Genomic DNA, 223,722 nt, shown 5'->3' on the forward strand with positions numbered 1-223,722 from the left:
GTGTGTGTGCGCCCAGCTGTGTTCATCACATTGTCAGGATAGAGCTAGATCCCTGAAACAAAGGGCTGAGAAGATCACAGGGGAGGTTTGGGAAGAGAGAATAAAGTTATCAAGCACCTGATGTTTAATGTACCTTTTGATTTTCGTTAAACTTTTTAAAGATTTTATTTATTTGAGAGAGCACGAGCAGGGAGAGGGGCAGAGGGAGCAGCAGGCTCCCTGCTGAGCGGGCAGCCTGACCCAGGATTTTTTTTTTAATTTTTTTTTTTAAGATTTTATTTATTTATTTGACAGAGAGAGATCACAAGTAGGCAGAGAGGCAGGCAGAGAGAGAGAGGGGAGGAAGCAGGCTCCCTGCGGAGCAGAGCCGGACGCGGGGCTCGATCCCAGGACCCTGGGATCATGACCTGAGCCGAAGGCAGCGGCTTAACCCACTGAGTTACCTAGGTGCCCCTGACCCAGGATTTAATCCGAAGACTCTGAGATTCTGATCTAAGCCAAAGGCAGATGCTTAACCGACTGAGCTGTCAGCCCACACAGCTTTTTGTTTTTCTTTTTAAGATTTTATGTATTTATTTGACAGAGAGAGATCACAGGTAGACAGAGAGGCAGGCAGAGAGAGAGAGAGGAGGAAGCAGGCTCCCCACTGAGCAGAGAGCCCGATTCGAGACTCTATCCCAAGACCCTGAGATCATGACCTGAGCCAAAGGCAGAGGCTTAACCCACTGAGTCACCCAAGCGCCCAGTTCACACAGTTTTTGTTCAACTTTATGCTTTTTTTAAAAAAGATTTTTTTCTTTTTTTTTTATTGGGAGAATTTTTTTTTTAAAAAGATTTTATTTATTTATTTGACAGACAGAGATCACAAGCAGGCAGAGAGGCAGGCAGAGAGAGAGGGGAGGAAGCAGGCTCCCTGCGGAGCAGAGAGCCCGATGCGGGGCTCTATCCCAGGACCCTGGGATCATGACCTGAGCTGAAGGCAGAGGCTTTAACCCACTGAGCCCCCCCAGGCGCCCCAGATTTTATTTTTTTATTTGACAGAGATCACAAGCAGGCAGAGAGGCAGAGAGAGAGAGGGGAGAAAGCAGGCTCCCTGCCGAGAAGAAAGCCTGATGGGGGGCTCGATCCCAGGACCCTGAGATAGTGACCTGAGCAAAGGCAGAGGCTTAACCCACTGAGCGGCTACCCAGGTGCCCCAACTTTATGCTTTTAATAGGTTTCAGTTTCAATCATCAGGACAACTAGAGTAAGACCATTTCATATTTGACAGTCAGAAACCACTCAGTATTTTCTAGAATGGCTTAAAGAAAAAGGATGACACCAAAACTCAGTGAAAATGTCAAAATTAGAATTCGCATATGTCACTGATGGGAGCGTGAAAAGTACATTCACTTTGAAAACTGGCAGTTACAAAAACAAACATTTACCAACGGAAGGGGAGCATTTCCCAGTCCAAAATATGTCTCTTTGCCCTAAGAATTCTTTTAGGCTGTTACTTTAAAGAAGGAAGAAAGGAAAAGCCCTGAAACTGGGTATGTTTACTTTTGTAAAAGATATTTGCCTTAACAAGGGAAAGCTCATTTGTAAGGGTGTCTTACTCTGTGTAGCAGGAAGGAGAATGTGTCATTCTCCAGAAACTCGGATCGGTGGAGAAGGCACGGCTCTAAATCAGGGTAAGAATCGGAGCCTTGGTTCCCGGGCTTTGCCTGTTCACCTCCCCAAATGGTTCTAATTAGGATCACGTGTGGAGTTTCAAAAAAAAAAAAACAGTCATCTCTTGGGGCGCCTGGGTGGCTCAGTGGGTTAAAGCCTCTGCCTTGGGCTCGGGTCATGATCCCAGGGTCCTGGGATTGAGTACCACATCTGGCTCTCTGCTCAGTGGGGAGCCTGCTTCCTCCTCTCTGTGCCTGCCTCTCTGCCTGCTTGTGATGTCTGTCTGTCAAATAAATAAATAAAATCTTTAAAAAAAAAACAACAAAACAATCATCTCTAGTGCCCTCTGCCTCAGATTCTGCCCATTGGTTTGGGTGGAAACAACAGTGTTGTGTTAATTAGCGGCTCCATGTGATTCTCAGTGAGGCCGGGTTAAGCACGAGGGGTCGAGTGGTTAATTAGCGGCTCCAGGTGATTCTCAGTGAGGCCGGGTTAAGCACAAGGGGTCGAGTGGAGAGCGGGCTTTGGCTCAGGAACAGGTGAGAGTCTCTGCTCCGTGAGTCTGGGATGCTCAGGTCCGTGCAGCACTCGAGGTTCTGATGCTAAAGCTGAATTTGTGGGTGCCTGTGGGCTGGGGAGAACCCCAGAAAGCGGAGAAGGAAAAGGCAGGGATTGGTCTCCCAGTAGGAGCTCACGGTTTCTGAATAGCTCCTGACATAAAGCATCGGGAATCTGGGACTTCTTTGCATTTTAAACTCCGGCCTGCAGGCGGTCAGTTTTTAGGTAGGGAGTCTCTGTGGGGGGGCTTTAAAGGTTAAAGATCGTGTTGCAGCTGTGGTTTCTCCACCAATAGCTCCTGAGAAAGAAATCTGGAGAACTTGGTGGCAGAAGGAATGGCTGAGTTTCATGTAAGCCTTGCCTCTAAGGTCGGAGGCTGTGTCATCTTTTTCTCCTAAAATTCTTTGTATTTGGAAATTGCAAATGTTGATTCCTTTATTTCTGCTTTATGTCTTCAGGTATTTTTAAATCTTTTCAGAAATAATACTCACGGTTAGGTCTTTAGAACACTTCTCCCGTATACCCCAGAGCATTCACTGCCTTCTGTCCAAGCTGGCTTGCAATAGGCCGTCAGCAGTTGTCACTTTTTGTTCGTTTTTCTTTTCTGGATTTAAATAATTTATTCAGCATATCTCTTAGAAAACATATGCTGATTTTTAAAAAGAATTTATTTATTTATTTGACAGAGAGATCACAAGCAGGCAGAGAGAGAGAGAGGAGGAAGCAGGCTCCCTGCCGAGCAGAGAGGCCAACGTGGGACTCGATCCTAGGACCCTGCGATCATGACCTGAGCCAAAGGCAGAGGCTTAACCCACTGAGCCACCCAGGCGCCCTGATTTTTTTTTTTTTTAAAGATTTTATTTATATGACAGAGTACAAGCAAGGGCGCGGCAGGCAGAGGGAAAGGCAGGCTCCCCCCAGAGAAGGGGGAGCCTGATGTGGGGCTCAATCCCAGGACCCTAGGACCATGATCTGAGCTGAAGGTAGTTGCTTAACCAACTGACCCACCCAGGCACCCTGATTTTTTTTTTTAAGATTTTATTTTATTTTATTTTGTGTGTGCAATGCTAACTTTATTTTTTTAATTAAATTTATTTATTTTCAGAAAAACAGTATTCATTATTTTTTCATCACACCCATTGCTCCATGCAATCCATGCCCTCTACAATACCCACCACCTGGTACCCCAACCTCCCACCCCTAAGATTTTATTTTTTAAAGAGAGTATGAGCAGAGGGAGGTACAGAGAGAGAAGATTCCTTGCTGAGTGGGGAGCTTTATATGGGCCTCAATCCCAGGACCCTGGGGTCATGACCTGAGCCAAAGGCAGGTAGGTGGTTCACTGACTGAGCCACACAGACGCCCTAGGCTGAAATTTTTACTTATTTATTAACATTTTATTTATTTATTTGACAGAGAATTCACAAGTAGGCAGAGAGAGGGGGACCTCCCGCTGAGCAGAGAGCCCAATGTGGGGCTGGATCGAGAACCCTGAGATCATGACCTGAACCGGAGGCAGAGGCTTAGCCCACTGAGCCGCTCAGGTGCCCCTTTTTATTTATTTATGAAAAGATTCTGTTTATTTGAGACAAACCCGGGTGGGGGGAAGAAGGGAGGAGGGGCAAAGGGAGAGGGAGAAGCAGATCCCTCGATGAGCAGAGAGCCCGAAGTGGGACTCGATCCAGGACCCCGAGATCATGACCTGAGCTGAAGGCAGACACTTAACTAACTGAGCCCATCCAGGCGTCCTAGGCTGAAATTAAAGAAAAAATAATGGAAGCAAACAATTTCATAAATACACATATAGATGTTCAAGTAGTGTCTGTCACATAGCCTATAAATATGGATTCAGAGTCACGTTTACATATTGGCCATCACAGCAAGCATACCATTAACAACAGATGCATGAAGAATCTTCATCTGTTCATGTCAGATGCCCAAGGCAAGGAGGAGGCACAGGGAGGGGAGGACCACCCAGCCCCCTGACCCCCAATCCAAGAGAACTTAGGGACAGTCAAAGCAGGAATCCCCCATGGTAGCTCTGAGCCCACATCTGCTTGGAGATCTTTGGAGGGCTTATCCAAAGATTGCTGGGTGCTGCCCCAGTTTCTAATGCATGGAGACGGGGCTCAAGGATTTCCATTTGTAGTAGGTTCCTGATGTGATGCTACTGGTCCGATGGCCACACTTTGAGAACACCCTAGAGTGCTTGGGGCTGCTTCTTCAATGAAGACCCTCATTCCTGTGTTCCCCAGGCCTTTGTCCCTGCCTGTCCAGAGGAAAAGCCTTTCCAGACCAGCTCTCTCCTGGCTTACTTAAACTTTGGTCCAGACAGTGGGCCTGCGGGACCATGATAGGTCTCCCCTGACTACATCCTGTTTGGGAACAGGCAGAAGAGCCAAAGTGGCAAAATACTCCTTCTGGGCCGGAAAAGGACATGCATGAAGGAAGATAAAAGAATGGCAGTGCCCGGCCCGGTGTCGTACGTAATCCCTGTTCTCAAGCTTTTAACACTGATTGAAAACCCCTAGAGGTTTAAATGCTGGGAATTCACTTCTCAGCCAACGGACCCCTGATGCAGTATTTCCTGAGTTCCTGGGACACCCGAATAGAAACAGCCAGCCAGAGCCCCTGCCTTCCTGGGGAGGCCAAGGGATGGGTTCGCCCGTCAACCCTGCTCCTGGGCTTCTGAGGGAGGAGGCTGCTGCCCGAACCCTGGAGCTGAAGCCTGCGGCAGCCAGAGCTGCCCTGGAGGACGGGGATCCCAGGGAGGCGGGCAGGTTTTTGTCATCCCCCCCACCCCCAACCGGGGAGCTGGGATTGTGCTCTAAGGGCCTGTGGCACCCAGCAGTTCCATCCTTGGGCAGGCCCCATGGGAACCGACATCTTTTTTTTTTTAAGATTTTATTTATTTGACAGACAAAGATCACAAGTAGGCAGAGAGACAGGCAGAGAGAGGAGGAAGCAGGCTTCTGCGGAGCAGAGAGCCCGATGTGGGGCTAGATCCCAGGATCCTGAGATCTTGACCTCAGCCAAAAGCAGAGACTTTAACCCACTGAGCCACCCAGGCGCCCTGGGAACTGGCATCTTCATAACTGACCAGAGATTGGGGGGCTGTGGGGTGTAGGGCAAACAACACTGAATCGGGAGTTGAGCTTTTTTATTGTAGTTTGTACTGTTCCTACCGGGCTGTGCGAGATCGAGTCATTTTCCCACGACACTACCTACCGTGGAAGGGCTCAAGGGGGAGGGAATGGTAGATCTCCAAGGTTGTGGGACTCCAACCTTGAATTACAAAAAATGCAATAAAATCCAGTTCGCAATCAGGAAGAAGAGAGGGGACCCGGCCTGAGGCACTTGAACCTTGAGCTCTGGTCTGGGGGTGCTGGGGTGAGAAAGGGCTTCCTCTTAGCTGTCTGCTTTCCTTCCCACAGAGGCAGCCCCTGGCCCCAGGTGCCCGGACCCCTCTGCCTCCAGGCCTTGACCTCAAGGCCCGCCTCCCCCACTCTCTGAGGCTTTGAGACCAAAGGAACGGGACTGGCCCTGTGAAGGGCAGGCACTGGGGCCCAGAGACTCTCGAAGAGAGGCCCGGAGAGTCCCACGTTAGTGCGGGATGTTTGGGGACCCCCACGCCCTCTCTGTCCTCACGCCTTCCTCCTTTAGATCCTTCCTTCCCCGCCTCACACTTCATCTCTGATACAGGGATTTTGAGTCCTTTGCGCAGAAGGATGCCTGGGACCCTCTCTCCCCGCCCCCCCCCCTTCCATAGAAAAGCATTAAATACAGTTTCAAAATAAAATCCAAAGCTCAAAAAGGCCCTGATCTCGGGGCCTTCCGTTCTCCACAGGAGAATAAATCCGCACGTCCCACTCGAACCGGCCTGGGGGATCGTGGGGCCCCGCTCCGGCCCCACAGGGCCTGGCGCTGCGCGGGGAACAGAAGGGATGGGCCTTGGGGACTGAGACTCGGAGGCACGTCCACCGCGTCCGGAGGGGGACAGGGAGGGGTGGGAATAGAATGTCAACTGCCAGGACCCCAGGGACAGGGACGAGAGAGCAGGAGCGCGCCTGCCTGGGTTGGGGGAAACGGAGGTCTCCGGAGAGGAGCAGGGGAGAAAAGTGCTAATCGCCTTCCACGATCGGGGTCCCGGGAGGCGCCGGAGGCTGGCGCTGCTGCGGGGCCCGGCCTGCAGGCCGCCTTCCCGCCCGGGCCCCCGAGCCCCGCCGCCCCGCCCTCCGCGGGAGCAGTCCCGGCCTCCGAGTGGCCGGAAAACCAATGAGGACCGGGCAGCAGCCGCCCCCAACCCGAGGACCGGGACCCGGTCGGCGCGGCCTTCGCGCCCTCCCCCGGGCCTTGGGGCCCCGGTACCGACGGGTGCACCCCCGCCCCGGCCTGGCAGGCCTCGGTGCACACGCGTGCTGACCTCTCGGGAAACGTGGGGCCCCGCGCGGGGAGGGCCGGGGCTCCGGATCCGCGGGGCCTGCGGGGCGCCAAGCGGCACCGGCGACCCCACTTGGTCCCCATCTCCGCCCGGCCCGCCGGGGGACAGCGGCGGCGGCGGCCGGGCCCCGGGAGGCGAGGTGTCCAGGCCGAGGGCCGGCCAAGCGGAGAACGGAGGGCGGAGCCGCCCCGCCCGCCCCGCCAACCCTCCGCGGCGCCCGGCCCGCCGCCCGCAGCCCTCCCGGCCGCAGCCGCCGCGTCCGGGGCTTCCAGGATGGTCTGGCGCTCCTCGGGCGCGGAGTCCGAGGAGGAGGGATGCACCTGCCCAGTGTGCCGCTGGACCGTGGCGACCCTGAGCGTGGCCCGCGCGCCCGCGCACACCAGGCCTCGCCGCCGGCAGCCCTAGTGCACCAGGTACTCGCCCCCGGCGCGGCGGGGAGTCGGCCGCTGCCCTCGGTGCGGGCGGGGGCGGCGGGGAGGCGAGTCCCGGGCGCTAGGCCTCGCGCGGCGGCCTCCGCGGGCCCAGCGGCTCCGGGGGGAGAGCGGGACGTCGCCCTGGGAGGAACAAAGGACCGCGTGGGAGCCAGTAGTGGGCCCGCCGCCGGGGTCTCGCGCTCCAGCTCCGCAGCTCCTTGCTTTGGCCCCCCTGCCCCATCCTTCCCGGTCTCCCCTTCAGCCTCCCGCTCCCACCGCCCGCTGGAACCCAGGCACTCCCAGTCCCCCGTGTGCCTACCCCACTTTCCCGGACCTGTTTTGTTTTTGTTTTTAATAAGATTTTATTTATTTGAGAGAGAGAGAGAGAGTGCAAGGTAGAGGGAAAGGGGAGAGGGAGAAGCCTACTGCTTGCGGAACAGGGAGCACGATGCTGGGCTGGATCCCGGGGCCGAGATCATGACCCCAGCAGAAGGCAGAGGCTTAACCCACTGAGCCACCCAGGCGCCCCCAACAGTTGTCACTTTGAATTAAAGTCCTGCAAATACACCCAAACCTATCCCCTGTGATAGTTTCACAGGGGAAAGTGTTGAGTCCAAGATTCCTCTTGCTGGTGGGGTCGGTCCTGGGACAACAGAGAAGGAACCTGTTCCCATTTAGGGCCAAACGGGTTGCTTTCTCAAGCTCTGTGTAGACTAGTGTTAAAAATGCACAAATAAACAGGATGAATATGAGAACCAGACGACGTCTGAATGTTCTGGAAAAAAAAAGGGGGACTCTTTCTCTTTACAGTGTATTCTATTTTAAAAATACTGGGTACTACAGGATGTGGAAACTATGCCTGATCGGAGTTTCTGTAAATCAGCAATGTTCTCATAATTCGGTTTGTATTCTGATACAGTTTGGGGGCCGGTGGAACACAGCAGTTATAATAGGCCCTTTGGTGTGCCTTAGTGATGTAGAAAAGAGATTAGGGTTCGAAGCCAATGGCTAAGAAACAATTCTTGACCGATCTTTGGTGCAAAAAGGTGGTTTTATTAAAGCAGGGGGACAGGGCCCTGGGGGTGGAAAGGTCTGTGCTGGGGTCAGGAGGAGTGGCCCATTATCAAGTTGGGAAGGGGTTAGAGATAGCGTAAGTCTCTAAGGAATTTTGGAAGCCCGGTTTCCAGGACCTTGAGGGGACTGGCTGTTGTGAGGAAAAGGTCATTATTGTCTAATAAAACCCAAGTTATGACACTCTTCAGATGTATATCAGTAGGTCATAAGCTTGGGAGGATGATTGCCAACAGTACTAAGTGGGGGGGGGGGGTGCTTAGAGATAAAGGAAGTTTCCAAAGCAACTTTTATATGTTAAAATAGGCGTGCAGGGTCTTGGGGGTTGGGCTAAGATTTAGCCTTTTGCCCTTAGCAAAGTGTCAACATCCTGGCGGTTGAGTTCCTAGAGGAATGTCACTCTGCCTGTTTCGAAGGACTTGTCAGTGGGCTGTAGGTAGTAAGGACATTTAATACCTTTTCTTCTGCCTTTTTCTGTCGCACTTGATTAGGCACTGATATCAATTTGTTTTCTTACAGCTAATGTTAATTTTATCGGCTTGGTGCTCTCTGACCCATTTCTCCCCTATATTGTTCATATTTCCCTCCCTTATCACTTGTAAGGATCTGTGATGGATTTATGGAGCAGTGCGCGGAAACCATCCCATTTAAACTGGAGACTCTCTCCTGAATTTCTTTTTGCTTGTAGTTTCTGTTGAGAGCAAAGACAAAAGAAGTGAAATTTCCTTACTACTTGAGCCAAAATGCAACCTTAACTTGACAAAAGTTAAATACTCTAGAGCCAAAATGCAACCTTAACTTGACAAAAGCCAGACCTCTGGGCTCCTGGAAGTCCTTTTTAGCCTAACATGAAAATCCCTTTTAAATTTCCTTCGCCTCTACCCTCACTAACTTGAAAGTGTACTGGCAGTGGTTCCTCACAATCACACTGCTGCTTGCTTGCTTGATTGCTTTTTTTTTTTTAGATTTTTATTTATTTATTTGACAGAGATCACAAGTAGGCAGAGAGGCAGGTAGAGAGAGAGAGGAGGAAGCAGGCTCCCTGCTGAGCAGAGAGCTGGAAGTGGGGCTCCATCCCGGTACCTTGGGATCAGGACCTGAGCGGGAAGGCAGAGGCTTTAACCCACTGAGCCACCCGGGTGCCCCTCTGGGGCTCTTTCTGCCTACAGGCCCTGTCATCAAACCTTACTGAAAACAGGGCATCATAATGGCTCAGTGGATTAAGTCCGACTCCTGATCTCATGTTAGCTTGTGATCTCAGGGTCCTGAGTTCAAATTTCTCCACTCTCAGCTCCATCCTGGCACAGAGCCTACTGAACAACAAACAGATTTTGCACTGAAACTATCTCAGTAATTGTTTCTGGACTGTAGGTTCCTGGCCCACGTCACATCAGTTTCTGCTGGACCATGAAGTCTCGTACTTTGGTGTACTAGACACAGTAACTTCCGGGACTGGAGGTTCTGTATCAGTCCGAGCTCTATCCCATATGTTTTTATTTTACTCCATGCTCCTGTCACAAACATACTCTTCTGTTTATTTCTTTGTATTTTCGGAAAAAGAAAACAAGAATTGCATAATTAACAAGTTTGATGTCTTAAAATCCTGAAATAATAATAGAGCACAAGTGATGATGGAAACGAAAGATTTCCATGAAATGCGATGCTGTGGGGTCATTGAGCTCAACAGTCAAGAAGGAATTCTTGGGACCCTTAAAGGCTCCAGTTGGTCATTTTACTTAAGTAGCAAGCGGACAGGACCTGTGGGCAGAAAAAGATGCACTGCAGCCTACAGAAAGCTGGTAGCTCCCTGTGACATGTGCAAGGCAGGGGGTGGGGGGTATGTGGGGAGTATCAGATCCTAAATGTTTCTTTGAATTTCTACTTGTAAAAGTAGAAGTTGTTTGCAGGATTTCTCTGGTGCTTATTCAGTTTGATATTAACTATCAGTGAGAGGTACAGGCCATCACAAGACCTTTAAGAACACAGCAGCCACAAGGCGCCTGGGTGGCTCAGTGGGTTAAGCCTCTGCCTTTGGCTCAGGTCATGATCTCAGGGTCCTGGGATGGAGCCCGGCATCGGGCTCTCTACTCAGGGGGGGACCTGCTTCCCCCTCTCTCTGCCTACCTCTCTGGCTACTTTTGATATCTCTCTCTCTCTCTCTATCTCTTTCTCTGTCAAGTAAATAAATAAATAAATCTTAAACAACAGAAAACACAGCAGGCAGCCCTTATTTGGTCCTTACCGGAACTAGGTGGATTCTGGGCCAGTCTTCTGGCTAACGGTGAACTTTTTTCTGCTTCTAGCTCTCATCATAGTAGACTCAGAAATAATAGCTCTTTTATTTATAGAATTCAAGATGTTTGTGTTGATAGTGTGATTTAAAGACAGACGCAGCATTATCCACAAAGAGCTTTGTAAGTGTCATGTCATTGAAAATGTTTCTTAAATTAGTCACCATGACAGTTCTGCACTCTGTCACTTCCAGTGTGTGTATAACTACTTTCGGAATGTATGATGTGTGCACAAATGTGACATGGTAGGTCAGATGTGTGTGGATCTCTTCATGTTTTCATCACTCTTCTCAGGGTTGACACCTGCGGTGAACACTGCTTTAAGTTTCTCCCTGTATGTTGACCTGCTGTCGTTCTAGATCCACTCCGGGTCAGCCAGTGTGAAAACTTGATCCCGTCCATGTTACTGGGTGTTTGACAAAATATTCTCATAATAATAGAAAAATGTGTTTGCTGTCTTAGAGTAATATTATATATTTTCTGTGAATTTATGAAAAACTGTTAGATGTTCTCCAGTAAAGAGAGGAAACGTGCTGAGAAAGGATTGGCTTTGGCTCTCTTGTCATTCCAATAGAACCTGTAATTGTGATAAAACCCATTCAGTTCCCTGTCCTCCAAGAATTCTTGCCTTGGAGTTCTACCTCTTTGTTATTAAAGAATGTTTACTGGGGCCTACAGGCTACTGCTTTTTTTAGAAATGCAGACTCCCGTTTAACCCCAGAACTCCTAAACAGAATCTGCATTTTAACCAGATCTCCAGTGCACTGTTGTGAAATTCTGATTCACTTTTTAATCAGTACTTTTGTAACCCACAAAAACATTCCACCTGGGGCGCCTGGGTGGCTCAGCGGGTTAAAGCCTCTGCCTTCAGCCCAGGTCATGATCCCAGGGTCCTGGGATCGAGCCCCGCATCGGGCTCTCTGCTCAGTGCAGAGCCTGCTTCTCGGTCTCTCTGCCTGCCTCTCTGCCTACTTGTGTTCTCTATTAAATAAATAAATCTTTAAAACAAAAACAAAAACATTCCACCTAAGAAGGAGACACAACTAGGGGCGCCAGGGTGGGTCAGTCGGGTGAGTGTCTGCCTTCAGCCCAGGTCATGATCTCAGGGTCCTGGACTCCATGTTGGGCTCCCTGCTCAGCGGGGACCCTGCTTCTCCCTCTCTCTCTGCCCCTCTCACCCAGCTTGCAGTCTCTTTCTCTCAAATAAATAAATAAGATCTCTAAAAGGAAAAGAAAAAGGCACAGTCTATAATGTATGACATAATACAGTACTAAGTAACTTGTTGGGTCTCTGTTGACACCTTCATTTTACAAATTATCTTGGATAAATACACAATATTTATAATGGTTTTCCGGATCATATGCCATCCTCTTACATCAAACGTAGAGAACACATTAGAGCATATTACTGTGTTAAAAATTCCCTGATGCATAGAGGAGGAAACTCACCTAAGCCAGAAGCAGTTCTGATAACGACACAGAGAAAAGGAGTTCACTCCTTGGGGAATCACAGATGGAAACTACAGCAGGTGGGATTGTTAACGCAGATTTGCAGCACGTAAAGAGATCGGAGTGAGGCACCTGGGTGTCTTAGTGGGTTAAGCCTCTGCCTTGGGCTCAGGTCATGATCTCGGGGTCCTGGGATGGAGCCCCGCATTGGGCTCTCTGCTCAGCGGGGAGCCTGCTTCCTCCTCTCTCTCTGCCTGCCTCTCTGCCTGCTTGTGATGTCTGTCTGTCAAATAAATAAATAAAATCTTAAAAAAAAAGATCAGAGGGAATAACTTCCAAAGCAGACACCCAGAGAAGCAGAAGGAAGGATTTCATATTATTTGGGTTTAGGGCAGATGTTCAGAAAGTGGAGTCTTATCTTGTGTAGAGCTGGGCATTAGGTGGCCCAAGAGCCTCAAGAAAACCTTCTCTACGTTATGTAAATGAGCTTTGTACTCCTCCCTGGGTGGAGATTTCATATTATCATGAGATTAAGGGAACTGTAGATCACTCCTTGGATTACTCTTTGGTCGGTTTGCTTAGGTGTCGTAGGAGGGGAAGGCTTAAGGTCAAAGTGGGCTGACCCAAGGTCTTCCTCAGGGCAGTTAGTAACCGGTGTTGCATAGTTTGTTTCCCTAGAAGGACACTGCCTGGGGGTTTGAATAAAGTAAAAGATAAGGTGGAAAGAAGAGGTTAAGTAAAATGTAGGACAGTCATCACAGGGAACAAGCAGGTAAGCAGGAAAGGTCAAGTGTTGGTCTCGTTGGTGGCACTGACTCCCTCTTTCAACTTAGGGATGGACCATCGTGAACTGTGTTAATGGCCACTTGGTGACTGTGGTATTTATTACAGGGACTGCTGACATTCAGGGATGTGGCCGTAGAATTCTCCCTGGAGGAGTGGGGACGCCTGACCCACGCTCAGCGGCAACTGTACAGGGATGTGATGTTGGAGAACTACGGACACCTCCTCTTCCTGGGTGAGGATGACTCCTTCAGGTTTCCCAAACCCCACTCAGGGTTTTGTTCTTTCCTTTGTTTTCGTTTTGTTTTGTTTTAAGATTTTATTTATTTATTTGACAGAGCGAGCAATGGAGAGAGGGAACATGAGCAGGGAAGGGGGCCGAGGGGAAGCAGACTTCCCACTGACCAGGGAGCCTGATGTGGGACTAGATCCCAGTATTGTGGGATCATGACCTGAACCAAACGGCCAACCGACCGAACCACCAGGGCACCCCCACCTGTGTCTTCTAAAGGGGCTGTTGATCAGTAGCATTTGGGAAGTCATTTTCTAGATGTTACAAATGTCTTTTCTTCTCTACTGAGCACAATACTAGATTGAAAATCTCCAGCAGTGCTCATGTTCATTCCTTTTTTCTAATAATCAGGTCTCATTGTGTCAAAGCCAGACCTGGTCTCCTTTTTGGAGCAAAAGAAGGAACCTTGGAATCTCAAGAGAAAGAAGACGGTAGCCTTCCACCCAGGTAGGTGGGAATGAATGAAGCAGATGACAGAGGTGGGAATGAATGAAGCAGATCCCCCACATGTGGAGGACAGTGACCTTGAAATGTGGTTTGAGTAGCTCACCCTGAATGGAAATAATCTTGAGAAGCCTAGTTATGGTTTTCTCCTTCTCACAAAGAGGTATCTGCTGTCCACCATTATCAAGCTCTCACATTCTCTAGGGATTCTGATTCAGCTCCAGTCATAGTCCATCAGGTCTACAGGGAGGGCCAGGAGACTCCCCTTGGAGCGGGAGGGCCTCCATAATCTGAGAGCTTCTCCATTGCTGTCAGGGCCCTGGGAAGTCCTCCTATTTCCGAGGAACTCTATGTTAAGCCCCTTGTACGTTCTGTTTGCCTCCTGTGAAAAGCATTGTCAGGGTGGTTGCAGGCCTATTGGGGTTTGGGGCAGAAATTCCGGCAACACCGGAGACAGGCATCCCATGTTTTCTGTTTTATGCTTTCCAGTGTGATGGCAGGTTTAATCTTAATTGTACAAAATTGAGACTCAGTAATTTGATCTGCTAACATCGCACCGCCCTAAAATAAAAAAAGTGAATCCCTTATTTCAATTCAGAGGTTAATTTCTGTTCGTATGAACTGAAATTAGAAATTATCACTGTTTTCCATTCCTCAGTGGTGAAATAATGTAGCGTATCTATTTGTATCTTAGAATTCCTACCTTAATTAATGCCACAGGAGAACTAGGACATTTAGACCTCAGAACTCGCATCATACAATAAATTCTCGGTTCTTACCTTATTTCTTAGTAATTGGATTATTTTATAATTTTGTCTTGTATGATAGGAATTTCTTTTGACTTTGTCGTGTTTGTTTTCACTTAATAGTTATATAGGAAATTCATCTCTTGTTTTTAAAGGTTTTTTGTTGTTTTTTGTTTTTTTAAAATTTATTTGACAGAGACAGACACAGCCAGAGAGGGAACACAAGCAGGGAGAGTCGGAGAAGGGGAAGCAGGCTTCCCGCTGAGCAGGGAGCCCAGTGCGGGTCTTGATCCCAGAATCCTGGGATCATGACCCGAGCCGAAGGCAGATGCTTAATGCCTGAGCCACCCAGGCGCTCTTCCTCTCTCAATTTTTAGATCAAAAGTCCTGGTATGACATGGGCATGCTGGGATCCCACGCTGGGATCATGACCCGAGCATGGTTAAGGCAGCTGCGTAACCAACTGAGCCACCTAGGCATCCCTGGGCATGTCCTTTGTAAGAAGTGAGGTAGATAATTAGTAATATCCCTACCCCCGTTGTTTTTTGTTTGTTTTGTTTTGTTTTGGACAGAGAGCGAGCCTGAACACAAGTAGGGGGAGTGGCAGGCAGAGGGAGAAGCAGGCTCCGTGCTGAGAAGGAGCCCGCTGTAAGGCTCAATGTGGGGCTCAATCCTAGGACTCTGGGATCATGATTTGAGCTGAAAGCAGCTGCTTAACTGACTAAGCCACCAGGTGCCTATAAAATCTGATACTAAAAAAAATGAGTAAATGTAATTTTACTTTATGGAAAATTAATCATTAGGTTTTTCTTTTACTTTCCTCAGAATGTGTCTGAATTTTTTTTTTTTTTAAGATTTCATTTATTTAACGGAAAGAGCACACTCCCTGGCACAAACAATGCAGGGGAGCAGCAGGCAGAGGGGGAAGCAGGTTACCCACAGAGCAGGGATCCTTACAAGGGCTCTGTCCCAGGATCCTGGCATTCTGACCTGAGCCAAAGGCAGGTATTAACTGACCTAGCTGCCCTGGTGCCCCACACCTGTGATTTTTGATAAGTTAATTTTAATGTATCACTATGTTCGTCTTGATTTGTCTTGTGTAGAATTTACCGAGCATGAAGTTGTATCTTTTTTCCACATACGTCACTCTTTCCTTCTGGGGTCCCCTTAGTGTACACATGGACCACCTGTTGGTGTCCCATGAGTTCCTTAGACTCCATCCTTTCCCACATATGTCCTTGCTTCTGTCAACATAGAATTTAAAACTGGGGTTTTTACGTGGTCGGATTCTTTTTCTACTTGATCAAGTCGTTGCTGATTCTTAGTGTGCTTTCAAATCCAGTGACGGAACTCTTCAGCCCCCGGTTTTTTGTTCCTTATTGTTACACAAGCTGTCTCTTTGGGTTTGCATTTGGGTCACGTGTAGTTTTCCTGATGCCACTAATTTACCTGTTTTCTCTTCTACCTCCATGGGCAGCTCTATGATGATCATTAGAATTCTTTGTCAGGCAATTCATTGTTTGTTGGCAATTAATAATTCTTACTAATGTAGGGCCGGTTTCGGAGATGTATTTCATTCCTCTGATTGGAACACATATTTCTGTTTCTCTGATGCTGATATTTGGGAATTTAAAAAAATAGACTAGCACTGATATTTGGGAATTTAAAAAAATAGACTGTGGGCCCAGAATTATGGACTTGCTTTCGTTAGGAGTACACAAATAATAGTAATTCTGGGGCCTGTCACGCATGTTCTGAGCCTTTGTCTTGTCTGCATTTTTGTCATTTCCCAGTTTAAGGCAGTGGGCTTACCGCTTCGGAGTGCATGATGCCTTCCTCTCTCTGTCTGTCTGCAGCTCTATCTTGTCTCCAGTGTTTGCACAAAGGCTCACTGTTGGTCTGAACCGCCCCCCACACTGCATCCAGAGGGGCTCTCATTCCCTCTGGGTCCCATGTGGTGCATGACAAAAACAAGTCCCTCAGGCAGCTGGAAAGAATCATGACTATATAGACAACTCATTGTTCTCTCCTGAGGAGAGTTGAGAGTTCTCTCACAGTGTTGCCGTGGAGAGTCAGGGAGAGCGAGCCCTGGTTGTGGGCAAGTGTCGCAAAGTCTCCTTGTCTCTTCGACGTGCCTCTTCTTCCTTCCTACCTGCCGGGGACTGTTGTATTCTCCTAACTGGCTTCTGGAACATTCTAAAAGATAATTTAGTCTATTATTGTCACTTGCTGCCCTAGAATGGGTATTAATTTTGCACATTAGCCTTTTAACATATATGGTATGAGTTCAGTAAGTGAGATAGCTTATTTTAAATCTGTTAGTTGTGTCTTTCCATAACACCTTAAGCTTGTTGGGAAAGAGAAAGATTCATTACATGGAAGGATATGGAAAGATGTGGAAGCACTGGCCCTGAGTATTTGTACTTAACGACTGACTGGGAAGCTGATTAGGTGGGGGCTGAAGGACAGGAAGGATGTCATGATGGACATGACCAAACTGGGCCGATTACCCGTAAGGAGATCTTACTGCCAAAAGTGATCAAGGATATAAAACAATTGGGGGAAGGGGCACCTGGGTGACTCAGTCCTTAAGTGTTTTGTCTGCCTTTAGCTCAGGTCTGGGATTGAGCGCTGTGTCGGACTCCCTGCTCAGCAGGGAGCCTGCTTCTCCCTCTCCCACTCCCCCTGCTTGTGTTCCCTCTCTCTCTGTGTCTCTCTGTGTCAAATGAATAAATAAAATCTTTAAAAATAAATAAATAGGGGCGCCTGGGTGGCTCAGTGGATTAAGCCGCTGCCTTCGGCTCGGGTCATGATCTCGGGGTCCTGGGATCGAGTCCCGCATTGGGCTCTCTGCTCGGCAGGGAGCCTGCTTTCCTCTCTCTCTCTCTCTGCCTGCCTCTCCATCTACTTGTCATTTCTCTGTCAAATAAATAAATAAAATCTTTAAAAAAAATAAAAAATAATAAATAAATAAATAAATAAATAAATAGAAAAAAAATTAGGGGAAAACCCCACCTTAAGTCGGTCATATTGGCAGAACGATGTCTTTGAACCCAAGGACCCAAATCTTTTTTTTTTTTTTTTTAAAGATTTATTTATTTATTTATTTATTTGATAGAGAGCACAATTAGGCAGAGAGGCAGGCAGAGAGAGAGGGGGAAGCAGGTCCCCCGCTGAGCAGAGAGCCTGATGCAGGGCTTGATCCCAGGACCCTGAGATTATGACCTGAGCTGAAGGCAGAGGCTTAAACCACTGAGCCACCCAGGCGCCCCTCTTTTTTTTTTTTTTTTAAAGATTTTGTCTATTGGTCAGTGAGGGAAGGCAGTAAGCAGAGGAAGCTGCAGGCAGAGAGCTGAGCAGGGAGCCCGATGCTGGGCTCCATCCCAGGACTCCGGGATCATGACCTGAGCCGAAGGCAGACGCTTAACCAACTGAGACACCCAGGCGTCCCTCCAAATCCATTTTTTAAACATGCATATTTTCTGACGTTTGTTAATTTTGGAAAGTCACCTAGTCCTTGCTGAAAGTAATCATTCAAACAACTTCAAATATCAAGTTGAATTAATCAAGCCATGAAATATTTCTGAAAGTTAGACATTTAAAAATGAAGATAAAAATTCTAAATGTGATGTCAACCCTCTGTGGTAAATATTTGTTACGTTTCATGGGTGAAAAAGAAATGTGTGTGTTTACATATGTGTGTTCAAGTACACACACAAGCATAGATGATGCTTTCCATGAAATGGATTATTGAAATCAAGTACATTTGAGCGAGATTGGGTACGTTCGGGATGGTATGGCTGTAGATGGAATCATGTACATTTAGATCTTGGAAAACAACCCTCCTAGCAACAGTGATAAACTCCTGTAGTGTGAAAGAGTATTTGGTAAGATTTCTTCTGCGCTTTGCCCGTTGCTTGGTTATCACTGCCGGGATTGTTGTGTTTTCTTTTTTTCAGTTTCATCCTCATGGTTTAGTTCTGCCTCTAGGGAAATTCTAGTGGAATATAATGAAGCAAAGTTTGGTGTTATCAGGAACATTTGGTTTCTTTATGTTTTAATACGTCCGTGGAGATGTTAGGGTTTGGATATTTTTTATTTATTTGATAGAGATCACAAGTAGGCAGAGAGGCAGACAGAGAGAGGAGGAAGCAGGCTCCCTGCTGAGCAGAGAGCCAGATGTGGGGCTTGAGTCCACCGAGTCACCAAGGTGCCCCTTTTATATACATTTGAAGAAAATAATTCAAGGGGTGCCTGGGTGGCTCAGTGGGCTAAAACCTCTGCCTTCAGCTCAGGTCATGATCCCAGGGTCCTGAGATCGAGCCTTGCCACGGGCTCTCTGATCAGCAGGGGCCTGCTTCCCCCTCCTCTTCTGCCTGTCTCTCTGCCTGCTTTTGATCTCTCTCTGTCAAATATATAAACAAAATCTTAAAAAAAAAAAAAGAAAAAAAGAAAAAATTCTACATTTCCCTCTTTTTTCTGTCAACGTTGTATACTCATTGTAAACCATATTGCTTTAGTTAGAGATTAAATTTGCTTTGAAAATCTAGCCCTTCCTACATTGAATTTGACCTTGTCAGTATATGTACTCTATGACACTGGTCTTTTCACATATGTCTATTTCTTTGCTTTTGAGCATTTAAAAAATTTCTATTTTATTTTTATTTATTTTTAAGATTAGCACGTCATTTTTTTTTTTTTTTCTTTTTTCTTTTTAAGACCCCATTTCCTAGCAGCCTCTGTCTACCCCAACACAGGGCTTGAACTCACAGCCCTCTGATCCGGAGCTGCATGTTCCATGACTGAGCCAGACAGGAGCCCCAAATTGAGTATCTTTTTTAAAGTCAAGTCACACCTACAGAACATAAACGAACAGCTCCAGGGTATTTCAAGAGCTGATCACATCTCCATAAGCCATTGAGGTCGAGGAACAATATTACTTGTCCTCTCACTGCCCCCCGCCCCCAGCTCCTCAGGCGCTGTCCCCACAGCTCAGCACTCTTTACAAGTAGGGCAAGAGGTTGCTCTTCTCATTGCATACATCCTGTAAATGTGATCAGGCACTGGGATCCCTGATATTTGGCTTTCTTCCTTCTACCTGTGTGTGTGTCGATTTGCATTCCTGCGCATGACATGCATGGCGCATGAGAACAGATCGAGCCGATTCCCTTGTGTGAATATCGGTTCATTATGTTATTCTGCCACTAGCGGGGGTGGGGGGGACGGTTGGTTCTCAGAGAAGCTCTGTCAAGAATACTTCCGGGCATGTAAAATCTGTAATTTGTCTTATAGTGGAACGTGCACTCCCTTGTGCCAATTTTCACATCCACCAGGAGTGGATGGGATTTCTATCTTATCCACATACTTTCCAAAACGTGGTAATTTATGGGATTTTGACATTGGGCTCCTGTTTATTATATGATGTCACAAAGTCGCGGTTTTTACAGTGTCTAGTGAGTTACTGTGACTATTTTTTCTGTTTCGGTATCTTTTTCTGGCTTTGTGGTTCTATATATACAGTGAGAACGAGTCCTTTGTCTCCTTCTCACTCTACTTCTATTTCTTGGGCTTGTGATACAGGGACGTTTCTGATGTAATCCAGGTTGTCATTTCACCCTTTATGGCTAGTGGTTTTTCTGATTTTTAGAAATTTTCTCAAAAAAACTTTTTTTCTCATATACTAAGACCACATATACTATATATACTATATATACTAAAAATGTAATTATCTTTACAGTATCGATCAGACATGTATTAAAAATCAGTGTTTTCTAGTTTGTGTAGTGACTGAATTTTTCTGTTATTTTTCTTTTTCTCCCCACATGGCTGACAAATTGCAGTATGTTCTGGAAATGTTATATTGTGCTTTCTTGTTACTTGCTTTAACTAGTCATCACTTCACATGGATTAATGCTGCACAGTCTTGGAGTGGACTTCTCCTGTGATTCCTCTCTGTCTTTTCCTATCTCTGGTGATAGCAATCTCTCAGGACCATACATCGGATGTCACTTTTCATGTCAGAATCTTCCATGCGCCTCTGTGCTCTGATAAATGGTCATTCCTGTTTCCCATAACAGCATGGCCTCCAGCGGCTTGGCAGTAGCCATCATTTACTACTTGTAGACCGGAGCTGGAATCTTGGCAAACTGATAGCTGGTTTCCCATTATCTCTTTCCTTACTTCACTGTGGGTAGGCTAAGTTCTACAGACTTTACTGCCTTACGCATGAGTATACTCAAGTCATTGGACATTGTCTCTAAAGGGGTCCCACCCACAGTGACCGCTTGTGGGCGGACAGATTGCTGCGGTGATTTTGGATGAAGGCTTCTCTGCATGTTTACAGAGTGGCCGGGGGTGTGTTGGTTGTGGTGCGTGTGGGTCTTTATCTTCCAGACCGTTAATGTTAGTGCTGCGTTTGGAGGGGACGTTAAAGTAGGAACTTCTAGGTACGTTGACTTTTAAATTTTCTTCTATATGTCACTGCCAAATGAGCAGCAAAAGATCTTGAAGAAAAACCTATTTTGGTTACTGTTGTGGATTTCTTATCAAAACCATACCCTTGCGGTACTCAGCATTGTTGTTTTCCCTGAAATCACAATGTGAGCTCATGATCTGGATCCGTGGTCCCGCGATTTCTGCCCACTCGAGGCACAAAGAGTAGGTCAGGAAGATCTGCATTTCCTCCGGATCCTCATCTACGTTCACAGATGAACGCATCAATTATCTCCGTCATTGTGATCACCTCTGTTTCACTTTACAAAATCCCCTCTATCTTCTATGTCTGCGTTGCTCATTATCCCATTCCCTGCTGATGGGTGGTGAACACTTCTGCCCTAATTCTGTGGGTTTCCCAGTTCTCAGCCTGATTATTGATATGAGCCTTGATTCCACTGTTTTTCCAGGACTCGCTTTGCCTTGGTTAGGCGTACAGAACCCTCCCATCAGAGACATGCAAATTGTGCACTTGCACACAATGTAGGTGCTTCTTCACACACCTCCCTTAGGAAGTTCACCACAGAAAATTAAGGTAGACCTTCCTGGGTACCGGGATTTGTTTACCTGCTTGAACGCAGGAGTCACAGGGGGAGTGCCCAAGTGGATGCCCTACCTCACCCAGTTCTTCCACATTGGATCCTGCCAGTTAGAGCCTTGGAAAACGTTCCTGATGTAAACTGATTTTTAGAATTTTTAAAGCTTTTATTTTTTTAGAGAGAGAGCGCAAGCACGTGGCGTGAGGTGGGACGGGGAGAGGGAGAGAATCTCAAGCAGACTGTGATGAGCACTGAACACGGAGTCTGTTGAGGGACCTGACCCCATGACCCTGACATCATGACGTGCGCCCAAATCAAAAGTCTGACGCCAAACTGACTGAGCCACCCAGGTGACCCAAATTGAATAGATTTTATCCCAGATCCTGTATCAGATTAATGTTCGACAAGATGGTGTACATACGGTGAAATGAGGTGGGATCCAAGCTGGGGTCAAACTGAGTGGTGAATATTGTCAGGAGACAATTCTATGGTTGTTTTTGTTTGTTTGTTTTGTTTTGTTTTTGTTTGTTTGTTTTTAATTCTGTGGTTTTAAGTTGGTTTTAAGTTTCTCCATGTGTTAAGGATAGAAGAAGCATTGAACGTTTTTACTTTTTATTTTTTTGAAAGTTTTTATTCTTAATTGTCTTTCCTCTCATGTACGCATATTAAAAAGCTTTGGAATACAGTGATAATCTCTTGGCCTTGGGTAGAGAACGGATTTGTTCACTGTCGAGGAAACAGAGTTGTCTCCTTCTATGGCAAGGTTCAGGAAGGTACGCTGTCTGCTCCTTCAAGATACTGAGGTTTCTTGTGCCCAGGGTCCCACAGATGAGAGAGAAAACCTGGGGCATGCGCAGCATCTCCCTGAATCAGCTGCGGATGGGCAGCCGAGGAGAGGAATTAGTGTGGTCAGGAAGGTTAAGCTAGCTGACGTGTTGTGAGCCTTAAGATCCCCAGACTTTAATCTGGGATTCCTCTGTCACCACTGGGAAATTCTTACAGGCAAACTTGTTCCATTATACAGTGTGTGAAACATGGAATTTTTCTACCTCATGGAATTATCCGTGGACCTTACTCAGAATGAAGAGTGTACTCATGGGTCTGTTTCTGCTTTTATTTGTTTGCTTATTTGTTTAGTAGACTGAACCTGAAAGCAAAGTCACAGGGTATTTGTCTGTCTTTGGCCAATGTGTCTCAGTTAACCACATAGTCTAGGTCTATCCACGTTGTCATAAATGGCAAGAAACAACCAAAAAAGCAGGAACAGACGCCTTACAAAACCGAACAAATAAACTGCTGCTTACCGGAGTGGGACAGAGAGGGGTGAAGGGCAGACTGGGTGAAGGGTGAAGGGGAGTGGAAGGTATGGGCTTTCGGTTAGGGATGCAGTCACGGGGATAAAGGATGCAGCAGAGGAGACTCTATAAATGGTACTGCAGTGATGTCCTGTGGCGCCCGATAGTAGCTATGCTTGTGATGGGGACACATTTTCGATGCAAATGGATGTCAGGAGCAAGCCAGAGTAGTGAACACCTGTGTGGAAAAAGCTAGACCTTTTTGGTCTTGTATTGTGTTTGTCCTGCTTGGGTACCAGGGTAGTGTGGGGCCCCATGAAATGATTTTGAATGTTTTCCTTCCATTCCGCTCTTCATAAGATTTCGATGAAGATTGTCATTAAATTTTTTTTTTTTTTTAATGTTTGATGGAATTAACCAGTGAAGGTATGTGGTCCTGGGCTTTTCTGTGCTAGGAGCTTTTTTTTTTTTTCCACATTCAACTTTCATTCTTGTTATTGGTCTCAGATCTCCTATTTCTTAGGTTTAAGATTCCTATTTCAATCTTGGTAACTTTATGTATTTTTAGGAATTACCTGTTTTGTTTTGTTTTGTTTTTTTAAGTTACTGGATTTGTTAGAATATAATTGTTTATAGTGGTGTATTAACACACTATAATAATTTCCATAGTTGTCTACTGTGTTTTCTGTTCCATTTCTCATTTTGATTTTTGAGACTTCTCTCCTTTATTCTTAGTTAATGTAGTTAAAATTTCGATTTTTTTTTGGAAATCTGGATATTAATTTTAATGTTATATTATTATTTATTGCAGTCTGTAGTTTATTTCTGATATTTCTTTGTTATTTCCTTCCTCTACTGAATTTCAGCTAAGTTTCTTTTTCTAGTTCCTTGTCTTCTAATGTTAAGGAGAAAAGTGAGCGGGGTGGGGTGCCTGAGTGGCTCAGTCAGTTAAGCATCTGACTTTTGATCTCAACTTAGGTCTTGATCTCTAGGTCTTCGGTTCAGGACTGGGTGAGCTGGATAAGCTCCATGCTAGGTGTGGAACCTACTTTTAAGAAAAAAAAGGGGAGAAAAAAAACTTGAAAAACTAACTTAAGCACTTATAGCATAAAAGAATTAAAAAGGGTGTCAAGTAAGAAAAATTAGTAGAAATAAATAATACTAGTGATGACCAACAAAATAACAACAACAAAAAAAAGGATTCCTTAGGGTTTTTAATAGATCATGCCACCTGTAAGCAGATAAATTTGCATTCTCTTTTCCAGTTTTGATTCCATTTCTGTATTTTTCTTGCCTGTTTGTTCAGACTAGAATATCCATTAGTGTGTTGACTGAAAGTGGTGAATTCCCTCCATTACCTTGTTTCTGGTCATACAAGAGAAGCTTACACTCTACTATTAAATATATTAGATTTCAGCTTTTCATACACAGATGCCTTTGTTAGGGTGAGGTGATTTCCTTCTGTTCCTACTTTATTAAGTATTTTTTTAAAATATTTTATTTATTTACTTGACAGAGAGAGATCACAAGTAGGCAGAGAGGCCAGCAGAGAGAGAGAGAGAGGAAGAAGTAGGCTCCCTGTGGAGCAGAGAGCCCGATGTGGGGCTCAATCCCAGGACCCTGGGATCATGACCTGAGCCGAAGGCAGAGGCTTTAACCCACTAAGCCACCCAGGCGCCCCTTTATTGAGTATTTTTAATAATGAAACATTGTCCAGTATGCTCAAATTCTTACTCTGTGTCAATATGATTGTCAGTTTTGATCTTTGTTAGTGTGCAGTCAAGACACCCTTGAATTCCAGGAAGAATTTCCAGTTACTTATGCTGTAAGATGGGAAAATGTGCTTTTGACTCAGTTTGCTTTATTTTATTGTGGGCTTGGTGTGACTACAGGCAGTAGTTGGCAGCCTTCTCTGCTTATAGTGTCTTCCCTTGTCTTTGATAACCTAGCAATGCTGGCATCACAGATAGTGTTTGGTAATTTCCTTTTTGTTCACTCCCTAAAAATGTACAAAGAGATTTGAAGCACTTTCTCATTAAATCTCTGAATTATCAGGGTGCCTGGGTGGCTCAGTCCTTAAGCATCTGCCTTTGGCTCAGGTCATGATCCCAGGGTCCTGGGATCAAGCCCCATGTTGAACTCCTGCCCAGTGGGGAGCCTGCTTCTCCCTCTCCCACTCCCCCTGCTTCTGTTCCATCTCTTTTTGTCTCTCTGTCAAATAAATAAATAAAATCTTTTTAAAAAAACTCTGAATTTTCCAGTGATTTCATCTGGCACAGGACTTTTCTTTGTCGGGAGTTTTAAAATTCCTTTTTCAATCTGTTTAGTAGTTGTAGATCAGTTTTGACTTTTTAAAGATTTTATTTATTTATTTGATAGAAATCACAAGTAGGCAGAGAGGCGGCGGGGGGGGGGGATAATAATAATACCAATTATTTGTATTTCTATGGTAGCAGTGATACTGTCTACTTTCACTTCTTCACTTCTGATTTTAGTTGGTCGTCTTTCATTCTCTCTCTCTCTTTTTAAAGATTTTATTTATTTATTTGAGAGAGAATACACATGAGCGGGCAGAGGGGCAGAGGGAGAAGCAGACTCCTCTGAGCAGGGAGCCTGGTGTGGGACTCGATCCCAGAACCCTGGGATCATGACCTGAGCTGAAGGCAGATCCTTAACCAACTGAGCCACCCAGGCACCCGGTCTTCTTTCCTTCTTACTTGATTTTGTTAAAGGTCTGTTAATTTTGTTGATCTTTCCTGAAAACCAGCTCTCCCAATTGTTGATATTTTCCCATTTTTGCTATTTCCTATTTTGTCCATTTCTGTGTATGTTTCAATTTCCTCCCTTCTGCAAATTTTGGGCTCATATGGGACTTTTCTTGATTGTTTTTGAAGTGTAGGAAAGTGATGTGTGTTCCAATATGACAAGACTACAGAACTATCTGTTAGGCTATGTGATTGGTACGTTGTGTGTAAGTTCTTACGTCCATGGAGGAACGAAGTCCTCATGATTCCTTCTCCGCCATCTTGCTGATGTCCTGTGACTGATTTTCAGGTTGTATAATAGAAGTTGTCAGCATATTCATCTGAGAGTAGTAGGTGGAATGATTTTACTTTTCTCTTATTTGATATCTTTCAGCCATATCTTCACATGACATCCAGAGCTTCATGCCAAAGCCGAGCATAGAAGCTTCTTTCCAAAAAGTGTCAATGGGTAGACACAAAAATAGTGACATTGAGGATTTACACTTAATGATAGACCGGGACAATGATGGGAAGAGTGAAGGGTATCAAAGATTTCATGAAGGACATACCCAAACTCAGACAACTGCCCATAATAAGAATCTCACTGTCCCAAATGGTGAAGGATATAAAACATTTTGGAAAACCTCCCTTTTTGAGTCCACTGTTTCCAAAAACCAGTGTGGTTCTGCAAGTAAAACCTCAAATCAAATATTTAGACATACATACTTAGGGAAAGACAATTTGGAACATCTGGAAAGTTACTTAGTCCATGCTGAAAATAATTATTTGAACCATTCTGAAAAAAGGATAGGATTGACTGTTCAGTCAAATATTTCTGAAAATCCGAGATTTAAAAATGAAGAAGAAAGTGCAAAGTGGGATCCACTGGAGAGGTCCTTCACCGAGGAGTTGACCCTTCAGGATGACCAGAGCAGTGTCAACAGAGACAGAATTGCTCAATGCACTGAATCTGAGGAGACATTCAAGCAGAGCTCAGATGTTGATAAACATCTGAAGACTTGTGTTCCAGAAAATCATTATGAATGTAATAAAAGTGGGGAAGTCTTTTATCAAAACTATGACATTATTATACATGAGAGTATGAATACAGGAGAGAATCCTTACAGTAAATGTGGGAAAGCTCTTAACCAGTCGTCCAATGTTGGTGATCATCAGAGAATTCATGTGGGAAAACACCCACTTGGATGTAAAAAACCTGGGAACACGTTTAGTCAATCATCAAGACTAAATATACCTAAAAGTTATATTTTTAAGGAATGTGGCAAAGACTTTGACTGGCACTCAACACTACCTCAAGATCAGGGGATGCATACTGGAGAGAAACCGTACAGATGTGAAGAATGTGGTAAAACCTTTAAGGTCTGCTCATCAGTGAATAGACATAAGCGAATCCATACTGGAGAGAAACCTTACAAATGTGAAGAATGCGGCAAGGCCTTTAACCAGCAGTCAAGCCTTAATGAACATCACAGAATTCATAATGGAGAGAAACCTTACAAATGTGAAGAGTGTGGCAAGGCCTTCAGCCAGCGCTCACACCTTATTAGTCATCACAGAATTCATACTGGAGAGAAACCTTACAAATGTAAGGAATGTGGCAAGGCCTTTAACCACCACTCCGGCCTTACTCAGCATCACAGGATTCATACTGGAGAGAAACCGTATAAATGTAAAGAATGTGGCAAGGCCTTTAACCATGACTCAAGCCTTACTCAGCATCACAGAATTCATACTGGAGAGAAACCTTACAAATGTCAAGAATGTGGTAAGGCCTTTAACCAGCGCTCACACCTTATTAGTCATGAGAGGACTCATATTAGAGAGAAACCTTACAAATGTGAAGAATGCAGCAAGGCCTTCAGCCAACACTCACACCTTATTCGACATCACAGAATTCATACTGGAGAGAAACCTTACAGATGTGAGGAATGTGGTAAGACCTTCAATAGGCATTCATCTCTTACTCAGCATCACATAATTCATACTGGAGAGAAACCTTACCAATGTAAAGAATGTGGCAGAGCCTTTAACCAGCACTCAAGCCTTATTCACCATAACAGAATTCATACTGGAGAGAAACCTTTTAAATGTAAAGAATGTGGTAAGGCCTTTAAACATGACTCCACACTTACTCAGCATCACAGAATTCATACTGGAGAGAAACCTTACAAATGTAAAGAATGTGGTAAGGCCTTTATCCAGCACTCACAACTTACTAGTCATCAGAGAATTCATACTGGGGAGAAACCTTACAAGTGTAAAGACTGTGGCAAGGCCTTTAACCACAACTCAAGCCTTACTTACCATCATAGAATTCATACTGGAGAGAAACCTTATAAATGTAAAGAATGTGGCAAAGCATTTAAACAGCACTCAAAACTTACTCGCCATCACAGAATTCATACTGGAGAGAAACCTTATAAATGTAAAGCCTGTGGCAAGGCCTTTAAACAGCACTCACACCTTACTAATCATTACGGAATTCATACTAGAGAGAAACCTTAATAAATGTAAAGCCTGTGGCAAGGCCTTTAAACAGCACTCATACGTTACTAATCATTACGGAATTCATACTAGAGAGAAACCTTAATAAATGTAAAGAATGTGGCAAGGCCTTTAACCAGTGTTCACACCTTACTCAACATCACAGAATTCTCACTGGAGAGAAACCTTACAAGTGTAAAAGAATGTGGCAAGGCCTTTAGTCAGTGTTCAGCCTTACTCATTTAAGCAAAGCTTAAAAATTTTAGGGCAGTGAGAGAGGTTTTTTTTTTTTTCTTCAAACACAAAGTTAAACAACAATGCACTTGACTTGAAGGGAAAATGATCAACATTCATTTCTCTTAGAGTAATTTATCCCTACTTTAAGACCAATTGCCCCACATGGAAAAGCTGTGTACAGACAAATTGCATAGAATTGTCCTTGGTTCTCTAATGGTAAATGAAAAACATTAAAATGACCCAATCAAACAAGGTACGCAAGAATTTTTATATTCTTTTTTATTGTTGTTGTTAAATAGAGCAAAATAACTTTTGGAATATAATGATAAGAGCTGAATGACCATGCCACTAATGGAAAAACAAAGGAGTATTTTCACAGATCCAGTTTTTCCCAAGGCCAACCCATCACCTTTTGATGTTGATTAAACTGAACCATTGGCCATTTTGTTTAAAAGAAAAATGCCATATACTTGTGCACATACACAGCTCCTTCATGTCCAATCAAGGAACAGGGAAGGGGAAAATGAAAGAACAGAGAAAACTGTATGTAGTGGTCAGGATGTGGTGGAACCAAACTATGGTTTTCTGATTGAGACTGTCTTCTCTGTCTGGAGGAGCAGAGTTCTGCAGTGAAGTAGCATGTTGCTTTTTTTAGTTGACACCTCCTGTCTGCTGCTGGAACACATCAGTTGTATCTTTCTCCTCCATTTCCGTCTGTGCCGGTGTGTCTGCTTCCTTGAGTGCGTGCCCATCAAATCGGAATCTGATCTGCCTCTCTGACAAACCCTGTCATTCACAGTTGTTTTCCATGAGATTGCTAACCACAGTCTCGACTTCTTCCTTCGGCTTCTTCTTGGCTATTGGGAGTGCCAGAATCTTCCCAGCTGCTGCTTCTCAGAAGAGATACCAGGTCCCCAGTGAGAGCATACATGTAACACCAGGAGTGGCAGAAGTAGTGACTGTGAGAGGATTTGTAAGTATTGCTCAACCTGTACTCCATATTAGAGAATTCATACTGGAGAGTTACAAAACATAAAGAATGTGACAAGGCCTTTAAGCAATGGCAAACCATAATTCCTGATCAGAAAATGTATTGTGGAGAGCATTTTTATAAATATGATGGATTTGGCAAGACTGTTACAGTCCTTAAGCCTTACTCAGCATCAGAGAGTTCATTTTGAGGAGTAACGTTACAAAAGTAAAGGATGTGGTAAACCGGAACTCCGGACTTACTGAACATTACGGCTATCACACAGGATAGAAACCGTAAAGTGTAGAAGTTGCAGTACCTTTAACTGGAATTCAGTCCTGAATCAATATCCCAAAATGCGCACTAGATTTAAACCCTACAAATGTGTGAATGAGGAAAGACCTTCTTTTTAAATATACACTTTAGAAAACATCAGAGTACAGAAAGGGAACTTCAAAAACATAAGTATTTAGAAATGTATTTAACTGAACATCAAATGTCAGTGTCACAGAAATCAATACGAAGGAGTACATTAATTACTCTGTTTAGACATTACCTCAAAATACTTCTAAGGAATAATACAAAGTTAAACATTTAGATAATGTATATGCTCTTATTCTTCAAAAGATACAAGGGATAGATTTTTGCGTAAGTACAATTTATTTCAGTATGTGTTTTTGTCTTACACTGACCTTATGTGAGACTTGTGACTAGTAAATATCAGTGCATTTCTACTCTCAGATCGCTCTAGAAAATTTATTTCTGCCTAGTGGGTGTGAAATTATGTGGCTGAATGTTGCTGCATCAAAGCTATGAATTGCCCTTCTTCCTTCGGTGGATCTTCTGCATATCTAATTTTCTGTGGAAGACGAACGAAAATACAATACGTGGTATATAAGGAAAACCTAAATGGAGATACTATTCTTGGTTAGAACATTAATGTAAATTACCATGAAATAGGTGTTCAGAACATCATTCTCCATTCATTAAAACTAAAAAAGACTTCCTGGATATGACAAAATCATTTACTAATTGGTCTTTAAGGGACAAGAGATGGCAGTCCAGTAAACTACTGAAGCACCTTCATGATAGCAGTCATTGTATGTTGAGAGTATCAGTTGATGTGGTTGAAATGAGAAAATCAGCAGATACCAGAAACAGAATAACTTCCCTAAAATGACATACAGTTGTACATTCACATTTTTTGAGTTTCGTCAGGCCTGAAAAAAAGTTTTAGTATGAAAATTAAGCGGTTAAAAACTTAAAAATCAACTGTTAAAAGATGGCTACGTTAAGCCTCATGGTAAGCAGAAAGCAAAAACCTGTAATAGATACACAACAGATCGGGAGAAAACAATAACCTAAGAAAATAATAACCTCAGTATAACCTATAGAAAATCATCAGGTCACAAGGTACAGAGGAAATGAATAAGAAAGGGCAAATAATTCTAAGACAGACTGGAAACAATGAAAAGGATAACAAAAGTAACCCCACACCTGTGTCATTGCTCACTTTAAGTATAAAGGGACTAAATTCTCTAACCAAAAGATAGAGACTGGCTGAATGGAAAGAAATAGAAGACCCAAGTATATTTTCCTTCAAGGAGACTCACTTTAGCTTTAAGAATACACTGAAACTGAAAGTGCAGGTGTAAAAAGATGGAAAAAGATATATCAAGCAACAGAAATGAAACAAAATCAGGGTAGCTATGCTTACGTGAGACAAAATAAACTTTAAGCCAAAGACTGTAGTAAGACGCAGCACAGGTCATTATAAAATAAAGGGGTTACATTGTGCAGTGTTTTTAATTATGTGGTATTTTGCGGAATGGCAAAAAGGTTTCCCCCCATTCTGGTTTTGGTAAGCATGAATAGTGTGTTTATATAACTCATAAAATACTTAACCGTTATTAAAAACAACATATTTTCCCATAAATATTGATGGTATTTTTCCGAGTATTTTCGTGGTAGCTTGTGTAATGTTTATGGACATCTGTATCTTATGTGTCCCCTAAATGCCTAGTTGATATTTAAAAATCTATTTCTGTGTTTTGAGGATTGGGGAAAAAAAGAACACTAAATGACAGTTTGAGAAAGATTTGCTTCCAGATTTTGATGTGTGTGGGGAAAAATACTGTTGGGCAATGATAATCTTGGTAATTTACTGTAACTAATAGCCAATAGTTTATTGAAACCACCTTGTTCAAGCTAATAAATCTTTTCCATAGTATTCAGTTTTCTAACCTCTGACTGTTACATAGTGCATATTTTATTTACATGTGATTTGATTTACATTGTTCTCTGCTATTTAAAGTCCCCAAAGAACAAACTTGTCCTTTCAGGAAGGTTATCATAATATCCTTTAATAAGATTCCTGATACTATTTTGGGGCAGCTTTTCTTTGTATACAATGCAAATGGTAGGCATTGCATATGTCACCGTTGAAATACTTCTGATAGTGGATTTAGTTCAAGTTGGGTTCTTCCTGAAATGTACATTTTCATGTAAGAAAACCTTACATTCTACTTGGATTTTTAGACTGCATTATGTGTGACTAAAAGTCTTATACACTATATATGCATTTACCAAATATAAAACACTCATTTCCTGTTGGCAAAAGGTGGCTAACACGTACTTATGAACTGTTTGTAGTAAAGGTGTAGGTTTGTGTATTTATATAGTGTCTACAACAAGAAGACATTTACTTCTGTTTATTGCTTTTTGTGCTTTAGCTATATGGTAATCTTTTGTGCATTGCATGTTGTTATGGTCAAAGATTGGATACATATGAGTCACTTACTTTTAAAAACCAGTTTTGTTGGATAAATATAGTAGTGATCTATAAATATAATCTGTTTTCTCTAAAAAAAATAAAATAAAGGAGTCGATTCAACAAAAAGAATCTTTGGAATACTTATGTACCCAACATCAAAGCACCTAAATATATAAAGCAACTATTAATAGACAAGAACAAAAAGAGACAGCAATATAATAGTAGGGGACATCAATACTGCTCTTTCAATAATGGACAAAAAATAATAAGGAAATATCAGATTTCAATGACATTTAGCAGATCGACTTAAAACATTCCATCCAACAGTAGCAGAATACATAGTCTTCTCATGTGCACAAGGAACATTCTCCAGTATGGATTATATATTGGGCCACAAAAGTCTTGATAAATTTTTTTTTTTTTTAAAGATTTTATTTATTTATTTGACAGAGAGAAATCACAAGTAGATGGAGAGGCAGGCAGAGAGAGAGAGAGAGAGGGAAGCAGGCTCCCTGCTGAGCAGAGAGCCCGATGCGGGACTCGATCCCAGGACCCTGAGATCATGACCTGAGCCGAAGGCAGCGGCTTAACCCACTGAGCCACCCAGGCGCCCGAAGTCTTGATAAATTTGATTGAAATCCTATCAAGCATCTTCTCCAATGACAATGGCATGGAACAGTTACAAGTACAAACCTAGAAAAATTACACCCATGTGAAAAATAAAGAACATGCAGCAGCATTACTCCTAATGGGCAAGACATGGAAATAAGTTGTGTCTATTGTCAGATGAGTAGATAACGAGGTGCATATATAGAATATTTGCTGGCTATAATTAACAATACTATATTGCCTATTTGAAAGTTGCTAAAGAGTAGCTCTTAAAAATTCTTATCACACGTGCAAAGAATTGTAACTGTGAGGTGATGGATGTTAACTAAACTTACTGTGGTAAATGTTTTGCAAGATACATACATATGTCAAATCATTAAATTGTATACTTTAAGCTTATATAATATCATATGTAAGTAATAGCTGATGAAAACTGGAAAGAAGTCAAATAATCAGATTATTGGTTGCTTAGGCATGAGGATAAGACGTTGAGAGTGGTGATAGCTGGAGTATGAAGTTTCTTAGGAGGTGATAAAATGTTCCATAATTGACAGTGGTTTGCTTACCTACATGTGAATTAGTTAAAAAGATACCAGTTGTACACATTCAGTGGGTAAACTATATGGCATGTAAATGATATCCAAATAAAGCTGTTTTAATTTTTAAAAAAGATTTTATTTATTAATTTGACAGAGAAACAGCAGAAGAGAGAACACAAGCAGAGGGGAGAGGGAGAGGGGGAAGCAGGCCTCCCACCAAGCAGGGAGCCCGATGCGGGGCCAAAGGCAGACACTTAACCACTGAGCCACCCAGGTACCCAAAGCTGTTTAAAAAGAACTCAAAATAAGAAATTCCTGTATAAGAAAACCTAATACTAATGACAAATATCAAAGACTACATAAATTCAAGTAATAATTAAACACACACATAGATGCACACCCATAAGATTTCATATGGAATTTGGCATTTCGCTTTCTCCTCTGTTTTAATTTTTGTGATAATACAAAAATAATTTTTCAAAACACATATTCTGGAAATTTTGTCAAATTAGACATACTATATGGTATTATTAGCATTAGTTAACATCAGCAGGCTGATGTTGGGTGAAGAAAATGTGTGGGTACTAAAATCTGAAGTTTCTCCAAAGAATCAATAGAATGGATATGCATGTATCTCTGTATATTTTTTATCCATATTTCATAGATCCACAGATACAGAAATAGATACAGGCTTATCTTATATAGAAATAGATGTCTATCTCTCATATAGAGAGTGGAAGATTTCCTTTAATGAATTTGCTAATGCGATTGTGAGAGCTGCCAGGGCTGAAGTCTGCAAAGAAGGCCATCAGGCTGGTGACGCAGGGAAGTGCTGATGTTGAAGCTTGAGAATCTGAAAACAGTGTGGCAACAGACATAGGTGAGTAGGGAAAAGCACTCTGAAATATAGAGGTAATTAGTACAATCTCTAGAATGGACTGTCTAGTAGGTGGTATGGCCTTATTGGGGTAAACTTTAATATAAACCAAATGGAAAAATGCAAATAAATTCTAAAAATAGTTGAACATCTTATAAAATTAGAATACTGGGACTGTATGACTAGTACATACATTCCACAAAAAGATAGGAAATCAGAATTGTGGTAGGATGTTTTATAATACTGATTAACGGTATCATCAAGGACCGTTATCCACCATGGATGTCACTGAAGGAGTAAGGAGCATTGCTACTTTAGGTCGAGATTCATAGCCCCAAAATGGAGAGTGATACAGTACGTAAGAATAAGGACCAAGGATAAATGGAGAGCACAGAATTTGAGAGCTTTGGGTAACAGAGCCACAAGGGAAGAGAGGACAGGATCCGTGTTAGTTTCTTAGGGCTACTGTACAAATGATCATAACTGGCTTGCTAAAGAACCCAAAAAATTGTCTCAGGGTCCTGGAGGTGCTTAGATGTCTGAAGCCAACCTTCTGGCAGGGCCATACTTTATCTCAACGATTAAGTCTCAAAGCTATCTTTGACCCTCCTTGGCTTACAGATGCATCACTCTGCCCCTGCCTTCTGCTTTACACACCTCTGTGTCTAAATTTCCCTCTTCTCTTGATGCCTGGGTGGTTTAGTCATTAAGCATCTGCCTTTAGCTCAGGTCAAAATCCCAGGGACCAGGGATCGAGTCCCGTTTGGGCTCCCTGCTGAGCGGAGAGCCTGATTCTCCCTCTGCGTGATGCTCTCCTGCTTGTGTGCTTTCTCTGACAAATAAATAAAATCTTTAAAAAAAATTATAAACTTATAAAACATCTAAATAAAGTAAAAATTTCCATTATTGCTCCCAATCAATACTAGTTTGATCTTCGGACTTAACAATTTGGGAGGTTGAGGTGGAGCTTCCTTCTTACAGTTTCAGACTATAACACACATAGACACTAACGTATTTTGTACTTGGTTCATTTACGTAAACATTGTCATGTCAAACTTAACTGTCAGATTGCATTCCTTAATCAGTGCTATAGGAAGCTGGCCTTTTTTTTTTTTTTCTTAAAGATTTTATTTATTTATTTGAGAGAGAGAGCACAAGAGGGGAGAAGGTCTGAGGGAGAAGCAGACTTTCTATGGAGCTGGGAGCCTGATGTGGGACTGGATCCTGGGGCTCCAGGATCATGACCTGAGCTGAAGGCAGTCCCTTAACCAGCTGAGCCACCCAGGCTCCCAGAAGCTGGCCTTTTCACACTAGTAGAGATGAATCCACTGCAACATAAAAAGACATCATATCCCACAAAAATTATAAAGACAACATCCTTGTTGAAATTCACATGTTTATACAATTATAGTTGAAGGTATAGGTCTACTATTATGCCTTTCATGCAGTTTGGATCTTTGTATACATGTGACTTAACTGGTGGCCCTGGGACAGAATGTTGCACCATCATGACTTGCATTCTTACCCTGAATGTACAGTTTCTAAAGTACCTATGAAAAACAAAGCAAAATCCCCATAGTGTCCTAAGTACTATGCTTCCACTGTTAGAGAAATTAAATTGGGAAGCCATAGATGGAAGTGTCTGTAATGCCTCAGTAGTGTCTGAAAGGAAACCACATCTCAATTCACAGTCATTACACTGGAAGGGAAGAAAATGAACCTAAGAGCAAACACTTACAGTCAAATAGCTTCCAAAATGAGGTAACTTCTTAAAGTATATCCAAACACTGTCCTGGCTTCCCTTCCACATCCTCTCATTAAAAACCTCGCCCCTAGGGCACCTGGGTGGCCCAGTCGGTTAGGCACATGCTTTGCAGCAGGTCATGGCCTCAGCGTCCTGGAATCGAGCCCCAAGGGGGCTCGGAGCCTGCTTCTCCTCCTCTGTTTTCCTGCCACTCTGCCTGCTTGTTCCGTCTCTGTCCGGTGAACAAATAAAACCTTAAAAACAAAAACCAAGAACCTCACTCCTAGCTCCTGCAAGTGGAGCATGCCTACACTTTTGAAAACAAACCAGCTGGTGAAATTAACTCTTGGACATCTGAAGGCACATACTTTCATCTTTTTGTTTGTTTGTTTGTTTTATCTATTTATTTTTTAAATTTTTTATTTTTTATAAACATATATTTTTATCCCCAGGGGTACAGGTCTGTGAATCACCAGGTTTACACACTTCACAGCACTCACCAAAGCACATACCCTCCCCATACTTTCATCTTTTAACACCACGTAGTATCACCTCTCATGTTGAGAATGTTCTCAATGGCCCAGACATCTTCCCTGTGTGGTCAGTGGGCGGAAGACTCCGTGTGACACGTTTCCGGGCCCCTTTCCGCCCACTCTCGCACATGCCCGCAGCATCTCAGTGCGACTCTGCCCTCACTTCCTCAGACGTAACCCTTAGTAATGGCTCCCCACAGCGCCTGCGCAGACAGAATTTCCCACCAGTGCTGCACGTGCGCACGGAGCACTTGTACACACCGCCCCTCTCAGAGCCAAACCGTGCAGTCATGTGCTCCTCCCGTCAACAGTCGTGGTCTCCAACAGCACTACATCCGAATCCCATGTCAACCAGGCCCACAAGCCTGAGCTCACAGTCAGGCAAGGTGGGACCAGAGACTGGACAGACCAGTCCTCCTGCTGACCGAAGTTGTTACCACACCCGGAGTTTTGATGCCCTCTCCCTTTCTTCTTGCTAAAATTCACGCATAGGCACAAAGAGAATGCAGGGGAACTATCGCCCTCGTCCCGCAAGGACGACAAGAACCCTGGTTCGGATGCATCTTCTCTCTCTTTATTTCCGCAAGTCTACCCACTTATATACGCTTACATGACCAATCAGCGAGCAGGGTACAGGAGGGAGCGAATCAGGCTGCACACCTAAACGAACAACTTCGCTAGCAACCAATGCTGTTTACTTCCTCTCTGGGCGTTCCGCTTAGTCTCACGAGGCAATCCTAACCTGGCAACTAGCCAGGCGCCATCTTTTAATGGCAGAGGCCGCCCTGGCCAGGGGCCTGCCTCCGACATCTCCCCCTTTTTTCTTTTATGGCAGGGATCGTGCCTGTCTTAGGTTGTCAGTGGCGGGGAATATCCTTACCCGTCATCAGACGGCAGATATCAATGATCTGCGTCCTGTCTTAGGTTGGTATATTTCCCCCACCAATCTTACCCGTTGTTGACTACCGATCCAGCATACTTAGCCACACCTGGGGGGATGTTCCAGCCTCGATGGCTAACAAGGCCTGCACCATGGCTTGCTGTTGCCTAGGTTGCTGTCGCCTCCAAATTTGCAGTTTCCTTACTAGCAGAATCAAGCCCACTACGAGGATTATCATCAGACCAATTACGCTAGCCCATTGTTTCGTAAAGGTTAACACATCTTGCAATGTTTTGATTATCTCTGGGAGGGTTGCAAGCTCAACTCTGGTGTTATTTATCCTTGTTATGCCTAGTAGCAGGTGCTGTTATTTATCCTCGTTATGCCTAGTACCAGGTGCTGAGTATTACACAAATTGCCGGGAAGGATACTATACATCCCAGTCCCAATAGGGCCCCCCATATGTCCACTTGTTCTTGAACCAAATCCACTCTCTGGTTGACTATCCGGATTTCTGCTTGCAGATGTGCATTGACCTGAGTCTATGTTTGAAGGGCCCCCGCCGTTCCTTCTGCAAGGGTGTTCACAGCTTCCGCAGTGGGTATAGTTGCAGCAAGCGAGACTGCTGCTGCCGTGGCAGCTGCTGTAGATATAGCCAATGCTGTCACAACCGCAGCTGTGATATCAAAATCTCTCTTCTTTCTGGATAGCACCACCGGTAACTTGTTCTCTGGAATGGAAACTAGGATAGGAACATGGGTAGGGATACGCATAATCACAGCCAGCTTGAAGGCCCAAACATTCCAGCACTGGGAAAGGTAGCAATTCTTAGTGCAATTCCCCATTATGAACACACAGACAACAGACGCAGACATTAAAGACTCACCGCTAAATTCCGACTCTAAGGCCGCCCCGCTTCTTATTGCGGACTCGCTAAATCCCGGCTCTAAGGCCGCCCCGCTTCTTATTGCGGACTTGTACAAGTTAAACCCCGGCTCAAGGCCGCCCCGCTTCTTATTGCGGACTTGTACAAGTTTAAATCCCGGCTCAAGGCCGCCCCGCTTCTTATTGCGGACTTGTACAAGTTTAAATCCCGGCTCAAGGCCGCCCCGCTTCTTATTGCGGACTTGTACAAGTTTAAATCCCGGCTCAAGGCCGCCCCGCTTCTTATTGCGGACTTGTACAAGTTTAAATCCCGGCTCAAGGCCGCCCCGCTTCTTATTGCGGACTTGTACAAGTTTATCCCGGCTCTAAGGCCGCCCCGCTTCTTATTGCGGACTTGTACAAGTTTAAATCCCGGCTCAAGGCCGCCCCGCTTCTTATTGCGGACTTGTACAAGTTTAAATCCCCCCCCCTTTGTCATGGTTTTACCCCGCATACCTGCGGACTTCTCCCTTGCAAGGTTTTTCTATTTTTACTCCCCGCTTTACCGCGGAATTCCCACTTTTGAACGTGGCTAATGTCCCCGCTTACCTGCGGATCTTTACTCCCCGCTTTCCTGCGGATTACCTTACAAGATTCCTTTATTAGTTCCCGGGTCTCAGCACCATTTATCGCCCTCGTCCCGCAAGGACGACAAGAACCCTGGTTCGGATGCATCTTCTCTCTCTTTATTTCCGCAAGTCTACCCACTTATATACGCTTACATGACCAATCAGCGAGCAGGGTACAGGAGGGAGCGAATCAGGCTGCACACCTAAACGAACAACTTCGCTAGCAACCAATGCTGTTTACTTCCTCTCTGGGCGTTCCGCTTAGTCTCACGAGGCAATCCTAACCTGGCAACTAGCCAGGCGCCATCTTTTAATGGCAGAGGCCGCCCTGGCCAGGGGCCTGCCTCCGACAGGGAACCACTCAAGGACCTGAATAGGGCATCTTCCATAATGAAGAGTACCCCAGAGCAGGTGGGATCAGGGACCGAGCGTGGGTGGCTCAGTTGGTTAAGCGTTGGTCTTCAGCTCAGGTTATGATACCAGGGTGGTGGGATTGAGCCCCCTGTCAGGAGCTTGCTGCTCCCTTTCCCTCTGACTGCTGTACCCCCTGCTTGTGCTCCCTCTCAGTCTCTCTTTTCTCCTTTTCTCTGTGATATATATTAATAAAATCTTAAAAAAAAAAAATTGTCCCTTCAGATTTGGTTACAAATGACCACTCAGACCATGAAATTGTCCTCTTCTGCTCTTCTGCCATTCCCTGATTCCTCCTCAGAACAGCTCAGAGAACAGAGTTCTGGGCTTATCTACTTCTGGGTTGCTTCGGTTGCCATTCACTTTCCTGAGGCACAGTCAGATAAAAGAGAGCAAAGGATTTCCAATTTGGGTAGTCAGTTTACCTTTCTAGAGAAAGCAGTGCTTCTAAGGTAATACCTAGGATCCCTCTTTGCATTCTCGGGATGTCCCTTGATAGTCCACATTTTAAATTTTAATCAAATAGACCCACGTTTAGTGGCTACACTGGAGAATGCAAGCACAGCATATCTGAGGTCCCACATGGACCATCTTACGTTAACACAACTCCTGATGAGTTCCCAGGAAAGAATTTACTGTTCACTGTTCACTGATGGGAGTTTACTGTACTGGTGAGTGTCCTGTCCTCATGAGGTCCCAGAAAAGACCATCATCACCATCCTGAAGGACCACATCCTGTCTTAGCACTTTAAATTTTATAGAAAGGAGGCTAGTGAGTGCTAATGTCTGAGCAAGTCTCTATCTGGAAAACAACGCGTATACATTACCGCAATGTTGACTGAGCACTAATTTTGTGTTCACAGGGAAGTTATGGTGCACCACAGTGGGAACATAATATATATGATGTGATTTCATCCCCATAATATCCTGTGAGCTGGGCACTAGGTGTTCTGTAATAACCATGAACATGTAGGTACTACGCCTCCATAGGTGGCTGTGTGCTCTGTCTTCTGTTTCCCTATTGTATACTATAAGATTGAATGGATGAATAGAAAAATACAGAAAGGGCAGATTAGTAATTCCGAGAGTTCTCATAGTATTTATATTTTCTTAATAGGATAGAAAAATGTTTGAGTTTTTAAGTATGTACCCGTTTTTCTGTACTTTGTAAACTCTCATTAGCAATATATGATTATTTTATTTATTTTTTTAAGATTTTATTTATTGGACAGAGAGATCACAAGTGGGCAGAGAGGCAGGCGGAGAGAGAGGGGGAAACAGGCTCCCTGCCAAGCAGAGAACCTGACACGGCGCTCTATCCCAGGACCCTGAGATCATGATCTGAGCTGAAGGCAGAGGCCTAACCCACTGAGCCACCCAGGCACCCCAGCAGTATATGGTGATTTTAATTCCTTCACACTGGTGTTATTTTTTTCTTTTGACATTTAGCCATTTTAGCAAATAGGCAGAGTCATCTCCCTGTAGTTTCCCTGCTTTCTAGGAGGGGCAGTTAATGACAATGTGATATATATATATATATGCCATGTAATATTACTTATGACATAAAAATATATATCATAGAATATATTATGTACCAGACATAATATATAACATCTATTTTAATATTTGTATTTATTTATCTATCTATCTAGATACTTATATCCAAAATTCAGCCTTTAAAAAAGGACATGCTTCCATTTGGGACAAAGTAGGTGAGCCTCGAGGATGTTATGTGACAAGGAATAATCCACACAAAATGACGAAAACTGTATTATCTCGATTATATCTGGAACCTAATAAAGTCGAGTCATAAAAGTAGAGTGCAGTTGTGATGTTCAGGAGCTGACTCAGGGCAAAATGAGAGATGTTGATCAGATGGTACACAATTTGAGTTATTCAGGATGTGTAAAATCTGGAGACCTTAAGTACAGCATGACAGCTACGATTATGTCCATTATTCCTTACCACAGTATGAGGGACCCCGGGGACTCCCACAGGGCTACCATAAAGGAGATTACTTCTCTGGAGGGAGGAGAGTACCCTGGATGACCAATTCCTCTTTCTCTAAAGTGGTAGGAGACATAGAGTCTCATGCTAGCCTAAACCCTATCTACATGGGACACTGCAGGTTTTAAAAGAGTCCCTGGCAGAGTGTGTCCCCACTGAGAATGACCGGACGCTCCCATAGGGATCCAGGTAGCAGAAAGGTGAGGCTTAGTCTTGGGCCATCAGGTAGAGCATGGGTCTGTGCTGGCGGAGCAGGATCCTCTGATGCAGGTGTGATGTGTCCTCTCCCCGAGCAGGGTTCTCTGGAGTAAGAAACTTCCACTTTAGTTAGCGCAGGTTACAGGTAGCTGTAGTTGTGGTCGTGATCATAGGCATTTCTGTGGGTCTTAACCTTTCACTGTAAATGGATTCTCTGCCCTCCTGAAGTAGCATTAAGGCAGGGCCTAGTGTGGCAAGTTTTCATGGTCATTCTTGTTGCCACTTAGAGATTCTGCACTGACCCTGAGGGGCACCAGGCTCTTGAAGGACCATCAAACTTGTAACCATCCCCCTGTGGAACAGTCTTCACAACCCCACACCCAAGTAAATATTAGGTGATATAATATCTTGTATTGAAAGATACATATTCAAAGATATTTTGAGTGTGTCTGCGTTCTTCAGGATACACTATTTCACTCCTGATAAGTCTCTGAAACTTGTCTATTGGTGCCATTAATAATACATAATTGTATGGATAATTATGTAATAATCATAAAAGTATTCATTCTATAGCTATAATTCTGTATTTATTACTAGAATAGATTATCCAATTCACAATTTACCTACAATGGAACTGGCTTATAATTGTATAGAACACACTGTGAGGCATGAATATATAAATGGCTGGCATAGAGAAAAACAGTACATTTTTTTCATAAGACGAGAAAATTTTGTAATTCCCCAGGACACAGAGAAGGACCTGGATACACAGTGGTCATCACTCAAAAGAATAAAGGGACTGGAAGTTGGGACATATGCATCGATTAAGGCCAATTTCACTTCACTCCACATAATCTAATGAAAAACAGAGAAATTACAATGATGGAAGAGAGTGTATGAAAAGCTGCCAAGTTAATTTGGATCAACTTTTATGTGTTGTGAACTTAGCAAGATCTTTATTAAGGATCTACCTTTAATAATTACCAAGGTGTTTACAATGGAGACACAACTTACCAATGCAGTGAATCTGGGGGAAATGTTATCTGTTGGTCAAGTCCTAGTAAACAGCAGAGAACTCAGTTTCTAGAGAACCAGTACAAATGAAATAAATGTGAGAAAGTCTTTGATCAAAGCTCCAGCCTTATTAAATGTCATTGTTTTCCTTACTGAAGAGAAGACTTACAAATACAAGAATGTGGCAACGTTTTTAAGCACAGTCTTCAAACATGCTCAACAAAGAGTTTTCATACTGAGAAGAAACCTTCCATAAGTAATTAATGTGGCAAAGCCCTAACCAGTACTCAAATTTTTTGAATCAGGGAGTGTATACTGGAGAAAAACCTTAAAAACGTAAAGAGCGTGCAAAGCCTTTTTCCGGAGTTCTAGCCTTCCTGACATCAGAGAACGCATAATGGGTAGAAACCTTATGAATGTAAGTAACATGGCCAGCGCTCAAAACTTCCTTGACATCAGAGAATACATACTGGGAAGAAAAGTTACAAATGTAAAGATTTTGTGGAAGTCTTTATTCCTCAGACTTCCCTTGACAGCAGAGTATACATACTTGGGGGAGAAACCCAACAAATGCAGAGAATATGGCAAAGCCTTGAAACAGAACTACAAACCTATGTAAACCTCTGCGCGTTTATACTGGGAGAAAACCCCCAAATATAAAAAGTGTGGCAAAACCTTTGAATTTCAAGCCTTCCTTAACAGAGGACAATACATGCAGGGGAGAAACCCAACAAATGTAGAGAAGATAACTGAATCATTAACTAGAGCCGTCACTTTACTATACATTAGAGAATATATACTGGAGAGACTAGGTACAAATGTAAAGAATGTGGTAATGTCTTTACCCTGAACTTAACACTCAGCATCAGGGAGTGTGTACCAGATAGAGGCACCTGGGTGCTCAGTCGGTTAAGCATCTGCCTTTGGCTCAGGTCATGATCTCAGGGTCCTGGGATCAAGCCCCGCATTGGGCTCCCTGCTCAGTGGAGAGCCTGCTTCTCCCTCTCCCTCTGCCCCTCCTCCCTGCTCTCACTCTCTTGCCCTATCTCAAATAAATAAATAAAAATCTTCAGAACCCTAGAAATGTAATGAATAGGGGAAATCCTTTGTTTTAAATACACATTTTGGGGGGAAAATAGTTTATAGATCATAAAAACATCAAAGATGTAAAAAATGGCAATTTATGTAATGAGAAAACAATTAAATAAATACCAGAGATTCACAGCAGAATGTACTCTTTTAAGACATTGATCTGGTCTAGATTTTCAGTGGAAACTTGCAGGATTCTACATCTTATGTCATCATTTTAGTTTTTCTTTACACCAAGGGAACTAGGGCAAGTTTGAGACGTTCTGCTCAGTCATCTGAATGTGGCCACCTGTCGGTCATAATTTCTAAGTGGAATCCCAGCAGCTTTTGGTGTGAAACATTTTCTCCACAGTTTTGCATAGGGACTTCTTTTCTAGTATCACAGAATGTCCAGAGGTCTGTCCATTGGCTACTCTGTCCTCTTGAAGGACTTACAGGTCACCATCATTAGTCCTAGGACTCTGGTTGGGAGAAGCATTAAGTTACAGTCCTGTATTCCATTGGCCCCTCCAGAGTCCTGTGCCAGACTCTACATGAGCTGGTCAATATCACTGTTTCTATATATGTATGAGACAAGAAGAACAACAAATACTTCACAAACACTGCTAAGTATTGGATCTGGTTCTGTTCTGCTTTGTGACAAACACAAACTTACCCCATACGGCATTCAGATGTGTCCAGATGTTTCGTGTTTATGACTTACTATGGTTTCCATTCTGTACATGCACAAGCTGACAAGCCAGCACACTGCTAGGAACAATGCACACCTAGATCCTCTGCTCAGATAACACCTCCCCTGGTATCCTTGTCCTAACGGAGCATCTCTGTAGTTTTTATACCTTCTCTGCCATCATTGTGATTTTTTCTCCTTTTCATTAGACTGTGTGGAAGCAATTGAACAACTTGGCCTTAATCAATGTATGTTTCCCAACGGTCAGCCCTTTTATTATTTTCTTGAGTAATATTCACTGTGTTTTCAGGCTCATCTCTGTATCCTAGAGAAATTATAAAACTTCCTCATCTCAGATGAGAAGAAAGTAGTCTGTTTTTCTTGGTCTTTTTCTCCATGTTCATCTTTTATATATTCATGGCTCAGAGAATGTTATGCACGATTACAAGGGATTCACATTTTAGGTAAAATTGTGAATAAGATAATCCATTCCAGTAGTAAATAATAAATTATAGCTATACACTGAAACCTTTTATAATTATCATAGAGGGCACCTGGGTGGCTCAGTCGGTTAAGTATCTGCCTTCTGCTTAGGTCATGATCCCAGGGGCGGAGTCCTGCACTGGGCTCCCCACTCAGCGGGGAGTCTGCTTCACCTCCTGCCCTTCCCCCAACCCCCGCTTATGTGCGTGCTCTCTCTCTCCCACAAATATAAATACATATAATCTTTAAACACACACACACACACACACACACACACACACACACACACACACAAATTATCATAGAAGCAGCTGTACAATTGTGTTGTGTTACTGGTCCCAGCAATAAGGCCAGAGTCTAATCAGTAATGCAACTGTGTCCTATAATCAGAAATACTTGAAATATCTTCGAATTTGTATCCTTCAACATGAAGTATCGTATTTACCTAACATTCATCTGGGTGTGAGGTTCTGAAGATAGTTCCACAAAGATAAGCTGACATGTCAAATGGTCCTTCAGGAAGCTGGGGTGAGGGAAACTGTCTCAGAAGTATGATGCAGCTGATGGCAGGTGAAGCTGCAGGGAAAGCTGGGTTTTAGGCAATGCAGGTTTTAGGCAGTGGAGACTAGGTGGTGAACATTATGTCTCATGTCCTAGGAGATATGTTGAAGTCTTGATAGATGACAATGCTCAAGGAAAACCACTAGTGTATTTAAGTGTTTTCCATTATAATTGAAATAGTGAACTGCAGGGAACAAAAGAAAATACAGGTGGATGTGTCAGCTGATAGACAAAAAGAATTATGGTGGGGAGCAAATAATGAACATTTTGTGTCCAAGTTCAAGTTAAATGGATTTGGTGATGTACTGGGGTTCTCTTGACTGTGTTAAGAGATGCTTTGATGCCAAAGCTTTTCTCTTTTGAAAGGGAACAGGTTACAAGAATAGTCTTTAGCAGTCTCAGTTTTAACAAGCAGTTTTATGGAGGAAATTCACCAAGCTTGGAAAATGAAAATGATGCAGTGGGGACAAGAGGCATGAAGTATTATCTAATAAGAAGTTGTATTACTTTTGAAATATCTAAGGGAGGAACAATGGACATGGTGTTTACAAAAGGGATATTTATTCAACATTAATGTAACTGTAATTATGTTTTAAAGCTATAATTTTAATGCAAGTTTTTATTATGTAATACATTAATCCTTGCAGAGGTGTGGCAGAGAGAATACAGAGTTCTTATAGAGTCTTCACTCTCTTCTCTTGTTACTGTGACATTACTATGGTCCTTTATTTTTTTTTTAAAGGTTTTATTTATTTACTTGACAGAAATCACAAGTAGGCAGAGAGGCAGGTAGAGAGAGAGGAAGGGAAGCAGGCTCCCTGCTAAGCAGAGAGCCAGATGTGGGGCTCAATCCCAGCACCCTCGGATCATGACCTGAGCCGAAGGCAGAGGCTTACTGAGCCACCCAGGCACCCCTACTATGGTCCTTTGGACAAAATTTACAACTAGGAATGGCACACTAACATTATAGATGTTTCAGAATTATTAGTATTTCACCAATTTTAATTATTTTTTACCCACCGTAACAGGATTCTTTTCTACATTCATGCCCATGATTCTTGGTTACCCCACTTTGAAGAGTGAAGAGGTAGACAGAGGGGTGGGCAGCAAAACAAGGTTTATTGAGCAATGACGATGTGACGGGGCAGGGAACCCAAGAGGATTGCCACTGACCTTCTGTTTGGGGCTTCTATAGCTTACTTAGGAGGGCTCATTTAGCCTGATTAACCTTCCCTGAGCCTGTCATCTGTTACCTATCACATGGGAAAGGGTGGAGGGCTCCTTCCAGGGCAGCGTAAAGTCTTTTGAAGGGTGGTTCTCTCGTAGGTGGGGGCCCCTGTCCCTGATTGCTGCCTTCCACCTAGCCTTCATCCTCCGCAAGGATGCGATCTGGAATAGCACTGTGTATGCCTCGTATCTCTGCGATATCCTTTGCTCTGTATCAATTTCATCATTTTTTCCCTAAATTCCACAACTTTGGTAGGTTTGAGAAAGCCTACTCAGATGCTTTTTATCTCTAAAAATGAATTTGTCTGCTATTTTTCTCCTGATTGGAATGTGTTTATAGATACTGTGATGAACACGGAGGTGCAAACTGATAGAAAAAGCGATTGTTTCTATTTAACTTGGTCATTAGAAGAACAGAGATGAAGAGCCATGGTCCCCACCATCCAGAGACTTAGTCTGGAGCAAATGGTATGCAGTGGACACCCCCAAATTTTGACACCCCCAAGTTTTAACTCTTAACAGACAGCTTCTAACTGGAAACCTTACCAATAACATAGTCAATTACATACTGACTCTCTCTATGTATCTATATCTATAGCCATATCAATATCTATATACTCATATACATTTATATCTCTAAGGCTATATCTTTTTTTTATTTTTTTTTAATTTTTTTTTAAAATTTATTTATTTATCAGAGAGAGAGGGAGAGAGAGCGAGCACAGGCGGACAGAATGGCAGGCAGAGGCAGAGGGAGAAGCAGGCTCCCTGCAGAGCAAGGAGCCCGATGTGGGACTCGATCCCAAGACGTCGGGATCATGACCTGAGCCGAAGGCAGCTGCTTAACCAACTGAGCCACCCAGGCGTCCCTCTAAGGCTATATCTTATAATAAAAGTAAACTAGACGGGCACCTGGGTGGCTCAGTCATTAAACATCTGCCTTTGGCTCAGGTTGTGATTCCAGGGTCCTGGGATCTAGCCCCGCATCGGGATCCCTGCTCAGTGGGAAGCCTGCTTCTCCCTTTCCCACTCCTTCTGCTTGTGTTTGCTCTCTCACTGTCTCTCTCTCTCTCTCTGTCAAATAAATAAATAAAATCTTTTTAAAAAAGTAACTTAGAGAAATATTAAGAAAATCATAAGGAAAACACATTCCCAGTGCTCTACTGTATTTATCCAAAAAAATCTCTGTGCAAGTAGCCCCATGCACTTCAGACCCGTGTCTTTCAAGGGTCAACTTCAGTTTCTAATAGTATTATCCCAGAAATCTCTGTTTATGTTAAGTTGCTTATTATATCACATTATAAAATAGGGAATTGGCTTTGTATATAGAAAATAATCATACAAAGTTTCTGGTAGGCAAATTTAGGAAGAGAGAACTGGGAATATCCAATAAGCAAGGAAATCAGAAGCCTCAAGTCCTCTGCCTCTCCAGCACTACCCAAAATTCTCTCCTCTGAAGCTTCTCTAGGTCTGGCCGCACCCTGGGTTCTCCCCTCACTGAACAGATCAGAGCAGGTCAGAGGTTTGGTTCGCTGCTCCTCCCGCACCTTAGGGGTAGGTACTAATGTTTGGCTGACACCCCAAATCAGATATATGGAAGCAAATAATAAGGGAGCAGAAGGCAAGTTAAGGACAAAGCAGAAGCTGATACCCCACAGCCTCTCTGCCGCCACACTCCTGGGTGGGATGTGTGTGACGTTATCCCAGGAAACTCCCAACAGTCTTAACATGAATGTTTTGCTAGAGAGAAAAACAGCCTTAGCTTGACAACAGCAGGGTCTCCAGTATCCTGAGGACCTTCTTTAGCATATGAGAATCTTGCCACCCCTTCTTTTGTCCTTACTTCCCCCAACTCCATTGTGTATAATCAGCCATTCCTTACCACATTTTTCTTCCAATTGGTCCTGTCCCTGTGCTTTAATAAAATCACTTTTTTTTGCACCCAAGACTCCTCAAGAATTCTTTCTTGGCCATCTGCTCTCAATCTCACCTACAGTCGAAGACTACATCACAACAATTGTGTGTTTGATGCCTTATTTTCTATCTTTCTCATTACATTCTGTGCTTCAAAGTGGGTCAGAATGTGCCACTTTGGCATGTGGGTTATTTGGAGTTGACGGCAACCAAGACCCTATGGGCCCAAGAGAAACCTTTGCACCTCCCTTAACTACAGAGAGGAACCTAAACGGGAGGCCCTTTCCCAAACACGGGTTATTACAGGAGATACATTACAGGAGACACATGAGTGGTCCGTCGTGTGGCAGAGCAGACATCTAATTCCCAGCATCAGGAGCAAGAACTCATGTCCTCTTCAAGGGTCCTTCCAGCTGGACTAACTATCAAATTGACATGAGACAGATGCACAAAAGAAAATCAAAGCTAATGGCATATGTACAAGCAATCTGTACAGACATGGAAATTTTAAAGACAAGCAAAATGAGGTGTATATGTGATTCTGAACTGAGGAGAAGGGGGTAGGGACCTGAGATTTCAGACGAAAGGAATGTAGTTCACAGGGCAATAGGACAAGCGGGTGTTTGGTGGACATTTGCCGGATCATCGAGATGAGTCACTCCGAGAAAATTTATTTGTTAATAACCTTTGTTCTGGAAAATACCTTTAATTTAGATTCTTTGATGTGATGAAGTGAGGGACAAACATTTCTCTTGAGACTATAGGATCTCAAGTGCTTTCAGCTCAAAATAATACAACCACCAGAGTGGCACATTCTGGTGAGGGGTGGGGACAACTGTCCAGAATTTCCTCTCCTTAGTACCCTGTCAATTGCATTTCTTCACCTTGAAATCCCACACTCCTGCTCCTACTTTTTCTTGGTTCAGGATGACGTATATACCTCATTTTGCCTGCCTGACTTTGGAATTTGTATGGGTTTGTGGATTCCCCATATGTGTGCTATTCAGTTTTATTCTCTTCTACTATTATTGTATTATTGTTGATGTGTTTCTTTGATTTTGTTATTAATTGGTTTATATAGTTGGCTGCTCCCACGTTGGGGGCATAGATATTTAAAATTGTTAAATCTTCTTGTTGGATAGACCCTTTGAGTATGATATAGTGTCCTTCCTCATCTCTTATTATAGTTTTTGGCTTAAAATCTAATTGATCTGATATAAGGATTGCCACTCCTGCTTTCTTCTGATGTCCATTAGCATGGTAAATTCTTTTCCACCCCCTCACTTTAAATCTGGAGGTGTCTTCGGGCTTAAAATGTGTCTTCTGTTTTTTTTTTTTTTTAAGATTTTATTTATTTATTTGATAGCGAGAGATCACAAGTAGGTGGAGAGGCAGGCAGAGAGAGAGAGAGATGGAAGCAGGCTCCCTGCTGAGCAGAGAGCCCGATGCGGGACTCGATCCCAGGACCCCGAGATCATGACCTGAGCCGAAGGCAGCAGATTAACCCACTGAGCCACCCAGGCGCCCTTATTCTCTTCTGTTAATCTGTCTCATGTCTATCTGATTCTTCGTGCAGGTAGAGCAACCTTGTAGGGAACAGGAATTCTTACTCCCCAGAAAGGGGACAGGGCTTTCTTGTTCCGTGACAGCTTCAAGAGCCAACCCATTTAGTAGCTTGTTTTCTGATCTAGTAGTCACTCAAAGTTTTGTTTGTTTGTTTGTTTGTTTGTTTTTAAAGATTTTATTTATTTGACAGAGAGAAACATAGCAAGAGAGGAAACACAAGCAGGGGAGTGGGAGAGGGAGAAGCAGGCTTCCACGGAGCAGGGAGCCTGATGCGGGACTCAATCCCAGGACCCTGGGATCATGACCTGAGATGAAGGCAGCTGCTTAAGGACTGAGCCCCCCGGGTACCCCCTCAAGTTTTAAAAAGTAAATACATTTATATTGTGAAATGGAAAGAGGACCCAGTAGTGTCTTCAGTTCTCTCCATTTCAGCCTTAGTCTGTATCTGTGAGTGACTCGGGTCTTCTCGCTAGCTTAGCTTTTAGCTCAGGCAGAAGGCCCAGCAGCACAGCATCCCAGGAAGGGGAAGGAAACTACACCCTCAACAGCAGGGCCTGCCCTGAGCCGGCAAGACCCCACATGCCCCACGCCAATACAGTGCTGGGCCTGACCTCTACCACCCGCCTGCATGTTCTGCCTCGCTTTGTCCTTTATTTTCTTTATTAAGACCTGGAAGCGTGGTCAGTGATTCGGAGACCATCTTTGAGACGTCACTCCGCGGCCTTTGCTGTCGCGGCCTCCCTGAAGCAGATTCCTTTCTCGTTTTGCTCCCACTCATCTGTCCGCTGTTGGCCAGGGCACAGGGAGGGGCACATGGGTGTGAGGCTCCTGGGGTCCCAAACAGACCAGGTTTGGCTACTCCTTGTCGACAGAATCCAAGGCAGAAAGACCCATGGTGGGGAGACTAGAGAGGAAGTTAGTTCGGGGAGACCCACACCCACAAGACAGCCCAGGAATGTCCCAAGGACTCTCTCCAAAGTGCTGAAAACACGTCCAGGTTTACAGAAGGAAAATGGGGTGAAAGCGAGGGGGTAGCGGCAGGCAGGCAGCCAGGGTTAAATCTGTCCTTCTCTGGAGGTCAATGGGGGGTGGGGTCTCCCTGGCTCAGGGCAGTCCCAGTTGCTTGAGGGGTCGTTTCAGTTCCCCTCAGGGGATGCTTTGCCCTCACGGTCTTCCTCCTGAGCCAGGAGACAGAAGGAACCCAGCTGCAAAGTCTGAGGCCACAATTGAGGCGGCCAAAGTCGTCTTTCTTGCCTTTGGATTTTGTCAGCGTGAGAGGCAGAATAGGTCTGGGACCCGTGCAGCCAGGTGTCCTTATACCCTCGGGTCCTGGTTACAACATAATTTCCACAGTCAGTGGAATAAAGATATCCTTCGGCTGACATAGTTAAGATCTGTGTGTGGTGGCGGTGTGTGTGTGAAAGGTGAGAACACTTAAGATGGCCTCTTCTAGAAAATCTGAAGTGTCTAATACACTCCTACTAACTTCAGTCAGTACGTTCAACATTCAGTGTTTCTGCATCCTGCATAGTGAGCTTTTTTAGCTTTTGACCAACATCTGATCATTCTCTGCCATCCTCAGCCCCTGGGAACAAACATGCTAATCTTTAATAATTTTGCCTTTTTTTTTTTAAGATTATGCATCTCTGATTCCATACAGTGTCTTTTTTTCTGCGTGTGGTTTATTGAACTTAGCAAAATGTCCTCTAGGATGCTTTTGTTGCTGCAGATGGAAGGATTGCCTTCTTTTTGGAGGCTGATAGATGTACTGAGAATAAATTAGATGAGGTACCTCTCCCAGGAAGAGAGCTAATACCAGAGATGAGCTTTTTAAAAATATTTATTTATTCGAGAGAGAGAACATGAGTGGGGTTAGGGGCAGAGGAAGAGGGAGAAACAGACTCCCTGCTGAGCAGAGAGCCCGATGTGGGTTTTGATCCCAGGACCCTGAGATCATGACCCAAGCCGAAGGCAGATCCCTAAAGGATCTGAGTTACCCAGCTACCCCCCCATACCCCCCCCCCCCCCGCACCCCGGGGATGAACATTGCATAAAGAGCTGCCTGCCTAGGGCACCTGGGTGGCTCAGTGGGTTAAAGCCTCTGCCTTCAGCTCAGGTCATGATACCAGGGTTCTGGGATTGAGCCCCGCATTGGGCTCTCTGCTTAGCAGGGAGCCTGCTTCCCCTTCTTTCTGCCTGCCTCTCTGCCTACTTGTGATCTCTGTCAGATAAATAAATAAAATGTTTAAAAAAAAACAAACAAAAACAACTGACCGGGGAACTTAAATCTTCTTGATGTCACCACTGATAGCACGGTGATTACTTCTCTTTTGAGTATCTCATCTCTGACATTTAAGACAAATGAGATGGTCTGGTTTTATTCGCTTATCTCTGTTTTTGTTTCTTTATTTATTTGTTTTGCTCTTTTTTACATTTCGGAATTTCTCCACATCTGAAATTTCTTTGAGCCTGGTCACATAGCCCCACCTGTTCCTTACTCAATATCTCTGAGGTTCCCATGTTAAGAATTTTTTTTTCTCGGGGTGCCTGGGTGGCTCAGTGGGTTAAAGCCTCTGCCTTCGGCTCAGGTCATGATCCCAGGATCCTGGGATTGAGCCCCGAATGGGGCTCTCCTCTCTGCGGTGAGCCTGCTTCTTCCTCTCTCTCTGCCTGCCTCTCTGCTTACTTGTGGTCTCTGTCAAATAAATAAATAAAATCTTTAAAAAAAAAAAAAGAATTTTTTTTTCCTCTTGTGAACCTGTCTTGTGTTTGCTTAACTATTAGAAGGACAAAGAATTGTGGGCCACCTGGGTGGCTCAGTGGGTTAAGCCTCTGCCTTCGGCTCAGGTCATGATCTCAGGGTCCTGGGATTGAGCCCTGCATCAGGCTCCCTGCTCAGGGGGGAGCCTGCTTCTCCCTTTCTCTCTACCACTCCCCCTGATTATGTTCTCTTTTTCACTTATTTTCTTTCTCAAATAAATAAATCAATAAAATCTTTAAAAAAAAAAAAGCACAAAGAATTGAGAACAGATGAAAAAAAAAATGTTTTTCCTCTCCTATACATTTATTCTATTGGCAAAAAAATGACCTCCATGCTTTAAAGCCAAAACAGAAGTCAAAGGTAGTTTGGGATAAAGAGAAACAGTACCTTTGCTGCTTTGTGAGGCAAAGGAGGGCGCAGAGGACCAGGCTTCCCAAACCAAAAACCCAAACCAGGGCGCCTGGGTGGCTCAGTGGGTTAAGCCACTGCCTTCGGCTCGGGTCATGATCTCGGGGTCCTGGGATCAAGTCCCGCGTGGGGCTCTCTGCTCAGCAGGGGGCCTGCTTCCCTTCATCTCTCTCTGCCTGCCTCTCTGCCTGCTTGTGATCTCTCTCTGTCAAATAAATAAATAAAATCTTAAAAAAAATAAAAAGCCCAAACCAAAAGGAAGGGTCAGGGGGTTTTATAGGGAAATGCAGTGATGTGGGAAACAAAGACAGAAGAAAAATTATAAATTTCTTTTGTATTTACAGCCCATTGGCAAGTCTTTGAGGCAGGCAGAGTTACATTCCCCTAGGAATTCAACTGCCTGGATGTTAACACTCTGCTAAGGGCAGAAGGCAGTCTTAGCCCGACTCCCAGGATCTTTAAGTCTGCTCTACAGATAAAAATTCCTTTGGAAAGTTCTTTATCTCTAGCCCCCACCCCCCACCAAGTAACATTTTGGCAATCATCCCTACTGATTTATATCTGAAGGGCCTCATTGAGAAAGGGACAGGTGGGTCTGGGTAGGGAGTGATCGGGAGGGGCTCCATGATCAGGCTCACAGAAATCCCAGAAATGCTCACGCACAAGGAAACCAGGGATAAGGAAACAAACCAGACCACTCTGCCCTGGGCATTTGGGTTGGGGTCTTTTTATGGCAGTCACACTGTGACCAATGAAAAATAACCAGACCCCAAAGAAGAAGTAAGCCATTAAAGATGTTATCACCAGCCCTTAGTCAAACTGAGGCTTCTCAAGAATGTTAAGGCCACTAGCTCCCGGGTCAGTTCTGAATAAAAGACTGTCGATGGAGGCCCACATTGGCAACCCCATGAGGGTTGCCAGTCTCACTCTGGAGAGTTTTCATTAACCTTGCTTAATAAAACTCTACCACTTTATTCACTCCCCTTTGTCCTCAAGATTTACTCTTTGACTCCCTGAGATAAAAAGCTCACGCTCCTCCTTCAACAGGATCTAGCTGGTTTTGACAAGAATTGTGTCTGTGCTGCCAGCCTTGTCGATCAGCTTTTCAGTGTGCTACCAGATTCCTTAAAAAAAAAAAAAAAAAAAAAAAAAAAGTCTAAGAAGGGAGGAGGGGAGGTTTCCAAACAGGAAAAAAAGTTACTTAGTTTAATATCATGACTCCCAGGGGCGCCTGGGTGGCTCAGTGGGTTAAGCCTCTGCCTTGGGCTTAGGTCCTGATCTCAGGGTCCTGGCATCGAGTTCCGCATCAGGCTCTCTGCTCAGGGGGGAGCTTGCTTCCCCCTCTCTCTCTGCCTGTCTCTCTGCCTACTTGTAATCTTTGTCAAATAAATAAATAATCTTTAAAAAAAAGATAATATATATTTTTAAAAATGCCTCCCAGATGTTTTAAGGCAGCATTTTGATTTTGTTCAGCTTGATGCTTTTTTTAAAATAATTTTTTAAAAAGATTTTATTTATTTATTTAACAGACAGAGATCACAGGTAGGCAGAGAGGCAGGCAGAGAGAGAGGCGGGAGGAAGCAGGCTAATGGTTTCAGTTTCAGTTACCAGGGAAACCGGAGTGAGATAACTTCATATTTACAGTGAGAAACCGCTGAACATTTTCTAGGATAGCTAAACTTAAGTGAAAATATTGAGGAATTAGAATTCCCATTTACTACTGTGGGAAACAAAGACAAAGGAAAAAAACATTGATTTCCTTACTGCCAGCAGGCCACTGAAAAGTCCTTGAAACAGGTACAGTGACCTTCCTCTCAGAGCTCAACTGCCTTGCCTGTTGACTCTTTGCTAAGGACAAAAGACAATCTTAGAATAACATTATCTCGGCCTCCCAAGATCCTGTGAGTCTACATTAACATAAGAAAATTCCTTTGGAAACTTCCTTTATTTCTACCTCCTAAGATACATGTTAGCAATTATCCCCCAAACATATGGCCCACTGGTATACCTCTGAAGTATCTAATGACTGAGGGTTTACTGAACAGTAACAAATGAATATTTCCTAAAAATAGCTAGCCCTTTCAACATCCTGGAACAACATTTGGATGTTCCCAAAATACTTTGCAGGCGTATGCTGTCCTTACTCCCTTTCCAGCTTAAAAGTATATAATCAGTCACCTGTTGCAACCGCAGTGCAGCTCTATCTGCCCATGAGTCCTGTCTCCATACTTTAATAAAACCACCTTTTTGCACCAAAGATATCTCAAGAATTCTTCCTTGGCCAGTGACTCCAAACCACAACATTCTACACCAATGGGAATTTAAAGAGTACATTCAGTTTGGAAAATGATTTGGCAGTGACTGATGAAAATAAGCTTTGCTAACCAAGGGGAGCATTTTATCACCACAAAATAGGTCTCTTTGGCCTAAGGCTTATTTTAACAAAGGAAAAGCTCTGAAACCCTGCAGAAGTTGCCTTTGGTAAAACAGATTTGCATTTGTTAAGGAAAAGCTCCATTTGTGAGGGTGTCTCCCTCTGTTCTTTAGAAAGAGGGAGAAAGTGTCAGTCTCCAGAAACTCTCACCAGTGGACAAGGCACAGATTAAATAGCAGTAACAATCATGGACTTGGTCACTGTGCTTTGCCTGGTCACCTCCCCCAACGCTTCCCAGTAGGACACTGTGTGGAGTTTAAAAAATGATCATACTCAGAGCATCCCACCCAGATTCTGTCAGTTAGTGAGGGTGGAAAAAACAGTGTTGTTTTAGTGAAACACTCCAGGCGATTCTAGGTGAGTCCACCAATAGCAGGAGGACTTCCCCTGAATAGAAGACAGCTGAGCGCAGGCTTTGGCTCCAGCAGAGGTAACATGGCCTCCGCCCAGTGATTCTAGAAGCATCAGGTCCGTGCAGCACACTTCTTTCTTTCTGCTCTCCCACAAGTTGTGTGTGTGTCTGTGGTTGGGAGGCCCCCTGAAAGCAGAGAAGGAAAAACTCAAAGATTAGTTTCCAAGGAGATATTCATTATTTCTGAATAGCTCTTGATACAAAAGGCTAGGAAATTGGACCTTTTCTGCATTTCAAAGTCCTACCTGGAGGCGAGTGGTTTAGAGGTGCGGAGGCTCTTCGGAGGATCTTCGGTGGCTCTTCGGTGACTTTAAAAAGGCATTGTCTCCTGACGCTGCTGTGATTTCTCCTAGAATCTGTTCTGAGGAAGAACGCCAAAGGACCAAGTGAAAAAAGAAATGGCCAGTTCTCAGGTAAGGCTTGCGTCTGAGTTTAGAGGCCCAGTCATCTTTTTCTCCTGAAATTCCTCACACTTAGAAATTGCAAATACTGACTTTTCTAGTTCTGATGTCTCTGCTTTATGTTTACACCTAACTTTTGAAACTTTCCAGAAATGATACTCAAAATTAGGTCTTTAAAAATGCTTCTCACCTATAACCGAGAGCCTTCTAACCCTTCTCTCCAACCTGGCTTCCAGTAGGCCATCAACAGTTGTCACTTTGAGGGGTGCCTGGGTGGCTCAAACATTAAGCATCTTCCTTCAGCTCAGGTCATGATCCCAGGGTCCTGGGATCAGGCCCTACGCCAAGCTCTCCACTGGGCAGGGAGCCTGCTTCTCCCTCTCTCATGTCCCCTGCTAATGTTCCCTCTCTTGCTGTGTCTTTATCTCTGTCAAATAAATAACTAAAAGAAAACAAAAACTGTTGTCTGCCAGTATTGAAAATAATCCCTTGGTGACAGATCCACGGGGAAGGTGTTAAGGATTCCTGTTGTTGATGGGGTCTGGTCCTGGGATATCGGTGGAGGAAAGTGGTCTTATTTAGGTCCCATCTGGAAGCATTACAGCTCTGTACAGACTAGGAGTAAAAAAATGCAGATAAGCAGTGGATATGAGACCCAGAATAATGTGGGACATTCTCTGGAAAAAAAGGGTGGGGGTGAGGTCCATACCCTTTAGCATGTGGAAAACATACTGTATCTAAAATATACTATAGGGACGCCTGGGTGGCTCAGTGGGTTAAGCCTCTGCCTTCAGCTCAGGTCATGATCTCAGGGTCCTGGGATCGATCCCCGCATCCGGCTCTCTGCTTGCCAGGGAGCCTGCTTCCTCCCCTCTCTCTCTGCCTGCCTCTCTGCCTACTTGTGATCTCTCTCTGTGAAATAAATAAATAAAATCTTAAAAAAGTAAAATATACTATATATTCCAGGACAGGGAAAGTATATGTGATCAAAGTGTGCATAAATCCAGTGTATTCCCATAATTTCATTGACATTCTGATTTGCTTCTTAAGGGAATACAAGAATGCGGTACCTACATGGGGTGTCTCTTGAGTCGATGGGGGCTCTTAAATGTTGGGTGATGATCATGTGTGGCCCAGGCTAGGGGAAGCAAGAGAACACACCTGAGGCAGAACAAAGGAGCTAGAAGTTCATTGGATGGATACACAGCAAGGGAGCACGGGGCAAAAACTAGGAGAGAGGCTGTCTGCCAGGAGGTGGTGGGTGGGACCTGTTTTTACAGGGGGAAGATGAGGAGGTATGGAGACAGATGGAATATTCCCTTTTTTGGGATTGGGACCTGGCTCTAAGTAGCCCATTGGTTACTTAGGGCCTATGGCTGTTTGGGGGTGGGTCGCCTGATGGGCCTGTCCCTGTTCAGGCAGGTAGTCACCGGGCCTTTTCCCATTCCAGTGCTCAAGCCTGTTTGCCTAAAAGTGGCCTCAACAAAGAACACACATTTGCAGGGTTCTTGTCTGTCTGGAGCAGAAGAAAGAATCTTGGACACAAAATGGTGAAGGGGAGAACAGAAAGAGAGCCTTCTAGAGTGAGAGGATTCTGGAGTGGGTTGCCACAGAGCACTTTTATGGTGGTTCTTTTATAGAAAAGTGACCAGGGCACCTCAGTCTTCTTGATGTCATCCCCAGTAACACCATGATTACTTTTCCTTTGAATATCTCATCTCTGATGTTTAAAACAAACAAGGTGGTCTGGTTCTGTTCCCTTATCTCTGGTTTCCTTCTGCCTCCTCATTCCTGGGATTTTTGGTGAGCCTGTTCACTTAGCCCATTACCTATCCATCCCCACCCAGCCTGGCCAGTTCCTTACTCAACACTAATAGTCACAGGTCCTTCAGTGTGCCTTAGGCACTCATACCAACTTGTTTCATCACAGCTGATGTTAAGTTCTTTAAATGGCTTGATGCTTTATGCCAGACAGCCCCCCAGTAATACTCATATGTTCCTTCTTAAATTCATGAGGTTCTTTGATGGATTTTCTGAGTGATGTGCAGAAACCAGCATGTTTCAGTTGGAAATTCCTTAGTTTCTCTTTGCTTGTAGTGTCTGATAGGAGAACAAAGCTAAATAAATGTAGAGGAAAATGAAATGTCCTTAAAACGTGCCACCCACTGATAAACATTAGAGACAAGCAAAGTGTGGCTTTCAAGGAATTCACAGGTGCCTTTGTGTAATGCTTTGCTAGAGGCAAAAGCTACCTCAGGTGGACAATAGTCAGACCTCCAGGATCCTGTAGGTTTTATTCAATATATGAAAATCCCTTCGAAATTTCTTTTATCTCTTATCCCCTTAACGGAAAAAAGCATATAAACAATGCCTTCTCAAAATCACAGTGTAGCTCTTTCTGCCAATGGGTCCTGTCCCTGAGGCTTAATAAAAACAGGGTTTTTTTGTTGTTGCTGTTTTTGTTTTTAACCAATAATGCCTTAAGAATCCTTTCTTGACCATTTGCTCACAAGCCACGTCACATGAGTTTGCACTGGGCAGGTGAAGGCTCCCACCTTGCTGTAGTTGGTAGCACGGACTTCTGGGAGTAGAGGATCTGACTCAGTCAGACCTCCCTCTTATGAGTTTTTACTTGATTCCACACTCTTGTCATAGACATACTCTTAAAAAAAATAGATATTGTTTATGTATATTTTAGAGTGAGAGAGATGGCGTGTGTGAGAGAAAGAGGGAGGTTGATCCAGGGTAGAGGCAGAGGGGAAGGAAGAGACTTTCCAGCTGACTCTGTGCTGAGTAGATCCCAGAACCCTGAGACCATGACCATGACCTGAGTTCCAAAGTCAAGAGTAAGATGCTAACCCATTGTACCACCCAGGCACTCTATTTCCTCCTTTGTATTTTCAGAAGAAGAAAACAAGAATCACATAATTAACATGTTTGAGGATCTTAAAATCCTGAAATAGGTCACAGATGATGATTGAAACCAAAGCGTTTGATGAAATACTGTGTAGTGGGATCTTCAAGCACGGGGGTCAAGAGAGAATTCTGGAGATACTCTATGGTACCAGAGAGTAGGTTTATTGCAGTAGCGTAGGGACAGGACCTGTGGGTAGAAGGAGCTGCAGGTCAGCCCCATGAAGCTGGTGGTTATGTGCGCAGTGTTCAAGGGGGAAGGGTAGGTGCACAGAGTATTAGATCACAAGTGTTTGTTCATATTTGTAGGTGTAAAACTACTTTTGTAAGATTTCTCTGATGTTATTGTTCAATTCGATATTAATATTGGTGAGATGTACAGGGAGTCAAGAGACCCTTTAAGAATGTAGCAAGCAGGGGTGCATGGGTGGCTCAGTGGGTTAAGCCTCTGCCTTGGGCTCAGGTCATGATCCTGGAGTTCCCGGATTGAGTCCTGCATCAGGCTCCCTGGTTGGCAGGGAGTCTGCTTCTCCCTCTGACCCTCCTTTTTCTCATGTTCTCTCTCTCTCGTTCTCTTAAATAAAAAATAAAATCTTTAAAAAAAAAGAACATAGCAATTAGTATATTTTTTATTTTTAGCAGAACTAGGAAGCCTGTGGGTCAGCTTTCTGAGTTAAAAGTAAATGTTTTTCTGCTTGTATCCCTCATCATACTACCCATGTAAACAATAGCTGTTTTTTTTTTTAAAGATTTTATTTATTTACTTGAGTAAGAGACAGTGAGAGAGAGCATGAATGAGGAGAAGGTCAGAGAGAGAAGCAGACTCCCCATGGAGCTGGGAGTCCGATGCGGGACTCGATCCCGGGACTCCAGGATCATGACCTGAGCCGAAGGCAGTCGTCCAACCAACTGAGCCACCCAGGCGTCCCAACAATAGCTGTTTTTAAAAAAGATTTTTGGGATTTATTTATTTGACAGAGAGGGAGAGAGATCACAAGCAGGCAGAGAGGCAGTCAGAGAGAGGGAAGCAGGCTCTCTGCTGAGCAGAGAGCCTGATGTGGGGCTCAATCCGAGGACCCTGAGATCATGACCTGAGACGAAGACAGAGGCCCAACCCTCTGAGCCACACAGGTGCCCCAATAATAGCTGTTTTATCTGTATCATTTTCTGTGTTTGTGTTGATACTGGGAATAAAAGACAGAGGCAGCATCATGTGAACACATGTAAGTCTCATGTGAATGAAAATGGTTCTTGAGTTAATCACCGTGAGGTTTTCTGCTCTACCACCTTTTTTTTCTTAAAGATTTTATTTATTTATTTGACAGACAGAGATCACAAGCAAGCAGAGAGGGAGGCTGAGGGAGAGGGGGAAGCAGGCTTCCCGCTGAGCAGAGAGCCCAATGTGGGGCTGAATCCCAGGACCCTGAGATCAGGACCAGAGCCGAAGGCAGAGGCTTAACCCACTGAGCCACCCAGGCGCCCCTAGTCCTTAACCTTCTATTGCGTGGTTTCTGTTTTCACCACAGGAGCCTCTCTCCATGGGGTGTTTTGGCTAAAGTAAAGGGTAAGGGGAAAAGAAGAGGTTAACCCAAATGTAGAATAAAGTTTGGTGGGTACAGTGAGATAAGCAGTGACGGTCAGGTGTTGGGGTCTAGCTGGTGACATTAACTCCTCTTTCAACTTAGGGACCATTGTGAACTCTGTCAATGGCCTCTTGGTGACTGTGGTATTTATTGCAGGGACAGCTGACCTTCAGGGATGTAGCCATAGAATTCTCCAAGGAGGAGTGGGGACGCCTGACCCACACTCAGCGGCAACTGTACAGGGATGTGATGTTGGAGAACTATGGACACCTGCTCTTCTTGGGTGAGAATGACTCCTTCCAGTTTTCCCAGACCACACTCAGGGTTTCATTCTCCTTTGAAGACTGTCTCTTGAATTATTCCTCTTTGCATAACTGGAGATCAGATCACTACACTAAAGAACACAAGTAAATAAGGATTGGTAGGTGTAGACAAAAATCCTCCTGACCTTAGCCTCCCCTTCCTTCAGGTAACAACATTTCTATAGATGAGTGGCTGTTGAATGCCTGATGTGGCATAAAATGGTACCGCCTGCATTTAAACTCCAATTTTCACTCCTTATTATTGTATTGGCAGTACTAGGAAGCACAAGTTAGGATGTGACTCTTTGAAAGTCCTTCATGTTCTACAGGGGCTGCTGGTTAACAGTGTTTGGTAAATCATCTTTTAGAATTCTGCAATGTTCTCTCTTCTCTGCTGATGCAGTGTGGATTGAAAGACTCTCCAGCAATAAGTATATTCGATTTCTCTGTTAAACAGGTCTCACTGTGTCAAAGCCTGATTTGGTCTCCTTTTTGGAGCAAAAGAAGGACCCTTGGGATGTGAAGAGAAAGAAGACAGTGGTCTTTGATCCAGGTAGGTGGGAATGGATGAAGCAGATGACAGAGGTGAAGTCCAAGTCTGAAGGAGGAAGGTAAACCTTCAAATGTGGTTCTGGTAGCTCTGCTTGAATGAAAATCAGGTGAAGAAGCCCCATTTTGTCTCTGTCTTTCCCAGAGGGACATCTGTGAGCCAACATCATCATGCTTTTATTTTCTCTAAGGATTCTGCTTCAGCTCCAGTGATGGTCCATCCTGTCCACAGGGAGGACCAGGAGACTCTCCTTGGACTGGGAGGGTCTCCATAATCTGAGAGCTCTTCATTGCTTTGAGGGTGTTGGGAAAGTCTCCCTTTTTCTGAGGGTCTCTGTGCTAAGTCTCTTCTAAGTCTGTTTTGCTTCGTGTGAGAAAGTGTGCCCGCATTGTGGTGGGCATACTTGGGATTGGTGCAGAAAGACCCGGAACGCTGGAGATACTCCCACATAGTTTCTGGTTTATGCTTTCCAATGTTATGGAGGCTTTAATCTAAACATATAAAATTGAGACTCCATAAATTCATCAGGTAACAAAACACTTCCCTAAAATGAGAGAATATAATCCTTTATTTCACTTAAAACATTCATTCTTCGGGGCAGCTTGGTGGCTCAGTGAGTTAAGCCTCTGTCTTCAGCTCAGGTCATGGTCTCAGGGTCCTGGGATTGAGCCCTACATTGGGCTCTCCTGAAGGAGCCTGCTTCTTCCCCGCTCCCACCCCCCTGTCTGTCTCTCTGCCTACTTGTCATCTCTGTTAAATAAAATCTTAAAAAAAAAAAAGAACATTCACAACTAAGTGAGTTGTTATAATATTGGCATTAATTTCAACATCTATTTATTGTTGAATTTATATTCTCTTTGCATGAGAAACACATTTGGTGACTCAAAAACAATTTGTTTTTAAAGATTTTATTTATTTATTTGACAGACAGAGATCACAAGTAGGCAGAGAGGCAGGCAGAGAGAGAAAGGAAGGGAAGCAGGCTTCCTGCTGAGCAGAGAGCCCGACGTGGGGCTCGATCCCAGGACCCTGAGACCATGACCTGAGCCGAAGGCAGAGGCTCTACCCACTGAGCCACCCAGGCGCCCCTCAAAAGCAATTTTCACAGTTTTTAAAAAAGATTTATTTAATAATTTGACAGATAGAGATCACAAATAGGCAGAGAAGCAGGCAGGGTGGCGGTGGGGAGGGGAGCAGGCTCCCTGCTGAACAGAGAGCCTGATGTGGGGCCTGATCGTAAGACCTTGGGATCATGAAGATCCCGGAGCTGAAGGCAGAGGCTTTAACCCACTGAGCCACCCGGTGCCCCAATTTTTACATTTTTTATACCTCTGTATCTTGTCTAGGTGTTATATTTTGTCCTAACTGTGGTGTTACTCCAGTGATATGCTTTGACACTGTTCTCGTTAACTTTTCTGTCTTCTGTATGTATTTTCATTCCTGTTACCTTAGAGATTCCTTAAAACATCTTAAAGTTACATAGCAAACCATTTTGAACCAAAGTCAGTTTTATAGGAAAGTTTTCTACTTAAAGCTCTCCACCCCTGAACCTACTTTATGTTACTACTATCAGAAATTCTTGTCTTTTATGTTGTGTAGTTAATTAGGTCGATTTATGATTTTTAATGCTTTTGTTTAAGAACTTATATAGCAGAAATACAGGTGACCCGTGGTACCTCATTACAGCAGTACAGGTTTCCAGAATTGTGTAAATATTTATATTAGCAGGAGTTTTATGTTGTCATGTGCTTTCAATTGCTCTTTTGAATCCTTTTATTTCAAGCAGAAAGACTTCCTTTCACCTTTCTTGGGACAGGTCTGCTGGTAAATCAGAGGGTCTTTTGCTTGGCATAGCCTTCATTTGCAGAGTCAGGCACAGCAGTTCTGCCAGGTTGATTGTTCTTGGTGTGGATTGTTTACTCTGCGTGTACTTGAATATATGATCGCACTCCGCTTTTCCTGTAAGTTCTGCTGAAAATTCCAGTTATACTCTCATAGCAGCTCTTTTTTCATAGAAGGTGAGTTATTTTGTCACGCTGTTTTAAAATTCCCTTTTCACCTCAGATTTTTTTTTTTAAGGGTTTTGTTTATTTATTTTCACAGAGAGAGAGAGCACATACAAGCAGGGAAAGTGGCAGGCAAGGGAGAGGAGAAACGGGCTCCCTACTGAGCAGAGAGCCCTCTGTGGGGCTTGATAGCAGGACCCCAGGATCATGACGTGAGCTGAAGGCAGACTCTTTTTTTTTTTTTTAAAGATTTTATTTATTTGTCAGAGAGAGCGAGCGAGAGCGAGCACAGGCAGACAGAGTGGAAGGCAGAGTCAGACAGAGAAGCAGGCTCCCTGCAGAGCAAGGAGCCCGATATGGGACTCGATCCCAGGACGCTGGGATCATGACCTGAGCCGAAGGCAGCTGCTTAACCAACTGAGCCACCCAGGCGTCCCTGAAGGCAGACTCTTAACCAACTAAGCCACCCAGGTGCTCCTCACCTCTGAGTTTTGATAGGTTTGTTTATTTATTTTAATTTTTTATTTGACAGAGAGATCACAAGTAGACTGAGAGGCAGGTGGGGGGTGGGGGGAGGAAGCTGACTCCCTGCTGAGCAGAGATTTGTGGCTCCATCCCAGGACGCTGGGATCATGACCTGAGCTGAAGGCAGAGGCTTAACCCACTGAGCCACCCAGGCGCCCCAGTTTGTCTGATTCTTTCTTCCACTTGAGCAAGTCTGTGGGTGACCCACTGGTGTGTTTTTTACCTTCAGGCATCGTGTTCTTTAGCTCCCTGTTCCTGCTTGGCTGATCGTTACACTTCATCTCTTTGAGTTTACATTTTGGTCATGACCCGTTTTCTGATCTCACTGAGTTTCATATCTGTTTTCTCTTCCTTTCTCCATGCGTGTCTTTATGATGATTAGTTCTTTGTCATGCAAGTAGGAGTTCTTCATTAACGGAGTGTCCGTTTGTGGGACTACTTTTGTTTGATGTGGCAAAGCCTTTGACTACTATTCAAAAATTACCAACATAAGGCAACACATACTGGTGAGAAGGTTGATAAAGGTAAAAAAAAGAAAAAAATGTGGCAAAGCCTTTAGGCAGAATCACAACTTTCTAAGCATCAGAGAGTGCATGATGACAGAAACCCTATAAATGTAAAAAATGTGGCAAAGCTTTTATTTCATAATCCAGACTCTTCAACATGAGATCATACATCCTGTGGAGATACTGTAAAATGTCCAGAATGTAGACAAAGTCTTCACAATGAACTTAATCTTCCTCAGCCTCAGAGGAAGCATATAGGATAGAAATGCCAGAAATGTAATGATGGATGAAAATCCTGTTTTAGTATATACTTCAGAAAAAAGTCTTAGTGAAGGAAAAAAAAACCATAAAAGACGTGAGCAGTTAGTGAACTATGTAATGGAATGACATTTATATAAAATCAGAAAAGTCACAGCAGAAAGCAGTAAGTTAGTCTCATTTTCCAGACATGATTCTAAATTTATTATAGAAAAGAATCCAAAATTCAAAGAGTTAAATCAATAACATTTTAGCTTTGGACAATGCAGACTTTCAGGGTGTCAGCTCTAACACAATTGACAATCTGCTTTTCACTCTTGGGTCTCCAAACATCCAGTCACACCTAGCTTTCCATAGAAAGAGCCCATTGTTGACCAGAACCCTTACCTAAAACAAATGGTCCATATTCCCTGTATTTTATATGGTATTCTTATAGTAAGGTAGGCTTAAGAAGAGTCAATATTAAGGAAATCATAACAGAAAACATTTTTAGACTACTGCACAATAGGTATCAACAAAATCTATGTGTAACTAGACCCAGGCCCTTCAAACCCATGTTACTCTATTGCGAGCTGGATCTGTTAATATGCCTCAAAGGATCAAGGGATGATCATTGTCTGGGGAGGGATAATAGTGTGTCTCTTCCTTTTCTTTTGACCACATTTGAGATTTTTCACATGGAAAATACTATTTTACTCTTAAATCATATCATGCTGTGTCTTTATTGCTTGTATATATGCAGAGTGATTTTATCGTTGCTGCCTCAGAGACACGAGGGGCTCTTGTATAATGGGGAATTTGCTCGTGCCACTTTGCTCAGAAGGTTAAGGAGGCTCTGGTGGATAGTGAATGAGGAAAGTTACATGGAGATGCCGTTTGTGGTTGATGTGTAAGAGTGATATAAATCATGGTGAAGTAAGTGTTCAGGGAGTCATTATTTACATTAAAGTAAAACAGAGAGGTGTGCCTGGGTGGCTTAGCTAATGATCCATCTCTATTTCAACTCAGGTCATGATCTTGGGGTTTGGAAGAGTCCCACGTTGGGCTCAAGCTCAGAGTCTGCTAGGGATTCTCTCTCCCTCTCCTTCTGGCCCTCCCCTGTGGTGCTCTTACATGCTCTTTCTCTAAATAAATGGATAAATAATTTTTTTTAAATGTTTGATTCATTTGTCAGAGAGAGAGAACAAGCAGGGGGAGCAACAGGCAGGAGAAGCAGTCTCCCAGTGGAGCAAGGATCCAGATTTGGGACTTGATCCAGGGTGCTAGGATCATAACCTGAGTTAACTCAGACATTAACCAACTGGGCCACCCAGACATCCCATGATTAGTGTTGTGTTTTTTTAACCATTTGTAAAAATGTTCTCTTATCAATGAAACAAGATGGGATTGGGAGGGAGACAAACCATAAGTGACTCTTAATCTCACAAAACAAACTGAGGGTTGCTGGGGGGAGGGGGTTTGGGAGAAGGGGGTGGGATTATGGACATCGGGGAGGGTATGTGCTTTGGTGAGTGCTGTGAAGTGTGTAAACCTGGTGATTCACAGACCTGTACCGCTGGGGATAAAAAGATATGTTTATAAAAAATAAAAAATTTAAAAAAAAATTAAGGAAAAAAAAATGTTCTCTTATGCCAAAACCACAGTAACACAATCCGTTATGTTTTTCTAATAACATTAATTATCTTACAGTTTTGCTCAGAAATGTATTAAACAACATCTTCTGTGGTTTGAGTAGTGACTGAAATTTTCTATTGTTTAAGACTTTGTTTGTAAGTAATCTCTGTAATCAACATGGAGCGTAACCTTAAAACTGTTGAGTTCAAGAGTCACCTGCACTACCATGTGAACCATCTGGCTGCTCTTTGAATGATCATTCCTGTATTCCCATAGCAGAATGCCTTCTCAGGGCTTGGTGATAGCGGTAATCTACTTGTCATGGACAGTAGCTGGAATCTTGGCAAACTGAGAGCTGTTTTTACCATTATCTCACTGGGCATGGGTTAACTTCTACAGAATTTACTGCCAAACATGAGTTTAGTCAACTCATTGGTCATTGTCTTTAAAGGAGTTCCACCAAGAGTGATGGCTTTTGGGTGAAGAGATTTCTTTCATGATTTTGGATGTAGACTTCTTTAGTATTTTTACAGAGTGGCCAGGAGTGTGTCCATTGTAGTACACTGTGGGTCTCAAGTGTCTTCTAGACTATTAAGATTAGCTGTACGTATGCTGCCTGCAAGGAGCTAAAGTGAAGACTTCCAAGTACACGACCTTTTCATTTTCCAACATATGTCACTCCCAAATGAGCAGCAAAACATGCTGAAGGAAAACCCATTTGGGGAACCATCGTGGATATCAGAAGAAAATTATACATTTGCTCTACTCAGCATTGTTACTATTCCTTGAAATCATGTTGTGAGCTCATGGTCCACCCCAATGGTTCCTCGATTTTCATCCAGTACAGGCACAAGCAGTGGGTTGAGTGTATTCATAAGATCAGCATTTTCCAGATCTTTTTTTTTTTAAAGATTTTATTTCTTTATTTGACAGAGAGAGATCACAAGTAGGCAGAGAGGCAGGCAGAGAGAGAGAGAGAGAGGAGGAAGCAGGCTCCCTGCTGAGCAGAGAGCCCGATGCGGGACTTGATCCCAGGACCCTGAGATCATGACCTGAGCCGAAGGCAGCGGATTAACCCACTGAGCCACCCAGGTGCCCGCATTTTCCAGATCTTCACCTAAGTTCATAGCCACCCAAAGTATTTTTCTCCTTCTGTTTCACTTGACTCAATCTCCTGCATCTTTTATGTCTACATTGCTGCTGATAATATTCTCCATTGACGGTTCCTGGAACACCTCTGCCCTAATTCCTATGTGTTTCCCAATCATTAGCCCTTTTACTGTCATGGGCCATGATTCTATTATATGCAGGGCTTACTCTTCCTCGGTAAGAAACATAAAATCCTCTCATCTTTTCAGATCCATGTTAATTGTATGCTTTTGTGCAATTTCTTCACCCCTCTCTCTTAGACGCTCACTACAGAAATTTAAGGCAGATTCTCACAGGTATTGGGATCTCTTTACCTGTTCAAATGCAAGACCTACGGAGACATTGAGAACATAACTGCTCACACGATTCTTCTGTATTGTATCGTGCAGATCATAGTCTTCAACAGGGTTTCAGTGATGCAGAATGGATAGATTTTCTTTCAGATCCTGTGTCAGATTCAGAAGTGTTTGACGAGGTAGTGTATACATAGGAAAATTAGGCAGGAGTCAAGCCAGGGTCAAACTGAGTGGGAGATTTTGTTGGGAGATGATTCTCTGTGGCTTTATGTTTCTCCATGTTTTGTGGGTGGAGGCGTTGAAAGTTTTTCTTCTTGTCTTTCCATTGATGTTTGTGTATTAAAAAGCTTCGGAATATAGTGGTAGTATCTTGCTCTTGGATAGAGCACAGATTTGTTCACTGTACAGGAAAATAGAGCTCCTTCCATGGCAAAGTTCAGGTAGATAGGCTAGATATTCCTTTAATATATTGGGGTTTCTGGGGTGCCTCAGTGGCTCAGTTGGTTAAAGCCTCTGCCTTCGGCTTATGTCATAAGCCCAGGTCCCTGGGATTGAGCCCCACATCAGGTTCCCTGATCAGTGGAGAGCCTGCATCTCTCTCTCCCTCTGCCTACCACTCTGCCTACTTGTGTTCTCTATCTCTCTGTCAAATAAATAAATAAAAACTTTAAAAAAAGAGAGAGAAGAAAAGAACAAAAACCAGATACAGATATGCCTAAGCATGTGTCACTTAAAGTGCTTTTTTTTTTTTTTTTTTTTTTGACACAGAGAGAGATCACAAGTAGGCAGAGAGGCAGGCTGAGAGGAAGAGGGAAGCAGGCTCTCTTCCGAGCAGAGAGCCTGATGTGGGACTCAATCCCAGGACCCTGAGATCATGACCTGAGCCAAAGGCAGAGGCTTAACCCACTGAGCTACCCAGGCGCCCCACTTAAACTACTTTTTAGAAGTTGCATATAAAGGAAAGCTAACCTACTCTGCACATTAGGGTAATCCTATGTATTCATGGGAGGATATAAACTTAAGAAAGTGAATTTATCTGTAACACAATGGTAGAGAAAGGAGAGGACATGGGAGAGAGGTGAGAGCTCCCAGCAGGAACCCAGCATTCATAAATGAATCCTGGAGTCCTCACAGGCTGAGCAGCCCAGAAGACACATGAAGAGCAGTCATTTCTGTGCGAGCTTCTTTAGTTGTTTCCTGCAGTGTTCTCTCTCTCATGTCTCACCATTAAAGTGTATGTAATAATGGCCACATGGCTCATTAAGGCTTCTCTCCGTAAGTGGATTCTTTGGGGAATGCTGGAAAGCACAGTGGATTTTTATGTCCATGCTCATATTAGGCAGTGTCAGATTTTAGGAGGAAACCTGAGTTAAAAACAGAGCTCCTGTACCATGAACAGTGGGAAATAGTAAGGTAACGGAAAACTTGATAGTTTTGAAGGCGGTGGATTGACTGGAGTCCTGGTTACGAAATCCAGCATTGTAACCAGAAGCAGATTGTACCTGCTTTATTTGTCAAAGAGGGAGCTATTTCCAAGAAGATGTTTGACATGGTGGCAGGAAGAAGGAAAGGAAAAGGTGGCTCAGAAGAGAGGCTGATGAAGTTTACCATAGAGGGGTAGAATTAGCATGATCAGTGAACCAGCCCTGCAAGAAATGTTAAAGCAGAATCTTTATTTAGTACAGATAAGATAGCAAAAGTGATACAGACAAGAGAGCATCAGAGAATATCTCCAGAAACAGTGACAAAACAAGGAATAATATGGCAATAAACACGTTTCTCTCAATAATTACTTTGGAGTGTACAGTATATTTTCTTTCAGTCAAGACACGTAGGGCATCTGAATGGCTTTTTTAAAAAAGACCCATCTATATGCTGCGTACAGAAGTCTCATTTTTGTTTTATTTTTAAGATTCACTTACTTGAGAGAAAGCATAAGCAGAGTGAGGGGCTGAGGGAGAGGGACAAGCAGACTCCATGCTGAGTGGGGAACCCAGTGGAGGGTTCGATCCCAGGATCCAAGATCATGACCTGAGCTGAAGTTAGATGCTAAAGTGACTAAACCACTCAGGCACCCCTGTAAGAGACTAACTTTAAACCTAAAGACACCTGCAGATTGAAAGAGAGGGGCTGAAATGGATGTCAAAAGAAAGCCAGAGTAACAATACTTATATCGGACAAAATATAGACATTTTGGGGGGCGTCTGGGTGGCTGAGTGGGTTGATCCTCTGCCTTCAGCTCAGGTTCTCAGGGTCCTCGGATCAAGCCCTGCATCTCAGCAGGGAGCCTACTTCCCCCTTTCTCTCTGCCTGTGTCTCTGCCTATTTGTGCTCTCTCTGTCAAATAAATGAATAAAATCCTAAAAAAAAAATAGACATTTTTGTTCTTGTATTGTCTTCATCCTGCTTTGGTACCAGGATAATGTTGGCCTCATGGCATGATTTTTACTGTGTTCCCTCCATTCTGCTATTTCTAAGAGTATTTATTTTTTTATTGGTATTGGAATTGATCAATAAAGGCATGTAGACTTGGACTTTTCTGTACTGGGAATATCTTTATTCCAAATTCAACTCTTATTTTTGTATTTGGTCTAAGAGGACTTGCTATTTCTTAGGTTCAAGGTTTGTATTTCAAACTTGGTAACTTCTACATTTGTAGGAATTATCCTTTTTCCCCTAATTTGTCTGAGTTGTTAGTATACAATTGTTCATAGTAGTCTGTTACCACAGTATATATTTCTGTGGTTAAGTGTTGTATAATTTTCTTTTCCATTTCTCATTTTCATTTTTGAGTCATCTCTCCTTTTTTTTCTTAAGTAATGTTAAAGTATTGCCAGTTTCGTTTGTTGTTTGGTAAAACTGGGCTTTGCTTTCAATGTTACTGTTTTTTTCTGGTGTCTTTATTTCTGATTTCACTTTGGTATTTCCTCCTCCTGACTTTCAGCTAAGTTTTTTTTGTTGTTGTTGTTGTTGTTTTCTATTTCCCTGTGGTGTAATGTTAAGAAAAAAAGTTGGGACACCTGAGTGGCTCAGTTGGTTAAGCGGCTGCCTTCGGCTCAGGTCACGATCCTGGCATTCTGGGATCAAGTCCCACATCGGGCTCCTTGCTCAGCAGGGAGCCTGCTTCTCCCTCTGCCTCTGCCTGCAATTCTGTCTGCCTGTGCTCACTCTCCCTCTCTCCAACAAATAAATAAAATCTTAAAAAAAAAAAGTTGAGGGGTACCTGGGTTGCTCAATTAATGAAGCTTCTGCCTTTGGCTCAGGTCATGATCCCAAAAGCAGGCACTTCACTGACTGAGCCACCTGGGCATCCCAATCATGCCATTTAAAAAAACATTATTATTTACTTGAGAGAAAGATTGAGATCTCCCAAATGGGGAGGGGCTGTAGGAGAGAGAAAGAATCTCAGACTCCCCACTAGCATGGAGCCCAATGTGAGCTCCATCCCAGGACCCCAAGATCATGACCTGAGCTGAAATCAAGAGTTAGATGCTTAACCAACTGAACCACCCAGGTGCTCCTAATCATTGCCATTTTTGAAACCCATTCTGTAAATATACAGTCTCAAATTGATACTATTCCGTATGAATTCACACTTGATAATGTTGTAAAATGGTAAATTGTGCTTTTGATTCAATTTATTTGTTTTAAAGATTTTATTTATTTATTTGACAGAAATCACAAGTAGGCAGAGAGGCAGGCGGGAGGCCGGGGGTGGGGCAGAGAAAGGAGGCTCCTTGCTGAGCTGAGAGCCTGATGTGGGGCTCAATCCCAGGACCCTGGGATCATGACCTGAGCTGAAGGCAGAGGCTTTAACCCACTGAGCCAACCAGGCATCTCATGATTCAGATTATTTTATTGTCAACTTTCAAGGAGTCTTCTCACAGGTGGTAGTTTGTAGGCCTTAGATGTAGCATCTCTCCTTTGGGTTTGATAACATGTTAATGCTGGTGTCACAGAGAGTGTTTTCATTTTACTTATAAATGATTGAGGAGATTTGAACTAGTTTCTCGTTATATATTTGTAGGAATTCTGCAGTGAACTCTTATGGCACAGGACTTCTCTTTGTTAGGCATTATTTTAAATGGCTTTTTCAACTTCTCTTTGTTAGACATTATTTTTTTTTTTAAGATTTTATTTATTTATTTGACAGAGAGAGAGAGAGAGAGATCACAAGTAGGCAGAGAGGCAGGCAGAGAGGAAGGGAAGCAGGCTCCCTGCTGAGCAGAGAGCACCATGTGGGGCTTGATCCCAGGACCCTGAGATCAGGCTTAACCTCTGAGCCACTCAGGCACCCCTGTTAGGCATTATTTTAAATGGCTTTTTCAATCTACTGAGTAGTTGTAGATCAGTGAAGAGTTTTAAAAATATTTCTTCATGATGGAGTCCAGGTTGATTATATGGTTTTTGGTATTTACACTCATTTATTGGTATCTATTTCTTGGCATATAATTAGTGTCATTGCCTCATAATTACTTGTATTTCTGTGGTATCAGTTACACTATGTCTGTTTTACTTCTTCCAATTTTAGTTGGTCTTCTCTTTCATTCTTACTTGAATGGTCTGTCAGTTTTGATTTTTTTTTTTTTTTCTGAAAACCAATCCTGTTGTTATTTTCTGATTTTTTGCTAAATCCTATTTGTTAATTTCTGTGTCATGTTTAAATTTCATTTCTTCTACTGGGTGCCAGGATGGCTCAGTCAATTAAGCATTTGACTTTAGCTGAGGTCATGATCTCAGGGTTCTGGGATTCAATGTTGTGTCAGGCTTCCTGCTCGGAGGGAATCACTTGACCCTCTCCTTTTGGCCCTTAACTCACTCATGCTCTCTCTCTCGCTCTCTCTCTAATAAGTCTTTGAAAATATTCCTTCCTTCTGCTGATTTTGGGCTCATATAATGGTACTTTTCATGAGGAGAGGAGAGGAGAGTGATTTGTGTTAGACCCTGACAATACTATAGAATTTTCTATGAAGTTGTGTGGTCAGTATGTTGTGTGCAAGTTTATGTGTCCACGGAGGAACAAAGTCCTGATGCTTCCTTCTCAGCCATCTTGCTGACATTCTCTGATTGATTTTATGGTTGCCATATTAGACATCCTCAGTATATTCATCTGAAAGTAGTAAGTGGAATGACTTTACTTTTCTGTTTTTTTCAATATCTTTCAGCTGTATCTTCACAGGGCACCCTGAGCTTCCTGCCAAAGCCATGCAAAGAAGCTTCATTTCAAGATGTGTCAATGGGCCAAAATAAACATAATGTCCTTGATAAGTTACATTTGATGATAGACTGGGATAATGATCATAAAGGACATATCCAAATTGAGACTACTGCCCATAATGAGAATCTCACTGCCCATAATGGTGAAAGATACAAAATATTTTGTAAAACCTTCCTTTTTAAGTCCATTAGTTCTGCAAAACAGGGTGTTTCTGTAAGCAGCGGCTCCAATCCAATACTCAAACGTACATATTTATGGATGGAGAATGTGGAACATTTGGAAAGTTACCTAGCCTGTGCTGAACATAATGATTTGAACAATTTTGAAAATAGGATTGGATTGACCTTTCATTCAGATATTTCTAAACTTCAGGGATTTCAACATGGAGAAACAACTGCTAAGTGGGATCCATTTGAGAGGTCCTTCACTAAAGACTCAACCCTTCCAAATTCCCAGAGTATTTTCAATGGAGAGGGAATTGCTCAAGGCAGTGAATCTGAGAAAAAAATTCATCAAGGCTCAAATGTTAATAAACACCTGAGGACTCATTTTGCAGAGAACCATTTCAAACATATTAAATGTGGGGAAGTCTTTTATCAAAGATCCAACCTTCTGTCTAACAGTATGCATATAAAAGAGAATCCTTATATATTTAATGAATATGAAAGAGATTTTAACCAGTCCTCCAGTGTTGGTGATCATTCAGTAATTTATGTGGGGAAAAACCCATACAGATATAAGAAGCCCAGGAACATGTTTAGTCAGCCACCAAGAATACATATACATAAGACAGTTTGTACTGGAGAGAAAACTTACAAATGTAAAGAATGTGGCAAGGTCTTTAACCAGCAGTCATACCTTACTCAACATCACAAAACTCATACTGGAGAGAAACCTTATAAATGTAATGAATGTGGCAAGGACTTTATCCAGCAATCAAGCCTAAATCAGCATCACAGAATTCATAATGGGGAGAAACCTTACAAATGTCAAGAATGTGGCAAGGCTTTTAGCCAGCTTTCAAACCTTAGTCAACACCACAGAATCCATACTGGTGAGAGGCCTTACAAATGTCACGAATGTGGCAAGGCCTTCAAGCAGCACTCAGCCCTTGCTCAACATCACAAAATTCACACAGGAGAGAAACCATATAAATGTAAAGAATGTGGCAAAGCCTTTAACCATGACTCAAGCCTCACTCAGCATCACAGAATTCATACTGGAGAGAAACCTTACAAATGTGAAGAATGTGGGAAGGCCTTTAGGCAACACTCACACCTTACTCAGCATCACAGAATTCATACTAGAGAGAAGCCTTATAAATGTAAAGAATGTGGCAAGGCCTTTAGGAGAAAGACACACCTTACTCAACATCAGAGAACTCATACTGGAGAGAAACCTTACCAATGTAAAGAATGTGGCAAGGCCTTTGTCCTCCATTCAGGCCTTACTCAACATCAGAGAATTCATACAGGTGAGAAACCTTACAAATGTAAAGAATGTGGTAAGGCCTTTATCAATCAATCAAGCCATACTCAACATCAAAGAAGTCATACTGGAGACAAACCTCTTAAGTGCAAAGAATGTGGGAAGGCCTTTAAGTGGAACTCAGCCCTTAGTGTACATCACAAACTTCATACTGGAGAGAAACCTTATAAATGTGAAGAATGTGGTAAGGCCTTTATCCTCCATTCAGGCCTTGTTCAGCATCAGAGAATTCATACTGGAGAGAAACCTTACCAATGTAAAGAATGTGGCAAGGCCTTTATCCTCCATTCAGGCCTTACTCAGCATCAGAGAATTCATGCTAATGAGAAACCTTACAAATGTAAAGAATGTGGCAAGGCCTTTATCCATCAGTCATTCCTTACTCAACATCAAAGAATTCATACTGGAGAGAAACCTCTTAAGTGTAAAGAATGCGGGAAGGCCTTTAAGTGGAACTCAGCCCTTAGTGTGCATCAAAGAATTCATACTAGAGAGAAGTCTTAGAAATGTAAAGAATGTGGCCAGGGCTTTATCCAGCAGTCATACCTTACACAACATCACAGTTCCTACTGGAGCAAGTCTTACAAATTTGAAGACTGTGAGAGAGTTTGGAAGGACTGCTAAACCTTAAGCCTATGTCAGAGAATTCCTATTGGAGAGGAGATATATATGTGTAAAGAATGTGGCAAGACCTTTAGGCAATGTTAAACCCTTGTTCCTTATCAGAGAATGTATAGTGGAGGAGATTTTACAAATATAAAATTTGGCAAGCCCTTTCCTAGTGCTCAAGCCTCTCCCAGCATTACAGAATTCATACTAGAGAGAAACCTTATAAGTGTGAAGAATGTGGTAAAGTGGGGCACCTGGGTGTCTCAGTTTTGGATTGCTCAACACTTAAGTCAGCATCCCAGAGTTCATACTGAGGAGAAATAGTAGAAATGGAAAGAACATGACAAACCCCTGGCTGGAAGTCATAACTTGCTCAACATCATTATCATACAGGAGCAAAACTGTAATATGTAAAGACAGTTTTAAGGCCAAGCCTTTAACTAGAATTCAGCCCTTACTCAGTATCCCAAAGTGCAGTCTTGGTTCAAATTGTACAAACACAATGAAGAAAGACTTTCTCCTACACTTCAGAAAACATCAGTTTAGAGAAGAAAAGGAACTTTTAATAGAAAAATGCATAGAAACATTTAATTGAAAATCAGATGTCAATAAATGTCACAGAATTCACAGTATACAGCAGTACACCAGTCACTCTCTTCAGAGATTGCATTAAAAAATACAAATTTAATTAGCTATTGTATGTGCTATTATACTTCAAAAGATACAAGGGGGATTTTTTCATTATAATTTAAATGTTTGTCTTTCCATTGACCCTGTATGAGATTTGTGACTTGCAATTATTCATGTATATCTACTCTTAGAACTCTTCAGAAAATTCATTTATTTCTAGTCAGTGTGTGATACTATGTAGGTGATTGGTGTTGCATCAGGGACATGAGAAGCTCTTCTTTAGGTGGGATTCATGCATATCTAATTTTCCATGGAAGATGAAGGACTGTGTAATGTACAATATATGAGGAAAATATAAATGAATATTCCTCTTGTGGTTATGACGTTGATATAGGTCATCAAGAAGTAGGTGTTCAGAAAATCATTCTCCATTTAATAAAACTAAAAAAAAAAAAAAATTGTGACCATTACCAGTTACATGTTTTACTAATTGGTGTTTTTAATGAAAACAAGATGGCAGTCTTCACAATAGTAATTGTTAGAGAGTATGAGTTGATGGGGTTGAAATGAATAAATCCTGACAGATAGCAGAGAGTAGCTAACTTCTGTAAAATGACATACACTTGTACATCCACATTTTTAGAAAATTACCAGAGTCCTGAAAGCATTTTAGTATGCAAAACTAAGGTTGTAAGAAGCTAAAATAGACTTCTATCGGATGTCTTTACTAAGCCTCATGTAATCACAAAATGAAAACAATGTAGTAGATACACAAGACATAAAGAGAAAATAATCTAAGTATTCCCTTTGTAAAAATCATCAAATCAGGGCGCCTGGGTGGCTCAGTGGGTTAAAGCCTCTGCCTTTAGCTCAGGTCATGATCCCAGGGTCCTGGGATCAAGCCCCGCATCAGGTTCTCTGCTTGGAAGGGAGCCTGCTTCCCTTCCTCTCTCTCCCTGCCTGCCTCTCTGCCTACTTGTGATCTTTGTCTGTCAAATAAATAAATAAATAAAATCTTAAAAAAAAAATCAAATCACAAAATAGCTAGTGAATAAGAAAGCAATGAAAAATTCTAAACAGCCACACTGTAACTCCATACTTGTAGTAATACTTGCTTTAAATATAAAGGGCCTAAATTCTTGAATCCAAAGATACAGATTGCCTGAAAGGAAAGAAATACAAGAGAATCACTTCAGCTTTAAGAACACTCTAACTAAGTGCAGGTGTAGAAAAGAATATTCCATGCAAATGGAATAAAAAAGAAAACAGGTTATCTCTGCTTATATCAGTGAAAATAAACTTTGAGCCAGAGAGTGTAGTAAAACATGGCAAAGCTTATTTGACATAATGGGCTCACTTTGTGCAGTGTTCATAATGATGTGGATTTTGGCAGAATGTCAAAAAAGATTTCCCTCATTGTTTTGGTTTTGGAAGGACAGGAATAGTATGATTATGTAACTTGTGTAACACTCCCCTCTTCCAAAACCAGTACCTTTTCCCATAAATGGTGGTGGTGGTTGTCCAGATAGCTCAATTGTAACTTGTGTAAGTAAGGTTTTATGAGCATTGATATGTTAGGAGTCACCTAAACAAGTAGTTGATTTTCAAAACACTTTTTCTGTGTTTTGAGGATTGGGGGGACAAAAAACCACTGAATAACAATTTGAGGAAACCTACTGCTGTCAGATTCTGATGTGTGTGGAAAAATATGGTTGCATTGAAAATCTTGGCAACTTACTGTAATAAGTAGCCAATAATTTATCAAAACTAACTTGTAGAGGCTAATCTTTTCCACAGTATTCAGTGGTCTAACATCTTGCTATTATATATTGCATATTTTTTTTACGTGTTATGTCATTTACATTGTTAGCTGTTTTGTTGTTGTTGTTGTTGTTGTTAATTTGACAGCACAAGCAAGGGGACTGGCAAGCAGAGGGCGAGGTAGAGGGAGAAACAGGCTCCCTGCAGAGAAGGGAGCCCAACATAGATCTCAATACCAGGACCCTATGATCATGACCTGAGCTAAAGGGAGATGCTTAACTGACTGAGCCACCCAGGTGCCCCTGCTATCTGCTATTTAAAAATCCCAAAATAAATGACTCTAACTTTCAGGCAGGTTACCATAATGCCCTTCAGGAAGATTCCTGTTTTATTTCTGGGCTTTTTTTTTTTTATTATTATTCAGTTGCAAATGATAAGCTTCCTATGGGTCACCTTTGCCTTAGTTGTGATAGTGGATTTAGTCCAAGCTGGGTTTTTGGGGGAAATGCATATCTTCCTGTAAGAAACCCTTATATCCTAGTTGCTTCAACATTTCTAGCATGGCTTACCTATGATTAACAGTTGTATAATTTATATATGCATTTACAAAATATAAAATGTTCACTACTTTAATTTTGGAGAAAGGTAGCTAACACATGTAGGTATGATTTGTTAAATTAAAGCTGTAGGTTTGTGTATTCATGTAGAGTATGTAGTGACAAGATATTTCTCTTTATTGCTTTCTGTTCCTTGAGCAACGAACAGTCTTTTTGTGCATTGGATGATTGTGTTAATTTGTCAAATTTGGATACATAGGAGTCACTTTTAAAAGACTGATTTTGTTTGATCTATAGTAATCTTACATTTTTCAAATGAATGCTTTTCCTTAAAAAAGTAATAAAGGGGTTAATTCAACAAAGAGATACAACTTTTATAATTATTTATGCACATAACATAAAAGCACATAACACGTGAAGCAGCTATTAGCAGACAAGAACAGAGGAAGATTCAGCAGTCCATTAGAAGGGGACTTCGATACTGTGCCTTTAATAATGGGTGGGTTATCCAGACAGAAAATGAGTGAGGGAACATCAGACTTCAATGATAAAGAGGCAGGCAGACTTCCAACACTATGCAACAGCGTTGGAGAACACATTCTTCTCACATGCACATGGAGCATTCTCCAGTATAGAGTATGTCTTAAGAAAGAAGTTTATGATTGAAATGATACCAAGCAGGGCGCCTGGGTGGCTCAGTGGGTTAAGCCACTGCCTTCGGCTCAGGTCATGATCTCAGGGTCCTGGGATCGAGTCCCGCATCGGGCTCTCTGCTCAGCAGGGAGCCTGCTTCCCTCTCTCTCTCTCTCTGCCTGCCTCTCCATCTACTTGTGATTTCTCTCTGTCAAATAAATAAATAAAATCTTTAAAAAAAAAAAAAAAAAAAAAGAAATGATACCAAGCACCTTCCCAACCACTATGGTGTGAAACTAGAAGTCATTCACAAATACAAAATGAGAGAATTCACAAGTATGTGAAAAATAATCACAACTTTATAATAGCCAATAGAATGGAATACCTTGTACATTGTCGGGTGAGTAGATAATGGGAATATTTACAATGTATACTGGATATAATTAACAATACACCTGAAAGTTGCTTAGACAATAGCTCTTAAAAATTCTTATCACATGAAAACTTGTAAGTCTCTGAGGTGATAACTTCTGCAATATATGTAAGCCATAGGGCATGTTAAAATATATATTAATTATATCTCAATGAGACTGAAAAAATATGAAATACGGCAGTTAGTGGTTTCCTAGCTGCAGGCATAAGAGGATAGGGATGGTGATAGAGCATGAATTCTATTTAAGAGGTAGTTCAGTGCAAAATTGACTATGGTTTGCTTGCACTGATGTGAGAATCAGTTAAAAACCTCACTTTGCACATTTGTTGTATAATTTTATTTATTTGAAACTCAGAGAATAAGCAGGGGGAGGGGCTGGCAGAGGGAGAGGTGCTGCGGCCGGAGGGACAAGAGGGAACAGGGTTGAAGACAGGAGAATGAAGAAAGGGAGTGTGGGGAACAGAAGGGACACAGGCGAGGCGAACCTATCAAGCAAGCGCCAAAGTTTGTTTTGCAGAGTTCTGATTTATCCCACACAGTAAGAGAATCGCCTTCTGTACATCTAGTTTCTATTTTGGCCTGAGAGTAGCTGGCCATGCAGAGATACCAGACAGCCTTGACCTTCGTGGTTTGGACACTTAGGCCATAACTCAATATTCTCAAAACACAGGAGCCTTATTAATTGAGGCAGCAGCTGCAATGGCAACAAGCCAAACCTTACAGTGTTCTCATAACAATCCAGGGAAACACGGTGGCACTCTAGCTCGCCACCCGTGAAAGTCCTCGGTTAAAGAGGTTCCCAAGAACTGTTGCTCTATTGGGTTAACCCCTTCTAGGCACAAGGCTCCCAACAGAGAAGGAGAAGTAAACTCCCCAACTAGCAGGGAGCCAGAGGTGGGCCTCAATCCTAGGACTGTGGAATTACGACCTGAGCCATCCAGGCACCCCATCTGGTCCCATTTGTACATTTTAAATGGGTGAATTATACACCATGGAAATTGTGTGCAAATAAAGCTGTTACAAGGAACCCCAAATAAGAAATACCTGCATAAGAAGACTTAGTATTATAACATCTCAGGACTATATAAATTCATCTATTAAACACACATACACTTGTAAGATTTCAACGGGAATTTAGGATCTAACTTTCTTGTGTGTCTTAAGTTTTGTGATGATACAAAAACAATTTTGAAAAGCACATAGGAAAAGAAGTTTTGTCAAAGTACACATACATAATTACTAGTATGATTTATGTTCAACGTTTTGATGTTCGATGAAGAAAATGGAGAGATGTAAAAATCTGTCTCAGCTTCTGTAAAGAATCAATAGAATGGATATCTGTAATTCTGTGTTTTTAATAACTATATTTCTTTAGATCTCTGTTTCTCTATATATCTCTACATATATAGAAGGAAGGAAAGCTTTCTTTATGAATTGCCTAACCTAAGTGTGACAGAAGGCAAGTCTGATGTCAGCAAGGAGGTCCAGCAGGCTAGAAGGCCAGGGAAGAGCTGACGTTGAAGCTGGAGAATCTGAAGACGGTCTGGAGACAGAGTTAGGTCAGTAGGAAAACCACCTTTGGAAGATACAGTTAATTACTATGTTCTCCAGAATAGACTGTCTAGTAACTGGTATGGATTTATTTGCATATGACTTTAATATAAACTATTTAAAATAGAAAAAATACAGATAACTTCTAGAAAGACTTAAACAACATCTTACAATATTTTGACTAAATGTATGAGAGTATACAGCATTTCCAGGCATGCATTTGAAGCATGTGGAAGCATTCCTTCCACAAAAGACAAAATCAGAATTATGGTGGGATGTTACATTTAATAATATAATCAAGAGCATATCTATTTTTCTTACCTATTATAAGTAAAAACTTAGTGTTAACCAACAAGAAAATATTTTAATTATTACATAGGATTAAAAAATATCTCTGCAATTGAACCATCTTTTTCCTTTCTTTTCTACTTATTTATTTGACAGACAAATCAAAAGTAGGCAGAGCAGCAGGCACATAAAGAGGGAAGCAGGCTCCCTCCTGAGCAGAGACCCCCAAATGTGGTGCTCAATGCCAGGATCCTGAGATCAGGACCTGAGCTGAAGTCAGAGTCTTAACTCAAGGAGCCATCCAGGGGACCTGAACCGTATTTTTCTAAGTACAAAAGTTAATTGACAGAATAACTTGAATATTCAATAATGAAAATTGCTCAATTTCACAGCTCGCAAGTAGACTACTAATAAATACGCAGATAGCACTTTTAGCCTCATCAGGATAGATGAAATTGAAATAGTAATAGAGTGTTGGTGAAGCCAGGAGGAAAAACACTGTATAAAATAATGCTATGTAATCCTATAAGTGCAATTTTGGTGAAGATCAGTCCAGTATCTATAAAAGTTTTGAATTCAGGCGCCTGGGTGGCTCAGTGGGTTAAGCTGCTGCCTTCAGCTCAGGTCATGATCTCGGGGTCCTGGGATCGAGTCCCAAATCGGGTTCCTCTGCTCAGCAGGGAGCCTGCTTCCCTCTCTCTCTCTGCCTGCCTCTCTGCCTTTTTGTGATCTCTGCCTGTCAAATAAATAAATAAATAAATAAAATCTTGAAAAAAAAAAAACAACTTTTGAATTCATTTGCCTTTGAAGCAGTAGATACGGCTCACATTCTACTACTCATAGAAATAAAGTAGCCTGGGTGGTTCCGTCAATGAAGCATCTGCCTTCACCTCTGGTCATGATCCCAACCCTGGGATCAGCCTCATGTTTGACTCCCTGCTTAGCAAGGAGCCTGCTTCTCCCTCTCCCTCTGACGCTCCTCCTGCTTGTGTTTTCTCCCAAAAAAGAAAAAAAAATTTTTTAAAGAAATAAATCTGTCTGAAATATAAATCATAACATTCTTTATGCAGAGGAACTTAAAAATGACTTCTATGTGATCAATAAGAAAATACACAGATATCTCAAGGTACGTCCTCAATTCATTTTTACTAGTAATAAAACAACTCAAATTAGATTACATAAACGTTGAGAAAAGCTGGAACCTATAATGGAACAAAATGGCATGCATAGTTTTAGCTCGACATCTGTATGTATATTCTAAAAGACTTAAAATTATACATGTGAGAAAATCTGAGTATATGTTTCTGTAGAAAGGGATTCATATTGCATGTATAATTATAAGGTACATAACTTACCTCTCATTCAGAAGTATTTGAAATATTTGCCCGAAGAGAAATGTTGCATTGGTAGTCACTGTTGGAACCATACTTGAGACTGTCTGATCTCAAAGCCAAAGTTCTAGGTTGCTTCCTAGTGAATTGAAAGCATTTTCCCTCATTTATAATGAATGACCCAGAACAATTACTTGATGTACATCTAGCCTTCAGTTCAATGGATGAAGTATGGATTGTTTACCAAACCTCCAGTATTTAGATTTCTAGATAGCCAAACTATGGAAAGAACCTAGATGTCCATCAACAGATGAATGGATTCTGCTTTTTTTTTTAAAGATTTTATTTATTTATTTATTTGACAGGTAGAGATCACAAATAGGCAGAAAGGCAGGCAGAGAGAGAGAGAGGGAAGCAGGCTCCCCACTGATCAGAGAGCCCGATGTGGGGCTCGATCCCAGGACCCCAAGATCATGACCTGAGCTGAAGGCAGCGGCTTAACCCACTGAGCCACCCAGGCGCCCCGGATTCTGTTTCTTAAAAATGAATTCTTATTCAATCAAGTTTATCATATGATTTTATTTTTGTTTTATTAAATATTTTATTTATTTATTTGACAGAGAGAGAGATCACAAGCAGGCAGAGAGGGGGGAAGCAGGCTCCCCGCTGAGCAGAGAACCCTATGCAGGCATTGATCCCAGGACACTGAGATCATGACCTGAGCCAAAGGCAGAGGCTTAACCCACTGAGCCACCCAGTGCTCCTGTCATACGCTTTTAAAGGCAGTGTCAGTAAGAACTGATACAGGTTATGGAATGATTTATTCAATTCCCTATAACATTTCTTTTTGGTATTCAGAATTCAGCAATGCTCTTGTTCATCCTCTAGTGAGTTTTTCACATTCTGGCAGAGCTAAGTACTCTGCATTTTTCAGAACTTTGCCCTTTACTGGGGTCATTGACCCCATCTGGATTACATTGCATTTTCTTTAATCCCAGGCTAAACTGAGTAGCCTAATATCCTATGCCTACTAAGCACTACAGGCTGTCCCTCCTCTTTGATTTCCAGAACCTGACTTCCAACTCCAAAAGGAATCTTGGGTGTTAAAACTGAAACACCTGTGGGGCGCCTGGTGGCTCAGTGGGTTAAGGCCTCTGCTTTCGGCTCCGGTCATGATCTCAGGGTGTTGGGATTGAGTCCCATATTGGGCTCTCCGCCCAGCAGGGAGCCTGCTTCCTCCTGTCTCTGCCTTCCTCTCTGCCTACTTCTGATCTGTCTCTGTCAAAAAAATAAATTAAATCTTTAAAAAAAAAAAACAAAAAACCTGAAACACCCCCAAAGCTAATCTTCAAAAGAGTTTTTTTTTTTTTAATGATTTTATTTATTTATTTGACAGAGATCACGAGTAAGCAAAGAGGCAGGCAGAGATGGGGGGAGCAGTTTTCCTGCTGAGCAGAGGGCCCGATGTGGGGCTTGATCCCAGGACCCTGAGATCATGACCTGAGCCAAAGGCAGAGGTTTAACCCACTGAGCCACCCAGGTGCCCCTTCAAAAGAGCTTTAGGTCATTCCTTCATGGTGAGAATTGTTCAGGGCATATAAACAGCCTGAAGACAAAGAAGTGAGAACTGACAGAAGATTCTGTGATACAGGGGAGAAATATTCAGAGAGTCAGCCTTCAGTAGAACAAGCAAGTAAGGAAACCAGTCAATGAGAAGAAGCCCACTGTGAAGGACACCTCAGAGGAAGAGAGGTAAAGGGTTTCAAGTTGTAAAAAGAACAGCCTCTGAGTGAAAGTTTCAAAAATAGAAATATTTTTCTCTAACTATGGGTCAGGATGCGTGTAAGGGAGACTTTGAAACGGTCCCTACTCTAACATCCATTTTCTGATATTATCAAAAGACCGTTGATGTGAAAAAGTAAGAGGTATTCAAAAAAAGCTTCGCATCCTGGGTTTCACAGAGCAGCTGTTTGGCTCAAATGCACTTTGTGATATTTTCTCTTCTTTAAAAAAGATTTTAGTACCAAGCGCAAGCTCAGCATGCATTTCCCCCAACTTTCCACCATGCATAAGGCTTCACACATCTCACTGTATCGATAACAGTTTCATTTTACACTGGTGTGAATGGAGAAAAAGGTGGTTTGATAATACCAATAACTTCATTTCTACCCAAAACTGGGTCAAAAGTTGACGTTTCACAGTGGCGGCATCACGTGGATTGTTTCATAATGCGAATGCTCTGGATGTACTGTGATATCTCACATCGCACTTGGACACTGGCACACACACAGATGAGTTTGTCTAAGAAATAAGTCATTCTGTTTTCAGGAGATCCAAGTTGGTCTTGGGGCAGATTCCTTTTCCTATTATACTGCAATAGTTCATCTAACATAATAAAAATCCCAAGTTTTTCTTCATACTTCATACTGACCTGTAGAATATTTATACCTAAGAATATTGTGAAAACAAAGTACAAAAATACAAATTTAAAATGTCAAGGTATAAGAAACAAAATAAGCAGAGATCTAAATTAGTTGGAAACCCAGCCGTCAGGATTTATTCCTGTAGCACAATAGTTAAAGCACTATCTTTGCTACAATACAGCACTCTGCCTATAAGCCGTATGCGCATTTTTCACATATAAATATGTGAAGTTTAAAATTCTAAAACTTTAAAAACTGGCTAAAACTTTTTTTCAGATTTAAAAATTTTTTAAGCTTTTAAAATTGTGTGTCTGTATCATTTTCCTCTACAAATTAAAACTCTGTATGGGCCCATATTACAGAGTCATGAAGATTTTTAAAAAGTAACATGTGAAAAAAAATTAAAAGTAACACATGTACATTGTTCTTTTCAGTGTTTCATGCACATTCCAATTTCAAGGGTATTATGGTTGAACATTGGAAGCGTTTTAAGAAAAGGAAGTATATTTTTATAATTTTCTTTGAGTAGGAACTAGTAAGAAGTGCTACCTATTGACTTTCAGCTGCCATGCTCCGTTGAATGCCTGCCTCATATTTCCATGGATCTCAGGCAACAAAGAGGAATGGCACTCATCTAGAAGCAGTAGGATGGCCTGTAAACACTTGACAATAGGCGTGACATTTTTTTATTACAGGGTATAGTTGGAAACCTGAATAAGTTCTCTCTTCTTCACCATTATACCTTCCTTTTTGCTCCCCTGGGCACAGGTAAGGTCCACAGATCTGATTCTTAAACACCTGACCATAGGCACTCCTTGCTTGTATTTTTCTAAAGGAGTCATGCAGGCAATGGCAGATTTGGCACTGAAAGACATTCTCAATGATTTTCAATACAAACTGTGTTCTAGGTTCGCAGCATGGGCAGGGGTGTGTCTCTTGGCACCACCTACCTCCCAAGTGTTTTTCAGGTGCTCATGCTCAGTCCCTGGAACTCCAGGTGGGCAGAGCTCCAAGTGAAATCTCCCGAGTACATTGAATTCAGTATGTTACTTTATTGGGTGCTATATACACTAATCAATGTGATTTTTCCTATGTATGTGGCTGGCAATTTGAGTAGTAAACACATCATGAAGAAGAAAGATTTGGGGGGGGGGGTGTCTGTGTGGCTCAGTGGGTTAAACCACTGCCTTCGGCTCAGGTCATGATCTCAGGGTCCTGGGATTGAGTCCCGCATTGGGCTCTCTGCTCAGAAGGGAGCCTGCTTCCCTATCTCTCTCTCTCTCTCTGGCTGCCTCTCCATCTACTTGTGATTTCTCTCTGTCAAATTAATAAATAAAATCTTTAAAAAAAAAAAGAAGAAAGATTTTGGACATTCTTCTGCTACATTTCAAGGAGAACTCATGGTGCCACAATTTGCACATGGCTGTTACTCCCTGGTGTTTCACCTTTGGGGCTCATGATCTGGGCCAGTGGTTCACTGCTTTCCATGCTGCCCAGGCAGAAGAAGCAGGGATCCAGCACATTCGTAGAAACTGGGTTTTCTCCAGACACTCCCAGCAGACCACAGTCACCCAGAACATCCTTGTCATGCTGGGCACCTTTGTGTCATTGAACACCCTCCCTTCTGTCTTCAGGGGTGCAGTGCTCTTGTTCCTAACCCCAACTTTTTGATGGGGAACATCTCTGCACTATCTGCTGCATGTTTCCCACCTGTCTGTCCCTTTCTTCTCATGAGCAATGACTCCAGTCTATCTGGGCTCTGTTGTGGCTGGATAAGGAATTCAAGTCCCTTAATATAATTAGAGATGTAAATTCTATGTTTTAACAATGTTAAAATGTTTACATTCATTCATCTTCCACTGAGTCCTAAGCTCTATTATTCAACACAGTACAAGCAAGCAGTGACCAAGACAGACTGAGCTTCGTCCCAATAATTAAAAGTAACATGTAATAGCAATTGTAAAGGAAAAGCCATGTATTTATTGTGGCCTTGTATAAATCAAATGATTAATGTTTACAGTGGAAAAGTTCAGAGTCTATGTGCTAATGAATTGTTAGGTGCTAAAACAAATAGAAGATTATAGACAAATATTAGAGTGTGTAAATTTCAATGTGACAAATGGGAATTTAGGACAGTGTTATCCACAAGGATGCACATATGAGATGGTCATTCAAGAAATGGAAGAAAGGGACGCCTGGGTGGCTCAGTGGGTTAAGCCGCTGCCTTCGGCTCAGGTCATGATCTCAGGGTCCTGGGATCAAGTCCCGCATCGGGCTCTCTGCTCAGCAGGGAGCCTGCTTCCTCCTCTCTCTCTGCCTGCCTCTCTGCCTACTTGTGATCTCTGTCTGTCAAATAAATAAATAAAATCTTTAAAATTAAAAAAAAAAAAAGAAACGGAAGAAAACTATGGACCCATGGAATAATAGGCTGTGGTCCAGCTGGATGGCAAATTCTGTTTGAAGCCGCAGAGAAATGGTCACTTAGAAGCCTTGAACAATGGATCCTGGTGAGATGGTATTCATTTAAAAATGCGAAGTTTTGGAGGAACCTTAGTATATTTAAATTCATGTGAACATGGGCACCTATGAACTTAAATGTGGAGGGCAAAAAAGATGTACTTGCTAGTCTTTTATCCAGTGTACATGAAAAGTTTATATACACACAGTCTTGTTGGATAAAGGCATAATTGGGGAGATCTAGAAAAGGTAATTCTTTTCCTTTATTTAGGAATTATGTCAATTGGCCATATTGGTATTACGACCATAAGTGGTTCACCAGCATGGTCTTCAAAGTGAACAAATTTATAATGAAGTAGTCAGTCAATTTGGAGTAGATGATAAATACACATAAAGGATATTCCTCCTCTCTTCAGAATTATGTTAATACAGCTCTCTCGGTAATCACATTGTAAGCTGATTCAGAATACTAAGCATTCAAGAAAATAGCTCACTTCGACCTACTGATATATGTAATTTTCTAAATATTTATATATATTTATATAAATACTTATATGCATTATATACATTTCATTTATATACATATAAGATGACATAGAATATATACAATGATATATATTAAGAATATATAGGACAAAACAGTGTATATACATGGGATATATACATTTATGATCCTGTTTATTTATTTTTTAATATTTTATTTATTTATTTATCAGAGAGAGAGAGAGAACGCTCAAGCAGGCAGAGGCAGAGAGAAGCAGGCTCCCTGCTGAGCATGGAGCCGAATGTGGGACCCAATCCCAGGAAACCGGGATTATGACTGGAGTGAAAGGCAGCAGCTTAACCGACTGAGCCACCCAGGCATCCCTATGATCCTGTTTAAATGTGAGTTTGGTGGTTTGTGGAAGGGAGAATTTTTTTCTTTAAGATTTATTTATTTATTTATTTACTTGTCAGAGAGAGACACACTGAGAGAGGGAACACAAACAGGGGGAGTGGGAGAGGGAGAAGCAGGCTTCCGGCTGAGCAGGGAGTCCAATATGGGGCTCAATCCCAGGACCCTGGGATCATGACCTGAGCTGAAGGCAGACGCTTAACTGACTGAGCCACCCAGGCGCCCCTGAAGGTGAGAATATTTTTTAAAATATTTTCGCAGTTTTCAATTACCAATTCTAAGTTTCTGTTATGAGGTCATACACATGCAACCAGACTGTTAAGATTGTTCAAAGTGTTTCTCTTTCAACATCACAGGCACCCAATGTGTTCTGTCTTTTGCTTTGTTCCCTATCCTTGAGGCGTAGGAACGCAGTTCCTCTCTCTTTCACCCAACCAAATAGATGATTTTTACTACACAAAACAAATTCATCCTAATGTCCCCCTGGACTCTACAAGAATGGCTTTCTGTAATAGTAACATGTAGGGACAGATAGTGAGAAATTTCAGGCCACATCTAGGGACATGTCTACAACCCTGTCACCCTGAAGAAATTACAGGAGATAAACCCTTCCCCTTTCAACAACCTTAAAGATTAAAGGACTAAAGATTGGTCACTGGTGAAATGATGAGAGATAGAAGCAGAAAAATGTTCGCCTTTAACCTTATGGACAGCCTGCATTGTTCTGAAAAGGATCAAACTTGTGCTGGTTGGTACAGTCTTAAAGGGTCTCCTGACTGCCTGTACATCTCAACCACAGTTAACGCCAAACTGAGCAATAAGCACCAGAGAAATATGGTGGTAGTTTTATGAGTAGAAATTTGAAAAAACATTTATGATGGGTGCACCTGGGTGGCTCAGTGGGTAGAGCATCTGACTTGATTTCTGCTCAGGTCATGATCACAGGATCCTTGGATCCATTACCCCATGCCCCATGTGGCCTGGGCTCAGAATGGAGTCTGGTTGTCCTTCTCCCTGGGCTCCTCCCCAATAGCTTTTTCTCTCTCTAAGAAATAAATAAGATCTTTAAAGAAAAAAAAAATAAAAGATGCATTTGTGATCTAATGCCCCCTACATGACCCCTCTATCTTGAGCACTGAGCCTATAGCCACCAGCTTCATACAGTCAAAATGAAGCTCTTTCTTGGATCCTGTCTCATGCTACTTGAATAAACTTACTATGTTACACCATAAAACATCTCAAGAATTCTTTCCTGATGGCTGTACTCAACAATTCCACTACCATTGTGTTACCAGAAAACCCAAGTGTGGCTGCCAATTGCATGAAAAGCCAATTACACAAGGCATGAGTTTTGACTGAAAAGAAATAAGAGGTTTGTTCAGGAGGCTGGCCATTTGGGAAGAAGGTGGAATCTTTTCCAGAAACCAACTCTAATGTTTCTACCTGGCCCAAAGATTTTTTTTTTAAGATTTTATTTATTTTCCAGAGAGAGAGAGTAAACACAAGCAGGCAGAGAAGCAGGCAGAGAAGCAGGCTCCCTGCAGAGCAAGGAGCGGGACCAGGGATTTGATCCCAGGACCCCGGGATCATGACCAGAACTGAAGGCAGCGGCCCAACCAACTGAACCACCCAGGCATCCCTGGCCCAAAGATTTTTAAAGGAACATTAGGGCAGTTAATCAGTAAAAAGGGAGCAGAGCAATCACTCACACTTTTTGACTGAGTGCCCACTCACTGCTGCTACCTATTAAGGAGGTGTTTGTAGGTGATATACTGGGGCCCCAGGGGGAGCTTGTGCAAGAGAGTTCAGTTCCAAGGCTTGCTTTTCTTTTCTTTTCTTTTTTTTTTTCCAGATTTTATTTATTTATCTGACACAGAGAGAGCTCAGAAATAGGCAGAGAGGCAGGCAGAGTGAGAGGGGGAAGCAAGCTCCCTGCCGAGCAGAGAGCCAGCCCAGTGCGGGGCTGGATCCCAAACCCTGAGATCATGACTTGAGCGGAAGGCAGAGGCTTTACCCCACTGAGCCACCCAGGTGCCCCAGTTCCAAGTCTCTCAAAGGAAAAAATGCATGATCTCTAGATATACAAAAGGAAGATTTGATTAATCAATGACACAGGTAAAGGTCCTTGCTAAACTTTGAGGATGACTAACTTGGGTGGAAGGGCATTGGCATGGCTTTCAAGCAACTTTAAAAAAAAGTTCCTCTAGGGGCGCCTGGGTGGCTCAGTGGGTTAAGCCTCTGCCTTCGGCTCAGGTCATGATCCCAGGGGCCTAGGATCGAGTCCCGCATTGGGCTCTCTGCTCAGCAGGGAGCCTGCTTCTCCTCATCTCTCTCTCTCTGTCTGTCTCTCTGCCTATTTGTGATCTCTCTCTCTGTCAAATAAATAAATAAAATCTTTAAAAAAAAAAAAAAAAGTTCCTCTAGGGGCACCTGGCTCTCTCAGTTGTTAAGTGTCTGCCTTCAGCTCAGGTCATGATCCCAGGGTCCTGAGATCCAGCCCTACATTGGGCTCCCTGCTCAGCGGTAAGCCGGCTTCTCCGTATCCCCCTCCCACTTGCTCTGCTTCTATTCCTTCTCTCTCTGTCTCTGTCAAATAAATAAATAAAATCTTTAAAAGAAAAGAAAAAAGGTCCTCTAGGTTTATTCTGTTACTGCAAATGGAAGGATCTCATTCCTTTGTGAGGTTGATTATATACCATTAATAAATAAGATGGGCGAACTGTGTCAGGAAGAGAGCTAATGCCAGAGAATCACTCTATGCCATCAAGAGTTGCCGGCCTGGTGTGGCAAACCATTGTTTGACTAACAGTTGCTCTCTCCTTTTTCCTGTGCACATATTTTCCCCTTTCTGAAATTCTAAATCCCTTACTCCTTCTTAGGTCACTCTGCCATCGAAGCATCAGTTGCCTATCTTTGAGCCTCCTGTCTCTGAGATGCGCATAATGAAAAAATCACTTCCTTTCTCTCTTATGAATCTGCCTTTTGTCAACTTAAATACTCAACTGGCCAAAGAACTGAAAACCGAGGAAGAAAACAGTTTTCTTCCTCTTGGCATTCTGTCCTCGGAAACTGACCTTGGTGCTCCAGAACTGAAACGGAGAAGAAGAAAGTGAAGAAAGTGTTGGGGATAAAGAGGAACAAGAGCTTTATTGCTTTGCCAGGAAGACAGGCTGCCCTGAGTCAGGGCCTGGGATTTTGGTAGGGAAATCCTACAGGATCTAGCTGGTTTCAGGAAGAAATGTGTTGTGGGGTCAGCTCAGTTCATCACCTATTCAGGGTGGAACCGGGTGCCTGAAACAAAAGGCTAAGAAGGAGGGAGGAGAGGGTTGCAGAAGAGAGGAAAAGGATGCTTAGTTTAATATCAAGCCCTGCTGATGTTTTAAGGTAGTCATTTTGATTTTTGTTCAAGTTCATGTTTTTACAGGGTTTTAGGTAGTCGCCAGGATAACTGAAGGAGACCGCTTCCTGTTTTACCATGAGAAACCACTCAGTATTTTTGAGAATGGGTAAAATAAAGAAAAAGGAGAAAACACCAAGTTTCAGGGAGAATGTTGAGGAATTAGAATTCTTATATGTTGCTAATGGGATTGAAAAATGTACATTCCCTTTGGAAAACTGTGTCACTGGTAGTTACGAAATTAAACATTTATCTACTGAAATCTTCTCACCCCAAAATATGTCTCTCTTAGCATAAGGATCTTTCTAGGCTGGGTATTTTAAAGAAAGAGTGGACAGGATTGCCCAGGTTATGGGCACCTGTCTTCAGCTCAGGTCATGATCCCAGGGTCCTGGTGATGTGGGAAACAGAGGTAGAAGAATAATTATTCAATTTCCTTACCTACTGACAAGCCCTTGAAACAGGCAGAGTGACCCCCACCTTAAGGCTTTGCTCAGGACAAAAGACAATCCTAGCCTGACCAACCCCCTACCCCCAACCAGGATCCTGTAAGTCTACTTGAACAATTCCTTTAGGAAACTTTATCTCTAAACCTCCAAGATCATGTTGACAATCACTCCCAAGCATATGACCCACTGATAAACACCTAAAGGGTCTCACAAGAAGGTTTTTCTTAGAGATAATGAATAACCTTTTTCTCAGACAATAGCTAGTCCCTCAAGGTCCTAGAAACCTTGCTTCCAAAATTCCTTAGAGTCTTCAGCCCTCCCTAATCTCCTCCCAACTTACAAGTACGTAATAGACCACTCCTCACATCCCTGGGGCAGCAGTTCTTCCTGCTTCTGGGTTTTGTCCCCATGGTTTAATAAATCACCATTTTGCTCCATCTTTCTTGGTCAATGGCTCCAGACCTCACCCCACAGAAACTTAGGTATGTTCTAGAACGTCATCCCTGGGATAGAACTCCCCAGTGGGATTCATGCTCAGTGGGGAATCTTCTTCTCTCTCCCTCTGCTACTCCCCTCCTTGTGCTCTCTCTCAAATAAGTAAATAAAATTAAAAAAAAAAAAGGGGGGGGGGGAAGAGCAGACAAAGGAAAGCTCTGAAACCTAGTCTGATTATTTTTGTAAGAGATATTTGTATTTCTAAGGGAAAACTCCATTTGTAAGTCTGTCTCCCTTTGTGTAGCTGAAAGAGGCAGAAAGTATAAATCCCCAGAAACTTGGATCTACGAAGAAGGCATGCATTAAATCAGAATAACAACCACAGCTTTGATTACTGCTTTTTGCCTGGTCACCTTGCCAAATGCTTCCCAATAGGATCCTGTGTGGTGTTTCAAGAAAAGATTATATCCAGTGCCCCTACTGGGATACTTCACCAAGGTCACGTGGTGAAGGTGGAAATAACAGTGTTATGTTAACTAAATGCTCCAGGCGCTTCTAGGTGAAGCCAAGGTTAAGGAAAAGTCTTCCCCTGAATAGAAGACAGCTGAGTGCTGGCTTTGGCTCAAGCTGAGGTAGCCTGGGCTCCGCCCGGTGATTCTAGAAGCATCAGGTCCGTGCCGCACACTCTTCTTTCTTTCTGCTCTAGCAGAAGTTGTGTGGCCCTGGTTGGGGAGGACCCAGGAAAGAGAGAAGGAAAAAGTTAAAAACTGTTCTCCAGGGAGAAATTCCTTGTTTCTGAATAGCTCCTGACACAAAGGACTAGGAAATGGGGCCTTTTCTGCATTACAAAGTCCTACCTGCAGGCGAGCAGTTTACAGGTGAAGAGGCACTCTCTGGTGGTGTCTTTAAAAGCATTTTCTCCTGATGCTGCTGTGGTTTCTCCTAGAATCTCTCCTGAAGACCAACACCAAAGGAGGAAGTGAAGAAGAAATGGCCCTTTCTCAGGTAAGCCTTGTGTCTGACTTCAGAGGTCTTGTCTTCCTTTTCTCCTGAAATTTCTCACATGTAGAAATGGCAAATACCTATTTTTCTAGTTCTGAGGTTTTTGCCTTATGTTTACACCTAATTTTTGAACCTTTTCAGAAATGATACTCAAGATTAGGTCTTTAGACTCCTCCCCTATATGCCAGAGCCTTCTATCCCTTCTCTCCAACCCGGCTTCCAGAGGGCCATGCACAGTTGTCACTTTGAATGAAAGACCTGCCCACCAGTATTGAAAATAATCCCTTGGTGACAGATCCACGGGGCAGGAGTTGAGTTAAGGATTCCTGTTGCTGAAGGGGTCTGGTCCCAGGATATCAGTGAAGGAAAGTGGTCTTTCTTAGGTCTTACTAGGTCCCATCATCAGCTCTGTGTAGACTAGGAATAAGAAAATGCACAGATAAGCACTGGATATGAGCTCCTGAATAACTTGGAACATTCTCTGAAAAAAAGGGGTGGGGTCATACCCTTTAGCATGTGGAAAACATACTGTATCGAAAACATACTAGATATTCCAGGACAGGGAAAGTATATATGATCAAAGTGTGTATAAATCCAGTGTATTCTCATAATTTCATTGACATTCTGATTTGCTGGTTAGGGGCTACAAGAATGTGGTGCCTACATGGGATGGGGTGTCTCTTGATCAGATGGGGGCTCTTAAATGTCGGGTGATGATCAGGTGTGGCCCAGGCTAGGGGAAGCAAGAGAACACACCTGAGGCAGAACAAAGGAGCTAGAAGTTCATTGGATACACAGCAAGGGAGCACGGGGCAAAAACCAGGAGAGAGGCTGTCTGCCAGGAGGTGGTGGGTGGGACCTGTTTTTACAGGGGGAAGATGAGGAGGTATGAAGACAGATGGAATATTCCCTTTTTTGGGACTGGGACCTGGCTCTAAGTAGCCCATTGGTTACTTAGGGCCTATGGCTGTTTGGGGGTGGGTCGCCTGATGGGCCTGTCCCTGTTCAGGCAGGTAGTCACCGGGCCTTTTCCCATTCCAGTGCTCAAGCCTGTTTGCCTAAAAGTGGCCTCAACAAAGAACACACCTTTGCAGGGTTCTTGTCTGTCTGGAGCAGAAGAAAGAATCTTGGACACAAAATGGTGAAGGGATAGTGTATCAAGTGAAGGGGAGAACAGAAGGAGAGCTTTCTAGAGTGAGGGGGTGCTGAATGGGTTACCACAGAGCACTTTTATGGTGGTTCTTTTATAGAAAAGTGACCAGGGCACTTCAATCTTCTTGATGTCATCCCCCATAGCACCAGGATTACTTCTTTGAATATCTCATCTCGATGTTTAAAACAAACAAGGTGTTCTGGTTGTGTTCCCTTACCTCTGCTTCCTTCTGCCTCCTCATTTCTGGGACTTTTGGTGAGCCTGTTTACTTAGCCCATTACTTATCCATCCCTACCCAGTCCCCCCAGTCCCTTACTCAACACCAAAGGTCCTTCAATGTACCTTAGGCATTTATACCAACTTGTTTAATCAGAGCTGATGTTAACTTCTTTAAATGGCTTGATGCTTTCTGCCAGGTAGCAGAATGCTACCAGGTATCCCCTGTAATGATCACATGTTCCTTCTTACTTTCATGAGAGTCTTTGATGGATTTCCTGAGTGATGTGCAGAAACCTTCACATTTCAGCTGGGAATTCCTTAGTTTCTCTTTGTTTGTAGTGTCTGATCAGGAGAACAAAGCTAAATAAATGTAGAGGAAAATGAAATGTCCTTACAACGTGCCACCCACCAATAAATACTAGAGACAAGCAAAGTGTGGCTTTCTTCAAGGAATTCACAGGTGCCTAGTGTAATGCTTTGTTAAGAGGCAAAAGCTACCTCAGGTGGACAATAGTCAGACTTCCAGGATCCTGTAAGTCCTCTTCAACATACGAAAATCCCTTGAGAATTGCTTTTATTTGTGTCCCCTTAACGGAAAAGCATATAATCAATGCCTTCTCAAAATCACACTGCAGCTCTTTTTGCTAATGGCTCCTGTCCCTGAGGTTAATAAAACAGATTTTTTTTTTTTTAACTAATAATGTCTCAATCCTCTCTTGACCATTTGCTCACAAGCCACCTCACATGAGTTCGCACTGGGCAGATGAAGATTCCCACCTTGCTGTAGTTGGTAGCACGGACTTCTGGGAGTAGAGGATCTGACTCAGTCAGACCTCCCTCTTGTGAGTTTTTACTTGATTCCACACTCATGTCATAGACATACTCTTCAAAAAAAAATAGATACTGTTTATGTTTATTTTAGAGTGAGAGAGATGGTGTGTGTGAGAGAAAGAAGGAGGGTTGATCCAGGGTAGAGGCAGAGGGGGAGGGAAAGACTTTCAGCTGACTCTGTGCTGAGACCATGACCATGACTTGAGCCGAAGTCAAGAGGAAGATGCTTAACCCATTGTGCCACCCAGGCACCCTATTTCCTTCTTTGTATTTTCAGAAGAAGAAAACAAGGATCACATAGTTAACATGTTTGAGGATCTTAAAATCCTGAAATAGGTCACAAATGATTGAAAACAAAGTGTTCGATGAAACACTGTGTAGTGGGATCTTTGAGCACGGTGGTCAAGAGAGAATTCTTGAGATGCTGTATTGTACCAGAGAGTATGTTTATTGAAGTAGCCTAGGCATAGGATCTGTGGGCAGAAGCAGCTACAGGTAAGCCGCATGAAGCTGGTGGTTATATGCTCAGTGTTGGGGGGTAGGTAGGTACACAGAGTATTAGATCACAAGTGTTTGTTCGAATTTGTATATGTAAAACTACTTTTGCAAGATTTCTCTGATACTATCATTCAATTTGATATTATTATCGGTGAGATGTACAGGGAGTCAAGAGACCCTTTAAGAATGTAGCCAGCAGGGGCACTGGATGGCTCAGTGGGTTAGAGCCTCTCCCTTCAGCTCTGGTCATGATCCCAGGGTCGTGGGCTCTAGCCCTGCGTTGGGCCCGCTGCTCACCAAGGAGCCTGCTCCCCGTCCCGCACCTGCTTCTCTGCCTACTTGTGATCTCTGCCTGTCAAATAAATAAAATCTTAAAAAAAAAAAAAAAAAGAATGTAGCAAGCTGTATATATTTGATTCTTAGCAGAACTAGGAAGCCTGTGGGTCAGCTTTCTGAGTCAAAGGTAAACGTTTTTCTGCTTGTATCCTCATCATACCAAGCCTCATAAATAATAGCTGTTCTATCTGTATTATTCTATGTGTTTGTGTTGATAGTGGGAATAAAAGACAGAGGCAGCATCATCCGCAATGTGATTTGTAAGTCTCACGTGAATGAAAACAGTTCTTGAATTAATCACCGTGACAGTTTTCTACTCTATGACTTTTAACGTGCATTTAACTACTTCCTAAATGTATAAGTGGTGCATGATGTGTAAAAAGATCGATCTTTTCACGTGGATACCTTTTTGCTGCCATCATTCTTGTCCCATTTGACACCTGCTACGAACATTGATTCAGAATCCTCCTCTGTATATTGACCTGTGTGTCCTTTTCGATGGACTCTCAGACCCATAACCTGGGTTAAGACATGATCCCTTTGCACATTAGGTAAATGAGGTTTATGGTTCTCCATGAGTGGAGATTTTAGTGTTACAATGAGGTAAAGTTTGAACTGTAGGTCAGTCCATGGATTCCACGTTGGTCCCTCTGCCTCAAAGTGGGCCAGCCCAAGCACTTCTCTGTGGGCAGCCATTACTTTGCGTAGTTTCTGTTTTCACCACAGGAGGCTCTGCCTATGGGGTGTTGTGGCTGAAGTAAATAACAAGTTGACTGGATTATCTGTTTTGTGTGTGTTGAGTTTGAGGATTTCTTTATAGATCCAGGATATCATCCCTTTGTCTATATTATCATTTACGAATATCTTCTCCCATTTGGTGGGTTGCCCTTTTTTCGTTGTTGTTGACTGATATTCTTTGCTGTGTAGAGGCTTTTGATCTTGATGAAGTCCCCAAAATTCATTTTTGCTTTTGCTTCCTTTGCCTTTGGAGACATGTCTTGAAAGAAGTTGCTGCAGCCGATGTCGAAGAGGTTACTGCCTATATTCTCCTCTAGGATTCTGATGGGTTCCTGCCTCACGTTGAGGTTTTTTATCCATTTTGAGTTTATCTTTGAGTATGGTATAGGAGAACGGTCGAGTTTCATTCTTCTATACAGAACTGTCCAATTTCCCTAGCACCATTTATTGAAGAGACTTTTTTTTTTTTTTAAAGATTTTATTTATTTGTCAGAGAGAGTGAGCGAGAGCGAGCACAGGCAGACAGAGTGGAAGGCAGAGTCAGACGGAGAAGCAGGCTCCCTGCGGAGCAAGGAGCCCGATATGGGACTCGATCCCAGGACGCTGGGATCATGACCTGGGCCGAAGGCAGCTGCTTAACCACTGAGCCACCCAGGCGTCCCTGAAGAGACTTTTTTTGACTGCATATTTTTTCCTGCTTTGTTGAAGATTACTTGACCATAGGGTTGAGGGTCCATATCTAGTCTCTCTACTCTGTTCCACTGGTGTATGTGAACTGGATAGAGATTCCCAGCTCTATCCTTTTGAGTCCCTGGCCCCCCTTTTCTCCTGCTAAGGCTAAGAAAAGGACCACTAGCCATCCCATTTGACTAAGATAAGATAACAAGTCATTGCTCCTGCTGAGACAGAAGAAAAAGACCAGTTTCCCAGTCCTGTTTGAATAAGAAAAGAAAGAGAAACAGCCCCCAAGGTGATTTAGCACTCTCCTGAGTTGCCTCCACACAGATTATACTTGCACAAGAAAGGGCCATTTGGCCTTGAGAGACTGGGAAAGGGCCCTGGCCTTGAGAGACTGAGAACACACCCCACTACCGTCTCCCATTGCCTGTAACCATAAAAAGTCACTACCCTGTGGGGTGCTCAGTCTTTGGGAAGGATCCCACTGAGCTTGCTGGCATTAATAAAGCTGTGTTCTCCCATCTCTCCATGTGCCGTTTGGGTTTCCCCGGCCACCTCAGATTTTCTGCAACATATGTGTCTGTTTTTATGCCAGTACCATGCTGTCTTCGTGATCACAGCTTTGAAGTAAAGCCTGACATCAGGCAACGTGATGCCCCCAGTTTTGTTTTTCTTATTCAGCATTTCCTTAGCAATCCGGGATCTTATCTGATTCCATATAAATTTTAGGATTTTTTGCTCCAGCTCTTTGCAAAATGCTGGTGGAATTTTGATCGGAATGGCATTGAAAGTACAGATTGCTCTAGGCAGTATAGACATTTTAACAATGTTTATCTTTACGATCCATGAGCATGGTATGGTTTTCCATCTTTTTGTGTCTTCTTCAATTTCTTTCATGAGTGTTCTGTAGTTCCTCGAGTACAGGTCCTTGACCTCTTTGGTTAGGTTTATTCCCAGGTATCTTATGGTTCTTGGTGCTACAGTAAATGGAATTGATTTTCTAATTTCCCTTTCTGTGTTTTCATTGTTAGTGTATAAGAAAGCAACTGATTTCTGTACATCGATTTTGTATCCTGCCACACTACTGAATTGCTGAAGTGAGTTCTAGTAGTCTGGGGGTGGAGTCTTTTGGGTTTTCCATATCAAGTATCATGTCATTTGTGAAGAAAGATAGAGTCTGACTTCTTCATTGCCAATTTGGAATCCCTTTTACTTCTCTTTGTTGTCTGATTGCTGTTGCTAGGACTTCTAATACTATGTTGAACAAGAGTGGTGCGAGTGGGCATCCTTGTGGTTCTGATCTCAAAGTGAAGGCTGTCAGCTTTTTCCCATTGAGGAAGATATTTGCTGTGGGTTTTTTTTTTAAGGTTTTATTTATTTATTTGACAGAGAGAGATCACAAGTAGGCAGAGAGGCAGAGAGAGGGGGGAAAACATGCTCCCTGCTGAGCAGAGAGCCTAATGTGGGGCTCGATCCCAGGACCCTGAGATCATAACCTGAGCTGAAGGCAGAGGCTTAACCCACTGAGCCACCCAGGCACCCCATCATTGTGGGTTTTTCATAGATAGATTTTATGACACTTCTTCAATGAAGACATATAAATGGCTAACAGACACATGAAAAAATGGTCATCATCACTAGCCTTCAGGGAGACTCAAATCAAAACCACATTGAGATACCACCTTACACCAGTTAGAATGCCCAAAATTAACATGACAGTAAACACTAAGTGTTGGAGAGCATGTGGAGAACAGGGAATCCTCTTACACTGTTGGTGGGAATGCAAGTTCCTGCATCCACTTTGGAAAACTGTGTGGCGATTCATTAAGAAATGAAAAATAGGGTGCCTGGATGGCTCAGTGGGTTAAGCCTCTGCCTTCAGCTCAGGTCATGATCAGGGTCCTGGGATCAAGTCCCGCATCGGGCTCTCTGCTCAGCAGAGAGCCTGCTTACCCCCCTCTCTCTGCCTGCCTCTCTGTCTACTTGTGATTTCTCTCTCTGTGTGTCAAATATATAAATAAAATCTTAAAAAAAAAAAAAAGAAAGAAAAAATAGAGCTCCCATATGACCCTGCAATTGCACTACTGGGTATTTACCCCAGAGATAGAGATAGAGTGAAAAGAAGGGCCATCTGTACTCCAACGTTCATAACAGCAATGGCCACAGTCACCAAACTGTGGAAAGAACTAAGATGCCCTTCAGTGGACAAATGGATAAGGAAGATGTGGTCCATATATACTATGGGGTATTATGCGTCCATCAGAAACGATGAATACTCAACTTTTGTGTCAACATGGATGGGAACGGAAGAGGTTTATGCTGAGTAAAACAAGTCAAGCGAGAGTCAGTTATCATATGTTTTCGCTTATTTGTGGAGCATAACAAATAACAGGGAGGACATGGGGAGATAGAGGGGAGAAAGGAGTTGGGGGAAATTAGCAGGGGAGACGAACCATGAGAGACTGGACTCTGAAAAACAATCTGAGGGTTTTGGAGGAGCGAGGGGTGGGAGGTTGAGTGAGCCTGATGTTAGATATTAAGGAGTGCACGTATTGTATGGAGCACTGGGTGTGGTGCATAAAGAATGAATTCTGGAGTACTGAAAAGAAATTAAATAAATAAATAAAAATTTAAAAAAATTTAAAAAAAGGATAAGGTGAAAAGAAAAGGTTAAGTCAAATGTGGGATAAAATTTGGTGGGGATAGTCAGGTAAGTAGTGAAGGACAGGTGTTGGAGTCTAGCTGGAGACACTAACTCTCCCTCTTTGATCTTATGGCCCACTGTGAACTGTATCAGTGGCATTTGGTGACTGTGATATTTATTGCAGGGACAGCTGGCCTTCAGGGATGTGGCCATCGAATTCTCCGAGGAGGAGTGGGGATGCCTGACCCACACTCAGCGGCAACTGTACAGGGACGTGATGTTGGAGAACTATAGACACCTGCTCTTCTTGGGTGAGAATGACTCCTTGCAGATTTCCCAGACCCACACTCAGGGTTTCATTCTCCTTTGAAGACTGTCTCTTGAATTATTCCTCTTTGCATAACTAGAGATCAGATCACTGCATTAAGGAACACAAGTAAGGATTGGTAGGTGTAGTCAAAATCCTGATGATTGCTTTTCAGCTTTAGCCTCCCCTTCCTTCAGGTAACATCATTTCTGTAGATTAGTGGCTGTTGAAAGCCTGGCGTTGCAGAAAATGGTACTGTCTGCATTTAAAATTCAATTTTCACTCCTTATTATTGTCTCAGCAGTACTTAGAAGCGCAAGTTAGGATGTGACTATTTGAAAGTCCTTCATGTTCTGCAGGGGCTGCTGGTCAACAGTGTTTGGCATATCATCTTTTAGAATTCTGCAATGTTCTCTCTTCTCTGCTAAGCGCATTGTGGATTGAAAGACTCTCCAGCAATATGTATATTCGGTTTCTCTATTAAACAGGTCTCATTGTGTCAAAGCCTGATTTGGTCTCCTTTTTGGAGCAAAAGAAGGACCCTTGGGATATGAAGAGAAAGAAGACAGTGGTCTTTAATCCAGGTAGGTGGGATGGATGAAGCAGATGACAGAGGTGAAGTCCAAGTCTGAAGGAGGAAGGTAAACCTTCAAATGTGATACTAGTAGCTCTGCTTGATTGAAAATCAGTTGGAGAAGCCCCGTCTTATGTCTCTGTCTCTCCCAGAGGGACTTCTCTGAGCCAACATCATCATGCTTTAATTTTCTCTAAGGATTCTGCTTCAGCTCCAGTGATGGTCTATCATGTCCACAGGGAGGACCAGGAGACTCTCCTGGGAGTGGTTGGGTCTCCATAATCTGAGAGCTCTTCCATTGCTTTGAGAGTCTTGGGATAATCTCTCTATTTCTGAGTGTCTTTATGCTGAATCTCTTCTACGTTCTACATCGCACATTTGCTTTATGTGAGAACGTGAGCCTGAGTAGTGGTAGGCATACTGGGGATTGGTGTGGAAATCCCCAGAACACTGGAGATAGACACCACCTGGTTTCTGGCTTCTGCTTTCCAATGTTATGGAGGCTTTAATCTTAAACATATAAAACTGAGTCTCAGTCAGTTTATAGGATAACAAAGCATTTCCCTAAGATTAGACAATATAATTATTTCACTTCAAATTCTCTTTGTAGTAAGGAGAAGTTTCCGTTCCATGTGTTCCATTCCCCAGTGGTGAACTAATGTAATGTCTCTATTTATTTGCTAGATTTCCTACACAAAGTAATATTATAGGAGATTCAGAACTTTTAGAACCCATAGCCTGAAATAAAGTCTCAATTCTTAGCTTATTAGTAATTGCATCATTTTATAATTTTGCTTCAAAATAAGAGGTTCCTGTGACTTTGTCATATGTTTTCACTTTCTTATTAGTTGTCTATGAGACTCATCTTTACTTATAAGATCAAAAGTCCTGATATGACATGGGCATGTGGTTTATAAGAAGTGATGTAGATAGTAAATTTCCCACATTGAAAAAAATGTTCTGGGGACGCCTGGGTGGCTCAGTGGGTTAAGCCACTGCCTTCGGCTCAGGTCATGATCTCAGGGTCCTGGGATCGAGTCCCGCATCGGGCTCTCTGCTCAGCAGGGAGCCTGCTTCCTCCTCTCTCTCTGCCTGCCTCTCTGCCTACTTGTGATCTCTCTCTGTCAAAAAAAAAAAAATAAAAAAATAAAAAAAAATGTTCTGTTCATAAATGGAATTTTAGTTCAGGGACAATTAATCATAAGTCTTTTTTTTTAATTTTAAGATTTTATTTATTATTTATTTGACAGACAGAGATCACAAGTAGGCAGAGAGGCAGGCAGAGAGAGAGGAAGGGAAGCAGGCTCCCTGCTGAGCAAAGAGCCCCATGCGGGGCTAGGTCGCAGGGATCCTGGGATCATGACCTGAGCCAAAAGTAGAGGCTTTAGCCCACTGAGCCACCCTTGCGCCCCAATTGTAAGGCTTTTTTTTTTTTTTTTAACTATTTTACTCAGAATGTATCTGGATTTAATCCATTTAATACATTCTTATAAAATGATTGTCTGCATATTTTACAACTTTGATGGCATTTGCTTATTTAGAAAGGGAAGTTACTTGCTTCTCTGCTTTGCTCTAAAAAATTGATTATAACCTTGAATTCTGTGTAAGAAGAGGAGTATATCAGTAGCAGATCACATATTTTGATGGCACTTAAGTCCTTATTCATAATATTTTTCATTACACCTATTCATGATTGATTTTAATGGAGATTCCTTACAGTTTTACTGTGAGTGAACATAATTCAAAATTGAAAATGCCTTTTTCTATGGATATACAGAATTAAAATTATAGTTCTGTAGAAGGTTGCCTTTAAAATCATTCATATATTTTATTCTGTAGATTTTTTTAGTTAAAATTGGGCTTATTTTGGTTTTGCCTATTCCATAATAATGTGTTTCCTTTTGTGTAGGATTTTCCACAAAATTAGTTAGTTGTGTTTTTTTTTTTAATCTATATTTTTTTAATAGGAAGACAGTTTTCAACACTTTTGAACAATGCAAATGTAACTCAAATATGAATCAGGCTTATGCCCTTTCCAAATAATATTATGTTTGTATTTGTCTATGTAAATATTACCCATATATTGTTTGTAACTCATGTTATATATTTCTGGTGGTTATGAATATTCTAGCATATCTAGGTGAGTTGTTACAATACTAGCATTAATTTCTACATCTGTATTGTTGAATTTATATTCTCTTTGTATAAGAAGCACTTTTGGGGTAATCAAAAGTAATTATTACATTTCTTTTAAATATTTTATTTATTTGACAAAGAGAGATGACAAGTAGGCAGAGAGGAAGGCAGAGAGAGAGGAGGAAGCAGGCTCCCTGCCGAGCAGAGAGCCCGATGCAGGGCTTAGTCCCAGGACCCTGGGATCATGACCTGACCCGAAGGCAGAGGCTTAAACCACTGAGCCACCCAGGCACCCCGAAGCCTTTAGTTTTTCATGTCAACCCTCTGCCCCCTTTCACTCTCCTATCTTTATGGGGTCCCCTTAATGTACATATCGGTCCACTTACAGGACTCTTAAGAGTCCCAGACCCTGTCTTTTTTGACATTTCTCTTTGATCTTGATCTTGAAGACAAGTGTCTTTAGATTGTCTGATTCTTTCTTCTGCTTGAGCAAGTCTGTGGGTGACCCACTGGTGTGTTTTTAACTTCCGTCATTGTGTTCTTTAACTTCCTTTTGCTGCTTGGCTGATTGTTATACTTAGTCTCTTTGGGTTTACATTTTGGTCATGACCCGTTTTCTGATCTCATTGAGTTACATAACTGCTTTCTCTTCCTTTCTCCATGTGCATCTTTATGATGGTTAATTCTTTGCCATGCAAGTAAGAGTTCTTTATTAACTGAGGGTTTGTTTGTGGGATTTCTTTTGTTCTCATGAGGGGAACACATTTTTCTATTTCTTTTATCACCTTGTGATCTTCTGTTGACTTTTCATAATTAAAAAAAAAAAAAGCCTCTGGACCCAGGTTTATGGACTTGCTTTGTAGAAAAGAACACAGACAGTAGTAATTAGGGCATCTGTCACACATAATCTGGACATTTGTCATGTCTAAATTTTGTAGTTTCCCAGGTTACCGAAGTGCAGTTTCTTCTTTATAGACCACAATACCTTCCTTTCTCTGTTTCCCTTCAGATTTGTCCATTGTTTGAAGAAATAGTCAACCTTTTGTCTGAGTAGCTACCACACTGCTTCTTCTAATCTTAATTAGTTGGTCTTCTCTTTCAATCTGAACTTGATTTGGTTACAGATCTGTCAGTTTTTAATTTTTTTTTCTTGAAAACTAAATCCTTCTATTGATACTTTCCTATTCTTGCTAAATTCTACTTTCTTCATTTTTGTTTTATGTTGAACTTCCTTTCTTCCAGGGGTGCCAGGATGGCTTGTGTTTAAGCCTTTGACTTCTGTTCAGGTCATGATCTCAGGGTCCTGGGACTCAGTCCTGTTTCAGGCTCCCTGTTCAGCAAGGAATCAACTTGCCTCTCTCCTTTTGACCCTCACCTCACTTATGCTCTCCCTCTCTGTCTCAAATAAGTCTTCAAAAATATTCCTTCCTTCTGCTGATTTTAGGCTTCTAATATGCTACTTTTCCTGATTATTTGATATAGAGGGAGAGTGATTTGTGTTAGACCCTGACAATATTATAGACTTTTCTATGAAGCTGTGTGGTCAGTATGTTGTGTGCAAATTGATGTGTCCACGGAGGAACAAAGTCCTGATGCTTCCTTCTCAGCCATCGTGCTGACATTCTCTGATTGATTTTATGGTTGCTATGTTAGACATCCTTAGTATATTCATCTGAAAGTAGTAAGTGGAATGAGTTGACTTCTGTTTTTCAATATCTTTCAGCTGTATCTTCACAGGGCACCCTGAGCTTCCTGCCAGAGCCATGCAAAAAAGCTTCATTTCAAGATGTATCCATGGGTCGATATAAACATAGCATCCTTGAGAAGTTACACCTAATAATAGACTGGGATAATGATCGTAAAGGATATATCCAAATGGAGACTACTGCCCATAATAGTGAAAGATACAAAATACTTTGTAAAACCTTCCTTTTTAAGTCCATTAGTTCTGCAAGGCAGGGTGTTTCTGTCCGCAGGAGCTCCCCTCAAACACTCAAATGTCCATATTTATCGATGGAGAATGTGGAACATCTGGAAAGTTACCTAGCCTGTGCTGAACATAATGATTTGAACAATTCTGAAAATAGGATTGGATTGACCATTCATTCAAATATTTCTAAACTTCAGAGATTTCAACATACAGAAACAACTGCTAAGTGGGATCCATTTGAGAGGTCCTTCACTAAAGACTCAACCCTTCCAAATTCCCAGAGCATTTTCAATGGAGAGGGAATTGCTCAAGGCAGTGAATCTGAGAAAACAATTCATCAAGGCTCAAATGTTAAGAAACATCTGAGGACTCATTTTGCAGAGAACCATTTCAAACTTAGTAAACGTGGGGAAGTCTTTTCTCAAAGATCCATCCTTTTGTCTAACAGTATGCATATAAGGGATTGGCCGAATGAATGTGAAAGAGATTTTAAGCAGTGCTCCAGTTTTAGTGATCATCCAAAAATTTATATGGGAAAAAACCCATCCAGACATAAGAAGCCTGGGAACACGTTTAGTCAGTCATTAGGGACACATATACACAAGACAATCTGTAGTGGAGAGAAACCTTACAAAAGTAAAGAATACAGCACAGACTTTAAATTGCCATCAACCCTTACTCACCATCACAGAATTCATACTGGAGAGAAACCTTTCCAATGTCAAGAATGTGGGAAGGCCTTTAAGCACAGCTCAAGTCTTACTCACCATCACAGAATTCATAGTGGAGGGAAACCTTACCAATGTCAAGAATGTGGCAAGGCTTTTAACCGCAGCACAAGTTTTATTCAACATCACAGAATTCATACTGGAGAGAAACCTTACCAATGTCAAGAATGTGGGAAGGCCTTTAACCAGTCTTCACACCTTACTCAACATCAGAGAATTCATACAGGAGAGAAACCTTACCAATGTCAAGAATGTGGCAAGGCCTTTAACTACAGCTCAAGTCTTACTCGACATCATAGAATTCATACTGGAGAGAAGCCTTACCAATGTCAAGAATGTGGCAAGGCCTTTAGCAATTCTTCACACCTTACTCAACATAACAGCATTCATACTAGAGAGAAACCTTTCCAATGTCAAGAATGTGGCAAGGCCTTTAACCGGATATCACGCCTTACTGAACATCACAGAATTCATACTGGAGAGAAACCTTACCAATGTGTAGAATGTAGCAAGGCCTTTAACGGGGAATCCAACCTTACTCGACATCACAGAATTCATACTGGTGAGAAACCGTACAAATGTGAAGAATGTGGCAAGGCCTTTAGGCAGCATTCAAAACTTATTCAACATTACAGAATTCATACTGGAGAGAAACCTTACAAATGTGAAGAATGTGGCAAGGCCTTTAGGCAGCAGTCAAACCTTCTTGAGCATTGCAGAATTCATTTTAGAGAGAAACCTTACAAATGTAAAGAGTGTGGGAAGGCCTTTATCCATCAGTCAGGCCTTACTACACATTACAGAGTTCATACTGGAGAGAAACCTTAGAAATATATAGAATGTGGCAAGGCCTTTAACCGGATGTCACACCTTACTGAACATCACAGAATTCATACTGGAGAGAAACCTTATCAATGTGTAGAATGTAGCAAGGCCTTTAAGGGGGAATACAACCTTACTCAGCATAATAGAAATCATACTGGAGAGAAACCTTAGAAATGTGAAGAATGTGGCAAGGCCTTTAGGTGGCAGTCAAACCTTATTGAACATCACACAATGCATTTTAGAGAGAAACCTTACAAATGTAAAGAGTGTGGCAAGGCATTGAAGAAGGAATCCAACCTTATTCAACACCACAGAATTCATACTGAAGAGAAACGTTTTAATTGTGAAGAATGTGGCAAGGCCTTTATGTTCCATTCAGGCCTTACCATCAGAGAATTCATCTGGTAAGAAACATTACAAATGTCAAGTATGTGGCAAGGCCTTTAAGTGGCATGCATCCCTTTGTGTACATCACTTAAGTCATACTGGAGTGAAACCTTAGAAATGTAAAGAATGTGGCCAGGGCTTTATCCAGCAGTCACACCTTACAGAACATCACAGAATTCCTACTGGAACTAGTCCTAACAAATTTGAAGACTGAGAGAATTTGGGAGGACTGCTGAACTCTTAACTCCACATCAGAGAATTCAATTTGGAGAGTGATTATACACATGTAAAGAATGTGGCAAGACCTTTAGGCAATGCTAAACCCTTGTTCCTTATCCAAGAATGTATAGTGGAGCTGATTCTACAAATAGAAAAATACGGCAAACCCTTTCTTAGTGCTCAAGCCTCTCCCAGCATTACAGAATTCATAGTAGAGAGAAATCTTGTATGTGTAAGAAGTATGTGGTAAAGCTTTTGGACTGCTCAACACTTAAGTCAGCATCCCAGAGTTCATACTGTGGAGAAATACTAGAAATGGAAAGAACATGGCAGGCCTCTGGCTGGAAGTCATAACTTGCTCAACATCATTGTTACCATCCAGGAACAAGACTGTAATATGTAAAGACAGTGGCCAAGCCTTTAACTAGAATTCAGTCCTTACTTGGTGTCCCAAGATGCAGTCTTGGGTCAAACTCTACAAACATAATGAATGAGGAAAGACTGTCTCTTACAGTTTAGGAAACATCAGAGAGTTCAGAGAAGAAAAGGAACTTGACAGATAAAAGTCCATAGATATGTATTTAGTTGAACATCAAATGTCAGTAAATGTCATAGAATTTCCAGAACAAAGCAGTACACTAGTCACTCTCTTCTTAGATTATATCAAAAAAGTCTTAATGCAAAATTAGTTAGATAATGTATGTGCTATTATGCTTCAAGAGATAGAAGGGATTTTCACATGAGTATAATTTCAGTGTGTTTGTGGACCCTATATGAGATTTGTGACTTGCAATTATTCATGTGTTTCTACTCTTAGAACTCTTCAGAAAATTCATTTATTCCTAGTGAGTGTGTGAAAGTATGTGGGTCATTGTTATTACATCAGGGATATGAGATGCCCTTCTTCTTTATGTAGGATTCATGCATATCGAATTTTCCATGGAAGATGAAAGACTGTGTAACATACAATATATGAGGAAAATCTAAATGAATATTCCTCCTGTGGTTATAACAGTGATATAGATCGTCATGAAGTAGTTGTTCAGGACATCATTCTCCATTTATTAAAACTAAAAAAATTGTGACCATTACCAATTACATGTTTTACTAATTGGTGTTTTTAATGAAAACAAGATGGCAGTCTTCACAATAGTAATTGTTAGAGAGTATGAGTTGATGGGTTTGAAATGAAGAAATCCTGACAGATATCAGAGAATAGCTAACTTATGTAAAATGACATACACTCATACATCCACATTTTTAGAGAATTACCAGAGTCCTGAAACTGTTTTCATATGAAATACTAAGCTGGTAAGAAGTTAAAATAGAGTACTGTCAGATGTCTTCTCCAAGCCCCACGGTAATGACAAAATCAGAACAATGTAGTAGATACAGAAGACATAAAGAAAAAATCTAAGTATTCCCTTCTTTAAAATCATCAAATCACAATGATAGCTAATGAATAAGAAAGCGATGAATAATTCTAAACAGCCAGACTGTAACTCCATACTTGCACTAATACTTGCTTCAAATATAAAGGGCCTAAATTCTTGAATCCAAAGATACAGATTGCCTGAAAGGAAAGAAATACCAGACCCAACCATATACAGTCTTCAAGAGAATCACTTCAGCTTTAACAACACTGACTGAAAGTCCAAGTGTGGAAAAGAATATGCCCTGCAAATGGAATAGAAAGGAACGCAGGTTAGCTCTGCTTAAATCAGTGAAAATAAACTTTAAGCCAGAGAGTGTAGTAAAACATGGCAAAGCTCATTTAACATAACGGACTGACTTTGTGTAGTATTCATAATGATGTATTTTTTGGCAGAATGTCAAAAAAGACTTCCCCCATTGTTTTGGTTTTGGAAGAACAGGGCAGTTTTTCTTTAGATTCAGTTTCAAATGATAGGCATCCTTAGCCTTAGTTGTGATAGTGGATTTAGTCCAAGGTGGGGGTTTTTTGGAAATGTACATCTTCCCGTAAGAAACCCTTATATTCTAGATGCTTCAACGTTTCTAGCATGGCTTACCTATGACCATGCATTTACTAAATATAAAAGGTTCACTTCTTTAATTGTGGAGAAAGGTAGCTAATACATGTAGTTATTATAAAGTTTTTTTCTGGTGAGATAAACAACAGGCAAAGTGGGTGCAAGGCAAGATTTATTAAAAACACTCTCCGGCGAAGTTTCAGGGCTCAGGAGAAGGGGAGCCAGGTAAGTTGCACCAGGAGGAGGTGGGCACCCTCAAGCAAGGTTCTGCGACTCTGGAAAGCAGAGTGGTGGAAGTCACACTCAAGGTAGGGAGAAGGGACCTTTTTAAGGGGCCTCAAGTGGAGTTCAGGGGTCTTTTGGCAAGTTTCCCTTATTTGGTATTTCGCCTGCTTGTCAGGGTTCCATTGGTCCATGGGAGCCCAGGACTGGAAGGTTTTCAGATTCCTGCTTGGGTCCTTGTTCTCCTGTCCGAGCTCAGGTTTTGTGGTGGGGACTTTCACCATATTAAGTAGCCCTTCCTTTCTGCCAGCCCAGCAGTTATGATTTGTCACATTAAAACTGTAGGTTTGGGGTGCCTGGGTGGCTCAGTGGGTTAAGCCACTGCCTTTGGCTCAGGTCACGATCTCAGGGTCCTGGGATCCAGTCCCGCATCGGGCTCTCTGCTCAGCAGGGAGCCTGCTTCCTCTTCTTTATCTACCTGCCTCTCTGCCTACTTGTGATCTCTCTCTGTCAAATAAATCAATAAAATCTTAAAAAAAAAAAATAAAGCTGTAGGTTTGGTTGGGCGCCTGGGTGGCTCAGTGGGTTAAGCCACTGCCTTTGGCTCAGGTCGTGATCTCAGGGTCCTGGGATCGAGTCCCGCATTGGGCTCTCTGCTCAGCGGGTAGCCTGCTTCCCCCTCTCTCTCTCTGCCTGCCTCTCTGTCTACTTGTGATCTCTGTCTGTCAAATAAATAAATAAAATATTTTAATAAAAAAAAACTAGGTTTGTGTATTCATGTAGAGTCTGTAGTGACAAGACATTTCTCTTTATAAAGTTTTTATTTTTTTAAGATTTTATTTATTTATTTGTCATAGAGAGAGACGTGAGAGCAAGTACAGGCAGACAGAGTGGCAGGCAGAGGCAGAGGGAGAAGCAGGCTCCCTGACGAGCAAGGAGCCCGATGCGGGACTCGATCCCAGGATGCTGGGATCATGACCTGAGCCGAAGGCAGCGGCTCAACAAACTGAGCCACCCAGGCGTCCCAAGACATTTCTCTTTATTTCTTTATGCTCCTTGAGCAAAGAACAGTCTTTTTGTGCATTGCATGGTTGCGTTGATTTGTCAAAATTTGGATACATAGGAATCACTTAACTTTTAAAGACTAATTTTGTTTGATCTAAAGTATTCTAAGGGGGCGCCTGGGTGGCTCAGTGGGTTAAAGTATTCTTTAACATTTTTCAAATGAATGCTTTTCCTTAAAAAGAATAAAGTAAAGGGGTCAATTCAATAAGCAGATACAACTTTTATAATTATTTATGCACTCAACATAAAAGCACATAACACGTGAAGCAGCTATTAGCAGACAAGAACAGAGGAAGATAACAGCAATACATTAGAAGGGGACTTCGATATTGCGCCTTCAATAATGAGTAGATTATCCAGACCAAAAATCAGTAAGGGAACATCAGATCAATGATAAGAGGCAGGCAGACGTCCAACAGTATCCAACAGTGTCTGAGAACACATTCTTCTCACATGCACATGGAGCATTCTCCAGTATAGAGTATGTGTTGGACCACACAACAAGTCTTAATAAGTTTATGATTGAAATGATATCAAGCACCTTTTCCAACCACTATGATGTGAAACTAGAAGTCAATTAGAAGTACAAAATGAGAAAATTCACAAATATGTGAAAAATAATCAGGCAACTTTATAATAGCCAAAAGAATGGAAGTACCTTGAACATCGTCAGGTGAGTAGATAATTGGAATATTTACAATGTATACTGGATAGAATTAAAATACATTTGAAAGTGGCTTAGACAATAGCTCTTAAAAATTCTTAATCACATGAAAATTTGTAAGTCTCTGAGGTAATAACTTTTGCAATATATGTAAACCATAGGGCACATTAAAATATGTATTATATCTCAATGAGACTGAAAAACTATGAAATAAGCCAATTATTAGTTTCCTAGCCACAGGCATAAGAGGATAGGGATGGTGATAGAGTATGAATTCTCTTTAAGAGGTAGTTCAATACAAAATTGACTATGGTGTGCTTGCACCAGTGTGTGAGGTAGTTACAAGGAACCCCAAATAAGACATGCCTATATAAGAAGACTTAGTATTATAATATCTGAAGACTACATAAATTCATTTATTAAACACACACACTTGTAAGTTTTCAACGGAAATTTAGGATTTAACTTTCTTGTGCATCTTAAGTTTTGTGATGATACAAAAGCAATTTTCAAATGCACACAGGAAAGAAGGTCTGTCAACGTACACATACATGAGTTACATTCAATGCTTTGATGTTGGATGAAGAAAATGTAGAGATGTGAAAATCTGTCAGTTTAAGAATCAGTAGAATTACAGAATCTGTAATTCTGTGTTTTTAATATCTATATTTCTTTAGATCTCTGTTTCTCTATATATCTCTACATATATAGAAGGAAGGAAAGCTTTCTTTATGAATTGCCTAACCTAAGTGTGACAGAAGGCAAGTCTGATGTCGGCAAGGAGGTCCAGCAGGCTAGAAGGCCAGGGAAGAGCTGACGTTGAAGCTGGAGAATCTGAAGACGGTCTGGAGACAGAGTTAGGTCAGTAGGAAAAGCACCTTTGGAAGATACAGTTAATTACTATGTTCTCCAGAATAGACTGTCTAGTAACTGGTATGGATTTATTTGCATATCACTTTAATATAAACTATTTAAAATATAAAAAATACAGATAATTTCTAGAAAGAGTTAAACATCATCTTACAATATTTTGACTAAATGTATGAGAGTATACAGCATTTTCAGGCATACATTTGAAGCATGTGGAAGCACGCCTTCCACAAAAGACAAAACTAGAATTATGGTGGATGTTTCATTTAACAATATAATTAAGAGCATATCCATTTTTCTTAGATGTTATAAGTAAAAAATTTGTATTAGCCAATGAGTAAATATTTTAATTATCACATAGGATTAAAAGTCAATATCTCTGCAATTGAACCTTATTTTTCTTTTCTTTTTTTTTAATATTCCATTTATTTATTTGACAAGAATCACAGCTAGGCAGAGCAGCAGGCAGAGGAAGGGGGTGAAGCAGGCTCCCGACTAGGCAGGGAGCCTGATGTGAGGGTCAAACCCAGGATCCTGAGATCAGGACCTGAGCTGAAGGCAGATACTTAACCCCAGGAGCCATTCAGGTACCCTGAACCTTATTTTTCTTTCTTTTCTTTTTTCTAAATCTTTTTTTTTTTTTTTAAGAATTTACTTATTGGGGCACCTGGGTGGCTCAGTTGGTTACGCGACTGCTTTCAGCTCAGGTCATGATCCTAGAGTCCTGGGATCGAGTCCCGCAAGGGGCTCCCAGCTCCATGGGGAGTCTGCTTCTCTCTCTGACCTTCTCCTCGCTCATTCTCTCTCTCACTGTCTCTCTCTCAAATAAATAAATAGAATATTAAAAAAAAGATTTTACTTATTTATTTGACAGACAAAGATTACAAGTAGGCAGAGAGGCAGGCAGAGAGAGAGAAGGACCCAGGCTCCCTGCTGAGCAGAGAACCTGATGTAGGACTGAATCCCAGGACCCTGAGGCCATGACCTGAGCTGAAGGCAGAGGCTTAACCCACTGAGCCACCCAGTGCTCCTGTCATACGCTTTTAAAGGCAGTGTCAGTAAGAACTGATGTCAGGGTATGGAATGATTTATTCAATTCCCTATAACACTTTTTTTTGGTATTCAGAATTCAGCAATGCTCTTGTTCATCCTCTAGTGAGCTTTTCAAATTCTGGCGGAGCTAAGTACTCTGTATTTTTCAGGACTTTGCCCTTTACTGGGGTCATTGACCCCATCTGGATTACATTGCATTATCTTTAATCCCAGTCTAAACCGAGTAGCCCAATATCCTATGCTTACTAAGCGCTACAGGCTGTCCCTCCTCTTTGATATCCAGAACCTGACTGCCAACTCCAAAAGGAATCTTGGTGTCAAAACTGAAACACCCCCAAAGCTAACCTTCTCGATCTTTAGGTCATTCCTTCATGGTGAGAATTGTTCAGGGCATATACACAGCCCTAAGACAAAGAAGTGAGAACTGACACAAGATTCTGTAATACGGGAGAAATATTCAAAGAGTCAGCCTTCAGTAGAACAAGCAAGTAAGGAAACCAGTCAATGAGAAGAAGCCCACTGTGAAGGACACCTCAGAGGAAGAGAGGTAAAGGGTTTCAAGTTGTAAAAAGAACAGCCTCTGAGTGAAAGTTTCAAAAATAGAAATATTTTTCTCTAACTATGGGTCAGGATGCGTGTAAGGGAGACTTTGAAACCATCCCTACTCTACATCCGTTTTCTGATTATCAAGAAACCGTTGATGTAAGGAAGTAAGAGGTATTCAAAAAAGCCTCACATCGTGGGTTTCACAGAGCAGCTATTTGGCTCAAATGCACTTTGTGATATTTTCTCTTCTTCATAAAAAAGATTTTAGTACCAAGCGCAAGCTCAGCATGCATTTCCCCCAACTTTCCACCACGCACAAGACTTCACACATCTCACTGTATCGATAACAGTTTCATTTTACACTGGTGTGAATGGAGAAAAAGGTGGTCTGATAATACCTATAACTTCATTTCTACCCAAAACTGGGTCAAAGGTTGACGTTTCACAGTGGCGGCATCACATGGATTGTTTCATAACGCAAATACTCTGGACGTACTGTGATGTCTCACATCGTGCTTGGACACTGGCACACACAAAGATGAGTTTGTCTAATAAGTCATTCTGTTCTCAGGAAATCCAAGTTGTCCTGGGGTAGATTCCTTTTCCTATTATACTGCAATAGTTCATCTAACATAATAAAAACCCCAAGATTTCTCCATACTTCATACCGACCTGTAGAGTATTTATACCTAAGAATATTGTGAAAACAAAGTAAAAAAATATGAATTTAAAATGTCAAGGTATAAGAGACAAAGCTAAGCAGAGATCTAAATTAGTTGAAAACCCAGCCATCAGGATTTATTCCTGCAGCACAATAGTTAAAGCACTGCCTGCTACAATACAGCACTCTGTCCGTAAGCTGTATGTGCATTTTCACATATAAATATGTGAAGTTTAAAATTCTAAAACTTTATCAATGAAACAAGATGGAATTGGGAGGGAGACAAACCATAAGTGACTCTTAATCTCACAAAACAAACTGAGGGTTGCTGGGGGGAGGGGAGTTGGGAGAAGGGGGTGGGATTATGGACATTGGGGAGGGTATGTGCTGTGGTGACTGCTGTGAAGTTTGTAAACCTGGTGATTCACAGACCTGTACCCCTGGGGATAAAAATATATGTTTATAAAAAATAAAAAATTAAAAAAAATTTCTACATCAAAAGATCATAAGCCTTTTGCAAACTAATCCATCATTCTTCAATAAAGTGCTTATTGTTGTTTTGTTTTAAAAAAAATTCTAAAACTTTAAAAACTGGCTAAATTTTTTTTTCAGATTTAAAATTTTTTTAAGTTTTTAAAATTGTGTGTCTGTATCATTTTCCTCTACAAATTAAAACTCTGTATGGGCCCATATTACAGAGTCATGAAGATTTTTAAAAAGTAACGCATGAAAAAAATAAATTAAAAAAAAAGTAACACATGTACATTGTTCTTTTCAGTGTTTCATGCACATTCCAATTTCAAGGGTATTATGGTTGAACATTGGAAGCCTTTTAAGAAAAGGAAGTATATTTTTGTAATTTTCTTTGAGTAGGAACTAGTAAGAACTGCTACCTATTGACTTTCAGCTGCTATGCTCCATTGAATGCCTGCCTCATATTTCCATGGATCTCAGGCAACAAAGATGAACCACAGTCATCTGGAAGCCAGTAGGATAGCCTGTAAACACTTGACAACAGGCATAACATTTTTTTATTACAGGGTATAGTTGGAAACCTGAAGAAGTTCTTTCTTCTTCATCATTATACCTTCTTTTTCACTCCCTTGAGCACAGGTAAGGTCCACAGATGTGATTCTCAAACACGTGACCATAGGCACTTCTTACTTAACATTTTTCTAAAGGAGTCAGGCAGGCAATGGCAGGCTTGGCACCAAAAGACATTCTCAAAGATTTTTTTTTAAGATTTTTTTTATTTACTTGACAGACAGAGATCACAAGGAGGCAGAGAGAGAGGGGGAAGCAGGCTCTCTGCTGAGCAGAGAGCCTGATGTGGGTCTTGATCTCAGGACCCTGAAATCATGACCCGAGCCAAAGACAGAGGTTTTAACCCACTGAGCCACCCAGGCGTCCCTCAATGATTTTGAATACAAACTGTGTTCTAGCTTCACAGCGTGGGCAGGGGTGTGTCTCTTGGCACCACCTGCCTCCCGAGTGTCTTTCAGGTGATTATGCTCAGTCCCTGGAACTCCAGGTGGGCAGAACTCCAAGTGAAATCTCCTGAGTACATTGAGTTCAGTGTGTTCCTTTATTGGGTGCTATATATACTAATCAATGTGATTTTTCCTATGTGTGTGGCTGGCAATTTGAGTAGTAAACCCATCATGAAGAAGAAGATTTTGGACACTGTTCTGCTACATTTCAAGAAGAACTCACAGTGCCAAGATTTGCACATGGCTGTTACTCCCTGGTGTTTCACCTTTGGGGCTCATGATCTGGGCCAGTGGCTCCCTGCTTTCCATGCTGCCCAGGCAGAAGAAGCAGGGATCCAGCACATTTGTAGAAATTGGGTTTTCCCCAGACCCTCCCAGCAGACCACAGTCACCCAGAACATCCTTGTCATGCTGGGCACCTTTGTGTCATTGAACACCCTTGCCTCTGTCTTCAGGGGTGCAGTGCTCTTGTTCCTAACCCCAACTTTTTGATGGGGAACATCTCTGCACTATCTGCTGCATGTTTCCCACCTGTCTGTCCCTTTCTTCTCATGAGCAATGACTCCAGTCTATCCGGGCTCTGTTGTGGCTGGATAAGGAATTCAAGTCCCTTAATATAATTAGAGATGTAAATTCCATGTTTTAACAATGTTAAAATGTTTACACTCATTCATCTCCCACCATGTCTTAAGCTCTATTATTCAACACAGTACAGGCAAGCAGTGACCAAGACAGACTGAGCTTTGTCCCAATAACTAAAAGTAACCTATAGTAGCATTTGTAAAGGAAAAGCCATGAATTTATCGTGGCCTTGTAGAAATCAAATGATTAATGTTTACATTGGAAAAGTTCAGAGTCTATGTGCTAATGAATTGTTAGGTGCTAAAACAAACAGCAGATTATAGACATATATTAGAGTGTGTAAATTTCAATGTGACAAGTGGGAATTTAGGACAGGGTTATCCACAAGGATGCACATATGAGATGGTCATTCAAGAAACGGAAGAAAACTATGGACCCATGGGATAATAGGCTGTGGTCCAGCTGGATGGCAAATTCTGTTTGAAGCCGCAGAGAAATGGTCACTTAGAAGCCTTGCACAATGGATCCTGGTGAGATGGTATTCATTTGAAAATGCGAAGTTTTGGAGGAACCTTAGTATATTTAAATTCATGTGAACATGGGCACCTATGAACTTAAATGTGGAGGGCAAAAAAGATGTACTTGCTAGTCTTTTATCCAGTGTACATGAAAAGTTTATATACACACAGTCTTGGATAAAGGCATAATTGGGGGGATCTAGAAAAGGTAATTCTTTTCCTTTATTTAGGGATTGTATCAATTGACCATATTGGTATTATGACTTTTAGTGGTTCACCAGCCTAGTCTTCAGTGTGAACAAGTTTATAATGAAGTAGTCAGTCAATTTGGAGTAGATGATAAATACATCATTGTCATTTCATTTTAATTCTTCCATCACTGAATCTATCAAGTTCTTTGATTGCTTTTTTCTGCTTATGAATTAGGCACAACTTCGTGGTCTGAAGATTAAGGATATTCCTCCTCTCTTCAGAATTATGTTAATACCACTCTCTGTAATCACATTGTAAGCTGATTCAGGATATTAAGCATTCAAGAAAATAGCTCACTTCGACCTACTGATCTATGTCATTTTCTAAATATTTACATATATTTATAAATATTTATATAAATTATATACATTTCATTTATATATGTATAAGATGACATAGAATATATATAATGATATATATAATAAAGACAAAATTGTGTATATATATATGGGATACATAATAATACATTTATGATCCTGTTTATTTTTGGAAAAAATATTTTATTTACTTATTTATTTGTCAGAGAGTGAGAGAGAGCGAGCACAAGCAGGCAGAGTCAGAGAGAGAAGCAGGCTCCCCACTGAGCAAGGAGCCCAATGTGGGACTGGATCCCAGGACACCGGGATCATGACCTGAGCAGAAGGCAGCAGCTTAACCAAATGAGCCACCCTGACGTCCCTATGATCCTGTTTAAATGTGAGTTTGGTGGTTGGTGGAAGTGAGATTTTTTTTTTAAGATTTATTTATTTATTTATTTATTTCACAGAGAGAGAGAGAGCGAGAGAGCGAGAAAGAGAACACAAGCAGGGGGAGTGGGAGAGGGAGAAGCAGGCTTCCCACTGAGCAGGGAGCCCAATGCAGGGCTCAATCCCAGGACCCTGGGATCATGACCTGAGCCAAAGGCAGACACTTAACTGACTGCCACCCAGGCACCCCTGTAGGTGAGAATATTTTTTAAAATAGTTTTCTCAGTTTCCAATTACCAATTGTAAGTTTCTGTTATGAGGTCATACACTTGCAACCAGTGTTAATACTGTTAAAAGTGTTTCTTTTTCAACATCCCTGGAGAGCAAAAACGCTGTTATATGAGAGACAGAAGAACATGCTCAAGTCTGACCCATGAGGGATGGGCACCAAGCTTGAGGATTTCACTGGATTTTATGTTTCCCTGAGAAATTCTGGAAATGTAATTTCAGCTCCTCCTTAATCTTCAGACCACGAAGTTGTGCCTAATTCATAAGCAGAAAAAAGCAATCAAAGAACTTGATAGATTCAGTGATGGAAGAATTAAAATGAAATGACAATAATTTCATTTTTTTTCCTTAAGATTTTATTTATGTATTTGTCAGAGAGAGAGAGAGTTAGCACCAGCTAAGGGAGAGGAAGAAGGAGGGGAGAAGTAGACTCCCTGCTGAGCAGGGATCCTGGTGTGGGACTCCATCCCAGGACCCTGGTACCCTGAGGTGAGCCAAAGGCAGATGCTTAACTGAGCCACCCAGCCCTTCTAATAGTAATTTCTATTAAGTTAATTTGCATGAGTGAAAATCAGTTTGCAAAGTAAAGATTAACGACACTTGGCAGGAAAATAGAATCTCACAATATTGATCCCAGGATTAATAACAATTCTAAAGAGAACAAAATCCATGAAGACCACAAATGTTTTAAGAGAGCTTCTTACAACAAAGAGACCAGGAAAAGAACGTTTAATAAGCAGATTGCACTATTTAAAAAAATATCAGTGATGTCATTTCTAATTGAAGAGCACTGAGCACTGAATGGTTACCATGGTTCTTACTTTTTCAATTTTGTAATAAGCATTCATTTCCTAATTATTGAACAAGTATGAAAACTGACACAATCCTTTGATATTTCAAGGAAATCAATCCACAACTGACCCATCTCCTTCCCTATGCAACCGCAATCACCAGGGGATGGGTTAGAGCCATAACTGGGGGCAATGCACATTCTATACATACAGTTACCACGTCTACACACTCAGACATTCAAATACATGATCACATATACTCACACACAGTCCCTTCCCTACTCACACATTGAGTCCCACGTTCACAGGTACCCGTGCAGAAGCAGAGACAACACTTACAGATTCCTCCAGCAGCACACACTCATAATGAAACAGCCTTCCTTATCTCTATGACATAAGCTCATAGAGACACTCTGGGGCTCATAAATCTCATTTATTCACATGAGAGAGTGTATCTCCAGGAAGTGTTTGCATATGGAAAAACGGGGTCAAGGATGGTACTCTGGATGCCTGAAAACCAAGGCTCTTTCCACTCTGTATACTCCTTCCAACTCAGAAAAGCTCCACAGGGACCATATTCACAACATGTGCCATGGAAAGAATAAGGAGCAGTACCACTTAAGGTCAAGGTGTGTGGCAGGAAGACAAGGAGTGATACAGTGGGATAAAAATGAGGGGCATGGGAATAAATGGAGTGCACAGAGTCTGGGGGCTTAGGGTAACAGAGCCACAGGAGAAGGGAAGACAGGACCTGTGTTAGATTTCTAGGGCTGCTGTAACAAATTAGCACAACTGAGTGGCTAAACAACTCCAAAAATTCTGTCTCACATCTGAGAGCTCTTAGGTTCTTGGAGTCAAGCTGTTGGCAGAGCCACACTTCATCTCAAGAATTGAGTCTTTCCTCTTTCTAACTCCTGGGGACTGCCAGCTATCCTTGATCTTCCTCGGTAGTAGATGCACCTCTGTCTTTTTCTTGATCATCTCACAGTGTTCTGTGTGTGCCTAACCTTCCCTCTTCTCATTAGGACAGCAGTCATTGAATTCAGGTTTACCTGAACCCATATGAACTCATTTTAGCTTTACGTCTGCAAACATCCTATTGCCCAACAGGATTACAATTACAGTACTGGGGATTAAGATGAGCATATTTATCTAAGGCACAGGATGTAACCCACAACAGGGCAGAAAGGCACTGGGGACTTAAATGTCATGGAGGGGTTAAAGTGCACTACAAGTTTTAAGGTTTGGGGAGTAGTATGCAGGGATATTTAGGATATGAGGCATATGTGTGTTGTGGGAATAAGAGGGTGAAGGAAATCTTGGGAAAGAAGAGAATAATAGGTGATGAATTGATTGGCAAAAGGGAGTTAAAAAGCAAGGTTGGGTAAAAGGCATGCCAACCTTATTGCCTAGGAAGGGTTAAAGAGCATAGCGGTGGAAGAGGGATAGTTGCTGGTGAATGGAGGCCTGAGGTGTTCGTGCTCTAACCAGAGATGAGTGCCGGGAAAAAGGCTGATGCCTAGGGAACATAATGGACAGAGGTATTTAATGTGGGTGGAGGGGATCTTCACAGCTGTGAGAGCAGTGGGCATCAGTAGGCTCAAGGGTCCATGGGAAAGTCAGGAGTGTAGGGTTGGGTATAATGGGTGTGGGGTCATGAGGAAACTGAGGAATCCTGAGAAAGGAGGGCTGAGATATTGAGGGCAGTAGACATAAAAGGCACAATAACTGGTCTGAAGTTGTTAAAATGATGTTGTGGCGGGAGGGCGATAAATGATAAAGGAGGAGGAGGAAACAATGGAGGATTCAGGGACAATGGAGGGGAGTTTGGACTGTGGGTTCTAGAATGAGGTGAAGAAGGGTTTATTGGTTTCTAGGTCTAAAATGCACAAGATGAATGAGGAAGAGCATGAGAAAGCCTAGAAGGGTCATTTGGAGGGACAGTGCTAGGGTTCCTGGATATCTGCAGGTCATGAGAGATTCAGGCCCCCATGGGGGTTAGAGGTAGAGGGTGGAGAGGGGTGGAGCAGGTGTGATGGAATTCCAGGAGTTCTATTGGAGGTCACTAATTCCTTCTCCTCCTCATTAATTCCCTGATTTGCATTTGATTCACAATTGTCAACGGTTTCTAATTTCAGCCCATGAGGCAATAACCTTACGTTTATAAAACACTCGGGAAGCTTTTCGATGGAATATACAGTAAAGGACCACAGGTAAAATTGTGAGTCAACCATGAGAGTCAATATTTTCTCTCTTCTTTGGGGATACTGTGGACAAGGGGTGACATTGGAGAAGGCATGTGTCAACAGGAGGAGATGAATGTTATCAACAAGAAATAACCCTGGAGGTAGAGTCCCTGCTAGAGGCTGCATAGAAAGTCCAGTCCCTCATAAAATCTTGATTTTGACCTTGTTGGATCCTAAACAGAAAACCCAGCCAAGCCCACTGCAATTCAGACCTTCAAGTGGCCAAAACATCTTGCCCACATTGCAAGTGGACTCAGTGTTACATGTGTCCCTGTCCTGCTCTGCCCATTTTTGCACATGTGCATGACACAGCAGTGTGACTCTATTCTCAGGTTCCCCATCCTTCACCCTTGGTAATGACTCCTCACTGCTCCTGGGCAGAGAAGTTTCCACCAAATGCTGCCCATGCACACAAAGGACTTGTGACACACACAGCTCCTCTCAAGGCCAAACCTGCAGTCAAGTGTTCCTCCCTTCACCTGCTCGGGTCTCAGAGGACCCACCTCCAGTATCATCTCAACCAAGCCAGGACATCTGAGTTCACAGTTCAGGCAAGCTGGGGCCTGAGTCTATGGACAGACCAGTCTGTCAGCTGACCAACATTGTTATTACACCCAGAGTTTTTGATAGCCTCTCTGGTTTCTGCCTCTCCTGGTATCAACACATCACACAGGCACAGATAGGGAACGAGCTGAACCCTTCAAGGTCCTGAGTCAGGCACCTGCCATAATTCAGAGGACCCCAGAGCAGGTGGGGATCAGGGGCTGGACATCCACCATCACTCTGTGCAATGTGAATGCATAAGGCGCCCATCATTCCCACCTCTCCAGTGGACCTTTGTCACCCCTCGATTTCTGTTTCCTATTTTAGGCCCTAATATTGTAAACACAGAGCTCAGTTGCCCAAGAATTTCCATTGGGAATAGTCCCTCTGGCTAAAGGTGACTGCCAGCGCCTAACAGAGATTTATCAGTTCAGATTCTGTGGAAAATGACCTCAGACCACAAAACTGCTCTCCATGGCTCCACTGCCAATCCCTGCTCCTTCCTTCTCAGAACAGCTCTGAGAATAGAGTTTATGGTGGGTACCTCTCCTGAGGGGCCCGAGCTGGCATTCCCACTGTCCTGAGGTTCAGACTCTGATAAAAGAGAATACAATACTTACAATTTGGTGGTCAGTTTTGCCTTTCTAGTTAAAACAATACTTCCAAGATGACACTTACCATCCCACCTTCCATTCCTGGGATGTCCAGTCATAGTCTATACATTAAAACTAAGTACACGAATGCAAATGATTGATGCATCCAATTTCCCTCAGAGCCTCTAATCCACTCTTTCTCTCTCCCAGTCTGCTCTCTCTATATGTGCCATCACGTCCAACTTTACTTTTAAGATTACTGATAGTGTATAAGAAAGAAGGAAATTCTACTCCCAGGGTGATATGCCAGCATCCAAATCCTCCTGGAAATAAATGAGTATAAGGAACCCAATTCCCAGGGCTTTAGAAAGATTAATTTATATAATGTCTGTAAGAGTCCCAGCCCAGTGTCCTGGGCCCAGTGCATCCTGTAGTCACACACCCAGACATCATATACCTGGAGCATATAGTAGCTGCTCAATAAACATTCTTTTTATGCATGAGCACATACTATTTATCGCAAACAGCCTTCCTCACACACCACTGCCTTACTGAGTCCCAGTAAGGAGATCAGTAGAAATTATCTTTATTGGAGGTGCTAGTAATCTTCACTGGGAATAGCAGTATTTGTGTTGACACAGGATGGTGGGGTATAGGGATTCAGGTGTACTCTGCTTTTTCTAGCTCAGTGCTACAGGAGATGCAGTCTGTGAACAGTCACTTCCATGGTTGTTAAAAATACAAATTAGGGATGCTTGAGTAGCTCATTTGGTTAACTGTCTGACTTCGGGACAGGCCATGATATCAGAGTCCTGGGCTCAAGACCATGTGTGGCTCCATGCTCTGTGGGGAGTCTGCTTTTCCCACTCCCTCTGCCCCTCCCCAACTGGTGTACACACATGCATGCATGTGCTCTCTCTCAAATAAATTAAATAAAATCTTTTTAAAAAAGGTTTCTTTTGTTTTAAAAGATTTTTATTTATTTATTTGATAGAGCATGAGAGCACAGGCAGGCAGAGTAGGAGAGGGAGATGCAGCTCCCCACTGAACAGGGAGTCCTATGTGGGGCTCAATCTCAGGACCCTGGGACCATGACCTGAGCCAAAGTCAATTGCTTAACCAATTGAAGTACCCAGGTATCCCTTTCTTAGAGATTTTGTTTATTTATTTGAGACAGAGTGAGCAAGTGAGAGTTAGAACATGAGTAAATAAAATCTTCAAAAAAAACCTAAAGAAAAAAAAATTAATGTGTTTCATCCAGACCTAGTGATTCAGGAAATATGAGTATGGAGCCACCGAATCAGTTTCTAATGGAAATCCCAACTGATTTGTACATACATGAAGCTCTGGCAAACACTGTTTAGAAAAGGGCTGGCATTTGAGAAACATGCATTGATTAAGGCTGAGTTGTTTACTTCCCCCACATAGTCTAATGAAAAAGAGAAGAATAACAATGATGGCAGAGAGGGTATAAAAAGTTACAAAGGTGCCCCCAAGGACAAGCATGCTTGGGGTTGTAGCTGTTATCTCAGAGACGATCTATGTGTGATATTGTTTCTGTGAAAGTGTTGGCCCCTCAGCTTTTGCATGCACAGAATGGCAACCTTAATGAGTCCTACACACAAAGCATCTGTGGTACATCTGAATTCTGTGCAGAGTAAATCTAGTGTTCTTCACAGAGTATATCAGAACAAGATCCAAAGACTACAATGTTTGTGAAATATTTGTTGTTGTTCTTGTCTCATACACACAGAGGACCTGTGATATTTACCAGTTCATGTAGAATCTGGCACAGGATACTGGAGGGGCCAGTGCAATATGGGACAGTAGCTTAATACTTCTCCCACCTGGAGTCCTAGGACTGATGATAATGGACTAGAAGCCACTCTAGAAGCCACAGTTGCCTGTGGAAACATTGTGATCCTGGTTGCCCTCACATCAGAGGTCTGTTGAAATCTCAAAGAAGCTATATTTAGACAAGCTATAAGGTAGAGTATAGGTCAGCGAATTAGATGTATGTTACAATAGCTATAGTCTAAGAAAGTCTGTATTTGGAAAATAATGTGCATACAACATTAATGCAATATTTCTTAAGCTTTTACTGGGTACATACACGTGGGATCCATGGTGTTGTGTTAGGAACATGTCAGTGAGTTAATCCTCACTAACCCTCTGATGTGGTACTTTGAGGATGTGGTACTAAGTGTCTCCTATTTTCTCTGAGAACATAGATGCTGAGCCCTGTCTTTCTGTTTCTTTTTCTTCCTTAACACTGATTGTATAAAATAGGAGCTAAATATTGGTTGAAGGTTATACAAAAGCATGAACTGGACCGTAAGAGAACGTTCTCTCTGTTGACTAAAAATCAAATTGGGGGCGCCTGGGTGGCTCAGTGGTTTGGGCTGCTGCCTTCAGCTCGGGTCATGATCTCCGGGTCCTGGGATCGAGCCCCGCATCGGGCTCCCTGCTCCGCAGGAAGCCTGGTTCCCTCTCTCTCTCTCTCTGCCTGCCTCTCTGCCTACTTGTGATCTCTGTCTTTCAAATAAATAAATAAAATCTTTAAAAAAAATAAATAAAAATAAAAATCAAATTGACATGAGATAAACCGAAAAATCAAAATTAAACCATACATATGGAGACTCCACACAGACAGAAAAGTTGCAAAGACTGGCAAAGTAAGGTATATATGTCTTTGAGGAAAAGAGAAGAATGAGGAAAAAGAACAAGGTAGAAGTCTGGGAACTCCAAGGGAAGAAATGCAATTCACAGGAAGAAGAAAAAGAGAAATACTTGATAAGTAATATTCTCTGGGCCACTCAGAAACAATAGGCTATAGAGAACTTTCCTCAAACAAGCCTAATTAGTTTCCTCCCTGTTTCTCAAACCTGGTTGTATCATAATGTAGTTACCTATGGTGATAGCTGTCATCCTAGGGTAGGTTCTCTCTCTAAATTCTTTTTAGGTAGTGAGGTGGGTGGAAAAGAGTTTTGCTGCATCTGCTGGATTTTGATTGGTTTTTAAGTCAAAAAAGTCTTTCTGCCAAAGTGACCCATCATGGAGCAGCCTGGGCTTGCCCCACACAGAATGGAGGATATTCAGTTTATTGAAATAAGCCCCATAGAGGAAAAAAAAAAAAAAAATAGAAAAGAAAAGGTATGAAGTCACATGGAATTTAAAGAAAAAAAATAGGTTACCATCATCAAAGTAAAGATTAGAATGTTTGCTGCCATCGACTGAAAGTGAAGGAAATGTTGAGATGTTGGTCAAATGGTGACTGAGTTAGCAGTCAATGGAGCCCTGACTAAAATGGAGTCAGGAGGTGTCAGCAGGGGGACTCTCAAGCCTTATCATTCCTAGTCAATGGAAAGGGAAGGTTTTGACTTTACCCCAGTGTGACCTTGGAAGTAGACCATAGTCTATTATTTCAGCCAGAGGAAGAGTGTATATTCCCTTCATTTCAACATCAAAAGAACCATTCCATTAAGATATGGGGCTGAATCCATGGGTGGAGTACCTTGGAAGTACAGATTGAGCCATTGGCACCAAAACAGATTTAGGTAATCTTTGTGGGGATCTTCTCTGAAGTGTGCACAAGAGGAATGTCTAAGGTGCTACGGGAGATGGTCATTCATAAGAGCAGTGGTTGAGGTGCCATTTGAGAAATTGTATTAACTTGTGACTCTGCTGGGTCTGGTTTAGGGGATGTGCCAGTGAGAAGGTCTTGTGTCCCCTGCAAACCAACTAAGTACACAAAATGGATGCCAAGTAGCACCATCATGGAGGAATTTACCTACATCATGAATAATACCCTTGATATAATCTGTAATATGTCCACCTTGATGTCCCAAGAGTTCCAAGGAGGAGAAAATGATGTGACAGATAAATTGTGGGAAATATAACTATACATCATGTAAAGTCTGATGCCACAAAGAAAACAGATTACTAGTTGTATCATGTCAGTGTGTTACCAAATGGTGGTAGATACTGTCTGTTATCTACAATCTTAAATAAGGTGAGGTAGTTAATTATTGGTGGCCAGATAATACCTCATTCATTACATATAGCATTAACATACTAAAAAGCATTATATTCTATTCATTTAAATATATTCCAATCACACATAGATTAAGATAAGCATTTCAAATTCACTGTGGGATCGTTGTTCAAAATACAGATTGTAAGCATTCAAGAAGCATTCTTGTTCTGATCTAATGATGTAGGTGTACTAATTTCCACAAATTTCAGGCCTGCAATAATTACCAAGAAATGTCAATGTACCCTTCTATGCCCTTGAGGAAAGAGTTAGCTAACCACTCCTGATATCTGGGAAGTTTTCTTTATTTGAACCACATGAACTAATACTCTCTACTTATGGCTGTTGGTATTAGAAAGATGCATCACTATTTTCATGGATTGCCCCACTTTTCTTTTCTTTCTTTCTTTTTTTTTTGATTTTTTAAGATTTTATTTAAATTCCACTCAGTTAACACACAATGTTTCTTAGTTTCGAGTGTATAATATAAGGATTCAGCAACTCCATACATCACCCAGTGCTCATCAGGAAAGATCCACTCCTTAATTACCCTCCCTATTTATGCCTTCCCCCAACTCATCTTCCCTTTGGCAACCCTCAGGTTGTTCTCTCTGGTTCAGTCTCTGTTTCTTGATTTGTCTCTCTTTCTCCCTCCATGGTCATTTATTCACTTATTGACTGATTAAATTCCTGGTGTAGATGTGGATTATGGTCACCCTAAAGTGTCTTCTCAGTGCTCTTCTCATTTTTTATTATAATAACAACTGTAATGTGTTCTCTCTCTCTTTTTTAAAGATTTTATTTATTTGTTGGAGAGCATGAGAGAGAGAGAGAGGGACTGAGAGGGGAGAGGGTCAGAGGGGAGAGAGAGAGAGAGGGACTGAGAGGGGAGAGGGTCAGAGGGGAGAGAGAGAGAGAGGGACTGAGAGGGGAGAGGGTCAGAGGGAGAAGCAGACTCCCTACTGAGCAGAGAGCCCAATGTGGGACTCCATCCTGGGACTCCAGGATCATGACCCAAGCTGAAGGCAGTCGTTTAACCAACTGAGCCCCCCAGGCACTGTCTTTTGCTTTGTACCCTCCTATCCTTGAGGCACAGGCAAACAGTTCCAGTCTCTTTCACCCAACTAAACAGATGATGCTTACTACACAAAACAAATTCATCCCAATGTCCCCTCTGGACTCGACAAGAATGGCCTTCTGTAATAGTAACATGTAGGGACAGATAGTGACAAATTTTGGCCCAGATCTAGAGACATGTCTATAACCCTGTCACCCTGAAGAAATTATAGAAAATGAGCCCTCACCTTTCAACAACCTTAAAGATTAAAGGACTAAAAATTGGTCATTGGTGAAATGATGAGAGATAGAAGCAGAAAAATGTTCACCTTTAACCTTATGGATAGCCTGAATAGTTTTGATAAGGATCAAACCTGTGGTGGTTGGTACAATCTTAAAGGGTCTCATGACTGCCTGTACATCTCAACCACAGTTAATGCCAAACTGAGCGATAAGCACCAGAGAAATATGGTAGTAGTTTTATGAGTAGAAATTTGAAAAAACATTTATGATGGGTGCACCTGGGTGGCTCAGTGGGTGGAGCATCTGACTTGATTTCTGCTCAGGTCATGATCACAGGGTCCTTGGATCCATTACCCCATGCCCCATGTGGCCTGGGCTCAGAATGGAGTCTGGTTGTCCTTCTCCCTGTGCTCCTCCCCAATAGCTTTCTCTCTCTCTCTCTCTCTCTCTCTCCCTGAGAAATAAATAAGATCTTTATAGAAAAAAAAAATGCATTTGTGATCTAATCTTCCCTACATGACCCCTCTGTCTTGAGCACTGAGCATATAGCCACCAGCTTCAAACAGCCAAAATGAAGCTCTTTTGCCTTTGGGTCCTATCTCATGCTACTTGAATAAACTTACTACGTTGCACCATAAAACATCTCAAGAATTCTTTCCTGATGGCTGTACTCAACAATTCCACTACTATTTTGTTACCAGAAAACCCAAGTGTGGCTGCCAATTGCATGAAAAGCCAATAACACGAGGCATGAGTTTTGACTGAAAAGGAATATGAGGTTTGTTCAGGAGGCTGGCCATTTGGGAAGAAGGTGGATTCTTTTCCAGAAACCAACTCTAATGTTTCTACCTGGCCCAAAGATTTTTTTTATTTTTTATTTTAAAGATTTTATTTATTTATTTGACAGAGAGAGATCACAAGTAGGCAGAGAGGCAGAGAGAGAGAGAGGAGGAAGCAGGCTCCCCGCTGAGGAGAGAGCCCGATGTAGGACTCAATTCCAGGACCCTGAGATCAAGACCTGAGCTGAAGGCAGCGGCCCAACCCACTGAACCACCCAGGCGCCCTGGCCCAAAGATTTTTTTTAAACGATTTTATTTATTTGCCAGAGAGAGAGAGAGAGAGAGAGTACACACAAGCGGGCAGAGAGACAGGCAGAGGCAGCCAGAGAAGCAGGCTCCCCGCGGAGCAAGGAGCCCGGTGTGGAACTCGATCCCAGGACTCCGGGATCATGACCGGAGCAGAGGGCAAAGGCCCAACCAACTGAATCACCCAGGCGTCCCTGGCCCAAAGATTTTTAAAGAAACATTAGGGCAGTTAATCAGTAAAAAGGGAGCAGAGCAATCGGTAACACTTTTTGACTGAGTGCAGACTCACTGCTGCTACCTATTAAGGAGGTGTTTGTAGGTGATATAATGGGGCCCCAGGCAGAGCTTGTGCAAGAGAGTTCAATTCCAAGGCTTTCTAAGGAAAAAATGCATGATATATAGATATACAAAAGTAAGACTTGATTAATCAATGACACAGGTAAAGGTCCTTGCTAAACTTTGAGGATGACTAACTTGGGTGGAAGGGCATTGGCATGGCTTTCAAGCAACTTTAAGAAAGGTCCTCTAGGGGGCGCCAGGGTGGCTCAGTCGTTAAGCCTCTGCATTCTGTTCAGGTCAAGATCCGAGGGTCCTGAGATCCAGCCTTACATCGGGCTCCCTGCTCAGCAGTAAGCCAGCTCCTCCCTCTCCCCCTCACACTCCCTCTGCTTGTATTCCTTCTCTCTCTGTCCCTGTCAAATAAATGAATAAAATCTTAAAAAAAAAAAAAAAGAAGAAAAGAAAAGAAAGCAAGACAGGCTACCCTGGGTCAGGGCCTTCAAAACTGCAAGTGCGCCCAGAGGAAGGGGTGGCATTTTGGTAGGGAAATACCTACAGGATCTAGCCTATTTCAGGAAGAAATGTGTTACTAGGGTCAGCTTAGTCCATCACCTGTTCAGGGTGGAACCGGGTGCTTGAAACAAAAGGCTAAGAAGGAGGGAGGAGAGGGTTGCAGGAGAGTGGAAAAGGATGCTTAGTTTAATATCAAGCCCTGCTGATGTTTTAAGGTAGTCATTTTGATTTTTGTTCAAGTTCATGTTTTTACAGGGTTTCCGGTAGTCACCAGGATAACTGAAGGAGACCGCTTCCTGTTTTACCATGAGAAACCACTCAGTATTTTTGAGAATGGGTAAAATAAAGACAAAGGAGAAAACACCAAATTTCAGGGAGGATGTTGAGGAATTAGAATTCTTATATGTTGCTAATGGGATTGAAAAATGTACATTTCCTTTGGAAAACTGTGTCGCCAGTAGTTACAAAAATAAACATTTACCTACTGAAGGAGCACATCTTCTCACCCCAAAATATGTCTCTCTTAGCATAAGGATCTTTCTAGGCTGGGTATTTTAAAGAAAGAGTGGACAGGATTGCCCAGGTTATGGGCACCTGTCTTCAGCTCAGGTCATGATCCCAGGGTCCTGGTGATGTGGGAAACAGAGGCAGAAGAATAATTATTCAATTTCCTTACCTACTGACAAGCCCTTGAAACAGGCAGAGGGACCCCGCACCTTGAGGCTTTGCTCAGGGCAAAGGACAATCCTAGCCTGACCAACCCCCTACCCCCAACCAGGATCCTGTAAGTCTACTTGAACAATTCCTTTAGGAAACTTTATCTCTAAACCTCCAAGATAGTGTCCACAATCATTCCTAAGCACATGACCCACTGATAAACAACTAAAGGGTCTCAGGAGAAGGTTTCTATTACTGGTAATGAATGAACTACCTTGCTAGTCCCTCAAGGTCCTAGAAACCTTGCTTCCAAAATTCCTTAGAGTTTTCAGCCCTCCCTAATCTCCTCCCCAACTTAGAAGTATATAATAGACCACTCCTCACATTTCTGGGACAGGTCTGCCCACAGGTCCTGTCCCCCTGCTTTAATAAACCACCATTTTGCACCATCTTTCTTGGTCATTGGCTCTTGACCTCACCCCACCAAACCTCAGCTATGTTCTAGAACTTCATCCCTGGGACAGAACTCCCCAGTGGGATTCATGCCCAGTGGGGAATCTTCTTCTCCCTCTGCTACTCCCCCTCCTTGTGCTCTCTCTCAAAAAAGTACATAAGATCTTAAAAAGGGTGGGGGTGGGGACAGTAGATAAGGAAAAGCTGAAACCTAGTCTGATTATTTTTGTAAGAGATATTTATATTTCTAAGGGAAAACTCCATTTATAAGTCTGTCTGTCTCTCCCTTTGAGTAGCTGAAAGAGGCAGAAAGTACAAATCTCCATAAACTCGGATCTATGGGGAAGACATGCATTAAATCAGAATAACAACTACAGCCTTGATTACTGCTTCTTGCATGGTCACCTTGCCAAAGGCTTCCCAATAGGATCCTGTGTGGTGTTTCAAGAAAAGATTATATCCAGTACCCCTACTTGGATACTTCACCAAGGTCACTTGGTGAAGGTGGAAATAACAGTGTTATGTTAATTAAATGCTCCAGGAGATCCTAGGTGAAGCCAGGGTTAAGGGAAAGTCTTCCCCTGAATAGAAGACAGCTGAGTGCTGGCGTTAGCTCAAGCAGATGTAGCATGGGCTCTGCCCGGTGATTCTAGAAGCATCAGGTCCGTGCCGCACACTCTTCTTTCTTTCTGCTCTAGCAGAAGTTGTGTGACCCTGGTTAGGGAAGGACCCAGGAAAGAGAGAAGGAAAAAGTTAAAAACTGTTCTCCAGGGAGAAATTCCTTGTTTCTGAATAGCTCCTGGCACAAAGGACTAGGAAATGGGGCCTTTTCTGCATTACAAAGTCCTACCTGCAGGCGAGCAGTTTACAGGTGAAGAGTCACTCTCTGGTGGTGTCTTTAAAAACATTTTCTCCTGATGCTGCTGTGGTTTCTCCTAGAATCTTTCCTGAAGACCAACACCAAAGGAGGAAGTGAAGAAGAAATGGCCCTTTCTCAGGTAAGCCTTGTGTCTGACTTCAGAGGTCTTGTCTTCCTTTTCTCCTGAAATTTCTCACATGTAGAAATGGCAAATACCTATTTTTCTAGTTCTGAGGTTTTTGCCTTATGTTTACACCTAATTTTTGAACCTTTTCAGAAATGATACTCAAGATTAGGTCTTTAGACTCCTCCCCTATATGCCAGAGCCTTCTATCCCTTCTCTCCAACCCGGGTTCCAGAGGGCCATGCACAGTTGTCACTTTGAATGAAAGACCTGCCCACCAGTATTGAAAATAATCCCTTGGTGACAGATCCACGGGGCAGGAGTTGAGTTAAGGATTCCTGTTGCTGAAGGGGTCTGGTCCCAGGATATCAGTGAAGGAAAGTGGTCTTTCTTAGGTCTTACTAGGTCCCATCATCAGCTCTGTGTAGACTAGGAATAAGAAAATGCACAGATAAGCACTGGATATGAGCCCCTGAATAACTTGGAACATTCTCTGAAAAAAAGGGGTGGGGTCATACCCTTTAGCATGTGGAAAACATACTGTATCGAAAACATACTAGATATTCCAGGACAGGGAAAGTATATATGATCAAAGTGTGTATAAATCCAGTGTATTCTCATAATTTCATTGACATTCTGATTTGCTGGTTAGGGGCTACAAGAATGTGGTGCCTACATGGGATGGGGTGTCTCTTGATCAGATGAGGGCTCTTAAATGTCAGGTGATGATCAGGTGTGGCCCAGGCTAGGGGAAGCAAGAGAACACACCTGAGGCAGAACAAAGGAGCTAGAAGTTCATTGGATACACAGCAAGGGAGCATGGGGCAAAAACTAGGAGAGAGGCTGTCTGCCAGGAGGTGGTGGGTGGGACCTGTTTTTACAGGGGGAAGATGAGGAGGTATGGAGACAGATGGAATATTCCCTTTTTTGGGACTGGGACCTGGCTCTAAGCAGCCCATTGGTTACTTAGGGCCTATGGCTGTTTGGGGGTGGGTCGCCTGATGGGCCTGTCCCTGTTCAGGCAGGTAGTCACCGGGCCTTTTCCCATTCCAGTGCTCAAGCCTGTTTGCCTAAAAGTGGCCTCAACAAAGAACACACCTTTTCAGGGTTCTTGTATGTCTGGAGCAGAAGAAAGAATCTTGGACACAAAATGGTGAAGGGATAGTGTATCAAGTGAAGGGGAGAACAGAAGGAGAGCCTTCTAGAGTGAGGGGGTGCTGAATGGGTTACCACAGAGCACTTTTATGGTTGATCTTTTCTATAAAAGTTGTTCTTTTATAGAAAAATTGAAGGGCACTTCAATCTTCTTGATGTCACCCCCCATAGCACCAAAATTACTTCTGCTTTGAATATCTCATCTCTGATGTTTAAAATAAACAAGGTGTTCTGGTTGTGTTCCCTTAGCTCTGCTTCCTTGTGCCTCCTCATTTCTGGGACTTTTGGTGAGCCTGTTCACTTAGCCCATTGCCTATCCATCCCCACCCAGCCCTGCCAGTCCCTTACTCAACACCAGTAGTCACAGGTCCTTCAGTGTGCCTTAGGCACTCATACCAACTTGCTTCATCACAGCTGATGTTAACTTCTTTTAATGGTTTGATGCTTTTTGCCAGACAGCCCCCCTCTAATGCTCATTTGTTCCTTAAATTCTTGAGGGTCTTTGATGGATTTCCTCAGTGATGTGCAGAAACCATCATGTTTCAGCTGGAAATTCCTTAGTTTGTCTTTGCTGGTATAAGGTTTTATAAGGGATAAACATGACACCAGGCGAAGTGGGTGCAAGGCAAGGCTTATTAAAGGCATTCTCTGGTGAAGTTTCAGGGCTCAGGAGAAGGGGAGCCAAGAAAGTTGCACTGGGAGGAGGTGGTCACCCTCGGGTGAGGTTCCGAGACTCTGGAAAGCAGAGTGGGGGAAGTCGCACTTGGAGGGAGTTGGCGGGGGTCTTTTATCTGTTTCCTGCATAGGTGTCAGGTTACCTATGGAGAGGTGACCTGGACATACATACTTTTGGAGGGAGAGTCAAGGGTGAAGGAAAGGGGTGGGGGGGGGCTGTAAGATGGCAGCATCCGGTGGCGGTCATTTCCATTGTTTCTCCTGCAGTCCTGGATCCTCTGGAGCCGCCGGTCATTTCTGTTGTTCCTCCTGCACTCCCGGAGCCTGCCGACCCAACAGCTGGTAGTGTCTGATCAGGAGAACCCCAAAGCAAAAGAAATGTAGAGGAAAATGAAATGTCCTTACAAAGTGCAACCCACTGATAAATACTAGAGACATGCAAAGTGTGACTTTCTTCAATGATTCACAGGTGCCTTAGAGTAATGCTTTGCTAGAGGCAAAAGCTACCTCAGGTGGACAGTAGTCAGACCTCGAGGATCCTGTAAGTCCTCTTCAACATATGGAAATCCCTTCAAAATGTCTTTTATCTCTATCCCCATGATGGAAAAGCATATAATCAATGGCTTCTCAAAATCACACTGCAGCTCTTTCTGCTAATGGCTCCTGTCCCTGAGGTTTAATAAAAACAGATTTTTTTTTTAAACCAATAATGCCTCAAGAATCCTCTCTTAACCATTTGCTCACAAGGCACCTCACATGAGTTTGCACTGGGCAGATGAAGATTCCCACTTTGCTGTAGTTGGTAGCACGGACTTCTGGGAGTAGAGGATCTGACTCAGTCAGAGCTCCCCTTTGTGAGTTTTTACTTTACTCCACACTCCTGTCATAGACATACTCCTCAAAAAAAAAAAAAAAAAAAGATACTGTTTCTGTTTATTTTGGAGTGAGAGAGATGGTGTGTGTGAGAGAAAGAAGGTCGGTTGATCCAGGGTAGAAGCGGCGGGGGGAGGGGGGGGGAGACTTTCCAGCTGACTCTGTGCTGAGTAGATCCCAGGACTCTAAGACCATGACCATGACCTGAGCTGAAGTCAAGTGGAAGATGCTTAACCCATTGTGCCACCCAGGCACCCTATTTCCTCCTTTGTATTTTCAGAAGAAGAAAACAAGAATCATATAATTAACATGTTTGAGGATCTTAAAATCCTGAAATAGGTCACAGATGATTGATACCAAAGCGTTCGATGAATTACTGTGTAGTGGGATCTTCGAGCACGGCGGCCAAGAGAGAATTCTTGAGACGCTGTATGGTATCAGAGAGTAGGTTTATTGAAGTAGCGTGGGGACAGGACCTCTGGGCAGAAGGAGCTGCAGGTCGGCTGCCTGAAGCTGGTGGTTATATGCTCAGTGTTCAAGGGGGGAGGGTAGGTGCACAGAGTATTAGATCACAAATATTTGTTTGAATTTCTTTTTTTTTAATTTAATTTTTTATTTTTTATAAACATATATTTTTATCCCCAGGGGTACAGGTCTGTGAATCACCAGGTTTACACACTTCACAGCACTCACCAAAGCACATACCCTCCCCAATGTCCATAATCCCACCCCCTTCTCCCAAACCCCCTATTTGTTTGAATTTCTACGTGTAAAACTACTTTTGCAAGATTTCTTCGATGTTATTGTTCATTCGATGTTAATGAATGTATGTACAGGGAGTCAAGACATACATACATACATACAATGAATGTATGTATGTTAATGAATGAGATGTACCGGGAGTCAAGAGACCCTTTAAGAATGTAGGAAGCAGATCCTTTTGTAGTTCATAAGCATGATGATTGGGTGTTCACGCTCTTGTGTGACATGTGCCACCCTCGAGCCATGTTACGACCTTGGCACATTACCCATCTGATGTGGAAAAAAAAAAAGAATGTAGCAGGCAGGGGTGCCTGGGTGGCACCAGTGGTTTTAACCAGTGCGCTAAAGCCTCTGCCTTCAGCTCAGGTCATGATCCCAGGGTCCTGGGCTCTCGCCCTGCATTGGGCTCTCTGCTCAGCAGGGAGCCTGCTCCCCGCCCCCCCCACCTGCCTCCCTACCTACTTGTGATCTCTGTGAAATAAATAAAATCTTTGAAAAAAAAATGTAGCCAGCCGTATATATTTGACTCTTAGCAGGATCAAATCAAAGCCTGTGCGTCAGACTTCTGAGTCAAAGGTAAATGTTTTTCTGCTTATATTCCTCATCGTACTAGCCTCATAAATAATAGCTGTTTTATCTGTAACATTCTATGTGTTTATGTTGATAGTGGGAATGAAAGAGGCAGCTTCAAATCACAATGTGATTTGTAAGTCTCATGTGGATGAAAACAGTTCTTGAATTAATCACCGTGACAATTTTCTACTCTATGACTTTTAATGCATATATAACTACTTCCTAAATGTATAGGTGGTGCGTGATGTGTGAAAAGATAGTTCATTTTCGCGTGGATACTTTTTTGCTGCCATCATTCTTGTCCTTTTTGACACCTGCTATGAACATTGGTTTCGAATCCTCCTCTCTATATATTGACATGCGTGTCCTTTTCAATAGACTTTCAGACCCATAACCTGGGTTAAGACCTGATCCTTTTGCGCATTAGCTAAATGAGGTTTGTGGTTCTCCATGGGTGGAGTTTTCAGGATTAGAATGAGGTAAAGTTTGAACTGTAGATCAGTCCATGGATTCCACGTTGGTCCCTCTGCCTCAAAGTGGGCCAGCCCAAGCACTTCTCTGTGGGCAGCCATTACCTTTTATTGTGTAGTTTCTTTTTCACCACAGGAGGCTCTGCCCATGGGGTGTTATGGCTTCAGGATAAGATGACATGATTATCTGTTTTGTGTGTGTTGGGTTTGAGGAGTTCTTTATAAATCCTGGATATCATCCCTTCGTCTGTATTGTCATTTGTGAATATCTTCTCCCATTCTGTGGGTTGCCTCTTTGTTTTGTTGACTGATTTCCTTTGTTGTGTAGAGGCTTTTGATCTTGATGAAGTCCCCCAAATTCATTTTTGCTTTTGCTTCCTTTGCTTTTGGAGACATGTCTTGAAAGAAGTTGCTGCAGCCGATGTTGAAGAGGTTACTGCCTATATTCTCCTCTAGGATTCTGATGGGTTCCTGCCTCACGTTGAGGTATTTTATCCATTTCGAGTTTATCTTTGTGTATGGCATAAGAGAATGGTCTAGTTTCATTCCTCTATACAGAGCTGTGCAGTTTTCCCAGCACCATTTATTGAAGAGACTGTCTTTTTTCGACTTCATATTTTTTCCTGCTTTGTTGAAGATTACTTGACCATAGAGTTGAGGGTCCATATCTGGTCTCTCCACTCTGTTCCACTGGTGTCTGTGAGGCAGATAGAGACTCCTGGCTCCAGCCCCTTTTGGTCCCTGGCTCCCTTTTGCTCCTGCTAAGGCCAAGAAAAGGACCAGTAGCCATCCGGTTTGACTAAGGTAAGATAAGAAGTCATTGCTCCTGCTGAGACTGAAGAAAAAGACCAGATGCCCAGTCCTGTTTGAGTAAGAAAAGAAAGAGAAACAGCCCCCAAGATGATTTAGGACTCTCCTGAGATGCCTCCACACATATTATACTTCCACAGGAAAGGGCCATTTGGCCTGGAGAGATGGGAAAGAGCCCTGGCCTTCAGAGAGGGAGAAAACACCCTGCACCATCCCCCATTGCCTGTAACCATAAAAACTCACTCCTAACCCTGTCAGGTGCTCAGTCTTTGGGAATGAGCCCACTGAGCCCTCTGGCATTAATAAAGCTGTGTTCTCCCATCTCTCTGTGTGCCGTTTGGGTTTCCCCGGCCACCTCAGATTTTCCACAACATATGTGTCTGTTTTTATGCCAGTACCATGCTGTCTTGGTGATCACAGCTTTGTAGTAAAGCTGGTCATCAGACAATGTGATGCCCCTAGTTTTGTTTTTCTTTTCCAGCATTTCCTTAGCAATTCGGGGTCTCTTCTGAATCCATATAAATTTTAGGATTGTTTGCTCCAGCTCTTTGCAAAATACTGGTGGAATTTTAATCAGAATGGCATTGAAAGTACAGATTGCTCTAGGCAGTATAAACATTTTAACAATTTTTATTCTTCTGATCCACGAGCATGGAATCGTCTTCCATCTTTTAGTGTCTTCTTCAATTTCTTCCATGAGTGTTCTGTAGTTCCTCAAGTACAGATCCTTGACCTCTTTGGTTAAGTTTATTCCCAGTATCTTATGGTTCTTCATGCCACAGTAAATGAATAGATTCTCTAGTTTCCCTTTCTGTATTTTCATTGTTAGTGTATAAGAAAGCAACTGATTTCTATACATCAATTTTGTATCCTGCCACACTACTGAATTGCTGAATGAGTTCTAGTAGTCTGGGGGTGGAGTCTTTTGGGTTTTCCCTATCAAGTATCCTGTCATTTGTGAAGAGAGAGAGAGTTTGACTTCTTCATTGCCAATTTGAATACCTTTTCTTTCTCTTTGTTGTCTGATTGCTGTTGCTAGGACTTCTAATATCATGTTGAACAAGACTGTTTAGAGTGGGCATCCTTGTGGTGTTCCTGATCTCAAAGTGAAGGCTGTCAGCTTTTTCCCATTGAGGAAGATATTCACTGTGGTTTTTTTTTTTTTTAAGATGTTATTTATTTATTTGACAGAGAGAGATCACAAGTAGGCAGAGAGGCAGAGAGAGAAGGGGAAAACAGGCTCCCCGCTGAGCAGAGAGCCCAGTGTGGGGCTCGATCCCAGGACCCTGAGATCATGACCTGAGCCAAAGCAGAGGCTTAACCAACAGTGAGCCACCCAGGCACCCCATTGCTGTGGGTTTTTCATGGATTGATTTTATAACACTTTACCAATGAAGACGTATAAATGGCTAACAGACACGTGAAAAAATGGTCATCATCACTAGCCATCAAGGAGATTCAAATCCAAACCACACTGAGATACCACCTTACACCAGTGAGAATGGCCAAAATTAAGATGACTGTAAACACCAAGTGTTGGAGAGGATGTGGAGAAAGGGGAACGCTCTTAGACTGTTGGTGGGAATGCAAGTTCGTGCACCCACTTTGGAAAACAGTGTGGCAATTCCTTAAGAAATTAAAAATAGAGCTCCCGAATGACCCTGCAATTGCACTACTGGGTATTTACCCCAACGATACAGATGTAGTAATAAGAAGGGCCATCTGTACTCCAAAGTTCTTAACAGCAATGGCCACAGTCACCAAACTGTGGAAAGAGCCGGGATGCCCTTCAGAGGACAAATGGATAAGGAAGATGTGGTCCATATATACTATGGAGTATTATGCCTCCATCAGAAAAGATGAATACCCAACTTTTGTATCAACATGGACAGGACTGGAGGAGATTATGCCGAGTAAGATAACTCAAGCAGAGAGAGTCAGTCATCATATGGTTTTGCTTATTTGTGGAGCATAAGAAATAACATGGAAGACATGGGGAGATGGAGCAGAGAAAGGAGTTTGGGGAAATTGGAGGGGGAATGAACTGTTAGAGACTGTGGACTCTGAAAAACAATCTGAGGGTTTTGGAGGAGGGGGGGAGGTTGGGTATGCCTGGTGGTGGGTATTAAGGAGTGCACATATTGTATAGAGCACTGTGTGTGGTGCATAAAGAATTAATTCTGGAACACTGAAAAGAAATTAAAAAAATAAAAATTAAAAAAAATATTCTTAAAAGGATAAAGTGAAAAAAAAAGGTTAAATCAAACGTGGGATAAAGTTTGGTGGGTACAGTCAGGTAAGCAGTGAAGGTCAGGTAGGTGTTGGGGTCTAGCTGGACACTAACTCTCCCTCTTTGATCTTAGGGACCATCGTGAACTGTGTCAGTGGCATTTAGTGACCATGGTATTTATTGCAGGGACAGCTCACATTCAGGGATGTGGCCATCGAATTATCCGAGGAGGAGTGGGGACGCCTGACCCACACTCAGCGGCAACTGTACAGGGATGTGATGTTGGAGAACTATGGACACCTGCTCTTCTTCGTGAGAATGACTCCTTCCAGTTTTCCCAGACCACACTCAGGGTTTCATTCTCCTTTGAAGACTGACTCTTGAATGATTCCTCTTTGCATAACTGGAGATCAGATCACTGCACTAAGGAACACAAGTAAGTATTGGTAGGTGTAGACAAAAATCCTGACAATTGCTTTTCAGCTTTGGCCTCCCCTTCCTTCAGGTAACAACATTTCTATAGATGAGCGGCTGTTGAAAGCCTGATGTGGCATAAAATGGTACCGCCTGCTTTTAAACTCCAATTTTCACTCCTTATTATTGTATTGGCAGTACTAGGAAGCACAAGTTAGGATGTGACTCTTTGAAAGTCCTTCATGTTCTACAGGGGCTACTGGTCAACAGTGTTTGGGAAATCATCTGTTAGAATTCTGCAATGTTCTCTCTTCTCTACTGAGTGCAGTATGGATTGAAAGCCTTTCCAGCAATATTTATAATCGGTTTCTCTTCTAAACAGGTCTCATTGTGTCAAAGCCTGATTTGGTCTCCTTTTTGGAGCAAAAGAAGGACCCTTGGGATGTGACAAGAAAGAAGACAGTGGTCTTTGATCCAGGTAGGTGGGAATGGATGAAGCAGATGACAGAGGTGAAGTCCAAGTTTGAAGGAGGAAGGTAAACCTTCAAATGTGGTTCCAGTAGCTCTGCTTGAATGAAAATCAGTTGGAGAAGCCCTGTCTTGTCTTTGTCTCTCCCAGAGGGACATCTGTGAGCCAACATCATCATGCTTTTATTTTCTCTAAGGATTCTGCTTCAGCTCCAGTGATGGTCCATCATGTCCACAGGGAGGACAAGGAGGCTCTCCTGGGACTGGGAGGGTCTCCATAATCTGAGAGCTCTTCATTGCTTTGAGGGTCTTGGGAAAGTCTCCCTATTTCTGAGAGTCTCTATGCTAAGTCTTTTCTAATTTCTGTTTTGCTTCGTGTGAGAAACTGTGCCTGCATTGTGGTGGGCATACTGGGAATTGTTGCGGAAATCCCCAGAACAATGGAGATGACACCACCTGGTTTCTGGTTTATACTTTCCAATGTTATGGAGGCTTTAATCTTAAACATATAAAACCAAGACTCAGTCTGTTCATCAGGTAACAAAGCATTTCCCTAAAATGAGAAAATGTAATTCTTTATTTCACTCCAAACATTCACTTATCTTTGTACAAAGGAGAAGTTTCCCTTCCATGTGTTCCATTCCTCAGTGGTGAACTAATGTAATGTGTCTATTTGTTTGCTAGATTTCCTACATAAATTAATATTATAGGGGATTCAAAACTTTTAGAACCCACTGCCTAAAGTCTCGATTCTTAGCTTATTAGTGCCTCATTTTATAATTTTTTCCATAATATGAGGTTCCTGTGACTTTGTCATATGTCTTCACATTCTTATTAGTTGTCTATGAGACTCATCTCTACTTATTAGATCAAAAGTCCTGATATGACATGGGCATGTGGTTTATAAGAAGTGGTGTAGATAGTAAATTTCCCACATTGAAAAAAATGTTCTGTTCATAAATGGAATTTTACTGCAGGGTAAATTAATCATAAGCCTTTTTTTTTTTTTAAACTATTTTACTCAGAATGGATCTGGATTTAATCCCTAGCATTTTTATAAAATTATTGTCAGCATATTTACAACTTTGGTGGTGTTTGCTTACTTAGAAATGGACTTTTTTTGCTTTTCTGCTCCATTGTAAGGAATGGATTATACCATTGAATTATGTGTAAGAAGAGGAGTATATCAGTAACAGTTTACTCTTTTTAATGTCACTTACGTGCTTATTCATAATATTTTTATTACACCTCTTCATGAGTGATTTTAATGAAGATTCCTTATGGCTTTAGTGTGAGTGAATGCATGCCAAAATTGAAAATGCCTTTTTTTTTATGGAAAACAGAATTGAAATTATAGTTCTATAGAAGGTTTCCTTTAAAATCACTCATATATTTTTTCTGTAGAATTTTTTTAGTTAAAATTGGGCTTATTTTGGTTTTGCATATTCCATAATAATGTGCTTTCTTTTGTATGAGACTTTCTAAACATTAGTTAGTTGTGGTTTTTGTTTTTTTATTTTTTAATATATATTTTTTTAATAGGAAGACAGTTTTCAACACTTTTGAACAATGCGAATGTAACTCAGATTTGAATCAGTCTTATGCCCTTTCCAAATAACACTATGTGTGTATTTGTCTACATTGTTTGTAATTCATCTGGTATATTTCTGGTGGTTGTGAATGTTCTAGCATATCTAGGTGAGTTGTTATACTACTAGTGTTCATTTCAAAGTCTATATTTTTGAATTTATATTCTTTGCAGGAGAAGCACTTTCAGTGAATCAAAAGTAATTCTTAACATTTTTTATACCTCTGTATCTTGTCTAGGTATTATATTTTAGATTAAATGTGGTTTTACACTTGTGATACGCTTTCACAGCATGCTAATAAACTTTTCCTTCTTTGGTATGTATTTTCATTCTGGTTACCTTAGAGGTTCCTTAAAACCTCTTAGAGGTATAAACAAACCGTTTTAAATGGATATTGTCAATTTTGTAGGAATGTTTTCTACTTAATCCTCTCCACCCCTGAACCTACTTTATGTTACCACTATCAGAAATTCTGTCTCTTATGTTGTGCAGTTAACTAGGTTGATTTATGATTTTTATGCTTTTGTTTAAGAACTTCTGTAGCAGAAATACAAGTGACCCGTGCTACCTCATTACAGCACTACAGGTTTCTAGAATTGTGTAAATATTTACATTAGCAGGAGTTTTATATTGTCATTTCCTTTCAGATACTCTTTAGAATCCTTTTCTTTCTTTTTTTTTAAGACTTTATTGATTTATTTGACAGAGAGTGAGAGGGAACACAAGTAGGGGTGTGGGAGAGGGAGTAGCAGGCCCCGATAGGGGACTCGATCCCAGGACCCTGGGATCATGACCTGAGCCAACGGCAGATGCCTAATGACTGAGCCACACAGGCACCCCTGGAATCCTTTTATTTCAAGCAGAAAGACCCTTTCACCTCTCTTGGGACAGAAGAACCTTTCTTGATTGACCTGCTGGTCAATCAGAGGGTCTTTCGCTTGGTGTAGCCTTCATTTGCATAGTCAGGCACAACAGTTCTGCCAGGTCGATTATTCTTGGTGTGGATTGTTTCCTCTGTGTGTGCTTGAGTACATGATCGCACTCCTTTCTACTTATACAGTCGAAGGACAATTGCAGTAGTAATCTTACAGGAGCTCTCCTGTAGAAGATGAGTTGTTTTTGTCATGCTTTCTCAAAATTCTCTTGTCACCTCGGATTTTTTTCTTTTAGAGGTTTTATTTATTTGTATGACAGAGAGAGAGAGACAGAGAGAGTGCGAGCACACAAGCAGGAGAAATGCCAGGCAAGGGAGAGAGAGAAACAGGCTCCCCGCTGAGCAGGTAGCCCTGTGTGGGGCTTGACCCTGACCTGAGGCAGAGGTAGCCCCTGAACCAAACAGGGACCCTTCACATCTGATTTTTGATAGGTCTTTTATGTGTCACTGTGTTCCTCTCTTGGCATTTATTATACTATGGATTACTGAGATGGTTGGATTTCTCTTCTTTCCACTTATGTGTGCAGTAGAAGCCTTTAGTTCTTCATGTCAACCTTCTGCCCCCTTTCACTCTCCTCTCTTTATGGGGTCCACTTAATGTACATATTGGTCCACATACAGGACTCTTATGAGTCCCAGACCATGTCTTTTTCCACATCTTTCTTTGATCTTCAAAACAAGGGTCTTTAGATTGTCTGATTTTTTCTTCTGCTTGAGCAAGTCTGTGGGTGACCACTGGTGTGTTTTTAACTTCCGTCATCGTGTTCTTTAACTCCCTGTTGCTGCTTGGCTGATTGTTATACTTTGTCTCCTTGGGTTTACATTTTGGTCATGACCTGTTTTCTGATCTCATTGAGTTACATACCTGCTTTCTCTTCCTTTTTCCATGTGCATCTTTATGATGGTTAAATCTTTGCCATGCAAGTAAGACTTCTTTATTAACTGAGGGTTCGTTTGTGGGATTTATTTTGTTCTCATGATGGGAACACATTTTTCCATTTCTTTTATCGCCTTGTGATCTTCTGTTGACGTTTCAGTTAAAAAAAAAAAAAAGCCTCCGAGCCTCGTTTTATGGACTTGCTTTGTAGAAAAGAACAAAGACCATAGTAATTATGTCATCTGTCACACATAATCTGGACATTTGTCATGTCTACATTTTTGTAATTTCCCAGGTTACCAAAGTGTAGTTACTTCTTTAGAGCCCACAATACCTTCCTCTCTCTGTTTCCCTTCAGATTTGTCCATTGTTTGAAGAAATATTCAACCTTTTGTCTGAGTAGCTACTTCTTCCAATAGTAGTTGGTCTTCTCTTTCAATCTGAACTTGATTTGTTTACAGGTCTGTCAATTTTTTATTTTTCTTTCTTGAAAACTAAATCTTCCTATTGATACTTTCCTAATCTTGCTAAATTCTATTTTTCTTCATTTCTGTTTTATGTTGAATTTCCTTTCTTCCAGGGGTGCCAGGATGGCTTGTGTTTAAGCCTTTGACTTTAGCTCGGGTCATGGTCTCAGGGTCCTGGGACTCAATCCTGTTTCAGGCTCCCTGTTCAGCAAGGAATCTACATGCCTCTCTCCTTTTGGCCCTCACCTCACCATGCTCTCCTTCTCCTCTCTCTCTCTGTCTCAAAGAAGTCTTCAAAAATATCCCTTCTTCTACTGATTTTGGGCTCATATAATAGTACTTTTCCTGATTATTTGATATAGAGGAGAGTGATATGTGTTAGACCCTGACAATATTATAGACTTTTCTATGAAGCTGTGTGGTCAGTATGTTGTGTGCAAATTGATGTGTCCACGGAGGAACAAAGTCCTGATGCTTCCTTCTCAGCCATCTTACTGATGTTCTCTAATTGATTTTTTGGTTGCTGTGTTAGACATCCTCAGTATAATTGTCTGAAAGTAGTAAGGGGAATGAGTTGACTTTTCTGTTTTTCAATATCTTTCAGCTGTATCTTCACAGGGCACCCTGAGCTTCCTGCCAGAGCCATGCAAAGAAGCTTCATTTCAAAATGTGCCAGTGGGTCAATATAAACATATTGTCCTTGAGAAGTTACACCTAATGATAGACTGGGATAATGATCGAAAAGGATATATCCAAATTGAGACGACTGCCCAGAATAGTGAAAGATACAAAATACTTGGTAAAACCTTCCTTTTTAAGTCCATTAGTTCTGCAAGGCAGGGTGTTTCTGTCAGCAGGAGCTCCACTCAAACACTCAAACATCCATATTTATGGATGGAGAATGTGGAACATCTGGAAAGTTACCGAGCCTGTGCTGAACATAATGATTTGAACAATTTTGAAAATAGGGTTGGACTGACCTTTCATTCAAATATTTCTAAACTTCAGAGATTTCAACATGCAGAAACAACTGCTAAGTGGGATCCATTTGAGAGGTCCTTCACTAAAGACTCAACCCTTCCAAATTCCCAGAGCATTTTCAATGGAGAGGGAATTGCTCAAGGCAGTGAATCTGAGAAAAAATTTCATCAAGGCTCAAATGTTAATAAACATCTGAGGACTCATTTTGCAGGGAACCATTTCAAACCTATTAAATGTGGGGAAGACTTTTCTCAAAGATCCAGCCTTCTGTCTAACAGTATGCATATAAGAGAAAATCCTAATGAACATGAAAGAGATTTTAACCAGTCCTCCAGTTCTGGTGATCATCCAAAAATTTATGTGGGAAAAAACCCATCCAGATATAAGAAGCCTGGGAACACGTTTAGTCAGTCATCAGGAACACATATACATAAGACAATCTGTAGTGGAGAGAAACCTTACAAAAGTAAAGAATACAGCACAGACTTTAAATTGCCTTTGACCCTTACTCACCATCACATCACAGAATTCATACTGGAGAGAAACCTTACCAATGTCAAGAATGTGGCAAGACCTTTAACCACAGATCAAACCTTACTCAACATCACAGAATTCATACCGGAGAGAAACCTCACCAATGTCAAGAATGTGGGAAGGCCTTTAGTCAGTCTTCACAACTTAATCAACATCACAGAATTCATACTGGAGAGAAACCTTACAAATGTGCAGAATGTGGAAAGGCCTTTAGGGGGCAGTCAAACCTTCTTGTACATCGCAAAATTCATTTTAGAGTGAAACCTTACAAATGTGCAGAATGTGGAAAGGCCTTTAGGCGGCAGTCAAAGCTTCTTGAACATCGCAGAATTCTTTTTAGAGAGAAACCTTACAAATGTCAAGAGTGTAGGAAGGCCTTGAAGCATTGCTCAATTCTTATTCACCATCACAGAATTCATACTCCAGAGAAACCTTACAGATGTAAAGAATGTGGGAAGGTCTTCAAGCAGCTCTCAGCCCTTACTCACCATCACGGAATTCATACTGGAGAGAAAAATTACAGATGTAAAGACTGTGGCAAGGCCTTTAGCAGGCATTCAAGCCGTAGTCAATACCACAAAATCCATACTGGAGAGAAGCCTTACAAACGTAAAGGATTTTGCAAGGCCTTTATCCGTAAAGCAGGCCTTACTACACACCACAGAGTTCATACTGGAGAGAAACCATATAATTGTGAAGAATGTGGCAAGGCCTTTACCCATCAATCAACCCTTACTAATCATCACAGAGTTCATATTGGAGAGAAACCTCACAAATGTGTAGAATGTAGCAAGGCCTTTAAGCAGGAATCCAGCCTTACTCGACATCACAGAATACATATTGGAGAGAAATCTTATAATTGTGAAGAATGTGGCAAGGTCTTTATGTTCCATTCAGGCCTTACTCGACATCAGAGAATTCATTCTGGTGAGAAACCTTATAGATGTCAAGAATGTGGCAAGGTCTTTAAGTGGCATGCATCCCTTCCCATACGTCACTTAAGTCATACTGGAGTAAAACCTTAGAAATGTAAAGAATGTGGCCAGGGCTTTATCCAGCAGTCATACCTTACAGAACATCACAGAATTCCTACTGGAACTAGTCCTAACAAATTTGAAGACTGAGAGAATTTGGGAGGACTGCTGAACTCTTAACTCCACATCAGAGAATTCAATTTGGAGAGTGATTATACACATGTAAAGAATGTGGCAAGACCTTTAGGCAATGCTAAACCATTGTTCCTTATCCAAGAATGTATAGTGGAGCTGATTCTACAAATAGAAAAATACAGCAAACCCTTTCTTAGTGCTCAAGCCTCTCCCAGCATTACAGAATTCATAGTAGAGAGAAATCTTGTATGTGTAAGAATGTGGTAAAGCTTTTGGACTGCTCAACACTTAAGTCAGCATCCCAGAGTTCATACTGTGGAGAAATACTAGAAATGGAAAGAACATGGCAGGCCTCTGGCTGGAAGTCATAACTTGCTCAACATCATTGTTACCATCCAGGAGCAAAACTGTAATATGTAAAGACAGTGGCCAAGCCTTTAACTAGAATTTAGTCCTTACTCAGTATCCCAAAATGCAGTCTTGGGTCAAATTCTACAAACGTAATGAATGAGGAAAGACTGTCTCTTACAGTTTAGGAAACATCAGAGAGTTCAGAGAAGTAAAGGAAGTTGACAGATAAAAGTCCATAGAAATGTATTTAGTTGAACATCAAATGTCAATAAATGTGATAGAATTCCCAGAACAGAGCAGTACACCAGTCACACTCTTCGCAGATTATATCAAAAAAGTCTTAATGCAAAGTTAGTTAGATAATGTATGTTCTATTATGCTTCAAAAGAGAGAAGGGATTTTTGCATGGGTATAATTTCAGTGCGTTTGTGTTTCCATGGACCCTATATGAGATTTGTGACTTGCAATTATTCATGTGTTTCTACTCTTAGAACTTTTCAGAAAATTCATTTATTCCTAGTGAGTGTGTGAAAGTATGTGGGTCATTGTTATTACATCAGGGATATGAGATGCCCTTCTTCTTTATGTAGGATTCATGCATATCGAATTTTCCATGGAAGATGAAAGACTGTGTAACATACAATATATGAGGAAAATCTAAATGAATATTCCTCCTGTGGTTATAACAGTGATATAGATCGTCATGAAGTAGGTGTTCAGGACATCATTTTCCATTTATTAAAACAAACAAAATCGTGACCATTACCAATTACATGTTTTACTAATTGGTGTTTTTAATGAAAACAAAATAGCAGTCTTTACAATAGTAATTGTTAGAGAGTATGAGTTGATGGGTTTAAAATGAAGAAATCCTGACATATCTGAGAATAGCTAACTTCTGTAAAATGACATACACTTGCATATCCACATTTTTGGAGAATTACCAGAGTCCTGGAACCATTTTAGTATGCAAAACTAAGCTGGTAAGAAGTTAAAATAGAGTGCTGTCAGATGTCTTCTCTAAGCCTCATGGTAAAGACAAAATGAAATAATGTAGTAAATACACAAGACATAAAATAATCTAAGTATTCCCTTATTTAGAATCATGAAATCACAAAGATAGCTAATGAATAAGAAGGAGAGGAATAATTCTAAACAGCCAGACTGTAACTCCATACTTGTACTGATACTTGCTTTAAATATAAAGGGCCTAAATTCTTGAATCCAAAGATACAGATTGCCTGAAAGGAAAGAAATAGAAGACCCAACTGTATACAGTCTTCAAGAGAATCACTTCAGCTTTAAGAGCGCTCTGACTGAAAGTGCAGGTGTGGAAAAGAATATTCCATGTAAACAGACTCAAAAAGAAAGCAGGTTAGCTCTGCTTACATCAGTGAAAATAAATGTTAAAAGCCAGAGATTGAAGTAAAACAGGGCAAAGCTCACGTAACATAATGGGCTCACTTTGTGCAGTGTTTATAATATTGTAGTTTTTGGCAGAATGTCAAAGAAGACTTCCCCCATTGTTTTGTTTTTGGAAGGGCAGGAATAGTATGATTATGTAACTTGTGCAATACTTTCCTCTTCCAAAACTGGTACCTTTTCCCATAAATGTTGGTGGTGTTTGTCCAGGTGCCTCACCCGTAGCTTGCATTAAGCTTTATGAACACTGATATGTTAGGAGTCCCCTAAACAGTTGATTTTCAAAAACCATCTGTGTTTTGAGGATTGGGGGGGAAAAAACACTGAATAACAATTTGAGGAAACCTACTGCTGTCAGATTCTGATGTGTGTGGAAAAATATGGTTGCATTGAAAATCTTGGCAACTTACTGTAATAAGTAGCCAATAATTTATCGAAACTTAGTTGTAGAGGCTAATCTTTTCCACAGTATTCAGTTGTCTAACTAATCTTGCTATTACCCATTGCATATCTTTTTCACGTGTTATTTCATTTACATTATTATCTGTCTTTTTTTTTTTTTTTTAATTTGACCGAGAGAGCACAAGTAGGAGGAGTGGCAAGCAGAGGGAGAGGGAGAAGCTCCCTGCGGTGCAATAGGGCTCAATCCCAGGACCCTATTATCATGACCTGAGCTAAAGGGAGATGCTTAACTGATTGAGCCACCCAGGTGCCCCTACTATCTGCTATTTAAAGTCCCTAAATAAATGACTTGGACTCTCAGGCAGGTTACCATAATGCCCTTCAGTAAGATTCCTGATATTATTTCCAGGCAGTTTTCTATATATTCAGTTGCAAATGATAGGCTTCCTATGGGTCACCTTTGCCTTAGTTGAGATAGTGGATTTAGTCCAAGCTGGTTTTTTTTTCCAGAAATGTACATCTTCCCATAAGAAACCCTTATATTCTAGTTGCTTCAACATTTCTAGCATGGCTTACCTATGACTAAGAGTTGTATGCATTTACTAAATACAAAACGTTCACTCCTTTAATTGTGGAGAAAGGTAGCTAACACATGGAGGTATGATTTGTTACATTAAAGCTGTAGGTTTGTGTATTCATGAAGAGTCTGTAGTGACAAGACATTTCTCTTTATTGCTTTCTGCTCCTTGAGCAGAGATCAGTCTTTTTGTACATTAGATGGTTCTGTTGATTTGTCAAAATTTGGATACATCAGAGGCACTTACTTTTAAAGACTAATTTTGTTTGATAGATCTATAGTATTCTTTTACATTTTTCAAATGAATGCTTTTCCTTAAAACAAAAAAAGTAATAGGGGCGCCTAGGTGGCTTAGGGGGTTAAGGCCTCTGCCTTTGGTTCAGGTCATGATCCCGGGGTCCTGGGATCGGGGCCCCCATTGGGCTTTCTGCTCAGTGGGGAGTCTGCTTTCCTTCCTCTCTTTCTACCTGCCCCTCTGCCTACTTGTGATCTCTGTCAAATAAATAAATAAAAAATCTTTTAAAAAAGTAATAAAGGGGTCAATTTAACAAACAGCTAAAACTTTTATAATTATTACACATGCAACATAAAAGCATATAACACATGAAGCAGCTATTAGCAGACAAGAACAGAGGAAGATTCAGCAATACATTAAAAGGGAACTTCGATACTGCACCTTCAATAATGGGTAGATTATCCAGACAGCAAATGAGTGAGGGAACATCAGACTTCAATGGTAAGAGGCTGGCAGACTTCCAGCACTATCCAACAGTGTCTGAGAACACATTCTTCCCACATGCACATGGAGCATTCTCCAGTATAGAGTATATGTTGGGCCATAAAACAAGTCTTAAGAATTTTATGATTGAAAGGGTATCAAGCACCTTTTCCAACCACTATGGTGTAAAACTAGAAGTCAATTACAAATATGAAATGAGAAAATGCACAAACAGGTGCAAAATAATTGCATAACTTTGTAATAGCCAATAGAATGGAAGTACCTTGTATATCATCAGGTGAGTAGATAACAGGCATGTATGCAATGTATACTGGATATAATTAACAATACACTTGAAAATTGCTAAGACAATAGCTCTTAAAAATTATTATCACATGACAACTTGTAAGTCTCTGAGATGATAACTTTTACAATACATGCAAATCAGAGTGCACCTTTGAATATGTTATGTATTATATCTCAATGAGACTAAAAAAAATGTGAAATAAGCCAATTAGTGGTGTCCTAGCCAAAGGCATGAGATTGGGGATGGTGATAGTTAAAGTGTATGAAGTCTCTTTAAGGCAGTTAAATATAAAATTGACTGCTTTGCTTGCACCAATGTGTGAATCAGTTAAAAACCTCACATTGCACATTTGTTGTACAATTTTATTTATTTGACACTCGGAAAATAAGTAGGGGGAAGGGCTGGCAGAGGGAGAGGGAAAAGTAGACTCCCCACCTAGCAGGGAGCCAGAGGTAGGCCTCAATCCCAGGACTCTGGAATTATGATTGAGCCACCCAGGCACACCATCTGTTCCACTTGTACATTTTAAATGGGTGAATTATACACCACAGAAATTCTGTGCAAATAAAGCTATTATAAGGAACCCCAAATAAGAAATACCTGCATAAGAAGACTTAGTATTATAACATGTCAAGACTACATAAACTCACCTATTAAACACCAACACACTTGTAAGATTTCAACAGGAATTTAGGGTTTAACTTTCTTGTGCATCTTAAGTTTTGTGATGATACAAAAACAATTTTGAAATGCACACAGAAGAGAAGGTTTGTCAACGTACACATACATAATAGTATGAGTTACATTCAACGTTTTGATGTTGAATGAAGAAAATGTAGAGATGTGAAAATCTGTCCGTTTAAAAATCAGTAGAATGGATATCTGTGTAATTCTGTGTTTTTAATATCTATATTTCTATAGATCTCTGTTTCTGTGTATATCTCTACGTATATAGAAGGAAGGAAAGCTTTCTTTATGAATTGCCTAACCTAAGTGTGACAGAAGGCAAGTCTGATGTCAGCAAGGAGGTCCAGCAGGCTAGAAGGCCAGGGAAGAGCTGACGTTGAAGCTGGAGAATCTGAAGACGGTCTGGAGACAGAGTTAGGTCAGTAGGAAAAGCACCTTTGGAAGATACAACTAATTACTATGTTCTCCAGAATAGACTGTCTAGTAACTGGTATGGATTTATTTGCATATGACTTTAATATAAACTACTTAAAATAGAAAAAATACAGATAATTTCTAGAAAGAGTTAAACATCATCTTACAATATTTTGACTAAATGTATGAGAGTATACAGCATTTTCAGGCATGCATTCGAAGCATGTGGAAGCATTTCTTCCACAAAAGACAAAATCAGAATTATGGTGGGATGTTACATTTAACAATATAATCAAGAGCATATCCATTTTCTTAAACCATTACAAGTAAAAATTTAGTGTTAGCCAATAAGAAAATATTTTAATTATTACATAAAATTAAAATAAAATATCTCTGCAATTGAACCTTCTTTTTCTTTTTTTTTAATATTCCATTTATTTATTTGACAGACAGAAATGACAACTAGGCAGAGCAGCAGGCAGATAGAGAGGGGGAAGCAAGCTCATGCTGAGCAGGGATGTGGGGCTCAATCCCAGGATCATGAGATCAGGACCTGAGCTGAAGGCAGACTCTTAACCCAAGGAGCCATCCAGGTGTCCCAAACCTTATTTTTCTAAGTACAAAAGTTAATTGACAGAATAACTTGAATATTCAATAAGGAAAATTGCTCAATTTCACAGCTAACAAGTAGACTACAAATAAATATGCAGATAGCACTTTTAGCCTCATGATGATAGATGAAATTGAAATAGTAATAAAGAGGGACCCCTGGGTGGCAGGTAGCCTGCTTCCCTCTCTCTCTCTCTCTGCCTGCCTCTCCATCTACTTGTGATTTCTCTCTGTCAAATAAATACATAAAATCTTTAGAAAAAAAAAAAAAAAGAAATATACATACAGATGTCGAGTTAAAAGTATGCATGCCATTTTTGTTCCATTATGGGTTCCAGCTTTTCTCAACGTTTATGTAATCTAATTTAGAGTTGTTTTATTACTAGTAAAACTGAAATGGGGACGTACCTTAAGATATCTGTGTATTTTCTTATTGATCACATAGAAGTCATTTTTAAGTTTTTCTGCATAAAGAATGTTATGATTTATATTTCAGACAGTTTGTATCTACTTCCTTAAAACAACAACAAAAATTTTTTTTTGAGATAAAACACAAGCAGGAGGAGTGGCAGAGGGAGGAGAAGCAGGCTCCTTGCTCAGTAGCGAGTCAAACATGAGGCTGATCCCAGGGTTGGGATCATGACCAGAGGTGAAGACAGATGCTTCATTGAGGGAGCCACCCAGGCACTCCTGTTTATTTATTTATTTTTTTAAGGATTTTACTTATTTATTTGACAGAGAGAGAGAGAGAGATCACAAGTAGGCAGAGAGACGGGCAGAGAGAGGGGGAAGTGGGCTCCCTGCCGAGCAGAGACCCCGAGGCAGGACTCGATCCCAGAACCCCGAGATCATGACCTGAGCCAAAGGCAGAGGCTTAACCCATTGAGCCACCCAGGTGCCCCTATTTCTATGAGTAGTAGAATGTGAGCCGAAACTACTGTTTCAAACGCAAATGAATTCAAAACTTTTATAGATACTGGATCAATCTTCACCAAAGTTGCACTTACAGGATTATTTTATATATATATATATATATATAATATATATACAATATATATATTTATTATTATTATATTATTATTATTTTAGATAGTGTGTTTTTCCTCCTGTCCTCACCAAAACTCTTTATTACTATTTCTTTTTTTTTTTTTAAGATTTTATTTATTTATCAGAGAGAGAGGGCGAGAGAGTAAGCACAGGCAGACAGAATGGCAGGCAGAGGCAGAGGGAAAAGCAGGCTCCCTGCCGAGCAAGGAGCCCAATGCGGGACTCGATCCCAGGACGCTGGGATCATGACCTGAGCCGAAGGCAACGGCCCAACCCACTGGGCCACCCAGGTGCCCCTGTATGTATATTTCTAAAAGACTTAAAATTATACAGGTAAGAAAATCTGAGTGTATGTTTCTGTAGAAAAGGATTCATATTGCATATATTTTATAAGGTACATGACTTACCTGTCATTTGGAAGTATTTGAAATATTTGCTGGAAGAGAAACGTTGCATTGGTAATCACCGTTGGAACCATACTTGAGACTATCTGATCTCAAAGCTAAAGTTCTAGGTTGCTTCCTAGTGAATTGAAAGCATTTTTCTCTCATTTATAATGAATGACCCAGAACAATTACTTGATGTACATCTAGCCTTCAGTTCAATGGATGAAGTATAGATACTTTCCCAGACCTCCAGTTTTTAGATTTCTAGGTTGATTGTGTCTTTTAAAAATGAATTCTTTAATCAATAAAGTTTGTGATATGATATGATTTTATTTTATTAAAGATTTTATTTATTTATTTATTCATTTATTTGACAGAGATCACAAGCAGTCAGAGGGCAGGCAGAGAGAGGGGGAAGCAGGATCCCCACTGAGCAGAGAGTCCAATGCGGTCCTTGACCCCAGGACCCTGAGATCAGGACCTGAGGTGAAGGCAGAGGCTTAACCCACTGAGCAATCCAAGTGCCCCTGTCACAGGATTTTATAAAGGCAGTGTCAGTAAGAACTGATTACAGGTTATGGAATGATTTATTCTATTTCCTAAAACACCTCTCTTTTGTATTCAGAATTCAGCAATGCTCTTGTTCATCCTCTAGTGAGCTTTTCAAATTCCTGTGGAGCTAAGTACTCTGCATTTTTCAGGACTTTGCACATTACTGGGGCCATTAACCCCATCTGGATTACATGTGTACTTCTTTAATTCCGGTCTACACAGAGTAGCCCAATATCCTATGCCTACTAAGCACTACAGGCTGTCCCTCCTCTTTGATATCCAGAACCTGACTGCCAACTCCAAAAGGAATCTTGGGTGTCAAAAATGAAAAACCCCCAAAGCTAACCTTCTCAAGAGCTTTAGGTCATTCCTTCATGGTGAGAATTGTTCAGGGCACATACACAGCCCGAGGAGAAAGAAGTGAGAACTGACAGAAGATTCTGTAATAACAGGGAAGATATTCAGAGAGCCAGCCTTCAGTAGAACAGCAAATAAGAAAACCAGTCAATGAGAAGAAGCCCACTGTGGAGGACACCTCAGAGGAAGAGAGATAAAGGGTTTCAAGTTGTAAAAAGAACAGCCTCTGAGTGAAAGTTTCAAAAAATAGAAATATTTTTCTCTAACTATGAGTCAGGATGCGTGTAAGGGAGACTTTGAAACCGTCCCTACTCTAACATCCATTTTCAGATGATTATCAAGAGACTGTTGATATGAGGAAGTAAGAGGTATTCAAAAAAAGCTTCTCATCATGGGTTTCACAGAGCAGCTGTTCAGCTCAAATGCACTTTGTGATATTTTCTCTTCTTTAAAAAAGATTTTAGTACCAAGCGCAAGCTCAGCATGCATTTCCCTCAACTTTCCACCATGCAGAAGACTTCACACATCTCACTGTATCGATAACAGTTTCATTTTACACTGGTGTGAATGGAGAAAAAGGTGGTCTGATAATACCTATAACTTCATTTCTACCCAAAACTGGGTCAAAGGTTGATGTTTCACAGTGGCGGCATCACGTTGATTGTTTCATAATGCGGATACTCTGGATGTACTGTATATCTCACGTCGCACTTGGACACTGGCACACACAGAGACGAGTTTGTCTAAGAAATAAGTCATTTTGTTTACAGGAAATCCAAGTTGGTCTTGGGGCAGATTCCTTTTCCGATTATACTGCAATAGTTCATCTAACATAATAAAAACCCCAAGTTTTTCTTCATACTCCACACTGACCTGTAGAGTATTTATACCTAAGAATATTGTGAAAACAAAGTAAAAAAATACAAATTCAAAATGTCAAGGTATAAGAGACAAAACTAAGCAGAGATCTAAATTAGTTGAAAACCCAGCCGTCAGGATTTATTCCTGTAGCACAGTAGTTAAAGCACTGTCTTTGCTACAATACTGCACTCTGCCCATAAGCCATACGCACATTTTCACATATAAATATGTGAAGTGTAAATTCTAAAACTTAAAGAAGTGGCTAAAATTTTTTTTTTAATTGGAAAATTTTAAAAATTGTGTGTCTATATCATTTTCCTCTACAAATTAAAACTCTGTATGGGCCCATGTTACAGAGTCATGAAGATTTTTTAAAAGTAACACATGAAAAAAATAAATTAAAAAAATAAAAAGTAACACATGTACATTGTTCTTGTCAGTGTTTCATACACATTCCTATTTCAAGGGTATTATGGTTGAACATTGGAAGCCTTTTAACAAAAGGAAGTGTATTTTTGTAATTTTCTTTGAGTAGGAACTAGTAAGAACTGCTACCTATTGACTTTCAGCTACCATGCTTCATTGAATGCCTGCCTCATATTTCCATGGATCTCTGGCAACAAAGATGAATCGCAGGCATCTGGAAGCCAGTAGGATGGCCTGTAAACACTTGATAATAGGAGTAACATTTTTTTTATTACAGGGTATAGTTGGAAACCTGAAGAAGTTCTCTCTTCTTCACCATTATCCCTTCCTTTTTGCTCCCCTGGGCACAGGTAAGGTACACAGATCTGATTCTCAAACACCTGACCATAGTCAACTCCTAGCTTATATTTTCCTAAAGGAGTTACCCAGACAATGGCAGGCTTGGCACCAAAAGACATTCTCAAAGATTTTTTTTTTAAGATTTTATTTATTTACTTGACAGAGATCACAAGGAGGCAGAGAGAGAGGGGGAAGCAGGCTCTCTGCTGAGCAGAGAGCCTGATGTGGGGCTTGATCCCAGGACCCTGAAATCATGACCCGAGCCAAAGACAGAGGTTTTAACCCACTGAGCCACCCAGGCGTCCCTCAATGATTTTAAATACAAACTGTGCTCTAGCTTCACAGCGTGGGCAGGGGTGTGTCTCTTGGCACCACCTGCCTCCCGAGTGTCTTTCAGGTGATCATGCTCAGTCCCTGGAACTCCAGGTGGGCAGAACTCCAAGTGAAATCTCCCGAGTACATTGAGTTCAGTGTGTTCCTTTATTGGGTGCTATATATACTAATCAATGTGATTTTTCCTATGTGTGTGGCTGGCAATTTGAGTAGTAAACCCATCATGAAGAAGAAGATTTTGGACACTGTTCTGCTACATTTCAAGAAGAACTCACAGTGCCAAGATTTGCACATGGCTGTTACTCCCTGGTGTTTCACCTTTGGGGCTCATGATCTGGGCCAGTGGCTCCCTGCTTTCCATGCTGCCCAGGCAGAAGAAGCAGGGATCCAGCACATTTGTAGAAATTGGGTTTTCCCCAGACCCTCCCAGCAGACCACAGTCACCCAGAACATCCTTGTCATGCTGGGCACCTTTGTGTCATTGAACACCCTTGCCTCTGTCTTCAGGGGTGCAGTGCTCTTGTTCCTAACCCCAACTTTTTGATGGGGAACATCTCTGCACTATCTGCTGCATGTTTCCCACCTGTCTGTCCCTTTCTTCTCATGAGCAATGACTCCAGTCTATCTGGGCTCTGTTGTGGCTGGATAAGGAATTCAAGTCCCTTAATATAATTAGAGATGTAAATTCTATGTTTTAACAATGTTAAAATGTTTACACTCATTCATCTCCCACCATGTCTTAAGCTCTATTATTCAACACAGTACAGGCAAGCAGTGACCAAGACAGACTGAGCTTTGTCCCAATAACTAAAAGTAACCTATAGTAGCATTTGTAAAGGAAAAGCCATGAATTTATCGTGGCCTTGTAGAAATCAAATGATTAATGTTTACAGTGGAAAAGTTCAGAGTCTATGTGCTAATGAATTGTTAGGTGCTAAAACAAACAGCAGATTATAGACATATATTAGAGTGTGTAAATTTCAATGTGACAAATGGGAATTTAGGACAGGGTTATCCACAAGGATGCACATATGAGATGGTCATTCAAGAAATGGAAGAAAACTATGGACCCATGGAATAATAGGCTGTGGTCCAGCTGGATGGCAAATTCTGTTTGAAGCCGCAGAGAAATGGTCACTTAGAAGCCTTGCACAATGGATCCTGGTGAGATGGTATTCATTTGAAAATGCGAAGTTTTGGAGAAACCTTAGTATATTTAAATTCGTGTGAAAATGGGCACCCATGAACTTAAATGTGGAGGGCAAAAAAGATGTACTTGCTAGTCTTTTATCCAGTGTACATGAAAAGTTTATATATACACAGTCTTGGATAAAGGCATAATTGGGGGGATCTAGAAAAGGTAATTCTTTTCCTTTATTTAGGGATTGTATCAATTGACCATATTGGTATTATGACTTTTAGTGGCTCGCCAGCCTGGTCTTCAATGTGAACGAGTTTATAATGAAGTAGTCAGTCAATTTGGAGTAGGTGATAAATATACATAAAGGGTATTTCTCCTCTCTTCAGAATTATGTTAATACAGCTCTCTCTGTAATCACATTGTAAGCTGATTCAGAATATTAAGCATTCAAGAAAATAGCTCACTTCGACCTACTGATCTAAGTCATTTTCTAAATCTTTATATATTTTATATACATTGTATACTTTTCATTTATATACATGTAAGAAGACATAGAATATATATAATGATATATATTGGACAAAATGGGGTATATATGGGATACATAATAATACATTTATGATCCTGTTTATTTATTTATCTATTTATGTATTTAAGATTTTATTCATTTATTTGACAGAGAGATCACATGTAGGCAGAGAGGCAGGCAGAGAGAGAGGGGGAAGCAGGCTCCCTGATGAGCAGAGAGCCTGATGCGGGGCTCGATCCCAGGCCCCTGAGATCATGACCTGAGCCAAAATCACAAGCTTAACCCACTGAGCCACCCAGATGCCCCTGTTTATTTATTTTTTAAAAAATATTTTATTTACTTATTTATTTGTCAGAGAAATAGAGAGAGAGAGGGAGAGAGAGCACAAGCAAGCAGGCAGAGAGAGAAGCAGGCTCCCTGCTGAGCAAGGATCCCAGTGTGGGACTGGATCCCAGGACACTGGGATCATGATCTGAGTCGAGAGCAGTGGCTTAACTGACTGAGCCACCCAGGCATCCCTAGGATCCTGTTTAAATGTGAGTTTGGTGGTTGGTGGAAGTGAGAATTTTTTTTTCTTTTTGATTTATTTATTTGTTTGTTTGTTTGACAGCGACACAGCGAGAGAGAAACACAAGCAGGGGGAGTGGGAGAGGGAGAACCAGGCTTCCCGCTAAGCAGGGACCCTGATGTGGGGCTCAATCCCAGGACCCTGGGATCATGACCTGAGCCAAAGACAGGCACTTAACCGACTGAGCCACCCAGGCGCCCCTCAAGGTAAGAATATTTTTAAAAATATTTTTCTCAGTTTCCAGTTACCAATTGTGAGTTTCTGTTATGAGGTCATACATCTGCAACCAGACTGTTAAGACTGTTAAAAGTGTTTCTCTTTCAACATCCCTGGAGAGCAAAAATGCTGGCATATGGGAGACAGCAGAATATTCTCAAGTCTGACCCATGAGGGATGGGCACCAAGCTTGAGGATTTCACTAAATTCTAAGTTTCACTAAGAAATTCTGGAAGTATAATCTCAGTTCCTCCTTAATCTTCAGACCACTAAGTGGACCTAATTCATAAGCAGAAAAAAGCAATCAAAGAACTTGATAGATTCAGTGATGGAACAATTAAAATGAAGTGGCAATAATTTTTTTTTTCCTTAAGATTAAGTGCACTACAGATTTTAAGGTTTAGGGGGGTAGTATGCAGGGATATTTAGAATATGAGGCGTATGTGTGTTGAGGAAATAAGAGGGTAAAGGAAATCTTGGGAAGGAAGGGGATAATGGGTGATGAATTAATTGGCAAAAGGGGGTTAAACAGCAAGGTTGGGTAAAAGGCATGGAAATCTTATTGCCAAGGAAGGAATAAAGAACATAGGAGTGGAAGGGAGATAGTTGTTTGTAAATGGAGGACTGAGATGTTCAGTGCTCCAACCAGAGATGAGTGCTGGGAAAAAGGCTGATACCTAGGGAACATAATGGACAGAGGTATTTAAAGTGGGTGGAGGGGATCTTCACAGCTGGGAGACCAGTGGGCATCAGTAGGGTCAGGGGCCCATGGGAAAGTCAGAAGTGTAGGGTTGGGTATAATGGGTGTGGGGTCATGAGGAAACTGAGGAATCCTGAGAAAGGAGGGCTGAGATATTGAGGGCAGTAGACATAAAAGGCACAATAACTGATCTGAAGTTGTTAAAATTATGTAGTGGAGGAGGGCGATAAATGACAATGGAGGAGGAGGAAACAATGGAGGATTCAGGGACAATGGAAGGGAGTTTGGACTGAGGGTTCTAGAATGAGGTGAGGAGGGGTTTATTGGTTTCTAGGTCTAAAATGCACAAGATGAATGAGGAAGAGCATGAGAAAGCCTAGAAGGGTCATTTGGAGGGACAGTGCTAGGGTTCCTGGATATCTGCAGGTCATGAGAGATTCAGGCCCCCATGGGGGTTAGAGGTGGAGGGTAGAGATGGGTAGAGCAGGGTGATGGAGTTCCAGGAGTTCTATTGGAGGTCACTAATTCCTTCTCCTCCTCATTAATTCCCTGATTTGCATGTGATCCCCAATTGTCAACAGTTTCTAATTTCAGCCCATGAGGCAATAACCTTACGTTTATAAAACACTCGGGAAGCTTTTCAATGGAATATACAGTAAAGGACCACAGGTAAAATTGTGAGTCAACAATGAGAGTCAATATTTTCTTTCTTCTTTGGGGATACTGTGGATAAAGGGTGACCACAGAGAAGGCATGTGTCAACAGAAGAGAATGTATGTTGTCAACAAGAAATAATCCTGAATATAGAGTCCCTGCTAGAGGCTGCATAGAAAGTCCAGTCCCTCATAAAATCTTGATTTTGACCTTGTTGGATCCTAAACAGAAAACCCAGCCAAGCCCACTGCAATTCAGACCTTCAAGTGGCCTAAACATCTTGCCCATGTTGCAAGAGGACTCAGTGTTACATGTGTCCATGTCCTGCTCTGCCCATTTTTGCACATGTGCATGACACAGCAGTGTGACTCTATCCTCAGTTTCCCCATCCTTCACCCTTGGTAATGGCTCCTGACTGCTCCTGGGCAGACAAGTTTCCACCAAGTGCTGCCCATGCACACAAAGGACTTGTGACACACACAGCTCCTCTCAAGGCCAAACCTGCAGTCAAGTGCTCCTCCCTTCACCTGCTCGGGTCTCAGAGGACCCACCTCCAATCCCATCTCAACCAAGCCCACACATTTGAGTTCACAGTTGAGGCAAGCTATGACCCAAGTCTATGGACAGACCAGTCTGTCAGCTGACCAACATTGTTATTACACCCAGAGTTTTGGATGACCTCTCTGGTTTCTGCCTGTCACGGTATCAACACATCACACAGGCACAGATAGGGAACGAGCTGAACCCTTCAAGGTCCTGAGTCAGGCACCTGCCACAATGCGGAGGACCCCAGAGCAGGTGGGGATCAGGGGCTGGACATCCACCATCACCCTATGCAATGTGAACATTGTAAGGCACCCATCATTCCCACCTTTCCAGTGGACCTTTTGTCACCCCCCGGACTCCTGTTTCCTACTGTGAGCCCTAATATTGTAGACACAGAGCTTAGCTTCCCAAGAATTTCCATTGGGAATAATCCCTCTGGCTAAAGGCGGCTGCCAGAGCCTAACAGAGATTTGTAAGTTCAGATTCTGTGGAAAATGTCCCCACACCACAAAACTGCCCTCCATGGCTCCACTGCCAATCCCTGATCCTTCCTTCTCAGAACAGCTCTGAGAATAGAGTTTCTGGTGGGGGTGTTTCCTGGGGGGCCTAAGTTGGCATTCCCACTGTACTGAGGTTCAGACTCCGATAAAAGAGAATACAATACTTACAATTTGGTGGTAAGCTTTGCCTTTCTAGTTAAAACAATACTTCCAAGATGACACTTACCATCCCACCTTCTGTTCCTGGCATGTCCAGTCATAGTACGTATATTAAAACTAAATACACAAATGCAAATGATTGATGCATCCAATTTCCCTCAGAGCCTCTACTCCACTCTTTCTCTCTCCCAGTCTGCTCTCTCTATATGTGCCATCACGTCCAACATTTCTTTTAAGATCACTGATCGTGAATAAGAAAGAAGCAAATTCTACTCCCAGGGTGGTATGCCAAGCATCCAAATCCTCCTGGAAAAAAATGAGTATAAGGAACCCAATTCCCAGGACTTTAGAATGATTAACTTACATAATGTCTGTAAGAGTCCCAGCACAGTGTCCTGGGCCCAGTACATCCTGTAATCACATACCCAGATTTCCTATACCTGGAGCATATAGTAGCTGCTCAATAAACATTCTTTTTATGCATGAGCACATACTATTTATCGCAAACAGCCTTTCTCACACACCACTGCATTCCTGATTCCCAAACGCACCTTGCAGGAAATCAGTAGAAATTATCTTTATTGGAGGTGCTAGTAATCTTCACTGGGAATGGCAGTATTTGTGTTGACACAGGATGGTGGGGTATAAGGGATTCAGGTGTACTCTGCTTTTTCTAGCTCAGTGCTACTGGAAATGAAGTCTGTGAACAGTGACTTCCATGGTTATTAAAAATACAAATTAGGGATGCTTGGGTGGCTCATTTGGTTAATTGTCTGACTTCAGTACAGGCCATGACATCAGGGTCCTGGGCTCAAGCCCATGTGTGGCTCGATGCTCTGTAGGGAGTCTGCTTTTCCCTCTCCCTCTACCCCTCCCTAACTGATGTGTACACATGTATGCATGTGCTGTCTCTCAAATAAATTAAATAAAATATTTTTTTAAATGTTTATTTTGTTGTAAAAGTTTTTTTTTTTTTATTTATTTGATAGAGAGAGCAAGATAGCACAAGCAGGCAGAAAAGCAGAGGGAGATGCAGGCTCCCCACTGAACAAGGAGTCCGATGTGGGGCTCAATCCCAGGACCCTGGGACTATGACGTGAGCCAAAGGCAGTTGCTTAACCAATTGAACTACCCAGGTACCACTTTTTTAGAGATTTTATTTATTTATTTGAGAGAGAGTAAGCAAGAGAGAGTTAGAACATGAGTAAATAAAATCTTCCAAAAAGACCTAAAAAAAAAAAATAATTAATGTTTCATCCAGACCTAGCAATTCAGGTGATTGAGTATGGAGCCCCTGCAATAGTTTTTAATGGAAATCGCAACTGATTTATAGATACGTGAAACACTGGCAAACACTGTTTAGAAAAGGGCTGGCATTTGGGAAACATGCATTGATTAAGGCTGAGTTGTTTACTTCCCCCACATAGTCTAATGAAAAAGAGAAAAATAACAATGATGGCAGAGAGGGTATAAAAAGTTACAAAGGTGCCCCCAAGGACAAGCATGCTTGGGGTTGTAGCTGTTATCTCAGAGACGATCTATGTGTGATATTGTTTCTGTGAAAGTGTTGGCCCCTCAGCTTTTGCATGCACAGAATGGCAACCTTAATGAGTCCTACACACGAAGCATCTGTGGTACATCTGAATTCTGTGCAGAGTAAATCTAGTGTTCTTCACAGAGTATATCGGAACAGGATCCAAAGACTACAATGTTTGTGAAATATTTGTTGTTCTTCTGTCTCATACACACAGAAGAACTGTGATATTTACCAGTTCATGTAGAATCTGGCACAGGATACTGGAGGAGCCAATGGAATGTGAGACAGTAGCTTAATACTTCTCTCACCTGGAGTCCTAGGACTGATGATAATGGCCTAGAAGCCACTCTAGAAGCCACAGTGGAAGCCTGTGGAAACATTGCGATCCTGGTTGCCCTCACATCAAAGGTCTGCTGAAATCTCAAAGAAGCTACAATTAGACAAGCTATAAGGTAGAGTATAGGTCAGCGCATTAGATGTATATTAGAACAGTTACAGTCTGAGAAAGTCTGTATTTGGAAAATAATGTACATACCATTAATGCAGTGCTTCTTGAGCTTTTACTGGGTACACACACATAGGATCCATGGTGTGTGTTAGGAACATGTCAGTGAGTTAATCCTCATTATATTTGAGGACACAGTATTAAGTGTCTCCTATTTTCTCTGAGAACATAGATGCTGAGCCCTGTCTTTCTGTTTCTTTTTCTTCCTTAATACTGATTGTATAAAACAGGAGCTAAATATTGGTTGAAGGACAGACAAAAGCATGAACTGAACAAAAAGAGGACATTCTCATTGTTTACTAAAAATCAAATTGGTATGAGATAAACAGGAAAATCAAAATTAAGCCATACATATGGAGACTCCACACAGATAGAAAAGTTGCAAAGACTGGCAAAGTAAGGTATATATGTCTTTTTTTTTACTACTTTTTTTTTAAAGATTTATTTATTATTTATTTGACAGAGAGACGGAGATCACAAGTAGGCAGAGAGGTAAGGCAGAGAGAGGAGGAAGCAGGCTCCCTGCTGAGTGGAGAGCTTGACATGGGGGCTTAATCCCAGGACCCTGGGAACATGACCTAAGACACCCAGGCACCCCAAGGTGTATATGTCTTTGAGGAGAAGAGAAGAACTACGAAAAAGAACAAGGTAGAAGTCTGGAAACTACAAGAGAGGAAATGCATTTCCTTAACAGTATCCTGATTACAGAGGATCACTGGCAAGTAGGAGAAAACTTGTCAAGAGATAAGGGGAGTTCCCCATGCATCATTCGATCCTGTCATAAAGAAAGTGGGGTCATTCATTATCTCCACAAGTCCATAATTAATCCTATGGAGTGTGATAGGCTGGCTTTTAGGCAATTTCATTATCCCAGCCACATACAAGGTGATAAGTTATACAATTGTTGGGGAATCAATCCCATTTTTCCAGTTGTTTAATCATGTGCCATGGGGTTCTGCTAATATCCCCACAAAATAATAAGATCGACTAAAGAAGCTATTGTACAACTTCTCTGAAGTTTACCTCAAATTGTTTAGCTTAGGTAAACAAACATTTAAAGACAATCAAATCTAGAATTTAACATCCATAAAGGTGTGTTACTAAAACAGAATTTTTCTCTCTAAAATAACCCTCATTTCCAGAGATAGCCAAATCAGGACTAATTCACTTGTGAAACAAGTCCAGTTTTAACAAACTTGGCCCATTATTTACATAAGCTCAGCAAGAACAGTTGAGTGTGATCATATAGATCTTTTAGAATCTGCTTTGCTGGAACTTCTTATAAGGAATCTCTAGGTTGGACTTTTAGTAGCTTCTCCTGGCCAGAAGCCAAGCCCTGTCTGTACTTGCCATCAGGCATGCCTGCAATACCTTTGGGAGAATTCCTCTTCCTGAGACTGCACCTACCAAGGAGTGACATTCTTTACTCACCTGGTGAGGCTGCTGGGAACTCTGTAAGCAAGGTATCAGGCCAACAGTCCCAAGGGGCTTTATGGCTCCAGGTTTCATAAAGTCAACCTTAGTTCCTTAAAGCTGTCTGGTCATATCTGAGTCTTTTCAAATATGACATCCCAGTCAAAGCCTTGGTAAAATAACCAGTTTCCAATGGTTACGAGGAGAACAGATACTTATTGAACTTATGCAAATGACTGATTGCCATGGAAGAAAGAATACTTAACTGAGACCTTTTGGTTTCAGAGGGTTCAGATAGAAAGAAAAGTTGAATGCTTTGATTCGTTTACAAATGAGCACTTTTACATCTCTTAAGTTACAGATAACTTAAGAAAAAGTATCCCTAGTCTGGAAGAGCAAACATTAAAGAACCAGCAATGTCTAAAATAAGACAAAACATTAAGAGACAAAACACTATAATCTTTTAGTTCATTTAGTTCCATGTTACTAATTCTGGTGAATGCGGCTTTAGTCAGTATTGGAAATTCTTACCCATTTCAGTTTTAGGATTTCAAGTATATCAAATATCTGTATTTGTCCTGAAAGTCCTTTATAGGAATATCCTTGAAGATAAAACTCATTTTACAAGAGAATTAAAACAATTATAAATGACAAAAACTCGGAATGGATATGGTTAGAGCTGAAGAGACACAGGAGTTTACAATTTAGCTGCAAGGAAATCAGGTTACTTCTGTGACACATAACATTTCCATAATTACAGTATCAAGCGGTGATCTCTCAAAACGTTAAAACTTTAGGAAGTGCGTAGAATCTCTAGAATAGTTACAGTATTTTCCCAAATGTAATCCAAGGTTTATCATTGGTTCAGTAGTACTTCATGAGCAACTTCACATACCAAGGAAAAGCCTGAGTTAAAGAGATTTACAATTTAAATCTTGTCAACATTTGCTAAAATCTTAGAAAGTTTTGAAGCACATGCCTAAATATAATTAGGGATGTTAAACACCTGAAAAAAAAAAAAAACATAGGAACTGAATTTTCTGGGCAGGCAAAGAGAAAACCATTTACATTTTCTTAACAGCAGATCAATTAATCTAAGAAAACTTTGTCCTTTTGAACAGAGACAATTTCAGTCTTATACCAATGTACCTTAAAAACCCATTCATTTCAATCTTAGTCCATTCTTGACCATAGCTAAAATTCCTTTTCTGAAGATTTCCCTTCACAAACCTTCTACAACTTTCCTTTGCATTCAAGTTTTGTCCCAAGCCATTTCCTTCCAAACAACCATCTCATTTAGGACAAAATTACCTTCCCTTACCTTCAACAAAATGTATTCCCATTCCTTAAATCTTTCTTACATATCTCCTACTCTCCTACATACAGAGTTTCCCTTATTTCCATCAGTGTTAGTTAAACTAAGCAGAACTTTGTATTCTTAGAAACACCTTTAGTTATTAACCAATTGTGAACTGTTACAACAGAATTTTTCAGGTGGCAATTTATGAATCAGTTAAGTGGAAAACAAGTTTACCAGCAGATTTAAAGATTTTATTTATTTATTTGACAGGGAGAAATCACAAGTAGATGGAGAGGCAGGCAGAGAGAGAGAGAGAGAGGGAAGCAGGCTCCCTGCTGAGCAGAGAGCCCCATGCGGGACTCGATCCCAGGACCCTGAGATCATGACCTGAGCCGAAGGCAGCGGCTTAACCCACTGAGCCACCCAGGCGCCCCTTACCAGCAGATTTAAATACTCTTAGTTTCTTTGCAGTAAGAAGTCAAAAGCACAAACCTACATCCAGTAATTAACGACTTAGCACTTTATCCTGTTTGGTTAAGATATAGATGTCCACAATTCAATTCCATTTGTCATCCAAGCAAAACTTTAAAACTTTCAGGTTACCAAAGACTTTGAAAGCTACTTCAGCAATTACCCATTAGAACTTTGAGACAGACAATTAACCATCAGTTTAGTCATTTCTTTGCTAACAAATTTTAATAAATAACACAAGCTTATTTGACCTTCAATAAACTTTGATAGAATAAAAGCTTCACATTTACTGCTGTAACTTCAAAGACACATCTTATCTTAATTAAACCAACAAACTTAACTTAGTTCCAATAGTGATTTACATTTCACCTGGGCCCACTCCACTTTGAATGTTTACCTGAGACATGCGTGGGAAGATCTGAGTGGGGGTGTTAGGTCCAGGGGATGCTCTTCTTGCTCCTTGACAGTGAAGAGAGAAGGAGCTGTGGTGCATGATCTAGAGGCTAGTCATGCAGACTGCACGCACGTTGGTGCAGAAACAGAAGGGGAAAACAGAGGAAACAAAGTGCTGCCAGGAGGCAGAGAAAGGATTCCCGGTTTCAGCGCTCATAAGCCCCAACAGAGGAGCAGACGCCATGCTTTCCCACCAGCAAGGGGGGAGGGGTTAGGCAGTCCAAGTCGGGACAGAGAAGACAGAGAAACTTCCCTGAAACAAAGAGAGTTTTGGCAGCTGCTTGGGAGTATTCCTTACAGTCTCTGTCTCGAGTTAGACTAACCCCAGTTGGCTCCAGTTATAGCCATTAACACGGGAAGTGAGTGAGGGAGAAGCCCCCACATCTATTAGGAGAAACAGAGAAATAAAGCCAGAGTCCCCTTTGCTAGGGATGGCCCAGCAACCTGGGTTTACTAGAAGAAGGCTTATTTGGGGCGCCTGGGTGGTTCAGTGGGTTAAAGCCTCTGCCTTCAGCTCAGGTCATGATCCCGGGGTCCTGGGATCGAGCCCCACATCGGGCTCTCTGCTCAGCGGGGAGCCTGCTTCCTCCTCTCTCTCTGCCTGCCTCTCTGCCTACTTGTGATCTCTGTCTGTCAAATAAATAAATAAAATCTTTAAAAAAAAAAGAAGGCTTATTTACGTAATTATCATCGAATATGTCAGGAGAAAGTTTACTAGCTGACTCATTTGGGCAAACACATTCCACAAAAGCCCCTTAGTCTCGGGTCCTGGTGTAGAGCAATGAAGGCCTAGGTATGAGCGGTGAAGGTATCCTAGGTCCATTTGCCCTGTTTCCTGCAGAGGAGATCTAACTGATAGATCCCACTGAGGCCATGCAGTGTTACAGGAGCTCAGTCCTTTCCTAAGTTTTGCAATACAAATTATTTCTAGTGGGTTAAAAGGCACCCCAAGGTAGAGTCCTTGGGAACTGAAGAAGCCTACTGAGTCCATGCTTCCAGAAAAGTAATGAAGGTCCATTACCAAATCCCCTGACTCCTGGGTGGCATCCCACAGGGTATATCAGACGTTTTAGGTGTCAAAAGAAACCGGAGGCGTCCCTCAAGATATGCTATTGATCACCATCCTGCCTTAAAAGGCCCTGGAGGGGTGCCGGCGTCCCTCCACTTCCCCATCACATCCTAGGCTACAGATGGGTGCCTGGCGAATGGACTAGGAAACTGTGCCATGCCATGCCATTGTCTGTTCTGAAGACTGCATACTGTTTTGCCATATTAACCCATGGAAATACTAGAAAAGTTTGGCAAGGGGAAATTACCCAATTTTATAGCTTTAGGTAGTTTGTAGAAGACACCAACAAGAAACAGTAAAGTTTGAAATCCATCATGGTCTATGCAACATTCCAACACATGTGGTCCTTACAGCCAACTTTCCTAGGAAACGATCCCCGGTTGCGTTTTAATTCAATTGGGTACTGGTTTTGGCCGGCTCCCAGTGGAGGTTTCGCGGCCAGAAGTGGCTAGACTGGGCATGTGGAGGGGATCACATTAGATCAATCAGGAGGAAACCTCACACGGGAGTCTTAAGATTGGCAGCCATCCTGGTGACTTAGGTGGCTGTCCCGTGCCCAAGAGAGACAACTTTATATAAGAACAGGAATAAAGAGAGGGTATCAAGTTTCTGGGTCTTATTGCCATTCTGGCCAGGGTACTAGCTTACAGCCAAAAGGCAGATGCTCTCCTCCCCGTGGAGTAGCCACGGGCTAGAGGATTACAGCCTGAGCAACTGACATGCAAGTGTTCCAATAAGAACTTTTCCTTGAAAAGCCCTGGAATGAGAGTACAGGAAAATGAGAGAAAGTACTCACCAATTTTGCACCGAAGCTCAGAGTCCAAATGTAAAGACTCACAGCCCCACGTTGGGCGCCATATGAAAAGTTCTAGAACCTAGGTGAGGTTCGGTGGGCTGAGGTCCGGAGCTGATGACCAAGAAAGAATTCTTGAGACATCTTTGGTGCAAAATGGTGGTTTATTAAAGCACGGGGACAGGACCCGTGGGCAGGAAGAGCTGCTGCCCTGGGTTGTGAGGGTAGGCATGTTATATACCTTGCGGTTGGGGGAAGGTGAGGAGAAGGGATGGGAGGTTTCAACAGAGTTTTCACATGTTAAGGAGGGCCTACAAGGTGCTGGGGGGGCTTGATCAATGTCATCTTTAGGTCAGGCATTAACATCAAGATAGTTGGGAGATTCTTGGTGGGGTGTTATGATCCTGCTATCATTTACATTCCCTTCTACCTCAGCCTCCTCTGGTTATGGTGGGGAGGGAGACATTAGGGCTTCAGGAACTGAGAGTTATTTGCCTCTGGAAATTTGTGCTATTGATAAGGTAACCTCCCTGTTTAGATCTCTAGGACATCTGTAGAGCAAGGGAGATTCCTGTTCTGCAGTATTGTGATCCCTGCAAGTTAACTATTTATCATTTTATGTTGGTCAGGGGTGCCTGAGGAATGCTACACATATGGAGGGGAGTGGGTGAAGAGGGGGTGCAAGGCGCCAGCTTTTGCTCTGTCCTCAGCCAGCCTCCTGCTCCCTCATCATAAAGGGTCTCAGGAGAAGTTTTTTCTTACTGGTAAAGAATAACCTTTTTCCCAGACAATAGCTAGTCCCTCAAGGTCCTAGAAACCTTGCATCCAAAATTCCTTAGTGTCTTCAGCCCTCCCTAATCTCCTCCCCAACTTAGAAGTATATAATAGACCACTCCTTACATTCCCGAGACAGCAGCTCTTCCTGCCCACAGGTCTTGTCCCCTGCTTTAATAAATGACCATTGTGCCTAAAGATGTCTCAAGAATTCATTTTTGGTCATCGGCTCTGGACCTCACCCCACCGAACCTTATCTATGTTGTAGAACTTCTTCCCTGGGATAGAACTCCCCAGCGGGATTCGTGATTAGTGGGGAATTCTCTTCTCACTCTCCCTGTGCTACTCCCCATTCCTTGTGCTCTCTCTCAAATAAGTAAACAAAATCTTTAAAAAGCAGGGGGGGGGGGGGTAGGAACAGCAGACAAAGGAAAAGCTCTGAAACCTAGTCTGATTATTTTTCTAAGAGATATTTATATTTCTAAGGGAAAACTCCATTTTTAAGTCTGTCTCTCCCTTTGTGTAGCTGAAAAGGAGGCAGAAAATACAAATCTCCATAAACTCGGATCTATGGGGAAGACATGCATTAAATCGGAATAACAACTACAGCCTTGATTACTGTTTTTTGCATGGTCACCTCACAAAATGCTTCCCAATAGGATCCTGTGTGGCAATTCAAGAAAAGATTATATCCGGTGCCCCTACTGGGATACCTTGTGGAAATAAAAGTGTTATGTTAATTAAATGCTCCAGGTGATCCTAGGTGAAGCCAGGGTTAAGGGAAATGGCTTCCCCTGAATAGAAGACAGCTGAGTGCTGGCTTTGGCTCAAGCAGACGTAGCATGGCCTCCGCCCTGTGATTCTAGAAGCATCAGGTCCATGCAGCACACTTTTCTTCTTTATTTCTGCTCTAGCAGAAGTTGTGTGTCCCTAGTTGGGGAGGACCCAGGAAAGAGAGAAAGAAAAAGTCAAAAGTTGTTCTCCAAGGAGAAATTCCTTGTTTCTGAATAGCTCCTGATACAAAGGACTTGGAAATGGAGCCTTTTCTGCATTACAAAGTCCTACCTGCAGGCGAGCAGTTTACAGGTGAAGAGGCTCTCTCTGGTGGTGCCTTTAAAAGCATTTTCTCCTGATGCTGCTGTGGTTTCTCCTAGAATCTCTTTGCCGACCAATACCCAAGGAGGAAGTGAAGAAGAAATGGCCCTTTCTCAGGTAAGCCTTGTGTCTGACTCAAAGGTCTTCTTTTTCTCCTGACATTTCTCACATGTAGAAATGGCAAATACCGATTTTTCTGGGAATGGGACCTGGTTCTAAGTAGCCCATTGGTTACTTAGGTCCTATGGTAATTTGGGGGGACGGGTCATCTGATGAGACTGTCCCTGTTCAGGCAGGTAGTCACCGGGCCTTTTCCCATTCCAGTGCTCAAGCCTGTTTGCCTAAAAGTGGCCTCAACAGAGAACACACCTTAGCAAGGTTCTTGTCTGTCTGGTGGAGCAGAAGAAGGAATCTCGGACACAAAATGGTAAAGGGATAGTGTATCAAGTGAAGGGGAGAACAGAAAGAGAGCTTTCTGGAGTGAGAGGATTCTGGAATGGGTTGCCACAGAGCACTTTTATGGTGGGTCTTTTATAGAAAATTGACCAAGGCTTGATGTCACCCCCGATAGCACCATGATTACTTCTCCTTTGAATATGTCATCTCTGATGTTTAAAACAAAAAGGTGGCCTGGTTCTGTTGCCTTATCTCTGGTTTTCTTGTGCCTCCTCATTCCTGGGATTTTTGGTGAGCCTGGTCACTCAGCCCATGACATTTCCATCCCTACCCAGCCCCACCAGTCCCTTACTCAACACCAGTAGTCACAGGTCCTTCAGTGTGCCATAGGCACTCATACCAACTTGTTCCATCACAGCTGATGTTAACTTCTTTTAATGGCTTGATGCTTTCTTCCAGATAGCCCCCCAGTAATGCTCATTTGTTCCTTCTTAAATTCATGAGGGTCTTTGATGGGTATCCTGAGTGATGTGCAGAAACCATCACGTTTCAGCTGGAAATTCCTTAGTTTCTCTTTGCTTGTAGTATCTGATCAGGAGAACAAAGCAAAAGAAATGTAGAGGAAAATGAAATGTCCTTACAATGTGGAACCCACCGATAAATACTAGACACAAGCAAAGTTTGACTTTCTTCAAGGAATTGACAGGTGTCTTAGTGTAATGCATTGCTAGAGGTAAAAGCTACCTCAGGTGGACAATAGTCAGACCTCCAGAATCCTGTAAGTCTTCTTCAATATATGAAAATCCCTTTGAAATTAATTTAAGTAGCATGGGTACAGGACCTGTAGGTAGAAGGAGCTCCAGGTTGGCTGCATGAAGCTGGTGGTTATGTGCTCAGTGTTCAAGGGGGGAGGGTAGGTGCACAGAGTATTAGATCACGAATGTTTGTTCGAATTTGTACATGTAAAACTACTTTTGCAAGATTTCTCCGATGCTATCATTCAATTTGATATTAATATTGGTGAGATGTACAGGGAGTCAAGAGACCCTTTAAGAAAAAGAAAAAAAAAAAAAAAGAGAGACCCTTTAAAAATGTAGCAAGCAGGGGCGCCTGGGTGGCTCAGTGGGTTAGAGCCTCTGCCTTCAGCTTAGGTCCTGATCCCAGGGTCCTGCACTCTAGCCCTGAATTGGGCTCTCTGCTCAGGAGCGAGACTGATCCCTGCCCCCTGCCTCTTTGCCTGCTTGTGATCTCTCTCCATCTAATAAATAAAATCTTTAAAAAAATGTAGCAAGCTGTATATATTTGATTCTTTGCAGAACTAGGAAGCAAGTGGGTCAGCCTTCTGAGTTAAAGGTAAACGTTTTTCTGCTTGTATCCCTCATCATACTAGCCCCATAAAAAATAGCTGTTTTATCTGTATCATTCTATGTGTTTGTGTTGATAGTGGGAATAAAAGACAGAGGCAGCATCATCCACAATGTTATTTGTAAGTCTCATGTGAATGAAAACAGTTCTTGAATTAATCACCGTCACAATTTTCTACTCTATGACTTTAACATGTATGTAACTACTTCCTAAATGTATTGGTGGTGTATGATGTGTAAAAAGATAGTTCATTTTCCGGTGGATACCTTTTTGCTGCCATCATTCTTGTCCCATTTGACACCTGCTACAAACATTGGTTTAGAATCCTCTATGTATATTGACTTTTGTGTCCTTTTCAGTGGACACTCAGACCCATAACCTGGGTTAAGACCTGATCCCTTTGCACTTTAGATATATGAGGCTTGTGATTCTCCATGGCTGGAGACTTTTGTTTCAATGACATAAAGTTTGAACTGTAGGTCCATGGGTTCCATGTTGGTCCCTCTGCCTCAAAGTGGGCCATCCCAAGCACTTTTCTGTGGGCAGCCATTACTTTTTATTGCTTAGTTTCCGTTTTCACCATAGGAGGCTCTGCCCTTGGGGTGTTGTGGCTGAAGAAAAGGATGAGGTGACAGGATTATCTGTTTTGTGTGTGTTGAGTTTGAGTTCTTTATAGATCCTGGATATCATCCCTTTGTCTGTATTGTCATTGCAAATATCTTTTCTCCCATTCTGAGGGTTGCCTCTTTGTTTTGTTGACTGATTTCCTTTGTTGTGTAGAGGCTTTTGATCTTGATGAAGTCCCCCAAATTCATTTTTGCTTTTGCTTCCTTTGCCTTTGGAGACATGTCTTGAAAGAAGTTGCTGCAGCCGATGTTGAAGAGGTTACTGCCTATATTCTCCTCTAGGATTCTGATGGGTTCCTGCCTCACATTGAGGTATTTTATCCATTTCGAGTTTATCTTTGTGTATGGTGTAAGAGATTGGTCGAGTTTCATTCTAATATACAGAGCTGTCCAATTTTCCCAGCACCATTTATTGAGGAGACTGCCTTTTTTTGACTGTATATTTTTTCCTGCTTTGTTCAGGATTATTTGACCATAGAGTTGAGTGTCCATATCTGGTCCCTCTGTTCCACTGTGTATGTGAGATGGATGGAGACTCCTGGCTCCAGCCCCTTTTGGTCCCTGGTTCCCCTTTGCTCCTGCTAAGGCCAAGAAAAGGACCACTAGCCATCCCATTTGACTTAGATAAGATAACAAGTCATTGCTCCTGCTGAGACAGAAGAAAAAGACCAGTTTCCCAGTCCTGTTTGAATAAGAAAAGAAAGAGAAACAGTCCCTAAGGAGATTTAGCACCCTGAGGTGCCTCCACACAGATTATACTTCCTTGGGAAAGAGCCATTTGGCCTTGAGAGACTAGAAAAGTGCCCTGGCCTTCTGAGAGAGGGGAAACACCCACCTCCCCCATCCCCCATTGCCTGTAACCATAAAAACTCACTCCTAACCCTGTCAGGTGCTCAGTTTTTGGGAATGAGCCCACTGAGCTTGCTGGCATTAACAAAGCTGTGTTCTCCCATCTCTCCGTGTGCTGTTTGGGTTTCCTCGGCCACCTCAGATTTTCCACAACATATATGTCTGTTTTTATGCCAGTACCATGCTGTCTTGGTGATCACAGCTTTGTAGTAAAGCTTGACTTCAGGCAGCGTGATGCCCTCAGTTTTGTTTTTCTTTTTCAGCATTTCCTTAGCAATTCGGGGTCTCTTCTGAATCCATATAAATTTTAGGATTGTTTGCTCTAGCTCTTTGCAAAATGCCAGTGGAATTTTTATCAGAATGGCATTGAAAGTACAGATTGCTCTAAGCAGTATAGACATTTTTTAAAAAAGATTTTATTTATTTATTTGACAGACAGAAATCACAAGTAGTCAAGAGGCAGGCAGAGAGAGATGAGAAAGCAGGCTCCCTGATGAGCAGGGAGCCCAATGTGGGGCTCGATCCTTCTGGGATCACAACCTGAGCGGAAGGCACAGGCTTTAACCCACTGAGCCACCCAGGCGCCACGCCAGTATAGACATTTAACAATGTTTATCCTTATGATCCATGAGCATGGAATGGTCTTCCATCTTTTTGTGTCTTCTTCAATTTCTTTCATGAGTCTTCTGTAGTTACTCGAGTACAGATCCTTGACCTCTTTGGTTAGGTTTATTCCCATGTATCTTATAGTTCTTGGTTCTACAGTAAATGGAATAAATTCTCTAATATCCCTTTCTGTGTTTTCATTGAATAAGAAAGCAGTTGATTTCTGTACATCGATTTTGTATCCTGTCACACTACTGAATTGCTGAATGAGTTCTAGTAGTCTGGGGATGGAGTCTTTTGGGTTTTCCCTATCAAGTGTCATGTCATCTGTGAAGAGAGAGTTTGACTTCTTCATTGCCAATTTGGAATACCTTTTATTTCTCTTTGTTGTCTGATTGCAATTGCTAGGACTTCTAATACTGTGTTGAACAAGAGTGATGAGAGTGGGCATCCTTGTGGTGTTCCTGATCTCAAAAAGAAGGCTGACAGCTTTTTCCCATTGAGGAAGATATTCGCTATGGGTTTTTGTTTTTTTTCAAGATTTTATTTATTTGACAGAGAGAGATCACAAGTAGGCAGAGAGGCAGAGAGGGCAGGGGAAATAGGCTCCTTAGTGAGCAGAGCGCCCGATGCAGGGCTGGATCCCAAGACCCTGAGCTCATGACCTGAGCCAAAGGCAGAGGCTTAACCCACTGAGCCACCCAGGCACCCTATCACTCTGGGTTTTTCATAGATAGATTTTATGACACTTCGCCAGTGAAGATATATAAATGGCTGAAACACATGAAAAAAAATGTTTATCATCACTAGCCATCATTTGATTCAAATCAAAACCACATTGAGATACTACCTTACACCAATTAGAATAGAGTGGATGTGGAGAAAGGGGAACCCTCTTAGACTGTTGGTGGGAATGCAAGTTGGTGCACCCACTTTGGAAAATGGTGTGGTGATTCCTTAAGAAATGAAAAATAGAACTCCCCTATGACCCTGCAATTGCACTACTGCATATTTACCCCAGAGACACAGATGTAGTGAAAAGAAGGGCCGTCTGTGCCCCAGGGTTCATAGCAGCAATGGCCACGGTCGCCAAACTGTGGAAAGAACCAAGATGCCCTTCAGTGAACGAATGGATAAGGAAGATGTGGTCCATATATACTATGGAGTATTATGCCTCCATCAGAAAGGATGAATATCCAACTTTTATATCAACATGGACGCGACTGGAAGAGATTATGCTGAGTGAAATAAGTCAAGCAGAGAGTCAGTTATATGGTTTCGCATATTTGTGGAGCATAAGAAATAACATGCAGGACATGGGGAGATGGAGAGGAAAAAGGAGTTGGGGGAAATTGGCAGGGGAGATGAATCATGAGAGACTGTGGACTCTGAAAAACAATCTGAGGGTTTGCAGGAGCGAGGAGTGGGAGGTTGGGTGAGCCGGGTGGTGGGTATTAAGGAGTGCACGTATTGCATGGAGCACTGGTTGTGGTCCATAAACAATGAATTTTGGAATACTGAAAAGGAATTTAAAAAAATAAATAAAAAACTTTAAAAAGTTTTAAAAAAGGGATAAGGTGAAATGAAATGGTTAAGTCAAATGTGGGATAAAGTTTGGTGGGTACAGTGAGGTAAGCAGTGAAGGTCAGGTGCTGGGGTCTAGCTGGAGACACTAACTCTCCCTCTTTGATTTTAGGGACCATCATGAACTGTGTCAATGGACACTTGGTGACTGTGGTATTTATTGCAGGGACAGCTGACCTTCAGAGATGTGGCCATAGAATTCTCAGAGGAGGAGTGGAGACGCCTGACTCACACTCAACGGCAACTGTACCGGGATATGATGTTGGAGAACTATAGACACCTCCTCTTCCTCGGTGAGAATGACTCCTTCCAGATTTCCCAGACCACACTCAGGGTTTCATTCTCCTTTGAAGACTGTCTCTTGGATGATTCCTCCTTGTATAACTGGAGATCAGGTCACTGCACTAAGGAACACAAGTAAGGATTAGTAGGTGTAGACAAAAATCCTCCTGATGATTGCCTTTCAGCTTTAGCCTCCCCTTCCTTCAGGTAACAACATTTCTATATATAAATCAGCGTTTTTGAAACCGTTGAGGGGGCATAAAATGGTACTGGCTGCATTTAAACTCGAATTTTCACACCTTATTATTGTATTGGCAATACTTAGAAGCGCAAGTTAGGATGTGACTCTTTTTTTTTTTTAAAGATTTTATTTATTTATTTATTTATTTATTTGATTTATTTTTTTGTCAGAGAGAGAGAGCAAGCACATGCAGAGGCAGAGGGAGAAGCAGGCTCCCTGCCAAGCGAGGAGCCTGATGTGGGACTCGATCCCAGGCTGTTGGGATCATGACCTGAGCTGAAGGCGCCACTCAACCAACTGAGCCACCCAGGCGTCCCTAGGATGTGACTCTTTGAAAGTCCTTCAGGTTCTACAGGGGCTGCTGGTCAGCAGTGTTTGGGAAATCATCTTTTAGAATTCTGCAATGTTCTCTCTTCTCTGCTAAGCACAGTGTAGATTGAAAGACTCTCCAGCAATATGTATATTCGGTCTCTCTATTAAACAGGTCTCATTGTGTCAAAGCCTGATTTGGTCTCCTTTTTGGAGCAAAAGAAGGACCCTTGGGATGTGAAGATAAAGAAGGCAGTGGTCTTTGATCCAGGTAGGTGGGAATGGATGAAGCAGATGACAGAGGTGAAGTCCAAGTCTGAAGGAGGAAGGTAAACCTTCAAATGTGGTTCCAGTAGCTCTGCTTGAATGAAAATCAGTTGGAGAAGCCCCGTCTTGTGTCTCTGTCTCTCCCAGAGGGACATCTGTGAGCCAACATCATCATGCTTTTATTTTCTCTAAGGATTCTGCTTCAGCTCCAGTGATGGTCCAGCATGTCCACAGGGAGGACAAGGAGCCTCTCCTGGGACCAGGAGCCTCTCCATAATCTGAGAGCTCTTTCATTGCTTTGAGGGTCTTGGGAAAATCTCCTTATTTCTGAGGGTCTCTATGCTAAGTCTCTTCTACATTCTGTTTGCTTCGTGTGAGAAACTGTCAGCATTGTAGTGGGCATACTGGGGATTGGTGCAGAAATCCCCAGAACACTGGAGATAGACACCACCTGGTTTCTGGCTTCTGCTTTACAATTTTATGGAAGCTTTATCTTGAACATATAAAATTGTCAGTCAACTAAAACAGTCAGTTCATCAGGTAACAAAGCATTTCCATAAAATGAGACAATGTAATTCTTTTATTTCACTCCATACATTCACTTATCTTTGTACAAAGGAGAAGTTTCCCCTCCATGTGTTCCATTCCTCAGTGGGAAACTAATGTAATGTCTCTATTTGTTTGCTAGATTTCCTACATAAATTATTGTTATAGGGAATTCAGAACATTTAGAACCCACAGCCTACAATAAAGTCTCGATTCTTAACTTATTAATAATTGCATCATTTTATAATTTTGTTTCATAACATGAGGTTCCGGTGACTTTGTCATATGTTTTCATTTTCTTATTAGTTGTCCATGAGACTCATCTCTACTTATTAGATAAAAAGTTCTGATATGACATAGGGATGTGGTTTACAAGAAGTGATGTAGATAGTAAATTTTCCACATTGAAAAGAATGTTCTGTTCATAAATGAAATTTTACTTCAGGGAAAATTAATTGTAAGGCTTTTTTTTTTTTAAACTATTTTACTCAAAATGTATCTGGATTTAATCCCTAGTATTTTATAAAATGATTGTCAGCATATTTTACAACTTTGATGGCCTTTGCTTATTTAGAAAGGGAAGTTATTTGCTTCTCTGCTTCGCTCTAAAGAATGGATTATACCCTTAAATTCTGTGTAAGAAGAGGAGTATATCAGTAACAGATTGCATTTTTTGATGTCACTTAAGTCCTTATTCATAATATTTTCATTACACCTCTTCATGACTGATTTTAATGAAGTCCTTACAGTTTTAGTGAGAGTGAATGTATGCCAAAATTGAAAATGCCTTTTTTATGGATATACAGAATTAAAGTTATAGTTCTGTAGAAGGTTTCCTTTAAAACAGTTCATATATTTTTTTCTGTACAATTTTTTTAGTTAAAATTGGACTTACTTTGGTTTTGCATATTCCATAATAATGTGCTTTCTTTTGTATGGAACTTTCCAAAACATTAGTTAGTTTTGGTTTTTGTCTTTTTAATTTTTAATGTATTTTTTTAATAGGATGACAGTTTTCAACACTTTTGAACAATGTGAATGTAACTCAAATATGAATCAGGCTTATGCCCTTTCCAAATAACATTATTGTGTATTTATCTATGTAAATATTACCCATAAGTTGTTCGTATCTCATCCTGTGTATTTCTGGTGGTTGTGAATGTTCTAGCATATCTGGGTGAGTTGTTATAATACTAGCATTAATTTCAACATCTCTATTGCTGAATTCATATACTCTTTGCATGAGAAGCACTGTTGGTGAATCAAAAGTAATTCTTTCATTTTTTATACCTCTGTATGTTGTCTAGGTATTATATTTTATCTTAATTGTGTTGTTATGCCCTTGATATGCTTTGACAGCATTCTCATTAACTTTTCTATCTTCTGCATGTATTTTCATTCTGGTTACCTTAGAGGTTCCTTAAAACATCTTTGAGGTATAAACAAACCATTTTAAATGGATATTGTCAATTTTATAGGAAAGTTTTCTACTTAAACCTCTCCACCCCTGAACCTACTTTATGTTACCACTATCAGAAATTCTGTCTTTTATATTGTGTAGTTAATTAGGTTGATTTATGACTTTTATGCTTTTGTTTAAGAACTTCTATAGCAGAAATACAGGTGACCCATGCTACCTCATTATAGCACTACAGGTTTCTAGAATTGTGTAAAGATTTATATTAGCAGGAGTTTTATTTTGTCATGTGCTTTCAGTTACTCTTTAAAATCCCTTTCTTTTTTTTTTTTTTAAGACTTTATTGATTTATTTGACAGAGAGTGAGAGGGAACACAAGCAGGGGTATGGGAGAGGGAGTAGCAGGCCCTGATAGGGGACTCCATCCCAGGACCCTGGGATCATGACCTGAGCCACAGGCAGATGCGTAGTGACTGAGCCACGCAGGCACCCCTGGAATCCTTTTATTTCAAGCAGAAAGACTTCTTTCACATTTCTTGGGACAGGTCTGCTGGTCAGTCAAAGGGTCTTTTACTTGGCATAACTTTCATTTGCACAGTCAGGCACAACAGTTCTGCCAGGTCAATTATTCTTAGTGTGGATTGTTTCCTCTGTGTGTACTTGAATACATGATCACACTCTCTTCTACTTATATGGTCCACAGAGAATTGCAGTAGTAATCTTACAGGAGCTCTCCTGTAGAAGATGAGTTGTTTTTGTCATGCTTTTCCAAAATTCTCTTGTCACCTGGGATTTTTTCTTTTAGAGGTTTTATTTATTTGTATGACAGAGAATGAGAGAGCACACAAGCAGGAGGAGTGCCAGGCAAGGGAGAGGGAGAAACAGGCTCACCGATGAGCAGGTAGCCCTGTGTGGGGCTTAATCCTGACCTAAGCCGAAGGTAGCTACTGAACCAACTGAGCCACCAGGGACCTCTCACATCTGATTTTTGATAGGTTTATTATGTGTCACTGTGTTCCTATCTTGACATTTATCATACTATGAATTACTGAGATGGTTGGAATCTCTTCTTTCTACTTAACGTGTGCAGTAGAAGCCTTTAGTTTTTCATGTCAACCCTCTGCCCCCTTTCACTCTCCTCTCTTTATGGGGTCCCCTTAATGTACATATCAGTCCACTTATTGGTGTCTTACAAGTCCCAGACCATGTCTTTTTTGATGTTTTTCTTTGATCTTCAAAACAAGGGGTCTTTAGATTATCTGATTCTTTCTTCTGCTTGAGCAAGTCTGTGGGTGACCCACTCGTGTGTTTTTACCTTCAGGCATCCTGTTCTTTAACTCCGTGTTCTTGCTTGGCTGATTGTTTTACCTCATCTCTTTGGGTTTACATTTTGGTCATGACCTGTTTTCTGATCTCATTGAGTTACATACGAGTTTTTTCTTCCTTTCTCCATGCGCATCTTTATGATGGTTAATTCTTTGCCATGCAAGTAAGAGTTCTTCATTAACTGAGGGTTCTTTTGTGGGATTTATTTTGTTCTCATGAGGGGAACACATTTTCTATTTCTTTTATCGCCTTGTGATCTTCTGTTGACATTTCTGAATTTAAGAAAAAAAAAAAAGCCTCTGGGCCCAGGTTTATGGACTTGCTTTGTAGAAAAGAACACAGACAATAGTAATTATAGCATCTGTCACACATAACCTGGACATTTGTCATGTCTAAATTTTTGTAATTTCCCAGGTTACCAAAGTGTAGTTACTTCTTTAGAGCCCACGATACCTTCCTCTCTCTGTTTCCCTTCAGATTTGTCCATTGTTTGAAGAAATATTCAACCTTTTGTCTGAGTAGCTACCACACTGTTTCTTCCAATCTTAGTTGGTCTTCTCTTTCAATCTGAACTTGATTTGGTTACAGATCTGTCAATTTTGATTTTTTTTCCCTGAAAACTAAATCCTCCTATTGATACTTTCCTATTCTTGCTAAATTTCTGTTTTATGTTGAATTTCCTTTCTTCCAGGAGTGCCAGGATGGCTTGTGTTTAAGCCTTTGACTTCAGCTCGGGTCATGATCTCAGGGTCCTGGGACTCAATCCTGTTTCAGGCTCCCTGTTCAGCAAGGAATCGACTTGCCCCTCTCCTTTTGGCCCTCACCTCACTCATGCTCTCCCTCTTTGTCTCTCTCTCTAATAAGTCTTCAAATATATTCCTTCCTTCTGCTGATTTTAGGCTTCTAATATGCTACTTTTCCTGATTATTTGATATAGAGGAGAGTGATTTGTGTTAGACCCTGACAATACTATAGACTTTTCTATGAAGCTGTGTGGTCAGTATGTTGTGTGCAAATTGATGTGTCCATGGAGGAACAAAGTCCTGATGCTTCCTTCTCAGCCATCGTGCTGACGTTCTCTCATTGATGTTATGGTTGCTATGTTAGACATCCTCAGTATATTCATCTAAAAGTAGTAAGTGGAATGAGTTGACTTTTCTGTTTTTTAATATCTTTCAGCTGTATCTTCACAGGGCACCCTGAGCTTCCTGCCAGAGCCATGCAAAGAAGCTTCATTTCAAAATGTGTCAGTGGTTCGATATAAACATAGTGTCCTTGAGAAGTTACACCTAATGATAGACTGGGATAATGATCGAAAAGGATATATCCAAATTGAGACGACTGCCCAGAATAGTGAAAGATACAAAATACTTGGTAAAACCTTCCTTTTTAAGTCCATTAGTTCTGCAAGGCAGGGTGTTTCTGTCAGCAGGAGCTCCACTCAAACACTCAAACGTCCATATTTATCGATGGAGAATGTGGAACATCTGGAAAGTTACCGAGCCTGTGCTGAACATAATGATTTGAACAGTTTTGAAAATAGGATTGGATTGAACTTTCACACAAATATTTCTAAATTTCAGAGATTTCAACATGGAGAAACAGCTGCTAAGTGGGATCCATTTGAGAGGTCCTTTACTAAAGACTCAACCCTTCCAAATTCCCAGAGCATTTTCAATGGAGAGGGAATTGCTCAAGGCAGTGAATCTGAGAAAAAATTTCATCAAGGCTCAAATGTTAATAAACATCTGAGGACTCATTTTGCAGAGACCCATTTCAAACCTATTAAATGTGGGGAAGACTTTTCTCAAAGATCCATCCTTCTGTCTAACAGTATGCATATAAGAGAGAATCCTAATGAATGTGAAAGAGATTTTAACCAGTCCTCCAGCTCTGGCGATCATCCAAAAATTTATGTGGGAAAAAACCCATCCAGATATAAGAAGCCTGGGAACACGTTTAATCAGTCATCAGGAACACATATACATAAGACAATCTGTAGTGGAGAGAAACCTTACAAAAGTAAAGAATACAGCACAGACTTTAAATTGCCTTCGACCCTTACTCACCATCACAGAATTCATACTGGAGAGAAACCTTACCAATGTCAAGAATGTGGGAAGGCCTTTAAGCAAAGCTCAAACCTTACTGAACATCACAGAATTCATACTGGAGAGAAACCTTACCAATGTCAAGAATGTGGCAAGGCCTTTAGGCAGATATCACACCTTACTCACCATCACAGAATTCATACTGGAGAGAAACCTTACCAATGTCAAGAATGTGGGAAGGCCTTTAACCACAGCTCAAGCCTAACTCAGCATCACAGAATTCATACTGGAGAGAAACCTTACCAATGTCAAGAATGTGGCAAGGCCTTTATCCAGAAGTCAGGCCTTACTGCACATTGCAGAGTTCATACTGGAGAGAAACCTCACAAATGTGTAGAATGTAGCAAGGCCTTTAAGCAGTTAGCCAGCCTTAATCGACATCACAGAGTTCATACTGGAGAGAGACCTTACCAATGTCAAGAATGTGGCAAGGCCTTTAAGCAGATATCACACCTTACTCAACATCACAGAATTCATACTGGAGAGAAACCTTACCAATGTCAAGAATGTGGCAAGGTATTTGTGTCCCATTCAGGCCTTACTCGACATCAGAGAATTCATTTTTTTGAGAAACCTTACAGATGTTAAGTATGTGGCAAGGCCTTTAGTGGCATGCATCCCTTCATGTACAACACTTAAGTCATATTGGATAGAAACCTTAGAAATGTAAAGAATGTGGCCAGGGCTTTATCCAGCAGTCACACCTTACAGAACATCACAGAATTCCTACTGGAACTAGTCCTAACAAATTTGAAGACTGAGAGAATTTGGGAGGACTGCCCAACTCTAACTCCACATCAGAGAATTCATTTTGGAGAGTGATTATACACATGTAAAGAATGTGGCAAGACCTTTAGGCAATGCTAAACCCTTGTTTCTTATCCAAGAATGTATAGTGGAGGTGATTTTACAAATAGAAAAATATAGCAAACCCTTTCCTAGTGCTCAAGCCTCTCCCAGCATTACAAAATGCATAGTAGGGAGAAACCTTTTAAGTGTAAAGAATGTGGTAAAGCTTTTGGATTGCTCGACACTTAAGTCAGCATCCCAGAGTTCATACTGGGGAGAAATACTAGAAATGGAAAGAACATGGCAGGCCTCTGGCTGGAAGTCATAACTTGCTCAACATCATTGTTACCATCCAGGAGCAAAACTGTAATATGTAAAGACAGTGGCCAAGCCTTTAACTAGAATTCAGTCCTTACTTGGTGTCCCAAAATGCAGTCTTGGGTCAAACTCTACAAACATAATGAATGAGGAAAGACTGTCTCTTACAGTTTAGGAAACACCAGAGTGTTCAGAGAAGAAAAGGAACTTGATAGATAAAAGTCCATAGAAATGCATTTAGTTCAACATCAAATGCTAATAAATGCCATAGAGTTTCTTTCCCAGAACAGAGCAGTACACCAGTCACTCTTTTCGTAGATTATATAAAAAAAATCTTAATGCAAAGTTAGTTAGATAATGTATGTGCTATTATGCTTCAAAAGAGAGAAGGGATTTTTGCATGGGTATAATTTCAGTGGGTTTGTTTTTCCATTGATGCTATATAAAATTTTTGACTTGCAATTACGTGTGTTTCTACTCTTAGAACTCTTCAGAAAATTCATTTATTCCTAGTGAGTGTGTGAAAGTATGTGGATCATCATTACTGCATCAGGATATAAGATGCCCTTCTTCTTTAGGGGGAACTCATGCATATCTAATTTTCCATGGAAGGTGAAGGACTGTGTAACATACAATATATGAGGAAAATCTGAATCATTATTCCTCTTGTGGTTATAACATTGATACAGGTCATCATGAAGTAGGTGTTCAGAGCATCATTCTCCATTTTTTAAAAATCTTTTTTTTTAAACTATTTTATTTATTTATTTGATAGAGATCACAAGTAGGCAGAGAGGCAGGCAGAGAGAGAGAGGAGGAAACAGGCTGAGTAGAGAGCCCGATGCGGGGCTTGATTCCAGGACCCTGGGATCATGACCTGAGCTGAAGGCAGAGGCTTTAACCCCCTGAGCCACCCTGGCACCCCTCATTCTCCATTTGTTAAAACTAAAACTAAAAAAAATGTGACCATCACCAATTAAATACTAATTGGTCTTTTTAATAAAAACAAGATGGCAGTCCAGTAATAAACTACTGAAATATCTTCACAATAGTAATTGTTAGAGAGTATAAGTTGATTGGGTTGGAATGAAGAATTTTCTGATATCAGAGAAGAGCTAATTTCCATAAAATGACATATACTTGTACATCCACATTTTTAGAGAATTACTGGAGTCCTGAAAGTGCTTAAATATGCAAAACTAAGCTGGTAAGTTAAAATAGACTTCTATCAGATATCTTCTCTAAGCCTCATGGTAATCACAAAGTGAAAATAATGTAGTAGATACACAAGACATAAAGAGAAAATAACGCAAGTAATTCCCTTATTCAGTATCATCAAATCACAATGATAGCTAATGAATAAGAAAGTGATGAATAATTCTAAACAGCCAGAAAACAATGACGACAGTAACTCCATACTTGTACTGATACTTTAAATATAAAGGGCCTAAGTTCTTGAATCCAAAGATACAGATTGCTTGAATGGAAGGAAATGCAAAACCCAACTGCATACAGTCTTCAAGAGAATCACTTCAGCTTTAAGAACACTCTGACTGAAAGTGCAGTTGTGGAAAAGAATATTCCATGCAGGTGGAAACAAAAAGAAAGCAGGTTAGCTCTGCTTACAATAGTTAAACTTTAAGTCAGAGAGTGTAGTAAAACACAACGTGTTTTATGGAAAGCTCATTTAACATAATGGGCTCACTTTGTGTTTTTAATTATGTGGCTTTTGGCAGAAAAAAAGATTTCCCCCATTGTTTTGGTTTTGGAAGGACAGGAATAGTATGATTATGTAAGTTGTGTAATACTTTCCTCCTTTTTTTTTTTTTTTTTGAGATTTTACTTATTTGACAGCAAGAGAGATCACAAATAGGTAGAGAGGCACCTGACCTTAGCTGATGGCAGAGGTTTAACCCAGTGCCCCATACTTTACTGTTTCAAAATCAGTACCATTTTCCATAAATGTTGGCATTTGTCTAGGTACCTCAATTGTAGCTTGTGAAGGTTTATGAACATTGATATGTTAGGAGTTTCCTAAACAAGTAGTTGATTTTCAAAAACCGCTTTCTGTGTTTGGAGTGTTGGGGGGAAGAAAAACACTGAATAACAATTTGAGAAAACCTACTGCTGTCAGATTTTCATGTGTGTGGAAAAATATGGTTGCACTGAAAATCTTAGCAACTTAACTGTAATAAGTAGCCAATAATTGATCAAAACTAACTTGTAAAGGCTAATCTTTTCCACAGTATTCAGTTGTCTAACCTCCTGCTAGTATACTTTGCATATTTTTTTCATGTGTTATTTAATTTACATTGATACGTGCTATTTGAAGTTTGTTTTTTTTTTTGACAGAGTGAGCAGGAGCAGGGGGAGCAGCAGCAGGCAGAAGGAGTGCAGGGAGCCCCACACAGGGTTTGATCCTAGGACCCTGTAATCATGACCTGAGCTGATGGCAGACACTTAACCAACTGAGCCGTCCCTGTTATCTGCTACTTAAAATCCCTAAATAAATGACTTGTACTTTTAGGTTATCATAATGCTCATCAGTAAGATTTCTGGTATTATTTCTGGGCATTATTGGGCATTATTATTCTGGGTATTATTTCTTTATATACAGTTGCAAATGATAGGCTCTGTACAGGTCACCTTTGCTTTAGCTGTGATAGTGGATTTAGTTCATGCTGGGTTTTTTTTTTTTTTGAAATGTACATCTTCCCATTAGAAGACCCTTACATTCTAGTTGGTTCAATGTTTTTAGCATGGCTTACATATGATTAACAGTTGTATATGTTATATATGCATTTACTAAATAGCAAACATTTACTTTAATATTGGAGAAAGGTAGCTAACACATGTACTTAACAATTTGTTTGTGTTACTTTAAAGCTGTAGGTTTGTCTATTCATGTAGTGTCTGTATTGAGAAGACATTTTTATTGCTTTCTTTTCCTTGAACTAATAATCATCATTCATGCATTGGATTGTTGTGTTTATTCTTTCAAATTTGGATACATAGCAGTCACTTACTTTTGAAAACTTATTTTGTGGGGTACCTGAGTGGCTTAGTTTGATAAGCGGCTGCCTTAGGCTCAGGTCATTATCCCAGGGTCCTAGGATCAAGCCCCACGCCAGACTCCCTGCTCAGCAGAGAGTCTGTTTTTCCCTCTCCCTCTGGCTGCCCATCTGCTTCCTTGTGTTCTCTCTGTATCTCCCTGTCAAATAAATAAATCTTTTTTTTTTTTTTTTAGATTTTATTTTATTAATTTGACAGAGAGAAATCACAAGTAGACAGAGAGGCAGCCAGAGAGAGAGAGGGAAGCAGGCTCCCCGCTGAGCAGAGAGCCCGATGCGGGCCTCGATCCCAGGACCCTGAGATCATGACCTGAGCTGAAGGCAGTGGCTTAACCCACTGAGCCACCCAGGCGCCCCATAAATAAATCTTTTAAAAAAATTTGTTTGATCTATAGTAATCTTTTGTACTTTTTCAAATATATATAATCTGTTGTTCCTTAAAAAATAATAAAAAATAAAAGGTAAATTCAATGAACAGATAGAACTTTTATAATTATTCGTGTATGCAACATAAAAGCACTTAACACATAAAACAACTATTAACAGACAAGAATAATGGAAGAGACAGCAATACATTAGAAGGGGACTTCAGTACTGTGCCTTTAGTATGGGTAGATGTATCCAGACAGAAAATAAGGGGACATCAGACTTCAGTGATACGAAGCAGACAGACTTCCAACACTGCATCCAATAGTATCAGAAAACACATTCTCACATACACATGGATCATTCTCCAATATAGAGTATATGTTGGGCCACAAAACAAGTTTGTGGGTTTTTAAAAAAAAAACATTTTATTTGACATCGAGACAGTGAGAGAAGGAGCACAAGCAGGGGAAGCAGGAAAGGGAGAAGCAGGCTTCCCGCTGGGCAGGGAGCCTGATGCGGAACTCCATCGGAGGACCCTGAAATCATGACCTGAGCTGAAGACAACCACTTAATGACTGAACCACCCAGAAAAAGCATCTTAATGAATTGATGATTGTAGGGTGCCTGGGTGGCTCAGTTGGTTAAGTGACAGCCTTCGGCTCAGGTCATGATCTCAGGGTCCTGGGATTGAGGCCCCCCCCCTGCACTGGGCTTTCTGCTCAGCAGGGAGCCTGCTTCCCGCACCCCCCTACCTCCGGCCACCTGCCTGCCTGTCTGTCTACTTGTGCTTGCTAGCTCACTCTCTGTCAAATAATTAAAATCTTTAAAAAAAATGTATGATTGAAATCATACCAAGAATCTTTTCCAACCACTATGGCATGAAGCTAGAAGTCAAGTACAAAACTAGAAAATTCATAAATATGTGTAAAATAAACATGCAACATTATTCAGAATGGCCAACATAATGGGAATACCTTGTCCATTGTCTGATGAGTAGATAACGTGATGCATATGTACAATGTATACTGGATGTAATTGATAATACATTTTAAAGTTGCTAAGAGAATAGCTCTTAAAAATTCTTACCACATGAAAACTTTTAACTCAGGTGATAACTGTTTTGCAATATAAATATATGTCAAATCATAATGCACCTTAAAATAATGCTATAAGTTAATTATATCTCAATGAGACTGATAAAAGTGAAATAAGCAGATGAGTGGCTTCCTAGGCACAGGGATAAGAGGATGGGGATGGTTAAACAGTATGAAGTCTCAAAAAAAAAAAAATAGTATGAAGTCTCTTTAAGATGTAATTCAATGTAGTGCTCGCTTCGGCAGCACATATACTAAAGATGTAATTCAATGTAAAACTGACCATGGTTTGCTTGTACTGATATGTGAATCAGTTAAAAACCTACTGTTTTACATTTTAAATGGGTACATTATACAGCATGTTCATTCTATGCAAATAAAGCTGTTTAAAAAGAACCTCAAATGCCTACATAAGAAGATCTAGTATTAAATAATTTAACAACAAAAAAAAAAAGAGGAGAAAAAAAAGACCTAGTATAACATCTCAAGACTACTTAAATTGAACTAGTAAACACACATACACATGTACGATTTCAAGGGAGTTTATGATTTAACTTTCTCCTGTGTTTTAAATTTTGTGATACTACAAAAACTATTTTTATTTTTTAAAAATTTTTAAAAACTTTAATTATTTCACAGGGAGAGACACCGTCAGAGAGGGAACACAAGCAGGGCGAGTGGGAGAGGGAGAAGCCGGCTTCCTGCAGAGCAGGGAGCCCAATGTGGGGCTCGATCCCAGGACCCTGGGATCATGACCCAAGCCAAGGGCAGATGTTTAACTGAGATGCTTGACTAAACCACCAGGCACCCCTAAAAGACTTAAAGTTATAGGGGCGCCTGGGTGGCTCAGTGGGTTAAGCTTCTGCCTTCCTCAGGGTCCTGGAATCAAGCCCTGCATTGGGCTCTCTGCAGCAGGGAGCCTGCTTCCTCCTCTCTCTCTCTCTCTCTCTCTGCCTGCCTCTCTGCCTACTTGTGATCTCTCTCTCTCTCTCTGTGTCAGATAAATAAAATCTTAAAAAAAAAAAAAAAAAGACTTATACAGCCAGAAAATCTGAGTGTATGTTCCTGTAGAGAAGGAGTTATAATGCATATATAATAGTAAATAATATAACTTCTTTTTCGTTCAGAAGTATTTGAAATATTTGCCCAAAAAAGAAATGTTGCATTGGTAACAACTGTTGGAGCCACACTTGAAACCGCCCATCTGATCACAAAACAAAAGTTCTAGGTTGAATTGTAAGCATTTTTCTCTCATTTATAATGAATGCTCCAGAACGATTATTTGATATAAAACTGGCCTTCAGTTCTATGCATGTAGCATATATTGTTTGATAGACCTCCAGTTTTTAGGTGTCTAGGTTGATTCTAGTTTTTAAAAACAAATTCTTTAGTAAATCAAGTTTGTCATATGATTATAAAGGCAGTGTTGATAGTATCTGATTTCAGATTATGGGATGATTTATTCTATTCCCTCTAACACCTCTATTTGGTATTTAGTAATGTTCTCGTTCATTCTCCAAAGAGCATTTTAAAATCTGGAGAAAATTCCCCTTTAGAACTTTGCTTTTTTCAGGACTTTGCACTCTATTGAGGTCCTTGACCCCATCTGGATTACATGTGCACTTTCTTTAATCCTGGTCTACACAGAGTAGCGCAAGTGTGCAATGTCCACTGAGCACTGCAGGCTGTCCCTCCTCTTTGATATTTGGAACTTGACTGCCAACTCCAAAAGGAATCTTGGGCATCAACGATGATCCACCCCAAAGCAAACCTTCTCGAAAGCTTTAGGTCATTATATCTTGGTGAGAATTGTTCAGGGCATGTAAACAGCTGGAGGAGAAAGAAGTGAGAACTGACAGGAGATTCTGTGATACAGGAGAGAAATATTCAGAGAGCCAGCCTTTAGTAGAACAAGCAAATAAGGAAACAAGTTGGTGAAAAGAAGCCCATTGGGCAGGACACCTCAGAGGTAGAGAAGTAAAGGGTTTCAAGCCATAAAAGGATGGAATTGTGCCAAGATAGAAAACACCATGGACTGGAGACGTCCCATCACTGAAAACCAGTGGGGAGTCTCCTCCTCCCTCTGTCTGCCGCTCCCCTTGCTTGTGCTCTCTCTCTAGCTCTCAAATAAATAAAATCTTTAAAAAAAAAATTCAAACATTTCTCCATCCTGTTACAAAAAATATAAACACAACAACAAAAACTCTCAGAACTACTAATCTACCCTTCCTTTCTATATTTTTCTGTATGTCTGTATTTCACTACTGTAGATTATGAACATTTTGGTTTTTTAATCAATGGAAACAGAAGATGAGGCAGGTAGGTCAGGCCCAGTATCTACATCTTCAAGGCTATTATAGGACACCTAGTGCTTACCAGCTCGCAGGGTATTATGGGGATGAAATCATATCATATATGTGGGCAGTTGCCAACGTGTCGCACCATAACTTCCTTGTGAACACAAAGTCAGTGCTCAGTCAACACTGCAGTAATCAATGTATACACGTTGTTTTCCAAATAGAGATTTGCTCAGACATTTGTGCATTCACTGGTCTTTCTGTAAACTTTAGTGCAATATAAGCATGTGGTCCTTCAGGATGGTGATGGTGGTCTTTGCTGGGAACCAACAGTAAACTCCAACTGTGAAAGTAAGTAAAACTCTTTCCGGGGAACTCACCAGGAGTTTTTTGTGTTGACATAAGATGGTGGGTGTGGGGGGCTCGGGTATGCTGTGCCCGCATTCTCCAGTGTAGCCACTAAACGTGGGTCCCCAGGGGCCGTATCAGCACTAACGAGGAACTTGTGAAAGATGCCAATTCCCGGACCCCATTCCAAACCTGCAGAATCACCATCTCTTCTATGGAACTTGGAACACCAGGTGATTTCTATGCACATCGAAACTTGAAAGCATATCATTGCTTATCAGCCTGTGTTTACAATAAAGATCCCATGGTGCATTTTAAGAACCACCTCACCTGTGCGCTCTGTCATAGTCTGTCTGTGGGTCAGGGGGAGAGCATCAGAGCCGCTTTAACTACGTGCTCCAGGTGATTCTCAGGGAGACCAGGGGGAAGCACAAGGATTTGAAGGTGTATCTGTGAGAGCTGAGTCTGGCTTTCTGGTGGGAACAAGGTAACAGTGTGTTCTGTCTGCAGTTGGAAGGGGCAGGTCAAGACAGCCCACATTCCCTGTGCTGTGGCAGGATTTGCGGCTGTGGGAGGCGAGGACATCTGAAACCAAGGAAGGAGAAGCACACATGCAAATGTCCAAGTGAAAGCTCTTTTTTTCCTGTGACAAAGGAGAGGATGACTTTTTGTGCATTTAGAGATCCTTCTATGAGCTGGTGATAGCAGGTGAGGAGGCTGTGCCGAGGCCTTTAAAGGCAAACAGGTGTGATTTCTCTATATAATCCCATCCAAGAAAACAATCAAGAGCAGGAGGGAGAGAGGAAAGAGCTGCTTCTCAGGTAGGTCTTGCTTGTGTTGACTTAGCTTAGGGTGAGGTCCCCGTTTCTCACCACAATGCCATGTATTTAGAATTTGCGCAATTATTTCTCTACCCTTGGTTGTCCTTCCTAGCAAATTTGTTTGGACTACTATTTATCCTTTTAATGATAGTCAAAGTGAACTCTTAAGGATATTTCTTACATCGCTGGGGCCGTCTCTTCGTTTTCCCCAACTGAACTTTCTAAGCAGCCTGAAGTAATTCGTTCCTACCATGAATTCATAACCTGGTACTTTTTTTCTTTTTTAAAAGTTTTTATTTATTTATGTGACAGAGAGAGACACAGTGAGAGAGGGGGAGCGGCTGTGGGAGAAGCAGGCTTCCTGCTGAGCAGGGAACCCGATGAGGGACTCCATCTTGGGACCCTAGGATCACAACCCCAGCCGAAGGCAGGCGCCTAATGACTGAGCCCCTCAGGCATCCTGAGCTGTTCTATAGAAAATATTCCCGCTGTGACAGATCCATAAGGGGATGTGTTGATACCCAAGATCCTCACTTGGGGATGTGTTGGGTTTCAGGATCCCAGTGAAGGGGGAAAATATATATAATATGTAGGTTCTGTCTAGGTGTGGCCTGAGTCTTTGGAAACTAGATGAACATGAACAAACTTAGAAGTCAATATTCTGGGAAAAAAAAAAAAAGTCTTGTGGTCTAGATTGCTTTAAAGAAAAACTTACTGTTTGAAAACGTTAAAGATTACAGGACATGAGGGTAATCTGTGCCTTGAATTTCATAACTGCTATATTTTCACAATTGGAATCCTATTATGATTTTGGGGGAGGTGGTTTGTTTTTTAGTAAATAACATCACAGCAGTGATGAGTCCCACGTGCTTCAGGCCCATAATTGCAATTTTTCTCATTACAGCTGATGTTAACTTTGTTCATCTTGGTCGGGGTCCCTCTGCCAGATTCCCCCAGAAAACGAAACCAAAGTAAACCTTTGTTTACTGGAGATTCTGGCCTATACACATAAAGGTTCTAAATTTGTCCTGGACCTTTAAGTTTCCATTTTATTCTGCACAATGTCACAGATATTTTCTTTATGAGTTTTTTTTTTTCCACAAAAGGAAACAAGTATCATATAATTACTGTATGTTCACATGTCTTAAAATTCTATAGTGTAACTCAGTAATGACATCATTTCAAGGAAATAATCAGGGGTTTCTTGGTGTAAGGAAGGAATTATTCATGATGTTTTTTTTTTTTTTTTAAAGATTTATTTATTTGACAGATAGAAATCACAAGTAGGCAGAGAGGCAGACAGCGAGAGAAAGAGGAGGAAGCAGGCTCATGCTGAGCAGAGAGCCCGATATGGGGCTCGATCCCAGGACTCTGGGACCATGAGCTGAAGGCCGAGGCTTTAACCCACCGAGCCACCCTATTCATGATGTTTTATCTCCACTTTAACACTGCCCTTTCCTGAGGTTATCTGCAACCTTCCTGCCACACTTGTGATAATTCTAGAAACTAAATAGCATAGAATATTGTCGCCCACGTCTTAGAATCAGATATCTATTTCTTTTTTTTTTTTTTTTTTAATATTTATTTGACAGAGATCACAAGTAGGCAGAAAGGCAGGCAGAGAGAGAGGAGGAAGCAGGCTCCCCGCTGAGCAGAGAGCCTAATGCGGGGCTTGATCCCAGAACCCTGGGATCATAACCTGAGCTGAAGGCAGAGGCTTTAACCCACTGAGCCACCCAGGTGCCCCTCTATTCCTTATTTTTGATTCAGTGGTACTTAGAAGCTCCTTAAGCTTAACACTGAAATAACTTCCTAAATATTATATATTTTTTAAAGATTTTATTTATTTGTTTGAGAGAGAGATCACAAGTAGGCAGAGGGGCAGGAGGTAGGTGGGGGACAGGGTGGAAGCAGGCTCCCCGCTGAGCCGAAATCCCGGTGCAGGGCTCGATCCCAGGACCCTGAAATCATGACCTGGGCCAAAGGCAGAGGCTCACCCACTGAGCCACCCAGGTGCCCCAAGGCATGAGAATGGGGAGGGTCAGAGGGGAAAGCAGATTCCCCGCTGAGCAGGGAGCCTGATGCAGGACTCAATCCCACGGCTCCAGGATCACAGTCCATCCAACTGAGCCACCCAGACGCCCTGCCTTCCTAACTATTCTAAAGAGGCCATTAGAAAATAGCATTTGAGGGCGCCTGGGTGGCTCAGTGGGTTAAGCCGCTGCCTTCGGCTCAGGTCATGATATCAGGGTCCTGGGATCGAGTCCCGCATTGGGCTCTCTGCTCAGCGGGGAGCCTGCTTCCCTCTCTCTCTCTCTCTGCCTGCCTCTCTGTCTACTTGTGATTTCTCTCTGTCAAATAAATAAATCTTTAAAAAAAAAAAGAAAATAGCATTTTGAGAAATAATTTTCTATCTAATATGCGCTCTACTGAGCATAGTTCTGGATTTGAAATTGTACATTCTCCATCAGGTCATGTTTTCTTTTCTTATAAACTGGGCTTGCTGACTCCAGACTCTGGTCTATTTTGGAAAGGGAAAGAGCATGCGCACATTAGGAGAAAGGAGACAATGTCCACATACTCAGGTAGAGGGGATGAATGAAGCAAATGACACAGGTGGGGGGGCCAAAGGAGAAACCTGAACCTTAAAATGTGTTTCAGGATGCACTGCTTGAAAGGGATGATTCTGGAAGCCTAGGTTTAATTCTCTGGTGCTCACAGAGGGACATCTGTCTCACTCTCCACATGTTCCTATATCCTCAAAGGACTTACTTCTCTTCCAATGTCTTCCCTGGCATTCACCGTGAAATCCAAAAGTCTCTCCATGGCCACTAAGGGTTTATGTGATCTGGTTACTATTCCATGGTTTAGATGTGAAAATCTGTATACATAGGTAGTTCCAAAGTGGAGGCACCAATGTGATTTACTCCTCTCTAATTTTGGGGTGCATTTGTCTCCTGAAGACCTACACAAAGTCTGGTACAAAATCAGGAATGTTGGGTAGACTGACCCTCCCTTATCAAATCTTATGCAGAACAGCCCTCCGCATGGAGGCTTCCCACTGACTAGACCCTGGGCTCTGCTTGAGGGGGTGGTAGTTCTGGCAGGTGTGCGTCCAACCATTGGTTTCAGCTGAGGTTTTTTTTTTTTTTTTTTTAAAGATTTTATTTATTTGACAGAAATCACAAGTAGATGGAGAGGCAGGCAGAGAGAGAGAGGGAAGCAGGCTCCCTGCTGAGCAGAGAGCCCGATGTGGGACTCGATCCCAGGACCCTGAGATCACAACCTGAGGCACCCCTTAGCTGAGGTTTTGATCTCCATGTTGGGCTCTGCACTCACTGTGGAGTCTGCTTAAGACTCTCTCTGCCTGGGGTGACTGGGTGGCTCAGTGGGTTAAGCCGCTGCCTTCGGCTCAGGTCATGATCCCAGGGTCCTGGGATTGAGCCCCGCATCGGGCTCTCTGCTCAGCAGGGAGCCTGCTTCCTTCTCTCTCTGCCTGCCTCTCTACCTGCTTGTGATCTCTGTCTGTCAAATAAATAAATAAAATATTTAAAAAAAAAAAAAAAAAAGAATGCAAGCTGGTGCAGCCACTCTGGAAAGCAGCATGGAGGTTCCTCAAAATGTTGAAAATAGAACTGCCCTATGACCCAGCAATTGCACTATTGGGTATTTACCCTAAAGATACAAACGTAGTGATCCAAAGGGGCACGTGCACCCAAATGTTTATAGCAGCAATGTCCACAATAGCCAAACTATGGAAAGAACCTAGATGTCCATCAACAGATGAATGGATCAAGAAGATGTGGTATATATACACAATGGAATACTATGCAGCCATCAAAAGAAATGAAATCTTGCCATTTGCGACAACATGGATGGAACTAGAGCGTATCATGCTTAGCGAAATAAGTCAAGCAGAGAAAGACAACTATCATATGATCTCCCTGATATGAGGAAGTGGTGATGCAACATGGGGGCTTAAGTGGGTAGGAGAAGAATCAATGAAACAAGATGGGATTGGGAGGGAGACAAACCATAAGTGACTCTTAATCTCACAAAACAAACTGAGGGTTGCTGGGGGGAGGGGGTTTGGGAGAAGGGGGTGGGGTTATGGACATTGGGGAGGGTATGTGCTTGGGTGAGTGTTGTGAAGTGTGTAAACCTGGTGATTCACAGACCTGTACCCCTGGGGATAAAAATATGTTTATAAAAAATAAAAAATTAATAAACACACACACACACACACACACAAAGACTCTCTGCCCCCTCTTCAAAATAAATGAATAGATCTTAAAAAGAAAAAGGAAAAAAAAGGAAAGATATGTACTTGAGAGCCTCAATGTTTACGTTGGTGTCACAGTGAAATGAGTTGGACCACTCCATTAGGACCTAATTAATGCTGGGCCCAATCAAGGACAAAGTGCCTGACTCTTTGGGGCTGGGACATTGGAAACGGTAGTTCTTAAAACTACACAAGGAATCCCAATGTGAAGCAAAACCCGAGACCAACTTTTCTAAACATTGCTTGTCATTTTCCTGTATCTACAAATCATTTGAGGTTTCCAGTAAAAGCAGACTGGGGACCCATACTCCGATATCATGAATCCCTAGGTCTGGATGGAGTCCATTAATGTGTACTTTTATTTTTTTTAAAGATTTTATTCACTTATTTATTTATTTGACAGAGATCACAAGTAGGCAAAGAGAGAGGGGGAAGCAGGCTCCCTGCTGAGCAAAGAGCCCGATGCCGGGCTCAATCCCAGGACCCTGAGACCATGACCTGGGCTGAAAGCAGAGGCCCAACCCACTGAACTACCCAGGTACCGCCAATGTGTATTTTTTTAAATAATTTTTAAAATTTTTTTAAGATTTTATTTATTTGACAGAGATCACAGAGTAGACGGAGAGTAGATGGAGAGGCAGGCAGAGAGAGAGAGAAACAGACCACCCCCCAAGCAGAGAGCCTGATGTGGGGCTTGATCCCAGGACTCTGGGATCATCACCTGAGTCTAAGGCAGAGGATTTAACCCACTGAGTCACCCAGGCGCCCCTAATTTTTAAATTTTTAATAAACATATAATGTATTTTTATCCTCAGGGGTACAGGTCTGTGAATCACCATGTTTACACATTTCACAGCAATCACCATAGCACATACCCTCCCCAATGTCCATATCCCCACCACCCTCTTCTGACTCCCCTACCCCTAGCAACCGTCAGTCTGTTTTTTGAGGTTTGTCCCTAATGTGTATTTTTAACAACCATTGAGGTTGCTGTTCCCAGACTTTGTTTCCAGTAGCCCTAATCCAGAGAAAGCAGAAGAGCAAAACTGAGTCCCTTATACCAAACCATTCTATGTCCACACAAATACTGCCGTTCCCAACGAAGACCGCTAGTAGCTTTCACAAAGACGAGATCTGTGCATCCCCTGCATGTTGGGAAGAGACTAGACAATGCCATGGTGTCTGAGCAAAGCTGTTCGAGATAAATAGTATGTGCTCATTCATGAAAGGAATGTTTATTGAGCATCTACCACTCGATGCTCCAGTTATAGGAGGATGCACTGGGCCCGGGACACTGTGCTGGGAATCTTAAATTATACATGTTAATCGTTCTAAAGCCCTGGGAATTGGGTACTTATGATCATTTTCCAAGGAGGATTTCGATACTAGGTGTGCCTTCTTTTTCATGATTAGTCATCTTAAAAATAATGTTGGATGTAATGGCACATATATATGGAGAGCAGATGGGAAGACAGGAAGGAAAAGTGGATTTGAGGCTCTGAGGGAAATCTGAAGGGTCAATCATTTTTATTTTTGTATTGGGTTAACTTTAATGTGCAGACTATGAGTGTACATCCTAGCAGTGGAAGGTGGGATGCTATTTGTTATCTTGGAAGCAGTGTTTTAACCAGAAAGGTGAATCTGACTTCCCAAATTCTATGTCCTTTGCTCTCCTTTATCTGAGTCTGAGCCTCAGGAAAGTGTGAGTGGCCACTTGGGCTACCCAGGAGATGGAGAGGACAGGAATTCTGTTTTCTGAACTGTTATGAGAAGGAAGGATCAGGGACTGGCATAGGAGTGTGGAGGGCAGTTTTGTGGTCTCAGGTTATTATTGGCAGAATTTGAACTAACAGGTTTTTTTTTTTTTTTTAAGATTTTATTTATTTATCAGAGAGAGAGAGAGCGAGCATGAGCGAGCACAGGCAGACAGAGTGGCAGGCAGAGTCAGAGGGAGAAGCAGGCTCCCTGCAGAGCAAGGAGCCCGATGTGGGACTCGATCCCAGGACACTGGGATCATGACCTGAGCCAAAGGCGCTGCTTAACCAACTGAGTCACCCAGACATCCCTGAACTAACAGTTTTCTTAGGCTCTGCAAGCCCTGTTTAGGCAGAGGGTCTATCCCCTATGGAAATTCAGGGGCAGCTGAGTTCTGTGCCCACAATATTAGGCCTAAAGTTTGAAACAGGAATCAGGGCATGAGAAGGTCTGCTGGAGAGGTAGGACTGATGGTGCCTTCGGTGTTCGTATTGCATAGGAATCAGGGATGACTAATCCCTGTTCTCCATCCATTCTGATGTCCTCTGATGTCAGGTGCCTGACTCAGGACCTTGAGGGGTTTGCCTGTGTTCTTTCTTTCTGCATGTGTGAAGTTTTGGCCCTAGGAAGGTCAGAGATGGGAGAGGGCATCAAAAACTCAATGTGATAACACCATCAGAGGGAGGACTGGTCTGTGATAGATCTGGTCCCAGCTTGTCTGAAGTGTGATCTCAGATGTGTGGGCTTGGTTGAGATGGGAATCAAGGCCTGTGCTCTGGAGACCCCAGCAGGTAAAGGGAGGAGCACATGACTGCAGGTTTTGGCCCTGAGAAGGGCAGTGTGTGCCACAAGTCCTCTGTGCGCATGTGTAGCACTCAATGGGAAACTTGTGGGGAGCCATGACCAGGAGTGAAATTGGGCGAGTGAGATGGAGTTGTGTTAGTTTCCTGTGCGCATGTGTGAAAGTGAGTGAGGCGAGGCAGGGAAAGATGTCACACTGAGCCCCTAGCCAACACTGCAAGTGGGTGACACATGTAGGCTACATCAGAAAAGTACTACAGGGGCGCTTGGGTGGCTCAGTTGGATAAGCCTCTGCATTTGGCTCTGGTCATGATCTCAGGGTCCTGGGATTGAGCCCCATATTGGGCTCTCCACTCAGCGGGGAATCTGCTTCCCCCTGCCTCTCTGCCTGCCTCTCTGCCTACTTGTGATCTCTATCTGTCAAATAAATAAAATCTTAAAAAAAAAAAAAAAAACTCCAAGTGAAAGGTGGTAGTGTTTGCTGTTAAAAGATGAGGTGATATGGGTCACATTGGTGACTCAGTCAGTTAAGTTTGAGCTAAGGTCAAGACTAGTGAGATCAAGCCCCCACTGTGGGCTCTGAGCTCCGTGCAGTCAGCTTGAGACTCTGTTGTTGCCTCTCCATCTGCCACTCCCCTTGCTCCTACTCTCTCTCTCTCTCTCTCTCCCCGTAAATAAATCTTTCAAAAGGAGATAAAGTGATACACATTCAACTTTTCAGGAGGGCATGCTCCACCTGTAGGACCTGGCAATGAGGTTCTTTAGAGGGGATGTGGAAGAAAAGTAAGGACATTGATTAGATATACCTAAATCAGTTGCCTTATTTTTGGAAGGTTAGTTGACAGTAATTTTTGTTTTTAAGTTCATTTTCTTCCATTCCCGTGCACTGGCTGTGAATTAAGTTGTGATTTGTTTACAGAGGCTACCAAGGCATTAAAGTCACTTAAGTCTAATGTTTTCCCTGTTTAATTTAACAGTGGGATTATCACGGTTGTTGTTGTTATCTATTTGCAAGGTTAGTTCAGCATTTGTCCCCTCATCATAAGAATGCACACTCATGATGGTACAACAATCTCATGCCCAGAACACCCCAGTTTACACATGTGTACACACATGTGCACACATGTACAAATCAAAGACCCACATTTCATAATGTGTGTGATAGCAGGAGAGTGTTCCATTTAACTATATAAGTGTATAAACAGGAGGTGTTTCAACAAGGGTGTTATATTTACAGTTACTGTGGGGTATGCTGTTTTAAGAATGTAGTTGATCAATGTCTACTGGTGTGAAACCACCACGTTCATATTGCATTGGTTAAGGAAAGCAATTTGATTCATAGTAAGTTCGATAGGACTATGTAAACATTGAACCAAGCGCAAAATATTTTGGTTTGTGTGTGTGTTATAGAATTTCAAGTGAAACCTTACATGCGCTCTGAAATTGCACCAGAAAGAAGATACACCTCAAACGGATGAGCTCTTACGTCTGAAGATGAAACTATTACTGATTGGGGGCAAGTAGTTAAAAGATTTTTACTTTATTTTATTTAAATATTTTGAACATTTATATAATTTTTATTTTACAGTTGAAGTTATGCCTATGTGTAGATGTCTTCTATCTCTACTGTAACCAATTTCCACACATTCAGGAGCTAAAAAACAACATGCTGCTGTTTATATGTCCGAATCGCAGTGGGTTTGGCTGGGTTTTCTGTTTAAGGTCCAACAAGGTCAAAATCAAGGTTTCATGAGGATTTGGACTTTCTCTGCAGCCTCTAGTGGGGAATCTACTTCCAGGACCGTTCAGATTGTTAACAGCATCCATCTCCTATCTCCTATTCCTGTTGATGCATGCCTTCTCCAGGGTCACACCTTGTTCATAGTATATCCAAAGGAGAAAATATTGACTCTCCTGGTTCACTCACAATTTTACCAGTGGCCCTTTACTATATGTTCCACTGAAAAACTTAGTGGTTTTTGTTTTGTTTTGTTTTTGTTTTTTTAAGATTTTATTTGACAAAGATCATAAGCAGGCAGAGAGGCAGAGGCGGGGGTGGTAAGGGGGAGTGGGCTCCCTGCTGAGCAGAGTGTTTTATATAAGTAAGCCTCATAGGCTAATATTAGAAACTGTTGACAATTGTGAATCACACACAAATCAGGGAACTAATGAGGAAGAGAAGGAATTAGTGACCTCCAGTAGAACTCCTGGAACTCCATCACCCCTGCTCTACCCGTCCCCACCCTCCACCTCTATCCCCTATGGGGACCTGAATCTCTGCATGACCTGCAGATATCCATGAACCCTAGCACTCTCCCTCCAAATGACCCTTTTAGACTTCCTCATGCTCTTTCTACATTCATCTTGTGCATTTTAGACCTGTATACCAATAAACCCCTCTTCACCTAGTTCATTCTAGAACTCAGTCCAAACTCCCTTCCATTGTCCCTGAATCCTCCATTGTTTTCTCCTCCTTTGTCATTTATCACCCTCCCCCACTACATCATTCTAACAACTTCTGCCCATGTATTATGTCTTTGATGCCCTCAATATCCCTGCCATTATTTATCCGGAGTCCTTAGTTTCCTCATGACCCCACACCTATTATACCCAACCCTACACTCCCTGACTCTTTCCCATGGGCCCTTGAGCCTACTGATGCCCACTGGTGTCCCAGCTGTGAAGATCCCCTCCACCCACATTAAATACCTGTGTCCATTATGTTCCCTAGGCATCAGCTTTTTCCCACCACTCCTCTCTGGTTGGAGCACTGAACACCACAGTCCTCCATTCACAAGCAACTATCCCCCTTCCACCCCTATGTTCTTTAATCCTTCCTAGGCAATAAGGTTTGCATGCCTTTTACCCAACCTTGCCTTTTAACTCCCTTTGGCCAGTTAATTTATCATCCATTATCCCCTTCCTTCCCATGATTTCCTTCACCTTCTTATTCCCTCAACACACATATGCCTTCTATCATTTTTTTTGAGACATTTAAAAAAAAGATTTTATTCATTTATTTGAGAGACAATGCATGCAAGAGAGCACAAGCAGGGGGAAGGATGAAGCAAGCTCCCTGCTGAGCAGGGAGCCTGGTGAGGGACTGTCTCCCAGGATTCGGGGATTGTGACCTGAGCTGAAGGCAAATGTTTAACTGACTGAGCCACCCAGCTGCCCATGCCTCCTATCCTAAATATCCCTGCATACACCCACCCCCAACCTTAAAACCTGTAGTGTACTTTAATCCCTCAGGGACATTTAACTCCCTAGTGCTTTTCAGCTCTGTTGTGGGTTATATAGTTGTATCTCCAACAAATATGCTCAAGTCCTAGTCCTCTGTACCTGTAATTGTAATTTTATTGTGCAATAGGATCTTTGCAGATGTAGTCAAGCTAAAATGAGGTTCTACTAGATTTAGGTAAACCCAAATTCAAGGACTGATGACCTAATGACAAGAGGGAAATTTAGACGCACACAAAACAGTGTGTGATGATGAAGGCAGAGACTGAGCGATGCATCTACCAGCTGAGGAAGGCCAAGGATAGCTGACAGTCCCCAGAAATTAGGAAAAGAGAAGACTCAGTTCTTGAGGAGAAAGTGTGGCCCTACCAGCAGGTTGGCTTCAGGTTTCTTTCTTTCTTTTTTTTTAAGATTTTATTTATTTGACAGAGATCACAAGCAGGCAGAGAGGCAGGCAGAGAGAGAGAGAGAGAGAGAAGCAAGCTCCCTGCTGAGCAGAGAGCCTGATGTGGGACTCGATCCCAGGACCCTGAGATCATGACCTGAGCCAAAGGCAGCAGCCCAACCCACTGAGCCACCCAGGCACCCGGTTTCAGATTTCTAAGAGCCTCCAGAACTGTGAGACAGAAATTTTAGGGGTTGTTTAGCTTCCACAGAAATCCCACCATCACAAACTCTCCATGAACAAACAAAAACTTCCTCTCCCTAAAGGACTTTTTATAACCTGCTCCCAATTTAATGACTGCTCCATTATAAACTTTGAAGACCATGAGGGTGAACCACTAAAGGTCATAATACGAAGAGGGTCATTTGATATAATCACTAAATAAAGAAAAAGAATTGCCTTTTATAGATTCCCCAAATTATGCCTTTATCCAAGACTGTGTGTATATAAGCTTTTCATATCCACTGGAGATCTTTAAAACATCAGCAAGTACATCTTTCTTTGCCCCCCATTAACATAAATTCAGGTTCATATATGCCCATTTCCACACAAAATTTTTCAAACCAAAACCTGTTATTGTCTGGGTGACTCCTTTACAAAGAATAATCAAGGAGTTGGCTGTGGTCAGGTGTTTGAGAATCAGATCTGTGGACCTGAAACTGAAAGCAGTTTCAGTGGAAAGAAAAGGAAGATAGAATGGTGAACAAGAGAAAAATTCTTCAGGATTTCAACTATTATAGATATGTTACTCCTATTGTCAAGTGTCTGGAGGCCATTCTACTCCTTTCCAGATGGTAGCTGTTCACCTTTGTTGCCAGAGTGTCTTACTGGGTATATGAGGCAGGAGTGCTCTGGATCATGTCAGTTGAAAGCCATTTCTTCCTAGTTCCTACTCAAAGAACATTACAAAAATATACTTCCTTTTGTTAATAGGCTTCTAATCCTTTACCATACTAGCCTTTATATAACAATTAGAATGAATCACTGGTATGAACACTGTTAATTTTTTTTTAAATTTTTATTTATTTATTTGACAGACAGAGATCGCAAGTAGGCAGAGAGGCAGGCAGAGAGAGGAGGAAGCAGGCTCCCCGCTGAGCAGAGAGCCCGATGCAGGGCTCCATTCCAGGACCCTGAGACCATGACCTGAGCGGAAGGCAGAGGCTTTAACCCACTGAGCCACTCAGGTGCCCCATAACTTGATATTTTAATTTAGGTTGATAGTTTGTTTTGTTTCAAGAAAGTATGGTTTTCACAGGTTTGTGTTTTTTTGTAAATATTCCTCAGGTCAATATCAACTCTGAAAAAAGATTTGGGATTCTTATTATATTAGGTATCTGTTGAGTGTAATAGGAAAAAGAACCCCCCCCCCCCCGGGATTCTGGATTTAATGGAAATAGAAAGATTTAATGGATTTTATGGAAAACTGGATTTAATGGAAATAGAATGATTCTGTTATTAGACAAGACTTCTTTGCTTGTGTGCCAGTATCAAAGTGCGATATCGGATATCACAGTAAGTGAACAGTAATATCACATTATGAAACAATTGGCATGATACCCGAACTATGAAACTTCAGTCTTTGACATCATAATGTGTAGAAATGAATGCATACTATTTTCAGATCCTATATTTCTCTATGCTCACCTGAGTTAAAGTGAGGTGTGTGAAATCTCATGCATAGTAGAAAGTTGTGGAGAAATGCCTGTTGAACTTGGGCTTGAAACTAAAATATCTTTAAACCAAAGGAAATGTCACAAAATGCATTTGAGCCTGACCGCTGCTCTATAAAACACACAGTGCAAAGTTGTTTTTTTAAATACTCTTTACTTCCTCACTTAAACAGTTTCTCCATAATCATCAGAAAAAGGAAAGTTCTAGGAGAGACAGAATCAATGTCTCCCTTATGTACATTATAACTCATAGTTAAGAAAAAAATATCTTATTAGAAACTGTCACTCAGACTGTTCTTGCATGGGATTATGTGATTCCAAGAGTGCCACCCTGCCCTGCTCATTACTACAAGGACGGATATATTGCAGGCACCCTGCAGTAACCCTGGAAAGTTAGTCTGGGTAAACAGAAGAGATTGATTTAAGAATTTAAGAATCTAAGCTAAGAACTAAGCTAAGATGCTTAGTCCTTAAGCATCTTAAGTCAGGTTTCATTATTACTTGGATCCAGCACCAACAAACACTGCCAGTAAGGAGTGCGGTAAATTACATCCGGAGCCATCAGGGATTGGTGTAGTGTCAAAAGCCCCATTTCTCTCTACCAGCTCACCTCACGCCCTGAGAATTTTCCTCATTCCATGTAGCTTTTGAACTGGGCCACGTCCACCCCAGAATTCCATTTACTCACACGATCACTTACCTAGACTGTTGACATGCCTCCTTCCCTCACAGACTCTGTCTCAGCTGAAACAGGAAATACATGATGCTTTTCTGCTTTCAGGACAGTGGATTGAGTGTGAGGGTTGTAACAGCTGTTGCACGTGTGACAGGGAGGCAGCCAGACCCTGAGGTCTCGATCTCATGATTTTTTAACCTCACCTCCCTTCAGAACTGCGAGTTATTATTTCACCTGTATTTGCAAGGACCAAGCAGGCTTGGGTAACTGGGAATCTTTATGGGGAGGTGCGGAATCACAACCTTCTATTAGCATCTCTGAAGAGACTATCTTCATGGAGTTTAGGAGCAGCTCACCTTTTGTGTAATCCCTGGATGCAGATAGGATCTCATTTAGAGGAAGCAGGAAGTTCTGAAGTCTAATTTGTGATGGACTGACAATGTAGCAATAAAGTTCATTGACTGTGGAATCTCTCTTTGCTAAATTGTTATTCTGCCTGAAAATGAATTTTCTACTAATCTGTAGGCACAAAGATATACCATCCCTTAATTTATGAGCAGAGATTTGGAATCTGATAACATACTTGCTAAGGATATTCAATGAGTGAATACAAGTGAAAAAGAACATGAAGCCACTAATGTGCATTAGAAATGATTAGATTCATGGCACAACTCAATTCCAATAATTTGAAAGTTAGATGATAAGGAATTTTTGTGAGAAAATGTTATTGAGCAATATTGGCCCCAGTCATACAGGAAGTCTCTATAACAGTAACAAGATTTGTAAATAAACAAAAGCACCAACATTGGATGGTTTCACAGGCAGATTCTCCCCTTTAAAAAAATGTCAGGGATGCTTGAGGGACTCATTTCAGTGTCTACCTTTAGCTCAGGTCATGACCCTAGGGTCCTGGGATCTTGCCCGCATTGGACACCCTGCTCAGCAGGGAATCTGCTACTCCCTCTGCCGCCCCCCAGCCCCTACCCCCCACCCCGTTAAGCTTGAGTCCTCTCTCAGAAATAAATCTTTTTAAAAAATGTCAAATAATTCAATTCTCCTCACTCAGTTCAAGATCATTGATAACCACACTCCTCTACTATTGTTGTCAAGGGCACTCATTACTTTTGTAAGAAATGAAGGAATATAAAATTTGAGTATACACCAACCCTTGATATTTCTAATTAACAATTCCAAACTTTGATTCTGGCTCACTATCTAATTATCCTCCCTTTCTAAGTGAGGAATTAGAGCTGTGATGATGGAGAAACCACATATACACACATCACGCACAGAGGCAAACTCAGACATGCATGCGTACAATCAAACACTGCCATATACACATTTATACTTCCAACAATAAGCTATCATGAGCATAATCATCTACATTTATTACAACCTCAGCTTGAGTCATTCACACAACAGCACACACACCCCTATGATCACAGTCCCATTCACATAATCACATGCTACAACCACAACCATGTGTATTATGATAGCATGTTCATATGTGGAAGAATACTAATGTTTCTGGAACTCAGGATTATTGAAAAATGGGACCTTTTGCACCTTTTATACTTTCCTAACCCTCAACATCCCACCAGGAACGTGTGTGCAAGTGCACCATTTAAAGGGGTGCAGTGACCATTGTCTCCTCAGGAGAGGTGCCTGGCAGGAAAGCTGGAGTATTTGTGGAACAGTTTAAGTGTAAGAATGTGCAGAGTAAGACACAGGAAGGAAAGCATAGGGATAAATGAGATGCAGGGAGCATGGGGGTGTCAGGAGAGAGGGTGCAAGGGGAGAGTGCAGACAAAGAATGAGGTTGAAGGTCACAGACAAAATCTATTGTGGGTCTAATGTTTGCAAAGAATCCGTATACAAAGAAGTTAAGGGGTTGGGGGATTGTGGATACAAAAAGCTTGAAAAAAATGCAGAGTCATGGTAGAAAAGGGGTAACTGGAAGTAATTCAATAGCATGAAAGACCACTGCATTCCCTTCATCTATGCAAGCTAAGTTTTGCCACATAACCACATCTTCTTGCTCTCTGTGTGGGTTTTGTGATTTCACGTGAGAATAATGTTGACCTTAAAATTAAAAGTTATTTTGCCAGCAAAAATGGATTTATTTGGGAATAGCTGAGAATTGCAACTAGGGACAAGCAAGCTATGGCAAAACAATAGCTTGCCTGGAGTACAAAGCACGGGAACACCCTTTTCTAGTGGAAGATGTGGGGTTTGGAAGGGCTGCCATTAAAAAAAAAAAAAAAAAAGCCCACTGGAGTAAAACGGGTTTTGAAGTGTAGTGGCTTTTCATTGGCTCTAGTGTTGCCAGGCAAGGAGAATACCTCTGTTCGTCCTGCTGGGGAAGTCTATCAGAAAGGCTTCTTCCTGTTGAGGTCTGCGATCAGGGTGGTAGGGCACGGGAGCGCCCCCTTCTGGCCTCCCAACTCCACTCGGTGAGGCTTCTGTTACTCAGCGTCCCGGTAACAGGCAAGTATCCTGACATGTTGCCCCTTTCAGTATCAGAATATTTATTCCCTAACAACAAGATCATTGTCCTACATAACCACAGTATACTTGTTACACTTTGTACACTACTGCTGTTATTATTTTTATTTTTATTTTTTTAAAGATTTTATTTATATATTTGACAGAGAGAGATCACAAGTAGGCAGAGAGGCAGGCAGAGAGAGAGAGAGGAGGAAGCAGGCTCCCTGCTGAGTAGAGAACCCGATGCGGGACTCGATCCCAGGACCCTGAGATCATGACCTGAGCCGAAGGCAGCGGCTTAACCCACCCAGGCTCCCCACTGCTGTTATTATTTTTGTTTAAAGATTTATTTATCAGAGAGACCGAGTGAGTGTGCACAAGCAGGGGAGCCCAGAGAGGTGAAGCCAATGTGGGACTCAATCCCAGGACGTTGAGATCATGACCAGGGCCAAAGGCAGACACTTAACGAACTGAGCCACCCAAGTGTCCCAACACTGTTATTTTATATTCATCTAGTAGAGAGTCCATATACACATTTCCTCCAGTGATGCAATCATGGCTTTCTCAAAGTTTTCATCTCCAGGAATCAAGCATATTACAAGGATTGCATTAGTCATCTTGACCCTTTTGTCTCTAGTTTCTTTCCCCTGGAACAGTTGTCTCCATTTTTAAAAATTTTCATCTGGTATGACATGATTTTGTGGAATGTATCTCAGGATGTCCTGTAGTGTGAATTTCTGTGCTCTTCAGAATCCAGTTCCAAGGATGTGTCACACTGAGATACACACGATTGTATAATTCTCTTTGGATGTCACACCACAGGTAAGTGTTATAGGTACTTCCCATTTTGGGTGATATTTGGTTATAATAGAGACAGCCCAAGTCTGCAGGGCTTAACAGAAAACTGTCAGATCAAGTTTCCTCTAGAAAAACTCGGAGAGCAGGCAGTGGCACCACCTTGGCTCCTCTCCCACTCCCATCCACTACTCTGTCTTTCTGGAACAATCCCAAGAACCCCCGAGTTCAGGCTATCCCCTGTCCTGCTGGTCCAGGACTGGTACTCACTATTTCCTGACACCCAAATTCAGACGACTTTAATTTGGTGAGCCAATTTCTATCTTTTGGGTTAAAACCTGGGCTTCAAGAGTAACTTGCAGTATCCCACCTCCTATTTCTGGGGAGTGTACTGATTGTCTTTCATAGTGAAAGCAAACAAAATACATGAATGCAAGTGAATAATCTATCCAAATCCGTCAAGATCTCTATTCTTTTTCTCTTCTTATAAAGGCCTTTCTCTATCCCTCTCTTCTTACTTAGTTGTGCTCTCATGCAGGATTATTCTTAGGCTCAGTAATACAAGCAAAGAGACAGAGAATCTTTGTTCCTAGAATTACAAGGCCCAGCATCTAGAAGCCCCTAGGAAAGATGTAAGCAACTCCCAGGGTATTTTCAGAATTGGCTCACACAATGTGAAGTTCCTAGCAGAGGGCCCCATGCTGTAAGCCCCCTACCTTGCATGTGAGTACATAGTAGGTGTTCTAGAAACATCGATTCTTCTGAAATCTAGTTGACACACAATGTTACATTAGTTTCAGTCGTACAACATAGTGACTGTACAAGTCTATATGTTGTGCTCAGCATAAGTGTAACTATTATCTGTCATCCTACAACACTATTATGATATCATTGCCTGGATTCCCTGTGCTGTACCTTTCATCTTCACAACTTTTTCATTCTGTAACTGGAAGACTGCACATCCTACTCCCTTCACCCATTTTGTAACTCCCCATTCTGTTCCATGCTCGCAATCACAAGTTTGTTCCTAGAGACATTTATTTAATAAATGATTGAATGTCATTTCCCCAAAACAGCCTTGTTCAAAGACTACTATTGTCTCTAGTCCCCTCTCATGTTACAAAGAGACAACTGAAAATGTGATCTCTCAGGGAAAGTCTATACTGGGAACAAATAGTATTTGTATTGCAATATGTGAGTTGGTGAAAGAGGTTCTAGCTTTCTCTACCTTCTCTTACTAAATCATAGCAACTAAAAGTAGGGTCTGAGGGGTCCAGCAGCAGAACCTTCTGAGGATGTGTGAGTTCACACACACACACTACTTGTGATCTCTCTCTCTGTCAAATAAATAAATAAAATCTTTTTAAAAAATCATTTGTATAGCTTACATGTATCCAATTTTTCTGGTCATAGTTCGGTAGAGCTGAAAATGAATTGGTTTCAAAATTGCAACAGGAGAAAATATAAATTCATGGGCCCCACCCTGGATTCTGAATCAGAATTTTTCTTGTTTTGGGAGGGCGGTAAATATTTATTTATTTGAAAGAGAGCAAGAAAGAGAACATGTAAGTGGGGGTGGGGGAGGGAAAGCGGAGTGGCAGAGGGAGAGCGAGAAGCAGAGTCTCTGGTGGGCATGGAGCTGGATGCTTAGGAACCTGAGATTATGACCTGAGCTGAAATCAAGAGCCGGATGTTCAACCACCTGAGCCATTCAGGGCCCCCCAAACCATAATTTCTAATTATGGACCCTTATAACTTGTTTTATCAAAATCTCCAAGTGACTAATGTGCATATTATAGGTTGAGAAGCAATATATAAATACATGCTTTTCAGTCTTGGTTTCTCTGGGAATCACCTGGGTAGTTTTAAGAATTACCCTCATCTGTGACCATCACTAAAAACATCAATCTTTGCATCTGCCATGAAGTCCAGTTTCAATGTTGTTTGTGTGTGTGTGTGTGTAAGCTGATCTTTTATTATTTACTTTTTTAAAAAATTTTTTATTTTTTATAAACATATATTTTTATCCCCAGGGGTACAGGTCTGTGAATTACCAGGTTTACACACTTCACAGCACTCACCAAAGCACATACCCTCCCCTGTCCCTGGGGCACCTGGTGGCTCAGTCAGTTGAGCATCTGCTTTCAGCTCAGGTCATGATCCCAGGGTCCTGGGATGGAGCCGCTGCTTGGCGGGAAGCCTGCTTCCCTCTCTCCCCACTATGCTTGTGTTCCCTCTCTCTCCGTCAAATAAATAAAATCTTAAAAAACAAACAAATGATGTACTGTATGGTGACTAGCATAACATAATAAAATATAATAATAATAAAAAGCTGATCCCCCCCCAAAAAAACAAAGAGCCTGTAGTGCTTAGTGAGCACTGGCTGGCTATTCGGGCTACTCTGTGTAGACCCGGATTCAAGAAACTGTACATGTAATCCAGATGGGGTAGTGGGCCTCAAAGTGCAAAGTCCTGAAAAATGCAGTGTACTCAGGGGGAATTAAGTCTGCCAGAATTTAAAAAGCTCATTAGAGGATGAACAAGAGCATTACTGAATACAAAATAGAGGCGTTATAGGGAATAGAATAAATCATTCCATAACCTGAAATCCGTTATTATCAACACTGTCCTTAAAATCATATAACAAATAATCTATTAAAGAATTAAATTTGGGGGGTACCTGGGTGACTCAGATGGTTAAGCATCTGCTTTTGGCTCAGGTCATGATCTCCAGATCCTGGGATCAAACCCCATGTTGGGCTCCCAGTTCAGCAGAGTCTACTTCTCCCTTTCCCTCTGTCTCTCCCCTTGCTCATGCTCTCTTTCTCTCTTTGTATCTCTTTGTCTCAAATGAATAAATAAAATATTTTAAAAAAAGATTTTATTTATTTATTTGACAGAGAGAGATCACAAGTAGGTAGAGAGGCAGGCAGAGAGAAAGAGAGGGAAGCAGGCTCCCTGCTGAGCAGAGAGCCCGATGCGGGACTCAATCCCAGGACCCTGAGATCATGACCTGAGCCGAAGGCAGCAGCATAAGCCACTGAGCCACCCAGGTGCCCTAAAATCTTTTTAAAAAAAGAATTAAAAAAAAAAACAAAATCAACCTAAATATCCAAAAATTAGAGGTCTGAACTGAAGGCTAGTTATATATTGAGAAACTGGTTCCTGGGTGGCTCGGTCGATTAGATGTCTGACTCTTGATTTCAGCTCAGGTTATGATCTCAACGTGGGAAGATCAAGATCGCATCTGGCTCTGCACTGAGTGTGAAACCTACTTGAGATTCTCTCTCTTCCTCTCTCTCTGCCTTTCCCCTCCACCCCCCCTGCCCCTTTTGCACTCTCTCTCTAAAAAAAAAAAAGGGAAAGAAAGAAGGAAAAAATGCTTACGATTTAACTGAAAAAACTGAATAGATGTTTGGCTTTTTGATCAGACAGTTTCAAGTGTGATTCCAATATTTGTTACCAATGTAACATTTCTTTTTCGGGTAAATATCTTAAAGACTTCTGAACAAGATGTAAGTTATATCCTTCACTTGTATGTAGCCAATATAAATCCCTCTCTACAGAAACATGCATTCACATTTGTCCCTGGCTGTATAATTTTAAATCTCTTATAAATACATGTATTGATACTGAATTAAATGTTTGCATGTTAAGGCACCTGCCTGGCTTAGTTGGTTAAGTGTCTGCCTTCAGCTCAGGTCATGATCCCAGGGTCCTGGGATGGAGCCCCACATCGCATTGGGCTCCCTGCTCAGCAGAGTCAGCTTCTCTCTGCTTGTTGGGCTGCTCTCCCCTGCTTGTGGGCTCGGGCTCTCTCTCTCTGTCAAATAAATAAAATCTTTTAAAAAAACAAAAGAAGTTGGAATGTCATCTTATGTTCATATTGTGTTTTAGATCATGTTATGCAGCTTTTCTGAACATTTATGTGATATGTTATAGAGATGTTTTATTAGTAGTAAAAACAGAATTAGTACATACTTAAAATAGTCATGTAATCATTTGCTTATTGAACACATGTACATTGTTTAAGGTTTCTTTCATATGAAGAATGCTGTCTTTGTTTCAAATAGCTTTGTGTATGTTGATTTCCATGGAGTATAGAATGTGAACTGTAATCACTAGTTCAAATGTCTATGTATGTAACAATTTGATACTTTAAGGAATCCTTGTATTGATGCAGTCTTTGATATTTATCACAATACTGAGTCCATTTGTCTAGGAATTATTAAGGTATTTTGTTTGTTTGTTTTCTTAAAAACAGCTTTATTGGAGAGGCACCTGGGTGGTTCAGTTGGTTAAGTAGCTGCCTTCAGCTCAGGTCATGGTCCCAGCGTTCTGCTTCTCAATCTTTCACGGCCCCTCCCTTCCCCACCCCCACCTCGTTCTGTCATGTGCGCGCGCTCTCTCTCTCTCTCAAATACATAAATAAAATACTTTAAAAATAAAACAACTTTAGGGGTGCCTGAGTGGCTCAGTTGGTCAAGTATCTACCTTTGGCTTAGGTCACGATCTCAGGGTCCTGGTATCAAGCCCCACATCGGGCTCCCTGTTCAAGAGAGAGCCTGTTTTTCCCTCTCCCTCTGCTACAACCCCTGCTTGTGCTCTCATACTCTCTGAAAAATAAATAAACTCTTTTTAAAGCGTTATTGGAATATAATTTACATGCCATACAATTCACCTATTTAAAAGTGTGTAATTCATAGCTTTTTAATATATTCACCTGTTTGTCCAACCAAACCCTAGTAAGTTTCAGAACATTTTATCACCTGCTAATGAAACCCCATACTCTTTTTTTTTTTTTTTAAACTTATTTGACAGAGAGATCACAAGTAGGCAGAGAGGCAGGCAGAGAGAGAGAGAGAGAGAGAGAGAGAGAGAGAGGAAGCAGGCTCCATGCTGAGCAGAGAGCCTGACGCAGGGCTCAATCCCAGGACCCTGAGATCATGACCTAAGCCTAAGGCAGAGGTTTAACTCACTGAGCCACCCAGGTGCCCCTCCATACTCTTTCTATCACCACACCTAAGCAAACACTAATCTGCTTATTTAATTTTTTACAGTTTTATTGATATATAATTGACATGTAAGATATTAGTTTAAGGTGTACAATGGAATTATTTATATGTATATTTAGAAATGTTGACCACAATAAGTTTAGCTAACATCTATTACCTCACATAATATTTTTTCCTGTGATGAGAACTTTTTAAGATATATTCTCTTTGCAGTTCTCAATTATGCAATACAGTACTGTTAACTATAGTCATTATATACTCTATATACCCCATTTTCTTTATTGACTTGTCTTACAAACGACACTTAGGTTGTACCCGTGTTTTGGTATTGTAGATGCAATGAACATAGTGGTGTGCAGGTATTTCTATATAGTGATTCCCTTTTTTTTGTATATATATCCAGAAGAAGGATTGCCTGATGTATTTTAAATTTTTGAGGGGTCTTCATACTGTTTTCCATGGTGGCTGCACCAATTTACATTCCCATCAGCTGTGTACAAGTGTTCTGTTTTCTCCACATCTTTGCCAACATTTGTCATCTTTTTTTGATAACAATCTAACTGAGTGAGTATTTAGGGTTTTCTATATGTGATATCATGCCATTTATAAGTAGAGACCACTTTACTTCTTCCTTTCCAATATGTCTACTTTTAATTTCTTTTCTTTACATAATTTTTCTGGCTAAAACTTCCAATAATTTTTAAAAATATTTTATTTATTTATTTGACAGAGATCACAAGTAGGCAGAGAGGCAGGCAGAGAGAAAGGAAGGGAAGCAGGTTCCCAACTGAGCAGAGAGCCCGATGCGATGTGGGGCTTGATCTCAGGACCTGGGGATCATGGCCTGAGCCGAAGGCAGAGGCTTTAACCTGCTGAGCCACCTGGGTGCCCCAAAACTTCCAGTAATTTGACTGAAGGGGGCAAGAGTGGGCATCCTTGTTTTGTTCCTGATCTTAGATGGAATGACTTTCAGCTTTTCACCATTGAGTATTATGTTAGCAGTGGTCTTGTCATAGATGGTCTTTATTATATTGAGGTACATTCTCTCTAAACCAACTTTGTCCAGAGTTTTTATCATGAATAGATGTTGAAAACTGTCAGAGGCTTTTCCCTGTATCTTTTGAGGTGATATGATTTTCATCCTTCGTATTAATGAGGTCTATCACACTGGTTGATTTATGGATATTGAACCATCCTTGCATCCTGGAAATCCCACTTGATCATGTTGCATGCTCCTTTTAATGCCCTGTTGAATTTGACATGCTAATATTTTGTTAAATATTTTTAAAAGATTTTATTTATTTATTAGACACAGAGAGAGAGATCACAAGTAGGCAGAGAGGCAGACAGAGAGAGAGGAGGAAGCATGCACCCCAATGAGCAGAGAGCCAGATGCGGGGCTCAATCCCAGGAGCCTGAGATCATGACCTGAGCTGAAGGCAGAGGTTTAACCCACTGAGCCACCGAGGCACCCCTGTTAAATATTTTTTTGTAGCTATGTTCATCAGCTATGTCATTTTATTTTCTTGTAGTATCCTTGTCTTGTTTTGGCATCAGGGTAATGCTGGCCCTGAAATGAGTTTGGAAATGTTCTGTCCTCTGTGATATTTTGGAAGAGTTGGAAAAGAGTTGGTATTCTCTAAATGTTTGATTGAATTTACTAGTGAGCCATCTAGTCCTTTGGGCTTTTCATTTGATTACTCTTTCAATAGTTTTATTAGTAACTAGTCCATTTAGATTTTTCCTTTATTCTTCATGATTCAGCCTTGGTAGGTTGTAGGTTTTTAGGAATTTATCTATTTCTTATAGATTCTCCAGTTTTTTGACATAATTGTCCATAGTAGTCTCTTTTTATCATTTGTGTGCTATCAGTTGTAATGTTTCCTCTTCCATTTCAAATTTTATTTAAGTTATTTCTTCCTCCCATCCCCCCTCTGGTTAGGCTAGCTTAAGTTATATCAACTTAGTTCTTAAAAAAACAAAACAACAACAACAAAAAACAGATTTTCTTTTCTATTGTCTTTTTAATGTCTATTTCATTTCCTCTTGCTCTGATCTTGTTATTTTTTTTTTATCTTTGGGCTCAGTTTGTTCTTTTTCTAGTTCCTTGAAGTATAATGTTGCTAAGGCAGAAGTCAGAGATATTGCCGCCTGTATTCTCTTCTAGGAAATTTATGGTATCAGGTCTTACGTTGAGGTCTTTAATCCATTTTGAGATTGTTTTGGTGTATGGTATAAGAAAGTGGTCCACTTACATTTTTTACATGTCCATGATCAGTTTCTCCAACACCATTTGTTGAAGAGACTCTTTTCCCCATTGGATATTCTTGCCTGCTTTGTCAAAGATTAATTGATCATACAGTTCTGCATTCATTGTATGGTTTCCTGCTCTGTTCCATTGATCTCTATGTCTGTTTTTGTGCCAGTACCAAAAGGTTTTGATTGCTATAGCTTCGTAATAGGACTTGAACTCTGGAATTGTGATACCTCCATCCATCATTGCTTTTATTTTTCAAAATTGCTTTGGCTACTTTGGGTCTTTGGTGGTTCCAGATTTTAGAATTATTGGTCTGGTTCTGTGAAAAATGCTGTTGGTATTTATTATTTTATTCATCCATTTGGCAGAGACACAGTGAGAGAGGGAACACAAGTAGGGGGAATGAGAGAGGGAGAAGCAGGCTTCCTGCTGATCAGGGAGCCCAATGTGGGGCTCGATCCCAGGACCTTGGGATCATGACCTGAGTTGAAGGCAGATGCTTAATGACTGAGCCACACAGGCACCCCTGCTGCTGGTATTTTGATAGGGATTCTATTAAATGTATAGATTTCTTTGGATAGTATAGACATTTAACAATATTTGTTCTTCCAATCCATAGCATGGAATATCTTTTCATTTCTTGTGTCCTCTTTAGTATATTCTTGTTTTTTTAAATCAATGTTTTACAATTTTCAGAGTTTCACCTCTTTGGTTATGTTTATTCCTAGGGATCTTACACTTTGGTGCAATTTTAAAAAAGTTTTTTAAGGTTTTTATTTATTGATTTGACAGAGAGAGAGAGAGAGAGTACAAACAGGGGGAGCTGTAGGCAGAGGGAGAGGAAGAAGCAGGCTCCCCACTGAGCAGGTATCCTGATGTGGGTCTTGATTGCAGGACCCCGGGATCATGACCTGAGCCAAAGGCAAATGCATAACTGACTGAGACACCCAGACTCCCCTTGGGTGCAATTTTCAATGGGATACTTTCCTTAAGTTCTCTTTCTGCTGCTTCATTATTAGTGTATGGAAATGCAATAGATTTCTGCACATTGATTTGTATCCTCTGACTATACAGAATTCATTTAGCAGGTCTCATAGTCCCCCCCACCCCCCATGGAGTCTTAGGGTTTTCGAAATATAGCATCATCTGCAAATGAAAGTTTTACTTCTTCCTTACCAATCTGGATGTCTTTTATATTCTTTTTCTTGTCTAATTTTTGTGGCTAGGACTTCAGGTACTATGTTGAATTAAAGTGTGGGAAAAGCTCTCAATTTTCCCCCACTTAGTGTGACGTTCATTGTGGGTTTTTCATATATAAGCCTTTATTATACTGAAGTATGTTCTCTCTAAACTTACTTTATTGAGGTCTTTTATCATGAATGGATGTCCTACTTTCTCATATGCTTTTTCTGTGTCTGTTGAAATTATCATATGGCTTTAATCTTTTCTCTTATTGATATGATATATCACGTTGATGGAGTATTGAGCACCCTTGTGACCCAGGAATAAATCCCCCCTAGATCATGCTAAATGATTTTTTAATGTATTGTTGGATTTGGTTTGCTAATATTTTGTTGAGGATTTTTACATCTATGTTCTTCAGGGATGTTGGCCTATGGTTCTCTTTCTCTGTGGTGTTTTGATTTGGTATCAGGCTAATGCTGGCCTGATAGAATGAAGAAAATTTTCCTTCCTTTTCTATTTTTTGGAATAGTCTGAGAATAGATATTAACTCTCTTCTTTCTGTGTTTGGTAGAATTCATTCATGGAGCCATCTAGTGTTGTACTTTTGCTAGTTGGGAGGTTTCTTTGTTTGCTTTTTGTTTTTTATTTTTTTAAAGATTTTACTTATTTGACAGAGAGTGAGCAATCATAAGTAGGCAGAGAGGCAGGGTGGAGGCAGGGGATGCAGGCTGTCTGTTGAGCAGAGAGCCTGATTCTGGGCTTGATCCCAGGACCCTGAGACCATGACCTGAGCCGAAGGCAGAGGCTTAACCCACTGGGCCACCCAGGCGCCGCCCACCCCCGCCTTTTTTTTTTTTTTTTTAAGATTTTATTTATTTATTTGACAGACAGAGATCACAAGTAGGCAGAGAGGCAGGCAGAGAGAGAGGAGGAAGCAGGCTCCCTGCTGAGCAGAGAGCCCGATGTGGGACTCGATCCCAGGACCCTGAGATCATGACCTGAGCCGAAGGCAGCGGCTTAACCCACTGAGCCACCCAGGCGCCGCCCACCCCCGCCTTTTTTTTTATTGTTTTTAATGACTGATTCATTCTCCTTTCTGGTAATTGGTCTGTAAATTTTCTATGTCTTCAGGCTTCAATTTTAGTACATTGTATGTTTCTAGGAATTGATCCATTTTTTCTAGGTTATCTAATTTGTTGGCATATGGTTTTTCATAATACTCTCTTACAATTGTTTGTATTCCTGTAGCATTGGTTGTTATTTCTCTTATTTGTGATTTTGTTTGATTTCTCTCAATTTCTCTCTCTGGTGAGTCTATCTAGAGGTTTATCAATTTTGTTGCTCTTTTCAAACAACCAGCGCCTGGTTTCATTGATCTGTTTGATTTTTTTAAAAAGATTATATATAGGGTGCCTGGGTGGCTCAGTGGGTTGGGCCGCTGCCTTCGGCTCAGGTCATGGTCTCAGGGTCCTGGGATCGAGTCCCGCATCGGGCTCTCTGCTCAGCAGGGAGCCTGCTTCCCTCTCTCTCTCTCTGCCTGCCTCTCCGACTACTTGTGATTTCTCTCTGTCAAATAAATAAAATCTTTAAAAAAAAAAAAAAGATTATATATTTATTTATTTATTTATTTATTTGACAGAGATCACAAGCAGGCAGAGGCAGGCAGAGAGAGAGGGGGAAGCAGGCTTTCCACTGAGCAGAGAGCCCGATGCGGAGCCCAATCCCAGGACCCTGAGATGATGACCTGAGCCCAATGCAGAGGCTTTAATCCACTGAGCCTTCCAGGCACCCTGATTTTTTTTTTTTCTTAAGTTATTATTCACCTCTGCTCTAATCTTTATTTTTTCCTTTCTTCTGCTTTTTGGGTTTTGTTTTTCTTATTCTATGTCCTATAGGTATAAGTTTAGGTTGTCTGACATACTTCTTGCTTGTTGAAGTTGGCTGGTATTGTGATAAACTTCCCTCTTAGAACCCTTTTTGCTGCATCCCAAAGATTTGGGACCATTGTGTTTTCAATGTAATTTGTTTCCATGTTCTTTGATTTCTTGGTTGAACCATTCATTGTTTAGTTGCTTGTTATTTAACCTCTATGTATTTGTGGTATTCCTAGATTTTTTTCTTGCTCTTGACTTTGAGTTTCAAAGCACTGAGGTTAGAAAAGATGCATGATATGATTTCAGTCTTTTTAAATTTGTTGAGGCTTGTTTTGTGGCCTAATATGTCATCTATTCTGGAGAATATTCTGTATGTACTTGAAGAGAATTATGTATTCTGCTGCCTTAAGATGGAATATTCTGAATATATCTGTTAAATCCATCTAGTCCAATGTGTCATTGGACCACTGTTCGTTGATTTTCTGTTTGAATGATCTGTCTGTTGATGTTAATGAGGTATTAAAGTCCTCTACTATGATTGTGTTACTACTGATTAGTCCTTTTATGTTCATTATTAACTATTTTATGTATTTGCATGTGCCCATGCTGGTGCATAAATATTTACAATTGTTTTATCTTTTTGTTGGATTATCCCCTTTATTATTATATAGTGTCCTTCTTTGTCACTTTTTACAGACTTTGCTTTAACATCTAGTTTTTTCAATATAGGGATTGCTACTCCAGTTTTGACATTCATTTGCATTAAAAATGTTTCTTCATCCCTTCACATTCAATCTGCAGTTGTCTTTAGGTCTGAAATGAATCCGTGTAGACAGCATATAGATGGGTCTTTTTTTTTTTTAATGCACTATGTCACACTATGTCTTTTGATTGGAGCATTTACTCCATTTAGATTCAAAGTAATTATTGACAGAGATGTTTTTTATTGCCATCTTGTTACTAGTTTTCTGTTGTTTTAGTTTTTCTTTAATCTTTTCTTCTCTGTCTCTTGCATGGTTTGCTGGTTTTCTTTAGTGCTGTACTTGGATTCCTTACTCTTTATTTTTGCAGATCTATGACTTTTTTTTTAAGTGATTTTTAAAGATTTTATTTATTTATTTGACAGAGCGAGAGAGCACAAGCAGGCAGAGCAGTAGAGGGAGAGGGAGGAGCAGGCTCCTCACCGAGCAGGGAGCCCGATCCTGGGATCATGACCTGAACCGAAGGCAGTCCCTTAACCAACTGAGCCACCCAGGGACCCCAGGAGAATAATCATTATTGTTCAGCTCTACTGAAGCTCTTGATTGTCCCTCAAATGTTTGGGGTATTTTTGTTCTTTTTGCATAAGAACAAAAGCTTTTTAAATTTGTTTTCTTCTTTTCAAATTTTTGTGATTGTCTGAGCTACTTTCTTTGTTCTAAATGTCTCTACATAGTGGAGGGCATGCCAGACCCCATTTAATGTATCTTCTCATTTATTTGACTAGTTTCTGGAATTCTTTCAGAGTTGCTCCATGTGTAGCGGTAGATTCACTATGTCTGTGGGAAAAGATGAGTTCAGGAGCCATTCATTCCGCAATGAAACATGCACAAACACTTTTAACTTCCTACATACATGGCCCCATCAGTGCCCAGGAGTCCTGTGTGGAAAGTCCCCCAAAGGACTTTCCCTCAATTCCCCTAAGGAATTTACTTCTGTGGCTGGTGGTGGGAGGAAATATAGGAAGTTAAATGGGAGAGAGGTGTCTGCTGTTTTCTGCACATGAGGGTCAGTGCAGAGCTGCTCAGAGAAGGAGAAAAGGAGAACAACCCAAGCTGTGCAAGTGGGCATGGACAGAGAAGGCAGTGGTGACCGGATACCATCCCCAGTCCTGCTTATTCAACCTTTTAAAAGTGATTTACATACATCCCAAATGAGCAGGGATAGAAATCTTAAATTACACATTTTCTTTTTTCTTTCTTTTCTTTTTTTTTTTTTTTCAAAAAAGGGGAGAAAATGGAAGTCTCTTTCCCTTTTTGTACTAGAGGATTTGTTGTTTGTATTTACTCTTTTATGAGTCAGAATAGTTTATAAAACATGTTTTGGGGACATCTCAGTGGCTCAGTCAGTTAAGTGTTTGACTCTTGATCTCAGCTCAGGTCTTGATCTCCAGTTCATGAGTTCAAGTCCTATGTTGAGCTCCATGCTGGGTATGGAGCCTACTTAAGATATTTTTGAATTTTGTGTCATAACACAACAAGGATGCATGTGTAAGATTTGTTCTCAGTGTAATTTATCTAATGCTAATTTAGGGATGAATTCTGACTTAGAGCTGTTGTTCTCAAACTGAGCCTGCAACAACCCCAGAGAGGGTTTTTAAATACATGATTTCTGGGCCCCTTCTGGGATTATGCCAGAAATTCTCCTTTTTAAGAGCCCAAGGTAATGCTACTCATGCTGTTCAAGAGATTATACTTTGAGAGCCTAGGGGCACATTTATTGTTGTCTTCTCCAGTAAGAGTGTAGAACCATATGGATACAGACAGGTGGTATACAACAAGTACTCTGGTTAACCTTGATCCCAAGACCAAGATTAATTGTGGGCTGGGTTGGTTTTCTTCCCTTTCCAGCTTTAAGTCTGAGGACTGATACTGGTCCAGTAAGATCAGAGAAGGGTCCACTCAAATTCTGTATGGGTAGGCCAAGCCAAAACCCTAAATTCAAGGCACATGCCATGGTGGTCTTGTCTGTGTCATCACTGCAACCCTGTCTTACATATATTAGCTAATTTGGGTCTCAGCACAGTCCTGAAAACACTGAGGTAGTGTGATTTAGCCAATGTCAATAAATCTGTTTCTGTGAATTTGTTTTTTTTTTAATATTCATGTATACATGGGATCACATAATATGTATGTTTCTCAAGTTATTTCATTTACAATAATGCCCTCAACTTTCATCCATGTTGTTGCAAATGACAGGGTGTCTTTCTTACTCATGGAAGAATAATGTTCTCTATGTGTATTCTAAGTCTTCTTTAACCATTCATGCATAGATAGAATGGTTAGAAACATAGATTGTTTCCATGTCTTGGCTATTGTAAATAATTCTGCAACGTACACATGGGTGCAGAGATTTCTTTGAAATCTTGATATTATTTTCACTGGAAATATACTCAGAAGTAGCATTGGGGAATCATATGGTAATTCTATTTTTATGCTTTAGAAAGTCTCCATATTATTTTCCACAGTGGCTGCACCAGTTTGTGTTCTTGCTAACAGTGCACATTTCCATTTTCTCCCCAACCTCCTCCACACTTGTAATCTCTTGTCCTTTTGAAAGTAACCATCTATCACGCATGAAGTGATATCTCACTGGTTTTCATCTGCACCTTTTAAAAAAAATTTAAGTTATACATCCAACACGAGGCTCAAACTCATGATCCCAAGACCAAGTTGCATGCTCTACCAACTGAACCAGCCAGTTTTCCCTCATTTGCATTTTTGATTTGTATTGTTGAACATTTTTTTATATACCATTTTCATATATGTATGTTGGCAATTCATATGTCTGCTTTGGAACATGTTTATTCAGTTCCTCTGGCCATTTTTAGCCAAATTGTTTGGTTTATGCTATTGAGTTGTATGTGTTGCTCATATATTTTGGATAATAATGCCTTTGCTGATGTGTTTTGCAAATATTTTCTTCCATTCCATATGTCACCTTTTCATTTTGTTGTTTCTTTCACTGTGTAGAAGCTTTTTAGCTTGATGTAGTTATGCTTATTATTTTTGCTTTAGTTGCTTCTGCTTTTGTATTCATATGTAAAAAATCATTGCCATGGTTAACCAATGTAAAGGAGGTTTATCCCTATATTTTCTTCCAGTAGCTTTATAGTTTCAGAAGTCTTATGTTTACATCTTTAATATATTTTGAGTTAATTTTTGTTAATGGTGTAGGATAGGGTTCCAATTTCATTTTTCTGCATGTGATTAGCAAGTGTGGTTCTGAGAAGAATCATTTATTGAAGACACTGTTCTTTCTTCATTGAGTATTCCTGATTCCCTTATCAAATATTAGTATACGCAAGTGCTTACTTCTGTTTCTTCATTCTGTTCCATTTGTCTATGTGCCTGTTTTGATGCCAGTACCATACTGTGTTAATTGACAGCTTTTTAGTAGAATTTGAAATCAGAAAGTGTAATGCTTCCAACTTTTTTCTTCATTCCCAAGGTTGCTTTGTCAACTGGTGTTCATGTGTGTGTGTATTTTTTTTTCCTATGCAAAATGCCATTGCAATTTTGATAGGGATTGCACTCAATCTACAAATTGCTTTGGGCTTTTTTTTTTTTTTTAAGATTTATTTATTTTAGGGAGAGAGAAAGAGTGTGTATGGGGGAGGGCCAGATGGAAAGAATCTCAAGCAGACTCTCCACTGAATGTGAGGCCCAACAAGAGGCTTGATCTCATGACCCCAAGATCATAACCCAAAGCTGAAACCAAGAGTTGGGTACCTAACCAACTGAACCACCCAAGTGCTCCACATAGTATGGACATTTTAACAGTATTAATTCTGGTCCATTAACATCGAATTGATTTCTTCTTATTTGTACCTTGTCTAGTTTTTTTTTCATCAGCCTTCTTATTTTCAGTGTACAGATACTTCACCTCCTGGGTTATATTTATTCCTAGGAATTTTACTCTTTTTCATGATATTGTATATGAGTTTAATTTACCTCTTTCAGATATTTTGCTAGTAGTGTATGGAAATACAACTGATTTTTGTTTGTTGAGATTATATCCTCAACTTTGCTGATTTTTTTGGTTAATTTGAACAGTGTTTTTGTGGTATCTTTAGAATTTTTTATATGTAAGATCATAGCATATGGTTTTACTTATATGTGGGATCTGAATAAGCAAACAAATGAAAAGGAGAATCAGACATATAAATACAGTAAACAAATTTTGGATTGGTTGCCAAAGGGAATGAGGTGGAGGGATGGACTGTGGGACATACAGGCTTCCAGCTGTGGAATGAATAAATCATGGGAATAAAAGATATAGCTATACACTTGTGGTGAGCATAGCATAATGTATAGAGATACTGAATCACTATGTTGTACACTTGAAACTAATGTAACATTGTGTGTCAACTATACTCAAAAAAATGAAAAGATCATATCTTCAACCAAAGAAAATTTACTCCTTTGTTTCTGATTTTGATGACTTTTCTCTTTTTCTGATACTTGGTCTGTTAGAGACTTCCAGTACTATGTTGAATAGGAGTGGTAAGATTGGCTACTCTTGTTTTTCTCCTGGTATTAGAGGAAAATATTTCAAACTTT

General features: G+C 41.6%; 2 protein-coding genes across 5 annotated transcripts; both read left to right on the top strand.

The window, feature by feature from the left end:
- The first annotated feature begins 6,384 nt into the window (after positions 1–6,384).
- On the top strand, positions 6,385–106,877 carry LOC309852744 (uncharacterized protein). Of its 4 annotated transcripts, XM_082709945.1 has the most exons (10): positions 6,927–7,065; positions 12,768–12,894; positions 13,303–13,398; positions 55,880–55,939; positions 60,580–60,706; positions 61,183–61,278; positions 93,131–93,189; positions 100,468–100,594; positions 101,079–101,174; positions 105,024–106,873. In XM_082709945.1, exons 4-10 carry the CDS (start codon positions 55,925–55,927, stop codon positions 106,784–106,786), a joined length of 2,283 nt encoding a protein of 760 aa, XP_082566071.1. In that variant the 5' UTR covers positions 6,927–7,065; positions 12,768–12,894; positions 13,303–13,398; positions 55,880–55,924; the 3' UTR covers positions 106,787–106,873. The 4 variants fall into 4 exon arrangements, with proteins under 4 accessions (XP_082566070.1, XP_082566071.1, XP_082566072.1 ...); XM_082709944.1 differs by lacking the exons at positions 93,131–93,189; positions 100,468–100,594; positions 101,079–101,174; positions 105,024–106,873 and adding an exon at positions 72,795–78,254 and having other exon boundaries at positions 6,385–7,065; XM_082709947.1 differs by lacking the exons at positions 6,927–7,065; positions 12,768–12,894; positions 13,303–13,398; ... (1 more) ...; positions 60,580–60,706; positions 61,183–61,278 and adding exons at positions 80,442–80,517; positions 87,727–87,893 and having other exon boundaries at positions 105,024–106,876.
- LOC309852751 (uncharacterized protein) lies at positions 14,705–28,926 on the top strand. Its single transcript, XM_082709978.1, has 2 exons — positions 14,705–14,874; positions 25,606–28,926. Exon 2 carries the CDS (start codon positions 25,635–25,637, stop codon positions 27,735–27,737), a length of 2,103 nt encoding a protein of 700 aa, XP_082566104.1. The 5' UTR covers positions 14,705–14,874; positions 25,606–25,634; the 3' UTR covers positions 27,738–28,926.
- Positions 106,878–223,722: the final 116,845 nt, after the last annotated feature.

The sequence above is a fragment of the Mustela nivalis genome (genome assembly GCF_964662115.1).
Source record: "Mustela nivalis genome assembly, chromosome: 18".
Lineage (NCBI taxonomy): Eukaryota > Metazoa > Chordata > Mammalia > Carnivora > Mustelidae > Mustela > Mustela nivalis.

What these genes read in the sequence shown, in the direction of transcription:
- LOC309852751 (XM_082709978.1), top strand. Translation starts at nt 25,635, where the DNA reads ATGCCAAAGCCGAGCATAGAAGCTTCTTTCCAAAAAGTGTCAATGGGT.
- LOC309852744 (XM_082709944.1), top strand. An exon ending in TGGACACCTGCTCTTCTTGG is followed by an intron (nt 60,707 to 61,182) that starts GTGAGAATGACT and finishes TCTGTTAAACAG; the next exon opens with GTCTCACTGTGTCAAAGCCT. An exon ending in GACAGTGGTCTTTGATCCAG is followed by an intron (nt 61,279 to 72,794) that starts GTAGGTGGGAAT and finishes AATATCTTTCAG; the next exon opens with CTGTATCTTCACAGGGCACC.